General features: G+C 40.9%; 1 protein-coding gene across 1 annotated transcript; it reads right to left on the bottom strand.

Moving 5' to 3' along the window:
* Positions 1 to 66,423: 66,423 nt before the first annotated feature.
* On the bottom strand, positions 66,424 to 275,233 carry LOC112261014 (CUB and sushi domain-containing protein 1-like). The gene is given in 65 exon segments (XM_042328356.1): positions 66,424 to 69,191; positions 70,765 to 70,900; positions 71,051 to 71,138; positions 72,720 to 72,832; positions 72,948 to 73,109; positions 73,459 to 73,521; positions 73,878 to 74,057; positions 74,838 to 74,949; positions 75,113 to 75,186; positions 75,349 to 75,522; positions 82,978 to 83,151; positions 84,005 to 84,184; positions 86,121 to 86,297; positions 102,165 to 102,347; positions 102,689 to 102,862; positions 103,382 to 103,570; positions 112,416 to 112,589; positions 120,086 to 120,259; positions 120,855 to 121,028; positions 123,001 to 123,195; positions 124,389 to 124,574; positions 125,474 to 125,662; positions 127,439 to 127,585; positions 127,739 to 127,927; positions 128,763 to 128,876; positions 130,026 to 130,106; positions 130,425 to 130,570; positions 131,063 to 131,240; positions 137,899 to 138,087; positions 139,468 to 139,677; positions 140,884 to 141,000; positions 141,120 to 141,189; positions 141,410 to 141,528; positions 152,612 to 152,716; positions 162,409 to 162,513; positions 162,942 to 163,079; positions 167,810 to 168,013; positions 170,076 to 170,171; positions 178,892 to 179,005; positions 180,460 to 180,576; positions 193,061 to 193,253; positions 194,794 to 195,001; positions 195,816 to 195,954; positions 196,793 to 196,984; positions 197,395 to 197,597; positions 198,547 to 198,673; positions 199,514 to 199,705; positions 205,485 to 205,641; positions 213,959 to 214,128; positions 215,145 to 215,333; positions 226,235 to 226,450; positions 226,678 to 226,794; positions 229,668 to 229,856; positions 231,255 to 231,442; positions 231,616 to 231,754; positions 235,269 to 235,463; positions 237,655 to 237,981; positions 238,606 to 238,788; positions 247,761 to 247,873; positions 248,181 to 248,284; positions 257,718 to 257,835; positions 260,567 to 260,695; positions 261,102 to 261,183; positions 273,980 to 274,057; positions 275,071 to 275,233. Coding segments are annotated over 65 exon segments (9,981 nt in total). The 3' UTR covers positions 66,424 to 69,031.
* Positions 275,234 to 288,358: the final 13,125 nt, after the last annotated feature.

Raw genomic sequence — 288,358 nt, 5'->3', positions numbered from 1 at the left:
GTCGATGAACAGCATTCTCACATAGGTATTCCTCTTGTCCAGATGGGTTAGGGCAGTGTGCAGTGTGGTTGAGATTGCATCGTCTGTGGACCTATTTGGGCGGTAAGCAAATTGGAGTGGGTCTAGGGTGTCAGGTAGGGTGGAGGTGGTATGTACCATCACTCATTCATATATCTTTATGTACATATTCTTTATCCCCTTACACTGTGTATAAGACAGTGTTTTTTTTTGTTTGGAATTGTTAGTTAGATTACTTGTTGGATTATTACTGCATTGTCGGAACTAGAAGCACAAGCATTTCGCTACACTCGCATTAACATCTGCTAACCATGTGTATGTGACAAATAAAATTTGATTTGATTGATTTGATTTATTTGGTAGCATTGCCTTTAAATTGTTTAACATAGGTGAAACATTTCAGGTAGCCTTCCACAAGCTTCCCACAATAAGTGCATTTTAGCCCATTCCTCCTGACAGAGCTGGTGTAACTGAGTCAGGTTTGTAGGCCTCCTTGCAAGCACACACTTTTTAAGTTCTGGCCACAAATTTTCTACAGGATTGAGGTCAGGGTTTGTGATGGCCACTCCAATACCTTGACTTTGTTGTCCTTATTAAGCCATTTTGCCACACCTTTGGAAGAATGCTTGGGGTCATTGTCCATTTTGAAGACCCATTTGCCAACAGGCTGATGTCTTGAGATGTTACTTCAATGTATCCACATAATTTTCCTACCTCAATATGCCATCGATTTTGTGAAGTGCACCAGTCCCTCCTGCAGCAAAGCACCCCCACAACATGATGCTGCCACCCCCGTGCTTCACGGTTGGGATGGTGTTCTTCGGCCTGCAAGCCTCCTCCTTTTTCCTCCAAACATAACGATGGTCATTATGGCCAAACAGTTCTATTTTTGTTGCATCAGACCAGAGGACATTTCTCCAAAAAGTACAACCTTTGTCCCCATGTGCAGTTGCAAACCTTAGTCTGGCTTTTTTATGGCGGTTTTGGAGAAGTCCTGCTGAGCGGCCTTTCAGGTTATGTCGGTATAGGACTCATTTTACTGTGGATATAGATACCTTTGTACCTGTTTCCTCCAGCATCTTCACAAGGTCCTTTGCTCTTGTTCTGGGATGCATTTGCACTTTTCGCCCCAAAGTACACTCATCTCTAGGAGATAGAACACGTCTCCTTCCTGAGCGGGTATGACGGCTGAGTGGTCCCATGGTGTCTATACTTGCATACTATTGTTTGTACAGGTGCATGTGGTACCTTCAGGCATTTGGAAACTGCTCCCAAGGATGAACCAGACTTGTGGATGTCTACAGTTTTTTTTACTGTGGTCTTTGTTGTTTTATTTTGATTTTCCCATGATGTCAAGCAAGAGGCACTGAATTTGAAGGTAGGCCTTGAAATACATCCACAGGGACACCTACAATTTACTCAAATGATGTCAATTAGCCTATCAGAAGTTTTAAAGCCATGACATAATTTTCTTGAATATTCCAAGCTGTTTAAAGGCACAGTCAACTTAGTGTTTGTAAGATTCTGACCCACTGGAATTGTGATATAGTAAATTATAAGTGAAATAATCTGTCTCTAAACAATTGTTGGAAAAATTACTTGTGTCGTGCACAAAGTAGATGTCCTAACCGACTTGCCAAAACTATAGGTTGTTAACAAGACGTATGTGGAGTGGTTGAAAAACAAGTTTGTTAACTTCCGACTTCAACTGTATATATTATTTTTGTAATATTATTTTAATATTTAAAAAAAAATCCTTCCACTTTGACATTAGAGCATTTTGTGTCGATTGTTAACGAAAAAAATACAATAAAAAAAATTTAACGCCACAAAATGTGGAAAACGTGAAGGGGCGTCGATACTTTCTGATTGCACTGTGTACCATATTTCTAAGATACTATTGGGAGGCAGTGAGAGCTGTGATAACACGACAACTTCAACGATTTTGCACCCAAGACAGTGATTCCTATTTCCTTAACTTCATAATGGTCGATGGCCAGATCCTGTGTTGCAAAAACATTACAGCAACGGCACAGGGATGGACGAGAGCATAATATTACATGACGTACTAAATTTTGTGAAGAGTGTATGGATATGCTCTAATTGAGGGTTACCATGGGGAAATGGAGCTGAGAGTGTCAGGGATATGGAGTTATTAATATCTGCCATCAGTCATCATTCCCACAAGTCATCAATCTCAGTTAGCAATGCTTGCCACAAGCACACATGCAATTATGCATATTGTAGAGAAAATGAGACAGAGAAAATATTAATGTTGAGTTAGGGCTAGATTCAACCGTAGCCTGCAATATCTGCTCTATAGCTTGATTAAAATTTAAACGCAATATTCCCGCGTTTGTGGAGACTGTGGTAAACGCTGCATATGTCAGATCAATCGGGAATCAATTTTCAACTATGCAATAGCACAGATCTTCCACTTTATGGATTGAATCTGGTTCACGAAAAAAATGGTTCACGAGAGAGATACAGAGACACACAGAGAGAGAGGAAGTAGGTAGAATAGCAAAGAAATAGAGGCTGCAGCAACGCCATGGCACAATATAAAATATGCACAAGCAAGATCTTATGAAAGATGAGGAGAAACAATGTTAGAAGCCAAAGTAGATGCTGACTGCAATTTAAATAACTTGTCAGTGGATCTGTAGCATTGCATTCTCAAAAGATTGACACCTCTTAATTACAAATGAAGGGCTTTTCAGTCTAACATGATACATCCCTTCAATGTACTTATTTCAATTCCAGGGTTATGATTTTCCGCTTTCCTTTAGCAGATGAAGATTTATCACTGGTGTCAAGCACGTTCAGATATCCCAATCAAAGTGGATTGGTATGCCTTTGGGAGTCATTGCATCCTTTAATATGCTGTATCCTTCACTTAGCAAGCCTGTAAAGAATCCTTGTTGGATGAGGCTTCCAAGGAGCTGTGATCACAGTTGTGTCACTGGTTCCTTCCAAGTACACAGTGATGTCACTAGTTCCTTCCAAGGTGCACAGGGCAAAGAGATGCCTAGGCAGGACACTAGATATTCCAGCAGTGGTTCCCAAACTTTTTATAGTCCTGTACCCCTTCAAACATTCAACTTCCAGCTGTGTACCCCATCTAGCACCAGGGTCAGCACACTCTCAAATGTTGTTTTTTACCATCATTGTAAGCCTGCCACACACACACACACTATACAATACATTTAATAAACATAAGAATGAGTGTAACTTTGTGTCACAACCCAGCTCGTGGGAAGTGACAAAGAGCTCTTATAGGACCAGGACACAAATAATAATGTAATAATAATTACCGTACCCCGTACCCTTCCCCTGGAGGTACCACAGTTTGGGAATACCTGTTCTAGTGCATGTAGTATAAGTGGAGGAGGAGAGAGAGTGTGACACACAGCGTTTGATTTGATTTCAGCTGCCGGTGATGGGCAGGAGGTATGTTTTTAAATTAATTTGATTAGAAGATGTAACCTATTGATTCCTTCTTGATGAATAAATACATTGATTTTAGGAAGTTGGAAATTCCCAGAAATTCGGCACTGTAAAACAGTTAGATCTATGCATGCAAAGATTGACAGACATTTAGATTTAGATTAGGGGTGGCCGGTAGCCTAGTGGGAGAGTTGGGCTATTAACTGAAAGGACGCTGGTCGGAATCCCCAAGCCAACTTGGTGAAAAATCTGTTGATGTGCCCTTGAACAAGGCACTTAACCTTAGTTGCTTTGGATAAGAACGTCTGTTAAATGGAATAATTATTTTATAATGACAATAAATATATCAGTGTGGAAGTTGTACTAAAGGCATAAAGTGTAAAATGATTAAAAATTAAAATTATAATTATACAGGTAAAGAGGTATGCTTAGATAACATATGCAGATAAATAGACATATTTTAGACAAAAAAATTAAACTCAAACAAAAACAGTCCCCCTCCGGACCACCCTCCACCATCACATACTTCGTGCCCCCTCTTAAATAATGGGTGCATGACGCCACTGTGTGAGCACACCAATGCAAAACACACCTCCTGCCCATCTCTGTGCTCCACATGAAACTGTCCCTCCTCTGCTCACCTCTGTTAAAGAGACCCATGAGAAACCATCCTACCTTAAAGTGTGCAAGCCGGCTCCAATCAGTGTCACACGCAAGCCCTGACAGCCACATGTGGACCAATATTAAAGCTTGGCAAACGCATGTCAGTGTTGAATCTGACAATCATATCGGATGATGGGCTAAAATGGGCGGAGGGGAGAGGTATGGATGCTATTGAAGTATGGGGCTATAAAGGGGCGCCTAAATAATGTCTGTGTTGGCGGAACCAGATGCTAATGCATCATTGACAAAGGAAGGCTGTGTGGCTGTAGCCATCTGTGACGAAAGCAAATGTACGTAATCGTCATCTCACTAAAGAAAAGCATGTGTTTAAAGCAGGAGGAAATCTGTGATGCAGGCATGTAAAATGTGTATCGAGTGGCAGGTGGCCTAATGGTTAGAGACGTGAGCCAGGACCGGAGGGTTGCCAGTTTGAATCCAGGGTCTGAAAGGAAAAATCTGACAGGAAGTTAGCTGGCAACTGTAGGATTGCTGGAGTGAAATCCTAGATGCCCAATGTGGCAGCCCCCTGCACCTCTCCAAAACGTGTATGTATGTTTTGGAGAGGTTAAAAGTTAAAAGAAAAGAAGTCAAATTTCAGTTGTACCTTGAGTGCAATAAACCACTAAAGCAATCTTAATATCATAACAATTCTGTAATTATCTCCTCTCTTTTTGTACAAACACAATAGATTAAGAGGCAAATTGAGAGGCTGTGTTACTTATGGAACAGGAAGATTCCTCATTAACATACGATATGTTCTGTGATTCATCCGATAGCATGGAGGAGTTTACCACAACAGTCATGGGCTTCATCAATAAGTGCATAGACAATATTGTACCAACAGTGACTTTGAGAACTTATCCAAACCAAAAACCCTGAATTACAGGAAATATCGGCTCTGGGCTAAAGGCTAGAGCTACCGCTTACAAGGAATGGGACACGGACACATACAAGAAAACACGCTACAACCTCTAAAGAGACATTAAACATGCAAAGGGACAATATAGGATCAAGGTGGAATCCTATTACTCCAGCTCCAATGCTCATCCTATGTAGCAGGGCTTGCAGACGATAACAGATTACAAAGGGAAACCCCTCAGCGGTGGGTACTCAGTCCCCTCCTGTACTCCTTGTTACCCCCGTGGCCACACACACACACACAACTCCAATACCATTATCAAGTTTGCTGACAACACGGCGGTGGTAGGCCTGCTCACCAACAGTGATGAGTCAGCCTACAGGGAGGAGGACAGAGACATAGCAGTGTGGTGCCAGGACAACAACCTCCCCCTCAACTTCAGAAAGACCAAGGAGCTGATCGTGGGCTATAGGAAAAAGTGATGAGAGCACGCCCAGATCCACATCGACAGGGTTGTTGTGGAGCGGGTCGAGAGATTCAAATTCCTTGGCGTCCACATCACTAAGGACATACCATGGTCCACGCACACCTGCAGAGTTGTGAAAATGGCACAGCAGTTGTGAAGATGGCACTTCCCCCTCGGGAGGTTGAAAAGATTTGGCATGGGCCCTCAGATCCCCAAAAAGTTCTACAGCTGCACCTTTGAGAGCATCTTGACTGGCTGCATCACCACTTGGTATGGCAAATGCCCCACCCTTGATCACAAAGTGCTACAGGGGGAGGTGCAGGCCCATTACGCCATTGGGGCTGAGTTCCCTGCTGTCCAGGACCTCTATATTAGGAGGTATAAGAAGAAAGGCCCAAACAATTGCCAAAGACTCCAGCTACACAAGCCATAGACTGCCGGATGGTAGTAGAGTGAACAAACGGTACCAGAGCATCTGCTCAAATGGTCCCGGAGCGTCGGCTCTATCTTGCACTGACCGTACACACACTCACTAGACTATATACTGTATACACACCAAATACACACTCCCACACAATACCCAGACATATTCACATACACAACATAAGCACACATACACTTAACACACTCACGAATACAGACACAACAAACACAAATATATACACATTAGACTGACACACACACACACACACTTTTACACTCAACATTTGCTGCTGCTACTCTGTTCTTTGTTTTACTTGTATATTATTATCTATCCTGATGCCTAGTCACTTTACCCTGCCTTCAAGTACACATCGACCTCAAATACCTCGTACCTCTGCACATTGATCTTGTACTGGTACTCACTGTACATAACTCAATTCTTGAGGATTTTATTTTATTCCTATTGTGTTACTATTTCTTATTATTTTTAAACTCTGCATCATAGGGAAGGGCTCGTAAGCAAGCATTTCACGGTAAAGCCTACACCACTTGTGTTTGCTGCATGTGACAAATACAAACATTTTCAGTTTGTGAAATTCATCAGTCAATTATCCATACTATTGAGTGTACACATCTGACAAAATTCTCTAGTCAGATATGCCATCATTAAATTACAATTTACAGTATATTATTTTTCTCTTTTGTTTTTGCCCTTTTCTTCAGTCTGGGAGACCCATGTGAAATGAATTAATTTCATTTGAATGCTGTAATAGTAGATGTGTGTTGTTGCACATACAGTATCTCTATTCAGTCAAAGTAATTAATGAACACAATAAAAGGAATCAGTCTTGAAGCAGATGTTATTGGCTCACTCTCATTTCCATCCTGTATGACCTTGAGGCAAATATGTCCACTCTATTTCAGTGCATGAAATCATTGATTCCCTGATTCTCTCATTTAATAACTGGAAAAGTGCTATTTTTTAATTTTTAAATTATTTTACCTTTATTTAACTAGGCAAGTCAGTTAAGAACAAATTCTTATTTTCAATGACGGCCTAGGAACAGTGGGTTAACTGCCTGTTCAGGGGCAGAACGACAGATTTGTCCCTTGTACCAGTCCAACGCTCTAACCACTAGGCTACCCTGCCGCCCCAATATTTGAGAAACTCCACCAACTGGGATGATGTGAAAAAGACCCACTCAATTGCTTCAAGCTTGATTAATCGTAATATACAAGTCATGCTTTATCCCAATGGCCTGTTACATATGTTTGGTTATTTTATCAAATGTATTGATGACCTTACCTTTCAATAAGCTGATCTGATACTTTCACATTCGGTATTCTGAGTACTCTTGTCTTTGAGACTTTTAAACTCACATCTACTGTCAAGATCAGTTTGCATTCAACTCTTTCAAAAGGCTTCTATGACCAGAGAGAACCATGTCAGAGCACTTTAGCTTAGGCAGCAAGTAAACCTTCATTCAGAGTTAGTCATTAAACATATCTCATGATGTAGTTTAAAAGCATTACAGATTCAGAATCTCATGGTTTGTGATTGGTTTGTTCATTTCCTACAAGCTCTCTATAAAATCAAATTCTGGATAAAACATTAAAAAATAATAACAATAGGAATGGTTGTTACATTGTGGGATGGGGCCCGTTACACATGCTTGTATTGGTCAATACAATATCTAAATACATTTATATGTTTTGTACACTGAGTGTACAAAACATTAAGAACAGCTGACATTTCCATGACATAGACTGACCAGATGAATCCAATTGAAAGCTATGATCCCTTATTGATGTCACTTGATAAAATCCACTTCAATCAGTGTAGATAAAGGGGAGGAGACAGGTTAAAGAAGGATTTTTAAGCCTTGAGACAATTGAGACATAGATTGTCTCATTCAGAGGGTGACTGTGCAAGTCAAAAGATTTAAGTGCCTTTGAACAGGGTATGGTAGGTGCCAGGCACAAGAACTACAATGCTGCTGGGTTTTTGACGCTTAACTGTTTCTCATGTGATTCAAGAATGGTCCACCACCCAACGGACATCCAGCCAACTTGACAAAACTGTGGGAAGCATTGGAGTCAACATGGGCCAGCATCCCTGTGGAACGCTTTCGACACCTTGTAGAGTCAGTCCATGCCTCGTCGAATTGAGGCTGTTCTGAGGGTGACAATAAGGGATTCAACTCAATATTAGTAATATGTTCTTAATGTTTTGTACTCTCAGTGTATACCACTGTGACGTGTATACTACTGATACAGTCTCACATTTTGTATTTCTTCGTCCATGTTATCCAGTATCACAGTAACAAAGCTAAATGGAAATGAATGCACACAGCGCTTGCCGTATAATTTCCAGGTTTTACATTAGATTAAGCTATTGAGTACAGTTAAGGCTGATTAAAGTCATGTCTCTGTCCCACCTTGTCTCACCTTGGCTCTGTGCTGGAAATTAGGCCATATCCCTGGGTGCCTGTTGGAGTGCCAACAAGGATGACTCACATCACACTGTCTTCCTGAAGTGTTTATGCATTTTACTGACGCTACAGCGCCGGTGCCAAACTCCACAATCTCCATGGAGTAACAGTAATGTTCAGCCACAGGACAATGATGTGATGAGACAGCAGAAAACATGGTGTGTGAGTGGTACATGGCTAGGGGGTAGCAAAGTGTTTCAAACGGTAACTGACCAAATTATAGTGAGGACCACAGCAAACAAACAAATAGAAAAGTAAACAAACAAAGTACACACTGTGCCTTGCTACAAGAGACCACTTAACAAACCAGGAGCAAACCTTCTGCTGAAATGGTACCCAGTTATGCAACTGGAAGTTTGCATAATGAACAGTTTAAATGTTAATATCATTAACTCCTTAGATTACAGATTTTTTGCCTTCAATAAATATATATATATTTTTACAGTGGGAGTACACTGCATGACTTTGACACCACATGCTCTGCAACACTGTTAGGGAACTTGGCTGCCTACTCAACCACCCCAGTTTGTACTGCACTGTTCCAGGAAGATGAGCACAGCCTGACATGGGGCATTTCATCTGATTTCCACTGCCCCTGTGTTATGACTTTCCTTGTTGTCAGATATAATGAGGACACATAACAGAGAACTCACCTCATGCCTTGTTTTTCCCTGGTAAGCATTCTGTGCCTGCTGCCAGTCTGTTTCTCCCTGGACAGCAGTCAGTGGCAGCATATCTAAGCGCTGAAGCTCACATTGACTATTTTGCCGATAGTAGCAACAGTTAGACGCTTTGGGCCAGAATCTCCTGTTGTGTTTACAGGCTTTCCTAGAGCCCTGTGAAAATAAGCCAGTCTGGGTGCAATGGGTACAGCTTGCCCAGGATAGCCTGGCTTTATAGTGCTCACACAGCAGACCTGTGACGCAACAATTGCCAACTACCAATTTACTCATCTGCAAGGGCATCACCTAATGACCCATAAACACCATGCTGAACCCCCAGCCAGTGGAGCGGTAGTTTAGCCACAGCCATTATCCCATGCATAGTGTCAGTTGCATTTCAAAGTGCCTTCCTCTCCTTTATCTGCACGCATCTGAAAACACATAGTGGTGAAAGTATTGTGGTAGAGGCCTTTCAGGAGTTTTTGCTAACATTTACCCAGTTCTGTCAGGTCAGTCCAAATGAAAGAAAATATATTAATATAACAGGCTTTTAAAATTCAAATGTGTGCACAATTTCCACTTAAAATATAAAAAGGGACGCAAAATGCACTCATTTCATGGAACAACCCTTTTACTACATAGCATGCCAATTGCTGAACGGCTATGCTTTTTTGTGTCATATTTTGACGTTATCATCATTAATGCTCACCTCTTCAATATAATTTGTTCTTACTGCAGCAAACCAGTGGACAATATAGACTTATGCCAAACTGCAGGCTCTAATCTTATTCAACAAAATAGTTTTTCTTCACAGGAATACAGTACATTGTGAATATGTAAGCCTTCACTGCTTAATTATGTTATGGGAGTAAAGTGACTTGGAGAGCAGGGATTTGTGAATTTAGTGAAGATAAGACTCAGCGATCCCACCACTGTGACATGCCTGTGGCCGTGAAGACCCTACAATGCCAGGTGAAAGATGTTCAGATGCTACCATAAACTGGACAATGTTTAAATCCAATCCCAGTGACGTTGTCACTAAAGTAATTTGGGATGTCTGTTAGAGAAATACAGGTTATTGCCAAAATAAAGGAAACACTTCAGTAAATGAGGGATAGAAGTGATTCCTTTGTAAATTTACCAATCAAGTCAAATCTAATTTTGTCACATGCTTCTTAAACAACAGGTGTAATCTAACAGTGAAATGCTTAAAATATAAATATATACACAGTACCAGTCATAAGTCTGGACACACCTAGTCATTCAAAGGTTTTTCTTTATTTTTTACAATTTCCTACATTGTAGAATAATAGTGAAGACATCAATACTATGAAATAACACATACGGAATCATATAGTAACCAAAAAAAGTGTTCAACAAATGAAAATATATTTTAGATTTAAGATTCTTCAAAGTAGCCACACTGTTGACATTGAAACACCAGTCGGCGACTTTGGGATGTTGGCCTTCTAGGCAGAGTTCCTGGCTTTTTTTAATGGCTTTTTCTTCGCACCTCTGCCTAGACCCTCTAATGTACTTGTCCTCTTAATCAGTTGTGCACTGGGGCCTCCCACTCCTCTTTCTATTCTGGTTAGAGCCCGTTTTCGCTGTTCTGTGAAGGGAGTAGTACACAGCGTCATACGACATCTTCAGTTGTTTGGCAATTTCTCGTATGGAATAGCCTTCATTTCTCAGAACAAGAATAGACTGACGAGTTTCAGAATACATTTCTTTGTTTCTGGCCATTTTGAGCCTGTAATCGAACCCACAAATGCTGACGCTCCAGATACTCAACTAGTCTAAAGAAGGCCAGTTTTATTGCTTCTTTAAATCAGGACAACAGGTTTCAGCTGTGCTAACATAATTGCAAAAGGGTTTTCTAATGATCATTTAGCCTTTTAAAATGATAAACTTGGATTAGCTAACTCAACGTGCCATTGGAACACAGGAGTGATGGCTGTTGATAATGCCTCTGTACACCTATGTAGATATTCTATTAAAAATCAACCATTTCCAGCTACAAGTCATTTACAACATTATTAACAATGCTACACTGTATTTCTGATCCATTTGATGTTATTTTAATGGACCAAAAAAAAAGTGCTTTTCTTTCAAAAACAAGTACATTTCTAAGTGACCCCAAACTTATGAATTGTAGTGTACTTCTCCCTCATAATTCTTTGCCTCGTTTGTTGTATTCTGACCGCCCCCCAGTCCTCATTACTAGAGCCAACCCAACACAACAAAGGGAGAGAAACTGAGATATAATCATTCATCAGTTTCAGATAGAGGGAGAGAGGATCGAACGATACTGTATGCTTTCTCCCTGGGTATGTAGCTAGCTAGCTAGCTAACATTGGTCAGAAAGTTGAAGTCAGAGCAGAGAGATTGGCAGGCAAAGGTGAGAACAGAGAGGAACCGATTTGAGCATCTTGTTTACTGGCTAGAATTCTACACTCAGAATGCCAGGTAAATCGGCAACATATGGGTGAAATAATTGGGAAAGAGAAGGGGGTATAATGGTGGATTAAGAGCATCCCAGGAGATGACAGAAAAGTTTAATGTAGGTATTACAAATCAGAAATGCGAGACTACCACAACAATTATTATTATTATTTCTCATGCTCAAACTGAGTAACACGAGAAATGCTGGTCTGTTTTCTATTGCAAAAATATTGTTTGACATTACATTTGATTTATTTTACATTTATTTAAAGATCCCAAACAGTGAGAATCATTCAATTGGATGATATTAGGAGGGTGACCCAAGTATGAATGACTGTCAATGGTATATTGATCAAGTTTGATCGGAAAGAACTGGTCACCTCCCCTTGGTCAAAAACTTGGATTCAGGATACAGGCATTAACAAGGATTTACTTCCGGCTTTATGCAACGTCACATAAAACCAAAAATGTTATGCACCAATGGTAGCATCTTATATTTGGCTTTGTTTACAAACCGCAAGCTATTAGTATCATGCTCAAGCAGAACATATGTGTAACGAACGTCGTTGGTGGAATTAGACCAAGATGCAGTGTGGGGTAGGTTAATCATATTCTTTAATGATAACGAGAAAGAGAGAACCAACTAACCGTACAACCTTGTAGTGCTCAACAGCAACAACACAAGGACAAGATCACACAACATAGGTGGGAAAAAAGGCTACCTAAGTATGATTCCCAATCAGAGACAACGATAGACAGCTGCCTCTGATTGGGTACCACACTCGGCCAAACAAAGAAATACAACACATAGAATGCCCACCCAAATCACACCCTGACCAAACCAAATAGAGACATTAAAAGGCTCTAAGGTCAGGGCGTGACAATATGACCAATATGACAATATGACCAAAGATACGGGTAACCTTTCATCAGTGGTGTGACTGTTAAAACCTGTTGCGACTCTAGATGCAGTATTTTCATTTTTGGAAAAAAAACGTTCCCGTTTTAAACGGGATATTTTGTTAGGACAAGATGCTAGAATATGCATATAATTGACAGCTTTGGATAGAAAACACTCTAACGTTTCCAAAACTGTAAAGATATTCGCTGTGAGTATAACAAAACTGATGTTGCAGGCGAAAGCCTGAGAAAAATCCAATCCGGAAGTGCCCCAGGTTTTGAAAGTGCTGCGTTCCAATGAGTCCCTATTGAGCTGTGAATGTGCCATCAACGAGCTTACGCTTTCTACGTATTTCCCAAGGTGTCTACAGCATGGTGACGTAGTTTTACGCATTTATGTTGAAGAATAGCCGTAGGCGGCCACATTGCGTAAGTGGTCACATGGTGGCTCCGAGAGAGATTCTCGCGTAAAATACAGAGGTAGCCATTACTCCAATCGGTCCTACTGAAAAACGAATTGTCCCGACGGATATATTATCGAATAGATATTAGAAAAACACCTCGAGGATTGATTATAAACAACGTTTGCCATGTTTCTGTCGATATTATGGAGCTAATTTGGAATATTTTTTGCCGTTTTCGTGACTGCAATTTCCTGGCGATTTCTCAGCCAAACGTGAAGAACAAACGGAGCTATTTCGCCTACAAAAATAATATTTTGGGAAGAAATTAACTTTGGCTATCTACCTGGGAGTCTCGTGAGTGAAAACATCTGAAGTTCAAAGGTAAACGATTTAATTTGATTGCTCTTCTGATTTGTGACAAGGTTGCCTGCTGCTAGCAAGGCACAATGCTATAATAGGCTATCGATAAACTTACACAAATGCTTGTCTAGCTTTGGCTGTAAAGCATATTTTGAAAATCTGAGATGACAGGGTGATTAACAAAAGGCTAAGCTGTGTCTGAATATATTTCATTTGTGATTTTCATGAATAGGAATATTTTCTAGGGATATTTATGTCCGTTGCGTTATACTAATTAGTGTCAGGCGATGATTACGCTCCCGGATGGGGAGTCACAAGAAGTTTTAACTAGAAAGCTACTTGTGAATGAATGACAGTTTTAACCTTACACTATTTTCAGAAGAACGAAGACAGCTGACAGCAGTGATGCTTTTCATTTCGGGTGGACAGGCTGTATGGCTAAATTACGATCATGTCATGCGTGTCCAATGCACATTTCGAGTGAAGTTGCTTTATCAACTTGGGAGAACATTCGATGGGTCTTGCCAGTAAGCTAATCCTGAAGACGGATGCTGTACAATCGACAGTGGATCTTGCAAGAGCTGGCCAAAACGTAAGTATCACAGTTGATTGAGTCTGACACTGTAACCAACATTTTGGAGGGATCGGGGGGCTAACGTTTGATAATGCAACTGTGGCTGCTATAACTTTTATGAAGAGTATATTTTCTGTAACACACCCGATAGTGACTATATGGTTTTAGGTCTTCCATCCCTAAGCTCTCTACATTGAGTCTTAGAAATTCCAGCACACAGCTGACATGAAGGATTGTCCACATAAGGATTTGCTGGGTGTATAGTATTTGTAATTTACCTCTACAAATCATATTTTGCCATTCCATTGTGTGGATTTTTGTCTTACAGTTGATGTGGCTTGTGTCATTGGAACTAATAATGATGATTAGGGGCGTGGGTATTATTATTTAACTTCTCTTTCCACTATCATCAAGCTGTAATGATAGACATGTTAGAAAATCCAACATCTAATCTGTCTGCACAGCTTCCGAGGCAACCACCGCAGCAGGAATGCTGTGATACAAAATCAGCTTTCCCATGGCAAAGAACAGGGGATATGCTGTGTAGACTGAAGACAGACCCATCATACTGAAGGTCATAGTTATTCATTTCAAATCTTCATCAATTGAGCAATTCAGGCACACAACATTTCTAAATACAAACATTGAAAAGTTTCACAAAAAGGTACACAACCATATATTGCACTTTTAAAATGAAGTAGTTCAAAAACACCAGAAAGGACATAGTAGAATAAGTAGATCACTACCTCAACGAATTGATAGAATCATAACTCAGAAGAACAAAAAAAAGACAATTAAATTCACTACCCATTTAACAAACATTTCCCTTCTCAAAAACATTACAGGCTATATAACGTAGACAGGTTCCTGGATCTCCTCCTCAATGAGGTTACCCTTGATCCAGCGCCGTATGTGGGGAAGAGGTATGAGCTGTCTATCCCAGGAGTCTTGTCTGCCCACTGTGAGAGGCCTGACAAGGAAGAGGCCATAGCTGGATTTGTCCCCTGCTAATATTTTTCGAGTGACTGAAGCCAAGTGGGTGACTGAAGTGGGGTACATGGGTCCCCCTCCTGTCCCGCTCCCCTCCCTATCAATCTCTGTAGTTGGTCGCATTTCCTAAAGCGTAAGTAATTCACTTTTACATAATTCACTTTTACATTTTGTTACTTTGTATAGTTTTTTTCAAGCAGTTGGACGAGACATGAGTGTTACAAATTGTACGAATCAATGGGGTCCTGCACACTGTAGAGCGACCGGGTGGCTATATTAGGCTTATGGCTCTAATATTTTTATTAATGTCAAATCATTTCTCACCATTATTTTTCTCCTTTATTTCTCATGAATGTTCATGTTGATGTTAAGCGTGTGTAGCGGAAGCGAAGTCAGGTGCAGGAGAGCAGAGTGTAGAAAACAGGCACACTTTAATTCCGTTCCAAATTGACAGCACAATAAAAACATACAAGTGCTAAAACCACGGAAATAACAAAAGTAATGCGCCTGACAAACCACATAACAATAAACAATTACACACAAAGACATGATGGGAAACAGAGGGATAAATACATGTAGATAATTAGGGAATGAAAACCAGGAGTGTATGGGACAAGACAAATGGACATACAAAAAAATGGAGCGGCGACGCCAAACGAGCAAGGAGAGGAGCCGACTTCGGCGGAAGTCGTGACTGTACCCCCCCTTGACGCGCGGTTCCAGCGCGTGCCAACATCAGCCTCGGGGATGACCCGGAGGCTGAGGTGCAGGGCGATCCGGCCGACGACGGTGAAACTCCCGCAGCAGTTCAGGATTCAAAACTCCCTCGGCCGGTCCTGGCAATAGGACTGCATTAGAGTCCTCCACGAAGAGGTCCTTCAGGTGTTGCTTTTGCCTGCGATCCAGCTTTTCTGCCATAGGGTAGCAGGGCTTTAGGTCAACAACAGTCCTGACATCTTCCCCAGTGTCCTCCAAACAGACCAAGTAGTTCACTGGTCCCAACTGCTGCTCTACACGGTATGGACCTTTCCATCTCAAAGCTAGCTCGGCAGTGAACTTCTTAGACGCCTTTGACAGATGATGTGACCGTACCCATACATGAGACTGGGGTGGAAAACACACGTCTCGTCTATGTTTGTCATAGTTTCTCAGCTGTCGTTGTTTGACTTTGGTTTTGCTGGCCTCCACTCTGGCTAGCAAGGTGTGGTGGTGTTGTATGGCATCAAATGCTGGGCAGTCAGGTGAAACATTCGAACTTTGCAAGACTCTGTCCATCGGACCTTTTAGTGGTCTTCCCAGGTGGAGTTCGGCGGGAGTGACCCCAGAAGTCTCCTGCACGGCAGAGTTCAGTGCAAAGCGAAATTCCGGAAGATGCTGATCCCACCTTGTGTGCTGATCCCCCACGAATGAAGCAATCATCCCCTTCAGGGTTAGGTTTACCCTCTCGGTCTGGTTGGTCTGAGGATGGTAGGCTGTGGTCAGCTTGGCAATTACACCTCAGTAGGTACAAAGCTCTTTGTAGATTCCTGATATGAACTGCAGACCTCTGTCAGAGAGGATGCGGTCTGAAATCCCGAATCTGGTAAAGACCTCCCTTCGCAGAATTAGAGCAATGGCTGATGCAGTGGCTTTGCGGAGGGGAAACAACTCCACCCAGTGTGTGTAGTAGTCCACTACCACCAATGAAAATTCATTCCAGGTCCCCTGGCTGGGAGGAAAATTCCCAACATTTCATTTGGATGGTTCACCACGGTCTGCCGCATTTTCCCGGCAGGTCTGCCAATGTCTGGTTTGTATTTCTGGCAGACTTCACACTGCTGTACAAACTTCCGGTTATCAACCCACATGCATGGCCAGTAAACCACCTCTTGTAGTCTACGATAAGTATTAAAAACTCCAAGATGGACACTCATGGGATTAGCATGATAAACTTGGATTATCTGGTCACTCAATCTAGAGGGAATGAAGACGCAATAATGGGTGCTGTGTATCCTATCTCCTCTAGGAGTTTTTCGATACACTTTTTCCTGAATTATGCTATACTTATCATTGAAGCGACTCTTGGAGTCTTCTTCAGACAGACTCTTGTGAATCGCCATGATAGCAGCATCCTTCTGCTGTGCTCTCCATACACATCATCCAGAGGAAAGGAATCATCCAGACATTTAGCGGTAGTATAAGTACTGCACAAGGGAGGACAAACATTGGCAGTCTCTGTAATCCGAGAAAGGACATCTGGTACAACGTTCGTTTTCCTTTGCGATACTCAATGATGAAGTCAAACTTCTGCAGTCTGATAGACCAGCAAATAATACAGCTGTTGGTCTTGCCTGATGCCAGAGCCCACTGCAGAGCAGCGTGGTCTGTGACAACGGTGAAGATCTTCGCCTCCAAGTAGGAGCTCCATTTCTCCAAAGCCCAGACCACAGCGAGGCACTCCCTTTCAGTCATTGAATAATACCTTTCGGCTGAATTAAGGGTGCGACTTGCATAAGTAAGAACTTCTTCTGTTCCAAGTCCTGTTTGTTGACCCAAGACTGCTCCAAGTCCTGTTTAACTTGCATCCGTGTACACAATGAAATGAGCATTCAGGTTAGGATGTCCAAGCACTAGAGGAGTAATAAGACCGTTTTTGAGTGCTTCAAATGCACTTTGGCATGCAGGGGTCCATTTCACACCTTTCTTCTTAAGGTGGTTGAGGGGTTCGGCGACCTTTGAGAAGTCAGGTACAAACCTGTGGTACCATCCAGCCATACCCAGAAACCGCTGAACAGCCTTGAGGGATGTGGGAATTGGGAATTCCTGCACGGCTGGAACCACATGACCAAGGAACTTGAGTTCTGGCAGACAGAAACAACACTTCTTCAAGTTCAATGTCAAACCTGCAGCCTTTAGTCTGTCAGACGGACTGTATGTCTTGCAGATGATCCGCGACAGAGGAGGAATAGATTATGATGTCATCCAGATACACAAGACAATTTCTACCCCTCAGATCTCCCAGGACAGTCTCCATCAACCTTTGGAAGGTTGCTGGAGCATTCTTCAAACCAAAAGGCCTGACTTTGAAGGAGTACAAACCAGCATGGGTAACAAAGGCAGTCTTGTCCTGACTAGTGGGATCCATTAACACCTGCCAATAGCCACTGTTCAGATCCAGATTACTAAAGATGGATGCTCCTGCCAGAGATTCCAGTATGTCATTTATGTTTGGTAGAGGGTAAGCATCGCTTTCTGTTATGGCATTCGGCTTCCTGTAGTCGACACAGAATCGATATCCACCATCTTTCTTAGGAATCAGGACAACCGGAGAAGCCCATCCGGATAAAGAAGGTTTCACAATTCCATTCTCCAACATGCCTTTGAGCTGTTCATTGAGAATTGCCAGTTTGGCGGCGGACAGCCTGTAGGGACGTTGCTTAATGGGGACCTCATGCCGGGTATAGATTTTGTGTTTGAAGATGGTTGTACGGCCGAGTGTAAGAGTACAGACCTCACTGTTCATGTCCAACATCTGGGAGAGCTGCCACCTTTCATCATCCGACAGACATGCCTGTTCCACCGCTTGTTTGATGTAGAAATCAGCATCAGGGTGATAGTAGGGTTCTCGGACTTCACTGGTGGAACACGTTTTTGTCTTTGTCTCTTTATATTTTCTCTGTCTTTGACTTGACCTTGTCCGGACTCTGCATAATGTAGCAGGCTCCAGCCTGAAATCAGTGCATTACCAGGTTGAAATGGATGAGGCTGGGAATAGTCAGAGTGCAGCCGATAGGAGGGTTCGGACATAGAGATGGTCAGTCCACCTAAGAACAGGAAATCTAGGCCAAGGACTACAGCAAATGCAAGGCTTGAATCGGCAAGAATAGCCACAGGAAGGTTAATAGTCTCACCATGCAGTTTTATTATTATACCAATCCAGCCCAAGGGGGTGGTAGGTTTTCCATTGGCCAAGTACAATGGTCCAATGGTTGTGCTGTCTAAAGGCTTCGTGGTGGGCATTAAAGCTGATCCAATTGTATGCAAGCCACCATGCCTGTCTAGACTTTCAGTCTTCTGTCCTTTTTGACCTTTTCCTGAATCCTGACGCTGGACATAGAGCGGGTAAGAATCTGGAGGATGTTGGAATTTACACCTCAAAACACATAACTGGACTTTTGTCCTGGATCTTGGGTACAAATATCTGAGACGGTTTAGCCCCAGGAGAGTTATGGGTATACTGGGATGAGGGAACAGGGTTTTTGGTTTGGAGGTGGTGCTTCCAGTCCTTCTCAAACTTAGTCCCAAGACGCACCAGATCATCCACGTTCTGCACACGTTCTCAAAGTTGACTTGCAAGGTGGGGAACTGTGTTCTGAAAAAGGAGTTTGACCATCTCATGCTCAGTAATGTCAGCCTTCCATCGCCTACATAGAACTCGATAGGAGAAGTCAAAGTCCCGTATTGGCTCTGCTTCACCCTGGACTCTGTTACGAACATGTTCCGCCAGTTCATCCCCATAGTCCTCTGAGAGGAAGGCTAAGAGGAATATTTTTTGAAACTTCTCCCAGGTTGACACGTGTTCACGGGTTATCTCCCACCAGTCTCGTGCTGTACCATAGAGAACACTGCGGAGGGTGGCAAGAACCTCCAAGTCAGTAAGGGGCCGGATAGAAAGAAAATCATTACACTTAGATAAGAAAAACAGTGGATCAACATCATCTTCTGGGCTGCCAAAAGTGGTGAAAAGTAGTTTGATAGGGAGGTAGCGCTCTAGAGGAGACCTGACAGTGGCAGCGGGAGTTCTGTTGTTTAACAGTATCTTCAGAGGGGCTTTTGTAGTGCTACCTGTTCCTATTCCCTTACTGGCCAAGCCAGTGGCAGTGGTAAAATCTGAGGGAGGTGCAGAAGATTTGTCCAGAAGGGAAAGCACTGCATTACCTCCTGGTGCAGCTCTTCCATTTGAAGGTCTGTGGCCTTCTGTGCTTTTCCCATCTCATTAATGGTGTCCTTTTGAGTCTGTTCAATCAACAATTGTAGTTCTTCATGTCCTCCATAACTTCCTTCAGATAAGAACACTCTCTTCACAACAGAGGCTGACTCCTCTGCTCTCTGTTTTTGTTCCTCCCCAAGAAAGATTATGACTTGATGATGGTTAGTTTCCATTTGTGTTTTGAACCGGTGCTGTTTTCCTTGAATATCCTGCTTCAGAGAATCTTGTAAATATTTCTGTCTCTGAACAATTTGTTGTTGGTTTTCCTCCATTTGACAGGGAAGGTAATCCAACCTCCGCTGCACATCTGTCTGATGAGCCTCCACACATTCACTGAGTTTGCGAATGGCATTCTCCTGCATTGTCAAACTATAATTGGTGTGTGTCCATTGATGTTCCATTTGTCCAGTGATCACAGAGACACCTATCCCAGTCTCTCTGGACAGGGTAACAGGAAGGGTTTGAGAGGAGGGTAATGGTGGAGATGTTATAGGTGAGCCGGAAGCCTGGGGATTAGGGTCAGTGCTATCCAACTCCATCGAGTCCTTCCACAATGAAAGAATCCCGAACATGATTACCATCAGGTGTGTCCACATTGACACAGTATGGGGTTCCAACAAAAGACACGATTCCACCTTGTGTGGATGGTGTCATGGGTGTTTCTCTTCAAGTCCCTATTCGGGCGCCAATTCTGTAGCGGTATTTATTTGAGAGGGGTAAAGAAAGATTTTGTTGGGGCGCCAGGCAGGTATCAACCATGCTGAAAGGAAAAGAATATAATAGAGAGAGTACCACTACCAGACCCACACACCTCAGCAGAAGAGACTGCCTAGAGTGTAGCCTGTTTTCCAGATCGCCAGTGTGGAGAAAAGAGAATACACACCCTATAAAACCCACATCACAGCACAGGGGTAACCCCACCAAGAATATCTCAAACAATAATAATAATAATAATAATAATAATAAATGGCAGAGCAATTGAACAGCAACTTCATACAAGAAAGAACCCAGTCATCAACAGAGGATTTGCAATAATATGTATTATCTTCCAGTAGAGGAGTGCAGAGGGAATGAATGTGGGGGGTGTTCATGTGGGGGGTGTTCCTGACATGATGACTCCTTGCTGTCCCCAGTCCACCTGGCCATGCTGCTGCTCCAGTTTCAACTGTTCTGCCTTATTATTATTCGACCATGCTGGTCATTTATGAACATTTGAACATCTTGGCCATGTTCTGTTATAATCTCCACCCGGCACAGCCAGAAGAGGACTGGCCACCCCACATAGCCTGGTTCCTCTCTAGGTTTCTTCCTAGGTTTTGGCCTTTCTAGGGAGTTTTTCCTAGCCACCGTGCTTCTACACCTGCATTGCTTGCTGTTTGGGGTTTTAGGCTGGGTTTCTGTACAGCACTTTGAGATATCAGCTGATTTACGAAGGGCTATATAAATAAATTTGATTTGATTTGATTTGATTCATAGACACAAAGGCCTTAAAAATTTCCACAATCTTCTCAGCCACATGTCATTAGTACACTCCACCTCAATACAGTTCAAATAACAATACATAACTTACAAGCAACCTCACTTTTAACTAAAATGTCCACCCAAATACTTCTGGCAGGGCAATAATAGTCCAGAACTTCAATGGGAAGTGCATTTGAAAAATAGAAAGTTGCAGGGTAAAGCACTAGAACAATAGCGGGGAAGAGAAAGAGAGAAAGAGAATGAGAGATCTTAGCTGTGGTCTTCAGGCGTGCCGGGGTACTGTCTGACTGTTCGATGGTTTGTTGGCTTGTATGTCAAAGCTTCGCAACAATGTTGCTACTAATCCATGCGATCCATAACCAGCGCGGTCCCAAACGATAACAACCACGACCTAGAACTGTCACACCGATGATTGAGTTAAATACTTTATAAACTACACATGCTGAAAATAAACCAAACTTCGGCAGCATAGCACACACAATCAGACTGTCGCGCCAACCAAGAGCTCCTCCCCAAAGAGCTGAAAAAGCTGTCTTTATTTCCTCCTTCCTTAAAGTGGCAGCGCACGGTGAAGGCTCCGTGCAGGATTTCGCCACAACGTTACCATATGATTGTAGCGGGTTTACTAACACGTTAGTTTTATTTGCTACGTTGACTATTGACGTTGACTTACGTTACTTTAGCTAATATGATGACAACGATGTAGGCTGTGTATAGAGGTTATGATATGGTTTGGAAAAGTTTTTTCACCTGGTCACATATGTGTGTTGGGCATTGAATTCCACAAGCAAAGGGAAAATATGAGTTATAGAGCGCATAGATGCAAGAAGGAACAATTTGGCTGCTATGAAAGTGAACTGTGTTTGTGTGATCAGGGGTGTATTCATTCTGCCAATTCTGTTGAAAGACGTTTCTTGAACGGAAGCAAACGGAACAAAATGGGGATAAACATACCTGAATTTGTCCAATCGAAACTCTCTATTGTAGCTGTTGGACTAATGATTACACCCTAGATCAGCTAGACGCAGGCAAGAGTGTGCAAGGCAGCATTGAATGTCACTGTCCATGTGTCTGTCACCTCAAACTGTGTGCACCTACATTGTAAACTTTCATTCATAGGCTAGGTTGAAGCAACATCATGATGGGTATAGGGAAAATTTGATTATCATGTAGTAGCATAAACCTATCGCTGTTTCATTAAACTGGGTGATTGGAATATGAATGACAGTCATCCAATATGCTGTAATAGAAATAAAATTAAATAAATCTGCCTCCATCTTAAACTGCACTGACCACCACTGATGTGGACACCCCTTCAAATTAGTGGATTCGGCTATTATAGCCACACCCGTTGCTGACAGGTGTATAAAATCGAGCACACAGCCAGGCAATCTTCATAGACAAACTTTGGCAGAAGAATGGCCTTACTGAAGAGCTCACTGACTTTCAACAGGGCACCATCATAGGATACCACAGGTCCAGTTTCTGCCCTGCTATAACTGCCCGTCAAATGCAAGTGCTGTTATTGTGAAGTGGAAACGTCTAGGAGCAACAATGGCTCAGCCGCGAAGTGGTAGGCCACACAAGCTCAAAGTACGGGTCCGCTGAGTGCTGAACTTGTCAGCACTATGCATTTGGACAGGGAGCGTTCTTCTGGCATCCGCCAAACCCAGATTTGTCTCTCGGACTGCCAGATGGTGAAGCGTGATTCATCACTCAAGAAAATAATCTTTCCTCGGTTGCAACACTCATTATTGAGTTCCAAACGGCCTCTGGAAGCAACGTCAGCACAATATCTGTTCATCAGGAGCTTCATGAAATAGGTTACCTTGGTCGAGCAGCCACACACAAGCCTAAGACCACCATGTGCAACGCCAAGCTTCTGCTGGAGTGGTGTCAAGCTCACTGCAATTGGACTCTGGAGCAGTGGAAATGCATTCCTTGTAGTGATGAATCACGCTTCACCATCATGGCAGTGCGACAGACAAATCTGGGTTTGGAGGAGAACACTCCCTGTCTCAATGCATAGTGCCAACTGTAAAGTTTGGTGGAGTAGGAATATTGGTCGGAGGCTGTTTTTCATGGTTCAGGCTAGGCCCCCTTTTTAACCTTTATTTAACTAGCAAGTCAGTTAAGAACAAATTCTTATTTTCAATGATGGCCTAGGAACAGTGGATTAACTGCCTTGTTCAGGGGCAGAACAACATATTTCTTTACCTTGTCAGCTCAGGGATTCAATCTTGCAACCTTTCAGTTACTAGTCCATAGCTCTAACCACTAGACTACCTGCCACAACCTTAGTCCCAGTGAAGGGAAATCTTAATACTACAGCATACAATGCCATTCTAGATGATTCTGTGCTTACAACTTTGTGACAACTGTTTGGGGAAGACCCTTTCCTGTTTCAGCATAACAATACCCCTGTGCACAAAGCGAGGTCCATACAGAAATGGTTTGTCGAGATTGGTGTGTAATAACTTGACTGGCCTGCACAGAGCCCTGACCTCTACCCCACCTTTGGGAGGAATTGGAATGCCGACTGTGGAATGCCGACTGTGAGCCAGGCCTAATCGCCCAACATCAGTGCCCAACCTCACCAATGCTCTTGTGGCTGAATGGAAGCAAGTCCCTGCAGCCATGTTCCAATATCCCGTGGAAATTCTTCCCAGAAGAGTGGAATCTGTTATAGGAGCAAAGGGGGACTAACTCCATATTATTGGAATGAGATGTTTGATGAGCAGGTGTCCACATACTTTGTCAGGTACTGTATTTAGTACACTACATGACCTAAAGTTTATTATTCATAAATACTTTCCTAAATAATATACAAGATCAGAGTATTTTTGTATCTATTAATCGGTCCTGAAAAGGAGATGAATACTGTATGTATGTATTTTCTTGAATTGATTCCTAATATTCTGAACTGTTCTCTCTTGTTGTTCCAGAGGGACAAACACGGAATGTAATGTAACTCTCTTCCACAGATTGACAGAGGACCATACAGCCTACAGATTGGACCTGACAAGTGACATGGAGCACAATTTATGAAAACCATTCACTGATCCAGAGTGCAATCCTGGTAAAGTGCATGTAGTTTGCCATTTTTCCCCTCAACAAACCTAAATAAATCTTACAAGTCTCCTGCTAGCAAACAAGAGATGGCATAGTAATAAATATGGAATCTAAGGTGCAACAAGAAATTTCAACCAGCCACCTTGTAGAGAATTCATTGATGCTTTGAGTTTTATCATCATTCGCTGGAAAACTCTGATCAATCAAGTATGAATGTCATAATGACTTGTATCCACCAGTTTCAGGATTTCATTGAACAATAAGACATGGGAGCCAAGTTTAATGATGGAGTTCTTCTTTCAACTCCTGACTCACTTTTGTGGCAAGTATTGTCAAACACACACTGTACAATACAATGCTGAACCACAATGGTAAGAACCCCAAGCACACTTTTTCATCTATCCTTGCATTCTTTTTCTAAACTATTACCTCTTAGACACGTTGGAATGTTTCAACCATGATTAGCAGAATTTGTCTGTTATTTTCTTATATATTGTTCTGTCGGATATTGAAAATGTGTTGCTAACATGTCACATTTTGAGATACACTTCCACAAATATCTTTCACACTATGAAGACTACAAGCTACTCTTATATCAGATTATTTTAATAAGATCCTACAGCCTTTCAGTGCAGTGGTAATTTAATTTAAAATGTGTTTGTGCACACACAGTGCACACATGCGTCCATGTACTGTAACTTCCTGGCAGCATCACGTGTAACCTACAGGTAACTGCCAAAATAAAGTAAACACCAAGATAAAGTGTCTTAATAGGGCATTGGGCCACCACGGGGCTCCAGAACAGCTTCAATGTGTCTTTCTTCCCTTACGGAAAAACCACATGAATTTCAAGTGTTCACGTGATTTATGTGAAGCAACTCAGCTTGGAACCGGTTATGTTGTATCCGTTGTCATATTGGAAATAAACCTCTTCCTGATGTTAATGCTTTATACTGTCGAGTTTCTCTTTACAATAACTAAAAATAACCCGCTTCCTTTAACCGGGGATGCAACGGTGAGAGTCTCGGACGCTAAAGACATAAGTTGGCAGATCGGCTTTACCGATTTGCGACATTTGTAATCCATCTCTGCTGCGGAGAGCGCCCTACACAATGAATATAGGCTATAAGATAGGGTAATTCACCTGTTACAAACAACATATGTGAATGCAACCTAATACAACTTGTTTTCTTTCCACAGTGTGGTGCATTTCAAATGCTTGCTTGATGCATGATTATCAAATCCTTTGGTTCTATCAATAGCATTCTTCCAGTTAGAATACCCGCACTGGATGAAGGCCTTGTCTGCATTAGCATTGGACCCAACACAGAATTTTCGACATGGGAACCAAAATGCCGCATTTGCGGTAACTGAGAATTCCAGCCATTCTCTTCCTATAAACATTTTTGTACAGAACCTGCAGCTAGGGTAGGATTCTAGGCTAACCTGGTCTGTGGCTCCTCTGTTCCAAGATCGTGAGGAACAGTCGGTGGTGGAGGGGGCTGTGGAGCCATTATCCTGGCGGCACTTGTAGAAGGGAGGGTGGGCTCTTCAGCCAGATCTAGCTGGAGCAGCATCATCACTGCTGGATTTGGCGGCGGCCTCAGTGGGTTGATTTCTGATCCCCATCGTGGCAGTGACAGATTAGCTAGTTAGAGTTAAATAGGCTAATAACACAAACGCCTTTTACAATTAGCAGAGAAGCTAATTACACTATGTGGTGGTGGGGCATGAGCAGAGTTGAGTGAAGCAGTTTCAACTGTAAACTTGACTCCATCCTTATAAATCAAAACCAAATATTACAGGCAGAGGCATATCTCGGTATTCACATAGCCTTCCACAGATGAACAGTGTTTTTTCCTGCTTTTTATGGAAACCCAATGGAGTCATACCCAACCGTACAATGGCTTTCCATAGCCCCCCTACACACAAACACACACTCCGTGGTGCGCTCTGTCTGTGGTGCTGATATGGTGCTCAAACGGTGCAGTGGAGACACAGATTTCACGCCAACCTGTCACTCAATCATTCAAACTTTTTTGCTATTTTTAAATCGGGACATTAAACGAAAACTGAGGTGGCACAAGTTTCAGCTGAGGGTCTAAGCCCCCTTTTATCCCTTCATTGATCCGTGTCTGCTTCCACTGCTGATGCAGCCCCAAAAAACAGATAACTCTACCTTAAACAGACAGATTTTGATGAAAAAAAATATTATGCTAATACAATTTCCGTGGGGGCATAGACATCGACCCTAACACCATACCCAAACCGGCCGTGCACGTGAGCCATCATGCGCAAATTGATTTTGTCCCCCCACACCAAACACGATCACGACACCCAAGTTGAAATATCAAAACAAACTGAAACAATTATATTAATTTGGGGACAGGTCGAAAAGCATTAAACATTTATGGCAATTTAGCTAGCTAGCTTGCACTTGCTAGCTAATTTGTCTTATTTAGCTAGCTTGCTGTTGCTAGATAATTTGTCCTGGGATATAAACGCTGAGTTGTTATTTTACCTGAAATGCACAAGGTCCTCTACTCCGACAATTAATCCACACATAAAACAGTCAACCGAATCGTTTCTAGTCATCTCTCCTCCTTCCAGGCTTTTTCTTCTTTGGACTTTATATGGCGATTGGCATCTATCTTTCATAGTTACCACGACGACCAACCAAACTCAGTTCATCTTTCAATCACCCACATGAGTATAACCAATGAGGAGATGGCACATGGGTATCTGCTTCTATAAACCAATGGAGAGGCATCTCCATCTTGCACAGTGTTCAGCGTTGTGTTGGTCAATTTCTTCAACAAATGATCATGTCTATATAATTATCAAACATACATTAGTAATGGAAAGGCAACACAGACTCTTTAAGTATAAAAATGATCCTTTAGTAATACAATTGTAGGCAAAGGTTGGTACAGAGTACAGTATATGATAGCTCTCCCCAGGTTCTGCAAGGGATATAAGACATCTGCAACTTATATAGCTCAAAAGTATGTTTGACCAAAACATTTCATCACAGGCTCATAACAAGGTGACATTTCACAACAGGCAAGTCTTTAAGCATCTTCTGACAGGTGTGAATTCCATCAGGCCTGCGGTGGCTTTGTATTCTCAGAAAACCAGTCGTCTTCTCAGAACCTCAGCCAGCCACCGTGGGACCCAGACACGAAGAGTGTGAACGTAAAGGCATCTAAAGGCATCTGCAAGGCACAACACTCAAAACAGGTTTTAACACACAAGTCTCATGAGGAGACTTCAGTTTGTTAATAACAAGTTATTAACTTTCCATTCCGGATGCATTATATTTTTGGCCACTGAGTGTGTTGATTTTATGGCACTATTCCAACTCCCATACATGAAAGTACACTTTCAGTCTGTAATTTACTGAAGCTAGCTAGCTACCTTATGGAGCAAGGAGCAAACGACCATCCTTGTAACTTAGATATAGAAATCTCAGTTATTTAACGTTAGTTATTACAGTACGATCTGGCATTTCTCCATCTGAAAATGACTAATTAATTACTAATTACTCTAAAAAATAATTGCAGTTGTGATGTATGTCAAAGTATACAGCTAGAACGTTAACTGGCTATCGCTGCCAGCTAGCTAGGTCAATTTAGCTAACCTCTAATGTTACATCCAGTTCACCTCCACAGCACCACTCATTAAAAATAACTTTGTAATCATCTCAAGTTGTTTGGCATGCGATCATATTAGCTACTTTGTAGTTAGCTTGGTCGTAGGCTGTAGCCAGGTTAGCTATAGTACAGTAGCTACACCTTTACTGAATGACAACAATGTAGCTAGCTAGCCTGATCACTGTTCTGTCTAGCTAGTTAAGGTGTGCTTGGAAATTGATAAATTAATATATGTAGAGATCCCACATTCATGCAGCTGTGGGTTTTTTTTGCTAGCTGCCTGCTTTAAAAAGAGGGAAAATAGCCTACTCAGTCTTTTATATCTATATACAATTTACTGTAGCTGCCCTCTTGGGAAGTTCTCCCTTGAAAAAGTGATATTGACTTTAATCAGAAAACAAGGTAAAATAAACAGATAGTACCAGTACCAGCAATTCTCAATCAGATTCATTTACAGATGTTGCTTCGATTAAGAATGATTTCCATATCTGTTATTGTCCATGGTGTTTTTAAACACATCAAACCAAAAGTCAGCTCAAATGACAGACAAGACAGGAACATGGAGCTCTGATACGTGATGAACAAACCGTGGATACGCCACCACGCTAAGTGTCCTGCGCAGAGCAAGGGACAACTGGTAAAACCAGCCTTCACCGAGCTAGACTGCCGAAGGGAACTCAAACAAAGCTCACAATAGCACTATTTCAAGTGTGTGAGTGAGTTTCCAAATTCAGATCAGTATGTAAAAATGGCACCTCACTTCTTGCTCTTAGGAAAGTATTCCAGTATTTCATTTTTTAATTTATTATTTCTTACGATGTTAGGCCAGATTTTTTTGTGTGTTATTACATACAGCAGGGAAAAACTATTGAGTATCAGAGCAACGGTAACTCAACAGCACTACCAGCATCACGACCAGGAATACGACTTTCCCGAAGCAGATCCTTTGTTCGTACCCCCCAGGGCAATTTAACTGACTCCAGAAGCCAACGCAAAACAACGCCGGCGAAGGAGAGGTACTTGGAGTGGTCTTCTAGTCCTATTTAGGAGGCGCACACACCACCCACCACCTCTGAGTATATTACTTGCTAATGTTCAGTCTTTGAATAATAAAGTTGATGAGGTCAGGGCACGTGTCTCTTTCCAGAGAGACATCAGAGATTGTAACTGTTACAAACTACTTCACAACAAAAACGGAGAAAAAAAACTAACTCAAGACATTAAAGAGGCTCTCTCTGAGCAACAAACTAACAGAACATAACAATCAGCTCTCTTAGCAACAACTAACATAGTACATACCAACTTTCTTTCTGAGAAACAACCAACATATGATATAACCCTCAGGTCTATCTCTTACATAGGAACACTGGCTTATATAGCTGGAGAAGGAGTCTAATGGGATACAGCTGTATCCTGATGAGTGGGCGGGGACAGCTCTTCAATCATCAATGGGTCCGACCAATCAGCTGCTTGGGAGAATTCAGGAAGCCATCCTGAAACACACACATACAAAACCACAACACAGAAACTGGGGAACGTAACAGTAACATACTCTGCTTTACGGAAACATGGCTCTATCAGCATATACTGTCCAAATCTATCCAGCCAGCTGGATTCTCAGTTCATTGCACAGACAGGAATAAATATATCTTCGGAAGAAGAAGGGCGGGGGTGTATGTTTCATGATTAAAGACTCATGGTGTAATTGTGATAACATACAGGAACTCAAGTCCTTTTGTTCACCCAATCTAGAATATCTCACAATCAAAATCCGACCGTATTATTTCCCAAGAGAATTCTCATCAGTTATAGCCACAGCTGTGTATATCCCCCCTCAAGCTGAAACCACGGCAGCCCTCAAAGAACTCCACTGGACTTTATGCAAACTGGAAAACACATATCCTGAGGCTGCATTTATTGTAGCTGGAGATTTTAACAAAGCAAATTTGACAAAAAGGAGTTCTATCAACATATCGCCTGTAGTACTCGAGCTGCCAAAACACTCTACCACTGTTACTCTAAATTCCGGGATGCCTATAAGGCCCTCCCCCTGCCGTCCTTTCGGCAAATCTGACCATCACTCCATTTTTTCTCCTCCCTTCCTATAGGCAGAAACTCAAACAGGAAGTACCTGTGGGACTATTGACCAATTGGAATCCACGCTTCAAGATTGTTTTGATCACACAGACTGGAATATTTTACAGGAAGCTTCCGAGAATACAATTGGCAAATACACTGATTCGGTGACTGAGTTTATCAGGAAGTGTATAGGAGATGTTGTACCCACTGTCACTATTAAAACTACCCTAACCAGAACCCATGGATAGATGGCAGAATTCGCACAAAACTGAAAGTGCGAACCACCGCATTTAACAATGGCAAGCCGACTGGGAATATGGCAGAATGCAAAAAGTGTAGTTATTCCGTCCGCAAGGCAATCAAACAGGCTAAACGTCAGTATAGACACAAAGTGGAGTCGCAATTGAACGGCTCAGACATGAGACGTATGTGGCAGGGTATACAAACAATCACAGACTACAAAAGGAAAAACGGCCACATCGCGGACACCCACGTCTTGCTTCCGGACAAGCTAAACACCTTCTCTGCCCACTTTGAGGATAACACAGTGTCACTGATGCGGCCTGCTACCAAGGACTGTGGGCTGTTCTTCTGCATGGCCAATGTGAGTAGGACATTTAAGCGTGTTAACCCTCGCAAGGCGGCCCAGACGGCATCCCTAGCCACGTCCTCAGAGCATGCGCAGACCAGCTGGCTGGTGTGTTTACAGACATATTCAATCTCTCCCTATCCCAGTCTGCTATCCCCACATGCTTCAAGATGGCCACCATTGTTCCTGTACCCAAGAAAGCAAAGGTAACTGAATTAAATTACTATCGCCACGTAGCACTCGCTTCTGTCATCATGAAGTACTTTGAGACTATTCAAGGATCATATCAACTCTACCTTACCTGTCACCCTAGATCCACTTCAATTTGCTAACCATCCCAATAGATCCACAGACTATGTAATGGCCATCCCACTACACACTGCCCTATCCCACCTAGACAAGAGCAATACATATGTAAGAATGCTGTTCATTAACTATAGCTCAGCATTCAACACCATAGTACCCTCCAAGCTCATCTTTGGGCTTCCGAGTGGGGCAGCGGTCTAAAGCATTGCATCTCAGTGCTAGAGGCGTAAAATACAGACACCCTGGTTTGAATCCAGGCGGTACCACAACAGGCCGTGATTTGGAGTCCCATAGGGTGGTGCACAATTGGCCCAGCGTAGTCCGGGTTTGGCTGGTGTAGGCCATCATTGTAAGTAAGAATTTTTCTTAACTGACTTGCCTAGTTAAATAATCAGCTGTAGTGATCACAATATAGTAGCCATATCTAGGAAAACCAAAGGCTGGGTCTAATATAGTGAATAAGAGGTCATATTCTAAGTTTTGTAGTGAATCCTATGTTGTTGGTGTAAAGAATATTTGTTGGTCCATGGTGTGTAATGAGGAGCAACCAGACACTGCACTTGACACATTTATGAAATTGCTTATCCCAATTACTTCTAAACATGCACCCATTAAGAAAATGAATGTAGAAACGGTTAAATCCCCATGGATCAATAAGGATTTTTTAACATTTTATGGTTGAGAGGAATGAGGCAAAAGGACTGGCAAATAGAGGTGAAAAATATATTGTTGTCTATTAACAATGACAAGCCACCGGGATCTGACAACTTGGATGGAAAATTACTGAGGATAATAACAGACGATATTGCCACTCCATATTGCCACTCCTATTTGCTCATGCTAAAGGTACTGCATAGGTGTAGACATACATTGTTAGCAAGAGATAGCACTTGTATAGTCTAAGAAAGTAGCAGAAACATGCAGAAAGTAGTTTTGAATGCATTTTGGGAACATAGTGATATATTCTTATATACTGTACAATGAGGAATTCAACTACAAGATACTAGTTTTCTCCAATTTTTTTAACCATTACCCCCACCCACAAGGTGTATAAACAACAACAATAAATAAGAATAAGATAATAGATACAAAACAAAAACGTGGAGAACATAAATCAATCAACCCTAATTAGCACATGGAGGACAGTATGCAAGTGTATTTCTCACATGTCCATCACATACTATTTGTTTTACAGTCCTTCTGTGGGGGGCAGAATTGCCATCTCCTCTTCTTGCCTGCCCAGCTGCAGCCACAGGTGGATCAGGACAAGGTTCAGCCCCCTGAACAGCTTTCACATGTGCTGCAGAGGCTACTGCGCGAGGGAGGCACTCCCTTCTTTGATTGTGTGGGGTTACAAGTGCCTTTCCCAGCTGCTCCATGTACACCCTCCTCTTGTTCGGCTTATCAGGCATCCAGGTAGGGTTGATCTTGTTCCATATCACAAAGGCATTATATGAGGACACATCAATGATGTTATGGAAGATGACCAGGGGCCCGCAGGCAGTCATTCTCCTGCAGCTGTAAGTTCCAATCATCTTGTCCAGGTTGTCCATGCCTCCTTTGTTGTGGTTGTAGTCCAGGATGAAGGCTGGCTTCCTGTCCTCACGATCACTGATCTCAGCCATTTTGTGCAGTGTGCTCGGGAGGACCACATTCTTGATCATCTTTGGGAGGTAAGAAACTAGAGAAGGCCTCTCTCCCCCTTGACGTGAGGAGTGCAGGGGAGAGCTCAGGCTTGTTCTTTCTAATTGTGCCAACCATGGTGATCTTCCTCTTCAGGAGCTGCTGGCTGAGTTCATAAGAGGTGAAGAAATTGTCACACGTGACATTGTGCCCCCTCAGTCCATCTGTTACATCAAGCTCAACCCACATCCCCTGGTTCTTCTCCAGGCCTCTACTGGTTGGCGTCCCTGTGTAGACTTGCATCTTCCAAGAGTAGCTGGATTGTGCGTCACAGGCCACCCATATCTTGATGCCATACTTTGCTGGCTTGCTGGGCATATACTGCCGGAAAGGACTCTTTTGACAAAAGAGATTACTATCAGTAATTAGTATCAGTGTCACAGAAAACAATCACATAAATCAATGACATTACAGCAATACATAATAAAATTAACAATGAAAATCACTTATATTACAGATATGAAAATAAAAATGCAACTCTGAATGGAACCAAATCAAATCAAATTGAATCAAATTTATTTATATAGCCCTTCGTACATCAGCTGATATCTCAAAGTGCTGTACAGAAACCCAGCCTAAAACCCCAAACAGCGAGCAATGCAGGTGTAGAAGCACGGTGGCTAGGAAAAACTCCCTAGAAAGGCCAAAACCTAGGAAGAAACCTAGAGAGGAACCAGGCTATGTGGGGTGGCCAGTCCTCTTCTGGCTGTGCCGGGTGGAGATTATAACAGAACATGGCCAAGATGTTCAAATGTTCATAAATGATCAGCATGTTCGAATAATAAGAAGGCAGAACAGTTGAAACTGGAGCAGCAGCACGGCCAGGTGGACTGGGGACAGCAAGGAGTCATCATGTCAGGTAATCCTGGGGCATGGTCCTAGGGCTCAGGTCCTCCGAGAGAGAGAAGGAGAGAATTAGAGAACGCACACTTAGATTCACACAGGACAGTTGCTCATCCACTGTTTCTTCAGTCCCAGGGTTGTTGAGTTATGGCAGATGCTCCACCCACTTCTCCCAGACCTCTCTTATGGCCGCCAGTTTGTCTCTCACACGTCTTGCAGGTCTTGACTCACGGTTATAAAATCGTAGCATTCTTGAAAAAGTGTGAAAGACTTTCAGTGGCATCGTGCATGGAAAATCGCCCTTCCACTCTCTGCATCCCAGAGACTACATGTAGCCTCGCCTAGGGACCTATACACACCTGCTAAGATTAGCAGCCCTATGTAGGCACGCAGACCAATCTAATCCATCCTTTTCCATATTTACGGAAACCCTCCAAATTTATCATCTCCAGGATGATTTTTTCGATGGATGGTGTGATGAACATGTAGAATGTTGAGACGATGCATGTCTTGTGGGCCCTGGGGTCATCCTTATGACATTTTGTGTTGCCATACCGCCCTGTTTGTCATATGGTGAGAAGGACCATGTTATTTTGCTGTTCTTTGACAAAAATGTCTCTCTTTCAGCTTGGGGGATTTCTTCTTCATCTGAAGATGATGTACCGTGCTCTGGGTTGTATTCTTCCCCATCTTCTTCTTAAGATACCTCCTCCTCTTCTAAATCATTGTTCTCTTGTTCCTCCTGGACATCTGAAAAAGTCAGATCAACAACCTGTTGGCCACTGAAAAGTGCACTCATGGCTTCAGAAAAGAGAGAACTGGGGGGACTGTCATCTTCAGCACCTTTATAGCCTCTGACTGCATTCCCCATTAGTAAACAATGCTTTCAAGAAATGTTTATTTTGTCTGAAATTTTGTTTATTTTGTCTGAAATTGTTTTATTTTGTCTGTAAAGTTGAGTCATGTGTGGGGTCATGGAGGGGACATGCTGCACATGAACAAGAAAGTTTTACTTTTGTCTGAGTTCAATGAGTAGCACACATAATCTCAATTTCTTATTGTGTGTGTGTGTGTGTCTGTGGATTTTGTGGTGTGTAAATTATTTTATAACTGCCGGGTCAAAAATGACCCTAAGACAATCTTTGTACCCTGGTAGTGTACAGCTTTCATGGAAATATGCGAAATAGGTGATGTTTCACTTTTTCTAATGTTGGGGTCACTCTAGGAAAAGTCATCAAATTTCATGTTGAAAAAATATAATTTAGGGGGTTTTCACCGCTATTAAACATAGTGGCGGGTCATTTTTGACCCTTAAGAAAACAAAAGGGTTAAGCCTACTAGAAAGTGTTTGCGCTCAGGCCTGAAGGGAAGCAAAAGTCATTCTGCTACCTCAGCATATTAAAGTCCCCTTTAATAGCTCAGATAGCCAACCAATCAGATTGTAACCAACCCTTAGTAAACTTTTGAAAAAAATGGTGTTTGAAGAGATACAATGCTATTTTACAGTAAACAAATTGACAACAGACTTTCAGCACGCTTACAGGGAAGGACATTCAACAAGCACAGCACTTACACAAACGACTGATGATTGGCTGAGAGAAATTGATGATAAAAAAGATTGTGGGGGCTCTTTTGTGTGGCTTTTGACATTATCGATCATAGTCTGCTACTGGAAAAACGTATGTGATATGGCTTTACATTCCCTGCTATATTGTGGATAAAGAGTTACACGTCTAACAGAACAGAGGGTGTTATTTAATGGAAGCCTCTAACTTAATCCAGGTAGAATCAGGAATTCCCCAGGGCAGCTGTCTACGCCCCTTTAAAAAAAATCTTTACTAACGACACTGACTTTGTGTAATAAATAATGCAGAAATTGAGCAATTTGTGGTGACTGTCATGGTCAAAACATATTGATAGAACATTAGCTAAGATGGCGATTCCAAGAACACAGAATGAGATGTTACTATCCTTTGTGCAAGCACTTCCAAGAGTTAATGAACAGTGAGCCTGGTGAAATTTGGGGAGCGCATCGTCAGTAGTGTACCTTTGGTTCCTAGGGTGTTTTGGCCTTTCACACTATACACCCTCCCCAAAGGCGGCCAGCGACAGGGTGATCAATCCTACGCTTGCGTCCCATTCCCAATTAGTCATAGGAGTTGCCTTGTTGATGATAGCCAACATCCCATGGGACTATGCATGGCAGGGGCATCCTCCTCCCTGAGTCAAGCATTGTTGACCGCATACCTCCTGGCCCTCTCACTTCGGGGCCCAGCTGGGGTCTTTCCTCTTCATCCAGAGCCACTGACTGCTGCCTTCTGCCGCCTCCGATACAGCTTTGATTGCCGAACGCTGGCTCTGGCCCTTAATTCCAAGGTCTCTAAGCAGTCTGGTTGTAGATGTTGCCACAAAACCTCTGCAGCCCACCTCCACTGGTCGGACTTCTGTGTTCCAGCCATGATGCCGTGCTTCGGCAGCTAGATCGGCATAGCGCAGATGCTTTCGCTCATAAGCCTCATCTACTGAGTCCTCCCAGGGTACTGTGAGCTCAATGATGATATGGCTTTAGAAGTATGTCCATAATAGAGTGCTGCTCTGCCTTATTAACAGCACTATCAACAAGGCAGGTCTTACAGGCCCTAATTTTGTCTCACCTTGACTACTGTTCAGTTGTGCGGTCAGGTGCCACAAAGAGGGACTTAGGAAAATTGCAATTGCCTCAAAACAGGGCAGCACGGCTGGCCCTTAAATGTATACAGAGAGCTAAAGTTAATAATATGCATGTCAAACTCTACTGGCTCAAAGTGGAGAGATTGACTTCATCACTACATTGACATGTTGAATGCCCCAATTCTGTCTTTTTGAACTACTGGCACACAGCACACAGCACACCATGCATACCCCACAATACATGCCATTTAAGGTCTCTCCACAGTCCCCAAGTCCAGGACAGACTATGTGAGGTTCACAGTATTACATAGAGCCATAACTATATGGAACTCTATTCCACATCAGGTGACTCATGCAAGCAGTAAAATTAGATTGGAAAAAACAGATGAAAATACACCTTATGGATCAGCAGGAACACAAACAGCAGCTAATGGGGATCCATAATAAATACAAATACGAAAGCTGACACTATTGCTGTGGGTGCCAAAAACACAATGCATGAACCTTACTCTGACGGTAAATATCTCAGTCAAATAGAGTTTAATTCATAAATGTGGCTACTTAATTTACTGTGTTGATATCTTTCTGCATACTTACAGTGTATTTGGAAAGTATTCAGACTTCACTTTCTCCACATTTTGTTACGATTCAGCCTTATTCATCAATCTACACACAATACTCCATAATGATGAAGTAAAAACAGTTTTTTAAAATTTTAATTTTAATTTTAAATAAAGCAATACCTTGAGCCTTGTCAGAGCAAAAGAATAGAAGAAGAAGAATAGGAGAAACTCACCAAATACAGGTGTGCTAAGCTTGTAATGTCATACCCAAGAAGACTCAAGGCTGTAATCACTGCCAAAGGTACTATAACAAAGTACTGAGTGATATTTGAATTTCATGAAACCTGTTTTTGCTTTGTCATTATGGGGTATTGTGTGTAGATTGATGATGGGAAAAAAACAATTTAATCAATTTTATAATAAGGATGTAACGTAACAAAATGTGGAAGGGGGCTGAATACTTTCCAAATGCACTGTATTTATTGTTAATATTCCATTACCCTAGGTCCTCCATTCCCGCACGTGAAGCCCCCTGACCTTAGAAAAGCATTACTTTGCATTGAGTTAAATTAAAATCACTCAAGTTCGTATTTAGATTTAGAGTGACTGAGCATAAACAGGCCTATTCTTCACTCAGGTGGAACATTGCATATGCAATGCACTTGTCAACAACAGTTTGCCAATTTATGCATATCACAGTGGTTGATAGGTGTGTACACACACACAGAGACATTTGATTTAGGTTAGTGTATAGTCAAGGCTTTGTCATTAAAATAATTTTGTGCCTCTCTTTCAGATTTGCCAATAACACCTCTGCCAGCCACACCACCACTGCCGATGACAGCTTCTCCCCATGCTGCCTACATTGGAGTTTGCGTCTTCGTCTTGGACCATGGCCTATGGACAGAGCCCATGAGACCTGCCATTGATGGGCTACTGACAAAGCACTAAGGGGAGGAAGAGATCCTGAAGTGGGTGGATCTGCTCTGCGCTTAACAGCCCAAGGAAGCTCCTAGAGACAACGAGCTGTGGCTGCATCTTGGTGACTGGTCAGTGTCCCAGTCACGTCTGCTGCCACCTGCTCCAGTAAACCAACCAGTGTTGAGACCTCCCCAGGATGCGCCTCTGACCAAGGCTGGATGTTAAAAGAGATCTTGGAGAAGAAGCAGCAAAATAAAAAGAAGGACCTGTCTAGCGTGTGGCCAGCCAGTTCCGTTACCTCGATGATGGCTGCTCCATTCATTTATTTTATCAGACCGGAGAGGTGAGTTACTTCTACTGTTTTAAAAAAGTCTTCCAGACTTGTACACCAGAAGGTTACCATTTTAGGATTTTGCTGCCACTGCCTTCTTTCAACGGGAGCTGGAGGCCTTAAAGTAGAGGGGGGCAGTGAGGAAGGAGCGAACTGAGGAAAGAGAAAATCCTCAGAGCAGCATTCCTTCAGCCGTCTGTGCAGGTTCTGCCACCAGATGCTGAAACAAGGCCCCAACAGCCCTCACACACATACCGGCTTTCCTGGAGTGATAGGAAAATATCTACTGCCTATCCAAAGGATTTTGGAGGGAACTCCAACAGTCTGCCTCTTATGAGACTGAAAAGCAGAGATGGATTATGGAGAAGGGGAAGTGACTCTGTATTCACACAAGCAACCACACAACCAGGTACTGTCCAAAACATTAAGAACACCTTTCTAATATTAAGTATATTATTGTTAATTTTTATTTTGTGTAAATGTTGCACAAAGACCAATGTTTTATTTTAATCGCTGGGAATAAACCAATTGCTATAGTTAATGTGTAAATATGTTTGTTGTACAAAGGATATCATACACTATCATAAATATGCCTTTGATTTCATTAATGTAAACCTCAGAGTGAAGCAATCTTCTCTGAGGTTTTTTAATGTCTTTATCAATAATATTGGCCTATATGCATTACGATTGTGCTCTAACACTATCAGAAATGCGCCTTTAATTTGAGTAAAGTGAACCTAAATTATTTGAGAGATAAACATATGAATGCTTTCACTGATTGTACATAAAGGAATATAGGTCCTACAAGATGGAGTGCTTTGTTATCCAACTGTCCAAATATTATGTCATCCTGTGAAACCTATCCATTGCTGCTCGCAGCTATATTTAACTTTGGGATCCAATTTTATAATCCAAACACTGTTTATACGATCTTTCTTTTTATGGAACCTTGTGTTCAAATATTGCTGCCTCAACCACATAATCATTGCCATTAAATCTTAAAGAGCTTTCACAATGAACTGAACATCTTCATTTTGATCTAAACTACAAAGTCTTTATCATTAAATTAAATATTGTGGCAGCATTGCTGGCAATTCAGTTCTAAGTTTTACAACACACAAGTTGAGTTCTAAAGATATTGAAGGACACATGAAAGTGCTGCAGACGTGTTGTGGATGAGGGAAACATCTAAAAGGTTGGTGCTGCACAGATGGACTGAACATGAGTCACTCTCGCTGACTGAAGCAATGATTTGGTGCCCCATTAAATGTTAACTGTGAAAATTAGTCTTCAAATGCTGCTATTACTATTTTTGGAGCTGTGGTTGCTTAGAGCCATCCAATGCTTGAGGTCTCTATTATTTCATAGCCAGCAATGTTCTTGAGAAGATGCTTGAGTTCTGAATTTCACTTTTCCCCTTCATTCTAAGAGTGAGAGAGACTTAGTGACATTTCACTGCTGCTCTATTTCACTATATATGTCCATTCATATGTCAATAACGTATCATATGTGTCATAAAACGATTGCATTTCTTCACTTCACGCAAATATGAGCGTTTCTGCATATCACCGGTAGAAACGGGCCAGCTACATTTCCTGTTATAAGCTAACAACAATATCCAGAATTCATAGTGATTTCAGGACATAGTACCGCCCCGTGGAGATCTAACCAATTGATGTGAGAAATATCCAAATGTCTGTGTTTATAGCTGGCACTTTCAGACAGAGTATTTTGAAATGGAACTGAAGTCTCATCACATGGCGTTGCCATGTTGTCGAACTTTAAAAAGTGATGCTATTCCATTGATTTTTCCCTTCACTTCAAAGAGGAAGACCTCCGATCAGCCAACATCAACTCAGCAGAAAGGAAGGCTAAGCTGAAGTATCGTAGCTAACGTTACCTAGCTAACTAGCTAGTGAACTACATTTGTTTATCTAAACCAAAATCTAGTAAACTAGCTTTCAATATACGCTGGCTGTATATTCCAAAGCATATCAATGTAATTAGCCAGGTGCTATCTGGCAATGTGATTTGTAACTTTGCAAGCTAACGTTAGCCTCATTAGGTTACGGTAGCTAGCTAGCTAACTAACTACCAGAGAGGCTAACGTAGCAAAGGTTATGTGTTCTATTTAGAGTCTGATCCTATCAACAACTGCAGAGGCATCAACATCAAGCTCAGCACCAGGAACTAGTGTATGTCACCTTCTAAAATCTTACTTAAATCTACTAAATCTTTCTGTGACTCCATGATGAGCAAATACATATACTGGAGCTAGGCATAAACATGATCTGTGTCTTGTCATAGTTGGTGTGTTTAAAAATAGGCTACAACTTCTACTGTAGTTTTCTCTGTATTATGGAGTCTTAGTTGATTGTTCATGCAAGGCTTGAAGTCTACATTGGAGAAAGGAGGTAAGGAGGGGATGGTGTGGGTGACTGACTGATTTATGTTGGGGGTGGGTAATGTGTGTGTGAAGGTTAGTTTGCGTAATCTATTGACATGAAGGGGTGGGTTGATATAGGACCTTGTTTCAGTGCATATTGATGGGGACAAAGTAGTAAAATGTTTGCTAATCACAGACTACTGTTGCTGATGACAATGACCTTGACACCAGCTTTAGTGGTACAGAGCCCGTAGACCCACTGGATGAAAGCTTTCAGCCTGGAATAAACTCAAGCTCAACATCATCTAACTTTGAAACAAGCCTGGACAACCAAAGGTATTTATGAAAGCACAATACCCAATTGAGAAAACAAAATCACCAATATACTAAACTGTCTACAAGACAAGTGCTCCTCAAACTTTAGATAGTATACTCTTCAAGCCTATTCACTCTATTGTTGGCCGTGCTTGTCTACTCAACAGCACAACTGTACATGCTCATACACAACAATACATGACTTGACTGTCTACAAGTCAAGCCCACCTCAAACTTTCACATATTTGCTAACAGCCCATCTCAATGCCCAATTACTGACTGAGTGTAACAAAACACATACCAGTCTACTGTACTCTTTTCTGTTTACAGATTACCTTCTCTAGGGTAGGGGGCAGCATTTGGAATTTTGGATGAAAAGCATGCCCAAATTAAACTGCCTTCTACTCAGGCCCAGAAGATAGGATATGCATATAAATGGTAGATTTGGATAGAAAACACTCTAAAGTTTCCAAAACTGTTAAAATAGTGTCTGCGAGGATACCAAGATTTGGCAGGCGAAAACCTGGGAAAACCCATTCAGGAAGTAGGATTTTTTGTTGTTGTAGTTTTCTATTCAATGCTATTACATTATCCATTGACTTAGGACTCAAATTGCAGTTCCTATGCCTTCCACTAGATGTCAACAGTCTTTAGAAATTGTTTCAGGCTTGTATTCTGAAAAATGAGGGAGTAGGAGCAGTCTGAATGAGTGGACCCTGCCGTGTCACAGAGCTTTTTCATGCGCGCGACCGAGAGAGTGCCTTTCTTGTTTACCTTTTATAGTGACGACGTTATTGTCCAGTTGAAATATTATCGATTATTTAGGCTAAAAACAACCTGAGGATTGATTATGAACATCGTTTGAAATGTTTCTACGAACTTTACGGATACTGTTTGGATTTTTTGTCAGCCTGTTGTGACTGAGTTTGAGCCTGTGGATTACTGAAGAAAACGCGCGAACAAAACAGAGGTTTTTGGATATAAAGAGACTTTATCGAACAAAAGGAACATTTATTGAATAAATCAATGTCTTCTGAGTGCAACCATATGAAGATCATCAAAGGTAAGTGATTTATTTTATCACTATTTCTGACTTGTGTAACTCTTCTACTTGGCTGGTTACTGTTTGTAATGATTTGTCTGCTGGGCTATGTTCTCAAATATTCGTAATGTAATTTTTCGCCCTAAAGCATTTTTGAAATCTGACACCGTGGTTGGATTCACAAGAAGTTAGTCTTTAAACCTATGTAAAATAGTTGTATCTTTTCTGAATCATTATAATGAGTATTTCTGTATTTGAATTTGGCCCTCTGCAATCTCACTGGATGTTGGCCAGGTGGGACGCTTGCGTCCCACATACCCTAGAGAGGTTAACATGGTTTATTGTATGCTTTCGCATCCTCATGATCAGTCTTCATGTCTTTACAGGAGACTTGCAGTACATACACATATTTTGCAAGAGGTCAACGCAGTGGGTGGTGAATAACATTGCCACAGTGCCAAAGCCTACTAAACCAGCTGTCATTACCCAACAGAAGAAAATGTTCACCAACTGAAGAATGTTCTGGAACCTGCCCTGAACATTCAACCAACACAACATCCAGATTCAGTTAGACTGCTGTTGTAGTATAATATAAAAGGCCTAGTATGCTCACAACTGCAATGTGGTATAGATATTGCTAGCTATTGTACACATGTATATAATGGTGCTTTATATAATATGTTTTACATATACTTGACAAGTGCCGAAATTATCCCAGCTGCATCAGAAACCAATAAAGTGTTGACTTCAACTTCTGGATCGATTCATTGTGATATTCATGAAATGTATTTGGATTCAAACTTTAAATTGTTGGCAAGTAAGAGTAAGCATATTTCAATAAAACAGTAGAATAGGTTGTCAATATGCAGTGGGGCAAAAAAGTATTTAGTCAGCCACTAATTGTGCAAGTTCTCCCACTTAAAAAGATGAGAGGCCTGTAATTTTCATCATAGGTACACTTCAACTATGACAGACAAAAATGTTTTTTTTCCAGAAAATCACATTGTAGGATTTTTTATGAATTTATTTGCAAATTATGGTGGAAAATAAGTATTTGGTCAATAACAACAGTTTATCTCAATACTTTGTTATATACCCTTTGTTGGCAATGACAGAGATCAAACATTTTCTGTAAGTCTTCACAAGGCTTTCACACACTGTTGCTGGTATTTTTGGCCCATTCCTCCATGCAGATCTCCTCTAGAGCAGTGATGTTTTGGGGCTGTTGCTGGGCAACACGGACTTTCAACTCCCTCCAAAGATTTTCTATGGGGTTGAGATCTGTAGACTGGCTAGGCCACTCCAGGACCTTGAAATTCTTCTTACGAAGCCACTCCTTCGTTGCCCAGGCAGTGTGTTTGGGATCATTGTCATGCTGAAAGACCCAGACACGTTTTATCTTCAATGCCCTTGCTGATGGAAGGAGGTTTTCACTCAAAATCTCACGATACCTGGCCCCATTCATTCTTTCCTTTACACGGATCAGTCATCCTGGTCCCTTTGCAGAAAAACAGCCCCAAAGCATGATGTTACCACCCCCATGCTTCACAGTAGGTATGGTGTTCTTTGGATGCAACTCAGCATTCTTTGTCCTCCAAACACGACGAGTTGAGTTTTTACCAAAAAGTTATATTTTGGTTTCATCTGACCATATGACATTCTCCTAATCTTCTTCTGGATCAACCAAATGCTCTCTAGCAAACTTCAGATGAGCCTGGACATGTACTGGCTTAAGCAGGGGGACACGTCTGGCACTGCAGGATTTGAGTCCCTGGCGCCGTAGTGTGTTACTGATGGTAGGCTTTGTTACTTTGGTCCCAGCTCTCTGCAGGTCATTCACTAGGTCCCCCCGTGTGGTTCTGGGATTTTTTCTCATCGTTCTTGTGATCATTTTGACCCCACGGGGTGAGATCTTGCGTGGAGCCCCAGATCGAGGGAGATTATCAGTGGTCTTGTATGTCTTCCATTTCCTAATAATTGCTCCCACAGTTGATTTCTTCAAACCAAGCTGCTTACCTATTGCAGATTCAGTCTTCCCAGCCTGGTGCAGGTCTACAATTTTGTTTCTGGTGTACTTTGATCTTGGCCATAGTGGAGTTTGGAGTGTGACTGTTTGAGGTTGTGGACAGGTGTCTTTTATACTGATAACAAGTTCAAACAGGTGCCATTAATACAGACAATGAGTGGAGGACAGAGGAGCCTCTTAAAGAAGAAGTTACAGGTCTGTGAGAGCCAGAAATCGTGCTTGTTTGTAGGTGACCAAATACTTATTTTCCACCATAATTTGCAAATAAATTCATTAAAAATCCTACAATGTGATTTTCTGGATTTTTTTTCTCATTTTGTCTGTCAAAGTTGAAGTGTACCTATGATGAAAATTACAGGCCTCTCTCATCTTTTTAAGTGGGAGAACTTGCACAATTGGTGGCTGACTAAATACTTTTTTGCCCCACTGTAGCAAATACAGTGCTTTCAGAAAGTATTCACACCTGTTGACTTTTTCCACATTTTTTTGTGTTACAACCTGAATTTAAAATGGATTAATTTTTTTGAGATTTATTTGTCAATGGCCTACACACAATACCCCATAATGTCAACGTGGAATTCTGTTTTTTTTTATATTTACACATTAATTCCAAATAAGTTTAAACGTTTTAAGTCAATAAGTATTCAACCCCTTTGTTATGGAAAGCCTAAATAAGTGGAAGAGTAAAAATGTGCTTATAAGGTCACACTGTGTGCAATAATAGTGAATTTCAAGCACAGATTCAACAACAAAGACCAGTGAGGTTTTCCAATGCCTCGCAAGGAATTCAAAAATTTTAACAATAAGCTGATATTGAATATCCCTTTGAGCATGGTGATGTTATTAACCATACTGAGTTGCCGGAGAGGAAGAAAAACACTCAAGGATTTCACCATGAGGCCAATGGTGACTTTAAAACAGTTACAGAGTTTAATGGCTGTGATAGGAGAAAACTGAGGATGGATCAACAACATTGTAGTTACTCCACAACACTAACCTAATATTTTACAAACGTTAGAATTGTTCTTATACTTTGACATTTGAGTATTTTGTGTAGATTATTGACAAAAAATGGCAATTAAATCTATTTTAATCCCACTTAGTAACAAGACAAAATATGGAAAAAGTCAAGGGGTGTGCAAACTTTCTGAAGGCACCCTAAGTAGATATGCCTTGTATTCAAGACATTTGCTCTGGAGACCAAGGTGAGTTTACACAGCAGTCTGCAGGAACAGTTATGGCAATGTATTGCATATATATATATACAGTAAAATTAAAATATATATATATATTATTTATTTAATTAGGCAAGTCAGTTAAAGAACAAATTATTTTTTCAATGACGGCCTAGGAACAGTGGGTTCACTGCCTTGTTCAGGGGCAGAACGACAGATATTTACCTTGTCAGCTCGGGGATTCGATTTTGCAACCTTTTGGTTACTAGTCCAACTCTCCAACCACGAGGCTACTTTCCGCCCCAATTACTAACGCTTATAATAAATATTACAGTTCTACAAGGGAATTCTTGCATATGGTGTGTTTGGGTGGTGCAGTGAGGTGTTCAGAGCCACTTTGATACAAAGAGAATTGGGTAACGCTTCCTTTTTAAGGGGTCCTTTTTACAGTGTAATTACACATGTAATTACATTGTAACAAGTATTTTAGTTAACTGTAACAACTCATAGTTAGTGTTATAATGACATGTAGCTAGTAGTAATTGTGGTCTGTAATTACAGAAGTGTAACAACGAATGCTTGTTACCATACTTGTTACAAATGGGCAGGTGGGCAGACATTATTGTGTATTATCCTCAATGATTTTACTCATGTGCGTGTATATGGCTTTTTCATGTTTTATTTGTGCTTGTTTTTTTTAAATGGTTGAATTAATAAACTAAACTAAAACTAAAGATACAGCAACAACCATAACGAAGTCAGGTTAGGGACATATTTATTACATGATAACATTGCCAAATTCTTCCTTTACATTAGTGCGAAAACATTTCGATAGTTTTCTTATTAAACATGGTTATCTGAGGTAACAACATATATTCACACATCTACTATGGCACAAATCTCTCTGCAAATTGCCATAAAAGCATCAACTAAAAGAGAAAAACAAATCACGTGGTGCAGAAGTTATTTTAAGAATCTGAGATAGCATTCCACAAAACTAATAAAACATTGGGGTAAACACACACTCTAAGATCAATGTCTATTTGCTGATACAAAACAGCATATTTCAGAAAAAAATGTAGGTGGATGATGGCCATGCTTAGGGTAACAAACTATAAAGGAAAAGAAATGGCTTCAGCTGGCAGATTTGTAGTTATTTAATACAATTTATATTTTAGGAAAGGGGCATTTTGTCCAGCTACCGGAGTAAAATGGGGTAAGTTCTCCCTCCCTCCAGAGGAAACTTACCCCATGTAACGCTCCGGGTGTCGTGGGTGTGAAGTCAGACGCAGGAAACAGAGAGTGCGATGCTGTGCTCTTTAATGCACCAAAACGCAACACAGTGTGCTCACAACCAAAAATACACGACCAGGAACAAACACCAAACAGAAGGTCACAATAATTAATCCCGCACAAAGAACCAGGCGGGCCGGCTGACTAATAAAGCCTCCCTAAATATACCCAACACAAAACAGGTGTACTCAATAAACACATAAGGAGGGGGAGGAAAAAATCAGTGGCAGCTAGTAGGCCGGCGACGACGACCGCCGAGCGCCACCCGAACGTGAAGGGGAGCCACCTTCGGTCGGAGTCGTGACACCCCAACAGAATTATGCCATATGGTTTCACAGGAGTGTCCCTATTTTTACCTCCCTGCACATAAATTCTCTTTTGTATTTTACCTTTTCCTTACACTCCACTATGTACAGTTAAACTAAACAGAAGGCATTATTTTACATCCCAGGAGGGTCAGAAGAAAGTATGAGGTGAAATAAATGCATGTAAATAAAACATTTGATTATATCTACCGCCTTCCTTTATTGAATGTGCTTTGGATTCACATAGGATGGACACTTCACACATGTAGTGGGTATACTTTCCAAGCTACAGTATTTCCTTTATAACATTTTTAATGACATCACAAAACAACAAACGTAATGACGTTAGTGTTCTTTAGATCACCTCTGACCATTCCCCACATTCGACATTCAAAATATTGTTCCAGTATTCGCTTTTGAATGTGCTAGAGTTTCGGCGGCAAAAAGGTCTGTTGAGACAGAGCACATTCCTTGGGTGAATTTGGAGAGGGAGACCTGAATCTTCTCTGTTTGATTTACCACAGAGCGTGAGTTGTTAACCCCCACCAGTTCCCTCCCACCCCCACCTGTGGGTGAAAGAGGGTCTGGTTGAAGTCATTCATTGCAAACCTGATCTGACTTATTTGGATCCTCACAGGACAGTCATGACAATTTCCTGGTTGTTAAAATTCTAATAGTTCACCTACTTTCAGTTTATGTGACAAAACAAGCAATGTGTAGTGAATCATTGTACCATCTAAACCACTGTGAAATATATTTTCAATAGATGGGTTAGCTGACGAGAATTATGCACACGCTTCAATGGGGCTGTGATTCTGGATGTCCAGATAGCTACCAACAATGACAAGAAACTGCCATGTGGGGAATCGTAAGTGTCTTGTTTCAGCTAGTTCATCTTGTTATTGATACCATGTCTTGTTTTGAGGAGTTGACTGATTTCATATTAATGCTAATATGGCAAAACATTTGCTAGGTTGCTAACCAACAACTGTGACAATATATTTGAGAGACAACAAGTGCTCATTTATTTCTGTTTTCAATTAACACTGGAGACAAAATATAGTTTACATGTTGTCAACTATCTAAGCCAACCCTGTCTGTTTTGCCCCATAGTTGTGCACGCTGTAACGGTTTTGACTTGAGGTTGCTGTTTGTTAGCTTGTGCCTACCAGAGAAAATATAGATTTCTCCTTTTTGTTTGTGAGGGAATGAGTCCAGTCCGTCAAGTCTACACCAATACGAAGGACTCATGTAAAAGTCAGTATGGAAATACACTTTTCATAAACCCTTTAAAATATTGGAAATAACTTCAAAACAACTTATTTTGTGTTGGTTTTATTGACACAATAATCACACAATCAATTTAAGTCACGAATAATAACAACCTTGGTTCAATGGTAAATGACCCGTACCTCGGGCATAAAAAGAGTCAAGCCCAGTAAATACGTGACCTGAGTCATGCAATCGTCCGACCATAAAGTCGTGCGTAAGTGGTGCGTCAGATTGCAATTAACTCCTGTTCCACACACAATAAAGATGATCAGAAATCTCAGTCGTCTTCAACTACAAATTAACAAATAAACCAACACAGTATAAATCACACCAAAGCAAATGAAATTGCATATGAAAAAAGTTGTAATCAGTCAGACAATCCAATCTGCCAGGGGTGAAAAGCCACGGAGAACAGCAAAGACTAACGTAGATCAGTAGTCTAACAATCAGAGGCACAGTGAGGGATTTTGGGCCCCATGAAAAGATATCACATTGGGCCCCACTACCACAGGCCACACCAACCCTGCACAATTGCTGTAACCAGACACCTCCAGAACCCGATCGACCCATTCAAAGCTTTAAATAACTCTACCTTTGCAGACTTGCAACTCTCTTTAGTCCAAAATTTACTGTACGATATTTACTGATAGTGAGCTGTGAAAATAAAACACTGTGCAGACATGCATGCAACATGCAACTGATACCCTCTATAAGAAATGTGCTAAAGGCCATCTTTTACAGTCTAAATGTAATTATAATGGTACATTTCTTGAATGGAAAATTACCTTAACATTAATGAATAACTTAAAATTAATATAACTTAAATATACATTAACCTCTTCAATTACAATAAATTAACATTATTATCTATAGAATATAACAAAATAATAAAACCAGAAGCAGATTTTTGAACTAAGTTTACATACCAACTAGAAAATAAGCAGCTGTAAAAGTGGAAATGGAAAACAAAATGGAAATGAAAAGCCCTGATGGTGGCCCTAGAGGAAAGGTCAAGTGTTCACCAAATCAATAGGTTTCTTCCACTTGGGGTCTTGATTGTGCACAACAAATTTTATGGCAATCCAGCCATTACTTTGAGATATATCTTGTTCTCAGTCTGTTCTCAGTCTTGTTCTCGGCCTGTGGGCATCATGTGTGTAGTGATCCAATATCCATAGACATGCCATTTAACAGTTATCACTGGCCCTTGCACAGCCTTATTCACCAAGAGCCCAGCGCCGAGCCTTCTTGTTAGCAAAGTCACTGATCAAGTCTTTGAAGTCCAGCTTCCTAGCTAATTGACTTTCAATGGACAGCATGGCAAGACTGCAAAGCCTGTCCTGGAACATAGTGGACCTCAAATCGTTTTTTAAAATCAGATTTAGCTTACTGAAAGCTCTCTCACCACCAGCAACAGTCACAGGCAGTGTGCAAAATATACGTAAAGCAATGTACACTTCTCCAAAAATTCTTTGCATCTGCATCTTACAAATTGCATTCAGGTGACCAAGAGGGGACAAGTTACGGGAGAAAGTGGTAGCATATACAGTGTTCAGGTGTCTTACGTAATTTTGAAACTCACGTGTAAGATCTCTGGTTGGCACACAGAAGGGACTTTATCCTCACTAATCTGCCCAGCTTTCAGAACAGCAGAACATTATTCTACAGTTTTTGCAGTGGTGTGGAACCCAGTGTCCAAGTCACTTATGATGTTGTCCATAGCAGTAAAAAACACTCTGTTCTGAAACATCGTTGTTGCACTGTCCTGAGCTGTCTCCTCTTGAGAGGTCTCATCATGGAATGTCTTCATTTTCCTCGTGGCAGCTGTGTTCCTTGCTAAATTGAGATGCAACATCCATTTGCGTAGCAATCAGTGTTGCCTCAGACAGGAGAGACTCCCGTCCATCTCTAAGAGCCTGCATCTCTTCCTTTAAGGCTCTGATATTGGTTGCCTCTGAGTCAAGTGAGATTTTTCCCGACTGGAGAATCACATTCCTGATCTCAATGCATTGCAAACATTGTGCCAATTATGCCAACTGACATGTCATTCAACACAATACTGTTCACCTCCTTCTTCAGTTGGGAGTAGGGCTGGTTCAGGGGTATGGGGATGGAGAGACAGGGCTGCTGAGCCTGAAGCTGCATCTGTTGGGCCTGGCACCAGGCAGGGGCAGGGAAAACTAATTTAGTATGAATAGCTTGCTAAAAGTTTGCCTGCATTTATTAAATGTCGACTAAAAGAGGAGCGAAATGTACACTCAGAATGTTCTGTGAAGATATCAAGTAACGAGTGTTAGGAGAGCAAAAGTTGCCTATTTCACTATGGACTAAGCTAACAGGTTAATTTCCACCACTCAAGGACTACACCCACCTTCCTTTGTGAAAAATTGGGTGACCTACTGTCGCCCTTTCTTTTCTCTCTCCTGTCTTTCTTTTCTTTTGTTTCGTTTTTGGAAGCCAGATTATTCATTAGGAAGCTCCGACATGATGCTCCGACACTCCTCACTCGCAATTCACTGCTAGGGGGTTGGGCAATACAGAAGCTCTCTGGATGTTTACTTTTTGCCCCCAACAGGAAAAGAAAAAGAACCGTTAGATTTATTAGTACATTGTAAATAAATTATTATATTAATAATGATAGGTTAATTAATGAAAAAAATCATATTAATATGTTAATATTGATTTTTTTTTACCTAATGTTCTAATAATTTCTTAGGGCCCCTTAGAGTCACAGGCCCTTAGAATCGTCCTAACTCCCCCCCATATGGCGCCCCTGCCAACAATATACATAAGTAGATCCAATACTGGTTGATCCTGCGACACGGCTACAGTACACACTTTTAGATACATCAAAACAAACTGGGTATCAACAAGCTTCCAAGCTGAGGGTTGAACACTTCCTCTCTCGCAACACTGTCACAACCCACTTTTGCGCAGCTGATGCTGGCTATTTAATAGGGAATTAAAGGGGAAACGCCCCATCGGCAGAAAGACACTGAGACCATTCAGACAAATTCAATGCTGTCACAACGCGCCGGTATTGTTGCGAAACAACCAACCCGCCTATAACAGAAAATATTGTATTTTCAGCTGTTTGAAGCTGGTGTACAAAAAAGCTAAAGTAAAAGAGGCAAAAACATAATTTAAGAACGGGAAGTATAGAACTAGTGCAAATAGAACAGATCTACAGCTTCTTTGACTTGCATTCAATGAGAATGACAGATCTATAATCAAATCGTATTGGTCACATACACATATTTAGCAGATGTTATGCTTGTGTTTCTAGCACCAACAGTACAGTAATATCTGACAATTCACAACAATACACACAATACACACACACCTAAAAGTAAAATATTGGAATTAAGGAATATATAAGTATTAGGATGAGCAATGTCAGAGTAGCAAAGACTAAAATACAGAGGAACAGAATACATACACTACCATTCAAAAGTTTGGGGTCACTAAGAAATGCCCTTGTTTTTGAAAGAAAAGCTCATTTTTGTCCATTTTAAAATAACATCAAATTGATCAGAAATACAGTGTAGATATTGTTAATGTTGTAAATTACTATTGTAGCTGGAAACGTCTGATTTCTTTAAGGAATATCTGCATAGGCGTAGAGAGACCATTATCAGCAACCATCACTCCTGTGTTCCAATGGCACAATGTGTTAGCTAATCCAAGTTTATAATTTTAAAAGGCTATCATTAGAAAACCCTTTTGCAATTATGTTAGCACAGCTGAAAACTGTTGTCCTGATTGAATAAGCAAAAAAACTGTCCTTCCTTAGACTAGTTGAGTATCTGGAGCATCAGCATTTGTGTTCGATTACAGGCTCAAAATGTCCAGAAACAAATAAATGTCTTCTGAAACTCGTCAGTATATTCTTGTTCTTAGAAATGAAGGCTATTCCATGCGAGAAATTGCCAAGAAACTGAAAATCTTGTGCAACGCTGTATACTACTCCCTTCACAGAACAGTGCAAACTGGCTCTATCCAGAATAGAAAGAGGAGTGAGAGGCCCCGGTGCACATCTGAGCAAGAGGACAAGTACATTAGAGTGTCTAGTTTGAGAAACAGACACCTCACAAGTCCTCAACTGGCAGCTTCATTAAATTGTACCCGCAAAACACCAGTCTCAACGTCAACATTGAAGAGGCGACTCCGGGTTGCTGGCCTTCTAGGCAGTGTTCCTCTGTCCAGTGTCTGTGTTCTTTTGCCCATGTTAATCTTTTCTTTTTATTGGCCTGTCTGACATATGGCTTTTTCTTTGCGACTCTGCCTAGAAGGCCAGCATCCCGGAGTCGCCTCTTCACTGTTGACTGTAACGGCTTTCTTCCTGGGAAAGAGAGGACCAAAGTGCAGCGTGCTGTGTGTTCATCTTCTTTAATAATAAATCCCAACTGAACGCTTCAAATTACAAAACAACAAATGTGAAAACCGAAAACAGTCCTATCTGGTGCATAGACACAAAGACAGGAAACAATCACCCACAAACCCCAACACAAAACAAGCTACCTAAACATGGTTCCCAATCAGAGACAATGACTAACACCTGCCTCTGATTGAGAACCATATCAGGCCAAACACAGAAACAGACAAACTAGACACACAACATAGAATGCCCACCCAGCTCACGTCCTGACCAACACTAAAACAAGGAAAAAACACAAGAACTATGGTCAGAACGTGACAGTACCCCCAACCCCCCCCCAAGGTGCGGACTCCGACCGCACAACCTAAACCTATAGGGGAGGGTCTGGGTGGGCATCTGTCCGGGGTGGCGGCTCTGGCGCTGGACGTGGACCCCACTCCATCATTGTCTTAGTCCACCTCCTTAGCGTCCTCTGAGTGGCAACCCTCGCCGCCGACCTTGGCCTAGGAACCCTAACAAAGGGCCCCACTGGACTGAGGGGCAGCTCCAGACTAAGGGGCAGCTCCAGACTAAGGGGCAGCTCGGGACTGAGGGGCAGCTCGGGACTGAGGTATCTTGGGCCTGAGGGGTAGCTCGGGACTGAGGGGTAGCTCAGGACTGAGGGGTAGCTCAGGCCTGAGGGGTAGCTCAGGACTGAGAGGTAGCTCAGGCTGGTTGACGGCTCTGGCAGCTTCTGGCTGAATGGCGGCTCTGGCAGATCCTGGCTGACTGGCGGCTCTGGCAGATCCTGGCTGACTGGTGGCTCTGGCAGATCCTGGCTGACTGGTGGCTCTGGCGGCTCCAAGCTGACTGGCGGCTCTGGCGGCTCCATGCTGACTGGCGGCTCTGGCGGCTCCATGCTGACTGGCGGCTCTGGCGGCTCCATGCTGACTGGCGGCTCTGGCGGCTCCATGCTGACTGGCGGCTCTGGCGGCTCCATGCTGACCGGCGGCTCTGGTGGTTCCATGCTGACTGGCGGCTCTGGCGGCTCCATGCTGACTGGAGGCTCTGGCGGCTCCATGCTGACTGGCGGCTCTGGCGACTCCATGTTGACTGGCGGCTCTGGCGACTCATGACAGACGGGAGACTCTAGCAGCTCTGGACAGACGGGAGACTCTAGCAGCTCTGGAGAGACGGGAGACTCTAGCAGCTCTGGACAGACGGGAGTCAATAGCAGCTCTGGACAGATGGGAGACTCTAGCAGCTCTGGACAGACGGGAGAATCTGACAGCGCTGGAGAGACGGGAGACTCTAGCGGCCCTGGACAGACGGACAGCTCAGGCGGCGCTGGACAGACGGCCAGCTCAGGCGGCACTGGGCAGACGGCCAGCTCAGGCGGCGCAGGCGGCGCTGGACAGACGGCCAGCTCAGGCGGCGCTGGGCAGATGGTCAGCTCAGGCGGCGCTGGGCAGACGGCCAGCTCAGGTGGCGCTGGACAGACTGGAGACTCCTGCTGCGCTGGAGTGGAGGAAGGCTCTGGCAGTGCTGGACAGAGGAGCTCTGGCACCTCTGGACTGAGGGTCGGAAACTCTGGCAGCGCCGGACAGGCGGGAGACTCCGGCTGCGCTGGAGAGGAGGAAGGCTCTGGCAGCGCTGGACAGAGAAGCTCTGGTGCCTCTGGACTGAGGGGCTCTGGCGCCTCTGGACTGAGGGGCGGAAAAATCTGGTAGCGCCGGACAGGCGGGAGCACCTGTATTGATGGGACGGAGCGACAGCCTGGTGCGGGGTGCCGGCACTGGTGGTACCGGGCTGGGGACACGCACCTCAGGGTGAGTGCAAGGAACAGGGCACACCGGGTTGTGAAGGTGTACTGGAGACCTGGTGTGTATATCCAGCATCAAATCCTCCGGAACTCCAACACAAGTTTCAGGCTGAGTACGAGGAACTGACACAGGTGGCATCGGACAGCTAACATGCTCCTCGGGGCGAATGCCGTGCATACTATGCCAAACCAACAGCTCTCTCTCTACTCTGTCCAATACCTCCTCAACATTCCCAGACGCAAACCTCAACTTCGCCGACTGCTCTGATTCCATCCATGGCTCCTTACGGTAAACAGGGGGAGTTGGCTCAGGTCTGACTCCTGACTATGCCACACTCTACCTGTGCCCCCCCCAATACATTTTTGGGGCTGTCCATCGGGCTTCCTACCGCACCGCCGTGCTCATTTCGCCAACCTCATTCTCCTGTAACCTTCCTCGCACTGCTCCATCGAATCCCAGGCGGGCTCCGGCACTCTCCCTGGGTCGACCGCCCACCTGTCTATCTCTTCCCAAGTTGTATAGTCCAGATTTTGCTCCCATGTCCCGAAATCCTGACATCGCTGCCTCTCCTGCTCCTCGTAATGCCGCCTCTCTGCTTTCGCTGCCTCCAGCTCTGCTTTGGGGCGGCGATATTCCCCTGGCTCTGCCCAGGGTCCTTTTCCATCCAACTCGTCCTGAGTCTTGTGATGCTGGCTGCTTCTCCTGCTGCTGCTTTTGCTGCTGCTTTTGTTTACCACGCCTCTTGGTCCTTGGTCCTTGGTTGGTGGGTGATTCTGTAACGGCTTTCTTCCTAGGAAAGAGAGGACCAAAGCGCAGCGTGGTGAGTGTTCATCTTCTTTAATAATAATGGTGTTTATTATGGTGTTTTGCAGGTACTATTTGATGAAGCTGCAGTTGAGTACTTGTGAGGTGTTTGCACAACGCATAGGGTGTTTGTGTTTTACCCCAACGACCAGGGTTCCTGTTCCTGTCACACCGTTCACTACAGTATTGTAACTCTGCACTATTACATACTGATAGATAAGTGCTATTTGCGTAGGAAAATATAACGTTATGCATTTGCTCCATTGATTATACTTTTGTTGCTGACCCGGTTAATGAGGGCCTGCAGAATGTAATGTATGTGACATTATACTACTGTAATTACTTCATATAGGATGTGTAACCATCCCTGGAAAACAAAATGCTCAATACGGAAAGGATCAATGTTAAGTCAGTTCGCATAATGGACTAAATGAACGCATGGGATTCATCTTCCGGTAAGTCAGACCATTTTAGATAATGACAACCCACTAAATTCATGTACATTGCACACCCTGACCCTATTTAATATATTGATAATTGTGCAATTACTATAGCTACCCACTGTTCATCATTCAGTGTGCAAAATAGAGGGACTATGCACCCGATTGCCAGTCACTCATTCGGGATACTCTATAATGCAAAGTGCCAATATTTACGCCTCCATACCTCCACTGTCCTCTTTTATGCTTACTCAGTAGGCCTGTTGAGTGATGCACACTTTTTTTTAACCTGACCAATTAACAATGGGGAAGTCTCTAAGCACGTTGTAGATGCATGAGCACGAACTGTATTACATGAGAGGGGTATTCTGCAATTTTGTGTGCCATCATTAGCATGTTAGTGTTGCAGCTGTGCTGGGACTATAATTGTTTTGTTAGGCATGTCAATGATCTTTGAGACATTTTAAAACTAAGGCATAGGGCCTTCACTAAGCTACAGTATATGAAGTCATCTCAAGCAGTAAACCTGAATGCATGCATATTTCTGTCTATAGTTCTACAGAAACATTCCTATTGGTTTACATCTCATTACCAGCTTCTCCCAAGGCCTATGACTCATATTGACATGAAGCAGGATGGATTGGCTGGTAGTTCACAAATCAAGAAGTTCAGAAAGGTAAGAAATAAATTAACCTAGATTCAGATCACTATTTAAAGCTTATGACCCGAATCGACAACAACCATTAGTCTGTTATGGCCGGGCATCATTCCAAATATTAGCAAAAACACCGGTCTCCGGTTCAAAGAAGTGTAATTATGCGTACACGCATTTTGCCGTATCTCCATGACCTTGCACTAAATGATTGATCCCTCCGTTGTCAAAACGCAAGTCTGTATATGTAATCAGTAAGAACAAACAATCAGTTAACCCTTGTGCACATTCAACTAACACAAGATCACCACTTAGTTAGTCTGGCTGATACCAAACTCAAAGTCCTCCTTACTTCAGCGTCTGGAGAGACTGTTTGATGTTGTCAGAGCGATGCGGCGATAATGAAGAGAGTTGTGCTTTTATTGCTTTTTCTCCTTTGTGTCTTTCTCAATCAAACACCCACATGTACAGCCAAACACAGTCCCGAGCGCTGCCCCCTTCCATTACAACTGTTGGATTTGCACCAACATAGACTCCTGTCCAGACCAGTGGGTCATGGCTCTCCCTCACTGTATACCACATAGGTTGTGTCATCAGGGCTACACACCTGTATACATATTATGATAGGCTGCTGAGGGGAGGACGGCTCACAATAATGTCTGGAATGCAGTCAATGGAATGGTATCAACCACATGGAAACCACATCTTTGATGTGTTTGATACCATTCCATTGACTTCATTCCAGCCATTATTATGAGCTGTCTCCCCCTCAGCAGCCTCCGCTGGATGATAGTGTTTGTGTGTGCTCACATAAACAATGACATACACGTATAACTCAAACGTTCATGTGTGTTAAAGGTGTGTATGTGTACAAAGGCTTTGAGAAGATTGAAGAGATGGAATGCTTTCAAATTTGGTGGACGTCACAGAAATCGATTAAATTCGATTGATTTCTGCGACATCTGTGGTTATCGTTGAGTCCAAATTCAGCCATAAAATAAATATACTTTATTCAACAGGTTGATGTTGATATTGCAGTCTTCTTGATGTGTTAATCTTTCTTTTCCATGTAAATACATTTGTTTTTTAAAACAATGGAGTAGATACAAGAATATACACTAATACAGTACTGTATATGTGGTTTACCAAACTGTTAAGTGCTTGAACACCTCACAGATCTGTCTGCTTTGTATTGCGTTTTGTGTCATGTCTTTTATTCCATTTTTATTTCACAGTACAACTGGGTCTTTGGGATGTTGGAGGTCAACAGAGGTAATAGATGACCCGATCTGAAAATGGTACCTTCAAGCTCACGCGGAGTACTGATCCCGAGCATTAGAAAACATCAAAAGAGGATCAACCATCTACAGTGACTCGTAGAGAGCATATGTGCAGGCGCTGAATCCACTAGGTTATCAAAATCACACTGTGAACCACAGGCAGAACTTTGTTGATCCACATTCTAGCAGCCACACACAGCACATTGAACGCTCTTTGCAGATGATCAGGTCTGGAGACTAAAAGGGAATCAATCAGAGAAAATGTTGAAGAACCATTAGAAATTTATTGAATGGATTTACTGGTTGGGCAAAAAACACAGGGGAGGCATCTTCGGGCGACGACTGATCAACAACATAAAGAGGAGATATAAAGTGTGACTGAATTTTTTGGGGGGAGAAAAGCACATATTGGGCCCATCATCTAATACTGTTGGAGGTGTGGAGATGTAGATCTGGAGATAATTTCACCTTTGTTCTGTTATTGATCTGTCTTTGGATTTTGTGATCACAGTATTTTCATTTCAAGAAAATAAAAAATAAAAATTACAACAAAAAATGAAATATTGTTAACTTCAACAAATTACAACATTAAGAAAGAGAAACTTCTGGACTATTGCAAGATATGGTTTGGGTCCCTCAGCCCGAAGCTATTAAATTAAAACAAAAGAAGAAGGCAAGGGTGTTACGGTTTTCTTCTGGTGAAGGAGAGGAGGACCAAAATTCAGCGTGGTTATCTTTATACATCTTTAATGAAAGATTACAAATTAACAATATACAAAAACAAGAAACGTGAAAAACCGAAACAGCCCTATCTGGTGCAACAAACACAGAGACAGGAACAATCACCCACTAAATACCCAAAGAATATGGCTGCCTAAATATGGTTCCCAATCTGAGACAACGATAAACACCTGCCTCTGATTGAGAACCACTCAAGGCAACCATAGACTTTCCTAGACTACTTAACTAAACACAATCCCATAAACTACAAAACCCCTAGACAAAACAAACCACATAAATCACCCATGTCACACCCTGGCCTAACCAAAATAATAAAGAGAACACAGAATACTAAGACCAGGGCGTGACAAAGGGGAAAGCTTTGGTCTATAACTCCAAAGCTTTGGTAGATTAACCATGTTCTGTTAATTAGGCTACCATGGTGTTTTGAAATTTTCCAGTTTTAATGTTTTTTGCATCTCCTACATCATGCAGCCTAAAATATTGAAAAATCCTCTGAAAAATCGGTTTTAATTCTTAAAGAAGAACGTCTGCACCATGTGATGTGTTGTTCTTTTTCAGTTTATACTTTTATGTCAGTTTGCTGTGAGACTTGTGCTTTAGTAATTATTTTAAAATGTTTTTTTCCCAAAAATGTAAATTGTGAAATGATACCTTGGATAACAATGTTTAAGTAAACTATTCAAACGTTTTTACATTGCAAATGTCCCCTCAGGAAGACTATGGCAATGTTATCATGTAATAAAGCTGTTCCTAAGAGATTATCTTCCTCTTCCTGCCTTTTTTATGGTTGTTGCTATATCTGTCTTTTACAATAGCGTACAGAAATTAAGTGAAACTTCCAGAAGCTTTAAAATGAGGGCCAGAATGTCAGGATGGGTAATGTACAGTATAAATACACACTAATTACAAATAAGTACTCCACAAGATATCCCTATTCTTAACTATCTAAATCTTGTGTAACACCTAGTAATTACATTGTCCTTATGCAGACATTACATGTACTCTGTGTTGTACAAATTTGTTTAGTCTCCCACTTACATAGTGCTTCTAGAAGCTTTAATTCTGAGTTCCAGGTTGTCTAGATGGGTAATGTACTGTATAAGTACACATTAATTACAGATAACTACCCCTCATGAGACACTTCATTTTAACAAGCTAAATCCTGTGTAACAGCTAGTGATTACATTGTACTGAGGCAAACATTACATGTACTATGCTTTGAAATAATGTAAGTAATTAGAGCCTATTGAGTATAGGTTATAATCTCTAAGACACCCATAACATCCATTTGGGTCTTGGTGAGGGAGGTGACCAAGAACCCGCATTGGTCACACTGACAGAGCTCCGGAGCTCCATCTGCGAAGATGGGAAACCTTCCAGAAGGACAACCATCTCTGCAGCACCCCACCAATCAGGCATTTATGGTAGAATGGCCAGACAGAAGCCACTCCTCAGTAAAAGCCACATGACAGCCTGCTTGGAGTTTGCCAAAAGGCACCTAAAGGACTCTCAGACCATGACAAACAAGATTCTCTGGTCTGATGAAACCAAGATTGGCCTGAATGCCAAGCGTTTCGTCTGCATAATGTCAAGCGTCATGCTGTGGGGATTTTTTTCAGCAGCAGGGACTGGGAGACTAGTCAGGATTGAGGGAACATGAACAGAGCAAAGTACAGAGAGATCCTTGATGAAAGCCTCCTCCTGAGCACTCAGTACCTCAGACTGAGGTGAAGGTTCACCTTCCAACAGTACAATGACCCTAAGCACACCGCCAAGACAATGCAGGAGTGGCTTCGGGACAAGTCTCTGAATGCCCTTGAGTGGCCCAGCCAGAGCCCAGACTTGAACAGGATTGAACATCTCCGGAGAGACCTAAAACTAGCTGTGCAGTGACATTCTCCATCCAACCTGACAAAGCTTGAGTTGATCTGCAGAGAAGAATGGAAGAAACTCCCCAAATACAGGTGTACCAAGCTTGTAGTGTCATACCCAAGAATACTTGAGTCTGTAATCGTTGCCAAAGGTGCTTCAACAAAGTACTGAGCAAAGGGTCTGAATATTTATGTAAATATAGATATTTCAGTTGTTTAAAAAAACATTTGCAAAAAAATAAATAATGTGTGTAGATTGATGAGGAAAAAAACAATTTAACCCATTTTAGAATAAGGCTGTAACGTAAGGAAATGTGGAAAAGTCAAGGCGTTGGAATACTTTCCCCGAATGCACTGTACATACCGTGATTACTACCAGTTGCATGTTGTTATTACACTGTAACTAGGAGAGGTTACAGTTAACTATAATACTTGTTAGTGTAATTAGATGTGTAATTACACTGTAATAAGGACCCTTTAAAATGAAGTGTTACAGGACATTTTTGTAATGGGTCCTTTCACATCTCCTCTCGAGTCATTAACTTCGTTGCATCCAAGCGGTATTGTCTGTGAGAGAACAACAAAAACGCTATTAGACATTAATGGGCAATCGTTGTGTATTGTCTGTATTCCTACTACACCAGCATGGTGTAGAATTTGAGGCATCTCACAGACACATGTTAGCTAGCTACCTACAACACACAAGTGTAGTTACTCCAATACCAATATGAGGCATAAACCCAAAGTCATTCCTTTACTCTCCGCCATCATCATCAAAACATTTATCCAGTTTTGCTCCTAATGAGAGGCACTAAGTCTAGCTAGGCTAGTTAGCTAACTATAGTAGCTATAATGCTAGACTACAGTTCATTTTAGGTATAGCAAACAAATCAAACCAAATCAAATCAAAGTTTATTTGTCACGTGCGCCGAATACAACAGGTGTAGACCTTACAGTGAAATGCTTAATTACAGGCTCTAACCAATAGTGTGAAAAGAAGGTATGTGTGTGTGTGTGCATGCCTATGTGTAGGTACAGTGCCTTGTGAAAGTATTCGGCCCCCTTGAACTTTGCGACCTTTTGCCACATTTCAGGCTTCAAACATAAAGATATAAAACTGTATTTTTTGTGAAGAATCAACAACAAGTGGGACACAATCATGAAGTGGAACGACATTTATTGGATATTTCAAACTTTTTTAACAAATCAAAAACTGAAAAATTGGGCGTGCAAAATTATTCCGCCCCCATAAGTTAATACTTTGTAGCGCCACCTTTTGCTGCGATTACAGCTGTAAGTCGCTTGGGGTATGTCTCTATCAGTTTTGCACATCGAGAGACTGAAATTTTTTCCCATTCCTCCTTGCAAAACAGCTCGAGCTCAGTGAGGTTGGATGGAGAGCATTTGTGAACAGCAGTTTTCAGTTCTTTCCACAGATTCTCGATTGGATTCAGGTCTGGACTTTGACTTGGCCATTCTAACACCTGGATATGTTTATTTTTGAACCATTCCATTGTAGATTTTGCTTTATGTTTTGGATCATTGTCTTGTTGGAAGACAAATCTCCGTCCCAGTCTCAGGTCTTTTGCAGACTCCATCAGGTTTTCTTCCAGAATGGTCCTGTATTTGGCTCCATCCATCTTCCCATCAATTTTAACCATCTTCCCTGTCCCTGCTGAAGAAAAGCAGGCCCAAACCATGATGCTGCCACCACCATGTTTGACAGTGGGGATGGTGTGTTCAGGGTGATGGGCTGTGTTGTTTTTACGCCAAACATAAGGTTTTGCATTGTTGCCAAAAAGTTCAATTTTGGTTTCATCTGACCAGAGCACCTTCTTCCACATGTTTGGTGTGTCTCCCAGGTGGCTTGTGGCAAACTTTAAACGACACTTTTTATGGATATCTTTAAGAAATGGCTTTCTTCTTGCCACTCTTCCATAAAGGCCAGATTTGTGCAATATACGACTGATTGTTGTCCTATGGACAGAGTCTCCCACCTCAGCTGTAGATTTCTGCAGTTCATCCAGAGTGATCATGGGCCTCTTGGCTGCATCTCTGATCAGTCTTCTCCTTGTATGAGCTGAAAGTTTAGAGGGACGGCCAGGTCTTGGTAGATTTGCAGTGGTCTGATACTCCTTCCATTTCAATATTATCGCTTGCACAGTGCTCCTTGGGATGTTTAAAGCTTGGGAAATCTTTTTGTATCCAAATCCGGCTTTAAACTTCTTCATAACAGTATCTCGGACCTGCCTGGTGTGTTCCTTGTTCTTCATGATGCTCTCTGCGCTTTTAACGGACCTCTGAGACTATCACAGTGCAGGTGCATTTATACGGAGACTTGATTACACACAGGTGGATTGTATTTATCATCATTAGTCATTTAGGTCAACATTGGATCATATAGAGATCCTCACTGAACTTCTGGAGAGAGTTTGCTGCACTGAAAGTAAAGGGGCTGAATAATTTTGTACGCCCAATTTTTCAGTTTTTGATTTGTTAAAAAAGTTTGAAATATCCAATAAATGTCGTTCCACTTCATGATTGTGTCCCACTTGTTGTTGATTCTTCACAAAAAATACAGTTTTATATCTTTATGTTTGAAGCCTGAAATGTGGCAAAAGGTCGCAAAGTTCAAGGGGGCCGAATACTTTCGCAAGGCACTGTAAGTAAAGAAAAAAAACAACAGTAAAAAGACATTTGAAAATAACAGTAGCAAGGCTATATAATGGATCTGTTAGCTAACTAGCTAAACTGGGCTAGCTTGGCTTGTACTGTTTTTAGCAAGCCCCTTTATGGGTGAATAGATCACCAAATTGTAATGTACTGAAAATACTGCCTTGTGTAAAAAAGTGAGGTTATATTGCTAGCTAGCTACCGACAGCAAAACAACTTACTTGTTTGTCATTTGCCTTCCTTTGACCTGGTCCAGCTGGTCTAGGCTGCCGCCGCTGCTTGCTGGTTTCACAATTATTTTTATTGCTGTCTCAAATCCTCTCCAGTGCATTCCGACTCAAATAAACATAGCTGTATGGTCCTATGTAAATGAACATCCCCAAAATTAGTCTTCCAGCTCTTCTTGGAAAGCGGAATCATCAGAAGCAGCCATTGTAGTGAATTATTTAGCAATCTTGGATATACAGTGCACAGTAACATAGCTCCTGTGAACCTGTAAAGCAGTGCCGTCCCCATTTTGAAAAGCCTGTCTTTGAGGGTGGGAACAGGGAAGTAGGGCTCCCATTATGCTGTAGTCTTTACAAAGCCAGGGAAAATGAGTCAACCTAGATATCCTGCAATATCATGGCAGATAGGAACATCGTTGAGCCAAGTCCAATGGCTCTATTGAACAATGACAACCATATCTACTCACTACTAGTGTAATCGTGCAATCGGCGAAACAAAAAAGGCCACAATAATTGCTACTAATCGTGATTTCATTCATTTTTAGATCAGACAGCAGGCTCAATCAACCAATGACGTAATTGGTTGAACTCTCCCGGAGCCAAACATTAAAAAAATACAACTATAGTGCATAGTTAGGTTTGAAACACCCTATCATCAATCATAATTATGAAGGGAGACTGGAAAAACACCCCAAATAGTGTATAGTAGGAATGTTGTAAAGTATTTTGAAAGGACCCGCACCTCAGAATATGTTATAGATTACTACTTATTGTCTTATTATATCTGCAGACTGTAGTGGCAAAACTGCTCATCAACTTTGATCCTGCCCAGCAATACTATCTTAACATTTGCATATGTGCTGGTCTTTCCGCTGCCTTGGTGCCAGATGTAAGCCATAGTGTGCATTTGTGCTAAGCACAAAATGTTTTAATCAAGCCTGATTAATGGTGTAAACATGTTGGAATCAACTCACAGGGCACATTCTGTTTGCACATAATTGTATTTGAATGAGTGTTTAGTCTAATGGGTAATTCCACAAAATGTGTGCCTTTTGCATACCTTTGATATTTTAAGCAGAAATTGTGCACAAATATAGCATTTTAAAAGCTTGTTATATTAAATAAAGTGCCCTTTAATACAGACCACATGGGAATAAAGATTTGCTAAAGTGCCAAAATTCAACATGTTGACATGTCCCTCCCACTTAACCCCAACATTTATCAAAGTTTTCACAATCATTGTAAAGCCCTATTTTTTTTTTGCTTAGTATTAGATTAGTATTTATTACATGTGATTAGTGATTCATTTTAAACTCGTTTCAATATGGTGAAACTTATCACGCCTACTCCTGGGCTCGACATCGCCGGTCTTAACCAGAGGTCCTGGCTACCCACATTACGCACACCTGGCAACCATCATTGTGTAAAACTGCTGCCCATCGTTACGCACAGCTAGACTTCATCATCACCCTGATTACTCCCCCCTTATTTAGCCCTCAGTAGCCTCAGTCTTCAGGCAGTATTAGTTTTGTTTACGTTCAGTACGCTAGTCCTGTCACGCCCTGGCCATAGAGAGGCTTTTATTCTCAATTTTGGTTAGGCCAGGGTGTGACTAGGGCGGGCATTCTAGTTTCTTTATTTCTATGTTTTCTGTTTCTATGTTTTGGCCGGGTATGGTTCTCAATCAGGGACAGCTGTCTATCATTGTCTCTGATTGGGAATCATGCTTAGGCAGCCTGTTTTTCCACCTGTTGTGGGTAGTTATCTTTGTTAGTGGCACTATAGCCCTAGTAAGCTTCACGGTCGTTTCTTGTTTTGTTGGCGACATTTACATAAATAAAGGAAAATGTACTCTCACAACGCTGCACCTTGGTCCGGTCATTTCCATGACGACGTCCGTGACAAGTCCTGTTTGGATTATCTTCAAGTTTCTTATTATTAAACTCACCTACTGTACCTGCTTCCTGACTCCCTGTGTAAACGTTACAAAACTATTCCTTTTCAAGTACTTATTACTTTCTAACAGTCAAATAATATTGTAAAAGCAGTTTAACTGGTTCTACTCTTTTTGGTCATTTTCTGGTGTTTTGTGTTGGAAAGCTGAGTGGGTCGATAATACCATGCCAACCCTGTTACCCATTGATAGACAGGCTAGAAATTATTTTTAAACTATTTTTGTAAAATTGCATTCAATTGCCCCTCCCTGTTGCACACAACAAGCTTCCATTCTCTGTCACAAGGGGATTTATGGATGATTTCAGATGAAGTCGTCAACCATGTTTCTCATGGTCAACCCTGTTCCTTTATTTGGCACTTAATAGGTGTCTTAATATAGTACATTTTTATTTAACTCTTGATGGGAAAACACGTTTTTTAATAAGTTGAAAATGTGTTCTTTATGACAGAACACACAGAGAACAAATGTGTTGCTCGCCTCCTACACTCAGAACACTAAGAGCTAATATGAGTGATGTCTCAGTTTCTGCTTAAATCTATTATATATTGAGTGTACAAAATATTAAGGACACTCTTTCAATGACAGGCTGACCAGCTGAAATCTGTGATCCCTTATTGATGTCACTTCTTAAATACACTTAAATTAGTGTAGATGATGGGGAGGAGAGAGGTTAAAGAAGGATTTTTAATTCTTGAGACAATTAAGACATTGATTGTGTATGTGTGCCATTCAGAGGTTAAATGGGCAAGACAAAAGATGTGTGCCTTTTAACGGGGTATAGTAGTAGGTGCCAGGCGCAACGGTTTGAGTATGTCAAGAACTGCAACGGTGCTGGGTTTTTCACGCTCAAGAGTTACCTGTGTGTACCAAGAATGGTCCACTACCCAAAGGACCTCCAGCCAACTTGACACAACTGTGGGAAGCATTGGAGTCAACATGGGCCAGCATCTCTGTGGAATGCTTTCGACACCTTGTAGAGTTCACGCCCCGACAAATTGAGGCTGTTCTGAGGGCAAAGGGGAGGAATGATTTGTTTATAAAATAAGTTCATGCTATACTAGATCAGTCATGTCACTCTACAGTACTACTAACAGGACAGGCAATATACAGTAAAACCTACCGGGTTTCCGTTTCAATGCCATTGTAGCATTTCAGTTTCAGATTACCTTTATTATTTGGTGTGTTGTTTCATTATCTTTTTGTAGTTTAATAAAGGGATGGTTAGTTGATACACAAGAGGCCCTACTGATTCATTTGTTTGGACTACAGCATGCCAGCATACAGTAGTGGATGACAATGTATTGGTTTAGCACTGCTTTACTATTTATTTACTTAGCTAATGCAAAGTCTAAGTCAAGTGTTTGCTTCCGGTCCTCCTGTGTTGAGGGTGAGTAGGCCTCCGCTGAGTTTTTTGATTGGACAGACTGGTGTGCTCCACAGGCACATAGGCAGCTTGCATGCCCCATTAGTGGAGGTTGGCGAGGCATGGGCTGTGGCAAGTCTTGAACATATTTAATAAGTGATTAAGGCCACCTTAGGGAAACAAAATACAAAATTGATATAGCAATGTATATACTGTATCTATTATATCTAAATCTTATTATCATCAGGATTGTAAATCTATTGTCATAGAGTTAGAGTAAGGCAGGGATTCAATCCGATCCCGCTTTGTCGACAAATGCCCCATTTAATGTTAATTTGCCGATTGAGCCGACATATGCAGTATTGACTGCGAATGCAGTCACTGCCAACGCTTAGGTACATTGCTGACAAAGTGCGATGGGATTGAGTCCAGGCCTAAGTACACAAATTCTGATTTTGTTTCCTTGTTGTTTACATATCACTGTAGTCTTTTTAAAATATGTAATGACACAAAACAAAAATAAAAAAGTTCTATACAGATGAGACCATAGATAATTATATCAAAAATGTTTAATCTGAAATCATGTCTTCAAAATATGTCATATAACTTGTGTCATAGAACAATCTGTAATACAATTTTTTTCTAAGGTTTGTTTTTTCTTGTATAAACAAATATATACGAGCAATGTTTTCATTTAAAATCTTGTATATATCGACATTTGCAAGAAAAGTTTCAACCATAGATAATATACATTTTATATTCATACTCAGACGATAAATTTACATTTTGTATAGTAAAAACATTTATTTTAACAAGTTTTGTACCTACATTAATCAAAAAAGCACAGCATATTTAATAATTTTACAAATTCCTCATAAAAAATATATTTCTGTACAAAAACATTTTCTTTTGCACCTACTTAAAGTCAGCAGCACATGATAACATGATGTTGTAAAATGGAATTACATTTAATTAAATGCAGTTGTACAGCTCTTTTCTTGGGAATATATTTTACAGATGATGAAAGAAAAACATTATTGCAGCAAGCCAAAAGGAAGGCAAGATGTGGATTAAAAGCAGTGGGTCTTACATCACAAAATGATGACAAAGAATGAGGGATGATTTGATTCATTTTTGTCTTAACCCTATTGATTGAAAACACTGCTGTACAGTATGTAGGTGTGCAATGAACAACAGGCATAATTTGAAATGTAAAATGCTAAATAGTTCACTTTGTAGAAAAATGAAGGAAATGCAAATTCTTCTTATTTTACGAACACACATTCAATTGATCACACTCTGGGAATCCTGCAATGCTTCAATGGCCACAAATACAACAGACATTAACTGGAATCTGATAGCTCACAAGATTATATTACACATTTTGTCATTGATCTTAAAGCAAGTGCATATGATAACAGATTTTGAAAGGTAGTTCATCTACTGTTAATTTTTAACATTATTTGTGAAAACATGCATAACCAAAATTATTAGGAAAAAAAAATAAGCTAATCTATGACTTTGGAATCACAGTGTACTGTATGCATTCAAGTAGCCCTACACTCTCAAGCATTAGTGTTGTAACAGGTCATCTGTGACAGCTTTGTCATGCTTTTGAATTTAATAAGGCAGTGTTTCTTGGAGTGTAAATATGAAGTCAGTGTTCATGTCATCATCACTGACTCAATACCCTTAAGGATAGGACGGACATACCATAAAGGGGGAAAAATAGATTATTAAGACAAGCTTCTAAACAACCAGCTCAGGCCTCTGCTAAAGAAGGATTGCCATCCAACTTCATTCCCCATCTGGCCTTAAGTGACATGTGTGTCAGAATAAAACATGGTGTAATCTTATGGCACATATAAATTAAAATACACTTCTGCATTAAAACTGTGATTTAAAGCAAGTGCAGCATTTATGAAAAATAAACATTTCATTAGTTCCAGTATTGTAGAGTAGAAAAATGGTGTCCTTCTGCGCAACGAGGTATATTTGAAATGTAAGCAAATTTGCAGCAAAATCACAAGATAGGACTGCAAACTGTTTTGTAGGGTTACAAATGTTAAATGCTTGTGGTAATGTGAAATAAACTACAATATGAACAGCAAACTGATGATTGACAATATAAACAAACTATCGTGCATGATACATACTGCAATTATCTGATGCAATTTACAGTATACTACAATATTGGGCATTGTTGTTTTTCAAAGCAGATGAGCCAGATCGGTTTGCTCTGCAGTAATATTGATCTGTGAATACAATGACAAATGACTCACAATAGCTGCACATTTGCATGTACTCCAGTTGCTCCTTAATTGAGTTTTGTGGAATGATGCTTGATAAGCTGCATGGTATTTGCGACTCCAGAGTTAAAATTATATGTAAAAAAGTAAGCAGAGTGTTCCATAAATGTATTTGCAAAACCAATATGGAAAATAAAATAAGCCTCTCTGTTTATAAACAGTAGCATGGCAGCATGACAACTTGCTCCCTGTGGATATGGAAATATACTGTATGTTTATCTACAAATGGTCAAAAACCCTGTATGTAATTTTTTCAGTTGGTTTGAAAATTCCTCTTTTGACTCATTTCATACCCATTCATAACACACTAGTGCAAAATTTGTGCGATAAAGTTTTTCAACACAACAGCTGAGAGAGTTCCTCTAACTACCCAGAGATTAGATAGCCAAGATCTCATGCGAGACAGTTGTAGTTGTAGCATATTTTCCCTTTATTGGAGAAGTCTGGCAAGGAATGAGCAGCAACACGTTCAAAGTTGCTCCCTCCTTTGTTGTTCATCTTCACTGAAGAAAACACTTTTTATCAACCATTATGTTGCTTTTCAAGACACTTCCGTGTTTCCCAAAGGAGGGCCTTTGGGGAAAAAAATACAGATTTTTCTTTAAAAAGAGAGGAGAATGAATACTTTCATCCTGCAAAGAGCAATGAAAGGCAGAACTCCTTGATCCAAGAGAGTATCTTCTGTCCTGGCCATGTACATAGTCCTTGCTCCACAGAACACCAATAGTTGTTGTTTTAGTCCATATAAAACTGTCCTTGATTTAAAACTTGTCTTTTATCATCATAACGTGATGAGTCAAAGGAATATTTGCATCTCGCTATAAAAACCAGTCCAATGCTGGCGATACAAGGGCTATACTACTGTGCAGACTGTGTTCAGAGTTGTATCAAACCTCACAGCTTTCGCCTCCGTGGGTTTCATGTTTGTGTCATACAAAGGGTTTTCAAATGACGCTTGTCCATTTGTGTTTTCATGGCCTGTGTAGCCATTATATTGTACTTTTGGTCTTGTTCTGAAAGGTGAACAATTAAAAGTGTTAATACATTTACAAAATTTGAATAAATCTACTAGCTATGATTGTTGTTCACTTTTCAGAAAAATATGACTTTGCATCAAGAAGGGATGTTAATGTACAGCAAAAAGTACAAAGACGAAGCAAAAACTCTTTCCCACTTGAAGAAATTGTAAATTATTGTAACTGCATATTTAAATATAACGAATAAGAATAAATGAGACCCGTAGCTAATGAAATGATGTTTCAGCCCTCCTTTGATCTAGAATACACATTTACCCTAGGAGACTATATAACGTCTTATTATTTGAAATATGATACTGAGGAGTCCTACTCAAAGCCTACTGACCTGGTTTTAAGCTTCAATATAAAATCAATGTGAAGACCTTGATTCCACCCGGGAGTTACTTTGTAAGCCTTTACTTAATATTCCCTCCATTACCTTACAAATCTCACTAAGTAAAAGTAAGACAAATGCAGGTTTAGAGACTTGCCTGGAGGGCTTAGTGTCTTCTACATTAACTTTGTTTGGATATAAAAAGTCCTAAAGCTAATCCCCCATAAAGGCATTGTTAAAGCAGGATCTATCTTCATACAGTATGTGGAGAATACCTCTGCACATTAAAAAACACATTTCCAAAGCTTTCCAAAGTCTCTGTGGGAGTTTGAATGAGGTAGAGAGGGTGGTAATGTAGCCTAGTGGCTAAACATGTACAGTATGGTATGCAAAATTCAGTAAAGAAAGAAGAAAATATTATAACTATCAAAACAGACTAATCCTATATTATGTTATTATGACATTGTCAAAAGACAGTATTCTAAATTTGACACGTATGTGAATATGAAGGTACTTAGTAAGCATGATTCTGTATTCATTATACATTAAAACACAATACTTCAAAACTCCCCTCCGGTAATTTTGTCAGTCAAAAAACATGGATTCTCATGAAATCTTTTGGGCAAATGTCTACAAAAAACAAATAGAACAACATTCAGCTGGTTTAAATATGCTGACAGAGAGATGACAATATGAGATCAAAGAAGACAACATATTCATTTAAGCCCAGCAAGTTCATGTTTTTCCCTGAAATTATCATTTTTTCTCCACAAATGAATAAAGTAAAAGACAGTAATGACGATGTGGAAGTAGGAATTGTTGTTTATAGTGATTTAGTTTCTTATGTCTTACCTGCCGCCAGCCCTGATTACATCTTTGGGTCTCTCATTGTCATCAGTGTCTTGTGAAAGCACCCTGCCAATTTTTTATGTTCTTTTAGTATTGGGTAATTTCCATTTTATATTGTCACATTTTCTTTCTTTTGCTTGTTCAGTTAGCTTTGGAAAACTCCACTGCTCTTTCTTGTAATCATTTTGTCACACACTCATCTAACATTTGGATTTGTTATGTAACGATTTATCAACTGAAACTTTTAGGGATCACTCATCATTGGTGATTTGCACAGGAGTTTCCCATAACTTATAAGAAAGAAACAACAATGTTGAACATCCAAGCATATATGGACAAACATCACCAATGCAGGTTACCAGATTTCCAACAACCAGCACTCCTTACCTGTGTTTGTAGAGGTAAAATGCAAACCCTGAAAGAATAAGGGCAAAGAATGGCACTAGTATGGCAACTGCTACTGAACTGCTATTCGTGCCATAGTATGGAGGATTTGATGGGTCCAGGTCTGTGGTAAAGAGACCTAATAAAGAAACATAACAGTACAATCATTCTTGTCAAGGTTTCGGGAGTAACTTATGTAAAAGGAATCATGTATCAGCAGTGAAATGTAACCGTGCATGTAGTTTTTTGTTGTTGTTGTTGTATTACTGAGACTACACAATGACTGTACCTCCTCTTGTTAGCACAAATATTCCAAAGTCCTTGCTGTGAATATGACCCTGGTAAACAAAGGTTTTCTCGTCAGACTCTGCAGTCACCTAAACCAACAAAAGAGAGAGGGGATTTAATTTTTTTACTGATTACATCAGGGAAGAGTTGAAATGCAGAACCATTACACAATGAGAACTATTACCCATTTACCTCACATAATCCTTTGGTTTCTCATACAGCTTATCATTCTCACTCGCCTTGAAGTTACTTACTTCTATAGTGTTCACTTAAGTGATGCCCGAGAAGCCGGTGTTTGGAGGATATATTGGAACTTGCCAATATATCCTTATATACAACGGTTTACCTACATATTCAAATAATGATTGAGATATTTCATTAAAAAAAATATTTTGATGAATGTATTCATACTATTTCATCCTTTCACAAGATATAGTCCCGACACAAATCTAGGGTTGCTACCCAAGCCGGCTTGTCGTTCGTTCTATCGGTTCGGTTGCTGGAGACGTCACCCGGTTGTTCAGACTTTTTGTTCTGTTTCCATATATGGAGGCAGCAGGGTAGCCTAGTGGTTAGAGCGGTGGACTAGTAACCGGAAGGTTGCAAGTTCAAATACCCGAGCTGACAAGGTACAAATCTGTCGTTCTGTCCCTGAACAGGCGGTTAACCCACTGTTCCTAGGCCATCATTGAAAATAAGAATTTGTTCTTAACTGACTTGCCTAGTTAAATGAAGGTAAAGTAATCTATGGACACAACCCAGTTGTTCATTCTAAATGTTCCATTGCCATCCAGGCTAGCAACATTCTTATCTCTTGCTTGCTAGCTAGCTAACTACGGCTAACATACAGTCACGTCAAGAAGTGCAGTAAGAATAACAACAAAGTATTATTTGGATACCTCCATAACAATGACCTAATGAGGCGGGATTTCGTCTGGCATAGAAAAATGTGTTCACTCGCCTGGACACTGTTTTTCAGAGGAGCTAGCCAACAACACAGGGAACACAATGACTTCAAACTGAAGCTGGAAAGACTGCAAACTAGCTGCACATTGTTTAGTTTGACATTCCTTTGTATATATCCATAAAAATTATGCCAGCTGATTCATGATTTCAACTGGCTGAGAAACGCTTCCTGCCTGTCTGTCTCGTCCCGACTCCCAACACGTTCATTACTGTGGGACAGCTGGAGATCGTTTGGAGTAAAAAGTATATCCTTTTCTTCAGGAATGTAGTGAAGTAAAAGAAGAACATTGTCAAAAATATAAATAGTAAAGTACAATACCCCAAAAAATGACTTAAGTAGTACTTTCAAGTATTTTTACATCTCTGCCTGTTGTATAAATGAAGATACAGTATATTTTTTAACTTTCAAAAGAGGGCTACACTAAAGTAATACGGTATCTTAAAACTGACACATTTTTATTTTTATAAGTATGCTAGTATTAGGTATGCTAGTCAAAACCCTATGCCAGAGCTGCATATTGATGAAGGACATGGTCTGCAGACATTAGCATCTCATGAGCTAGGTGTACAGCATATTAGTAGAAAACAGAGGAAGGAGAAAACATGCTTAAAGTAAGGGAGCCAAAATATTTTTGTTTTGAGTCCATAATAAGGCCCTAATGTAATTGGAAATAATGATAATTTAATTAAAATAAAAGACTCACGTAGCCATCCATTGCCCAGTTGTCATTCTTGAATTTACTGAAATGATGCTCTGTTGGACCACGTATCTGGTAAACCTTCAGTAGCAAATGATTCTCCTCCTTTTTGTATGTTCCTGAAAACAATGGAAGTTGGGTTATCGGTTGGTGTTTACTGTTGTAATGTTGACTTCAACTGTAATATTTGCCAAATCAAATAATGTCAGCGTTAACATGTGTGTTGTGCTTTACCAGAGAGTTTAAGCTGCACTCTGCTCTGATCCAAAAGTGTGACATTGACTCTACTGGTTGTTGCATTGAATCCATTTACAGTAATAGTGGCACCTTCTCTTGCCCCAAGGTACTCATAGAACCCGGTCCAGCCAAAGTTTAAAGAAAACACATTTACAGGAACTGAAGGAAAGAAAGACTTGTGTTATACTGTATGCCTAGAAAAATATAAGGTACAATAATTAAACCAGATTATTTGAGCTTTTGCGTCATCCATCGGCCGTCTGTACATAAAATCCGTCATTAAGAGTAATCTCAAGATGTGCAGTATCCATATTAAAGGAAAAATCCATAAAAACCTATATTTGTATTTTTTTCATTAGTCCACTGTTGATACAGTCCCAAAATGTTTTGCATGTCAGCAGTCAAGTTTTCAAGATATTGGACTTTCAAGAAGCAAGGTGTCACTTGCCACATCATCATGACGACGCAAAATACCAAAAGAGAAGATGACTCAGAGAAAATAACATACCACCAATCTTGTTTTTCTGAACATCCGACTCCACTCCTTTTTTACCATTTATTTTTGGGCCAACTGAAAGACGGAATAAATAATTGATTCAATTAAATTTATGGATGTGACCTACTCACTGTCAGTTGCTGCTTGTAGCCTAATAGTCACAACGTTGTTTTGGCCACATTTTACCAAAGTGATTCAGATGTGATGATAGCAGAAATGTTGTATACTCAATTATCTAGGTATTCTCAGCCAGCACAGAGAACAAAGCAAATGAACTACTTTATTGAATACCAATGTTTAGGGGGAAATATGATTGATAAATACAAGATGCAGGTGAACTGATAATGTAAATATATGGCCCACAGTAAAATGTATCCTCACCGGAAATAGTGACATTTTAATAATAGGCATATTCCAGTGCCAAACTATACCTTTGCAGACAGGTGGCTTTCCGGACCACTTTCCATCAGGTTTACATGTCCTGTGCTCTGATCCCCCATCCAGGAAGAATCCATCTTGACATGTATAGATCAAAGTATAGCCCAGAGTTGGTAGATCAATAGCCCTCACGTCAATGTTAGACAGTGTCTCGGGCTGTCTGCAGGCATGGGCTACAAAAAAATTAAGAAAGGAAGGTAATTCACAATAAATTCCCTTGACCCGGTCAGATAACAGCAGCCCCACACCCACACCAGTACTATGGAGTTATGTAGAGATCAAGCAATCCTATCAGGAGTGAAATTATTAAACAGTCCTGAGTGTTGCTATCTATTTGTAACATAATATATGAGCTCAGTCTTCACACCTTCCTGTCATCAACTTAAGCCTCCCTACTCCCAAGCCTCTGACAGTGAAGCCACTTTATGTGGAGGAGACGCCTGAAGGATTTTGTGGGGTATGTTGTCAAAATCGCACACTGATTTACCACTCACATACGAACATCTTAAACTTGGCCAACTTTATCTATTTTTTGCTGAGGGCAGCAATCCCTACTTTACTTCCGTCCATGAATCACACAGCCATTTCTCAAATGTCCATTCCCTTTTGAACATCACCCTCAATGGCTTTTCCGTTTTGATCTGTCTTTTAATCCATATATACAGCTCAAGACCTATAATACTGGGCAGAGTTATTAAGAAGAGGGATAGAGGACATGACACTGACATGGGGAGAGTAGTGATATAGAATGCAATAAATCAAAGGGTTACATTTGCTAAACCAATACTTACTCCTTTTGGCTGTCATACCCCCCTATATACCACCTGTATCTCTCCCTCTAGTCATTAACAAGTCAATGCTAAGAAAAATGATACCTGCCGGATTAATAAATGACTTCTTCAGTTTTCTTGACAATGTCTTGGGACAAAAACAAATCTTTCAAAAAGTCTTACCGATACATTCTGGTTGCACACCACTCCACGTCAAATTTTCCAGACAGGTTCTTGTCGTAGATCCCAGTATGTGGTAGTTTTTACGACATTTGAAGGAGATTTTGCTTCCAACCTAAAATAGAAGACAATTTACTATAAATGGTCAACAACCTGGGAATTACTTCGACTGACCAGAATACTATTTTGGATTGTTTTAGCTAATTATCTGAGCACAAATGTCAATACAAAGATGTTGTTTCCTCATAATTTCACATCGCTTAAAGTAAGGACCTTACCTCAAATCCTTGGTACGTGACTGGTATCCCGTAAGATGGAGTTCCAGGGTCTCTGCATGTGTTATATGCAGGATCTGAAGACAAATGGAATGTTTAGCTCACTGCCTACCAACATCATCATCACTGAAGAAGAGAAGGAAACACTCAACAACACAACATGATATGGTACAACACACCACAATTAAGGCAGCATATGTGTATTATTATTATTATTATGGTATGAATGGGCGACCCACCTATACATGAGGGCTGTATTCCACTCCAGCTGCCATCAACCTGACACAGTCTCCTGGGGGACCCGACCAAGATGTTGGGGTCCCTGCAGAAGAAGGTCACCTCTGACCTGTAGGTGAACTGCTTCCCCTCAGCATAACCCTCTGCTGGGGTGCCAGGGTCTCCACACAGCACAGCTAGGCATAACAAATCACAGAGACCATAAATCAAATCACACAATTCACATCACACACATCATCCGGGTTACGTGGGTTTCGGATTTCACGATTCACCATTTTTTAATAGGCACGAGGATCACAATGTTTCAAAACTGACCAGCTAATCTGGAGGCGAAAGAGGGGCAAGCGAGGTGCTAGCTAGTGAAGTAGAACACTTGAAAAAGAAAAGTAGAGCCACACACTTTAGGAGCACAGATGCAATAATTTAATAACCTAATAATCAACGTTTCGACAGACAAGCTGTCTTCATCAGGGTATAAATGACAACTGACTAGCTAGTCATTTATAACCATGGCTCTTGGAATCACAACATTATGAGGTGAAAAAAGATAATCTTGTTGTGAGAGCTTGTTCTTTACAGGGTTATGTGAGACAGAGAGCCTATGTAATATAGGTCAGTGGTTCCCATTACACACACACACACACACACACACACACACACACACACACACACACACACACACACACACACACAGTATATATACACATATACATATTTATTTTGGAGTCCGGCTTAATCTTGAAAGTTGAAATAGTAGAATGCACAAAGTGCAATTTCGAAACTAGGTTGTACATCATCAATTTTCCTCTTCTCAAGTCAGTCACTGCATACCTTAAAGAACTACAGCGCCTTCGGAAAGTATTCAGACCGATTGACTTACGTTAGTGTCTTATTCTAAAATATACATATATTTTTAAACACAATACCCCATAATGAAAAAGCGAAAAAAGTTGTTTTTTTTGCTAATTTATAAAAAATAAAAAAACAGAAATACTTTGTTTACACCACATGCTTAAAGAGGGCCACCATTGTTCCTGTTCCCAAGAAAGCTAAGGTAACTAAGCTAAACGACTATCGCCCCCATAGCACTCACTTCCATCATCATGAAGTGCTTTGAGAGACTAGTCAAGGATCATATCACCTCCATCCTACCTGACACCCTAGACCCACTCCAATTCGCTTAGCGCCCCAATAGGTCCACAGATGACACAATCGCAATCACTCTGCACACTGCTCTAACCCCTCTGGACAAGAGGAATACCTATGTAAGAATTCTGTCGACTATCGACTACAGCTCAGCATTTAACACCATAGTAACCTCCAAACTCGCCATGAAGCTCGAGATCCTGGATCTCGCCCCCACCTTGTGCAACTGGGTCCTGGACATTCTGATGGGACGCCCCCAGATGGTGAGGGTAGGAAACAACATCTCCACCCCGCTGATCCTCAACACTGGGGCCCCACAAGGGTGCGTTCTCAGCCCTCTCCTGTACTCCCTGTTCACCCATGACTGCGTGGCCATGCACGCCTCCAACTCAATCATCAAGTTTGCAGATGACACTACAGTGGTAGGCTTGATGAGGAGGAGGTGAGGGCCCTCGGAGTGTGGTGTCAGGAAAATAACCTCACGCTCAACCTCAACAAAACAAAGGAGATGATCGTGGACTTCAGGAAACAGCAGAGGGAGCACCCCACTATCCAGATCGACAGGACAGTAGTGGAGAAGGTGGAAAGTTTCTATCTCAAGGCCATCAGACTGTTAAACAGCCATCACTAACGTTGAGTGGCTGCTGCCAACATACTGACTCAAATCTCTAGCCACCTCAATAATAAACAATTGGATGTAATAAATGTTTCACTAGTCACTTTAAACAATGCCACTTTATATAATGTTTACATACCCTACATTTACTCATCTCATATGTATATACTGTACTCTATACTAGAGGTCGAACGATTAATCGGAATGGCCGATTAATTAGGGCCGATTTCAAGTTTTCATAACAATCGGAAATCGGTATTTTTGGACGAGGATTTTGCCAATATTTTTTTTTTACACCTTTATTTAACTAGGCAAGTCAGTTAAGAACACATTCTTATTTTCAATGACGGCCTAGGAACGGTGGGTTAACTGCCTTGTTCAGGGGCAGAACAGCAGATTTTTTCCATGTCAGCTCTGGGATTCTATCTTGCAACCTTATGGTTAACTAGTCCAACGCTCTAAACACCTGCCTCTCATTGCACTCCACGAGGAGCCTGCCTGTTACGCGAATGCAGTAGAAGCCAAGGTAAGTTGCTAGCTAGCATTAAAAAACAATCAATCATAATCACTAGTTAACTACACATGGTTGATGATATTACTAGTTTATCTAGCAAGTCCTGCGTTGCATATAATTGATGCAACGCTGGGGGATGATTTAACAAAAGCGCATTTGCGAAAAAAGCACAATCGTTCCTCGACTGTACCTAACCATAAACACCAAATCCTTTCTTAAAATCAATACACATAAGTGCAGTGGGGCAAAAAAGTATTTAGTCAGCCACCAATTGTGCAAGTTCTCCCACTTAAAAAGATGAGAGAGGCCTGTAATTTTCATCATAGGTACACTTCAACTTTGACAGACAAAATGAGAAAAAAAATCCAGAAAATCACATTGTAGGATTTTTAATGAATTTATTTGCAAATTATGGTGGAAAATAAGCATTTGGTCACCTACAAACAAGCAAGATTTCTGGCTCTCACAGACCTGTAACTTCTTCTTTAAGAGGCTCCTCTGTCTTCCACTCGTTACCTGTATTAATGGCACCTGTTTGAACTTGTTATCAGTATAAAAGACACCTGTCCACAACCTCAAACAGTCACACTCCAAACTCCACTATGGCCAAGACCAAAGAGCTGTCAAAGGACACCAGAAACAAAATTGTAGACCTGCACCAGGCTGGGAAGACTGAATCTGCAATAGGTAAGCAGCTTGGTTTGAAGAAATCAACTGTGGGAGCAATTATTAGGAAATGGAAGACATACAAGACCACTGATAATCTCCCTCGATCTGGGGCTCCACGCAAGATCTCACCCCGTGGGGTCAAAATGATTACAACGGTGAGCAAAAATCCCAGAACCACACGGGGGGACCTAGTGAATGACCTGCAGAGAGCTGGGACCAAAGTAACAAAGCCTACCATCAGTAACACACTATGCCGCCAGGGACTCAAATCCTGCAGTGCCAGACGTGTCCCTCTGCTTAAGCCAGTACATGTCCAGGCCCGTCTGAAGTTTGCTAGAGAGCATTTGGATGATCCAGAAGAAGATTGGGAGAATGTCATATGGTCAGATGAAACCAAAATATAACTTTTTGGTAAAAACTCAACTTGTCGTGTTTGGAGGACAAAGAATGCTGAGTTGCATCCAAAGAACACCATACCTACTGTGAAGCATGGGGGTGGAAACATCATGCTTTGGGGCTGTTTTTCTGCAAAGGGACCAAGACGACTGATCCGTGTAAAGGAAAGAATGAGTGGGGCCATGTATCGTGAGATTTTGAGTGAAAACCTCCTTCCATCAGCAAGGGCATTGAAGATGAAACGTGGCTGGGTCTTTCAGCATGACAATGATCAAAAACACACCGCCCGGGCAACAAAGAAGTGGCTTCGTAAGAAGCAATTCAAGGTCCTGGAGTGGCCTAGCCAGTCTCCAGATCTCAACCCCATAGAAAATCTTTGGAGAGAGTTGAAAGTCCGTGTTGCCCAGCAACAGCCCCAAAACATCACTGCTCTAGAGGAGATTTGCATAGAGGAATGGGCTAAAATACCAGCAACAGTGTGTGAAAACCTTGTGAAGACTTACAGAAAATGTTTGACCTCTGTCATTGCCAACAAAGGGTATATAACAAAGTATTGAGATAAACTTTTGTTATTGACAAATACTTATTTTCCACCATAATTTGCAAATAAATTCATTAAAAATCCTTCAATGTGATTTTCTGGATTTGTTTTTCTCATTTTGTCTGTCATAGTTGAAGTGTACCTATGATGAAAATTACAGACCTCTCTCATCTTTTTAAGTGGGAGAACTTGCACAATTAGTGGCTGACTAAATACTTTTTTGCCCTACCGTATAAAGTTTTATAGCTAAAAGAAATCCAGGTTAGCAGGCAATATTAATCAGGTGAAATTGTGTCACTTCTCTTGCGTTCATTGCACACAGAGTCAGGGTATATGCAACAGTTTGGGCAGCCTGGCCTCATTGCAAACTAATTTGCCAGAATTTTACGTAATTATGACATAACATTGAAGGATGTACAATGTAACAAGAATATTTAGACTTATGCCACCCGTTAGATAAAATACCGAACGGTTCCGTATTTAACTGAAATAATAAACGTTTTGTTTTCGAAATGATAGTTTCTGGATTCGACAATATTAATGACCAAAGGCTCATACTTCTGTGTGTTATTAGGTTATAATTAAGTATTATTTGATATTTGATAGAGCAGTCTGACTGAGCGATGGTAGGCAGCAGCAGGCTCGTAAGCATTCATTCAAATAGCACTTTTGTGCGTTTTGCCAGCAGCTCTTCGCAAGCACAGCGCAATTTATGACTTCAAGCCTATCAGCCTAAATGGCTGGTGTAACCGATGTGAAATGGCTAGCTAGTTAGTGGGGTGCGCGCTAATAGCGTTTCAAACGTCACTCGCTCTGAGACTTGGAGTAGTTATTCCCCTTGCTCTGCAAGGGCCGCAGCTTTTGTGGAGCGATGGGTAACGCTGCTTCGAGTGTGGCTGTTGTCGATCTGTTCCTGGTTCGAGCCCAGATAGGGGCGAGGAGAGGGACGGAAGCTATACTGTTACACGGGCAATACTAAAGTGCCTATAAAAACATCCAATAGTCAAAGGTATATGAAATACAAATCGTATAGAGAGAAATAGTCCTATAAATACTATATTAACTACAACCTAAAACCTCTTACCTTGAAATATTGAAGTCTCATGTTAAAAGGAACCACCAACTTTCATATGTTCTCATGTTCTGAGCAAGGAACTCAAACGTTAGCTTTTTTACATGGCACATATTGCACTTTAACTTCTCCAACACTTTGTTTTTGCATTATTTAAACAAAATTGAACATGTTTCATAATTTATTTGAGGCTAAATTGATATTTATTGATGTATTATATTAAGTTAAAATAAGTGTTCATTCAGTGTTGTTGTAATGGTCATTATTACAAATACATTTTTAGAAATCGGCCGATTAATGGTATCAGCTTTTTTTGGGGTCCTACAATGATCGGTATCGGTATCGGCGCTGAAAAAAATCATAAACGGTCGACCTCTACTCTATACCATCTACTGCATCTTGCCTATGCCATTCGGCCATTGCTCATCCATATATTTATATGTACATATTCTTTTTCATTCCTTTTTTGTTGTGAAATTGTTAGATTACTTGTTAGATATTACTGCATGGTCGGAAATAGAAGCACAAGCATTTCGCAACACTCGCATTAACATCTGCTAACAATGAGTATGTGACCAACAAAATATGATTTTATTTTATTTTAAGTATTCAGACCCTTTGCTATGAGACTCAAAATTGAGCTCAGGTGCATCCTGTTTCCATTGATCATCCTTGAGGTGTTTCCACAACTTGATTGGAGTTCACATGTGTACATTTAAATTGATTGGACATGATTTGGAAAGGCGCACACCTGTCTATATAAGTCCCACACTCTGACAGACCTCTGGAGTTCCTCTGCGGAGATGGGAGAACCTTCCAGAAGGACAACCATCTCTGCAGCACTCCACCAATCAGGCATTTATAGTAGAGTGGCCAGATGGAAGCCACTCCTCAGTAAAAGGCACATGACAGCCCACTTGGAGTTTGCCAAAAGGCATTAAAAGACTCTCAGACCATGAGAAAGAAGATTCTCTAGTCTGATGAAACCAAGATTGAACTCTTTGGCCTTAATGCCAATCGTCATGTCTGGAGGACATGGTAGCATCATGCTGTGGGGATGTTTTTCAGCGGCAGGGACTGGAAGACTAGAAAACCTGCTCCAGAGCACTCAGGACCTCAGACTGGGGTGAAGGTTCACCTTCCAACAGAACAACGACCCTAAGCACACAGCCAAGACAACACAGGAGTGGCTTCGGGACAAGTCTCTGAGTGTACTTTAGTGGCCCAGTCAGAGCCTGGACTTGAACCCGGTCGAACATCTTTGGAACGACATGAAAATAGCTGTGCAGGAACGTCACTATTAAACCTGACAGAGCTTGAGAGGATCTGCAGAGAAGAATGGGGAAAAACTCCCCAAATACATGTGTACCAAGCTTGTTGTGTCACACCCAAGAAGACTCGAGGCTGTAATCTCTTCCAAAGGTGCTTCAACAAAGTACTGAGTAAAGGGTCTGAATAATTATGTAGATGTCATATCAGTTTTTTATTTTTAATACATTTGCATAAAAATGTCTAAAAACCTGTTTTTGCTTTGTCATTATGGGGTATTGTGTGTAGATTGATGGGGGAAAAAATGATTTCATCAATTTTAGAATAAAGCTGTAACCTAACAAAACGTGGAAAAAGTCAAGGGGTTTGAATACTTTCCAAAGGCACTGTATTTATAACTTATCAGAAATGTCCAGATCAACTAGCCCATGTCAGTTAAGATTTTCTTAGCCCGTAGTTTTTGTTGTAATGTTTGAGTCACTCAAATATCACATGAATAGACATTAGGCATAGAAAAATGTATAGAAGTGCAAGGAAATTAGCTTTAAAACGATAAAATGTTATCTGCACCCCATGACAAAATGTGTAGAATTACAGGAAATAAGTTTAAACCTGCAAAATGTTGTCTCCGCCAACAAGAGGGGTGGGATGTTTGACAATGCTGGAAGGGGGCTTTGAGTGAAAAAGTTTGGGAACCCCTGATTTAATGTAGGTGAGTGTAAAAAGTGTGTGAACTAGTCCTGCTCTTTATAATGGATAATACAATGGTTTCAAGTTGCTTTTTCATAATAGGTCCTTCATGTTTGCGAAATGCCTCACTTAAATGTTCCACAAAGAGTTTAGCGGCAGAAGTCACTCAGACCTGTTTCAGACCCACAGCATGAGGAGTTTATTTTACAGAGTGGGTTCTCCTGCAGACTTTAGATGAAAACTCACTCTGTGCATGGAATTTCTGAACATTCTGGCTCTACTTCTGACACTGTGTCAGGAGCTTATGATCAAGGGCCTGCAGGCTTCAGCAGCAGACTCCATCCATGCACCTTGTAATGCTCATGTTATGGGCAGACCTAGCTGCGGATACTTGAGGTATCAATTTATAAAATGTTTGCGTCTGTCACAACAGTTTCACAATCTGTCAAATCTGACATAACACAGAGGGTTTAGTCTGGTCATGCACCCTCCAGCAGCACAACTTTAACAGGGCTATAGGAAGGATAAGTAGGCCAGGTACTGCACATTTCATTTGAAAGGCACTGCTTTCATTAGTTTGATGTATCTACTATAGAATTACATTTATTACAAAAACCAGCAATAGGCAAATAGCTAAGCTTTGAGCACACTGCCATTGCACTAAAGATTAGATCAAGTGCTCAGGTTCAGTCTTAAAATAACTTGAATTTCAACTTACGAAGACAATGAGGGATCTCCCCTCTCCATGTGCCGTTCCCCTCACATGAGACGATTCCAGGGCTGGATAGCTGGTACCCCTCGAAGCAGCTATAGGTGACACTGGAGCCCCACTGCAAGTCTGATCCCTCAACCTTCCCATTGCGAATAGCCGGAGGATGGCCACACATGATCACTGATGTGGGGGCAAAACAATATCAATATTTTGAGTAAGTAAGTACTGTATGTTAACTCAAAACGCCTCAATTTTCTAAACATATCTATTGATGTACGAGAAGGGAATGGAGGATTTACAATGGTTCATATCCTATTTGATTATCATATCTGTTCTCCAACAGGGAGAAAGTGTTTTCACTTGCCTATTAATGGCAAGTAATGTAATTCATTGGGAAGTAGCCGTCCCTTTAATCACAATACATATCCGTTATGGGAAGTGTATCTGTTTTTGATTATATGCAGGGTATTGCATGAACTGTAATATCTTAACACTCCCGCTGAGACAATAAAATATTACAATTCTAAAACAGGAACTTCTGGCATATTAAACAGTATTCACCCACAGGATTGCAATTGCTGTGCTAAAGTACTACTCTGGGGAATAATATGTGAAGTGCACACATTCATTCTCTGCCTGTCAATCTGCTCAGGAGGAGACTTCCCTGCTCTATGCTTGCCTGCATTGCACCACTAACTGGATACATTGTTTTCTCCACACGTTTGATGTCTGACATCTGATAGCACAGAGCTTACACATTTCATGGATAACATCCCTTCAGTCTGTGCAAGTCAATAATTTTGCTTGCTGTGCCAAAAAGGTAGAGAAACTACTCCAAACAGGATCAAAAAACTTTTGAAATCTTTTGATCTCTGAGTGCTTGAAATTCTGGGATGTTGTTGTGATATCTGTACTATATTTCTCTGGTTGCGCCTTCTCATCTCAGCCCTAAGTAAAGAAATTAAAGTTGAAATGTTTGTTTCTTTGTAAGCAAACGACAAGTATTATTGAGTCATAACCAAAGTTGTATTACCTTTACAGTTAGACTTGGTTTGGTTCCAAGACCCATCCTTGGTGCAGAGGAGCACAGACGTACCGACAGTGTCCATGACGTGGCCTGGGTTACAGTGATACTGAACAGTCTTGTTGAAGGTGAACTCATTCCCTATGTAAATCCCATTGGCAACAGGTCCTGGATCTCCACAGCTGATCACTGTTGAATTGGTCAAATAGTCATAGACAGTACTGTCCAAGCATAATCAAAAGCATAGCGTGGCATGTAGGATTAGGTGAATTGTGGCCACATCTCATTGTCTAGATTGAATGAACACAAGATGTGTGTTAGACGAGTCCACTGTAGTGCTCCTATAGTACAGTCAGTGGCGACGCGTCATTCTGGGCAGGTGAGGCAGAGCCGGAGCGTACGGGTTAGTAATATTGGCTCAGTGTTCTGTCACTAATTGAGACACTACGTTACAGCAAAATATACAGGTAGAGCTCAAAAACTCAAGTGCCCATCCAAGAAGGCTCGAGGTCACTGGCCAAAGATAAAATGGACATCAAATCACGTTATACCTACCGTAGCTTCGATTGGACGGATCATGTCAATCATTTCATAATTTTAGCTCGCAAGCTAGACCAGCAATGAGTGCTAAGGCGCCACTGCAGCCCCGGGTTCGATCCCAGGCTGTGTCACAGCCGGCTGTGCCCGGGAGGCCCATGAGGCAGCGCACAATTGGCTCAGTGTCATCCGGGTTAGGGGAGGTTTTGGCCGGCCAGGATGTCCTTGTCTCATCCTGCTCTAGCAAGCTGACTTGAGTCGTCAGGTCGACAGTGTTTCCTCTGACACATTGGTGCAGCTGGCTTCTGGGTTAAGTGAGCAGTGTGTCAAGAAGCAGTGCGGCTTGGCTCTCGACCTTCGCTGAGTCCGTAGGAGAGTTGCAGCGATGAGACAAGATCATAACTACCAATTGGATATCACAAAAAAGAGGGTAACGCCATGGCCCAGAATAGTTTGAATACTTTGGCCATGCTGTCAATCCAGCATTTCTGACACGTTCAAAACAATTAAAAACTTGGAACTGGAAAATCTCAGGCTTCAGTGAGTTAAAGACAACTGGGAACTCGGAAAAAACTATGTCAGAATGGGAAAATATGGAAAAAAATGTTGAACGGTCATCCAACTCAGAATTCAGGGTTGTGATTTCGGCCCACAAGAAAGACCTCTGTGCCAACTTCCACAACAAGGTGAGTCCAAAAATATATATTGTATGCTGCTGCATAAATTATGTAATATGCCAGGGAGATATGTATAGTGTAGCAAAGAAAGTAATTTTAAGTGAATGTTGTATAGTAAACTGTTAGTAGCACATGTGCCTCACGCTAATAATTTGGTTCCTTTCCTCCCTCATAACTTAGCCTACTGTTCTGACATGATGGTGCACATGTAGCCTATAGCCTGTTTTAGAGAAATGCAATAATTTAATATTGTAAGAGCTTTCATTGTCTGCTTTTATGCCATATTTATATAGCCTAATTTCTGACTTGTTGTACAGGGAGAATACTGTAAGAATGGCCAAAGTTCTGAATTCTGTCGCTGTACATTTCAAAAGTGCTGAACACATAGTTATATTGACTACGGCCGTCCTAGCTTGCTCAATAATGTCTTAATTGAAATTACGGATTGCCTCTTATCCGCTTGTTGTTCCCTTATGCCATAGTTTGTACATCTCAATTGTCAGTAGAAACCACATATGTTTAAGCAAGTCACCCATATCAGCTATATATTTTTTTAAAGGGTAGTAAACGAGGCAGAGTGACCCATATCACGAAAAATAGGGTAACGCCATGGGCCAGTCACCCATATCAGCTATATTTTTTTTAAATGGTAGTAAATGAGGCAGAATGTATTGTTTCGCTGCCAGACAAGGCTCTGCTGATTGCCAGGTGTAGCAGTGGTAAGGTGTTGGGACTGCTGTTTGGACTCTGCTGTCCTAACAGTTTGTGGGCACCGTTTATCACCGTTATAGTGCATTGAATGTATTGTTTAGTGTTGTGATGTGTAGGCTTTGCTGGCCTTCATAAAACAATATATTTTTTTGTTTGCCCCACCAAGATTTACATGCTAAAATCGCCACTGAGCACCATACCTGTGCAGTCTGGGGCCGAGCCGGTCCAGGTGCCATTGGTGGTGCAGTGGCGAGTGGTGAGGCCGGAAGTCTTATATCCTTCCCAACAAGCATATGCCACGGAGCTTGAAAACAGTATTCCATCACTGAAGACAATCTTCCCGTAGGCAGGCGTACCTGGATTCCCACAGGAAACCGCTGAAAAAACATCAATAGATTTAAAAAAATTTCAAAAAGGAAAATACTTTAAGATAAATTTAAGGTAAATAAACCCTACATTGATTGTTATCATTAACACTTTAGAACCCATAGCGGCCGTTGACTGCCTTTCTTTAAATTACTATAGCGGTCACAAACTGCCTTGTTTTTCTAACAATAATATCAGTGTCAATATCGCAAGATTAACTTGCAAACAACCTGTTGTCATATTCATGTGGCTGTTGTCATCAACCAGAAACCAGAAACAGTGTATGCTGTCAATTGACACTTGGGGTGTTGCTATCGTCCACCAAGTGCAAACAGCCAGTATCTATACAGTACGTGTGAAATGCTTGATAATGTATGTGATGTAAACAGATGTCACGCCCTGACCTTAGAGAGACGTTTTATTTCCCTATTTGGTTAGGTCAGGGGGTGATGTGGGGTGGGCATTCTATGTTTTCTGTTTTGGCTGGGTATGGTTCTCAATCAGGGACAGCTGTCTATCGTTGTCTCTGATTGGTAATCATACTTAGGCTTTGTTAGTGGCCTGTGTAGCCCTAGTAAGCTTCACGTTCGTTTGTTGTTTCTTGTTTTTGTTGGCGACATTCATAATTAAAAGAAATGTACGCTCACCACGCTGCACCTTGGTCCGGTCATTTCCCTGACGACGTTTGTGACAACAGAGAGATCTACTTTCTTGGGGACCTGAATATTGACTGGTTTTCATCAAGCTGTTCGCTCAAGAGGAAGCTTCTTACTGTAACCAGTGCCTGTAATCTGGTTCAGGTTATTAATCAACCTACCAGGGTGTTTACAAACACTACAGGAACAAGACCATCCAGAGGTATCGATCACATTTTTACTAATACTGTAAAACTTAGTTCTAAAGCTGTATCCGTACCCACTGGATGCAGTGATGACAATATGGTGGCTATATCAAGGAAAGCCAAAGTTCCTACAGCTGGGCCTAAAATTGTGTAAAAGAGATACAAAATATTTAGTTGTGACTCTTATGTGGATGATGTTAAAACTATTTGTAGGTCTGATGTGATTAATGAGGAGCATCCAGACGCTGCACTTGATGAGTTTATGAAATTGCTTCTTCCAATTATTGATAAACATGCACCTGTTAAGAAACTGACTGTTAGAACTCTTACGGCTCCATGGATTGATGAGAAATTGAAAAACTGTATGGTTGAAAGAGATGGGGCAAATGGAATGGCTAATAAATCTGGCTGCACATCTGACTGGCTGACTTATGTGACTAAACTCAACAAAAAGAAGAAAATATAATATGAAGCCAAGATCAATGATATGAAGAATGATGGATAAAAACTTTGGAGTACTTTAAATGAAATTATGGGCAGAAAGACAAATTCAACTCAACCTTTCATCAAATCAGATGGCTTATTCATCACAAAACCATTTGATGTTGCCAATTATTTTAATGATTAATTAATTGGCAAAGTGGGAATACTTAGGCAGGAAATGTCAACAACAAACAGTGAGTCATCGTATTCATGCATAAAAAAAGAATGAAAGAAAAGCATTTTGTAAAGTTAGTGTGGGAGAGGTGGAAAAATTATTGTTATTGATCAATAATGACAAACCTCCTGGCATTGACAATTTAGATGGAAAGCTACTGAGGATGGTAGCTGACTCTATAGCCACTCCTATCTGTCATATATTTAATCTGAGCCTAGAGGAAAGTCTTTGTCCTTAGGCCTGGAGGGAAGCCAAAGTAATTCCACTACCCAAGAGTGATAAAGCGGACTTTACTGGTTTTAACAGTAGACCTATAAGCTTATTGCCAGCTCTTAGCAAACTATTGGAAAAAATTGTGTTTGACCAAATACAATGCTATTTCTCTGTAAACAAATTAACAAAAGACTTTCAGCATGCTTATAGAGAAGGGCACTCAACATGTACTGCACTGACACAAATGACTGATGATTGGTTGAAAGAAATTGAAGATTGTGGGAGCTGTACTGATTTCAGTGCAGCCTTTGATATTATTTACCATAACCTTTTGTTGAAAAAACATATGTGTTATGGCTTTTCAACCTCGCCATATTGTGGATTCAGCACTATCTATCTAATATAACTCAAAGTGTTCTCTTTAATGGAAGCTTCTCTAATGTCAAACATGCAAAGTGTGGTGTACTGCAGGGCAACTCTCTAGGCCCTCTTCTCTTTTCAATATTTTTAAACAAGGCATGCGTGTCCATGTATGCTGATGATTCAACCATATATGCATCAGCAACCACAGCTAATAAAGCCACTGAAACCCTAACAAAGAGTTTTAGTCTGTTTTGGAATGGGTGGCCAGTAATAAACTGGTCCTGAATATCTCTAAAACTAAGAGCATTGTATTTGGTACAAATCATTCCCTAAATTCTAGAATTAATCTATATTTGGTAATCTGGTCATGAATGGTGTGGCTGTTGAACAAGTTGAGGAGACTAAATTACTTGGCATTACCTTAGATTGTAAACTGTCATGGTCAAAACATATAGATTCAGTGGTTGTAAAGATGGGGAGAGCTCTGTCCGTAATAAAGATAGCTTTTTTGACACCAAACTCCAAAAAGTAAGTTCTGCAGGCTCTAGTTTTGTCTAATCTTGATTATTGTCCAATCGTGTGGTCCAGTGCTGCAAGGAAAGACCTAGTTAAGCTGCAGCTGGCCCAGAAAAGAGCGGCACGTCTTGCTCTTCATTGTAATACAGTGTAAGTACTATGCATGCCAGTCTCTGTTGGCTAAGAGTAGAGGAGAGACTGACTGCATTGCTTCTTCTTTTTATAAGAAACATTTATGTGCTGAAAATCCCAAATTGTTTGCATAGTCATCTTACACACAGCTCTGACACACACACGTAGCCCACCAGACATGCCACCAGGGGTCTTTTCACAGTCCCCAAATCCAGAACAAATTCAAGAAAGCACACAGTATTATATAGAGCCATTATTGCATGGAACTCCATTCAATCTCATATTGCTAAAAAATAAACAGCAAAGCTGGTTTCAAAAAACAGATAAAGCAACACCTCACGGCACAACGCCTCTCCCGTATTTGACCTAGATAGTTTGAGTCTATGCATTGATATGTAGGCTACGAGTGCCTTTTTTGTTTTTATGTTGTTCTGTTCTTGGGCGGTTCTTGTCTATTAATGTTCTCTACTATGTCATGTTTCATGTTTTGTGTGGACCCCAGGAAGAGTAGCTGCTGCTTTTGCAACAGCTAATGGGGATCCTGATAAAATACCAAATACCAAAAAGCTTGCACTGCAGTGCATAAAATGTGATGAGTAGTTGACTCAGTGAGAAAAAGGCAATAGCTGAACAGTTTTGAACAAATAAATGTATTCCTAAATTAAGGAGAAGCAAAAGAGAGAGACTGGGAGAGCTAGCTACAGTACCCCATAATGACAAAGCAAAAACCGTTTTTTACACATTTTTTAAAATGTATTAAAAAAACAACTTAAATATCACATTTACGTAAGTATTCAGATCCTTTACTCAGTACTTTGTTGAAGCACCTTTGGCATCGATTACAGCCTCAAGTGTTCGGGTACAGTTCAATTCAAAGAATTCAATCCTTTTTGTTTCAATATGAACCCTTTTCTTTTACAGGTTAATTTGGGTACAGGTGTGCCATTCTTCTCTGCAGATCTTCTCAAGCTGTACGATCGGGTTCAAGTCAAGGCTCTGGCTGGGCCACTCAAGGACATTCAGAGACTTGTCCCGAAGCCACTCCTGCATTGTCTGGGCTGTGTGCTTAGGGTCGTTGTCCTGTTTGAAGCTGAACCTTCGGCACAGTCTGAGGTCCTGTGCGCTCTGGAGCAGGTTTTCATCAAGGATCTCTCTGTACTTTGCTCCATTCATCTTTCCTTTGATCCTGACTAGTCTTCCAGTCCCTGCTGCTGAAAAACATCCCCACAGCATAATGCTGCCACCACCATGTTTCACCGTAGGGATGGTGCCAGATTTCTTCCAGACGTGACGCTTGGCATTCAGGACAAAGAGTTCAATCTTGATGTCATCAGACCACAAAATGTTGTTTCTCATGGTCTGAGAGTCCTTTAGGAGCTGTTTGGCAAACTCCAAGCAAGCTGTCATGTACCCTTTACTGAGGAGTGGATTTTGTCTGGCCACTCTACCATAAAGGCTTGATTGGTGGAGTGCTGCAGATGGTTTTCCTTCTGGAAGGTTCTACCATCTCCACAGAGGAACCCTGATCAAGGCCCTTCTCCCCCAATTGCTCAGTTTGGCCGGGCGCCAGCTCTAGAATGAGTCTTGGTGGTTCCAAACTTCTTCCATTTAAGAATGATGGAGGCCCCTCTGTTCTTGGGGACCTTCAATGCTGCAGGCATTTTTTTTCTTCTTCCCCAGATCTGTGCCCCGACACAATACTGTCTCGGAGCTCTACGGACAAGTCCTTCAACCTCATGGCTTGGTTTTTGCTCTAACATAACTGTCAACTGTGGGACCTTATATAGACAGGTTTGTGCCTTTCAAAATCATGTCCAATCGGTTGAATTTACCACAGGTGATCAATGGAAACAGGATGCACCTGAGCTCAATTTCGAGTCTCACAGCAAAGGGTCTGAATACTTATATACATAAGGTATTTCTGTTTGTTTTTTAATCTAAAAACCTGTTTTCGCTTTGTCATTATGAGGTATTGTGTGTACATTGATTAGAGAAAATGTTATTTAATCCATTTTAGAATAAGGCTGTAGCTTAACAATATGGAAAAAGTCAAGGGGTCTGAATACTTTCCAAATGCACTGTATATTTCTTTGTATATTTTTTCACTTTCACTTACTTAGCTAGTGTCAAATGCAGTTATGTGATGTGTATGGTTGAGAAAAGGAAATAGAGAGGAAGGAAAAGAGAGACAGTGTGAGAGGGAGAGAGATTATGATCTTGACCACAATTGTATCCTATTTGTTGCTTGTCTGGTCTCCCTCTGTTACTCTATTTCTCTAGCTCAATGAAAGCGAGGGAAGTGATGTGGAGAGTCAGGGCTAAGCAGCAAAAGGCAGGGAGGAAGAGGAGTTAGAGATGATTGGAGGAATAGAGTTGTGGAGGGTGAAGTGGAGCGAGGGGAGATTGGAGGGAGAGAGGAAGAGGAGAGTGAAGAGGTGGGAGAGGAGAGTGGAGGAAGAGGAACATAGATTTTATTTTATTTTATTTGGATCTCTTTTAGTCCCCATTTGGACTAATCTTCCAAGAGTCCTTAAATATTAAAATACAATTTCTAATACAAACACACTTTCACATACAACACACTATTACAAACAAACAGTGGGGCAAAAAAGTATTTAGTCAGCCACCAATTGTGCAAGTTCTCCCACTTAAAAAAAATGAGAGAGGCCTGTAATTTTCATCATAGGTACACTTCAACTATGACAGACAAAATGAGAAGAAAAAAATCCAGAAAATCACATTGTAGGATTTTTAATAAATTTATTTGCAAATTATGGTGGAAAATAAGTATTTGGTCACCTACAAACAAGCAAAATGTATGGCTCTCACAGACCTGTAACTTCTTCTTTAAGAGGCTCCTCTGTCCTCCACTCGTTATCTGTATTAACTTCTTCGATATAGGGGGCGCTCTTTTAATTTTTGGATGAAAAACGTTCCGTTTTAAACAAGATATTTTGTCACGAAAAGATGCTAGACTATGCATATAATTGACAGCTTTGGAAAGAAAACACTCTGACGTTTCCAAAACTGCAAAGATATTGTCTGTGAGTGCCACAGAACTGATGTTACAGAAAAAACCCAGATAAAAATACAATCAGGAAGTGCCGCATTTTTTAAAACCGCCTCATGGCAATGACTCCTTATATGGCTGTGGAGGAGCTAGGAGTCAGCTTACCTTTTCCACGTTCTCCCCAAGGTGTCTGCAGCATTGTGACATATTTGTAGGCATATCATTGGAAGATTGACCATAAGAGACTACATTTACCAGGTGGTCACTTGGTGACCTCCGTCGCAATTATTGCGTAAACTCCAGCTGCAGTATTTTTCCGTTTGCCTCTGATGACAAACCGACTGCCAGGAATGATTTTTCATCGAATTGAATTGTGAAAAACACCTTGAGGATTGATTCTAAACAACGTTTGCCATGTTTCTGTCGATATTATGGAGCTAATTTGGAAAAAAGTTCGGCGTTGTAAGTGACTGCATTTTCGTTTTTTTTTCTTAGCCAAACGTGATGAACAAAACGGAGCTATTTCTCTTACACAAATAATCTTTTTGGAAAAAAAGAACAGTTGCTATCTAACTGAGAGTCTCGTCATTGAAAACATCCGAAGTTCTTCAAAGGTAAATTATTTTATTTGAATGCTTTTCTTGTTTTTGTGAAAATGTTGCCTGCTGAATGCTTAGGCTTAATGCTATGCTAGGGTATCAATATTTTTACACAAATGCTTGTATAGCTTTGGTTAAAGCATATTTTGAAAATCTGAGATGACAGTGTTGTTAACAAAAGGCTAAGCTTGTGTTTCAATATATTTATTTCATTTCATTTGCGATTTTCATGAATTGGAAACGTTGCGTTATGGTAATGAGCTTGAGGCTATGATTACGCTCCCGGATACGGGATTGCTCGACGCTAGAGGTTAATGGCACCTGTTTGAACTTGTTATCATTATAAAAGACACCTGTCCACAACCTCAAACAGTCACACTCCAAACTCCACTATGGCCAAGACCAAAGAGCTGTCAAAGGACACCAGAAACAACATTGTAGACCTGCACCAGGCTGGGAAGACTGAATCTGCAATAGGTAAGCAGCTTGGTTTGAAGAAATCAACTGTGGGAGCAATTATTAGGAAATGGAAGACATACAAGACCACTGATAATCTCCCTCGATCTGGGGCTCCACGCAAGATCTCACCACGTGGGGTCAAAATGATCACAAGAACGGTGAGCAAAAATCCCAGAACCACACGGGGGGACCTAGTGAATGACCTGCAGAGAGCTGGGACCAAAGTAACAAAGCCTACCATCAGTAACACACTACGCCGCCAGGGACTCAAATCCTGCAGTGCCAGACATGTACTGGCTTAAGCCAGGGGACATGTCCAGGCCCGTCTGAAGTTAGCTAGAGAGCATTTGGATGATCCAGAAGAAGATTGGGAGAATGTCATATGGTCAGATGAAACCAAAATATAACTTTTTGGTAAAAACTCAACTCGTCATGTTTGGATGACAAAGAATGCTTAGTTGCATCCAAAGAACACAATACCTACTGTGAATCATGGGGGTGGAAACATCATGCTTTGGGGCTGTTTTTCTGCAAAGGGACCAGGACGACTGATCTGTGTAAAGGAAAGAATGAATGGGGCCATGTATCGTGAGATTTTGAGTGAAAACCTCCTTCCATCAGCAAGGACATTGAAGATGAAACGTGGCTGGGTCTTTCAGCATGACAATGATCCCAAACACACCGCCCGGGCAACGAAGGAGTGTCTTCGTAAGAAGAATTTCAAGGTCCTGGAGTGGCCTAGCCAGTCTCCAGATCTCAACCCCATAGAAAATCTTTGGAGGGAATTGAAAGTCTGTGTTGCCCAGCAACAGCCCCAAAACATCACTGCTCTAGAGGAGATCTGCATGGAGGAATGGGCCAAAATACCAGCAACAGTGTGTGAAAACCTTGTGAAGACTTACAGAAAACATTCGACCTCTGTCATTGCCAACAAAGGGTATATAACAAAGTATTGAGATAAACTTTTGTTATTGACCAAATACTTTCTTTCCACCATAATTTGCAAATAAATTCATAAAAAATCCTACAATGTGATTTTCTGGATTCTTTTTCTCATTTTGTCTGTCATAGTTGAAGTGTAACTATGATGAAAATTACAGGCCTCTCTCATCTTTTTAAGTTGGAGAACTTGCACAATTGGTTGCTGACTAAATACTTTTTTGCCCCACTGTATATAATATACTAGCATAATGACCCAATAAATAGTCAATCTAAAAAATATTGATTCTTCATCCTCTATAGTCCTACAACATTTCTATATACTATATTTTAATTGTTTTAAAATAATGTTTACATTTATATATCGAAAGGTTTATCAGGATCCCCATTAGTTTGCTCAGTTAATTTATTCAATTTCTGTATTGCTCTAAATCGAAATGTTCTTTGGCCTATTTCTCCTTTCTGTCTGGATAACGCGTAGATGGTGGACAATCTATTCCTAGTATTTACGGAACATCTATCTCTTACCAACTGAATACAGTTTTGAATAGAACTTGGCCGTTTTAAATGATGTATATTACAAAATAAGCATGTTTTTTTTTCAATTACCTTGTCGATTGATGACCAACCGAGAACACTACGCATGACTGCAACAGAAGAACCATATCTCCACCTTAAAACAATCCTTGCTGCTTTATTCTGTGCATTCTGCAGCCTCCTAACTTCACTTGATGATGCATTTCCCCAGACCACCGAACAGTAGTTCACCTGACTCTCAATTAATGCTTGTGTTATTTGCTGAATAATTTTTCCTGGTAAATATTTAGCTATCCTTCTGATTATGCATGCTGTTTTAATATTTTTTTTTTAACATAGATTAGTTATTTGAGACGACCATGATAAGCAGTTGTCTAGCTGCACTCCGAATAGTTTGGTTTCTGCCACTTCTTCAATTTGTACTCCTCCCATACTTAATTGTATCCCATGCTGTTTTGGGCTTTTCTCAGTTGAACAGACCAATATAACTTTGGTTTTCTTGGTGTTTAAAACAAGTTGGTTTAGGCAAACCCACTTCCTGATATTCTCCAAATCTCCTTGTAAAGCCTGCTGTACCTGTTGAACCGATTGTCTTGCTGCATAAATTGTAGTATCATCTGCAAATATAGTAGATTGAGTTTCAACCAATGCATAGGGAAGGTCGTTGGTATATATTAAATAAAGAAGTGACCCAAGGCAGCTGCCCTGCGGTATTCCACAGTTTAACACATTAGGGGAAGAAAATGAACCATTGATATAGGTGGACTGTTTCCTGTCAGTTAGATATTTAATTTAATGTTTATTTCACTAGGCAGGTCAGTTAAGAACAAATTCTTATTTTCAATGACAGCCTAGGAACAGTGGGTTAACTGCCTGTTCAGGGGCAGAACAACAGATTTGTACCTTGTCAGCTCGGGGATTTGAACCTGAAACCTTTCGGTTACTAGTCCAAAGCTCTAACCACTAGGCTACCCTGCCGCCCCACAGATATGACTGTACCCAATTCAAAGCTACCTCCTTAAAACCATAATGCATTCATTTTGTCAAAATTATTTCATGATCCACTAAATCAAATGCTGCACTGAAATCTAAAAATAGTACACCTACAAATTTGCCATTATCCATAGCATTGAGCCACTGGTCAGTCATGTCAACCAATGCAGTGGTAGTGGAATGTTTTTTGCGATAAGCATGCTGATTGGCTGTAATCAGATCATTCTTTTCCATGTACTCCCACATTTGTCTACTCACAATACCCTCCAATATCTTACTGAGTGTAGGGAGTAGACTAATTGGTCGACTATTGGCAGGAGTAATGGGTTCTTTGCTGTCTTTCGGAATATGACACAGTTTCGCATGCTTCCATACATTTGCAAACATCCCCTTTTCCAGAGACCAATTAAATATGTATCTCAGTGGAACTGCAATCTGGGGAGCAGCACAGCGAAGCAAAGAATTGTCTATAAGACCCTAACCTGTAGATTTACCATCAGGTAATGACTTCAATAGGTTTAACACCTCCACTGACACCGTTTGTAGACTAAACGAGCAGATCTTATTGCTCATAATATGAAAATCAATCCATTGGACCATAGCTTGAGGGAGAGGAGGAGGAAGAGGGAGGGAAGGAGGGAGAGGGAGAAGCAGGGAGAGGAGGAGGAAGAGGTAGGGGAAGAGGGAGAGCACACATGAGAGGGGTGCCAACGTTTCCATTGTCTGCCCTAGATCCCACCATTCACCCTTGTCGCAGGGGTTTTGGAGTTGTATTTCAAATGTGGTAGGAACTTATATCTGTGCCAGAGATTTTAATGGATTACACCAATGAAATGGGCAGGGTTGACCACCTTGACCAACTATGGAACTATTACAATTTTGTTTGTGTTTTGGGGGATGCTCAGCATTGTCATCATAAATGCGTACATTGTGTCGGGGACGCTGCAAAGGTCGCTCAGAAACTGCAGGCACTGGTTCCTGAAGGCATTCAAAATGCAGCTTGTGCATTCACATTGTGATATGGCTACAATGACAGGAAGAGGGAAGCCAAGAATGTGGTATTAGGGCGTGTGGACTCACAATTTGAAAGCAGTTGAAGTTTGAAGGGCACAAGAGAGGTTGTGTGGTGCGCATCCGGGGTGGACGCAGGCCAAAGAGTGGAAGATGTGTAGAAACCTTCTTTGGGTGCGCTACTTGTTCTGTGCCACATTCCAGGATGGGGCCGTGCTTCCATAAGTTCCATGACATTTGCAGGCTAAATGCAAACACTAAAGTGACCATGTGAAATATGAATTTGACCTACAAATCTTTTAGGGAAATTGTGTACTTTTTAAAATTGTCTCTGAACAGTTGTTGTGTTTTATATCATCTCTCTTTCTCTGTCTCTATCTAATATTTGTTGCATTCACTGAATTGTCAAAGTAGGCTACTAGTTCTACATTTTGTGTCAGGCGAGGAGGTACTAAATCTTATTGAGAGAGGTTATCTACATTTTGAAATGGTCTCTGAAAAGTTGTTGGAATTTTTACATTGTTACAGAAGTAAGAATAGTTTAAAATCAAATGTGTGGGTTTTGAAATACTTTCTGAACATTGTCCTCTGGTCACATTTTGGATAAATGTGTACATTTGTTATATGTATATATATTTTTTAAGTATAGTATATTATACTTGGTACATTTAGAGCGAGTAATTTAGATAAAATTTACTACAATTTAAATACACTGTTTTTTTGGTGTGTTGAGTGTTAATAATTTTTTGATAGTCAGTGTCTTTACACAATGGAAGACAAAATTAATGTTATTCCCATTGACATATTTTGTATTTTACCCCGTTTTTTCCCACTAATTTTTGATTTTATCTCAATGCTGCAACTCCCCATGTGTTCTCCGAAACATTAACCCGCACCAATGTGTCAGAGGAAACACCATTCAACCTGTGACCGGGGTGAGCTGGCAGGGACCCGGCCTGCAGGCGCACAGCCCGCCACAAAGAGTCGCTAGAGTGCGATGAGCCAAGTGAAGCCCCACCGGCCAAACCCTCCTCTAACCCGGACAACGCAGGGCCCATTGTGCTCTGTCCTATGGGACTCGCGGCCCCCGAATGCAATGCAGTGCCTTAGACCGCTGCGCCACTCGTGAGGCCTATGTGGTGTCATATTATAGAAGAGGTTGTGCTCTATAAAACTAAGTTAACTTGTAATTGTAATTTTTGTTTTTGGGCTATATCTTTGTTTTTGAGCTATGTCTGTTTGTTTGAAATGTTTGAGAAAATGTGCTTTATCTTTAAACTTCTCAGTAATCTACAGCAGCATTCTAGAATTATATTGGGGTCTAATTGATTAAAGTCACTTGCAACCATGAAAGTCATACTCTCTTGACTATGGTTGTGGATAAAAGGAAATACATCTACTCCCATAATAAGTCCAATCGTTCTTCAGTACAATATATTTTACAGGTGCTGACCAACCCATCAACTTAATTGTAATCTAACAGAAACAAGACATTAAAATCAAATACTTATTGATTTGATCCAATTAGTTAAAGCTTTTTAATGAAATGTATCAGCCTTTGTCAATGACCTGGAGTGGCATTTTAGAAGGCTAGAAATTAAATGGGATCCTCACTCTCAAAGGTTGCATTTACCCAGGCAGCCCAATTCTGATATTTCTTTCCACTAATTGGTCTTTTGACCAATCACATCAGATCTTTTCACATCAAATCTTTTTAAAAGCTGATCTAATTGGTCAAAAGATCAATTACTGAAAAGAGAATCAGAATTGGGCTGCCTGTGTACACAGTGATAGATATCGTCTTTAAAAACCAATTACGTTAATTGGGAACAACAAGTCCATCCCATAAATAATGAGGCATTGGGGACATATGACAACAAATGACCACACGACTCACAAGAATAGAGCTTTCACTCACACAGCCTGCTTAAATACTCTCAATACCGCACAAGCAGTTTCATCCTTGTTTACAGAAGGGGAGAACCAGCGGCATGTGAATCTTCAGAGGGCATTAATCAAAGAGGGATCAGTCAAAGCGTAACATACGTTGTGAGGAAATATGCTCTCCACTTTCCCCCATGTGTACATTTGCCATTCACTTTTACAAGTGCTGATCTCAAAATGCAATGAATGCTTTTGATTACAGCGGGAATATCTGGGGCTTATGCTACAGTGCAAGCTTTGAGTACGTATGACTCAATTAGGGTTGATTGAGCGTATACTCATTAGCTCAAGTCATAGAAAAGCCAATAGCTGAGCATTTAAGAGCAGTGAACTCTGCTAATTATTCATGTTGATAAGAATGTTTAGCATTATCTCTGTGTAGGCATAATATCACTTCAAGGCTGCAACAGGATACTCAGTGGGTTAAAGGAAGCAAATACCCATGTACAGCTTCCCATAATAATGTAACCACTTTATATAGAGAATAAGGGGACCAATAAAGAGTTAATGAAGTCCCTCAGGGAGACTGTTGTGGCCATATGTATTTCCCAACCGTTAGGGAATAGGTTAGGTAGTTTAAATAGCACACTACAGCTCACTACCCCTTCCACACGTCATTCATCCAGGGGGCAGCAGCAACCTTGTCCAGGTGCTGAGCCTTGTTGATAAGCACATCAGGTGCTGCCAATTATGTGGTCGTCAAAGTAATTATTTCCCAAGTGACAGCAGTGTTGTGGTCCCCCTGTGCATGAGAATTTGCATTTAGTACCTGGGCACAGCATTATTGTATCACAGAAATAGAGTGCCACCATCCACTTTGCATCACCCAAGCAGTGATCCGTCTCAACTCCCTTATAGCAACCGTTAAACCATCGTCAATTATGAATGACCTCTAAATAATGCAGCGTTATTGATCTCCTGTAAGCAATCTGCGGGCTTATCTCGCTTTGTACTTTGTACTGTTGCCGTGAAGACTGAATAACTATGATTAATAATACATTTATAAATATAGAAATGCACAAAAACTGACCTAATGATGAAAATAAAAACGATGAATGACGGAATGAAGGACGGAAGGAGACGGAGTAATCCACCAGGGCATTCTTTGAAATATATAGTGTTCTCTGACAGATGTATCAGAGAGGAATTCCTTCAGCTTGGATGAAAGGTAAATACCCCTTGAAGGTTGTGCCATGCCGATTTCAGATAGTAGACAATCCATTAACTTCTTGGATATAGGGGGCGCTCTTTTAATTTATGGATAAAAACGTTCCCGTTTTAAACAAGATATTTTGTCACGAAAAGATGCTCGACTATGCATATAATTGACAGCTTTGGAAAGAAAACACTCTGACGTTTCCAAAACTGCAAAGATATTGTCTGTGAGTGCCACAGAACTAATGCTACAGGCGAAACCAAGATGAAATTTCATACAGGAAGTGCCCCAGATTTTGAATGCGCTGTGTTCCAATGTCTCCTTATATGGCTGTGTATGGGTCACGAATGAGCTTAGACTTTCTGTCGTTTCCCCAAGGTGTCGACAGCATTGTGACGTATTTGTAGGCAAATCATTGGAAGATTGACCTTAAGAGACTAAATCTACCAGGTGGCCGCTTGGTGTCCTCCGTTGCAATTATTGCGTAATCTCCAGCTGCGTGTATTTTTCGTTTGCTTCGAGGAGAAACATAGCTGCCACGAATGATTTATCATCGAATAGATATGTGAAAAACACCTTGAGGATTGATTCTAAACAACGTTTGCCATGTTTCTGTCGATATTATGGAGTTCATTTGGTAAAAAGTTCGGCGTTGTAGAGACTGCATTTTCGGATTTTTTTCTTAGCCAAACGTGATGAACAAAACGGAGCGATTTCTCCTACACAAATAATCTTTTTGGAAAAAATGAACATTTGCTATCTAACAGAGTCTCCTCATTGAAAACATCCGAAGTTCTTCAAAGGTAAATGATTTTATTTGAATGCTTTTCTTGTTTTTGTGAAAATGTTGCCTGCTGAATGCTAGGCTTAATGCTATGCTAGCTATCAATACTCTTACACAAATGCTTGTGTAGCTATGGTTGAAAAGCATATTTTGAAAATCTGAGATGACAGTGTTGTTAACAAAAGGCTAAGCTTGTGAGTGAATATATTTCTTTCATTTCATTTGCGATTTTCATGAATAGTTAACGTTGCGTTATGGTAATGAGCTTGAGGCTATAATTACGCTCCCGGATATGGGATTGCTCGACGCTAGAGGTTAAACCACTCAGGCTTACATGGGCAAAACAAATATCTGTATTACATTAATTATGTTTAGGGTTAGGGGCTAAATGGCACTGGTAATAATGTATCTTTATCTAAGCGATACATTAACTACTAGGTAATGCAAAAGAATAAATGCTAACTTCAACCAACACTTAGCATAGGGGATCCGATCCCATCTAACAGACAACACTGATGATAACTGGGTTAAAATAAGAAACAGACAACAGAGCAACTAAGAAGAATTCATAACAACCTCAACACCAAAACATACATAGGAATTAGAAACAACAACCTGAAAACAAGGAACCCATAATTACCCACAATCTTAAGGCACGCTACGATATGCGTTATGTTGAGCATACATAATAATGACGGTCATAATTCATTCGATTTTTACTAATTCTTTGTATTTGATTCTTGGATTACAGAGATATAAAGCTCAATCAATGTTGTTGGCCGATGAGACATAGTTTAAGACGTTCTTCATTTAAGATTTTTTTTAGAAATATAGATCAATTCTATTTAAATTCCAGTAAATTCAGGGAGTACATTGAAATTCCAATTCCAATTATCTTCAAAACGTTTCAATGAGGAACATTTGGAATTTGAATTTAGTTTACTTTATGAATTGACCCCAACCCTGATCAGCTTAGATATTCAGTACACCCACATTTGCATACCTTTGTACATAATGTGTGTAGGTATTTTATACTTCATATGAATGTGCCAATAAGCATCCCTCCTGGCTTCACTCAAGGTTCCCTCTTCATTTTTCAACCAAAGAATTAAACAGTGTCAGAAATAACCCTGGGTTCTCCTCTTTTGAATTCCTCCCAAAATGGCTGAGCATTAAGGTAATTGCAGACTATAATAGGTGGAGCAATCCTTTCTGAAAATGTGCATTAAAGCAATGAATTATCGTACACTACATTACCGGTGGCGGGTTGTCTGTGTAGGACTCCTAACCCATGCTTACATCAATGAGTCCTAAATTCAGACAAGTGAGTATGAAAATGTTGCATTTATAGCAACCAGTAAATCTGTCAAATAGCCAGTTTAACTGTTATTATAATATATCATACTTGAGTAGTTGTACTGTTTATCATAATTATGAAAAAATCCCTGCATTGCACAAACATGCAATGTTCTCATCATTGATTTTCCAATTAAATAGCAATACATTGGGAAAACATTATTTGTCCAATGCCATACAATCTAAAATATTTCCTTTTTGCAATAGAACTGATCATTAAAACAGTCCGACAAGGTGAACCATGACACTGCCTTATCAGCCCTCAATGATGCCCAGATTATGCTCATTCCCAGTCAAGGGAGTCATTGTCACAATGGATAACGTATCTACAGGTATAGTAGTTGATTATATATGGCAGGGGACTCACCTTCACAGACTGGCTGGGTGCCACTCCAGGAGCCATTGTGGAGGCAGGTCCTCTCAGGTGAGCCACTCAGGGAAAAACCGGCATCACAGGTGAATCGCAGCAGGCTCTTCAGCTGGAACTTCTCCCCTAGCCTGGAGCCGTGAGGTGGGATTCCAGGGTCACCGCACTCCCCGGAACTACCACCTCGTGAGGGAGAGAGAAAATATCCAACACTCAAACAGCCATCCCTCACCACAGCAGTCCCATAGGCAGCTCATATCAGTCACTCTAGCCTGTTTTCTGAGATGGAAATAGGCTTTTCCCCCTCCCCTTTAACTAACATGAAAGGCTACCAAGGCTCTACCCAGAGTGCTTGCATCTTACATCTCTAGCTACCACACATGAAAAACCCACAGAAATCCATAGCTTTTCACGCTCGGTTTGACATCCCTGAAACCTGTTGAGCTGTGGTATTTCTGTGCACCCTTAGAGCCTTCAGGTCGCCCCTGGCTGGCAGAGTGGTAGGCCCCTGCTGATGGAAATACCTGAGCAGTAGGGTGGTGACCCACTCCAGCGTCCGTCCTCCTGACAGTAGCGCGTGGCGTTCCCAATCAGCACTCGGCCCTGGCTGCAGGTATAATGGAGCACGCCACCGTTGGTGAACTTCCTGCCTGACATGACAGCTTGGGGTGGTGTGCCAGGATCACCACAGGAAATAGCTTCAGGCGAAATGGAGAGAAAAAGTTCAGAGAGGACAGTTGATACTGAGTTGATCATGGATATACGCCATTGTTCTTGTGCCTTCAGTGTTAGCTACTACCACAATTACATTTTAGTTGTTTACCTACTACTACTCCCACTACTACTCATACTACTCCCGCTCCTGCTGCTACTACTACTCCCACTCCTGCTCCTGCTACTACTACTACTACTACTACTACTCCCACTACTACTTCTACTACCACTTCTCCTACAACCCACCTTTTATCACAAACATTAACACTACATATGACATTGTCAGCAAAGACAACGTTTCTATATTATTTATTTTCAAACACTACCAATATAAATTCTTCACAAATCCCTTGCACCATCCCCATATTCTCCCCACTATAAGAATGGTACATTTCACACTTTCTATCATTCTCCAACAGTGACTAACCACACGAAGTGGGACCCAGATTCCACTTCTGCCACTTCTTGTACCCTGATCAAGACAATCCTAGCATATTACTCACAAAGGCACTTAGGAAGTGATCTGTCCCAGAGGCCGTTTGACTGACAGGTGAGAAGTGATGAGCCGAGCAGATAGAAGGCCCTCTTGCAGTGATACATCACACTGGTTCTATAGTTGAAGCTCTCGGGGAAACGCTGCTGCGGGTGACGAATGGCATTCTCCACAAAGCCTGGATCGGAGCAGTTTACCACTGCAAGATAAAATCAACCGAATGCTTAACGCCTGACAGTGAAACCAAGAGTGAGAAGAGAAGGGAAATCAATGAGAAAGCTTGAATAGCAGGGTTATTGTTCAAGTTCTGAGTCATTTCAATCAACCCATTCATGCTTTTTAATATATACTTCAACAGTGTGTAAGCTTCTCTCATGTTTCTACAGTTAATAGCATTTGACATAAAGTTGATCTAATAACTATGTAACAATGTCATTCATGTGGGTTGATATGCAGTTTCAGTTTAGTTCAGATTCCCTTGTCACAAAATGTAAAACCAGCAGGACAGGAAGCCCCAGTAACAATAAGTTGCACCTCTTGCCTCAGAGTTGGCTGAACATTGTTTTCAGCTATTGCCCTTCAACAACAAAAAATGCATTAAGTTAAAGTAATGTCCAAGGAAAACAAAACAGATTGCTTTCCCTCAGTGACAGCTGCCAATGCCCTGGCAGTCAATTAAGCCCTGGGGAAAAGAGGGATGAAAAAAATATAAAACAATTGATAATTAGCACCTGCTGTTAGCAGGTGTCAAAAACTCTTATTCCTAAAACACTGGAGAAGGCACTGGAGAAGGCACCGGAGAAGGCTGACGTGTTCCTATACAATTGTGTTTTTTTTTGTTTCTTTACGTTGTTTGTAACTTACATTTTAAATGATTTTGTACATAATATTGCTACTACCGTCACTTATGACCAAAAATAACTTCTGGACATCGGAACTGCGATAACTTACCACGAACTGTCAGAATCCTTGTTTTCCTTTAACTTCTTTGGGATAGGGGGCAGCATTTTCCCTTTTGGATGAAAAGCGTGCCCAGAGTAAACTGCCTCCTACTCAGTCCCAAATGCTAATATATGCACATTATTATTAGTATTGGATATAAAACACTCTGAAGTTTCTAAAACTGTTTGAATGATGTCTGTGAGTATAACAGAACTCATATGGCAGGCAAAAACCTGAGAAAGAATCAAAACAGGAAGTGGGAAATCTGAGGTTTGTAGTTTTTGAACTCAGCCCCTATCGAATACACAGTGGGATATGGGTCATTTTGCACTTCCTAATGCTTCCTCTAGATGTCAACCGTCTTTAGAACGTTGTTTCAGGCTTCTACTGTGAAGGGGGGCAGAATGAGAGGGGAATGAGTCAGAGGTCTGGCAGCAGCCTCGATCTCAGTCACGCGCATTCACGAGAGGTAGCTCTCGTTCCATTGCTTTTCTACAGACAATGGAATTTTTTAAACATTTATGATAAAACATCCTAAAGATTGATTCTATACTTAGTTTGACAAGTTTCTACGACCTGTAATATAACGTTTTGAACTTTTCGGACTTGGCCGGACCTGAACACTGGTTTGGATTTGTTTACCAAACGCCCTAACAAAAGAAGCTATTTGAACATAAATGATTAACTTTATCGAACAAATCAAATATTTATTGTGGAACTGGGATTCCTGGGAGTGCATTCTGATGAAGATCATCAAAGGTAAGTGAATATTTATAATGCTATTTCTGACTAATGTAGACTGCGCAACATGGCGGATATTTATTTTGGCTGGTTTGGGCTCTGAGCTCCGTACAAAGATTATTGCATGGTATGCTTTAGTTTTTTTTTTTTATCTGACACAGCGGTCGCATTAAGGAGAAGTGTATCTAAAGTTCCATGCATAACACTTGAATTTTCATCAACATTTATAATGAGTATTTCTGTGAATTGTGGCTCTCTGCAAAATCACCCCATGTTTTGGAACTTCTGAACATAACACGCCAATGTAAAATTAGATTTTGGATATAAATATGCACTTTATCGAACAAAACATACATGTATTGTGTAACATAAAGTCCTATGAGTGTCATCTGATGAAGATCAAAGGTTGGTGATTAATTTTATCTCTATTTGTGCTTTTTGTGACTCCTCTCTTTGGCTGGAAAAATGGCTGGGTTTTTCTGTGACTTGGTGGTGACCTAACATAATCGTTTGTGGAGCTTTCGCTGTAAAGCATTTTTGAAACAGACACAGTGGCTGGATTAACGAGAATTGTATCTTTAAAATGGTGCCTAATACTTGTATGTTTGAGAAATTTGATTTATGAGATTTCTGTTGATTTGTATTTGGCGCCCTGCAATTTCATTGGCTGGGGTTCCACCAGTCCTAGACAGGTTAACGAGTCCGATCAGCCCGACCTGAATGACATATTGCTTTCCCGGGAACAGGCACAGATCCCCGTCATTTGCGCGAAGAGAAGGCGGAGAAAAAGGGGCCAGAGGGCAGGCTGCCTTCTGAGAATTCGTAGGTGATCGAATAAACCCCCACTGCCTTCCATTCTGCTAGCGAACGTGCTATCTTTGGAAAATATAATCAAAGATTAAACTACCGACGGGACATTCAAAACTGTAATGTCTTATGATTCACGGAGTCGTGGCTGAACAACGACACGCTGTATAACCAGCCAGCACTGATGCTGGCACTAAGACTGCAATCAATGAGCTGTATTCCGCCATTAGCAAACAGGAACATGCTCACCCAGAGGCGGCGCTCCTAGTGGCTGGAGACGTTAATGCAGGGAAACTTAAATAGGTCTTACCAAATTTCTATCAGCATGTTAAATGTGCAACCAGAGGGAAAATAACTCTGACCACCTTTACTCCACACACAGAGACGCATACAAAGCTCTCCCTCACCCTCCATTTGACAGATCTGACCATAATTCTATCCTCCTGATTCTTGATTACAAGCAAAAAATTAAAGCAGGAAGCACCAGTGACTAGATTAATAAAAAATTGGTCAGATGAAGCAGATGCTAAGCTACAGGACTGTTTTGCTAGCACAGACTGGAATATGTTCCAGGATTTTTCCTATGGAATTGAGGAGTACACCATATCAGTCATTGGCTTCATCAATAAGTGCATCGATGACGTCGTCCCCACAGAAAACGTACGTACATACACCAACCAGAATCCATGGATTACAGGTAACATCCACACTGAGCTAAAGGCTAGAGCTGCCGCTTTCATGGAGCACAACTCTAACCCAGAAACTTATTAGAAATCCCGCTATGGCCTCTGATGAACCATCAAACAGGCAAAGCGTCAATACAGGACCAAGATCGAATCGTACTACACCGGCTCTGACACTTGTCTGCTGTGGCAGGGCCTGCAAACCATTACAGAGTACAAAGGTGAAGCACAGCCGAAAGCTGCCTAGTGACACGAGCCTACCAGATGAGTTAAAACCTGTTAAGCTTCCCCCCTACTTTTTCTGAAATTCTGTTAAAAATCGCGCAACATTTCAGCGCCCTGCTACTCATTCCAGGAATATAGTATATGCATATGATTAGTATGTGTGGATAGAAAACACTCAGACGTTTCCAAAACTGTTTAAATCACGGCTGTGACTATAACAGAACGTCTGTTTCATCGAAAAGCGCAGGAAAATCTGATCACTGGAGATGGAAAAAAATATCCATGCGCCACTCCCATGAATTGTTAAAGGTGAACCGTAATATATGAGGCCAAGCTTGCAGTACCTACAGCTACCACAGGATCTATAGAGTCTCCTCATTTGAATCTGAATTGATTCTTGGTAGATCCGCCCAAAGGGAACCGATTCTCTCCGACCACCGACCCGAGGCATTGTCTCTGTGTTTTTCCGGACATTTTTCCACACGGCAGGCTATCGAATTTACATCGCCTCCTGATGATTTTTATAGCTTATTAACGTGTAGTTATACCTAAAGTTGCATTAGAAAGGTATTTCGAGGTGTTTTGTGAAAGTTTATCGTCGAATTTTTAACTTTTAAAAAATGACGTTACGTTATGAAACTTTTTTCCGTTTTCCACACAGTCTTCATAGATCGATATCTAGGCTATATATGGACCGATTTAATCCAAAAAAAGACCCAGTATTGATTATGGGACATCAAGGTGTGCAAAGAAAGAAGATGGTCAAAGGTAATTAATGTTTTATATTTTATTGTGCGGTTTGTGTAGCGCCGACTATGCTAATTCTTTTGTTTACATCCCCTACGGGTCTTTTGGGGTGTTGCATGCTATCAGATAATAGCTTCTCATGCTTTCGCCGAAAAGCATTTTAAAAATCTGACACGGTGGCTAGATTCACAATGACTGTAGCTTTATTTTAATACCAAACATGTGTATTTTAATGAACGTTTGCGTTTTAACTAATACTATTAGCATGTAGCGTCGCGCATGTGCATTTCTAGAGCTCTAGGTGGGACGTCTGCGTCTCAAGTAAGCTCAAGAGGTTAAACAACTTCGATGCTCGCTTAGAGGCAAATAACACTGAAACATGCATGAGAGCACCAGCTGTTCCGGAAGACTGTGTGATCACGCTCTCTGAGGCCGATGTGAGTAAGACCTTTAATCAGGTCAACATTCACAAGGCCGCAGGGCCAGACAGATGGCCAGGACGTATACTCAGTGCATGCACTGACCAACTGGCAAGTGTCTTCACTGACATTTTAAAAATCTCCCTGTCCGAGTCTGTAATACCAACATGTTTTAAGCAGACTACCATAGTCCCTGTGCCCAAAAACACTAAGATAACCAGCCAAAATGACTACCAACCCGTAGCACTCACGTCTGTAGCTGTGAAGTGCTTTGAAAGGCTGGTCATGGCTCACATCAACACCATTATCCCAGAAACCCTAGACCCACACCAATTTACAAAGAGCCCTAACAGATCCACAGATGATGCAATCTCTATTGCACTCCACACTGCCCTTTCCCACCTGGACAAAAGGAACACCTATGTGACAAAGCTATTCATTGACTACAGCTCAGCGTTCAACACCATAGTGCCCTCAAAACTCATCAATAAGCTAAGGACCCTGGAACTAAACACCTCCCTCTGCACCTGGAACCTGGACTTCCTGATGGGCCGCCCCATGTGGTAAAGGTAGGTAACAACACATCCGCCACGCTGATCTTCAACACAGGGGCCCCTCAGGGGTGCGTGCTAAGTCCCATCCTGTACTCCCTGTTCACTCATGACTGCACAGCCAGGCACGACTCCAACACCATCATTAGGTTTGCCAATGACACAACAGTGGTAGGCCTGATACCGATAATGACGAGACAGCCTATAGGGAGGAGGTCAGAGACCTGGCCATGTGGTGCCAGGACAACAACCTCTCCCTCATCGTTATCAAGACAAAGGAGATGATTGTGGACTACAGGAACAAGAGGACCGAGCAAACCCCCATTCTTATCGACGGGATTGTAGTGGAGCAGGTTGAGAGCTTCAAGTTCCTTGGTGTCCACATCAACAACAAACTAACATGGTCCAAGCAAGACCATGAAAAGATTTGGCATGGGTCCTCAGATCCTCAAAAGGTTCTACAGCTGCACCATCGGGAGCATGGTTGTATCACTGCCTGGTATGAAAACAGTGACCGCAAGGCACTACAGAGGGTAGTGCGTACGGCCCAGTACATCACTGGGGCAAAGCTTCCTGCCATTCAGGACCTCTATACCAGGTGGTGTCAGAGGAAGACCCTAAAAAATTGTCAAAGACTCCAGCCACCCTAGTCATAAAATGTTCTCTCTGCTACCGAATGGCATGTGGTACCTGAGCACCAAATCTAGGTCCAAGAGGCTTCTAAACAGCTTCTACCACCAAGGCATAAGACTCCTGAAAATCTAATCAAATGGCTACCCAGACTATTTGCATTGCCCCCCTTTTACACCGCTGCTACACTCTGTTGTTATCTATGCATAGTCACTTTAATAACTCTACCTACATGTACAGTGTGGCAAAAAAGTATTTAGTCAGCCACCAACTGTGCAAGTTCTCCCACTTAAAAAGATGAGAGAGGCCTGTAATTTTCATCATAGGTACACTTCAACTATGACAGACAAAATGAGAAAAAAAAATCCAGAAAATCACATTGTAGGATTTTTAATGAATTTATTTGCAAATTAGGGTGTAAAATAAGTATTTGGTCACCTACAAACAAGCAAGATTTCTGGCTCTCACAGACCTGTAACTTCTTCTTTAAGAGGCTCCTCTGTCCTCCACTCGTTACCTGTATTAACGGCACCTGTTTGAACGTGTTATCAGTATAAAAGACACCTGTCCACAACCTCAAACAGTCACACTCCAAACTCCACTATGGGCAAGACCAAAGAGCTGTCAAAGGACACCAATAACAAAATTGTAGACCTGCACCAGGCTGGGAAGACTGAATCTGCAATAGGTAAGCAGCTTGGTTTGAAGAAATCAACTGTGGGAGCAATTATTAGGAAATGGAAGACATACAAGACCACTGACAATCTCCCTCGATCTGGGGCTCCACGCAAGATCTCACCACGTGGGGTCAAAATGATCACAAGAACGGTGAGCAAAAATCCCAGAACCACATGGGGGGACCTAGTGAATGACCTGCAGAGAGCTGGGACCAAAGTAACAAAGCCTACCATCAGTAACACACTACGCCGCCAGGGACTCAAATACTGCAGTGCCAGACGTGTCCCCCTGCTTAAGCCAGTACATGTCCAGGCCCATCTGAAGTTTGCTAGAGAGCATTTGGATGATCCAGAAGAAGATTGGGAGAATGTCATATGGTCAGATGAAACCAAAATATAACTTTTTGGTAAAAACTCAACTCGTCGTGTTTGGAGGACAAAGAATGCTGAGTTGCATCCAAAGAACACCATACCTACTGTGAAGCATGAGGGTGGAAACATCATGCTTTGGGGCTGTTTTTCTGCAAAGGGACCAGGGCGACTGATCCGTGTAAAGGAAAGAATGAATGGGGCCATGTATCGTGAGATTTTGAGTGAAAACCTCCTTCCATCAGCAAGGGCATTGAAGATGAAACGTGTCTGGGTCTTTCAGCATGACAATGATCCCAAACACCCGGCCCGGGCAACAAAGGAGTGGCTTCGTAAGAAGCATTTCAAGGTCCAGGTGGCCTAGCCAGTCTCCAGATCTCAACCCCATAGAAAATCTTTGGAGGGAGTTGAAAGTCCGTGTTGCCCAGCCCCAAAACATCACTGCTCTAGAGGAGATCTGCATGGAGGAATGGGCCAAAATACCAGCAAAAGTGTGTGAAAACCTAGTGAAGACTTACAGAAAACGTTTGACCTCTGTCATTGCCAACAAAGGGTATATAACAAAGTATTGAGATAAACTTTTGTTATTGACCAAATACTTATTTTCCACCATAATTTGCAAATAAATTAATTAAAAATCCTACAATGTGATTTTCTGGATTTTTTTAAAGTGGGAGAACTTGCACAATTGGTGGCTGACTAAATACTTTTTTGCCCCACTGTACATATTACCTCAATTACCTCGACTAACCGATACCCTCGCACATTGACTCTGTACCAGTACCCCCCTGTATATAGTCTCGCTATTGTTATTTTACTGCTGCTCTTTAATTACTTGTTCCATTTATTTCTTTAACTGCATTGTTGGTTAGGGGCTCGTAAGTAAGCATTTCACTGTAAGGTCTACTTACACCTGTTGTATTCGGCGCATTTGACTAATAAAATTACATTTATTGGCGTGTTCCTTGCCTATAATAGAAACCCTTATTGGGGTAACCCTCTTGAGGTGATTGTTGGAAGGCTATCCTACAGGAACCCTGGGTGAAAGTGTGGAAGTGCAGATTGGTTTACAAAATAAAATAGAACCATGTCAGTAGCAGGGAGCACACTGACATACTGTAAGAATACTCAACGAATTGAGTGAGGAAGTGACTGACCATTGTTGTGGCAGGTGTATGAGGATATTTTCTTTACAAATGCAACTTTTTCCCCCCTAGTTGTACCTGACTTTCAGCATGCAGAACTCTTCTTTCCATACGTGATTATTGACTTAAGCATTTGGTCTTTAGAGAACGTTTAATCTAATAGTGATATATATCATCTGAAAGTGAAAATTCATCCAGGTGATTTTGACATAAATTGGGCAAATTCTGTCACACTACCACTGCTCTTGTTTTATTCTTCATTGATTCAAAGAGGGGATAGTAACCAAAATCCATATCATTATATCAATCATTATATCATATCATATCAATCATTATTTGACCTTTAAATTGGAAAATAGTTAAAACCAGGTCAAAGTCACAGCACAAGATGTCCTGGATAACTGTTATTGTCAATTTTACCATTCCTTAAGCACATAACCAGATTAATTACTGATCTGCAAAGATTGGCCTACATGCAACTACTTTGTGTCAGAAAATATGCTGTAATGTAATATGGTTTGTTCCTTTACATTAGAATTTGAAATCACCTCACTGGTACAGGAAATCACCTAAAACACAGTGGGTAAGATCAATGCACACACATTGACATGCACATATTAGTAATACAAAATAAAGAATGCACTTTACCCACAAATTAAATTGATATAGTCGGTAGTACTTTCAAGCATTGCGGCAGCATCATGTCATGGGTATGCATGTCACCGGCAGGTACTGTGGAGTTTGTCAGGATCAAAATCAATATGAAAGGAGCAAAGCCCAGGTAAAAAAGTTAGAGGAAAACCCGCTTCAGTCTTCTGAAAGCCTAACCCTGGGATAGAATGTTATTTTTCAGCGGGACAATAAAAGCAAAAGTTATGTCATAGACACCAGAATGGCTTTTCAAGAGGTGTTTAGTGTTAGTGAGTGATCAAGTCTCAGTCCTAACTTAAATTTGCTTGAAAATCAGAGACAAGGTTTCAATATTGCTGTTCATCAATGATTCCCAACCAGATTTACTAAGCTTGAGCAATTTTTACAAAAACAATGGATTTACTGTATGTTGCCCTAACAGGTGATTCATTTGGATGTATTTGTTACTGTGTCTTACCTCTACAGACTGGAAGAGGGTTGCTCCACTGTCCATTCATCCTGCACTGGGCTCTTGATGCACCATGCAACAGATATCCTTTGCTGCAGGTGAAGTTTACCACATCGTTCAGGTTGAACTCGCTGCCGTTAGTTCGACCATTTGTTGGGTTTCCAGGGTGACCGCACGTAATGGCTATGAAAACATTTGAGGTAGCCAAGGGTACAGATATTTAGGTAATAAGTAAGTAATGGGTCGAAGCATCGAATCTGCTTTAGTTTTTGAGGTGATCAATCTCTGGTGAGGGAGGAGCTGTTTTTTACATACTGTGTTTATTTCTTTCTTCTGAACATTTCCATTTGTTATGGCAAATGGTTTTAAAAATACTTACTTTTATGTTCGCTAGCTGGACAGGCAAACACTGCCAAGTACTTTATAGTAAACCAATCAATACTCGTGTACTATCCAGGTACCATCTCTGTTGATCACGTCTGCCAATCATGTTTTCTGTACTTAAGGATAAGCTGTGAACATGAAAGAATCATCTGTAGTTGTAAATACATTCTCAAACATGTAACTGATGAGTTGTGAACATGGAAAAAATGTGCATGTTAATTTTGCACGCTCAGACTTTTGGCACTGCTTTAGCGCCCTACCATGTGCAAACAGCGATTTGCAAGCATGGAGAGAGAGCAGGAGTTCTTGGTGGTGGGACCTGTTTCTTCTAATAGACCAGTATACTCTACACTGGTTCGTTGGTGACAGCTCACATGGGCCGTGTTGTCTGTCAATCACGACGTGCTTAATTTTGCATACTCAATCGTTGTTAGTAGTAAAATAATCGATTGTCAGGAAATAGGCATCATCAACTTTCAGAAGGTAAGTAGGAAAGTTAGCCTTATCATTTAAACCACCTATATACTGTATATTCACATTCACACTCCAACTGGCCTATGGCTGGGAAACTTCAGGAACTCCGATTTCAAGAGAGAATACTGTTATGTAGACGAACAAGACTAGCTAGATTCTTTATAAACTGCTTGGGTGTACTAGCTACATCCCTCCTCATATTCGTGAGCTAACAAAAATACTGTTTAACACAAGCAGGTATGGTGTCTCCCAGGTGAGTAAAAAAGAACACACAACAATAATAATACATAGAGAACATAACAAATACAACTGTTTAAAATGGACGCTTATGACAAGTTGGAAAACAACTCTTACATTTTGATGCCATTGACAGCATGTGATTATTAATTATTGTTATTTTTTAAAGGGTGGATCAGCTTTAATATTGCAGATAGATTGTGGCTTCCATCAATGTAATTGTCTGCATCATTTCCAATCCCCCATATATTCTTTTGTAAATATATAAAATATATACAGTTGAAGTCAGAAGTTTACATACACCTTAGATAAATACATTTAAACTCAGTTTTTCACAATTCCTGACATTTAATCCTAGTAAACATTCCCTGTCTTAGGTCAGTAAGGATCACCACTTTATTTTAAGAATGCGAAATGTCAGAATAATAGTAGAGAGAATTATTGATTTCAGCTATTATTACTTTCATCAAATTCCCAGTGGGTCAGAAGTTTACATACACTCAATTAGTATTTGGTAAATTTCTTAACTTGGGTCAAATGTTTCGCATAGCCTTCCACAAGCATCCCAGAACAAGTTGGGTGAATTTTGGCCCATTGATCCTAACAGAGCTGGTGTAACTGAGTCAGGTGTGTAGGCCTCCTTGCTTGCACACTCTTTTTCAGTTTCGCCCACACATTTTCTACAGGATTGAGGTCAGGGCTTTGTGATGGCCACTCCAATTGACTTTGTTGTCCTTAAGCCATTTTGCCACAACTTTGGAAGTATACTTATGGTCATTGTCCATTTAGAAGACGCATTTGCGACCAAGCTTAAACTTCCTGACTGATGTCTTGAGATGTTCCTTCAATATATTCATCTAATTTTCCTCCCTCATGATGCCATGCATTTTGTGAAGTGCCCCAGTCCCTCCTGCAGCAAAGCGCCCCCACAACATGATGCTGCCACCCCCATTCTTCATGGTTGGGATGGTGTTCTTCGGCTTGCAAGCCTCCCCCTTTTTCCTCCAAACATAACCATGGTCATTATGGCCAAACAGTTCTATTTTTGTTTCATCAGACCAGAGGACATTTCTCCAAAAAGTACGATCTTTGTCCGCATGTGCAGTTGCAAACCGTAGTGTGGCTTTTTATGGCAGTTTTGGAGCACTTGTTGTACTGTGGATATAGATACTTTTGTGCCTGTTTCCTCCAGCATCTTCATAAGGTCCTTTGCTGTTGTTCTGGGATCTATTTGCACTTTTCGTACCAAAGTACGTTCCTCTCTAGGGGACAGAACGGGTCTCCTTCCTGAGCGGTATGACGGCTGCGTGGTCCCATGGTGTTTATACTTGCATACTATTGTTTGTACAGATGAACGTGGTACCTTCAGGCATTTGGAAATTGCTCCCAAGGATGAACCTGACTTGTGGAAGTCTACAATTGTTTTTCTGAGGTCTTGGCTGATATCTTCTGATTTTCCCATGATGTCAATCAAAGAGGCAGTGAGTTTGAAGGTAGGCCTTGAAATACATCCACAGGTACAACTCCAATTGACTCAAGTTATGTCAATTAGCCTATCAGAAGTTTCTAGTCATGACATAATTTTCCAAGCTGTTTAAAGGCACATTCAACTTAGTGTATGTAAACTTCTGACCCACTGGAATTGTAATACAGTGAATTATACGTGAAATAATCTTTCTGGAAAAATGACTTGTGGCATGCACAAAGTAGATGTCCTAACCGACTTGCCAAAACTATAGTTGTTAACAAGCAATTTGTGGAGCGGTTGAAAAACAAGTTTTAATGACTCCAACTTAAGTGTATGTAAACTTCTGTCTTCAACTGTATACAGTAACAATCAAAAGTTTGGAAGCACCTACTCATTCCAGGGTTTTTCTTTATTTTTACATTGTAGAATAATAGTGAAGAGATCAAAACTATGAAATAACACATATGGAATATATTTCAGATTCTTCAAAGTAGCCCTTTGCCTAAATGACAGCTTTGCACACTCTTGGCATTCTCTCATCCAGCCCCATGATGTAGTCACCTGGAATATATTTAAATTAACAGGTGTGCCTTGTTAAAAGTTAATTTGTGGAATTCCTTTCCTTCTTAATGCATTTGAGCCAATCAGTTGTGTTGTGACAAGGTAGAGGTGGTAAAATACCAAGTCCATATTATGGCAAGAACAGCTCAAATAAGCAAAGAGAAACGACAGTCAATCATTACTTTAAAGACATAAAGGTCAGACAATACGAAACATTTGAAGAACTTTGAAAGTTTCTTCAAATGCAGTCGCAAAAACCATCAAGCGCTATGATGAAACTGGCTCGCATGAGGATCGCCACAGGAAAGGAAGACCCAGAGTTACTTCTGCTGCAGAGGATAAGTTTATTAGAGTTACCAGCCTCAGAAATAGCAGCCCAAATAAATGCTTCAAAGAGTTCAAGTAACAGACATATCTCAGCCTCAACTATTCAGAGGAGACTGTGTGAATCAGGCCATCATAGTCGAATTCCTGCAAAGAAACCACTACTAAAGGACACCAAGAATAAGAGACATGCTTGGGACAAGAAACCCGAGCAATGGACATTAGACTGGTGGAAATCTGTCCTTTGATCTGATGAGTCAAAATTTGAGATTTTTGGTTCCAACCGCCGTGTCTTTGTAAGACACAGAGTAGGTGAACAGATGATCTCCGCATGTGTGGTTCCCACTGTGAAGCATTGAGGATGAGTTGTGATGGTGTGGGGGTGCTTTGCTGGTGACACTGACAGTGATTTATTTAGAATTCAAGGCACTCTTAACCAGCATTTCTTTTACCACAGCATTCTGCAGCGATACGCCATCCGATCTGGTTTGCACTTAGTGGGACTATCATTTGTTTTTCAACAGGACAATGACACAAAACACACCTACAGGCTGCGCAAGGGCTATTTGACAAAGAAGGAGAGTGATGGAGCGCTGCATCAGATGACCTGGTCTCCACAATTACCTGACCTCAACCCAATTGAGATGGTTTGGGATGGGTTGGACCGCAGAGTGAAGGAAAAGCAGCCAACAAGTGCTCAGCATATGTGGGGGGAAATGCATTTCAGGTGAAGCTGGATGAGAGAATGCAAAGAGTGTTATAACCTGTCTTCTAGGCAAAGGGTGGCTGTTTTGTACAATTTGTAGAACACTTTTTTGGTTACTACATGATTCCATAGATGTTATTTCATAGTTTTGATGTCTTCATTATTATTCTACAATTGTCACGGCTTTCTTCCTGGGAAGGAGAGGCGGACCAAAACGCAGCGTGGTTATAGTTCATGGTTCTTTAATCAGAAAACTCAAACATGAACAAACTACAAAACAATAAACGTGAAAACCGTAAAAGTCCTAACTGGTGCATAAAACACAAAGACAGGAAACAACCACCCACAAAATACACAAAGAATATGGCTGCCTAAATATGGCTCCCAATCAGAGACAACGATAAATACCTGCCTCTGATTGAGAACCAATCCAGGCAACCATAGACTTACCTAGAAACCTAAAAGAACACAACCCCATAAATCTACAAAAAACCCTAGACAAGACAAAACACATAAATCACCCATGTCACACCCTGGCCTAACCAAAATAATAAAGAAAACAAAGATAACTAAGGCCAGGGCGTGACAACAATGTAGAATAAAATAAAGAAAAACCCTGGAATGAGTAGGTGTGTCCAAACTTTTGAATGGTACTGTATATATACACTGCCATTCAAAGGTTTTGGGTCACTAAGAAATGTCCTTGTTTTTAAAAAAAGCACACTTTTTATCCATTAAAATAACATCAAATGGATCACACTCCTGTGTTTCAATCGCACATTGTTAGCTAATCCAAGTGTATCATTTTAAAAGGCTAATTGATCATCAGAAAACCCTTTTGCAATTATGTTAGCACAGCTGAAAACTATTGTTCTGATTAAAGAACGCTGTGTACTACTACCTTCACAGAACAGCGCAAAACCGGCTCTATCCAGAACAGAAAGAGGAATGAGAGGCCGCTGTGCACAACTGAGCAAGAGGACAAGTACATTAGTGTCTAATTTGAGAAACAGACACCTCACAAGTCCTCAACTGGCAGCTTAATTTAATAGTAACCGCAAAACACCAGTCTCAACGTCAACAGTGGAGAGCCGAATTCGGGATGCTGGCCTTCCAGGCAGAGTTCCTCTGTCCAGTGTCTGTGTTCTTTTGCCCATCTTAATCTTTTCTTTAGATTGGCGTGTCTGAGATGTTTTTTTTCCCAACTCTGCCTAGAAGACAAGCATCCCGGAGAGTCACCTCTACACTGTTGACATTGGGACTGGTGTTTTGCGGGTACTGTTTGAGGAGTTTCTATTTTCAGGTCTCTTCAGAGATGTTCGATCGAGTTCAAGTTCGGGCTCTGGCTGGGCCACTCAAGGACATTCAGAGACTTGTCCCAAAGCCACAGCATGATGCTTCCACCACCATGCTTCACCGTAGGGATGGTGCCAGGATTCCTCCAGACGTGACGCTTGGCACGCCAAATAGTTCAGGCCAAAGAGTTTAATCTTGGTTTCATCAGACGATATAATCTTGTTTCTCATGGTCAGAGTCCTTTAAGTGTCTTTTGGCAAACTTCAAGTGGGCTGTCAGGTGCCTTTTACTGTGAGTGGCTCCCATCTTGCCACTACCATAAAGCGAGGATTGGTGGAGTTCTGCAAAGATGGTTGTCCTTCTGGAAGGTTCTCCCATCTCCACAGAGGAACTCTGGAGCTTTGTCAGACTGACCATCAGGTTGTTGGTCACCTCCCTGACCAAGGATCACCCCCATTTCTCAGTTTAGCTGGGCGGCCAGCTCTAGGAATTGTCTTGATGGTTAAAAAACATCTTCCATTTAAGAATGTTGGAGACCACTGTATTCTTGGGGACCTCCAATGCTGCAGAAATGTCTTGGTACTCTTCCCCAGATCTGTGCCTCGACACAATCATGTCTCGTAGCTCTACGGACAATTGCTCTGACATGCACTGTCAACTGTGGGACCTTATATTATATTTTGGTACCCTGTCACGGAGCTCTACGGACAATTCTTTTGCCCACATGGCTTGGTTTTTGCTCTGACATGCACTGTCAACTGTGGGACCCTAGTATATAGACAGATGTGTGCCTTTCCAAATCATGTCCAATCAATTGAATTTTCCACAGGTGGACTCCAATCAAGTTGTAGAAACATCTCAAGGATGATCAATGGAAACAGGATGCACCTGAGCTCAATTTCGAGTCTCATAGCAAAGGATCTAAATATTTATGTAAATGTATTTTATTTATTGAAAATAATGTATTTGCAAAATTGTCTAAACCTGTTTTTGCTTTGTCATTATGGGGTATTGTATGTAGATTGATGAGGAAAAAATTGTATTTAATCAATTTTAGAATGAGGCTGTAATGTTACAAAATGTGGAAGTCAAGGCGTCTAAAAACTTTCAGAATGCGCTGTATATATAAATTCCAGTCTTACTTTATCAAAAGCTATAAGGGCACAAGGCGAGCCCCAAATGCAGACACAGGAGGCAGATGGTTGAGCTCCGATATTTATTACACCAAAAGGGGTAGGCAAAAGGAAGGTCGGGGACAGGCGAGAGTTCATAAACCAGGTAAAAGTCCAAACAGTACCAGGGCATAGGCAGGCTCGAGGTCAGGACAGGCAGGGGTTCAGTGAACAGGTCCTAGTCCAAACAGTACAAGGGGATAGGCAAGCTCGAGGTCAGAACAGGTAGAGTGGTCAAGCAGGCGGATTCGGCATCAGGACAGGCAAGGGTCAAAATCAGGAGGGCTAGGAAAAAACAGAGACTGGGAAAATAGGAGCTAGGAGAAACGCTGGTTGACTTGGCAAAACAAGACAAACTGGCACAGAGAGACAGGAAACACAGGGATAAATACACTGGGTACTAATGGGGAAAACAGGAGACACCTGGAGGTGGGTACAAACAATCACCAAGACAGGTGAAACAGATCAGGGTGTGACAAAAGCCGTTTCAAATCTATGAATACCAGGTCTGGCGTGTGATTAACAAAGTTACTTCTTCAAACGATCAAGACAATTTGTATGGCATGCTGCATCCCTCTGGGCACAGACTGGTTGAATCAACATTGTTTCCACGTCATTTCAATGAAATTACATTGAACCAACATGGAATACTGAAAACATTGAAAACATATTTATCTTATTTCATCACACATGTGAGGCTGCGTTTACATCTTATATAGAAACAGACTATTGGCTGCCTTCATCACGTGGAGAATATACAGGAGTTCTGATTGGTCCCAAGTTCAGCAGTTTGGCAAATTTGCCTGAGAAGACAGTGTTGAAGTATACTTTTTATGAGAAAGTGTGAAAGAACTGAAGGTGACAACAAATGTTACAGTCATCATAAGAATGTTTTACTGTCATATAGAAAAATCAGCTCCTCCCTTGACAAGGATCAATCAGCTTCATGTTTTTAAGCTTCAGCCCACCACCTGAAGGTGGAGAATTCCTGTACATCTCTGATTGTTAAGGGAGAATCGATAGGAACAATTAAAAAAACTAAAGTTATTGCACTTACGAACACAAACAGGAGCTTGTCCAGACCATCTGTGGTCCTGTTGACAGATCCGAACCGATGTTCCAATAAGGCGAAAGCCCAGGTTGCACTGATAGACAACAGTGTCACGATAACTGGAGCCATCTCCACTGATATGACCATTGATGATTGGATCAGGGGAGTCACAGTGGCCAGCTAGAAGGGAGAATAAACCAAATATTTGCATAATATTTTCAGTTAGATAAAACATAAAATAGTCCAATATTAGTATGGATTGGCATGAAAAAGTATATTTGTTACATAAACTTTCTTCTTATTCCCTAACACAAATCTTTTAAAATATTCTCATGACTGTAATAACCATTTGTCACTTTGACACATACAAAAATATATACTGTAACACATAGAAATGTATTTGATCCTTATCATGTCTTTTTTGGGGGAAATGCCTCAATAATTTAATCCAATCAATAATCTAATTGATAATAATGAGGGGTGGTATGTCTTCATTTTTAACTGACATTTAGGAGTTGACTGCTGGGGTCGGATTAAATCTCATGGATAGAATTATCAATATAAAATTTGGGATGCTGGTAATTTAAGAGAAATCATGACCTTCAAGAGTTTGAAACTGTAAACACAACTGTAACCTGAGAAATCTTAATGCGTTTCTGGCATAATGATGTGAAAACCAAAAACTTGGGGACTCGTCCAGGATGATACAATTTTGGGGCTCGTCCGGGATGAGAAAAGAAAGAACTTAAGCATTAGTAAACCATTTATACTATACCAAGACACTTTGTTTCCACTCCACTCCAGAGCCCGTTGGCCCCACATTCCCTCACGTGTGACCCAACCAGTGTGTAGCCCGTATTACACATGAAGATCGCTGTGGCGCCAAATGTAATCAGGGTTCCTATCTTGTTGCCATAGGGAGGAGAGGGGAGGTCCCCACACGAGATAACTGGAAGTGACACAGACAATCAGAGACTGGGTTATACTTGGTTGGACGCCACTGTGCCTGAGTGGAAACAAATTCCACAATGAGGAATGATTAGCGAATAATTTTGATCTAGTTACTAGATATCCTGGATGAAAGGTATGCCGAGTATTGTGTATTTGTTCTAGAACACTAAATGGGGAAGTGAAATGTGTCTTACAGCACTGATTGATTCAGCCCTAACAAATTACCTGTAAATATTACAATAATTTGAACATGCCACTACCTTATGTAAACACACATTGCTGGCCATTATGCCAACAGTCATTATACTGTATATTACCCCTCTTTCTGTTTTGTCATATTGTTCTAATGTATGCCACAGTGTGCTTGTTTGTTTGTCTACTAGATTCAAGTGGAATGACTAAAGAGGGTGAACTTTTGAGGAACTATGCAGAGCAGTGCCCTGCGGCTCACTGTGTGTATTCACCTTCTTTCAATTCAAATACAGTCTGGTTCACCACATGAATAAAAAGAGGCGCTAAACAGAGTATGTAAGTGCATTGGCTATACATACAAATGAGTACTCATCCAGCATATTGTCTTCCCTGTAAAAAAGGCACTCATGGAATGATCAGAAAATATTAGGGGCTCCTAGACGCACCCAATCAAAGCCAAGGCCAATATACCTTTGCATGTTGTGACGGCTCTGAATTTGTTTGAACTGTCTCAATGCTTCCCCTTTAATTCCCAATGAAATAGCCAGCATCAGCTGCGCAAAAGGGGGTTGTGATGGTGGTGCGAAGTTGTATTTAAAAGTGTGCTTTGTAGCCTTGTCTCAAGTTTAACCGGGATCGGACCCACTCATTGCTTCCTTTGGACTACACATCTCATTTGCTCTCCTTCTTCGTGGCCTTTCTCTGCTGGAGATCTGTTGGCTGATTGGATTGTCTAACTGGCCGATTGACTACAGCTATTAGGCATATGGTATTTCCTGTGTTTTAGTGTGCTGTATACTGTGATGATTTATGTGGTCAGTTGTAGTTGAAAACTACTAAGAATTTATACTCTTTATGGTTGTGTGGTAAAAGAGTTTGACATTTTGATTGTATGATTGAGACTGGGTTTACGCTACACTTTATGAATGGACAAATATTGCGTGAATAAGGTCGCTTGAGTTCACTGAACTCATTTACCGGGCTGGACTCTTTTAGGCCCTTTTAGGCCTGAGGAACGGGACTTTTCATGAGGAACCAGAGCTAGTTGTTTGTTATATTATTATGTGTGTGATCATTTATGTTGGTAATACAACCCACGCAAAATAATACAATTGTTTTGAAGTTATTTCCAATGTTTTAAGGGTTTATGAACAGTGTATGTCCATCCTGACTTTTTTTGTCCTTTGTATTGGTGTAGACTTGATGGACCAGACGGGACTCATTCAATATTTTCCATGGTAGGCACAACTTACCTGGCACCGCTGCAAACAATAACCTCAAGTCAAAACCGTTACAATGTTCACCATGGCATGTAAACATATTAAATATTAAGTCCCCGCTAATTAGAATATTTATATTCTCCCTCTGACCTCTAATTAGCCGGACCGTATTTCCCTGATTACATCATCGCCACTACAGTTTATTGTTTACGCAGCACATCAATGCAGAGGAAATAGGGAGGGATGTGATCAAAACAAATGATTGGACACTGCCTTGTGACTTCCCAGCTCCCACACCAGATCCTGGAGATTATGAATGCATCAGTCCGGAAATACATTGGGAGCCACAAAGAGGAAGGATTTCAGACGTGTTAACTGCCAGTGTGAACAACAGCTCTGGCCAGACAATGAAATTGCTCTCGGTAATTAGAACAAGGTACTATTAATACTCAAAATGTCAACTATTTTGTGCTCAATTCTTATGATAATTATTTCCTATTATTTTTCCATAACTCTAAGCAGTGCAGCCTGGTGGTAGATGTACAGTCTGTATCTTACTCTTGCAGGTAGACCTCTCCTGGATTCCAGCCCAGGTTCCATTAGCTAAGCACTTGATGGTCCTCCTGCCTCCCAGGTAGAAGCCAGGAGTGCAGCTTAGCATTATCTGAGATCCAAATTCATTCAGTGACCCCGAGATCAGCCGCCACACCATGTGTTCTGAGAGCATGCTCTCAATGTAAGGGCACTGGATCGCTGTGGGGGGAGAGAGAACATGCCAGATTTAATAGAACACACTCAAAAAGCCAGACATGACAGATAAACATTTCTCAATTTCCTTCCACATATTTGCCGATGTAATATTCTAAAAGCCTTATGTACATTATCAATTTCTGTCCAGTATCTATTGTTAAAACTGAGAACCGACGCATGTCTTGTATTCAAGATCCTTAATGGCCTGGCTCCCCCTCCACTCAATATTTTTGTTAAACAGAAAACCCAGACATATGGCAGCAGATCCACAAGGTCTGCCATGAGAGGTGACTGTATAGTTCCCCTAAGGAAAAGCACCTTTAGTAAATCTGCATTCTCTGTGAGAGCTTCCCATGTCTGGAATACACTGCCATCAGACACACATAACTGCACCACATATCACACTTTCACAAAATGCTTGAAGACATGGCTAAAGGTCAATCAGATTTGTGAACATGGTCCCTAGCTGTGTGTTGCCACTCTCCATGTTGTCTGTAGCTTGTGAGGTGTGGAAACACTTTGTTGCTTTTATGAATTTTGTCTTGCTGCTTTTTGTTCTATGTTGCTCTGTCTGTATGCTACGTCTTGCTTGTCCTATGTTGCTCTGTCTGTATGCTATGTCTTGCTTGTCCTATGTTGCTATGTCTTGCTTGTTCTATGTTGCTATTGTCTATATTGTAATTGTTTTTAATAACCTGCCCAGGGACTGCGGTTGAAAATTAGCCGGCTGGCTAAAACCGGCACTTTTACTGAAACGTTGATTAATGTGCACTGTCCCTGTAAAAATAAAAATAAAACTCAACTCAACTCAGAAATGCCAAAGCACTTTATGATATAAAACTATAAAATATAATGGGTATAAAATCATTTTTTATATATACTGTATTCACATATATCACATTCAATGAGGGATTAAAATGTAATTTATACAGTCATGTCCCAAAATGACTCCAACATGATTGCTTAGTGTGTTTCTGGTAATGCAGGCCTGAGGGGGCGGGTTGCATCCTACCATTTGTTTTTTGTGAGTGCCTAACTGCAAAAATCTAGTCATTATTGCTCTCATCTCAGCCGTTACCTGCTCCACATTACTCTCTAAGGAGGACATTAATGAGACCTGCATTGACTGCAGTGGCTCAATGAAGCAGGGGAATTTATCATACTGTTGGCATAGAAACAAAGGTTATTTTTCTCACGTAAACAAAGAGGTGGGTGTGCAGCGTTGCTCCATGTCCCATTCTCTAGACAGACGGTGCTTGTGGGGAGACTTGTCTCCATCCTGTACCCTTCATTGCACTGGTAATTCACTTTGCTTCCGACTGTGTACTGGAAACCATGGAATGAACCATTGGCAGGAGACTCAGGGATTCCACAAGATAAAGCTGCCGATGGAAAGACATTCAAATATTAAAATGATACTCATCAAACGATGACCTCAGCTGCATGGATTACTCTCAGCACTTACAGAAATTATGGCACAAAATTAGTAAACAGTGTGGCCTCTTCTAATAAAAGGGTATAACGTGAAGTCTTCTGACTATAGTGGCATTATATCTCAGAGGGGATAAAGAGTAAGTAAGCAAAGTGTGTATGATCCAACTATTAGGGTACTATGGAAACTAGATATTTCCCTTGAAGATTGTGGCATTCATTTGCTTAAACACACATTTACCATTCAAATACCATGTTCAGAATACTGTGCAAATGGAACAATCAATCTCATCTAATCAAATTATAATTTACAATCAGGTTTAGTGAGAAACAGAAACAGTTCTATTGTTTTGTACGCTACTTACACACCCGTAGTTTACCACAAATGAGGGGACACAGTACCTTTAAAGAGATAATTGCCTTGCATACTCGTAAACAGGCATGTACAGATACAACCCCCAGAAGTAATTAGCTCCAACTTATCCTCTATTCCTTTATGTAAATATACATCTCCTTTGCTTAAAGCAACAGGCTGTCACACTAATTAACATAATAGAAAAAGGGTCAGTTACATAACTGTCAATGATATACTTCTGAACAAAGTTTGTTAGAAGACTCATTATAATATATTTTCTAGCTACAGTATGATATTAGGAAATATTCATGAATTGTAGCTTGCTATGTTGAAGAGAAAGAGAAAAAGAAATGGAGAAAGACAATGAGTCACAACTCCTCCAGATTTGTGCAGACACAAACACATCTCCACATTCTGACACGGGGGAACTCCCAGACATAAGATTAAAGTGAATCCCCCTCAAGTCAGTAAATGTCATCCGCAGCTCTGCATTACCTTGACATAGTGGAGCTGGGGCATCCCAATGATACAGCCCATTCCGATGCAACCGGCAGGTGGAATTTCTTGGGCCCACTAGCCTGTAGCCAGCATAACAATAGTACTGCAGCTTGCTTCCTGGACGCTCTCTTGTTCGATTAAGCACCCCTCCATTTCCAGGTGGGTCATTAATGCTACAATAAGGAGCTACATTGAAAAGAAAGAGCATTTTAAGTGTTTCTATATCATGCCACCATCTAAATGATTAACGATATGCTCTACATGTACATTAGTACTTTATATTACATTACATTAGTATAACATGACATTACATAAGTATTCTCCAGAATTCTCAAAATCCCCTGCCCTAAATTAAAACTATTAATCGGGCTGAATGGTTGAGTCTAGGTTCTGGGTGATTAGACCACATGTTAAAACTCCAGGCAGCATATCATTTTAATTTACTTTGATGAATGCCCAATGGACTGTTAAAGACGAAGGGAAAAAAAATCCCCTGGCTGGGTAAAGACTTCTTTACTCCCAAAGCAGTTTTGTAAAGATCAAGCAGAGGTGTATTACCCTGTCTGTGTTCAACATCCCTGCATTATTTAAAAAGCCTTTTACACAGTCTGACAGCACTGTGGTAGCCATTCTGAAGCCTTCAGAAACCATCACTCCTTCTGACACGTCAGGCCTCAATGCAATGTGACCATTTTTTACCCCGAATCATGCCTTTTTTCTCCACTGCACAAGGGATGGCAAATTGAAAAAAATGGGAAACGTGGAAACAAACTGGAATAATAACCAGCACAGTGGCTGGAATGGCAAAAGGATCGACTAAAATGAATAGAGAGCAGAAAAGTGACAGAAAAGGCAGAAGGAGAGAAAAGAAATGGAAAGTAATCATGGCCACTGGGCTTTGTGAGCTATATATCATGTTTGGTCATTGGTGGAAATGTCTGTTTGAGTCACTGGACATGGCAGTTATTCAGCCAAATTCATTATGGGATCTTTGACCTCTATTATGGAGGACTTGCAAAAGGATCCCTGCAGGTATACATGTCTGGGCCCAGCCTAATGAGAGCTAACTTGGAAAAGTCTGACTTCCTCACACTCTTTGACCTAAATTGGATCCAAAGCAACTGCCTCAGAGGACAGAGGATGGTGTATAATCTTCTCTGACACCCATACAATAGCAAAAGGCTATGGTGCTTTTCCCCTATTTTGAATGTGCTGTTGTTCAAATGTTTCAGAATTCGTAAAATCAAATCAAATTGGATTTGTCACGTGTGCTGAATACAACAGGTGTAGACGTAACTGTGAAATGCTTGCTTACGAGCCCTTTCCAACGATGCAGAGTAAAACAATTATAATTAAAGATAACACAAAAGGAATAAAATGCACAAGAATGGAGCTATAAACAGAGAGTACCAGTACCAGATCAATGTGCAGAGGTATGAGGTATTTGAAGTAGATACTGTATGTACATGAAGGCAGGGTAAAGTGACTAGGCATCAGGATAGATAATAATAAGAGTAAAATAAAGAACTGAGTAGCAGCAGCAAATTATGAGTGTAAAAGTGTGTGTGTGTGTTTAAATGTGTTTGTGTTGTGTCGGTATGCGCATGTGTGTGTTTGTATTGTTGGTATATGTGTGTGTGTGTGTGTGTGTGTGTATGTGAATGTGTGTGGGTTTGTGTAGTGTCAGTGTAGTGTGTGTGTGTGTGTATATAGTCTCTATACAGTATATACTGTAGTATTGTGAGTGTGCATAGAGTCAATGCAAGATAGGGTCAGTGAAGATAGTCCAGGTAACCATTAATTAACTATTTAGCAGTCTTATGGCATGGGGGTAGAAGTTGTCTCGAAACATAACAGTCAATCCTTATAAGAATTGTGATGCAATGCTGTAGGCATCCCCAAAGCAATTGTGAAACATAAAGTCTTATCGCAAAAGGAAACATATGGTTATGCACTACAAACCTGTGTATCGGATTTTGAACCCTCTTTTGCTGGTTGCATGATCAGTGGACCATCTCAGGTAAAGGTGGTTGGTCTTGCTTGTAAAGTTTAACTGTGTGGAGTGATTTCCACTAAGGGCCACCAGCAAAGGGCTCTGACCAGATGGTCCTAACGGATAAAAATAAACACAAAAACATTACAGTGCTCGTCATGGAATATTTTTTTTTAAATCACGCATTGCTGACATTAGATAAATATTTGAAAACTGCACCAAAAAAAACAATGCGTGTGACTTAGTTGGCTGTTGGAAAAGGAAACTACCGTCAAAGATCTCGAGTTCGTCGAACTGCTTCTCACTCTGAAACATCTCCACGAAGATGGAAATAGTGTACGCAGGTTGAACTCTGATGACCCAGGAGCAGGTCTGAGAGTTGGGGTAGTTTTTAGGGAAACCTGGACTAAGGATAACCCCGGATGAGAAGGCGCGTTCTTCATTTGCAGGACACTGAGCTAAAAGCACAACAAACACAAGCAGACAAGAATTACTCATGAGAAAAAGGTAATTGTTGCTACAGTACACATCTTTATCACCTCAACTGTAGTTCTTGTGAACCTCTTCAGGTTGCAAATCCAAATGAGCTTAGGGTTAATGATCTATGACAAGAAATAATGTGAAGGCATTTAACATTTTCATATTCTACCCTGTGGGCAAATAATAATGAAAACAAACCAAATGGACCATAGCTGCTTAGCTCCATTATGGAATTACAAAATTCAAGGAAACTGCTGTGCTTCTCTATCTCCCCAAAAAAGGCTTGGTAGTGCTTTGTGCTGTGCTTTAATAGAGCCATAGTGCTGCCTCCCATCTGTGTCATCGCGTTGGCACTATAATTAGAAATTATATGTATGAATAAGCCATTAAATCTGTGACTCACTTCTGTTAGAGCTCTGATTTACAAAGAGACACAGAGGCTCTAGCAGCACTGCACTACCATGACAAAAAAGGGGTATTTGTTTTTTAACAGGGTGATACACACCTTGGAACAATGCCTACTAATACTGTAGTATAACGGAGTCATCACAAGGATGCAAGGGAACAAGGATCTTGGTAAGTAAGCATTTCACTGTAAGGTTATAATAATAAGCTGTAATAACTGTTGTATTCGGGGAAAATGTGCATAGATTTGCATAGAATGTCAAAGGGCAGCAAACTGCCATGTTTGTATAAGCAGATAACATAAATCATTTATTGGAACTATCTGAGCTGAAAGTTCACCTCCTGTTTCCTTTCCAAGAAAGAAATAATAATAATTATCCAAATATTCTGGTCAGAACATTCTCTTACCTTCACAAGTAGGCGGAGGACTCTCAAACTGGAGATGAGAGTTGAGCTTACAGGTAAGCTCACTGTTGCCGACCAGGGTAAATCCAGGGAAGCAGCGATACTTCACAATGTCTCCTGGACAAAATATATTATTTAATACTTATAGCAGATGTGACATTATCAACGTCTGATGGAAACCTACATTGGATATTAAAGGTACTGTCTCTAGAGACATAACAACAGTTATATTACATAACAGCCTGTGTAATAACCAGTGTAATAACCTACTGCAAAGCGAGGCCGATTTACAACTGGAGCAAATAAAGTCAGAGTCAAAACCAAGAAGGGGGGCGAGGGGTCCGAGACCAAGTCAAGACCATGGTTGTATTTGTAATAGGGTCAAATCGTCACCATATTAAGAGGTCAAAATGTCCAGTATTTCTGTGTTCAGAATTCAGAACAACATGGATTCTTTAGACATTCAGAATGGTGAGAAAAAGCATGCTGAGGTCAAATAAAGAGCCACTCATAAATTACCACTAACCCGAACAGGTCTATAATGGATAAAAAGCCATGTTACAATTTCCCCCGGTCCCCCCTTACTAATAATGAGCGTGCAACTTCCAAACAATGTCCCCCACTCTTCCCTACCAGCGAATCAAGGAAATTCTGATTTGCGCGACAAAGTTTGAGAATATTTTTCAACAAAAGTAAAGGACGGTAATGTTACGAGTAAAGTAGTCAGCCCAGGTTTCAAGAGGCAATAAGATAGGCATGTGTCATGAAGGAGTGTGGATATTTGGTCTGGCAAAGAGGTTTTATGGGCTGACTGAATGGGAGTTGATAATTCTGAATTTTTCACTCCGCTAGTCTTGGTTGGTCTCAGCAAGAAATGACAAGTCCTCATTGTCCGAGTCCAAGTAAAAATGTATCTGACACCGAGACAAGACCAAGACACTCAATATGTGTCTCGAGACTGGACTCGAGACCAAGACTGGTCTTGAATACTACAACACTGGTTATTACCCTAACATGGTTGTCCAAAAACTGCAGCATTGGTGACAATATGTATGTAACACATTTCAATTAAATTTCCCCTTCAACACTGAGCAAAAATGAGGATCACACACCACCATGGTACAGTAAACCCTCTTTGATTCAAAGTCACATAGGAACATGTTGAACTGAACAAGTAGTGGATCACTGCCTGATGTTCCACTGAAAATAATAAATGATGAATATGTGGATAACCCAGTGTTTATCATCTCCCTGGTTCACACTAACCTATTTCATAATCTTGATCTTCATATACTATTTCAGCTTCTTCCACTGTTGGGGGAGGTGGGCATTTCTTCAGACGATAGGCTGGAGGAGAGAAAGAAAGAATATGTATTTTGCCAAAAACTGTTTGCAAATTATGGCTACAACATAGAAAAATTATCCCTCAAATCACATTATTTCACACTATCATAATCAAATGTCACCCACAAGGGATAGGTTATACAACAAAATAAAGGGATATATAAATACACAAACTGCAACACTAAAATGTACTACACTTACCCAATCTCATATTAAAAACATGAGAATACTTTATTTCTGATATTTTTAAACAGGTATTCAGCAAGCCTTAACAGTATTGCATTTTATCTACAACATGTTTGATTTGGAAGAGAAACTAACCATGGAAATTGAGGACAAAGAATCCACTTGTGGAGAAGTCACTGTGAAACTTGATAAGGACCTGATTGAAAGAACTGTAGGCTGACTCTAGCGCTGTATTACCACTGAAAATCCCAAGTTGTGGGTAGCTCTGCTCAGGGCCATCCCTGGAAGAGACCAGAAGGCATTGAAAATGCATTACATTTATAATGCACATGTTAAAGAGTGCAATAATGTCCAGCATTTCAGTGTGTCTTGGTTGAATTGATTTGTTCTCAAATCTATAGCAATATTTGTGCTCACATTCAGATAAAAGCATTAAATTACAGACTGATGGCTTTAGTAGTAACTTATATAACTCACAGAGGTCTGTAGTGTGGCAAAAAGTGTGTATTTTCCCCATTGATATACAGTGTTTTAATCCACTCTCTGGTACTGCAGATTATTCTATTGTGACATTCAAGTGCATCTTCACTAGTAAAGGGAGGTAAGGCAACATGTACTGCACAGTAATATGATTATTTGTTTCCTGTCTTGCTGTATTCTTAGTATAACTCTGAGTCTTCCTATGCTGTGACGTAAATGTTAGTTCTTCACAGAAAATACATATCAACCAATGGATTAACCGACGGGTGTTGTGAAAACAATTAATCCCTTACCATACAGCAATGTAATCCGTGACAGGCTCTGTCTGAAGCAGGGTGAAGTTGATGTAAATGCCATGTCCATGTGGCACAATGATAAGCCAGGTGCAGTCCTGTGAGTTAGGGTACTCATTTGGGTATTCCGGCGAGAATATGGTGCCATTCTGAGCTGTCATGTTGTACCCACATGGAGCTGCATTAGAAGGGAAGAGGGAGCAGTATTATCACAGAGGGTATGTATAGCATGTAGTGGGAATAGATGTTAAGTGGATTGGTCTCGGTAGCTTTGCTTGGCTTTGTCTGCTAACAATTTAAGAGCATTACTTCACCAATTGAACCTTCATTTCAAATATTTGCTGGTAAATTCTGTATACTCTACTACTTGTAGATAAAATATGAGCAGCAAACATGAGTTTTGACTGTGTTGACAACAGAGTAAACCTCACACTTTATTGTACTATCATGCTGTCTCTTTCCCTGTTTTCTGGGATTAGTCAATTCTGCACATTGAGCTTTGAAACTAAAAGGGAAAAGTGGCAATGACTTTAGATACTTCAACAAGAACCGAATATACCAAATACACTGCAAAAACACACTATCATGATGCTGAAAGGTGTGGTTGAATGAGGGACCCCAAGCAGGATTATTCAAATTTTTTAAATATACATTAATCATATATTTTTTTTTGCATTTGAAGTACATTTAAAATAATCTAAATTGGAACCATTTTAAATACATTTATTGCTTTGTCAATTTTATTTGTATTTATTATTGTATTTATTATTTGTATTTTATATTAAACACACTTAAAATTATCTAAATTGGGACACATTTTCTTAGTATAGATAAAGAGCAAAAACAAATATACTTCAAATACACTTCAGGTAAATATTACGTATATTTCTCATAAATTAGAATTATACTAAAATGTTATTTGAAATACAATTCCTGTATTTTCTTTAAAAAAAGTATTTATATTGTATTTCAAGTATACTTTTACAAATACATCTTCTCAACCAATGTCAACATGCGATTTACAAAGCAGTTGTAGCTGAACCAACAATTTACTAACCACTTTTGTTAACTGTGCACCATGGCCATTTCACGCTTTAGTTATTCATATTACGGTAATAAGTTCACATTTCAATAAAATGAAAGGTGTTATTAAAAGTACACCATTATTCAGTTTGAAAATGGAAAACATTTGAATAAGTTAAATATGTTAAATATGAAGAACAATATCCTATTATAAATCAAAACTTCACATGCAGAAAAGGATGCTGGTAATATGCAAATGTTTGAGCTCATGCGTTTTTGAAAGTACACTTTAAGTATATTGTGTGGACATTTAAGACTCTTAAGTATTTTCTTGAGATATGAAAAAGTTTATTCTCAGGAAGCATGTTCCTCAGCTGTGCATGTTTTGTTATGTGGAATAAACTATCATTATCATTGTGAACTTTCTCTGCACTCTTCTGAACAGGAATTCAGAAAGTACTATACTTGAACTCATTATTGGCACTGAAACTACAGTGCCTTGCAAAAGTATTCATAACCCTTGGATATTTTTCACATTATATTGTTACAAAGTAAGATAAAAATGTAATTTTTTTGTCAACAATCTACACAAAATATTCTGTCAAAGTGGAAGATTTCAATGTAAAAAAAATGGAACGAAAGAAATTAAATAACTCAAATACAGTGGGGCAAAAAAGTATTTAGTCAGCCACGAATTGTGCAAGTTCTCCCACTTAAAAAGGTGAGAGGCCTGTAATTTTCATCATACAGTGCCTTGCGAAAGTATTCGGCCCCCTTGAACTTTGCGACCTTTTGCCATATTTCAGGCTTCAAACATAAAGGTATAAAACTGTATTTTTTTGTGAAGAATCAACAACAAGTGGGACACAATCATGAAGTGGAACGACATTTATTGGATATTTCTACCTTTTTTAACATATCAAAAACTGAAAAATTGGGCGTGCAAAATTATTCAGCCACCTTAAGTTAATACTTTGTAGCGCCACCTTTTGCTGCGATTACAGCTGTATGTCGCTTGGGGTATGTCTCTATCAGTTTTGCACATCGAGAGACTGAAATTTTTTCCCATTCCTCCTTGCAAAACAGCTCGAGCTCAGTGAGGTTGGATGGAGAGCATTTGTGAACAGCAGTTTTCAGTTCTTTCCACAGATTCTCGATTGGATTCAGGTCTGGACTTTGACTTGGCCATTCTAACACCTGGATATGTTTATTTCTGAACCATTCCATTGTAGATTTTGCTTTATGTTTTGGATCATTGTCTTGTTGGAAGACAAATCTCTGTCCCAGTCTCAGGTCTTTTGCAGACTCCATCAGGTTTTCTTCCAGAATGGTCCTGTATTTGGCTCCATCCATCTTCCCATCAATTTTAACCATCTTCCCTGTCCCTGCTGAAGAAAAGCAGGCCCAAACCATGATGCTGCCACCACCATGTTTGACAGTGGGGATGGTGTGTTCAGGGTGATGAGCTGTGTTGCTTTTACGCCAAACATAACGTTTTGCATTGTTGCCAAAAAGTTCAATTTTGGTTTCATCTGACCAGAGCACCTTCTTCCACATGTTTGGTGTGTCTCCCAGGTGGCTTGTGGCAAACTTTAAACGACACTTTTTATGGATATCTTTAAGAAATGGCTTTCTTCTTGCCACTCTTCCATAAAGGCCAGATTTGTGCAATATACGACTGATTGTTGTCCTATGGACAGAGTCTCCCACCTCAGCTGTAGATCTCTGCAGTTCATCCAGAGTGATCATGGGCCTCCTGGCTGCATCTCTGATCAGTCTTCTCCTTGTATGAGCTGAAAGTTTAGAGGGACGGCCAGGTCTTGGTAGATTTGCAGTGGTCTGATACTCCTTCCATTTCAATATTATCGCTTGCACAGTGCTCCTTGGGATGTTTAAAGCTTGGGAAATCTTTTTGTATCCAAATCCGGCTTTAAACTTCTTCACAACAGTATCTCGGACCTGCCTGGTGTGTTCCTTGTTCTTCATGATGCTCTCTGCGCTTTTAACGGACTTCTGAGACTATCACAGTGCAGGTGCATTTATACAGAGACTTGATTACACACAGGTGGATTGTATTTATCATCATTAGTCATTTAGGTCAACATTGGATCATTCAGAGATCCTCACTGAACTTCTGGAGAGAGTTTGCTGCACTGAAAGTAAAGGGGCTGAATAATTTTGCACGCCCAATTTTTCAGTTTTTGATTTGTTAAAAAAGTTTGAGATATCCAATAAATGTCGTTCCACTTCATGATTGTGTCCCACTTGTTGTTGATTCTTCACAAAAAAATACAGTTTTATATCTTTATGTTTGAAGCCTGAAATGTGGCAAAAGGTCGCAAAGTTCAAGGGGGCCGAATACTTTCGCAAGGCACTGTAGGTACACTTCAACTATGACTATAAGTCTTCACAAGGTTTTCACACACTGTTGCTGGTATTTTGGCCTATTCCTCCATGCAGATGTCCTCTAGAGCAGTGATGTTTTGGGGCTGTTGCTGGGCAACACGGACTTTCAACTCCCTCCAAAGATTTTCTATGGGGTTGAGATCTGGAGACTGACTAGGCCACTCCAGGACCTTGAAATGCTTCTTACGAAGCCACTCCTTCGTTGGCCGGGCGGTGTGTTTGGGATCATTGTCATGCTGAAAGACCCAGCCACGTTTCATCTTCAATGCCCTTGCTGATGGAAGGAGGTTTTCACTCAAAATCTCACGATACATGGCCCCATTCATTCTTTCCTTTACACGGATCAGTCGTCCTGGTCCCTTTGCAGAAAAACAGCCCCAAAGCATGATATTTCCACCCCCATGCTTCACAGTAGGTATGGTTTTCTTTGGATGCAACTCAGCATTCTTTGTCCTCCAAACACGACGAGTTGAGTTTTTACCAAAAAGTTATATTTTGGTTTCATCTGACCATATGACATTCTCCCAATCCAGTTCTGGATCATCCAAATGCTCTCTAGCAAACTTCAGACGGGCCTGGACATGTACCGGCTTAAGCAGGGGGACACGTCTGGCACTGCAGGATTTGAGTCCCTGGCGGCGTAGTGTGTTACTGATGGTACGCTTTGTTACTTTGGTCCCAGCTCTCTGCAGGTCATTCACTAGGTCACCCCGTGTGGTTCTGGGATTTTTGCTCAGCGTTCTTGTGATCATTTTGACCCCACGTGGTGAGAGCTTGCGTGGAGCCCCAGATCGAGGGAGATTATCAGTTGTCTTGTATGTCTTCCATTTCCTAACAATTGCTCCCACAGTTGATTTCTTCAAACCAAGCTGCTTACCTATTGCAGATTCAGTCTTCCCAGCCTGGTGCAGGTCTACAATGTTGTTTCTGGTGTCCTTTGACATCTCTTTGGTCTTGGCCATAGTGGAGTTTGGAGTGTGACTGTTTGAGGTTGTGGACAGGTGTCTTTTATACTGATAACAAGTTCAAACAGGTGCCATTAATACAGGTAACGAGTGGAGGACAGAGGAACCTCTTAAAGAATAAGTTACAGGTCTGTGAGAGCCAGAAATCTTGCTTGTTTGTAGGTGACCAAATACTTATTTTCCACCATAATTTGCAAATAAATTCATTAAAAAGTCATTAGTCATTATTCGCTGCAGATCCTCTCAAGCTCTGTCAGGTGAAGGTGAACCTTTGCACCAGTCTGAGATCCTGAGCACTTTGAAGCAGGTTTTCATCAAGGATCTCTTTGTACGTTGCTCATCTTTCCCTCAACCCTGACTAGTCTCCCAGTCCCTTCCACTGAAAAACATCCCCACAGCTTGATGCTGCCACCACCATGCAGGTTTCCTCCAGACGTGACGCATGGCATTCAGGACAAAAAGTTCAATCATTGTTTCATCAGAACAGAGAATCTTGTTTCTCAAGGTCAGAGTCCTTTAAACTCCAAGTGGGCTGTCATGTGCCTTTTAATGAGGAGTGGCTTCGGTCTGGCCACTCTACCACAAAGGCCTGATTGGTTGAGTGCTGCAGAGTTGATTGTCCTTCTGGAAGTTTCTCCCATCTCCACAGAGGAACTCTGGAGCTCTGTCAGAGTGACCATCAGGTTCTTGGTCACTTCCCTGACCAAGGCCCTTCTCCCCAAATTGCTCAGTTTGGCCAGGCGGCCAGCTCTAGGAAGTGTCTTGGTGGTTCCAAACTTCTTCCATTTAAGAATGATGGAGGCCACTGTGTTCTTGGGGACCTTCAATGCAGCATTTTTTGTACCCTTCCCCAGATCTGTGCCATGACACAATCCTGTTTCGGGCTCTATGGACAATTCCTTCGACCTCATGGCTTGGGTTTTGCTCTGACATGCACTGTCAACTGTGGGACCTTATATATACAGGTATATTTAATCCATTTTAGAATAAGTATGTTTAAGAATATTTTATTTTGTATACTTGCATTATTTCACTCTGTCAATAAAGTCATTATTGTTTCACAACAATGTTGTTGATCCATCCTCAGTTCTCCCATGACAGCCATTGAACTCTGCAACTGTTTTACAATCACCAATGGCCTCATGGTAACGTCCCTGAGCAGTTTCATTCCTGTCCTGCAGCTCAGTTCAGAAGGACGACTGTTTGTTTGATGTGTCTGGGTGGTTTAATACATAATCAACTGCATAATTATTAACTTGACCATGCTTAAAGAGATATTCAATGTTTGATTGGATATTGTGAACGATCTACCAATCACTGCCCTTTTATGAGGCTTTCGAAAGGCTCCCTGATCTTTGTAGTGTAATCTGTGCCTGAAATGCAATACTTGACTGAGGGACCTTACAGATGTTGTATGAATGAGGGACAGAGGAAGGGTTAATCGTAACAAAAATGATTACAAACCCCTATTATTTCACACAGTCTATGTAACATATTCTGTCATTTGTTAAGCCAAATTTGACTCTTGAACTAATTTAGGCGTGCCTAAACAAAGCAGCTGAATACTTATGAAATTACTATATTTTAGTTATCCAATTTGACACTACAGAGTATTTTGAGTTCATTGTTGACAACAAATCACATCTAAATCCATTTTAATCCCACTTTTTAACACAATTTGAAGAAATACAAGGGGTATGAATACTTTTGCAAGGCCCTGTATACTTGATCACTGTACCTGTGTGTACCTGATCACTCAGGTAAAAAATAAATAATTAAAAACAACTCCAAGTGTATTTTGAATGAATATTCTAAACTACAATTAAAGCGTTTGAAGTTGAAGTACAGTTTTAATGAGTGTGTTTAAGTTTAATGATAGTGAACATATAGTATACTAAAAGACTGAAAAAACATTGAATATAAAGTACACTTAAGTCTGTTTAGAGTGTAATGATATTATATTTATCGTATACTTCAGATATAATATACATCTCATATTATAAGTATATTATTCAAATGTTTTTGTATATTTAAGTATACTTTAGTATACTTGTAATATATTAAAATATATTTTTAAATCATTTGGGACGACTGAGAAATCTTTGGAGGTATTGATTGATTAAGGCTTTTTTCAGCTCTCACTGCTCAAATCAGAAGCAATTTAGAAGACGTCCCAGTAGTGTGGGTCTTAACTGGAGCAGTTTTCAAAGGCAGTAATTAGAGTCAGTTTTGGAAAACAATTTTTTCGTGCAGATTTAAAACAACAGAACTTCACTTCCAGAGCATTACGAGAAATAGGTAATGGCTGGATAGAATTCTAGTGTAGGGCTAAAACACTTCCTAACAAATACATTCTAAAATAGTTTGATAAACTGTAAAGCAAAGAAGTCATTTATGCTTTTGGTGAAACATCTGAAATGTATCATATTGATTCATGCTCACCCTCACACCGGGGAAAGGGATGATTCCATTTTCTGTTGATTCCATGTTGGCATGTGAGCACAGGATGTCCAATCAGAACGTATCCAGGAAAGCATTCAAAAGTTATTGATTGGCCAGCATTGTAGTCATTATTAATAATATATCCATTAGGGAATTGAGTAGGGTCTTGGCAATTCTGCAATTCATATGCTGAGAGAGAGAGAGAGAGAGAGCATAATTATTATAACAGGAATATACATACTATCACCACAACAAGACAGTTTCAAACAAATTCTGTGCTCCACAGGTGACTCATCCCACTTAACCGTTTGAGACAGTACTGGAACACATGCCACCTGTCAGACACATTTCCACCAAATGCCACAGTGACATGTGAATTCCAAGCATATGCCATCAACAAAGAATGGCCATCAGGAAATCATCAAGCTTTTCTATTTCAACTTACAAATAAATTACCATTCAAAAGTTTGGGGTCACTTAGAAATGTCTAATTATCAACTTTTTTTTTGCTTTTCTTTCAAAAACAAGGACATTTCTAAGTGACCCCAAACTTTTGAACGGTAGTGTATATCAGCGTTACTCCAAAAGCTAATGAAGCTTGATAAAGCTGACAATTGACATATACAATTAACATTGCCTGACGACTCAAATTGAATTATTCCGCTGTTCTATGTTAGCTACAGGCTTCAGTCTGAGAGTGCCATCGTTGAAGTCGTTTGTGGTGACGCCAAAATGAGGGGTGTTATATAAATGTCATCAGTGATTGGATCATTTCTAAACCAATCAGAGTATAAATGCCAATGAATCATTTTCAAAACACTGCTTTACCCCGGTTTCTGGGATCAATCAGAACGGTTAGAATGTGTTTGCGTTCTAGAAATCTTCGGGGAGGTATTCAGATCCAGACTCATTGCGGAGACTAAACTGACATTTGGCCAGAGAAAGGAGTTTGGGTAGTCAGGCAACAATGAACTAGCCTGTAAGTAGCAATTGTCAAATGAGATGTAGTATTCTAGCCATATGGTTGTTTTTGTCTGCTAAGAGGAGAGGAGGGAAAGCCAGAATATGAACCTACTGGCCTAGAAGTGGGAGAAGAAGACATACAGGGTTATCTCTTGTAAGGTGGAAGCCATACACTCAACATCTAAATGCCACTCAACATTGATTCTGAATGCTTTATCCAGACGGGAGCAGCCACATAATGGAGTAACCTCTCAATGCTCCTAAGAGGGCAGATTCTCAGATAATTTAACTGACAGGCACTTAAGTCCTTGAATTTGACATTCCATCTATTTTGCATTTAACATTTAATCACTCTGAGTTGCTTCCTAAAAAGAGAGCTAGAGTATATCAACAGAAGATAGATAAAAACGGTGACAATAAGGATTTCACATCAGCCTTTTCCATAGATTGTTTTCCAGATGTGGCACAAAATCCCCCAAAACAACAACCAAGTACCAAAATTGTCAATTGAAACCAATAGAGACCAAGCTCGTTTAGAAGAAACGGAGCTAGACGGATAGGGAAAACACTGTTTCACATGGTTGATGAAAACAGAGTATACCTCACCTTGGTAGGCCAGTTTGAATCCCTGCCTGTTTTCGGAGTGGTCACTGTAGAAGTGGATCATGGTCTCATGTGTTGTACTCAGCAGGTTGGGTGGCAGCTGACTTCCGCTGAACTGTCCAATCAGAGAGCTGCTGTGCTGCGGCCCATTTCGCACCTCTAAAAAATCATGGTTGTCTTCAGAGGAGAAGTTGAAAAACTGAATATGAGCACCTGTAAAACACAGAAATATTATATGAGGTATACTGTATGAACAATGTTCATTTCATAATCAAAACAAGCATCAAAGTGTTAAATGGTTTAAGTCCCATTAACCTAAAGCGTTAACTGTTAACAGAAATTGTGGCACGTGTGCACGTGTTGTAATCATTTAATGCATTCAGCAGACATTAGCATGGCTCATTTGATGTGGTTTATTTTCACCTATTGTGCTAGCCTATTTTTGTCAAGCTACATATCGGCATGTTGAGAGAAACTATTCAACACATCATTTGTTATGATGGTACAAATGATTCCGCAATATGACATTAAGATCAGCTCGTGTTTTTCCAGGGGAGAAACAGAAGTGGGAAATTATTATAATAAATTTCAGTGTGTTTTTCTGGTAAGTTGTGTTCTGTTAGTTCAAGGCCTAATGCTGGAGGAAAGCATTTGCCACTTGGTGATGCTTAGGACAATCCATTGAAGGATAATCTTGTAGTTATGCATCCATATACCACTTTCTTACAATGCTTTATTCTACCCAGTCTGTCTGTCCTAAAAGCTCAAATCAGCGTCTGCAGAAGCATTTTTTGTGTCTTATAAAAAATATTGAGCCGTGTAAACAACACAAACGTATGCATTGTTGGTATACACACAGTACAAAATTATTGTTTTTATTCTCACTTGGAGTGGCTGCTTGATAAGGCAGAAAATTGCTTTTGTATATCTCGATGTGTTACAATATTTTTCTTAGGTTGGGTAAAGAACATTTTTGTGCTCAGAGCCTGAATAGCTGAATAGCTTTTTAAAATCACACACAATTACCTAACATCTGGAATGGTTACTTTGTTCTGGACTCATTTGAACTATGAAGAACCACCAATATGTGGTCTGCAAACAACAGCTCTCTTGTCGAGTTGCTGTGACTTTGTTTTGTTTTTACATCTGATTTTCGATAAATATAACATTTTAACGACCACTTTTATACAAGGTAATTTGATTAGTATACTTTACGGATTTTTTACTCACAGCAAAGGTTTAAAAAAATGTTGATAAATAAAGCAAGAGGATAACTAAGGGGGGACCCACTATCCATTTTCCTAAGGAATACCTTTTGTTAGTTCCAACAAATTGCAAAAAAAGAAAGCCATTATCGCTGACCTTGTTAACATTAGCCATGGCTCCTTATCATTATTGTTACCATAGCAGGTTCCTCACCATATCCAACTGGTAAAAGAATCCTCCATGTACAATCCAGGTTACCAGGGTAGTTGCCAGGGAATCCAGGACTTAAAATAACATTGGTCAAGTCATGTACTGTTCCACCACACTTTGCTGGAAAGGAAAAAGCACATAATGCGTGGTACACATTGTAAAATAGTGCAGACAATGAATAGCACTGAAACTGTCAAAAAGAGCCTTGAATGTGACTATTTCAAAGTAAAAGTTCTTACCAATGCAGAGTGGGGGAGGGTAGTTCCAGCGCCGCACGGTTCCTGGCATACATGATATATGGGAGTGGCCCTGGAAAAGAGTTTCCCAGCAGAAGTAAAGGCAGGGGGTTTCTCTCTAAGCACACTGAACTCAGAGACAAATCACTGTTTGCCTCTGTTACTGAGTTTACCATGCATACACGTGACTCAGCACACATCTCTGCATATTTACTTATTGAATAAAGCTTTGCATGTTGACATAGCAGTGGGAATACAGCAGACATGATTCTCTAAAAGACAAAAGCTCTCACCTGCAGCATGTATCCCGGTTCACAGCTGAATGACACTACTTCGTTGACCATGTACCTGTCCCCTGTTTTGATCCCGTTGGCAGGCACCATCGGCTCCGGACAGGTGGTGAGACCAACGGCTGGATGAAGCAGAGAGAGAGAACAGGTGTCATCATGTCTGGTTAGGTAGAATACTTAATGTTGCACATCACAAGAATGTTTGGTCTTTATTCCTCAGTTTGGTGATCATGTTTTGAGACTTATGTGTTTCAGAGTTGCACAGTAGTTATCAAATCTGGAGCAACAAGAGGCAAACACATTGGAGAACATTGCAAAGCCAATTGGATGTGATTATTGAATGCTGTGAACAGGCTCTAGTATAGCCTATAGCTAATTAAATAGAGAAAATGTAGATTGGTTTTGTCATGATGACGTAATGATTTTATTAAGTTTAAGTTTTGTATATTCAAATAATTTGTCATTTGGATCAAGGGCGAAACAGTACAGATGGGGGTCCTCCCACTGATTTTTTTGTTGTTGACATTTAAAACGCATTTCCTGTAATTCTACACAGTTTTACATTACTTATTGTGCCTCTGAGGGGTATTTTAAGGGGTATATGGAATGGTATTTTGAAAACACAGTATAAGTGGAAGGATAAGTGGAAGGCTGTCCAACAGATGTCTTTTGGGGAAAACGGCTAACTTCCTGCATTTTAACACATTTGGCCATGGGGCAGAGAGAAAAATGTGCTGTTTTATAGCTTGTCTCCTGCTATTCTTCACAATTTGCAATTAGGATGATAGAACATTTTGCAGATTTAAAGTTAATTTCCTGCTACTCTACACATTGTTCCATGAGGCTGAGAGAAAACCTTGTAGTTTTAAAGTAACTGTCCAGTGAAAATCTCACTTTTAAAAGTTTAAATTCTGCCAAGGCAGCAGCTACTCTTCCTGGGGGTCCAGCAAAATTAAGGCAGATATACAATTTTAAAAACATTACAATACATTCACAGGTTTCATACCAGTCTGTTGTTGGGGTAAGCCCACACCATTCCAACACAGAAAATGTGCTTTTTTAACATAGCTTTTCTTCCCAAAATGATTAATTATTTCACTCATATCGTAATTAATTATATGTCATATTTCATAGAAATCTGGAAACACTGGTTGACCTTTTGAATAAATAAAAAATTACGGCTTTAAACTGTATAACTGTTTAATGCACCATCATACCAAAATCATTTAATGCTTAAAAACAAAAATGGATGAATAAGATATTTGCCTACAGAAGTGACATTTCTTATTGATCCTTACAGAACCGTCCAAAAACAAATCCTGTGAAATGATGTCAACACATACTGGAGGAGTTACTAGCTAGCTACAAGTGGCTAGCTTAGCTAAAGAATTAGCTACAGTACGTTGGTCGGGGTGCGCATGAACCACCAAAGGCACACCCCATTTCTGTTTGAAAATTGAGAAAGAGGAAGAGTTCAAATCAAATCAATCTAATGTTATTTGTCACATGCATCGTAGACAACAATTGTAGACTACCAGTGCTTACTTATGGGTCTTTTTCCAACAATGCAGAGTTAAAGACACAGTGAATAACTAATAAAAAATAACGAGTAAAATAACTTGGCTATATATAGGGAGTACCAGTACAGAGTCGATGTGCAGGGGTACGAGGTCATTGAGGTAGCTATGTACTGTACATATAGGTAGGGGTAAAGTGACTTGCAGCAGCGTATACGGTGAGTGTGAAAGTAAGTGTGTATGTGCGTGTGTGTGTGTAACAAACTGTAAGTCACTCTGGATAAGAGCATCTGCTAAATGACTAAAATGTCAACGTAAATGTGTGAGACGTCAGTATGCATGTGTGTGCATGTTATGTGTGCATGGGTGTATGTAGTGTGTGTGTGTGTGTGTACTGGGGTCTTGGTGTAAGTGTGTGTGAGTGTGTGGGTAGAGTCCAGTGTGTGTGTGAATAGAGTCAGTGCAAAAGAGTTGCTGCAGGGTCAATGCAGGTAGTCTGGGTAGCCATTTGATTAGCTATTTATCAGTCTTGTTTAGAAGTCTTGTGGCTTGGGGGTAGAAGCTGTTGAGGGTCCTGTTGGTTCCAGACTTGGTGCATTGGTACCGCTTGCGGTAGCAAAGTGAACAGTCTGTGGCTTGGGTGGCTGGAGTCTTTTGCAATTTTTTGGGCCTTCCTCAGATACTGCCTAGTATAGAGGTACTAGATGGCAGGGAGCTTGGCCCCAGTGATGTACAGTACATGGATCGTTTATCGTGCCCAAAGTCGACCGCTAAAGCTAATTTCATGCAATTCTAATGACGTGGTCTTATGCTATCTGTGGGCCCCTGACCTCCAATAATATATTTTTGGATTTTAAAGAAATAATTGGGGGGACACAAATCGATCTGTTCTGAATATTGGGGGGAGACATGTCTGCCCATCCCCCATGGCAATTTCACCTATGATTTGGATGGATAAACCCACAGTCGTGGGAAGGTAATGCTGATAAATGACTACAGTTGGGGTACCCAGGTGCACAGGTTATTGACAAAATGATGAAGCTATAAGTGCCATTTCTGCTGTGTAACCTTTGTCTCTATGCTTTTGAATTTAGAATGCAAAAGCTGTATTGTTAAAAAAATCAGACAACAGCATAACCACTGATCTGCGTTATGCAAATACATTATGTAATTAAACATCTTTAAAGCATCTTTCAGTAGGTTAAAACTGTACACACTGCAGTATGAGGCGGTGAGAGAGCATGTTGCCATGACAACCACGTTAGTCAAGCCAATGAAAGGAGAACCTGTATAAATTCGCCTTGTTTGGATATACGACTCAGCAGATGGCACTGTGCCGTTGTGAGTGTGTGTAAAACTGCCTCATTGTTTCTCTCCCTATCAATAGCAAAGCACTTTCACATGCAATGCTTAGTCCTACAATACCAAACACGAAAAAAGGTAAACTGTTTCAAACAGGGAAGCCCAGATGGCTGTTGGGGGATGGGGTGAGACTATGGAGATTAAACATTAGCTTTGGTTCCTGGAGAATTCACAGCAGAATTCAGAGCAAGTTACTATCAATAGATTTTAAGGAGCGTGTGCTCATGTTCAGGAGGGGGTGAGTGGAGATTAATACAACTGTTGAAAAACCGTTTGAACCACAAAAGGAAAACTGGGTATTTCTTTAAATGCTAAGGCACTAGCTTATACCAAACTACTAGCACATCATTTATTTTTATCAATATCACTTGTTAATTCCAATTCCATCTAGCTGACACTCACATTACACATACCAACCATTTTAAATGTTTTTCTGCAGAATAAATCAATAAAATGCCACATGGCCATATTCTCTCAGATGATAAATGATAACCCTTGAGCATAAACAATCTGACATTTTCTCCACAAGCACAGAGGACTGATCCAGGCAGGAATTCAGCCTTCAAGATCTAGAAAGTCGAACATTTGATACACTTGTCTCGTCACCCGAGCTCTAACTAATTCACCATCTTAATAGGTAATCAAAACACGTGCCATGAATCTCCCAACTGCATAATAACTTTGGCACTTCGCAACTACTGCGCACAAGACAGATTTAGTCTCGGATCATTAAGATGCAGCCACAGTCATCCGATGCTAAACATTAAGAATGAACCTAAAGGTCAATGACAGCCATGTCCGTGCAAATATAACAAGCTGCTTTCATTCTGATTATATCTATTTTTACAGTGCAAGTAGCTCTGGAAATAAAAGCATTTGGACAGTGTATGTCCTTTACATACATTTCTTTCCTCTCTTCTGCAGAACATTGCAGAAATGGCATGGCTTTATAATGCATAACGCTTCCAGGAAGACATCCTGACAATTATGTGTAATATTCAAGAGAACTGGCAAATAGTATATATTAAATTGGCTTAAACCATCTTAATTTGGAACATCATGACATTCTCAGCAGGTCTTAGTTTTGTCCAAGTCTATTAGCAAGGTCGGGATAAGATTTTTTTGCCCAGCATTTGCACATGCCTCCTTGGTCTGAACCTGCCTGTTCTGTATTCTTTTATCTTTATTTGACCAGGTCATTTTCATTTATACATGTAACAGCGACCTGGAAAGGGAAGTGTTGCTATGGAGAGATGAAGGGTTAAACAAGTCAATTCAAAGATAGATAAATCGGTTGCTGTTGCCATGTTTGAAGGAGGTTCCAGGTTGGCAATTGAGCCAGGACTCAAAGGTTAATATGCCTAATCTAGCATGTAGGTTTGTGTTGTGGGGCGTGTACCCACTGGGCTCAGGTGTCAATTTAACGTGAAATGACATGGAAACACAGTTGATTCAACCAGAGTGTGCCCAGTGGGTAGTGACCAGAAGGAGTCATGACCTTCGTTAAATATCTCCTCTCTGTCTGTGTGTGTGTGTGTGTGTGTAAAACTTAATAAACAGAGTTTTAAAAAATAAAAAATAATTATTCTCCTCTCCATATACAGTGTGGTCCGAATTTATTGAACCCTTGATAAAGATGAGCAAATATGATTGTATAAAATAAATAAATAAAACACTGAGCTATGTTGTATGCTCAAAAACATAGTATAAATTAATATAATTCCCCTAATACAATTGTTCAGAGAATGTTACGGTTTTCTTCTGTCGAAAGAGAGTCGGACCAAAATGCAGCGTGGTAAGTTAGATACATGTTTAATAAACGAATAAACACGAAATACAAAACAACAAACGGAACGTGAAAACCTATACAGCCTATCTGGTGAAATACAAAACACTGAGACAGGAACAATCACCCACGAAACACTCAAAGAATATGGCTGCCTAAATATGGTTCCCAATCAGAGACAACGAGAATCACCTGCCTCTGATTGAGAACCGCCTCAGGCAACCATAGACTTTGCTAGAACACCCCACTAAGCCACAATCCCAAAACCTACGAAAAACCCCCATATATAAACACAACACAAAATAAACCCATGTCACACCCTGGCCTGACCAAATAAATAAGAAAACACAAAATACTAAGACCAGGGCGTGACAGAACCCCCCCCCAAGGTGCGGACTCCCGGCCGCACACTAAAACCCATAGGGGAGGGTCCGGGTGGGCGTCTGTCCACGGTGGCGGCTCCGGCTCGGGACGTGGACCCCACTCCAACCAAGTCTTAGTCCCCCTGTAACGCGTCCTTTGATTGGCGACCCTCGCCGCCGACCTTGGCCTAATAACCCTCACCAAGGACCCCACTGGACTGAGGGGCAGCTCGGGACTGAGGGGAAGCTCGGGACTGAGGGGAAGCTCGGGACTGAGGGGAAGCTCGGGACTGAGGGGAAGCTCGGGACTGAGGGGTAGCTCAGCACTGAGGGGAAGCTCAGCACTGAGAGGATGCCTAGTACCGAGAGGAAGCCCAGTATTGAGAGGAAACTCAGGCAGGTAGTCGGCTCTGGCAGATCCTGGCTAGCTGGTGGTTCTGGCAGATCCTGGCTGACTGGCGGATCCTGGCTAGCTGGTGGTTCTGGCAGATCCTGGCTGACGGGCGGATCTGGAAGATCATGGCTGACTGGCGGATCCTGGCTGACTGGCGGATCTGGAAGATCCTGGCTGACTGGTGGATCCTGGCTGACTGGCGGATCTGGAAGATCATGGCTGACTGGCGGATCCTGGCTGACTGGCGGATCCTGGCTGACTGGCGGATCTGGAAGATCCTGGCTGAATGGCGGATCTGGAAGATCCTGGCTGACTGGCGGATCCTGGCTGACTGGCAGATCTGGAAGATCCTGGCTGCAGACTGGCAGCTCTGGCTGCTCCCTGCAGACTGGCAGCTCTGGCTGCTCCATGCAGACCGGCAGCTCTGGCTGCTCCATGCAGACCGGCAGCTCTGGCCGCTCCATGCAGACTGGCAGCTCTGGCTGCTCCATGCAGACCGGCAGCTCTGGCTGCTCCATGCAGACTGGCAGCTCTGGCCGCTCCATGCAGACTGGCAGCTCTGGCTGCTCCATGCAGACTGGAAGCTCTGGCTGCTCCATGCAGACTGGTAGCTCTGGCTGCTCCATGCAGACTGGCAGCTCTGGCTGCTCCATGCAGACTGGAAGCTCTGGCTGCTCCATGCAGACTGGCAGCTCTGGCTTCTCCATGCAGATTAGCAGCTCTGGCTGCGTTGAACAGGCAGGAGATTCCGGCAGCGCTGGAGAGAAGGAAGGCTCTGGCAGCGCTAAACAGGCGGGAGACTCCGGCAGCGCTGGAGAGGAGGAAGGCTTTGATAGCGCTAGACAGGCGGGAGACTCCGACAGCGCTGGAGAGGAGGAAGGCTCTGGCAGCGCTAAACAGGCGGGAGACTCCGACAGCGCTGGAGAGGAGGAAGGCTCTGGTAGCGCTAAACAGGCGGGAGACTCCGACAGCGCTGGAGAGGAGAAAGGCTCTGACAGCGCTGAACAGGCGAGGCGCACTGAAGGCCTGGTGCGTGGTGCTGGCACTGGTGGTACTGGACCGAGGACACGCACAGGAAGCCTGGTGCGGGGAGCTGCCACCGGAGAACTGGTGTGTGAAGGTGGCACAGGATGGACCGGACCGTGAAGGTGTACTGGAGAGCCTGAGAGCAGGACTGGCACAGGACTTGCAAGGCTAGGTAGGTACACAGGAGGCCTAGTGCGTGAGGCTGGCACACTCTTCACCAGCCGACTAACACGCACCTCAGGACGAGTATGGAGCGCTGACCCAGGTGCCATCAAATCCCCGACACGCTCCGTCGGACGAATATCATACCTAAAGCACCAAACTAGCAACTCCCTCATAACTCTCTCCTCCACTTTCCCCATTAACTCCTTCACAGTCTCTGCTTCACTCACCTCCAACACCGGCTCTGGTTCTGGTCTCCTCCTTGGCTCCTCACAATAAACAGGGGAAATTGGCTCAGGTCTGAACCCTGACTCTGCCACACTCTCCCTGAGCCCCCCCCCCAATACATTTTTGGGGCTGACTCTCGGGCTTCCATCCGCGTCGCCGTGCTGCCTCTTCATACCAGCGCCTTTCCGCTTTCGCCGCCTCCAGTTCTTCTTTGGGACGGCGATATTCTCCAGGCTGTGTCCAGGGTCCTTTTCCGTCCAATATCTCCTCCCACGTCCAGAAGTCCTGTGATCGCTGCTCCTCACGATAAACAGGGGGAGTTGGCACAGGTTTGAACCCCCCCCCCCAAGACATTTTTGGGGCTGACTCTCGGGCTTCCTTCTGCGCCGCCGTGCTTGTCTCTTCGACTCCATTCTCCTATAGCCCTCTTCGCACTGCTCCAGCGAATCCCAGGCGGGCTCCGGCACTCTCTCTGGGTCGACCGCCTACCTGTCTATTTCCTCCCAAGTCGTATATTCCAACCCTGGTTGCTCCTGCTGCCGCTGCCTGTCACCACGCTGCTTGGTCCTGGTGTGGTGGGTGATTCTGTTACGGTTTTCTTCCGTCAAAAGAGAGTCGGACCAAAATGCAGCGTGGTAAGTTAGATACATGTTTAATAAACGAATAAACACAAAATACAAAACAACAAACAGAACGTGAAAACCTATACAGCCTATCTGGTGACATACAAAACACTGAGACAGGAACAATCACCCACGAAACACTCAAAGACTATGGCTGCCTAAATATGGTTCCCAATCAGAGACAACGAGAATCACCTGCCTCTGATTGAGAACCGCCTCAGGCAACCATAGACTTTGCTAGAACACCCCACTAAGCCACAATCCCAAAACCTACAAAAAAAAACATATATAAACAACACAAAATAAACCCATGTCACACCCTGACCTGACCAAATAAATAAGAAAACACAAAATACTAAGACCAGGGCGTGACAGAGAAAGAGATTTGGCTTAACAGTAATAATTTTTTTCTCAAAAAGCTACGAGTAAATATTATTGACACCCCTGTTTTCAATACCTTTCAATAACTCACCTTCAATAACTCACCTTATGAGGATAACAGATAAACATTTTATGAATTGGAGAACACATTGGAAGAGATCTTAGACCATTCCCGGTGGTGGAAATAGTACTCAGTTGTCATCTTTAAAAGTAAAGATATCTTAATAGAAAATTACTAAAAGTGAAAGTTACCCTGTAAAATACTACTTGCGTAAAAGTCTTAAAGTATCTGAATTTAAATGTATTTAAGTACAATGGTGGAAAAAGTACTAAATTGTCATACTTGAGTAAAAGTAAAGAGTAAATTATATATATATAATTATTATTTTTTAAGAAACCAGATGGCATGATTTTATTTTTACATTTTTATTAATGGACAGACCGGCACATTCCAACACTCAGACATAATTTACAAATGCAGTACTTTAAAGTATTTTTACTTAAGAGCTTTACACCACTGACAATTCCACCATACAGAATCCTTTCAGATCCTTGATATCCTTCATCTGCACTTATGGACTGCCCTCTTCAATTCAGGCGTTAACATTTGTTGGATGACATGAAAATATAGCTCTTTGGCCACGCACACCAATGGTGGGTTTGGCATCGAAATGAAAATGCATGAGCAGAAATGCATGAGCCCAATGCTAGTTGATATATAGGGGGGGTCTGAAATATAGGGGGGCAGGGCAATATGGCTGCTGGCCTCCGTATTAAGCTACAGCTCATTCAGCAGTGAGAGAAATAATCTCTCGGGTCAAGATAAGAGACTGAAAACCCTCTTTATGACAGACCAGAGCCTGGTTTCCCGATAGCGATGGAACTTAGGCTTACAAGTATTTTAACGATGCATCTTTCCTACAGGGAGCACTGGTCTCGGGTCAGCTTCTCCATTCAAATATTTGTAATTATTTCACAATACAGACGACGGATCAGCTCTTAGAGATATTACCACTTACGGCTTCAAATATTGAGGCGGCTTATCATAATGCTTACCCAATAAAAATGCACAAAATCACAGATTTCATTTCGCACATTATCCTTAAATATACTGAGACAAATTACAGACAGTAGCCTACAAGTAGCAAAATAGAACTCAAATGATTGAACATGAAATGTATTTCAACATGTAGTCATCTCAGTTTTCATTAGAAGCATATTTTTATACGTCGCTTTGTTTGTATCAATTGCAAAGACATTGGCCACTTTGTATTTGTAGTCGACTTTGTTCTGAAGTTATTGGCAGTCACAGAGTTGGATAAACCATGTTATTTTATGTTTAGTGGAGACCTTCAGTGTATAAAGTGTCGTGGGAGGACAAAAAAACCATCTAGCGATGCACTTCGCTGTTCTATGGGTGGTCTGAGGCAGGTCTTAGATTGCGAGCATTTTTCAAGCACAACGTTAATAAAAATGTTTTTGGTAAACAGTTCTGAGATTTAACGATCCTCCTACAAAGGTTCTGAAAATTAACTTTAAGATGTTTTTTGAGAAACCGAGAACAGGTTATTTAGTTGTAAAGCTCAAATACAAATTTGGTAGGTTTCCTGGTTAGATCTACTGTATATCACATCGCACACTGGCTGCAAATAGGGCCTATCCTTCTAAGTGGACTGAGAGAGAGTATACATCATGACATGCCACAGCAGCTAAAGGGCACTGTTTATTCTGTTGAGACAGAGCCAGGTGAGGAAAGTCGACACAGAGACAGAGGATCTCTGATGCTATCAGGGTCCACACAGCACAGATTGGGAGCCCATTTCAGAATAAAAATAATGAATTCACATCAGGCTCCAGGAGTCAGTGGTAAAAACCTGTCTCCAACCCATCTAAAAGGCAGCGGTAAAAACCTGTCTCCAACCCATCTAAAAGGCAGTGGTAAAAATCTGTCTCCAACCCATCTAAAAGGCAGTGGTAAAAATCTGTCTCCAACCCATCTAAAAGGCAGTGGTAAAAACCTGTCTCCAACCCATCTAAAAGGCAGTGGTAAAAATCTGTCTCCAACCCATCTAAAAGGCAGTGGTAAAAACCTGTCTCCAACCCATCTAAAAGGCAGTGGTAAAAATCTGTCTCCAACCCATCTAAAAGGCAGTGGTAAAAATCTGTCTCCAACCCATCTAAGAGGCAGCGGTACAAATCTGTCTCCAACCCATCTAAGAGGCAGCGGTACAAATCTGTCTCCAACCCATCTAAGAGGCAGCGGTACAAATCTGTCTCCAACCCATCTAAGAGGCAGCGGTACAAATCTGTCTCCAACCCATCTAAGAGGCAGCGGTACAAATCTGTCTCCAACCCATCTAAGAATACAAATCTGTCTCCAACCCATCTAAGAGGCAGCGGTACAAATCTGTCTCCAAACCATCTAAAAGGCAGTTGTAAAAATCGGTCTCCAACCCATCTAAAAGGCAGTGGTAAAAATCGGTCTCCAACCCATCTAAGAGGCAGAGGTAAAAATCGGTCTCCAACCCATCTAAGAGGCAGCGGTACAAATCTGGATCCAACCGATCTAAGAGGCAGCGGTACAAATCTGTCTCCAACTAATCTGAGGCAATGGTAAAAATCTGTCTCCAACTGATCTAAGAGGCAGGTAAAAGGTGGAGACATTAGATTTTAAATCATCCAGTAATCTTTGTATTTATTTTTGGGTTAACAACATTTCGGTTGTAATGCACTTGTCCTTATATTGTAAAAAGGTTGGCACTTAATCTAGCAACAAGGGTCTGTGTATGTGTAGATTATGTATTATTTGATCCTGTTAAAGTACATTGGTTTATACAGCACAGTAGAGATTCAAGAGGGGGCAATTATTTGGTCTACGGTCTTTTGTTGTTCGAGTGAAAGTAGTTGAGTGGGATGGCATCCAAAGGCAAGCTGACAACCTTCCAAAGCCTATAATTTTCCCTTAGACAGGTTACTGTATTCAAATCAGTCTTACTCAGTAGGCTACAGTAGTGAGTTAATAAACAGATGGACAGAATGCCTACTATGATGACAGCTTTGGTAACTTTTCTTAAGCTTTTACATATGTCTAAAATCCACAAACCTCACCCAGAGCTTCTTAATTCTGGACATACAAAAGTAAAATGCCCTGTTGAGAGTTTTTGATCATGATATTTTTAACTGCACTTGTAGGTGATACTACAAACCCACTACATGCACAGAGAGAGAGAGGGGGGATGGAGATAGATTGTTTAAGCTAAATGTAATTTGCAAAGGGGAAATATTGTGGATTCCTTTTTTTCCGTTACAGTGGCAGAGGGTATGGAGATAATTAACATTTCACAATGAGACACACTGTACTCACTTTTGTACTCAAGGTGGAATCCAGCGGCAACAACACTGATATCACTCTGGAAGTGAAGGTAGAGCTGGTTGGAGGTACTATTCAGCAAGGCTGGAGCAGTTGTACCTGAAATGCATCACAGAAGAAATCCACTTTCATCTCACTGTTGAAAGAAGTCCATTTGCACTACTGATTATATATGGATGTTCTCTTGAGGATTGGTATGTCAAATGACTACAGTTTATATTGATTGCCAAAACAGAATAAGGTGAACAGCTGTTTGCTATTCTATGGACATTTTCCCTCCTTTATAAAATACAATCATTTTTGGAAGACAACCAAAGGAAACAAACAGGAAAGGGAGGAAGAGGAATCCAAAATATGCCGATAAATTCTGACAGGCAGTGGCCATTGAAGTTTGTCGCTGATCTTCAGCAAGAACTGATCTCCCAGGGGAGAGCTCTCATCAAATCAAATCAAAGTTTATTTGTCACGTGCGCCGAATACAACAGTGTATATTACAGTGAAATGCTTACTTACAGGCTCTAACCAATAGTGCAAAAAAGGTATTAGGTGAACAATAGGTAGGTAATGAAATAAAAACAACAGTAAAAAGACAGGCTATATACAGTAGCGAGAATATAAAAGTAGCGAGGCTACATACAGACACCGGTTAGTCAGGCAAAGGCAAAGGCTTCCAAGGGGCAGTCAACCATCTGACACTGTCAGGGGCAAAGTACAATTTAAACACCCACAGCTGCTGAAAGACGATGCCCAGAGCTTACCCATGATGTTGCGCAACGATTTAAGTCAATAAGTCATTGTTTTAGTCAAAGTATGATACATTTGAACATGATGTTGAAAATTCATGGAAATCCGTGTCAATGCAATGTCTTTTCCTATGAGATGACATGCAAATACTTATCTGACTACGTTCCGTTTCAGGGCTGGGTTTTATTTGAAAGTTACCATCCACCAGCATGGCATTGTTAATTAATCAGAAACACCTGCAATGTTCTTCCTCTTCACGAGGCATGATTGAGCTGAGCCAAATAGCCTTTCAATGTCCACTTGGGCTCCTGAGCCATGAAGCATATAAAAATAGCACCTCCACTATTTTTTTTACATGAAAAGGATCAAAAAGTTAAAAGTTTCACTTAATTTTTGAGCTCGCTTGTATTACAAAATATAAACTGTATATACAGTGCCTTCAGAAAATATTCACACCCCTTGTTCATCGGGAGCTTCGTGAAATGGGTTTCCATGGCCGAGCAGCCACACACAAGCCTAAGATCATCATGCGCAATGCCAAGCGTTAGCTGGAGTGGTGTATTGCTCGCCGCCATTGGAGTGATAAATAACATGTCTCTATCACAAACCGTTCAATACTTAACCATATTACCGGAGCTTCATCGCATTCTTTCAAACTATTTCTAAGGTGGATTCGTGGCCACAATTTATGGAAGAAATTTGGAGATAACAATAGATGTCAAATATATTGGTTTCCCTATCCATCTGTTGCAAAGTTTCCCCAAAATGATTATGACAAATCCAGTTCCAGAACCAGCCTAGTTGGCGTTTTTTTAAATACGGTGTATAAAAATAAAAAACCTAGCAACAACAGATAACATTAGCTAGCTAGATAAGGTTAGCAAAATACAGGTTACATGTAACTGCCAAAATAAAGGAAACACTTCAGTAAATGAGGGATACAAAGTATGTTGAAAGAAGGTGCTTCCACACAAGTGTGGTTCCTGAGTTAATTTTGCCATTAACATCCCACCATGCCATGTATAATGGTCATGTATAAAATTGCCCATTATTTTGGCTACCATGGCTAGAAGAAGAGATCTCAGTGACTTTGAAAGAGGGGTCTCAAAGAAGCATAGGGGGTTTAAATTGTGTGTGTGTCTTAGTCACCAACACCAGATCTCAACCCAATTGAACACTTATGGGAGATTCTGGAGCAGCCTGTGACAGCATTTTCCACCACCACCAACAACATACCACAAGCATTTCGCTACACTCGCATTAACATCTGCTAACCATGTGATTTGATAACAAATGATGGAATTTCCCATGGAAAATGGTGTCGCATCCTTTCAATAGAGTTCCAAACACCTGTAGAATCTATGCCAATGTGCAGCTCATGGTGGTCCAACGCCCTATTATTACACTTTATGTTGGTGTTTCATTTATTTTGGCAGTTACAGTACCTATCGTTAGCTAGCTAGATAAGGTTAGCATTCTAGCTAGCTACACTGACAACTGTCAGTGCCCTAGTGTTGTTTCTCCACTTCACGTGGAAATTACCATGTTTACATCCCTAATTCGTGAATATGTATTAGGAGCAATACGTCATTCTTCGGAGGTAGAACCTATACAAGCATTTCCTCTCTAGGACAGGAATTATGTAGAAATAGGGGCGGCAACGTCCTCTCAAGGGTGCCTTTAAAAAAGTCTACAGAGCTCACAGGAGGGTATCAAGGTGGTAGATTAATTAATGAGTGGTATCCTTTGTTTTGGGATGATATCCTTTGGCTCAGGCTGCTAAAAATCAGAACATAGTGTTCACTATGTGTAAGCAAACATGCTGTTGAAAAAGAGTCTGTTGTTATATAACCTGAAACTGTGTCATTCATCACTTGTATCAAACTTTATAATAGCAATACATCTCTGGTGTCTTCGGCATCGGTCAGTTTAATTAAGAAATGTTGAAACTCCCCTGGGCAGTTTAAAGATACAGTAACAAATTCTGTTGATACACCAGTTCACTAGCAGGCTTATATATTATGTTCAAACCCCAGCTCACAAGTTCTTTGACATAGTTAAAGAAAACAATAATTGTTATGCTTTTCAACAATGTCAAACATATTACATGTTTATCCTCCAATCGAGCCATTTTCACAGATTTTAGAGCTATGCTATGAGATGGCAAAATACCCTTTACTCACTCATGACAAACTGTTGACTGACCAAATACTAACAACGTTTATATTCATTCACATTAATTAATCTGATAAAATGAATAAAGTTCTCCTGGAAAATACTAACTTGATAGATATTAACATATGGTCACCTGCAAATCATGTTAGTGAGCCACCCACTTTGCAATGAGCTTCTGTAATGTATTGGGATCCAGCATAGCATGACAGTAGAAGAACGGGAAGGTATAAGATAGTCCATTATGGTGATGATTGGGGTCTGTAAAATTCTTCTTTACGCTTGAATGACTTGACTAATAATTTTGGGATTAAGTTTGACAGCTCCGTAGAGCTCATCCACTGTCCAGCTATTCAGAGGTCCATCATTTATATTAGTGAGACAGGCATCTCCAGCATTTCTAGAGCTTGTCAGATAAGTCACATATGAGCTTAAAATGTATTTTGTGGGATTAAATCTGGCACATTTAGAACGTGCATGTGATTAGGGAGTCTAGAACCGTGCTATGATTTAAGATTTTCTTGATGTGAACTTTCAGCCAATGTAACGCTCGTCAGAAGAAGGTGCAGCGTGTTCATGATACTTTATTTAATCTGAACACTAAACAAAACAACAAAAGAACAACGAACGTCACATTCCGTAGGCTACGCAGAGCTAACAAAAAACAACATCCCACAACCTAAGGTGGCAAAACAGGCTGCCTAAGTATGATTCCCAATCAGAGACAACGATAGACAGCTGTCCCTGATTGAGAACCATACCCAGACAAAACATAGAAACCCAAAACATAGAAATAAAGGGGACCGTCGCTGGGGGCCCCGGACTGGGGACCGTCGCTGGGGGCTCCGGACTGGAGTCCGTCGCTGGGGGCTCCGGACTGGAGTCCGTCGCTGGGGGCTCCGGACTTGTGTCCGTCGCTGGGGGCTCCGGACTGGAGTCCGTCGCTTGGGGCTCCGGACTGGAGTCCGTCGCTTGGGGCTCCGGACTGGAGTTCGTCGCTGGAGGCTCCGGACTGGAGGCCGTCGCTGGAGGCTCCGGATTGGAGGCCGTCGCTGGAGGCTTCGTGCCATGGATCATCACTGGGCCATGGAGACGCACTGGAGGTCTGGAGAGCAGAGCTGGCCAAACCCGTCCTGGCTGGATGCTCACCCTAGCCTGGCAACTGCGGGCGTTGGCACAGGACGCACTGGGCTGTGAGAGTGCACCGGAGACACTGTGCGTAGAGCCGGCGCAGGATATACTGGGCCGAGGAGGCACACTGGAGGTCTGGAGCGTAGAGCTGGCACCACCCCTCCTGGCTGGATGCTCACCCTAGCCCGGCAACTGCGGGGTGCTGGCACAGGATGTACTGGGCTGTGGAGACGCACCGGAGACACAATGCGCAGAGCCGGCGCAGGATAACCTGAACCGAAAAGATGCACTGGAGGCTAGATGCGCTGAGCCGGCACCATCTGTCCTGGCTGGATGCCCACTCTAGCCCGGCCGGCGTGGGGAGCTGGAATATAGCGCACCGGGCTATGAGTGCGCACTGGAGACACACTGTGCAGAGCCGCATAACATGGGGCCTGCCTAGTCACTTTCTACTCATGGTAAGCACAGGTAGTTGGCTCAGGGCTATAACCTGACTCCGCCAATCTCCCCGTGTGCCCCCCCCAAAACAAATTTTGGGGGGGCTGCCTCTCGGGCTTCCGTGCTAGCCGTGTCCCCTCGTAACGCTGGGCCCCTTTTCTAGCCGCCTCTGCCTTCCTAGCTGCTTCCACCTGTTTCCATGAGGCGATCCCTTCCGGACAGCATCTCCTCCCACGTCCAGGATCCTTTGCCGTCCAGGATGTCCTCCCATGTCCAGTTCTCCTTACCACGCTGCTTGGTCCGTTTGTGGTGGGATGTTCTGTAACGCTCGTCGGAAGAAGTGGACCAAGGTGCAGCATGGTATGTGTTCATGGTAGTTTATTTAATCTGAACACCAAACAAAACAACAAAAGAACAACGAACGTCACGTTCCGTAGGCTACGCAGAGCTAACGAAAAACAACATCCCACAACCTAAGGTGGCAAAACAGGCTGCCTAAGTGTGATTCCTGAATCAAAGACAATGATAGACAGTGAGAACCATACCCGGACAAAACATAGAAACCCAAAACATAGAAATAAAGAATGCTCACCCAAATCACACCCTGACCAACCCAAATAGAGACATAAAAAGGCTCTCTAAGGTCAGGGCGTGACAGCCAAGAAGCAGGGAAAATTAATTTTTGTAATTATGGCTCATTTGGTTTAAATATTTACAAGGAAAACCAATCATGAAGTACAATTTTAAAAAACATCAACATTAACCACTGGGCATTCATCTCTAAACATGATGAAGCAAAACCATCAATAAATGACAAAGCCACAGAATGAGAAAGGTATCCAGACAAACTGTCACTATCTAGGGACGGCAACAGTAAATGAGCAACTTCGGAGTCCTATATTTCCATCAATCACAAATGAATCATGCTTCAAATGTAAGTATTTACCGCAAGTCATTAAAGCCACAATCTGTTATTCATGTTCCAGTCTAGGAATACCAAGCTATGCAACGACAGCAGCTAGAGTAATTGGACAGAGACTTTGTCAACAAATGTCATGTTTAAATCAAATCAAACTGTATTTGTCACGTGCAGGTCACGTGCAGGTCACAACAGGTGTATTAGAGCTTACTGTGAAATGCTTACTTACTTACAAGCCCTTAACCAACAATGCAGTTTAAAGAAAATGTTTACAAAAAATAAATAAAATAACGAGGCTATATACAGGGGGTACCGGTTAGTCGAGGTAATTGAGATGTGCATGCAGGTAGGGGTAAAGTCACTATTCATAGATAATAAGCAGCGTAGAAAAAGGAGGGGGTCAATGCAAATAGCTGCCATTGATTAACTGTTCAGAAGTCTCATGGCTTGGGGGTAGAAGCTGTTAGGAAGCCTTTTGGATCTAGACTTGTTGCTCCGGTACCGCTAGCCGTGCGGTAGCAGAGAGAACAGTCTATGACTACGGTGGCTGGAGTCTTTGACAATTTTTAGGGCCTTCCTATGACACCGCCTAGTATAGAGGTCCTGGATGGCAGGAAGCTTGGTCCCAGTGACTTACTGGGCCGTATGCACTACCCTCTGTAGCGCCTTGCAGTCGGAGGCAGAGCAGTTCCTATACTAAGGCGGTGATGCAACCAGTCAGGATGCTCTCGATGTTGCAGCTGTAGAACTTTTTGAAGATCTATTGACCCATGCCAAATCTTTTCAGTCTCCTGAGGGCGAATAGGTATTGTCGTGCCCTCTTCACTACTGTCTTGGTGTGTATGGACCATGATAGTTTGTTGGTGATGTGGACACCAAGGAACTTGAAGCTCTCAACCTGCTCCACTACAGCCCGTCGATGAGAATGGGGGAGTGCTCAGCCCTCCTTTTCCTGTAGTCCACGATCATCACATTTGTCTTGATCTTTACCTATCTTTACCTACCAATTTTTCAACAGCATATCCTCATCATTTGCACATTTTACAGACTGTTAATAGTCTGGGAGACAGAGAACACAAAGCATTTTGACAGTTTAATTAAGAGAATTATCCTAATGGATTTGTTACTAAAAGTAGAATGAAAAGCCTGATTATAATGGGTGAGGGTGTCAAGGATGTAAAGGCGGACCACACAACGATGGAGGAAACTGTGCATCTTAATGTGTCATCACACACAATACGGTCTTCACCCCTCCCCTCTCTCTTATCCCCTCCTAATGTCACTGATTGCTGATTTGGAGATATTTCACCAGTGTTAGAGATGACTCAGTGGCTGTGCCATCTGGACAACCAAGCTCAAAATGGAGCCAAATTAGCATGATATTTTCCTTCAGATTCTTATGCAACCGTCACCAGGTGCTCTCTGGCATCATTATTTATTAATTCGCAAGATGGGCCAGACAACCTTTTTTCGGTGGTGGAAAGTGAACCAATATATTCAGCATGAGATCTGGGCATAAACACTTTGCCTTAAAGCACACACAACTCCATCAAAGGAGGTTGGTGGCGCCTTAAATTGGGAGGACGGGCGCATGGTAATGGCTGGAGTGGAATAGGAAGAATGGTATCAAATACATCAAACACATCATTTCCATGTGTTTGCTGCCATTCCATTTGCTCTGTTCCAGCAACTGAAATCCATAGTTGCCTGACCTTTGGAAAGCCTGTTGTCATGACACTAGCAGAGTTCATTACAGGCTTGTAGAAGGCATTGTTTGAGACATGGCCACATATATCTCCATTGGGAGGTACAAAAAAGGTTAATCCCCCATTCCCCCTGCAGAAGGGGGAATGGGGGAATACTCTCCTGCTGGGGAGACCAGGCTAACAGATATGCACATTTTACATTTACATTTACAGTCAGCAGATGCTCTATCCAGAGCAACTTAAGCATTTTAAGATAGCTAGATGGGACAACCACATTTCCTCAGTTATAGTAATGAAGTAGCTATCAGCAAAGTCAGTGCTAGTGAGAGGGATCAAGTGCAAGTGGCATATATATACCAGTCAAAAATTTGGACACACCTACTCATTCAACAGCTTTGCACACTCTTGGCATTCTCTCAACCAGCTTCATGAGGTAGTCACCTGGAATGCATTTCAATTAACAGGTGTGCCTTGTTAAAAGTTCATTTGTGGAATTTCTTTCCTTAATGCGTTTGAGCCAATCAGTTGTGTTGTGATAAGGTAGGGGTGGTATACAGAAGATATCCCTATTTGGTAAAAGACCAAGTCCATATTATGGCAAGAACAGCTCAAATAAGCAAAGAGAAACGACAATCCATCATTACTTTAAGACATAAAGGTCAGTCAATACAGAAAATCTCAAGAAATGTTCAAGCTTCTTCAAGTGCAGTCGCAAAAACCATCAAGCGCTATGATGAAACTGGCTCTCATGAGGACCGCCACAGGAAAGGAAGAGCCAGAGTTACATCTGCTGCAGAAAATAAGTTCATTAGAGTTACCAGCCCCAGAAATTGCAGCCCAAATACATGCTTCACAGAGTTCAAGTAACAGACACATCTCAACATCAACTGTTCAGAGGAGACTTTGTGAATCAGGCCTTCATGGTCGATTTCCTGCAAAGAAACCACTACTAAAGGACACCAATAAAAATAAGTGACTTGCTTGGGCCAAGAAACACGAGCAATGAACATTAGACCGGTGGAAATGAGTCCAAATTAGATTTTTGGTTCCAACCACCATGTCTTTGTGAGACACAGAGTAGGTGAACGGATGATCTCCGCATGTGTGGTTCCCACACAGTTGGAACTGTGTTGTTATGGTGTGGGGGTGCTTTGCTGGTGACACTCTCAGTGATTTATTTAAAATTCAAGGCACACTTAACCAGCATGGCTACCTACAGCATTCTGCAGAGATACGCCATCCCATCTGGTTTGTGCTTAGGGGGACTATCATTTGTTTTTCAACAGGACAATGATCCAACAACCCTCCAGGTTGTGTAATTGCTATTTGACCAAGAAGGAGAGTGATGGAGTGTGGCATCAGATGACCTGGCCTCCACAATTACCCGACCTCAACTCAATTGAGATGGTTTGGGATGAGTTGGACTGCAGAGTGAAGGAAATGCAGCCAACAAGTGCTCAGCATACAGTATGTGGGGGAAAAAGCATTCCAGGTGAAGCTGGTTCAGAGAATGCCAAGAGTGTGCAAAGCTGTCATCAAGGCAAAGGGTGGCTACTTTGAGGAATCTCAAATATAAAATATATTTTGATTTCTTTAACACTTTCTTTGCTTACACATGATTCTACTTGTGTTATTTCATAGTTTTGATGTCTTCACTATAATTCTACAATGCAGAAAATAGTCAAATAAAGAAAAACCCTTGAATGAGTAGGTGTGTCCGAACTTTTGACTGGTACTGTATATATATTGTATTTTATTTTTTATTATTATTATTATTATTATTATATTTGTGTACTCATTCTCACATCCACAATCTACATCTAAGGGTATGTAGTTTTGACCCACAGGAGTACATCCTAAAAGGCCAAAGATAGGAAGGCTTGAGAACTTTAAACCTGCCATGGAAATCTCCCACAGTTTAACACGCACACTGTGCTAACTCCTATCAGTTCTCATTTAGCATGATCGGGTTAGGCTAAAGGAGGACAGACTTAAGTTAAGACACCCGCTGCCCACTGGTGCACCAGGCATGTGAGTTCAGGGTTGCCGAGTTCCCAACTGTCCCCAATGTAGATGTCAGTCATTAGCTTCTTCCCCAACTGGCCTAGCTTACTGACTCATTTAAAATGACGTACACACACTGAAAATCATGAACTAGTGGATCTAGTCAAGATTGATAAACACAAACATTTGCCAGACAGGGGAAGTGCCCTCTATTTTCTATTTTAATACGGCCCATATGTATCACTGATCATGCCTAATACAGCCATAGCATTCAAAATCTTCATTAGATAGCATACACAGCTGTTAAGTTGTGGGAATGCTGTTACTAGAATTAACAGGGAGGCAATGAAGGCCAAGATGACAGCCAACTGGATCTCAAAAGGTCTCTGGAGCTGATACTGTTAGTCATCCAACATGAAAATGGGGACATTGGTCTGCTGTGTAAAAGATGGCACAGAAAAGTATTGGAGCCAGATCAATGTTCAGTCCCCTGGAGGAACTACGGAAGATAAAAATGAGTGGGTTTCATTTTTCAAAATTAAAGGCCTGTAAGAATTCTGTAGAACACATGAAACCTAATTTGGAAGAAGAATTATATTGCACACAGATATGATCTCTCAGATTGAATGAAGGGGAAACTTGCGGTTCAATGCGTGATTAAGTGATCCAATTTCCACCTGAAAAGCTTCCAAGTTTAGGAGCTGTCATGTCCCGTCCATCATAGATTTCCAAGGAATCCCAATTGTGCTCGGTGGCAAAGCTCATCACCTGGATCTGCAAAATAAATTAAAATAAATAAGAGTGACAAATATGATGTACCTGCCTTCTCTCTGAAAGGACAAGCATTTGTAATGGTTAGTTGAGAGACTGGTGTTTATTATTGGGAGGAAGTTTTCTTTCCGGCTAAAGCATTATAAACATAAACCCAGGATTTATACTGTGCCTTTGTAAGAAATATTTCAGAAAAAAAGTTGTTCTCATTGTGGCACGATCAATAGCGATAAGAATGCAGCTGTCTTTGTGTATGCTTTTAAACTACTTCTGTTGGCAGCAGGTCAAATTTAAACCTACGTAGCCAGTCTAATTTTATTTTCTTCTCAGTAGGATGACTGGCGGTTAAAATGTGCTACAGCCTGTCACTCAAAATACATTTTCCCTATCTTCTCTCTGTCAGAGTAACTTATTGCTTTTGATGAGTTCAAACCTGACCCTTTTGTACTTGCCTGAATCCCAGCTCCTTCGGTGACAATGATTTTCCACACACAGTTCAAGCTGTTCCCATAGGGTTCTGGGAATCCCGGGGAGAGGATTGTGCCTCTTCTCTCTGTCAGATTACCGCTGCATGGAACTGGGGAGCGAAACAGAGGGGAAATTAAAATCACACTGAATGGGGCACATGCCAGGTTCCTGTACCCATGGTGAGACAAGACAACCAGGGTAAATTTGAATAATTTATATGCAGTACATTACTGTGACTAAAGAATCACCTCACTCACCAATATCTTAGTATGTTTATGATAACTTACCAATGTAAAAATAATTACATATCTATTACATATTCTGTATGTTCTTAAAGAGAAATTCCACCACATTTCAACCTCATATTCATTATTATTTCAAGCACCATACTGATGTCTACAACGGTGCATTCTAACGTTTTGTAGTAATTAATCATCTCAAGCACCATACTGGAGTCTACAGTCGTGGCCAAAAGTTTTGAGAATGACACAAATATACATTTTGACAAAGTCCGCTGCTTCAGTTTGTATGATGGCAATTTGCATATACTCCAGAATGTTATCAAGAGTGATCAGATGAATTGCAAAGTCCCTCTTTGTCATGCAAATGAACTGAATCCCCCAAAAACATTTCCACTGCATTTCAGCCCTGCCACAAAAGAACCAGCTGACATCATGTCAGTGATTCTCTCGTTAACACAGGTGTGAGTGTTGATGAGGACAAGGCTGGAGATCACTCTGTTATGCTGTTTGAGTTCAAATAACAGACTGGAAGCTTCAAAAGGAGGTTGGTGCTTGGAATCATTGTTCTTCCTCTGTCAACCATGGATACCTGCAAGGAAACATGTGCCGTCATCATTGCTTTGCACAAAAGGGGCTTCACAGGCAAGGATATTGCTGCCAGTAAGATTGCACCTAAATCAACAATTTATCGGATAATCAAGAACTTCAAGGAGAGCGGTTCAATTGTTGTCAAGAAGGCTTCAGGGAGTCCAAGGAAGTTCTGCAAGCGCCAGGACCGTCTCCTAAAGTTGATTCAGCTGCGGGATCGGGGCACCAACAGTACAGAGCTTGCTCAGGAATGGCAGCAGTCAGGTGTGAGTGCATCTGCACGCACAGTGAGGCAAAGACTTTTGGAGGATGGCCTGGTGTCAAGAAGGGCAGCAAAGAAGCCACTTCTCTCCAGGAAAAACATCAGGGACAGACTGATATTCTGCAAAAGGTACAGGGATTGGACTGCTGAGGACTGGGGTAAAGTCATTTTTTCTGATGAATCCCCATTACGATTGTTTGGGGCATCCGGAAAAAAGCCTGTCTGGAGAAGACAAGGAGAGCGCTAACATCAGTCCTGTGTCATGCCAACACAGTAAAGCATCCTGAGACCATTCATGTGTGGGGTTGCTTCTCAGCCAGGGGAGTGGGCTCACAATTTTGCCTAAGAACACAGCCATGAAAAAAGAATGGTACCAACTAGAGGTCGACCGATTAATCGGAATGGCCGATTAATTAGGGCCGATTTCAAGTTTTCATAACAATCGGAAATTGGTATTTTTGGGTGACGATTAGCCGATAAAAAAAAAATATATTTTATTTTTCATTTTTTATATACATTTATTTAACTAGGCAAGTCAGTTAAGAACACATTCTTATTTTCAATGACGGCCTAGGAACGGTGGGTTAACTGCCTTGTTCTGGGGCAAAACGACAGATTTTCCCCTTGTCAGCTCGGGGGATCCAATCTTGCAAACTTACAGTTAACTAGTCCAACGCAATAACGACCTGCCTCTCTCTCGTTGCACTCCACAAGGACACTTGTTATGTGAATGCAGTAAGCCAAGGTAAGTTGCTAGATAGCATTAAACTTATCTTAGAAAAAACAATCAATCATAATCACTAGTTAACTACACATGGTTGATGATATTACTTGATATTATCTAGCGTGTCCTGTGTTGCATATAATCTGACTGAGCATACAAGCATACAAGTATCTGACTGAGCGGTGGTAGGCAGAAGCAGGCCCGTAAACATTCATTCAAACAGCACTTTCGTGCATTTTGCCAGCAGCTCTTCGTTGTGTGTCAAGCATTGCACTGTTTATGACTTCAAGCCTATCAACTCCCGAGATGAGGCTGGTGTAACCGAAGTGAAATGGCTAGCTAGTTAGTGCGCGCTAAATAGAGGGACGGAAAATATACTGTTTCACTGACAATAAAGTGCCTAGAAAGAACATCCAATAGTCAAAGGTTAATGAAATACAAATGGTATAAAGGGAAATAGTCCTATAATTCCTATAACAACTACAACCTAAAACTTCTTACCTGGGAATATTGAAGACTCATGTTAAAAGGAACAACCAGCTTTCATATGTTCTCATGTTCTGAGCAAGGAACTGAAACGGTAGCTTTCTTACATAGCACATATTACACTTTTTCTTTCTTCTCCAACACTTTGTTTTTGCATTATTTAAACCAAATTGAACATGTTTCATTATTTACTTGAGGCTAAATTGATTTTATTGATGTATTATATTAAGTTAAAAGAAGTGTTCATTCAGAATTGTTGTAATTGTCATTACTACAAATAGAATAAAGAATCGGCCAATTAATCGCTATCTGATTTTTTTGGGCCTCCAATAATCGGTATCGGCGTTGAAAAATCATAATCGGTCAACCTCTAGTACCAACACATCCTCCGAGAGCAACTTCTCCCAACCATCCAGGAACAGTTTGGTGACAAACAATGCATTTTCCAGCATGATGGAGCACCTTGCCATAAAGCAAAAGTGATAACTAACCTCTCTAGGGTATGTGGGACGGTAGCGTCCCATCTGGCCAACATCCAGTGAGATTGCAGAGTGCCAAATTCAAATACAGAAATGCTCATTATAAAAATTCAGAAAACAAAACATATTTTACATAGGTTTAAAGACTAACTTCTTGTTAATCCAACCACAGTGTCAGATTTATAAAATGCTTTTCGGCGAAAGCATACCTAGCCCAGAACATAGCCCAGTTGACAAATTATTACAAACAGTAACTAGCCAAGCAGAAGCGTTACAAAACTCAGAAATAGAGATAAAATTAATCCCTTACCTTTGATGATCTTCATACGGTGGCACTCAGAAGACATTCATTTACTCAATAAATGTTCCTTTTGTTCTATAAAGTCTCTTTATATCCAAAAACCTCTGTTTTGTTCGCGCGTTTCCTTCAGTAATCCACAGGCTCAAACGTACTCAAAACAGGAAGACAAAAAAATCCTAATTTTATCCGTAAAGTTCATCGAAACATGTCAAACGATGTTTATATTCAATCCTCAGGTTGTTTTTAGCCTAAATGATCTATAATATTTCAACCGGACAATAACGTTGTCAATATAAAAGGTAAACAAGAAATGCACTCTCTCGGGATTGCGCATGAAAAAACTCTGACACGTCAGCGTACACTCATTCAGACTGGTCTTACTCCCTCATTTATAAGAATACAAACATGAAACCATTTCTATAGACTGTTGACATCTAGTGGAAGGCATAGGAACTGAAAATTGAGTCCTAATTCAATGGAGACTGTAATGGCATTGAATAGAAAACTACAACAAAAAAAACTTCCTGAATGGATTTTTCTCAGGGTTTGGCCTGCCAAATCAGTTCTGTTATTCTCAGACACCATTTTAACAGTTTTGGAAACTTTCGAGTGTTTTCTATCAAAATCTATCAGTATATGCATATCATATCTTCTGGGCCTGAGTAGCAGGCCGTTTAATTTGGGCATGCTTTTCATCCAAAATTCCGAATGCTGCCCCTTACCCTAGAGAGGCTAAGTGGCTCAGGGAACAAAACATCAATATTTTAGGTCCATGACCAGGAAACTCCCCCGACCTTAATCCCATTGAGAACTTGTGGTCAATCCTCAAGAGGCGGGTAGACAAACAAAATCCCACAAATTCTGACAAACTCCAAGCATTGATTATGCAAGAATGGGCTGCCATCAGTCAGGATGTGGCCCAGAAGTTAATTGACAGCATGCCAGGGCGGATTGCAGAGGTCTTGAAAAAGAAGGGTCAACACTGCAAATATTGACTCTTTGCATCAACTTCATGTAATTGTCAATAAAAGCCTTTGACACTTATGAAATGCTTGTAACTATACATCAGTATTCCATAGTAACATCTGACAAAAATATCTAAAGACACTGAAGCAGCAAACTTTGTGGAAATTAATATTTGTGTCATTCTCAAAACTTTTGGCAACGACTTTAAATATATGAAAATGACGCATTTATACTCATTGTAGAATAATAGTGAAGACATCAAAACTATAAAATAACACATATGGAATCATCACCACAACTGATTGGCTCAAACGCATTAAGAAGGAAAGAAATTCCACAAATGAACTTTTAACAAGGCACACCTGTTAATTGAAATGCATTCCAGGTGACAACCTCATGAAGCTGGTTGAGAGAATGCCAAGCGTGTGCAAAGCTGTCATCAAGGCAAAGGGTGGCTACTTTGAAGTATCTCAAATATAAAATATATTTTGATTTGTTTAACACTTTTTGGTTACTACATGATTCCATGTGTTATTTTGTAGTTGTGATGTCTTCACTATTATTCTACAATGTAGAAAATAGTCAAAATAAAGAACAACCCTTGAATGAATAGGTGTGTACAAACATTTGACTGGTACTGCATATTGAATATATAAATATATAAAGTTAAAGTCTATTTTAACCGCAGATCGTATAAACGTGGTGTTGGAGATAATTAATATGAGGTTGAAAAGTAGTGGAATTGTCCTTAAATTAATCTCCACAAATGTGACTGCTTTGAGGAGGCTTACCAGCACAAGAGGGCACAGTATCATTCCACTGGGCTAGCGCGTTGGGGACCGCATTGCATTTGATGGCTTTGGATCCCTGTAGCAAATACCCTGGGTTGCACTCAAAGCGAACAACGGAGCCTGCGGAGAACTCGGACCCAATCCGTCTGCCGTAGCGTGGCTCTGGGACAGAGCTGCACTGCGTGTTACTGGTGCGAGGAACAGCTACAAAGAAAAGAGTACCTAGTGTTTTTAACACCTAGATGTGTGTTAACACAGGGAAATTGCAGTACAATGTGATAGTGACATATGATTTGTCATTATGGACATATGAGACGTTTTAGAATGACCCAAATGTATCATCAGCCATATATATATTTTTTACCTTTATTTAACTAGGCAAGTTAGTCAAGAACAAATTCTTATTTTCAATGACAGCCTAGGAACAGTGGGTTAACTGCCTTGTTTAGGGGCAGAACAACATATTTTTACCTTGTCAGCTCAGGGATTTGATCTTGCAACCTTTCAGTTACTAGTCCAATGGTCTAACCACTAGGCTACCTGCCACCCCAAAATGTGGGGCTAATGCAATAATTAATAATGCATTACCATGTGTTATCACTGTTATTCAATCATGAACATTTAGAACACCAAGGCATGGAAGATGACAATGAAACCAGATGTACTGTATATCTGATATTCAAAACATGATTGGGTACAATCTGTACTACAGTACATAAAGAAGTACTGTATGTACAACTGCATCGCCTTGCCCCCTCTTATCTGACAGACATGCTCGTTCCATACAACCCAGTGAGGGCGCTCTGCTCCCAAGGAGCCGGTCTGCTTATTGTACCTAGATACAGAACCATCTAGGTTCTGCATCTAGGTTCAACCCCTCAGTTATGGAACAGCTTGCCCTGTCAGGTAAGAGGGGCAGTCACCATTGAGGGTTTTTAAAACACATTTAAAAAACAACCTTTTTAGCCTGGCCTTTAATCAATTATTATGTTAGACGTCCTCTGTGTTTAGTTTTATTTTATTAATAATTTTTACTTCCTCTTGTTTGCCTTTACTTTATTTTATGCAAAGTGTGTTGAGGTTTAAAATGCACTTGAAATAATTTTTGATTTTACCTATTAAAACAGTCTGCGTTCTCATAAACTGTTTTATAAAAAAAGAGTTAATGCATAGCATTTTTTTTTTAAACTTTAGGTTAAATTCAAGTCCCTGAACTGAATAATAGCTTGGTTTGCGCTGTGCCTGTGTTCATCTAGACCTGATTCAAATACTATTTCAGCTCTGTGGTATACCTTGGTGCCATATTTGAGGCCTTAAATGTTGGGCTGATATTGTGTCTAATATTTCTAGAACTGTACAGGAGCAGAGAATGCTCTGCAATCATCACTTGGATGCCTCCATGTACCAAACCAACTGTCCTAACTGTCAGGGAGTATTTTTCAAACACCCTTCAGCGCAGTACATCATCAAACAGTGAAGCAAGAAAACTGCAGACATAGTAAGCATGCTCTGACAAACACTGTACAGTATACGTGCTCAAATTCCTTCATGAAAGATTAAGATCTGAGATCACCCATTTTTATAAGCCAGCTAGAAGTTTGAAAAGTTCATGTAATTCACACTGCTTAGTTATTACAACTTTCACAGAGAGAAAATGCTTGATGCGTCCAAAGGGTGGGCTATTATCTGCATCTGGAGAGAATCTCTAATTGACACTGAAATAAAGTAGGAATGCATCATTGGAATTATTGAATCCAAAAAGATTGAGTAAAAAAAAAGTGAATTTGTACTCCATTCTAGAAACGTTTTATAAAACGTGGGTTTCTATTTTACATATTCATGTGTGACATTTTCTATTGATTATGCAAGAGAGGGAATCCTTGAATATTAAATGTGACACTTTCAACATACTTTCAACACTATCTGTACGGAGGTTGTGAGCCCTTCTACTCCTTGCCTACTACAGTAATGCAGATAGAAATCCCTTTTCCCATTACATTCCCTGCGCAGCTGTAATGATTAGAGGACTGGCCCCCCTAGGCTGCCATGGGGCAAGAGAGATAACGGCAAACCCCCTGAACAGCCTGACAACCATGAGAACAATAACACCAGAAGATAAGACCCTCTGGTGCCTGGGGTGGGAGGGCTTTAGGAGGCCTCCAGGACCCCCAGAAACACAACCACTGACACAGGAGTAAAAACAGGGAGGAATAGTCATGCATGTGACCAGAGTGTGTGTATGTATTACTACAGTACGTACACATACCTTGGTAAACAAAGTGGAAACCCCTGGCAGAAGGACCATTCTTCGCAGAGAATCGCACCATAATTTGGTTTGATGTGGCCAGGGGCAAGGTCTCTCCTACAAAATAAAGGATAAAAATATGAAAATATACAGGTTTTTTTTAAACAATATGTTCACTTACAGTGATAACCATCAGAAGCCAACATTGCTTCTTGTGTGCTATACGTAACAATACCTAGGCTGCATGATGAAAAGCTTCTTAAAAAAAATATACCAGCTCACATTCAAACGCTTGATGGGTAAATATCATGCTGTTAGTAGTTTAACTTTGAAGTATTATGTATGCAGTAGAGAACTATTTTAATAATAAGGGGGTGAACAAATTCTTATCAATAATGAGAACGTTGGACAAGGAAACAACTTTTTATACATAATAGTAGGCCTGAGTCTTGAAATTTTTCATCAGCCATGATGAATGAGCTGGATGAAGAAAACATGGTAGAGAGTGTTTTCTTAATGGCTTGAACTTATTTGAAAGCCATGACATTTGAAAGCCTATAATAAGGTGGAGTAGCTTATTGTGGATGTGGCTAATGTAGGTGGCTAATCAGGCTCCATTTAGGTGAAAACACCCAAAGCATTATGAACCTGTATGATGTAATGTATCATCATAATTCAAATGTCACCATGAATAGACAGGGAAAACACAAGTTATTTGTTGACAGAAACCCAGAGAAGATTAGTGTGCACGTCTTGGACATGTCAGAGGTAATTCATGTGTTATCTAATTTAGTAATAACCTTTTAATTTACATTTTCTATAGGACTCCACCAGGGTTGGGGCGTAACCGATTACAACAAACTGTAACTGTAGTCCGTTACATTACCAGCAAATATATTGTCCGATTTCAGATACTTTTGAAAAACTAGATGATTTTTTTGAGGATTACTTTTTCAGAAATTCAGAAAGGAGGTTTGTGAGAATTTTTGTTGTTGTTGATATACTTCTCTGTTTTCTCAATGACATTCAAATCAGCATTGAACAAAGGCACACATTTAAGTTTGTTCCACCCGAGCGAGTCTGACCAGAACTCAGAGACCACATGACACACCAAATGGGTTTAGGAATAGGCTTTTGTAGGCTACAGTCCAAGCTATGTCTTCCAATGGTACGACTGCTGTCGGCATCCAAAGATTATCCAACCTGAAAAAAAAGTTTGGAGGAAAGGATGACAGAAGTGGTGTAGTCTAGGCGATAAGGATATCACTTATCATTGCTATCTACATAGCACATTGATGTGAATCACACTGCTGCTCTCATTTAGCTATTTGCGCCTTACGGATTGTCGATGTTGTGGATAGCTGTTCACAAATCTAAATGTGCATTTGAACCCAATAATGGTTGAATTCAATAAGTATGGCTGCTGTCCCCGTACAGGGACCAACATCTTGGGAAATTTCAGAGTGACAACTAAAAATACAATTTCGTAACATTAAACATTCGTGAAAATGCAATTGTCTTACACCCTTCAAAAGATTAGAATCTTGGTAATCAAACTACGTTTTCCAATTTAAAATAGCTATTACAGAGAACAAATCCCATGCTTTTGTTTGAGAAGAGCAATCAAGAACAGAAACATTTTCCGCCATGACAGTTTTTACACATTTACATCTGAAGGTAAAATTATGACTTACATTCTGATATCTTGCTCTTATTTCTCTTCCTGAGTATCCCATTGATCAAATGAAGTGCCGTTTTCTTTGATAAAATCAATTTTTATAGCCTAAATCTAAACATTTTGTAAACTACTTGTGCAGTGAATTCCATCTCTATCAATTTTTTACGGAGCATTCGGCGTGATTCGCCCCTGTAAACAATCGTTTATTTCGTCATGGTGGGTTTCAGTGCATTCCTCTGGATGTTTGCAACACAGTCAAACACGTTGGTTTTTTTTGCGGGAGAATTGACCGAAGTGAGCTGATTTGAAGACAACGATAAATGACTACCTGACGCACCAATAATTTTAGCGAAGCTTCATTGATTGACTATATTTCTGCCCAATGACCACTGATCTTCTTGAAATCTAGCTGGGTAGATAGCCAATGAGCTGAGGTAAACGCCAGTATGTAATGGTTTGGGGTTGGACCACAATTCCTTGGTTGTAATCGCACGCGCAGGGAACTCCATTTTCGCCTTGACGATCAGAGGGGTTGCTGTAAGGCTTTTTACACGCAGCTGTATTTCGGAAAGTTGTAGTTTCAACGATTTCATTGAAGATATCCTGGCGAATACTTCATGTAAAGCGAAGTCAAACTCTAAAGTAAAAGTGAGACAGATTTTTTGTTTGAGGAATCTTGGAGTGTTATGATTCAAACGAACTGAGGAGCTGTTTCTGCAAGGACAGCACGTACTTCTGGACGGGTAAGTGCTAATGCTGTTTTATGAAATATAAAAATTATATATATTATATATTTTTAAAAAAACTTTTTTTTTTTTGCAATGAAATGTGTAGTTTGTTTTTTGTGTGTGTGTGTGTTGGTTTGTTTGGGTGTGTGTGTGTGTGTGTGTGTGTGTATATATATATATATATATATATATATATATATATATACACAACAATGGCCAGAGTTGAATGGAACACCTTAGTGACTGTTCCTCGGCTCTATACAATCAATACATATCTGTTTATTTTATGTGATGATAAAAGGCTCATACAATACAAATATTTTTTTAATGTTTTCTTTCACAGTGATAGCGACTCCGACTGGGAGGCCCCAGTGCCAAGCTGCCCGCTCTACCTGTGCCCCCAGTGGTGTTCATATGCCACAGTTCATTACTGCAGGCATGACTGTGCCTCAGAGCCAAAAGGGCACAGCATGGAGGCGTCGTTGTGTTCTGTGTCGCATGAAATGCACCACTTGTTCAGTTTGCCTCTGCTTTACATCAGAAAGAGACTGCTATGGGACATGGCACAGGCAGCAAAATATTATGACGAGGACTTCCAAGGGGTGTGTACAGTTTTTTTTTTTATATTAATTTTCTAATATTTAAAAAAAAATGTCTTTGTGTGTGTGTGTGTTAGTATTGCTTTTTGATATGTTGTATATAGTTATTTGCACTGCTGTATATAGTTATAGGTCATTTCACCAATTCGGCCACTTGGGTACATTTGGGCAACTTGTGTGGGACACCTGGGTGACTTCATGCTAAATGTCATGTAGCTCACCCATTCCTGAAGTTATCAGTCTCAAACTTTGCACACCTACAGTTGCCCTTTTGTGTTATCCATCAAAATTATCTCCAGCATCCTATCTGACTGTGTGGCTATTCTAGTACATGTGAAAGATGATACTACAACAATAAAAAACAGAAAACGTATGCTCTTTCTTTCTCTTTTCTTCCACCAGATCTACTGTGTTATATTCTCCTACATTCAATTAACATTTCCACAAACTTCAGAATGTTTCCATTCAAATGATACCAATAATATGCATATCCTTGCCTCTGGGGCTGAGCTACAGGCAGTCAATCATTGTTTTTTAAATCAGCTGACAGCCAGTGAAAAATGCGCTCTTACAACAGCTGCACAGTGCAGATCCCAGCCTATGGAATAAAAGTGGGGCTTTTATTGCTCAATGGAATTCATGCTGATACATTTTTTTTAATCCATAGGCTTCAAGGACACGTTCAAACTTCTACACTTTTGATAGACTTAAAGAGGCAACCTGTAGTTGCGACATACATTTTTGGACATATAAATTATATATACACTACCGTTCAAAAGTTTGGGGTCACTTAGAAATGTCCTTGTTTTTAAAAGAAAAGCACATTTTTTTGTCCATTTAAAATTACATCAAATTGATCAGAAATACTGTGTAGACATTGTTAACGTTGTAAATTACTAATGTGGCTGGATTTTTTTATGGAATATCTACATAGGCGTACAGAGGCTAACCAGAATAGAAAGAGGAGTGGGAGGCCCTGGTGCCCAAATGAGCAAGAGGCCAAGTACATTAGAGTGTCTAGTTTGCGAAACAGACGCCTCACAAGTCCTTAACCCCAAAACAAATAAACAAACAAATAAATAGTACCCGCAAAACACCAGTCTCAACGTCAACAGTGAAGAGGCGACTCCGGGATGCTGGCGTTCTAGGCAGAGTTGCAAAGAAAAAGCCATATCTCAGACTGGCCAATAAAAATAAAATAATAATATGGGCAAAAGAACACAAGACACTGGACAGAGGAAGATTGGAAAAAAAGTGTTATGGATAGACAAATCTAAGTTTGAGATGTTCGAGTCACAAAGAAGAACATTTGTGAGACGCATAATGAATAAAAAGATGCTGGAGGAGTGCTTGACACCATCTGTCAAGCATGGTGGGGGTACTTTGGTGGTGGTAAAGTGGGAGATTTGTACAGGGTAAAAGGGTTCTTGAAAAAGGAAAGCTATCACTCCATTTTGCAACGCCATGCCATACCCTGTGGACGGCGCTTAATTGGAGACAATTTCCTCCAACAACAGGACAATGACCCAAAGAACTATGACCCAAACTATGCAAGAACTATTTAGGGAAGAAGCAGTCAGCTGGTCTTCTGTCTATAATGGAGTGGCCAGCACAGTCATAGGATTTCAACCCTAATGAGCTGTTGTGGAAGCAGCAAGTGTCACGTTCTTCATAACGAGGAGACCTAGGTGCAGCGTGATAAGAATACATTCTTCTTTAATGAAAGAGAAACACTGAACAAATTATACAAAACGAACGTGACGCTATAAGACACGAGTGCTGACAGGCAACTACACAGATAATAACCGAAGCGATGGGTTAGAAGAAGCCTACATAACCAACCCATAAAGTAAAATGTAACATCCATAAATGGCCAGCTATGTAAACTTTTTAACATTGATTTATCCTGCAATAGATGTGGTTCAATTGGTAACATACATTGTTGTCTTCTTCTAAGGCCTCTTAAGGGGAAAGTAATATAAAAGTAACTGAATGTAATTAGATTACGTTACTGAGTTTGGTTAATCCAAAAGTTACTTTAAAAGTTACTTTACTGATTACAATTTTGGACAGTTAACACTTAGATTACACTTAGAAAGTAACATACCTATCCCTGTACACTACATACTGCATTACTGAATGCTGAAATCTAATGTTTTCAAAGACAAAGTAAAATCAAAGCATCTCCCTTGGGAATATATGGTTGCACAGTAGAATAAAACAAATCTGAACCATAAAAGGTGCCATAGAAACAGTTTATATTAATTTGCCTCCATCAATCCTCAAAATAATGTAATGTTGAGGGTGATTTCTGTTCAGAAATGTAACTACCTTCCCCAGTGACAGCGATAAATCAGACGGGGACAGCAATTATCAAATGTTAGCTTGAAATAATAAAAATACAGAGAGAATTTTCTATAAGGCCTATGACCGTTGAGCTTGGTGGAACAGACCTATCATTAAAAAAAATACTTGTTTATTTGTGACTGGCTCTATCTTCAGTGAATAATCCTTTCTTAAGTAAGTAGATACAGTACACAATGGCTGACATTTTGATAACACATTCTTATTACGTCAAATCCTATCAAGTCAAACACGCTTCCAGCTTGCATTTCAAAACAGATTTGGATTGCAACAGTGCTTTCGGAAAGTATTCAGACTAGAGGTCGACCGACTAATCAGGGCCAATTTCAAGTTTTCATAACAATCGGTAATCTGCATTTTTGGACGCCAATTACATTGCACTCCATGAGGAAACTGCGTGTAGGCTGACTACCTGATGCACGAGTGCAGCAAGGAACCAAGGTAAGTTGCTAGCTAGCATCAAACTTATCATATAAAAAAACAATCAATCTTAACATGATCACTAGTTAACTACACATTGTTGATTATTTTACTAGTTTATCTAGCATGTCCTGCGTTGCATATAATCAATGCGGTGCCTGTTAATTTATCATCGAATCACAGCCTACTTCGCCAAACGGGTGATGATTTAACAAGAGCATTCGCAAAAAAAGTACTGTCGCTGCATTAATGTGTACCTAACCATAAACATCAATGCCTTTCTTAAAATCAATACACAAGTATATATTTTTTAAACTGCATATTTAGTTAATATTGCCTGCTAACTTTAATTTATTTTAAATAGGGAAATTGTCACTTCTCTTGCGTTCTGTGCAAGCAGAGTCAGGGTATATGCAGCAGTTTGGGCCGCCTGGCTCATTCCGAACTGTGTGAAGACCATTTCTTCCTAACAAAGACCATAATTAAGTATGACTTTTATGACTTCAAGTCTATCAACTCCAGAGATTAGGCTGGCAGTACTATAGTGCCTATAAGAACATCCAATAGTCAAAGGTATAGAAATGAAAGAGAGAAGGTATAGAAATGGTATAGAGAGAAATAGTCCTATAATTCCTATAAAAACTACAACCTAAAACTTCTTAACTGGGAATATTAAAGACTCATGTTAAAAGGAACCACCAGCTTTCAAATGTTCTCATGTTCTGAGCAAGGAACTTAAACGTTAGCTTTCTTACATGGCACATATTGCACTTTTACTTTCTTCTCCAACACTTTTTGCATTATTTAAACCAAATTGAACATGTTTCATTATTTATTTGAGACTAAATTGATTTTATTTATGTATTATATTACGTTAAAATAAAAGTGTTCATTCAGTATTGTTGTGATTGTCATTATTACAAATATATATCTAAAACATATATTTTTTTTAAATTAATCGATATCAATTAATCGATATCGGCATTTTTTGGTGCTCCAATAATTGGTATCAATATTGGCGTTGAAAAAGCATAATCGATCGACCTATAATTCAGACCCTTTGACTTTTTCCACATTTTGTTAGGTTACAGCCTTATTCTAAAATTGATTAAATACATTTTCTTCTCATCAATCTACACTCAATAACCCATAATGACAAAGCAAAAACAGTTTTTTTTTTACACATTTCTACTAATTTATTTAACAAATTAAACTGAAAATACACATTTACATAAGTACTGAGACCCTTTACTTAGAACTTTGTTGAAACACCTTTTGCAGTGATTATAGCCTCGAGTCTTCTTGGGAATGACTCTACAAGCTTGGCACACCTGTATTTGGGGAGTTTCTACCATCCTTCTCTGCAGATCCTCTCATCCTCTGTCAGGTTGGATGGGGAGCGTTGCTGCACAGCTATTTTCAGGTCTCTCCAGAGAGGTTGGATCAGGTTCAAATCCGGGCTCTGGCTGGGCCACTCAAGGACATTCAGAAACTTGTCCCAAAGACACTCCTGTGACGTCTTGGCTGTGTGCTTAGGGTCGTTGTCCTGTTGGAAGGTGAGTTCAATATTGGTTTCATCAGACAAGAGAATCTTGTTTCTCATGGTCTGAGTGTCTTTTGGCAAACTCCAAGCGGGCTGCCATGTGCCCTTTACTGAGGAGTGGTGTTACGGTTTTCTTCCTGGGAAGGAGAGGAGGACCAAAATGCAGCGTGGTTATGGTTGAACATCTTTAATAAAGATGATAACGTGAACAATATACATATACAAAATAAGAAAACGTGGAAAAACCGAAACAGTCCTAACTGGTGCAAAACACAGAGACAGGAAACAATCACCCATGAAATACCCAAAGAATATGGCTGCCTAAATATGGTTCCCAATCAGAGACAACGATAAACACCTGCCTCTGATTGAGAACCACTCTAGGCAACCATAGACTTACCGAGAATACTATACTGAACACAACCCCATCAATCTACAAAACCCCTAGACAAGACAAACACATAATCACCCATGTCACACCCTGGCATAAAAAAATTAAAGAAAACACAGAATACTAAGGCCAGGGCGTGACAAGTGGCTTCCGTCTGGTCACTCAACCATAAAGGCCTGATTGTTGGAGTGCTGCAGCGATGGTTGTCCTTCTGGAAGGTTCGCCCATCTTCACAAAGGAACTCCAGGTTCTTGGTCAGGGAGGTGACCAAGGTCCTTCTTCCCTGATTGCTCAGTTTGGCCGGGCGGCCAGCTCTAGAAAAAGTTTTGGTGGTTCCAAACTTCTTTCATTTAAGAATGATGGAGGCCACTGTGTTCTTGGGGACCTTCAATGCTGCAGGAATGTGTTGGTACTCTTCCCCAGATCTGTGCCTGGACACAATCCTGTCTCGGTGCTCAACAGACAATTCCTTCAACCTCATGGCTTGGTTTTTGCTCTGATATGCACTGTCAACTGTGGGACCTTAAATAGACAGGTGTGAGGTGTCCAATCAAGTATGATCAATGGAAACAGGATGCACCTGAGCTCAATTTCGAGATTCAAAGCAAAGGGTCTGAACACTTATGTAAACAAGGTATTTCGTTTTTTTTATTTGTATACATTTGCTAATATCTCTTAAAACCTGGTTTCACTTTGTCATTATGTCATCCATATTTTAATAAGGCTGTAATGTAACAAAATGTGGAAAAAGTCAAGGGGTCTGAATACTTACATACAGAGCTTTTGAGATAAATGTGGCCATTGTATAAGGACTGACACCGTGTCTTGGGATACTCATTGAAGCAACGCTTATTTCCCAAATGGCTGCCCTTCCTGTTCTTGCATGGATAGAATGTTGCAATACTAATTACTGAAACTAAACATTTTTGAATGAGACAGTAACAAGTGCCAACAGCAGTTACTAATACAGTTATCATGCTGAGGCCTTTTGTCCTTGCAACACCTCTTGTGTTCCCCAACTGACTGCAAACAAAATCCACGTGTGAGTGTTTTCCATTAGTTTTGTTCATTTCAAGACTATAATCAATGAAAGGAATGGAAAGCTATTACTTACCTGAGTGAAACCCAGCGAGGGAGCTAAGAAGCCTGGCATTCTGATTGGCCCCATCAAATAGTTCCACTGAGTCATTCATTGCTGTCTGAAAGTAGGCAAACTGCCCAAATACCACTGAGGAGGCAAAATGGGAACATCATACAGGTTATCTCAGTACATGTAAAATGTGGCTACAAAACAATCATATCCCCAAACGGTAAATTTAGTGCTTAAAATGGCAAATTGGGATTTGGTGTCTTGTCAACAATGACACAAAGCTAGCGTGCTAACCACTTGTCTACCAAAACCATTGTTGTTATACTGTAGGCTGGGGCTGACTCAGGTCTCAGGGTGGGTGATGTCACCACACAATGGGCTAGCCAACACTGTTTAACTAGCGATTTCACATCTGCTACACCAGATCATGCATGATAAACACTGAGGCATTGACAAATATCTTATGCAATGAGAGATGTTTGGGATGTCATAACTGCTGCATATCACTCACAATTAAGATAGCATGACTTGTGTGAAGACAAACAAGAACCAGCGCCATCTCTAGCATAGCTTGTCCATGATTCAGCAATTCATGACTGCTCTATGCTTTCCATAAGCCTGAATATGAGGAGATTTCAGGGATGTCAATTTAAAATAGTCTAGAGAATTGTATTGGATTCACTGTTTGTCCACCATGCCTCCTAAAGGTCTGAACCAATAATTTGATATCAGACCATTTCTTACATGTATGTGTTACATTGATTTGTCTTGCCATCCAGGTTTGCAATTTGTCATTTTGCACATACTGTACGTATATATTCAAATTTCTGTAACTACTACGTGCCCATCTCATTGATATACTTATTAGAGGTACTTATTAGAGGTACACCATTTTAGTTTTTTTTAAATAGGTCACTCTAATTATATCTACAGGCACCGCACACCATGTGCGTAATGGTCATTAAGGCGGGTATTCAAACAGTTTCCAACGTAATCTTTTTTACTGTTGCATAGGTTTTTAACTTGGATCGATTTTGTATGCATAGAATATTTTCTGAACATATGTACCTTTTAATTATGAATTAATATGCGCAAAAGTTAATTGAATTGTTTCCACACCCACCATGTGTCATGGGTGTGATGGTCATGTGAGGTGAAATGTGTACGTTATATTTTGGGATGTGAGCACTCAGTCAGTTCACCTGACAATAATTTGTTTTGGATCTAAATTACGTCAATAAAGCAGTGAATTGGGAGCAAAAACAGTGTGCAGGCCTTCCTGTTCTAAGATTAAGGGGAGACCACTGGATTTTAGCTAATGTTAGCTTTGCTAGCTATTTCTGACAACTTTTCTAGCTAACGACAACATTTTCATCGGTCTAATGTAAATGTGATGACATGATGATGATGGCTAAGCTGTTTCCTACTAAATATTTGCATACTTTAGCAATGTCATCATATTTCCAGGACACCAGTGTAATTTCAAGTGACGGAGGAGCAACCCACAAATATGCAGATAGAGGTGTAAAACTAGTCAAGCGTAGCATAAGTTTAAGTGTTGTATTAATAATGATACTTTTGATTAACCTCACCAAATTCTCCAGAGACAGTGATATAGTAGGAGCAGCTTTGCCCAGCGGTGTAGTTGTGGGGGAAGTTAGGAGATAGTACCACGCCTTCAGATCCATTATAATGGCCACCACAAGGAGCTGAAAGACAACAAAACAACTTCAGTGTACTCAATTTCCAGAGACAATAATCCTGAAAGGACAAGCACCATGGATTAGCATGGGATAAAAGTCAGTGCACTAGCTGCGAGCTGTTGTGTTGGAACAAGGATGTTCTAGGATAGATCTAAACTCACTGTACAGAATATCAACAGTTTCAGACCAACATTAAGCCTATCAGTCCCGAGCCCCGAGCAAAAATCAGCTTTTTATTTATCTGACATTCATATATCTGTATGTCCAGCCCTTATATTTACAATAAAGTGTTTTACCAATTTATTTTCAGGACAATCAGGCCACAAGTAAAACACAAAACAATTTTAAATAAAGAGTTGTATTCATGAGTTTTATTATGTTTTATTTATTCAATGTCAATAAAAAAAGGTCAGCCAAAGCAAAAACCTGATACAAATGAATTTATATGAATGCTGCAATTACAGAAATGTTTTTTCTCAGTGGAAAATGAATAGCCAACTAGCCACTGGCAACTGTGTGGAGTTTGTAGTCTGTGACAGCAACTATGTGAGTTTATTACAGTATTATAGACACTATGTCCTTGGATTTCCTATGACCTTCTATGTAGAAGAACCCCTTACCTTCTAACGACTCTTGTGTAGCTTGTGAGCATCATAGAGCATGTGAATGTTTGTGAGAATCTCAGCTTTTCATAGATAGCTTTTAATAGTTTGTAGCTCAAACTGTTCAGACTCTACAGACGTTTTTGTAAAAAGACCCAGCCCGGGCCCCTTTGGGAACCGCCCTTGTCTCACAAACACCGCTCTAGCTCAGCCCCCGTTAATCACACAGACAACTGATGCAGAAGAAATAGACATATCCAACAGTACAACCCAGAAGTCTGTAGCTCAAACACACAATGTTTAAAATAGGTATGAAGTCCAAATTGACTGGCATGTTAAAGTTGCCCTTAAGCATGTGTAAATTCTCAATATGGCCTGTAATGGGTCCAGAGATTAAATATACTGATGTCAATGGCTCCATGGAAACACACGTGCCTTCACTTTAAAGGGGAATTTCACCCAGGCTGTCATGGCATATAGTCTTTACGATATTAACAACATTACGTTTTTTATCATAAACATCACAATTATCCAAACCACAAGCTGACTAGCAAATTTAAATTTCACTGGTAGAATCGTGAAGTTTCGAATCCCTGTGTATTCATCTGCTCATAGTGAACCACTAAGTGTGGCATTCATAGCGAATGCTGATACCTCCCGCTAGGTAGAGGAGGCTAATGGCATTGTTACTTCAAACGACCAACACACAGTAATCTCAGAAATTCTCTAGGCAAGATTTTTGTGAAAATGTTGTTTTTCACTAAGTTTTTCTATCATGCCCATGTGGTGTTCTGTGCATGGCTGTGCTAATTAGCATCACTAAATTGGCAGCTTCTTCAAGGTGAAGAGGGCACAGTATTAGAATAGCTAGCCATTCTAATAGAGATCAATACAATTAGTGGGGTGGTTAAATTGTGTATTGTTGTGTATTTTGTTGTAGGTGGTACAGAATTAGATTCTACCAACATGTGCAACTTGTGCTCTGCACAAGGTAAAGGTAAGTTAGCCAAAATATTTACAAGCTGATGGCTAAGATACACTATGCATGATATAAACATGAATTGGGTAGTGTTTGTATGGTTTGTGTTTGTGTTATGGGGTTACAGGTGGTTAAAGGTACCCTGAGGACCACGGAGTAGCTTCCAGACCATGTAATCAATTTAGTCTATACCTCTTCTCCTTTTAACCTGAGTTGTACAAAAAGAAGGTATCTGGAGCCATTCCACAGTGCCCTGCTGAAAAATACCCCAAAGCGGGGGCATTTTGGGCACACAAGCATGAGTGAGCGGACACACCTTACGGTTATGGTGCACAACAAGATTGTGGGACAGAAACCAGCAAGAGATACTGAAAGGTATAAAGTCAAGACTACAACAGTAATGACACAACCATCTCATTCATCTCTGCAGATTCTCTAACCACAATACAATGACATGTCTACCCCTGCAAAGGGCTACTATTGGCAAGAATGATCTGTCAAAGTCAATGGGCTGGGGGAGGTTTACAGGCAGTACTTTGAGATGAGGAAGGGGGGTTTTGGTTGTGCAGGTTTGTGCTTAGACAGTAAATGTATTGTTGTGTATGTGAGCGATTGACGTGCCATTTCTCTTCAATCTCCCATACACAACTATTAATATGTGTAAGAACTGCCTTCCTAAGACTATTTACACCTTCTTCTTTAGCCCCCCCCAGCCCATTCCTTATTTTGACTGATCTTTCCTCTCAAAAGCAGCTCCCAATGTCCCCTCATTGTCCCTAAACAATACGCTAGCTGGTCTCATTCAGTTGATACCTTTACCAATAGGTGTGTTGCCCTAGGTCCCTTCCACAAAAAGTGCAAAATGCTAAGACCACATCCATGTCTACACCACTTTCAGCAGAGATGTATCCATAAGCACAAAGAGCCTCAGCTTCCCCAGCCCACCGTTGCCAGTGTACAGAAGCCAGATAAAGGACTATGGCTGCAGTTACACAGGCAGCGCAATTCTGATATTTTTTCATAAATTGGTCTTTTGACCAATCAGATCAGTTCTGACACAGATCTGATGTGATTAAGACCAATTATTTGGGCTGCCTGTGTAAATGCAACTAGTGTGGTTAAGCATAAGACCATGTAGAAAAGCGGTCTCCAACCGTGTTCCTGGAGAGCTACCCTCCTGTAGGTTTTCGATTGTAACTAACCTGGTTCAGCTTATCAACCAGCTAATTATTAGAATCAGGTGTGCTAGATAGATTAGGATTGGATTGAAAACCTACAGGATGGTAGCTCTCCAGGAACAGGGTTGGAGAGCCCTGATGTAGAACCACCATAAAATAAATATGGATATTTTCTATCAATCTTTGAAATGTGTCTGCCTTTATGGATTCACATAAGATATTTATATAAACTGTACAGGGGCCAAGGCTCTGTAGCATAAAACAGATGCTAGACATTAAGATATCCAACATTTTTTGTTTATTTGTCCAAATCTAAAATACAGGAGAGTGTCCACTATTTAATGCTACCTCAAGAGAACTGGGTATTCAAAAACAATGTTATATGGTAAAAGTAACATACAAAAAACACAAGTATGAACAGTGTAGTACAGTTCAGTGTGTCTGAGTGTGTCAGGTGTAGACACACAAGTGCAGAGAACTGTAGCTACAGATTGTTACATCAGATAACGTGATTCACCCAAAGACATCTCGTCTCTTTGACATCATGTCCTATTTCAGGTCTTCTCTCATTGATCGAGACAGGTGGGTGTCTACCCCAAAGTCCTGCATGTCATGATGACAGAGACCTGTCTCGATCAATGTGCGAGAAGACTTGAAATAGACACGATGGCGGTGCACATATTGTTGTATTACTTATTTAATAACAGAGCATTTTTTAAATTTAAACTGACCCCTTCAACCGGACACAAACATTTTATGAGACACCTGTTTCCCCAAATCAAAAACGAAGATGGCATTGCTACTGTAGGTTGGTCAAAACATCTCTGTGCAACACCAAACAGTACCTATCCTGTAACTCCCAGTAATGGATACCAAACATCTTTGGTTAAATCACATGATATTGTTTAACAATCTGTAGCTAAGATAACTGGTGATCAGCAAATGATGGGAGAGGTGGTCTTGATGAAATTGCCATTCCAAAGAAACATACAGTATGTTCAGAGAATACTTGTAAAGCTGTGGGAGGAGTGTTGTCATGATCAAACTGCCATTCAGCTCCTCATGAGTCATCTACTTGAAATCCAGCATAATGTCTAATCCCGAGAGAGAAAGTTCATGGGATACAGTTCTGCTATAATGACACATGCAGGCAAAAGAATGTTGCTTCTGTATCTAGAAACCACTCCAGGAAGAAGCCCAGGCACTACACAGTATTGTCTTTAGACAAAAAACTAAATGATACTCTATTGTACAGTTTGAACAACAGTTGAACCATACCAGCATAACATCGACATTAGGGTAAACTAGTTGAACATGTATACATGTGCACAGGCACAGAGATTACATTTACAACCATATCTAGCCTAATAGAATGAAATCTGGCATATCCCTCCCTCAATCTTTGCAGTGGCCAGACAGTACTAATTAGCCTAGGTAAGCAGGCAGACAGTATCTACCTACACCCATGTCTATCAGGCATGCTTAGGCAAATATTATTATAGCAAAACCAGCTTCAGTTTTAGAGATTTACAACATAAATTGTTGTATTGTTGTTTTTCCTCACTGTTTGCTAGTAAACTTAGCAAATGGCTTGCTGGATATGCAATACATGTTATTTAAATCTGTTTAGAATCCTATCTTGTGTCATGCCTATAATTTTGTGAGATTGATCTGCATCCAAGGTCATAATCATAACCAATGTCAACCCTCGTCAATTATGTTACATAGCTAGCTAGAAAAATTATTTACAGGTGCTGATGTTACACATGTTTGCTAACAAGTTGCAAATGTGTGCAGTGGCGCATAACAAGTTAGCAGACACCAGACTGACTAGCTAGCCAACTCCAGTTATGTGCTAATGGTTACTGGTAAGCCTAGCTCATTGTAACGTTGTAGCTTGATGTGTAGCTAGCCATATCTACGACTAAAAAGAGAAGAGGTTTAACAATCGAGATACTAAAGATCTCTGATTGTAAAACCTCTTCTAATTTAAGTCATAGATATGGCTACTGGTAGTTGTTTAGCTAGCTAGCTACCTAGCTAGCTACATACAGTAGCTGGCTAAGTTAGCACACATACAAATTAATTGATTCCCCCCCACTGTAACACAGTAGTATGTTAGCCAGCAATACACAATACGGGGTTCAGTAAGATAAACTAAATTTAGCTAGCTAGCTAGGTGGCTTGCAGGAAAGATCATTTATTTAGCTAGGGACCGTATTTGTCATCTGTCCTCTTGGTGCTGGCATTGGCTGTAGCTGAGCTTCTAATGTTAGCTAAATCAAACTCTCTTTGTTTAGAATCCTCTTCGCTATATTGAAATATGTATGGTTGAATGTCACCATGTAGCTAATAAATGCGCCATCATCAAATTCGTGTTGATGAGAGGAATCACTTGAAGCAATTGCGTCTGGTCAGTTCTTTGAGTTTTGCCCAAAGGATTGTTGTTAGTGTCACCCTTCTTTAAAAAAAAAAGCCAGCTTGGGGAAGAGATGGGCGCCAGAGCACAACGTACCTCCTAACACAACTTGTAGTCTTTCAGAGACTACAACTTGAAAAACTGCGTCTGCTTGTATATTTAGCAATGAATCCGCCGATAGGAACATCACTGAAAGACGTCCAATGGCTCTATCGAACAAGGACAGCCATATCTACACCCCAAAACATGTATAGTGAGATCAGTATAACATAGAGCCTTTGCAAAACGCAACAAAGTAGGATTACATGTATTTTTAGATCTTGCCCCCCCATCAATACTGCCATCTAGGGTTATCTATCATTCAGCATGCAAAGCCCTGACCTGTCTTCCTCCTCGGCAATTATGTGTAAAACACATCTCACTGTCCTAGAAATGCCTCAGACAAGATAAAAACAAGCCCAGATTCCCCCAGGGTGAAATTCCCCTTTAAGGACATAGCATGAGCATGAAGGGTAAAATAAAATAATTGAGGGTATCCAACTTTAAAATGTAAGGTCAAGGAAAACAGAACACATCCGAGGAAATCTGTCAATGTCAATATTCTATTATCTTACTGTACATGGGCCCCTGGACTAGTAGTGTACTGCTCTCCAAACTACTTTTTAAAAACTCTGAATAAATACTGACCCAAGGAGAGAAAATGACTGAATGCACAACATTAGAGAGCAGCGAGCGCTCACCCTCTTGTTCTCCCTGACCCTAAATCCCTAGTTAACCCTTCTTCTCATTTCCTTTCATAGTATTATTACTCCCTCCCTTCAGAAAATGTCAATCCCAATCGCTTGAATCCCTCATGTGATCTTTCTGCACCTACCTTGTTTCTTTCATCCCCTTGGTATTTGCTACAATGATTGTGGATTTAGATTCTTGCCACATCTCCAGCACACTAAGCCTCCCAGCGCTCATCCCCCCAGGTCTGCTCCTTCATCTGCCCACAATACCTTGTGGAGCTCATAAACCCGGTGTCAGGATGCAGCCGCGGCTCATGGTCCTCTGCATATCAAACACCTTCCCCATACCTTTGATCACATCACCCTCATCTCATACTTTCTATGGCAAGACTGAGTTGGTACTGTAAGAAAAAACTCTTGGTTGCGGGGTCTACCCTGCCTGAAACTAGACATTTCACACACATGGAACGAGAGAATTAGGTAACAGTCAGTCATTTGTAGATCATTTTTCCACTGTAGTAACAGTCAGTCATTTGTAGATCATTTTTCCACTGTGAGCAGTCAGTGTCATGTCAGGCCAAAGTGTCCTTTCTCTTCTAGGTATCAAATGCTCACTCACTAAGGGTTTTGATCGAAAACACAAACCTTACCAATGACTCCAAATCCTTGGTCCCTCTATATTTATCAAAAGGAAAATTGGATTTCATTATTTAATCTGTCAAGACGGGAAATGTAACAATCTTCATTATAGATTTACAAACCAGGGCCATAACATAACCCACAAAAAATATGAACATCTCAAAGATCAGGGGACTGGGGGGGTCAATCTACTCAGCAGACATCCAACTGTGGGATGCCACTGTGATACTGAATATTACAATTTAATATGAAATATGCTGTTGATATTACTGGTTACTTGAGCATCAGTCAGGCAGTACGAATTATGATGATAGTAGTTATAAATTTGTACTAGCATGACTAGTAAGAGTTTCTTTCAGACAATGACATAATGAGAAGGTTCCAGAAACCATGGCCTGTTTATTAAATATTATCCAAAGTGAACAGAAGTATGGACAGAAATAAGAGAATAAAGACAAAATAATACACTATACAATATGCTCAACCAACACCAGATAATATGCCAGAGAGAGAAGGACCATGCCTAAATCCAAACAAGGTCTAGTTCCTCTAGTGCAGGTATTCCCCCAGGGGTTCGTGCAATCAAACTGTGATTCAAATTTAAAAGATAAAAACATTCTTCACATTTTCAAACAGTACATTTATATTTTCCAATGGGGCTATACATTTGGGTGAGTTTTTTTCTTTCCTGAGTAGCCTCGTTTCACTGCCAAAAATAAAATGAAACCATCTAGTGTTCAGCGAAATAACACAATGTCAATATTTACGTTACTCTTTGGTGGGAAACCTTCACTCTTGCGCAGACATTTAGAAACTAAACATGACAATTTGAAAAATAAGCCATGGGAGTTTTTTGAGCGAGAACTAAGATGGCTTTTGAGTAGTAAGACATGTACAAAAGCAACAGATACCATTAATAAGAAGGGGATAGAAGCATCTTATATGGTGAGCTACTGAGTGGCTAGGACAGCCAAGCCCCATACTATTGTGGAGAACTTAATTATTCCTGCTGCCGCGGATATGGCTGGGACAATGCTTGGGGGAATGGCCCAAGAAAACTATATAGACAAAGCCTTAATCAAACAACACTGTTTCACGACGCATCAGTGACATGGCAGGATAATTTTTTTACAAATGATATGCGTTACTGCTGGATGTGGCGGGCCTAGCACAGCTCCTGGTATATGTTCATTAGGTTTATGGGAGGTCAATTAAGGAAGACATCCTCTTCTGCAAACCACTGGAAACCAGGACAACATGCGAGGATATTTTTAAAGTACTAGATAGCTTTGTGACATCAAATGGACTCATCAAGATGTGTTGGTATCTGGACTGATGGCGCAAAAGCCATAACAGGGAGACACAGTGGTGTGGTAATGTGCGTGAAAGCAGTTTCTACCGACGTCACTTGGGTACACTGCAGCATCCACAGAGAAGCTCTTGCTGCCAAAGGAATGCCTGACAGCTTGAAAGACATTTTGGACACTACAGTGAAAATGGTTAACTTTGTTAAAGCAAGGCCCCTGAACTCTCATGTATTTTCTGCATTATGCAATGATTTGGGCAGTGACCATGTAACGCTTTTACAACATACAGAAGTGCGTTGGCTATCAAGGGGCAAAGTATTGACACGATTTGTTTGAATTGAGAGACGAGCTTAAAGTTTTATTTACTGACCATCATTTTCACTTGTCTGACCGCTTGCATTGATGATGAGTTTCTCACACGACTGGCCTGAATGATCTGAATCTAGGATTATAGGGACTCTCCGCAACTATATAAAATGTGCGGGACAAAATTGAGGCTATGATTAAGAAGTTGGATCTCTTTTCTGTCTGCATTAACAAGGACAACACACAAGTCTTTCCATCATTGTATGATTTTTTGTGTGCAAATGAACTCAAGCTTAGGGACAATGTCAAATGTGATATAGCAAAGCACCTGAGTGAGCTGGGTGCGCAATTACACAGGTACTTTCCCGAAACGGACGACACAAACAACTGAATTCCTTATCCCTTTCATGCCCTGCCTCCAGTCCACTTACTGATATCTGAACAAGAGAGCCTCATCGAAATTGCAACAAGAGGTTCTGTGAAAATTTAATTTAATCAGAAGCCACTGGCAGATTTCGGGATAGGGCTGCGCTCAGAGTTTCTTTCCTTGGCAAATCGCGCTGTTAAGACACTGATGCCCTTTGTAAGCATGCACCTATATGAGAGTGGATTCTTGGCCTTCACTAGCATGAGGCCCTCACTAGCACTAAATACAGACACAGACTGTGTGTGGGAAATGATTTAAGACTGAGACTCTCTCCAATACAACCCAACATTGCAGATTTATGTGCATCCTTTCAAGCACATTAACCTGTGGTGAGTTATTCACAATTTTCGATGGACAAATAAGGTTTTATATGTAAGATGCTAAATAAAGAGCAAAATTATTGATTATTATTATGTTATTATTTGTGCCATGGTCCTATAAGAGCTCTTTGTCACTTCCCACGAGCCGGGTTGTGACAAAAACTCACACTCATTCTTGTTTAATAAATCTATCGTATAGTGTGTGTGTGGCAGGCTTACAATGATAGCAAAAAACAACATTTGAGAGTGCACTGACCCTGGTGCTAGAGGGGGTACGCAGCTGGAGGTTGAATGTTTGAAGCTGTACAGGACTATAAAAAGTTTGGGAACCACTGCTCTCGTGTATGCAGTTATTTTGCTTCCTGCCTCCGAGGGGCGCTATACTACTGTGCTTTAACCACATTACACACCCCTTCTATTTACAGTCATGGAGGATTCCTCATTCAAGAGCACTGAGAAAGTCTTTTAGTTACTATGGAAACAAATAGAAGACCTGCTTGGATGAGAAACTGAGAGAGAGGAGGGAAAATTCTTTATTATTTAAAGGGATCTCACCCCTTTTCTAATTAGTTTTGTCTAAAGGCCCCAAAAAGTGCCTCAGAGTACATCAGTATTCTAAAAAGCAGCCGAAAATCACAGCCCAGTGAAACATTTCAAATGGCAACAACTTGGTCTTCAGCTTGTTGAGAGCTAAACTAAAGGGGCAGATATACTGCAAGTTTTTCATGGGTGAACAGTTTGCGCCTGCTGTTTTCCGAGGAGATTAAAACATAAAAGGCTGAACATGAAGTAGCTAAATAAAGTTGCAAATAAGGGTTGTTGGTGTGGTTTGGGTTTTGTTTTTACATTACTATTCCTTTTTGAACAGTTGTAAACTTAGCACTTGTGTAAACATTCAGTAAAGCTGGCCCTAGATACCCACCATCACCCTGAAGCAACAACAATGACAGATACGTTGCAAGTGTTTGCTTTTCTTCCATACTGAATGCTCAAAATGTACCACTTAAACACCTACGGCTGCTAAAAGTGGGGATTAATTGGGTACGGGACGGTTTTCACGGACAAATATTCCCACCCCCTTCCCCCACAGTCCTTATTGAATACATAACGATTCCTTTCATTAGCCGGGTGATACTGGGGACATTAGTAATCATTTCTCTCAACTGGCAGCAGAATGTCAGGAGTACAGAGTTTAACATTCACAGTGAGTACTCCCTGTCTCACTTTGCCTGATCTGCATATAACCCACGTGGTGTTTCACTGTCACTCAAGGGGCCTTGGCTTGCAGGCACAGCCACAGCCTTTAGAAATGGCTCTTTCTTTTGCTAATTTATGAACACAACCAGCAAATAACTTTGTTTACCTTTTTATCATCTAGCAAAATAAACTCAATTCAACCACAGATGAGGTGGTTAAATGCCTTTACTTAAGCGGTCATTATGTGTTTGCTTGGAAATATGCTTATGTTTAAGCATGTTAAAATAGGCTAGCCTACTGATGTACGTTTCCCAGACATCAAACTATTAGCTAGCAGATTACAATGTCCTTTCACAAAATGTTGTTTCATCTAGCCGAAATCCATGACCTTGAACGAATGACTCAAATTACTTTAAATAAATAATTTTCCTTCTTTTCATGGATTTAAAACGTCTTCATAACATTGCTTTAGTGTAGCGTATACACACCACAATCCTCTTCGAAGGTGACATAACTAAAAAAAATCAGGATTAGAAATACACATAACTGACAGACCATATAAGCAAATGGCCCATGAAACAGCAACATTTGCTTCACATCCCTTTGGTTTTCAGAGTGATTTCCAATTGTGCCTGCTGTGTGCTTTTCATCAAAAAACACAGTAAAGTGGTATTCATATCACCGATCAAATTTTGCCTGCACATTCTGTTGGCTATTGGATGTAGGCTATATACAACTGTTGAAAAGGCCAGAACAAGCCATTTAGTTCATTACCTACGCTCTCTTTCAAGCTCAGGGAATCGATCAACAGAGGCCATTGTGCCATTGTTGAGAGGCCTTGTGAATCACTAACAACATCATGTCTCACCCTTACAATCCCCACACTTTTCCTTTATGGAGTTCAGGGATTAAACAGCATGTGCTCAGACATCCATAAATCAATGTTATGGTACCACATTGTCACCGTTTAACATACTTGATAATGACAAATTAGATTTCAATAAGCTTTTAGCAGGAAGACACTTTCCCATTTCCACGTATGAAAGGTTCGATGAGACAAAATCCAGGACTAGACAAGTCAGGTTCAAGTCAGGTTGAAAGTCAGGTTCAATTTAATGATATAATGGATAAGCAGATAGTGGTCCTGAGGTGCTTAGCTGTACCACAAGGTCAACCAAACTGTGCCGTTATGCCCATGACCAAGCCTAAACTGTAATTACACAATGTAATTTAATAATTCCATTAAGAATGAAATATTGAATGTTTAAGCCACATCCATAATGCAAAATGTTCTTCAAGGGAATACAGCTCATGGTATGAATGCTCTAGCTCGTCACCAAAATTAATATAAATAAATAAAGGAAAGAATAAAAATGGAAAAGGTAACAGGCCAAATGTACCATCAGTGTAAGCAAATAAATGATCTGGGAGTGAAGAATTGAGAGCTCTCTCTCTCAAAGGGCAAGGCATTTTGGCAATCAAAAAGGGTCAACTAATCAACACATGCTGTTTAAAAGCTAAAATCCCCTTAGACTGACTTACAAACAGGGGTCAGGAGTGTTAGCAATGTAAAACCATTATAGATCCATGGCTTCATTTTTAGTACCTCTGCTGGTTTGTTCTCCAGTCTCCTGTTGTTGTTGTAAAAAAATATACCCTTTGAAACGAACTTGTTCTTTCAGTGTTCAACCCAGTATGGTCAAGGGACTATGTGCTGTTTGCTTTGCTTCAGCTGTGTCTTGGTACACAAAACACCCTCTATTGTTTATGTGAACTCCAGAGTAACTTCTTAATTACATTTCATCAGATTTACAAAAGCCCTAAATCTCTCAAAAGAAGGATCTCAGGTGGATTTTCTCTCATGCGTGTCTCCCATATCCAAGTCATGTCTCAAGTGGCCATACTGCTATAAGGTAGAGGCTCGGTGTGTGAAGTGGCAGGGTGGAGACAGAGACGATGAGTGGCAGCAACTACAAGGCCACCTGTCTGGGTTTTTGTGTCTCCTCAGAGACGCAGGGACATAAAGGCGAGAGAGAGAGAAGGGGATGAAAAAGAGAGGGAGTGTGAGAGAGGACATGTGAGTGGCAGTTGTCACCTCCCAAGCTCTCAAGACTGTCAATAAATGACAGAAAGTTCAGCCTTGGTCTTTGAAAAACCTATACTCCCCTCTTGTGCAAAGAAAAAAAGGGGTCCTCAAAACCATTTGGTAAAGCCAGTGAAAATTGGCTTGATATTAGCCTTGATTGATAGTGGTGATGATGGTACCAAGACCAACCAATTAGACTTGAAGTGAGAACAACAACAACAAAAGGTACTCTCTCTTTGATAAGCTGTTGCAAATCAGTTTATAGGACTGTAGGCAAACCAAAACCGAAAATATCGTACCTTTACACGTTGGTAGGGCCTTGTTCCATATAGGTTTTCCATCCAAACCGATAACACATGTGATTGTGGCTTGTCCAACTGCAGTATATCCAGAGTTACATTGATAGGTCACTGTGGAGCCCAGTTTGTAGTCCATCCCCACACGACTGCCGTTCATGATATTTCCAGGGTCAAAACATGCCTCCCTGGGTTTCTCTGTGGAATAGAAAACATATACAAGCTCAAGATAAAGTACTGTGCAGGACAACAGGTCTTGAGCAGAGAGAATTGATTTCAATACAACACCAAGGAGGAAAATGTAAAACCATTTTTATTTTGCTAAAGCTTTGTAATTTATCCATAAATGCAAAAGAAACTCAGCAGTTGAAAAGCCCAGATATCATGAACAGGTAGGGTATGCATCCTGAGATATTTGATGCATTCAAACACGGAACATTCCAGGGATTCCCAGAAGCTGCTACTGATGTTTTGATCCCCTAGTTTATCGCCTAGACTTCTGCTGTGGCTCTGCGGTGAACCTTAATGTAGGAGGTAGAACACATGGAGTTTGAGTGTAAAAAAGAGCAGGTACAGTAGAGTTGCTCCAAGGCATCCTCAATGGAAAAGACCAGCGCAGAGGGAAATGCAAGGTAAGCATGTGGGTCTGTAGAGGCAGCCAACCAGTGTCCATCTGGCAAAAGACACTCAAAGAAGGACAGTTGGAAAATGCTCTGGAGGTGGTGCTTGTATACACTGCCAAACAAGATGACAGCTAACAGCCCACTTCTTTCTGCTGCCCTGTGCTTTGGGGAGCGGTGAAAGTAGGAGGCCTGTGGTGGGAGATTCTATCACTGAAATTGCTACAGTACATCACAATTTCAACCGCATTTCAATACCCAGAGACAGGAAATGCTTCTCAACATATAAGGCCAAAGTCTACATGCTAATGCCAATAACCTAAAGGTACATTTTGAAATGGATTTATGAATACATTAGAAATACAGTAGTAGAAAACAAGAAAAATCTGAAGTATATTACAGTAATGAGTATGAAAACAGGAAAACAGAAAAAGCAATGCCATTTTTTTCTTTAATCAACATTTAAATTACCTTAGTAACGGTGCATGGATGGGGGGGGGTGGACTACGATATTGGAGATTGATTTAGAGAAAAAATTGTGATTTTAGACTTGGGAGATGACAAATCTCATCCAGGTCCCATAAAAGGTCATTAGCTGCTCTAATATTGACAAAAGCAGAGCTAAATACAGGGCCGTCTGTACAAAATCAAACAACCAATTATGCTATTGACTGGTATTAATAAATCTTCCAAGAAGAAAGGAGAGGTCAAAAAAGAAAAATACTATACACATCTGTGTTCATGGGTTTTGTGAACTTTATGGTTAACGGGCTTAATAAATAAAACCACTTATCCAGTCGATCATCAATGCATTCAATCAAAAGGCATTTAATACAAAGACGTAGGTTGGAAAACCTACTGTTTTTCAGATGCTGAATAGCTCTCTATAAACAACAGGCAAAAGGGCCAGCTTATAAGGACAGGTAGCTGACAGGAATAAACACATGCAATAAGGCTTTATCAATAAATAGTCTACAAAATATATTACCCTGTGGCTAGAAATCTTTCATCCTAACAACCTATATCTATTGAAAACATTTCTATAGAGACATCAACTTTACAATATGGCCAGAGCTATACACTTTCAAAGGAACCTAGGATCACCTCCTACGAGACTAACATGATGCATCACTTGCCTTTGAATTCAATGGCAAAACCAGACATCCCGAGGGAGGCGTCACTTCTGAAGGCGAGGAAGAGGCTGTTCCCACTGCTCTCAATGCGCTCCGGGGCCTGGTTTCCCTGCAGGCTGCTGATCAGTGGACCATTGGAGTTCTCACCCTCATAGATGTGCAGGAAGTCATAGCTGGGCTCCATGTTGAAACTGCGAGGATACAAAAGAGAACCTAGGCCATAAAAGACTGATGCCTGATTCCCACAATAGGGTCAATCAGAACCATAATGTGCTGGCTCGTATATTTCCTTTTCACATATTTCCTTTCACTTTGTCTTTTCCAGCAACTATGACAAGGCCAGCCCGGCTCAGCCTGGCTTGACCCTGAATCAGGTATGTGGGGGCCGTCTGTACTGTCTATAACTTTTATTAGAAAGATCAGATCAGTTTGTTTTGATTTTTCAATATCAATGTAATTCCTGTGGGTCAACGTAATTCCTGTGGGTACATACACAGCTAGCAAGTATTCTACATTCATCACACTGTAGGCCTATAACTCTGGGGCGGCAGGTAGCCTAGTGGTTAGAATATTGGACTTGTAACCGAAAGGTTGCAAGATCGGATCCCCAAGCAAACAAGGTAAACATCTGTCGTTCTGCCCCTGTACAAGGCAGTTAACCCACTGTTCCTAGGCCATCATTGAAAATAAGAATTTGTTCTTAACTGACTTGCCTAGTTAAATAAAGGTAAAAAAAAGCTAAAATTATACATTTTATAAAAGCTATTCCATTTATAGGTATCATCTAGGGATATTGGATAATACAGTACAACACATCGATTTGGATAATATTTGAACAAAGGCAAACTATTTCACCTCAAACACAGAATTGTTTGATAGTGTTTGATGTTTGTTTACGGTAATTGCCAAACTGACAAAGACAGAGTGGATGCGCTCTTTCCATCTGTTCTTTGACTTTGGTCCTTATTACCGTGGGTGGATCACAGCGTAGCATGAGTGACATACCTTCTGAAAATTAGGGCTATAACAAAGTCAGGGTTGACTTTAATTCTCCAGTCACATTCTTTTCCTGGTGGGTAGGGCTGTGGATAGTTGGGTGATAGAATTACCCCAGCAGGGCCTGTCACGTTGCCGCCACAGGTAGCTATCACAACAAGGAGAGTGAGGGCAACACATGTTTTAATACGACATGTCTCCAACACATTAAATGTTTACGGTGATTGAAGTGACAAAACAGGCCCCCATAGACATTCAGTGACAAACAGTAGTGATGGAATTCCTTCCTGCAACTGTCATTCAGAAGGGTTACTAGCATCTTTGCTTTTTCTTTTTAGCATTGTTCTATTGTCAATTTAAGTGTGTGTGCTAAGCAAAATCCTGTCAATCATGTGCTTGTTTGGGAGGGTCTGTGAGAGCAATATTTTTATAACCTTAGTAATCTTCCACCATTACTAATGATTCGGCCTATAAATGGCCTTCCATCAAACAATTATCAGTGTTGTAGTAAACATGTCAAATGACTAGAAGTGACAAAGTGTACTGTCTGACAAAGGATTTGTTGACAATGGCAGAAAATGCCAATTACATTTCAGTTACTGATGAATCATTCTTCGCACAGGGATTCACACTCTGAGGCATGGTTTACATTCTTAAGGTTTCATTCATTCTTATAATAAACATGCCACTCATTCAACATAAAGTAATTCAACTGATGCAAATGAGTGGTTGGGTGCCCAACACCAACAGTAAGTAGTTCATAAAACACTGCTTACATGTATTTTCAGATACCACAAATCCTTCAATGGAAACAAGACAGTGGAACGCTATAGGCCTAATATACAGATTCCAAATCACTTTTTTTGCAGCAGAATAATCCTAAAGGGAACATCTACCTATTGTACAAACCCTTTGATGACATTCAGGTATAGCCATGAAAAGAAATGTATTATTTCTCCATTACTGTGGAGGTCAAAGCAACATACCTATACAGGTCGGAGGGTCTGGCTGCCAATAGAACCTGTTATTGAGCTGTACACAGGTGATCTTGTCTAGGCCCTGGACCTGGTAACCTGGGTCACACTGGAAGGTGATAGTGTCCCCAGGCTCCCGACTATCCCCGTAACGTGTCCCATTTTGGGGCGTTCCGGGGTCATTACAGGTCGTCGCAGTAGTAGCTGAAATCACACAAATGAATCCCTTAGAAACATATTGACAGGACTGTTTTAAATCATACAACTCTCTTTTTTTTCAGCCCAAGGCTGATAAAGATATAAGCATAATTTCATGTGTTGAAATCACTGGACTGGCAGCAAACTGATTTGTGGAGACTAATTGTCTTTTAAATCATATTTCCAGAAAGTATTTGCCATTTATATACAAATGTAATGCTCAATTTAATTGACATATATTTGTATGAAATACTTATTTGTCAAAAGGATTTGTCATAACAGTGTTTTATACATGGCCCAGATTAGGATAAAGAGAGGGGAATATCAAGAAACATACTGTAACCTTTGTCTGAAAAGCTACTGAACAGAATGTCATGTCCGAATTCCTCTGGTCCATTGTGACAGGTACTACTTACTTGAGAACTGAATGGAGAAGCCTGACTTGCTGATGAAGTAATCACTGTCAAGCTGGAGCGTTAGGATGTTGAAGGTGCTGTGGGTGTCTTCAGGTAGAGCTGACCCACTCCATTCCTTCAGGAGGAAACCCCCCTCTGTTGGACCGTCCCACACCTTCAGGATGTCATGAGCCACTTCCGTGTCAAACACTATGAAGTGGAGGCTAAATAGAGAAAGGGAGGGGGATATTGATTACACACTATGCACCTCCTTAAGAATTAGAACCTTTTATACTGAAGTCTGGTTTTACCATTGGTTTACATCTGTGACAAACACCTATACACTCAACAATACTCCATAAATCAACTGACCAAGGGTTGCTACTGACTTGTAATAAGAAAATATCATTGGAATTCTATAGAACCACTTCTCAAGTCATGTCTCAGACCAATGAAACATCTATATTAGATCATTCTTGCTCACCAAACCATTTAAGGTATGTTTCAGTTATGATCAGCAATAATTAGGAAGAGGATGAGTTCCTTCCATTTTTACATTTTATTCAGTTAGCAGGCGCTCCTATCCAGAGTGACTTTAATTAGTGCATTCATAAAGGTGAGACAACAACATATCACTATCATAGTAATTACATTTCCCCTTAACAAAGTAGTTAATAGCAAAGTCGGTGATAGTAGGAAAAGACAAGTGTCATGAGATTTATTTAAGATACTCTTTAAAGAGGTCGGGTTTGAGAAGATTTCCTTAATAAAGTCTAATAGCCAGTGATGTCAAATGTATCTCTCCTCCTCCTTCATCTGTAAATTGCTTGAACTGAATTGGCATATCTGATTTCTGTGGCATTTCAAGCGTGCATAATTGGTTTATCTTTGGGGGTTATTGTTTTGTTTTTAAGAAGCCAGTAATGGACTTGAAGGAATAGATGCTAATGGTAGGAAGGCTAGCAGTGGGGTGAAATGCAATCAGCAATGGCACATTTAATCACAGCTTATTTTCCAAAAGTGCAGCAGAACAATTGCTCCGCTATACTAGACACGCCTCGCTATAAACTCGCTGATTTCATTTCAAATTTAAATGGAGTCAAGAAAAATTGGGCTATTGTGTATCTAATTGCCTATTCCAAGGGGGTGTGTCCCTATTGTGAGATACTGTACCTGATGGTTTTGCCTGTGTCCGCTTCGATAGACCAGGTACAGTGGAGGTTATTGTCATAGGGCGCAGGGTAACCCGGGGATAGTATCCGTCCAGATATTGCACCTGCGATGTGGCCTCCACATTCAGCTAGATAAGGAAACCAAAATGTCTCATATCATCAAAAATAGAAATCGGATTAAATAAGCCTTCTCTCTGGCATCAACCAGCTGAATTTATAAACATTACATAATACATCACATCATTACATGCACTTGAAAGAATCAAATATGTTCTCAAGCGTCTCAAAATACATGTGTATTATTTTAGTGACTGCTGACGACACTGGAAAAGAGGAGAGGATATCCCTATTATGTCACATCGTTCAAAGGAAATAAAAAATACAATGGCAGCCTAAGGCAATGTCATCTATTTTCCATGCTACTTTTCGGCTGTATGGAAATTTGTCTGAACCGAGCCAGGCTAATTAAGGAATGAGGCTGAAGAATGACACTGTAATGTATCAGTTCTCTCCAGTACAGAAAGCTCAGACTGTCCACATGTTTTGTATAGCTTTAGGGGCTATAATATAGCCAGCATTAGGGGATAAATGTTCATAGCTGTTAACTAGCATAACTATTTCAGTATACTATAAATGACAGCATGTTAGCCCGGGGTTTGACTCAGAGTTAGCCTGAGAGAGCGTAACTGGCAAAGCTGGTCATATAATGGAATCAGTACGATGTTAATAACAGTGGGAAAGAATGCAGACAACACAACGAATTCCATGTTGACTGGTAAAACGGTATAATATTTTCAAACGCATCAGATGAAAATGAATCCTTTGGTATGGGTATCTTGAACTTGACCATTACCATGGTAATTAAAATGTAAACAAAATGTTACTTAGGAATGGTAAGTGTTTCACCATAATAAGGAAATGTATCCTTGATGATGAGATTTGTCTCTTTTCAGCTGTGACTCACTCACCTAGACAGGAAGGTAAAGGTTTGTCCCAAACCCTACGGTCTCCACTTAGGCATGTCAGAGTGCTGCTTCCATGGAGAGTATATCCAGGGTTACAACTGTACAATACAAATGTGTTTGCAAAATGGCCATCATCTTGAATCTTGTATCCGTAATTCGGAGTTCCTGGTTCTTCACACTTGACAAGGTCAAAACCTACAAAGACAGATTTGAGACTGTTACCCATTCAAACATAACAATCATTAATTTATTTTCATTAATGACAAAGGTTTAACAATAAAAAAGACATCTGTCTGGTGAAATAAAGCAAGCTGCTTCAAGCGTTCTAGTTTGACTTTATATTAGTGATGCTTTTCATACATCAGCCTTGAGCATGCAATATTGTAGTTCAAGGTTAGTGTAGAATGAATGGAAGCAGATATATCTGTCTCAACGCACAACTGCAACGCTCACTGGCATTATAGATTTTTTTGTTTACCATCTTAAACTACTCTCTCATGAGAAATTCACGATATTGTACTTACTTACAAAATATATACATTCTTGAAACAAGATACATTTGTGCCTTTACCTGTAGAGGTTGTCCATCAGACCACTTTCAACTAATGTGAAAGATAATACTGTTCATATAGGGCAAGTAAACAAGGACTAAACATACAATACGAGGCCTTTTTGTTATTGGTGTACAGTGGTTCCTCCTTTAAAAGTTGCGTCATACTGCAGCCCACCTATTGGCATTAGTAGAGAATTTAAAACCTTTTTTTGTAATAACGTAGTACATTGATTTAAAAAATTGGCTTAATTAATTAGATTAATATTATGGTGTTTCAATTCCAAGAAAAACAAAAATCAAAACCCTCAGGGTTTCCGTTAGGATGTAATGGAAAATATTGCGCTGTACAATGTGACGGTTGGGAGTAGGCTACAGCATAAGAGGATTGGAGGAATTTAAATGAATATCTAAAGGAAATAACATTTCCACACCCTAATTGTAGTGTAACCAATACTCATTTTGCCTTTGGTAGGCCTACAGTATATATTTTTAAAAAACATGGCGTGACTCTCCGCCAATAATTACATATAGAGGATTGGAAGATTCTAAATTAATGTCTAAGGGGCACTTTCCATTAGGATCTGTGAGAATATCTGATAATATCTAAGGGTTTTTAATATCATTCTAAATGAATTAATAATAATAACAATAATAATAATCGCTTTATTTAAAAAGTAACAATATTTTGGAGATTTCGTTTTCATTTAACATAGAGTGAGCGAGAAAAAGGCCATTCTTGAACATGGGTTGAGACATTCTCACTAATTTGTAAATAAAACCAGTTTGTTATTTAGAATGATTTATTTCTGAAGAAACCTAACTTGATTATTTAGCAGACATCACTTGCTGATATTCTGGCAACACATATATCATAAGAATATGATGGAATTGTCACGTCCTGACCTTAGTTACTTTTTAATGTCTCTATTTTAGTTTGGTCAGGGCGTGAGTTGGGGTGGGCATTCTATGTTTGTTCTGTGTGTTATAGTTCTATGTGTTTGGCCTGGTATGGTTCCCAATAAGAGGCAGCTGTCAATCGTTGTCTCTGATTGAGAACCATACTTAGGTAGCCTGTTCCCACCTCATGTTTGTGGGTAGTTGTTTTCTGTGTCTGTGTTTTCACCATACAGAACTGTTTCGATTTTCATTTCTTTCCTTCACTTTGTTATTTTGTATTTTTCTTGTTCTGATATAATAAATTATCATGGACACTTACAACGCTGCATTGTGGTCCGATCCTTCCTATTCCTCATCTGAGGAGGACAACGATCGTTACAGGAATATAATTGAACATTTTAATTTCTCCTGCTTGTCTCAGAGCAGCGCGAAACAGAGCTGAAATAGACATCCACAGCGGGAAGGCTATATATAACGATATTTTGGAGATAATTATTTTTAAAAAAATTAAATGAGCGATTGTAATCTGAATAAAGGCCAAAATAATATTTATAATGGCTAAAATATAGCCCTGCTAATAGCCATAATGGTGCTGTACAACGTGACCGTGTGTTAGAAAGAGTATTTTCCAGTGAGCAACAATTTGATTGCATTCATGAGACAACTTTGTTCCAATATTTCTGTAATTCAGTGTTATTTATTCCCATAGTAATTCATTAATGATCCATAACTAGATCAACATCGGCATTTTGAAAGAGTATATTTATCATTATTTTATTAACGAAAGCATAAAATGCTGATGAAGAAATACAGTACTGTACTGTATATGCTTTTACATTTGGATAACAAAGCATTTAAATCATTTTGAAGATATAAGCCACCTGGATTTGTTTATTAGGCTATTGTGCAGTCTGACAAGTAAACATAGCCTACAGTACATACTGTAGTAAACATGGGAATGTGTCAAATTCCTCACATAAGGGAGAGCAGGCCATGTCCAGACTTTCTCGTTGACCTCAAGTGCCTTCAATAATGGCTGCACTAGAGAATGTGGCCACGCGGGTGGCCGGCGTTCAATTCCCTGATGGGGAGGAAGGAGTAGGCTGTCCTTGTAAATAAGAATTTGTTCTTAACTGATTCCATATGTGCTATTTCATAGTTGTGATGTCTTCACTATTATTCTACAATGTAGAAAATAGTAAAAAAATAAAGACAAATCCTGGAATGAGTAGGTGTGTCTAAACTTTTGACTGGTACTTGGTTAATTACTTAGATTAATATTATGGTGTTTCTATTCCATGTAAAAAACGAAAAACCCTCCGGGCTTCCATTAGGATGGAATGGAATATATGGCGCTGTACAACGTGACGGTCAGCAGTACAGTTCTGGGCTATTTCGCTAAAGAATCCCCAAGTCATGCGGGCAGGGCACGCGGGAGCCCGGGGATCAATTCTCCAATGGGGAGGAAGGTGTAGGCTGTCCTTGTAAATAAGAATGTGTTCTTAACTGACTATTCTCTAACCAATGCCCAAATTGAGATTAAGTGAAAATAAAAATCTCATAAATTTATCAAGACCAGTCCCCATGCTTGTCTCAGAGCAGTGCAAAATGGTGCTAAAATAGTTGTAGGCTTTAGCTTTAAATCCTATTGCTTCTAACTTCAATATGCTCCTTAAATAAATAAGACCTACACCACATTTAACAGCATATTACTCAACACTAGTGAGACTCATGCCGCCTACGGTAGGCCTACAGTATATCGAAAAACATGACGTGATTACATATAGAGGATTGGAAGATTCTAAATTGAAACCGAAAGCCGCCTTTTTTTTACCTTTATTTAACAAGGCAAGTCAGTTAAGAACAAATTCTTATTTTCAATGACGGACTAGGAACAGTGGGTTACCTGCCTGTTCAGGGGCAGAACAACAGATTTGTACCTTGTCAGCTCGGGGGTTTGAACTTGCAACCTTATGGTTACTGCTCTAACCACTAAAGCCGCCTCATGGGTCTACCGGTGGAGGTCGGCACGGGTATCGAACCTGCATCCGTTTGCACTGCGGGAGCCCCCATCCACAAATGATCAAAATACAGAGAGGTGTTGGTAAAGGTATATTATCCTGCTAATAGCCCATAATGCTATATGACTGTGTCATCAACTTGATCATATATAACAATATTTTGGAAGTTATTTCGTTTTCAAAAAATTAAAGAGAGCGATTGTAATCTCAATAAAGGACAAAATAATATTTGTAAAGGTCAAATATTTATTTCTGTTTTTTGACGGAGAGAAACCCTGGGCCAATTGTGCGCCGCCCATAAAGGCAAAAATATAGCCCTGCTAATAGCCATAATGTCACTGTACAACATGGCCGTGTGTTTGAAAGAATATTTTCCAGTAAGCAACAATTTGTTTACCTTCATTAGACAACTTTGTTCCAATATTTCTCCGCAAATAATTACATTTAGAGGATTGGAGGACATTTCTGTAATTCAGTGATATTTATTCACATAGCAATTCTATATGGATTCATAACTAAATAAACATCAGCATTTTTAAAGAATATTTTTATTATTATTTTATTAACGAAAGCATAAAGATGTTGATGAATAAATACTGTACTGCTGTTTTGAGTTAGAAATGTAACACTTCAGAGTGTTTAAGCATCGCATACATTGCAGGGAAGTAGCAGGGCTATAAAGAGTCTATTGTCCTGCTAATCGGGCTACAAGTATTTCAAAATGCCATCAGCTGTCAATCACTACTGTAAATAAAAATCTTGTTTACATTCTTTATTGTAACCACAATGTCACAAATCATTTAAATCTACCTTTCCAACTACTTTCAGAGTTTGGGATTAATTTGATTCATACTATGGTGTTTCTATTTCAAGGAAAATTAAAAACCCTCTGGGTTTCCGTTAGGATGGAAGGGAAATATGGAGCTGTACAACAGGACGGCCGGGAGTACAGTACTGGGATATTTAGCTAAAGAATCCAGTCCAGCGGGAGACCGGGGTTCAATTCCCCGACAGGGAGGAAGGAGTAGGCTATCCCTGTAAATAAGAATTTGTTCTTCTGACTTGCCTAGTTAAATAAAGGTTACACTAAGAGCATAACATTTCTACACCCTAATTTTCTAATTCTATTCTAACCAATACCCAAACGGAGATTCAGTGAAAATAAAATCTCATAGATTTATCAAGACCAGTCCCCATGCTTGTCTCAGAGCAGCGTGATACAGTGCTAAAATAGATGTAGGCTTTTGCTTCTAACTTCAATATGCTCTTTAAATAAATAAGACCTACAACACTTTTAACAGCACATTATAGAGGATTGGAGGATATTTCTGTAATTCAGTTATATCTATTTGTATATATTATTTTATTAATGAAAGCATGAAGATGCCATTATTAGTTACATTGTTTTAGTTTGAACGTGCAAACTGGCACTAAGAACAGAGGGAACATTTCCCTAGTCAGCGCAATGCCCAGCGCAATGCCCCTTAAATATTTTGGCGATGATTTTGTTTTCAAATAACGTAAAATGAGCGAGAAAAAGGCTTTTCTTGAACATTATTAATAATTTGTAAATAAAGCCAGTTTGTTATTTAGAATGATTTATTTAAGTTTTTAGAGGGAGAAAAACCAAACACCTACAGTCATCTCATGGGTCAAGGCCAGCACGGGCAATTGAACATCTGTAGTAACACAACTTGCACTGCTATGCAGTGTCTTAGACAGTGTCTTAGACACATTGCGCCACTGAGACACTGTACAAAGTGACCGGTCGGGAGTGGCCTACAGTTTTACAGTAAGAGCAAAATAATCATAACAAAGTAAAATAATAAAAACCTTTGTGTAAAAACAGGCTATGTTTACTTGTCAGACTGCACAGTAGCCTAATAAACAAATCCAGGTGGCTTATATCTTCAAAATGCTTTAAATGCTTTGTTATCCAAATGTAAAAGCATATACTGTAGAGTACTGTATTTCTTCATCAGCATTTTTATGCTTTCGTTAATAAAATAATGATAAAAACACTCTTTCAAAATGCCGATGTTGATCTAGTTATGGATCCATAATGAATTACTATGGGAATAAATAACACTGAATTACAGAAATATTGGAACAAAGTTGTCTAATGAATACAATCAAATTGTTGCTCACTGGAACTTTAGTAAGTAATACTGAAGTCGCGCCCACTTTTCAGTTTCTCTTTAGGTTTATGTCGCCCACTCATTGTCAGTTAGAGACACAGTTGGACCCAAAAGCTTAATCAGTGCTCTAACTCCCCCTTGAGCTGGTCTGAAGCAATGAGGTAGTGACGCAGAGTACCGTACTAAACCACAAATTACCTTTAAGGTAAGCTCGCAACTTTTAAAGGAGGAACTACTGTAAGCTTATAATTGGAAATTGGGTTAGTCTTGAGGGGGGCTGTTTCTCAGTAAAGCCTATTTGGACACGAATCAGGGAATATCTATAGAGGCTGTCTCACATTTGTTCTAGGACATAGTCTACCTACTGCTGTACGTCAGTCTGAACCCCTTATTGGTTTCAGTGCCGTTGCTGTTGAACTCAATCCAGAGGTGATTTGAGGTACTGTTGATGACGGCATTGTACATGTCTGTTTTGGAGAAATTGCCAAGAAGACGATATGAAGTATCCTTTCCGTCATACACCTGTTGATGAAATAACAACACTATAAGGCACAGGTTTCTCAAAATACTATTAATATTCAAGGGAATATAATAATAATAACAATATAAATAATAACGATAACGATTTACTTTAACTATATATACATAACGCATTGATTACACACCTCCGTAAACATTTATTGAATGTGTTACAACAGGTCCTAATCTTATTATTAAAGGTTCATTTATTGAAAAATATTTATTGTATATCCATAGCGCATTCATGTCATGCTATGCAAGAGCTCATATGTAGGTATCTTAATAGATAAATCATTGCAATTAGAGCTTAGTATCATTATTATGGCTGTTTCTCAAAAGCATGCTTCTGCCAAACCACATTTAGAAAATAATGCTGATATAAATACAGTAGGGCAAAAAAGTATTTAGTCAGCCACCAATTGTGCAAGTTCTCCCACTTAAAAAAATGAGAGAGGCCTGTAATTTTCATCATAGGTACACTTCAACTATGACAGACAAAATGAGAAAAAAAATCCAGAAAATCACATTGTAGGATTTTTAATGAATTTATTTGCAAATTATGGTGGAAAATAAGTATTTGGTCAATAACAAAAGTTTATCTCAATACTTTGTTATATACCCTTTGTTGGCAATGACAGAGGTCAATCGTTTTCTGTAAGTCTTCATAAGGTTTTCACACACTGTTGCTGGTATTTTGGCCCATTCCTCCATGCAGATCTCCTCTAGAGCAGTGATGTTTTGGGGCTGTTGCTGGGCAACATGGACATTCAACTCCCTCCAAAGATTTTCTATGGGGTTAAGATCTGGAGACTGGCTAGGCCACTCCGGGACCTTGAAATGCTTCTTACGAAGCCACTCCTTCATTGCCCAGGCGGTGTGTTTGGGATCATTGTCATGCTGAAAGACCCAGCCACGTTTCATCTTCAATGCCCTTGCTGATGGAAGAAGGTTTTCACTCAAAATCTCACGATACATGGCCCCATTCATTCTTTCCTTTACACGGATCAGTCGTCCTGGTCCCTTTGCAGAAAAACAGCCCCAAAGCATGATGTTTCCACCCCCATGCTTCACAGTAGGTATGGTGTTCTTTGGATGCAACTCAGCATTCTTTGTCCTCCAAACACAACGAGTTGAGTTTTTACCAAAAAGTTATATTTTGGTTTCATCTGACCATATGACATTCTCCCAATCTTCTTCTGGATCATCCAAATGCTCTCTAGCAAACTTCAGATGAGCCTGGACATGTACTGGCTTAAGCAGGGGGACACGTCTGGCACTGCAGGATTTGAGTCCCTGGCGGCGTAGTGTGTTACTGATGGTAGGCTTTGTTACTTTGGTCCCAGTTCTCTGCAGATCATTCACTAGGTCCCCCCATGTGGTTCTGGGATTTTTGCTCAACGTTCTTGTGATCATTTTGACCCCACGGGGTGAGATCTTGCGTGGAGCCCCAGATCGAGGGAGATTATCAGTGGTCTTGTATGTCTTCCATTTCCTAATAATTGCTCCCACAGTTGATTTCTTCAAACCAAGCTGCTTACCTATTGCAGATTCAGTCTTCCCAGCCTGGTGCAGGTCTACAATTTTGTTTCTGGTGTCCTTTGACAGCTCTTTGGTCTTGGCCATAGTGGAGTTTGGAGTGTGACTGTTTGAGGTTGTGGACAGTTGTCTTTTATTCTGATAACAAGTTCAAACAGGTGGCATTAATACAGGTAACGAGTGGAGGACAGAGGAGCCTCTTAAAGAAGAAGTTACAGGTCTGTGAGAGCCAGAAATCTTGCTTGTTTGTAGGTGACCAAATACTTATTTTCCACCATAATTTGCAAATAAATTCATTAAAAATCCTACAATGTGATTTTCTGGATTTTTTCCCTCATTTTGTCTGTCATAGTTGAAGTGTACCTATGATGTAAATTACAGGCCTCTCTCATCTTTTTAAGTGGGAGAACTTGTACAATTGGTGGCTGACTAAATACTTTTTGCCCCACTGTATATATATATTTACGGTATATATATATATATATAGCCTGTACTAGCCCCATTTCCCCCACCAGCCGGGGGAGGCCCGTGACTTATCTTCTTCTTCTTCTTCTTCTTCTTCTCACTGAGGTCAATAGTGTATGGGGTCCCCACAGGGTTGACTCCTCAGGTTAACTTGTATGGCTCAAATTGTGTAGTTGAGGGTCATAACTCTTTCGTAACTCATTAACTGCCCTCCTCCACATCACAATTAAGTTGGTCACACTGGTCTATAACTCACACATGAAGGGTCTATTAATGAATTCAATGCAGTCAAAGTAAAGTCAAATCTATTTTCCCATACATAAAGCAGTTATAGCTAAGATAATTTAATTTGAATCTTTGTTAAATCTACTCAAGAAAATTCTAACTGAAAAATGCCAACAGCATGATTCGTCGGCGATGTCCTCAGCAATTGTTTTCTGTCCTACGTCTGGAAAATGTAAATAAAATGTTAATATTTCCTTTAACATTTGCGTTGTGTCCGTATTCTTTTTGATAAATGAGACATTTGTATAAATGCTTTATAAATGCTTTATGAATGGGAAAACAGAAATGACAGTATGTTGACTGCATAGACTTCATACATAGATCTTTTATTATGGCGTTATAGATAAGATGACCAACTGCTAAGTTAATTACCATGAAGTGCTTAGCTATAAATGCTTTATGAATGGGAAAATAGATTTGACTTTACTTTGACTGCATATAATTCATACATATAACCTTCATGTGTGCGTTATAGCCCAGTATGACCATCTTAGGCCTAACTGTGTTGTGGAAGAGGGCAGTTAATTAATTATGAAAGCGTTATGATATAACCTCAACTACATGATTTGATATGTAAGATTTACCCAGAGGATTCAACCCTGTGGAGATCTTCAAGCACCATTGACCTCAGAGAGAAGAAGAAGAACATAACTCACAGGCCTACACTGGCTGGTGGGGGAAATGGGGCAAGTAGAGGCTATATATCAGCATATCTTTCTAAACGTCGTTTGGCCTTTTAGCATATTCCCTACCACTGTTATGAAAGAAGCACACTTTTGTGAACAGCCATAATTATGACACTACTCTGCCATTGTAATGATACATCTATTAAGATACCTAAATATGAGATCTAAATCTTGCAGAATGTAAAGTACATGGATGTACTTTAGATATGTCATGGATATATCTCATTAACCTTTAATAATGCAGGTGGGACCTGTTATAACAAGTTCATGAAATGCTAATAGATGTGTAATAAATGCACTATGGCTGTGTAGTCAAAGTAAATCGTTACCATAATAACATACAGTACCAGTCAAAGGTTCGGACACACATACTCATTCAAGGGTTTATCTTTATATTTACTATTTACCACATTGTAGAATAATAGTGAAGACATCAAACTATGAAATAACACATATGGAATCATTTATTAACCAAAAAAGTGTTAAACAAACAAAAATATATTTATTATTTGAGATTCTTCAAAGTAGCCACCCTTTTTCTTGATGACAGCTTTGCTTAGTCTTGGCATTCTCTCAACCAGCTTCATGCGATAGTCACCTGGAATGTATTTCAATTAACAGGTGTGCCTTGTTAAATGTTAATTTGTGGAATTTCTTTCCCTGTTAATGCGTTTGAGCCAATTAGTTGTGTTGTGACAAGGTAGGGGTGGTATACAAAAGATAGCCCTATTTGGTAAAAGACCAAGTCCATATTATGGCAAGAACAGGTCAAATCAGCAAAGATAAATTACAGTCCATCATTACTTTAAGAAATGAAGGTCAGTCAGTACGGAAACTTTCAAGAACTTGAAAATGTCTTCAAGTGCAGTTACAAAAACCATCAAACACTAGGCTCTCATGAGGACCGCCACAAGAAAGCAAGACCCAGAGTTCTCTCTGCTGCAGAGGACAAGTTCATTAGAGTTACCAGCCTCAGATTGCAGCCCAAATAAATGTTTCACAGAGTTCACGTAACAGACACATCTCAACATCAACTGTTCAGAGGAGACTGCGTGAATCAGGCCTTCATGGTCGAATTGCTGCCAAGACACCAAACACTAAAGGACACCAATAAGAAGAAGAGACTTGCTTGAGACAAGAAAATCGAGCAATGGACATTAGACTGGTGGAAATATGTCCTTTGGTCTGATGAGTCTAGAGTAGGTGAACGGATGGTCTCCGCATGTGTGGTTCCCACCGTGAAGCATGGAGGAAGAGGTGTGATGTTGTGGGGGTGCTTTGATGGTGACACTGTCTGTGATTTATGTAGAATTCAAGGCACACTTAACCAGCATGGCTACCACAGCATTCTGCAGTGATACGCCATCCCATCTGGTTTGCGTTTAGTGGGACTATCATTTGTTTTTCAACAGGACAATGACACAAAACACACCTACAGGCTGTATAAGGGCTATTTGACCAAGAAGGAGAGTGAGTTGGACCGCAGAGTGAAGGAAAAGCAGCCAAGTGCTCAGCATATGTGAGAACTCCTTCAAGACTGTTGGAAAAGCATTCCTCATGAAGGTGGTTGAGAGAATGCCAAGAGTGTGCAAAGCTGTCATCAAGGTAAAGTGTGCCTACTTTGAAGAATCTAAAATATATTTGGATTTGTTTAACACTTTTTTGGTTACTACATGATACCATGTGTGTTATTTCATAGTTTTATGTCTTCACTTCTATTCTACAATGTAGAAAATAGTAAAAGTAAATAAAAACTCTGACTGGTAAAGTTAATATTTATCAGACACTTTAATCAAATGCCACTGACAGTCATTCATATTTAAATGTTTTACATATGGGTGGTCCTGGGAATTGAACCCACAATCAAAGCATCGCAAGATCCATAATCTACCAACTGGGGTACAGAGTAACGCGCTATTTAATATCATACAGTACACAGAGTGCGAATTACACCATGTGATTCAGGGGGGTCTCAATTTTCTTTTAAAAGTAAATGATTTACCTTTTAATCTGGCATGAACACAACCAGTCATGATATTTTCATCTGATTTTCAAACAAATCACTTAAGAAATTAGGCTACCTGTGCATGTTCACCCACTCAATCATTCCAAACTGCATGTATTGTATACTCATGCAATTTGATGAATGGAAATAGACATTTGTTACAAAACACCAAACAGTGTGCCTATTGACATTCAGTGATTGCCATTGCTTAGGCTTACATTCATTGATGTGTCTTGCTGCCAAATTGTAGCCTAAAAAGTTGGGACACCTGAAATGGATCTGAAACTGTCCCCTGGAAAAATGGGACGGTCAACCTAACATACAAGTTCAATTTACTAGACAAGGCTACAATGTTTATTACCATGAACGTCAAATAGGCCTACCAGTAGCCAGTGATGTAATGGTAAAAATAAGGTAAGTAAATTCTGAAATCCTGTCTCTTTCTAAAAAAAAAAGTAACACTCCCTATACTTTCAATGCATTTTTCTGAAAATCTGAGTAAATGGTGTTAACCCTCCACTAGGCCTACACCACTGTCGGTTGCCTACCCTCTCTTAGCTGAGACAATTTAACACACATGAATACACCCAGAAGAGGTAGCCTACATTCAATATAATACATGAGTATAATACAAACATGTTTTGATACTGTAAATCGCTAAATGTATTTTCTTACATTAATGGCATTAATTACAGTGTTATTTGTCATTATTAAGCATTTAACAAATGAATTAGAAAATGTAACTTAAACCTTGTATGAATCATGGATCTTGGAGAATGCCCTGTAACTATGCCTACATAACATTTCGCCATGAAATGTTTCGCCATGAAAACAGCTCCCATGGGCACACAAATCCCAAACAATGTAGGCCTACGCCATTGCAAAATTGAATGCTTCTAACCGAACGTTAACGACAGTAGACTTATAAGTCACATTATAGGCCTACTGTCATTATCGTATAGCCAGCCTGCTTGTTGGATGGATTGGATGCGCATTGGTGTCTAGCTTTAGGCTAGTTGTCTAGTGATATTGTCGACCATCATCAGCTGATCCAGGGAAGAAAATAAATATTGATAGAAAATGACAAAGCTAATTAAATGCTCCATTACTTCTAGCCACGGAGAACACCAGTACCTGTGCGCATCTGAAAAACAAAGCGCTCTAAACAGCTGACTGACAAAAGCAAACAATGACAAATCAACTGATAAATCTAATACATTGGAATAAAGGCTATTTTTTATCAAGGACGCATGGCAAACAAATGGCGAAAATGAGGAAGTACAAAGGAAAATCTACGTGTAAAGGAGCTCCGCTGAGGCTGAAATTCAACACTACTAAATGGACAGCACCACCACATAGAAATACATGGTTTAAACCATGACAAAGAGGTGGGGGTGTTTGTTTAATTTAGAAGCTTTTATCTTCATATTTACCACTGTAAAACATATTTAAGACTACATTTTAATTAAAGAAATAGGAGAATGGTTCAATTAGCATTATTTAGAGACCCCTCCCAAACTTTTTGTTGCATTTAGGGCAGCAAATGTCTCATTCAGGGGAGCTAAGCCCACCTGGCTCCCCTGTAATTCACACCTTGACTGTACAGTATGCAGGCTCTTGCAGTAGAATTACATTATTCGTAGAGTGGCAGTGCGAGTACTTTGAGTGAGCAGTTAGCATTCAATCAATCAAGAAAACAATAAAGATACATATTCTACATACATACTATGAACGCATACGCAAAGGAAAAATATTTAAAGTGTGGGCCTTCCAAAGGATAGTGATCAAGACAAAGGGAAAATCATGTTCATGCGGGGAAACCAGAAGGGTGCCATTTTCAAATAACATACTGTATATATTGAGACTACACAGAAAAGTGTGCTGTTTAATAAAAAAAATAGCAGAGGTCATCATAAATCAATGTCAGTTTTCCAATTTTCTAACGCAGTTAACATTGTTTCAACCCTGAGCAGAGTAGTAGGCTGGGTTACATAATTCAAGACCAAAATGAGGAGAAAATATCTTTCCTGTGATTGACTAAGCATTTCCAATGCAGAAGAAAGTTTCAAGACCAATCAATTTACAACATAAAAGACAATTCATTTGGAAGAACAAAATGTAAGAACTAAAACATTAGATGAATGCAACATTATTGGGAATCCTTCCTTCAGTCTCGGCAAAATCATTATAATACAAGAAAACCAATGGCAAACAATGCAGGAGGTGGGAGAATCCTTGAACCCTTTTTCTCCCCAATTTCATGGTATCCAATTGGTAGATACAGTCTTGTCTCATCACTGCAACTCCCGTACGGAGTTGGGAGAGGCAAAGGTCGAGAGCCGTGCATCCACCGTAACACAACCCAAACAAGCCACATTGCTTCTGGACACAATGCCCACTTATCCTGGAAGCCACACCAATATGTCAAAGGAAACACCGTACACCTGGTGACTGTGTCAGCGTGCACTGCGCCCAGCCTGCCACGGGAGTTGCTAGTGCGTGATGGGACAAGGATATCCATGCCGGCCAAACCCTCCCCTAACCCGGATGACGCTGGGCTAATTGTGCACTGCCCCATTGGTCTCCCAGTCGCAGCCAGCTGCGACAGAGCCTGGACTTGAACCCAGACTCTCTAGTGGCACAGCTAGCACTGCAATGCCATTGTGCCACTCGGGAGGCCCATAATCTTTACTTTTTACAGCAATAAGCTGTGCCACTTCTGTACATTAGATAGCACTATAATGGGAAATAGTCGATATAAGATATCCAATAAAACTTTAAATGTATTCTTTCAACCAAGAACTTTGCCATTAGGATAAACAATCCTTCCTGAATCCCCTTCCACTTCCTCAATTATTGGCTATTAGATGCACAGAATGTAGGATGAAAGATTAACAAAAACATTTCATTGTACAAGCCATATGCACAGGCATTTCAGATTTCTCATATGATGTTACACTCAAAGAGAACACTTATCCTCTCTTGTTTTCAATAACATATCTGTATAATTAGTGGTCTTCAGGGATTGTTAAAAACGTATTTCCCTCATGGTGCTCTCTATGCCTCAAGCTCTGGTACCATGTAATTTTAATGAAGGCATTAATAGTTCATGATCTTACTGAGTCACTAGCTCTGGTCTCCTACAAGTCACTTTCGGTCATATTCCAACTGCATTCAAAGAGATGATGGTGCAGTGAAAAAGTCCCACATTGAGCCCCTTATTAACCATTTACACACCTTGCAGTAAGAGGATTATGCGTGGGGCAGTATTTATGTGTAACATCAACCGAGTAAATATCCAGTGTAGTGTATGAGTGATGTGCAGTGTGTGTGTGAGACTCACCTTCAGGTAATCCCCCTCATGGAGCTGGAAGTGAGTGGCTGTGACACGGATGCCCTTCCCTGTCTCCGTCTCAATGCGGTAAATGCACTCATGGTTATTGTCATAATTGGATGGGTAATTGGGTGATAGCAGAACCCCCTCACTCCCAACGGTAGTGGCTCCACATTCAGCTAGGCAGAGACAGAGCGAGAAAGAGCAGGAAAGAGAGAGACAGAGCAGGAGAGAGAGAATGAGCCAAAGAGAGACAGAGGAATGGAGATAATTTGATATTAAGACATTTCATGGCAATCTGGGTTTGAAGCAAGAAGAATATCTTGATTAACTTTAGAGAACTGTCAAATCTCCCTACACACTAGAAGCTGCTCATTCCACAGAACGAGAGAGAGAGAGAGAGAGAGCGAGAAGACCTATGAGAAAATATACAGTATATCTGGCGGTCATGAAACTGAAGAGGGGCATTAAAGGAGCAGTTTAACCCAGAGTGAAGAGTTCACCACAAATATTCAGCAGGTTGAACCCAGAATACTTCAGCAGCTGCTGCTCTGTTACCCACTGATGGGCCAATCAGGTGTTGCCCCTGTTGGAATATTACCCATTGGCATATTGATGAATCGCCACAACAGAAACTTGAGAGGAATATGAATTAATGAACGGCTCTCTGCATTAAGTGTGTGTTGGTCACAAAGGCTCAGGGCTGTGCTGGAATTGGATGTCCTTGTAGTTAATATTCTGATGTTGTTCCTCGGGTATAGAAGCAGATGTTGCCTGTAGAACTTGAGCTGTGTGAGCTTGACCCCGAGTTAAGTTATCGTGGGGTGATTGCCTAATTTTCTCTACTGAACTTTATGGGAAAGCACAAGGTTTTGTAGGGGATGACAAAAGACAGCCAGATCATCTGTTAGCACAATAAATATATGTGTTTAACTGTGTCCAAACTCTGCCCTGGTTTCATGCTCTGCCCATAAAATAGTACATAATTGATAATAGGAACGAGTTATATTCTTGAGATTTTTTCTGCAATTGAGGTAAATCAATCAATCCATTAGAAACTAGCTCATTCACTTGCATTACACTGTATGTTCAGTATAGCTCATTCTCCTGTCATGGGTAAAGTACAGTACAAGTTTTTTCAAAGTACAAGTATTCCCAGTTTGTCCAAACAAAATGAAAGCATGTGTCCACCTACCCACACACCTTGGCAGGGCTCCACTCCAGACCCTCCGGCCTCCCCCCAGGCAGGTGATCTTGTGGTCCCCCTCCAATCGATAACCCGGGAAGCAGGAAAAAATGAGTGAGTCCCCCACGCCAAACTGGAAACCAACTCGCCGGCTGTAGGCTGGCACTCCTGGATCTTCACAAGGCTCTAGGCTGTACTCTGTGGTATACACCAACATGTTTATTAACCCTCAAAATACCAACACACAGTATTTTACATACGTGGACATTTTGGCCCCAGAAACTATTGGAAAAAGCAACAATCATCGCAAAATATCAACTTAATTCTTATTAAAATATCTTTAGACATGTAAATAATGTTATCTGAAATATACATTTACCATAACAGACTGATGTTTTAGCAAAATTACAGTTATTTTGCATATCCTATAAAACTAAAATACTATAGGTTTAGTACAATCCACTAAAATGCAGATTTGCCATCATTTGATTGTAGAATCATTTCATTTTTAAAATGTAGAATTAAATTTGCAGTCATCTAAAATGTAATCTTCATAATCCCCAAAAGTAATTATTTACTTCATCATGAGAAGACCATAAGCAATAACTAATAATGTTGCATACTCTAAGGTTAAAATCTCACCTTTTTGGTAAAAATAGTTATAAATTGCTGAGGTGTAGTCACATTTAAAGACACAAGCTCACATAGTACAAATATGAAAATATGAAATATTCTATATGATGTATTTGGTATTCAACAAAACTGTATGAATAAGGCTTGAAATTACATAAAAATTAAAATGACTAAATATAGTACAATAACATAAAAAATATTTAACCTTCCTTATAACTGTAAAGTATATATTTGTATGTTTAGTGTTAGAGAAAATGTGCATAATTTCTAAAGTTCTCTCTTGATCAAAACCGTTGTGAACATCACACAGAGCTCTAGCTTGGCTTCCTGAACTCATCAGGAACTCGCCTTTCATCTCATATTAATCTTGCCCATCTATGACTAACATAAATAGTTACTTGTTTAAAATCTATTCATGGATATAAATCAGTATCTGAATGTGCTATAGTGATGAAACCACTCTCAACTGCTGTGCTACGATGTAAGGATGTACAGTACGTAGCCTCGTTATTGTTATGTACATTTCTTGTGTTACTTTTTGATTGATTTGATTATTTAACTTTAGTTTATTTAGTAAATATTTTATTAACTCTATTTCTTGTAAGTAAGCATTTCACGGTAAGGTACACCTGCTGTATTGTGACAAATGTGACAAATACATTTTGATTTGATTGAAGGAATGTGCTTTGTCAATGGCTGTGAAGTAGGGAGAGAGCCAGGAGTTGATGGACAGCCTGAAGAGCGAATAAAATGGTAGAAGGGAAATCCCAGCTTCAATTGGTTTCAGATTTCACATTCGGTTGGAACTGGTACCAGAACCATGCAGGCAGTGGTGTAGTGGAGGCTGTACGCAGGTATACCCACTTATTTTAAATTATTTCTTCACATTTTAGGCGCAGCAATATACACACACGGCAGTAGGCCTACGCGTGAATGTTCAAAAATGCAATTTGTGGAAACACACCATTCTAAAATGTGCACAGCACATGCAAGCAGTTTCATGGACATAGATGGAAATATCCCTTTGAAATAGGAGGGATATAAAGATGCAACAACTATCATGGGTTGTTTATATGATTAGGATAATACCATTAGCTGCTATACAATCACATACAGTTGAAAGAAAGCCAATAGAACAGGAGATGCCTTTATATTGCCTTTATAAAAAATAATTGCCTCCACGTTTCTATGGTGGGTTTTTGACTATAGGCTACTTTGAAGCAAGGTAAAAGAGACATGCCTCATAATATGAAGTAAAACTTCCAGGTTTCAAACAATTAAGGAACAGGAAAAATATAGCGATGCTAATGATAGGCACATCCGGTGTAAAGGTTTTCCTCCTCCTTCTCTAGAGGAGGTGTAGCAAGGATCGGACCAAGATGCGACGTGGTAAGTGTCCATGGTTGTTTATTTAAAAACATAAACTGAACACTCAATGAATACAAAAACAATAAACGTGAACAAAACCGAAACAGTACCGTGTGGCGAACAAACACAGACACGGAAACAATCACCCACAAAACAACAGTGAAACCCAGGCTACCTAAGTATGATTCTCAATCAGAGACAACTAACGACACCTGCCTCTGACTGAGAACCATACTAGGCCGAACACAGAAAATCAACCTAGAAACACAAACATAGAATGCCCACCCAACTCACGTCCTGATCAACTAAAACAAACAAATAACACAAGAACTAGGGTCAGAACGTGACAACCGTTCACTGGCAGATGGAAAGGCTTTCCCAAAAACCCTCTCTATTAATAATGTTAACTAGCTACAAAGTACACAGTAAGCATTAAACAATTGATATTTATAAAAGTATCGCGTGGTAGTGCATGTTTGAAGTCACTAACTTCATACTCCATTGGAAAACTGGATTACGTTGTGCAATGTGACGGAGGTCACAGAGAATTACGTTTTTATAAAATACGACAGATTGCTGCACAAAAAGAAAAGTCCCTTCAAATCAAACTTTATTTGCCACATGCGCCGAATACAACAAGTGTAGACGTTACTGTGAAATGCTTACTTACAAGCCCTTAACCAAGTGTCCAGTTCAAGAAGAAGAAAATATTTTCCAAGAAGGCTAAAATAAAAAGTAACACAAAAAGAATAACAAAAACAAGGCTATATACAGGGGGCACCGGTACCGAGTCAGTGTGCAGGGGTAAAGTCTAATTGAGGCAATCTGTACATGTAGGTGGGGGCGAAGTGACTATGCATAGGTAACAAACAAACAGTGAGTAGCAGCAGGGGGGGGAATTGTGAATTTATGAATTGTTCAGCAGTCTAATGACTTGGTGGTAGAAGCTGTTGAGGAGCCTTTTGGCCTAGACTTGGCGCTCCGGTACCGCTTGCCGTGTGGTAGCAGAGAACAGTCTATAACTTGGGTGACTGGAGTCTCTGACAATTGTCTGGGCTTTCTGACACTGCCTAGTATATAGGTCCTGGATGTGCTATAGTGAAGAATATAGGTCCGGGATGGCAGGAAGCTTGGCCCCATTGATGTACTGGGCTGTTCGGACTACCCTCTGCAGTGCATTACGGTCAGATGCCGAGCGATTGCCATACCAGGCGGTGATGCAACTGGTCAGGATGCTCTCGATGGTGCAGCTGTAGGACCTTTTGGGGATCTGGGGACCCAAGCCAAATCTTTTCAGTTTCCTGAGGGGGAAAAGGTTTTGTCGTGCCTTCTTCACGACTGTCTTGGTATGTTTGGACAATGATAGTTTGTTCGGGATGTGGACACCAAGGAACTTGAAACTCTCGACCCGCTCCACTACAGCCCCGTCCATGTTAACGGGGGCCTGTTCGGCCAGCCTTTTCCTGTAGTTCATGATCAGCTCCTTTGTCTTGCTCACATTGAGGGAGAGGTTGTTGTCCTGGAACCACACTGCCAGTTCTCTGACCTCCTCCCTATATGCCGTCTCATCGTTGTCGGTGATCAGGCCTATCACTGTTGTGTCATCAGCAAACTTAATGATCGTGTTGGAGTTGTGTTTGGCCACGCAGTCGTGGGTGAACAGGGAATACAGGATGGAACTAAGCACACAACCTGAGGGGCCCCAGTGTTAAGGATCAGCGTGGCAGACATGTTATTGCATACTCTTACCACCTGGGGGCGACCCATCAGGAAGTCCAGGATCCAGTTACAGAGGGAGATGTTTAGTCCAGAGTCCTGAGCTTAGTGATGAGCTTTGTAGCCACTGTGGTGTTGAACGCTGAGCTGTAGTCAATGAATAGCATTCTCACATAGGTGTTCCTTTTGTCCAGGTGTAAAAGGGCAGTGTGAAGTGCGATTGAGATTGCGTCATCTGTGGATCTGTTGGGGCGGTACGCGAATTGGAGTGGGTCTAAGGTGTCCGGGATGATGCTGTTGGTGTGAGCCATGACCACCCTTTCAAAGCACTTCATGGCTACTGATGTGAGTGCCACGGGGAGGTAATCATTTAGGCAGGTTACCGTCGCTTCCTTGGGCACAGGGACTATAGTGGTCTGCTTGAAACATGTAGGTATTACAGACTCGGTCAGGGAGAGGTTGAAAATGTCAGTAAAGACACTTGACAGTTGGTCCTCGCATGCTTTGAGTACACGTCCTGGTAATCTGTCTGGACCAGCGGCTTTGTGAATATCGACCTGTTTGAAGGTTTTGTTTACATCGGCTATCGAGAGTGTTATCACACAGTCATCCAGAACAGCTGGTGCTCTCGTGCATGCTTCGGTGTTGCTTGCCTCGAAGCGAGCATAAAAGGCATTTAGCTCGTCTGGTAGACTTGCGTTACTGGGCACCTCACATCTAGGTTTCCCTTTGTAGTCCGGAATAGTTTTCAAACCCTGCCACATCCGACGAGTGTCAGAGCATGTATTTACACTTTTCTTGTTTGATGGTTCGTGTGAGGGCATAGAGGGATTTCTTATAAGCGTCCAGGTTAGTCTCTCGCTCCTTGAAAGCGGCAGCTTTAGCCTTTAGCTCGATGCGGATGTTGCCTGTAATCCATGGCTTCTGGTTGGGACATGTATGAACAGTCACTGTGGGGACAACGTCATCGATGCACTTGATGAAGCCAATGAATGAGGTGATGTATTCCTCAATGCCATTGGATGAATCCCGAAATATATTCCAGTCTCTGTAGCATCCGCATCATCTGACCACTTCCATATTGAGCGAGTCACTGGTACTTCCTGCTTTAGTTTTTGCTTGTAAGCAGGAATCTGGAAGATAGAATTATGGTCAGATTTTGTCACGCCCTGACCTGTCCTTGTGATTGTCTCCACCCACTCAAGGTGTCACTGATTTTTTCTCTGTGCCAGTTCGTCTTGTATGTTTTTTCAAGTCAACCAGCATTTTTCCCGTTCTCCTGCTTTTTGCTATTCTCCTTTTTCTAGTCGTCCTGGTTTTGACCCTTGCCTGTTTCTGGACTCTGTACCCGTGTCACGATAATTTTCCATTTCAATAACGATAATTAAACAATCATTCAATCTTTGTCCAATTTCCCGAGGTTTGTAAGACCCTAGGTTTAATAATAATTAAACAAATACTCAGCGTAATGCAAAGGCTTGTATAGTTTATTCATGAGAGCTCTAAAGACAAAAATGAAGTCTTTTTACAATATACACACACATTCCTATCTTTAGGTCACTCCCTTCTCAAATGACAAGTACTTTTCCACTAACCACATTGTAGACAAAGAACCATCAATCTTGTCTCATTCTTCAAGGCTTTCACTTCCCCTCCCCCGTTGGGGCCCTCTTGGTTTGAAAACCTCTGATGGTTTTCTATTATCTGTTTTACAACTTCACTCTGCTTACATCCCTACTAAAGACTATAATTCTAACATAGCTACACACTTCTTCATATTATCTTCTTATGAGTCTCAAACATTGCACACCATTATACAATATCAGTGTGGAACACTTTAGCCATTATCTCAAACCATACAAATTAATCTAATAACCCGCCTGCCTGAATTGACCACGAACCTGTCTGCCACTCTGTACCTCCTGGACTCTGATCTGGTTTTGACCTTTTAGCCTGTCCACAACCATTCTCTTGCATACTCCTTTTGGATTAATAAACATTGTAAGACTCCAACCATCCTCCTGTGTCTGCATCTGGGTCTCACCTTGTGTCATGATAGTACGAACTGGCCATGACAGACCCAGCAGACTTGGACCAGCTCTGCCAAGCTGTCTCCCTACAGGAAGCCACCATTAGGAGACATGAGGAGTTGTTACAGGCCCTTTTTGGAAGGGCTCAGTTCCTTGACGGAACGCCACGACCATGGGTTAAAGGCTATTATGAAGCAAATCAGGGAGTTAGCTCAGAGGCTGCCTGCCACCCAGTAATTTTTTCCCTCTCTGTGGTGAGTTTGTATAGCCTATTCCGGCTCCCCAAGAACCCCGCTTACCACCTCCGGAGTGATATTCAGGGAATCCTGGTGCCTGCCGGGGTTTTCTTTCTCAGTGCCCGCTTATTTTTGAGCCATCTTCGTTAACTTCGACCGATCGAAGATAGCATATATCATTACGCTTATGTCGGGAAGGACGCTCTCCTTGGCTACGGCAGTTTGGGAGCAATGATCTGGAGGTCATCTGGAGGAATTTATGGCAACAGTGAGAAAGGTATTTGAGTCTCCGGTATCTAGGAGAAAGGTGGCCAGTGAACTGCTTGACTTATGCCAGAACTCCCGTAGTGTGGCAGACTATTAATAAACATTGTAAGACTCCAACCATCCTCCTGTGTCTGCATCTGGGTCTCACCTTGTGTCATGATAGTACGAACTGGCCATGACAGACCCAGCAGACTTGGACCAGCTGGAGGCAGCTTTTCCCGAGAGGATTCGAAGCCATCCGAGCCCTCTCATGAATCTACGATGGGTGAGTTGGATACTCCTGAGCCTATGCAGTTGGGAGGAGCTAGGTTATCAGTTGGGGAATGCTTACGGAGCATGAACAGTAACTATTGTCTGTACTGTGGAGGGGCAGGACATTTAATAGCTACCTGCCCTATTAGGAAACCCTTGTCTCTAATGGGTACCAGCACTATGGTGAGTCAGACTGGGAGTTCCCTAATTCCCATCACCCGCACACCCTTTTTTGTGCTTGTGCTGTGGGTAGACCAATCTAAGTTTCTCAGAGTGCTCATTGACTCTGGGGCTGATGAACGTTTTATAGATGCCACTATTGCTTCAGAACTTGGTATTCCCACTCAGCCTCTCTCTGTTCCCATGGATGCTATGGCACTGGACGGCCGCTCTATAGGGGATGTCACTCATAGTACTGTGCCCGTTCAATTACGGGTTTCTGGTAACCACAGTGAGACTATACAGTTCCTCCTCATTGCATCTCCCCATGTTCCTGTCATTTTGGGATGTTCCTGGCTACAAAAGCACAATCAGGTGATTGACTGGACCACAAGCTCCATCCTGGGTTGGAGCCCATTTTGCCATTTCCACTGCCTTCAAGCAGCACAGCCTTCCCCAAGTCGCCTTCCTCAGGATGTTAGCAAGACTGTGGATGTCTCAGCTATTCCCACTGAATACCATGATCTCCTGGAAGTGTTCAGTAAGGCACGTGCTACTTCCTTTCCCCCGCACCATCCTTATGACTGTGCCATTGATCTTCTCCCAGGCACTACACCACCTCTGGGTCAGTTGTATTCTCTGTCCGGCCAGAGACCAAATCTATTGAGGAGTACATAGAGGAGTCTCTGGCCACTGGGGCCATTTGTCCGTCTGCATCTCCTGCCGGCGCAGGGTTTTTCTTTGTGAAAAAGAAGGACAAGACCCTGTGTCCGTGCATTGACTACCGGTGACTTAACGGTAAAAAATTGTTATCCCCTACCTCTCCTCTCCTCGGCGTTTGAACCTCTCCAGAGAGTTCCATGTTTTCCAAGTTGGACCTTCGGAATGCCTACCACATGGTTTGGATACGTGAGGGGGATGAGTGGAAGACAGCCTTCAACACCGCCAGTGGACATAATGAGTACCAGGTCATGCCATCTGGACTCACCAACGCCCCCGCTGTTTTCCAGGCTTTGGTCAACGATGTGCTCCGGGACATGCTAAACCGGTTTGTGTTCGTTTACGCTGACGACACCCTGTTTCTTTCCTGATCTGCCCAAGAACATGTACTTCATGTCAGACAGGTTCTTCAGCTCCTCCTTGAGAAAAAAATGTTTGTGAAAGCTGAGAAGTGTGAGTTCCACCACTCTACTATCACCTTTCTGGGATATGTATTGTGATATTCAGATAAATCCTGAAAAGGTGAAAGCAGTGGTGGATTGGCCTCAACCAACGTCCAGGGTGCAGCTGCAACGGTTTCTTGGTTTTGCTAACTTCTACTGCCGTTTCATCCGGTATTACACCACCCTGGCGGCCCCCCTCTCGGCACTCACCTCTCCCAAGGTACCATTCAAATGGTCTCCAGCTGTCGACAAAGCCTTTGTGGACCTGAAGAATCGGGTCACAACAGCTCCCATCCATCCAGACCCCTCACGTCAATTTGTGGTGGAAGTTGATGCTTCGGATGTTGGAGTGGGGGCCATCCTGTCCCAGTGATCAGCCCAGGACCAGAAGCTTCATCCCTGTGCCTTCCTGTCCCATCGTCTCAATCCTGCAGGGAGGAATTACGATGTAGGCAATCGAGAACTCCTGGCGGTTAAGATGGCGTTGGAAGAGTGGAGGCACTGGCCGGAAGGAGCAGAACAGCCATTCTTGATCTGGAACGGACATAAAAACTTGGAATATCTCCGTACAGCCAAGCGCCTCAACTCCATGCAGGCCCGATGGGCCCCTATTTACCAGATTCAACTTCACCATTTCTTACCAACTAGGGTCAAAAATTATGAAGCCTGACGCTCTCTCACGCCTATACAGTTCCTCTATTACAGCCTCGACCTCCGAAATCATTCTCCCTACCTCATGCCTTAATGCCACAGTAGATTGGGGTCCCAACCGGGACCTGAAAGGGGTCAAGCTAACCGGCTGTTTGTCACTAGCCCGGTCCGGTCCCGGGTCCTGGAATGGGCTCATTCCACCAGGCTGACCTGTGATCTAGGGTCCCGTCGTACACTAACATTCCTCTAATAACGTTTCTGGTGGCCCACAATGGTTCCTGACGTCTCTGCCTTCGTCGCCGCATGCACAGTGTGTTCTCAGAACAAGACTCCACGGCAAGCTCCTTCTGGTCTCCTTCAGCCACTACCGGTCCTTCATCATCCTTCCTCGTCTCATATATCTCTGGACTTTATCACTGGGCTCCCTCCATCTGATGGCAGGCAACGTTGTCATTCTGACGGTAGTTTATCGGTTCTCCAAGGCCGCCCATTTCATCTCTCTCCCCAAATGACCTTCTGCCAAGGAGACAGCCCAGCTTATGGTGCAGCATGTCTTCCGGATCCATGGACTCCCGGTAGACACGGTCTCCGATCGGGGTCCTCAGTTCACGTCTCAGTTCTGGAAGGCATTCTGCACCCTTATTGGGTCGTTGGCCAGCCTGTCATTTGGATTCCATCCCAAAAACCAATGGTCAGTTGGAACGAGCCAACCGAGATCTGAAAACCACCTTGAGATGCCTCGTCTCAAACAACCCCACTACCTGGAGCTGTCAACTGGTCTGAGTGGAGTATGCCCGTAACACCCCTCCCTGTTCTGCCATGGGACTCTCCCCTTTCGAGTGCTCCATGGGGTATCAGCCTCAACTCTTCCCGGAACACGTGCAGGAGGTCAGCGTGCCCTCGGCCCAAATGTTTTTCTGCCTCTGCCAACTCCAGGTATCGTCGAAAAGCGGACCATTGGCGGACTCCAGCTCCCCGCTACCGCATTGGGAAGAGGGTATGGCTTTCCACTCGGGACCTGCCCCTGCGGGTAGAGTCCCGCAAACTGTCTCCCCAGTTCATTGGTCCTTTTCCCATCTCCAGAGTCCTGAGTGCCACTGCTGTCCGTCTTGTGTTACCCCGTACCCACCCTACTTTCCATGTGTCCAGAATTAAGCCCGTGTGTCACTGTCCTTTGTCTTCTGTTTCCAGATCCATCCCACCCCCCCGGTAATCGATGGCCAGCCAGCGTATATGGTGAGACTCCCCCAGAAGGTTCGACCATGGGGTAGGGGTTTCCAGTACCTGGTTGACTGGGAGGGTTATGACCCGGAATAGAGGTGCTGGGTTCCTGCTAAAGACATCTTGGACCTGGCCCTCATCGCCGATTTCCACCGCCGACAACCCGGTCAGCCAGGTATGCACCCAGGTAGGACACCAGGTGGCGTCCTAATGTCATGCCCTGATCTGTTTCACCTGTCCTTGTGATTGTCTCCACCCCCTCCAGGTGTCACTGATTTTGCCCAGTATATTTATCTCTGTGTTTCCTGTCTCTCTGTGCCAGTTCGTCTTGTATGCTTTTCCAAGTCAACCAGCGTATTTCCCGTTCTCCTGCTTTTTGCTATTCTCCTTTTTCTAGTCCTCCTGGTTTTGACCCTTGCCTGTTTCTGGACTCTGTACCCGCCTGCCTGACCATTCTGCCTGCCTTGACCACGAGCCTGTCTGCCACTCTGTACCTCCTGGACTCTGATCTGGTTTTGACCTTTTGCCTGTTCACGACCATTCTCTTGCCTACTCCTTTTGGATTAATAAACATTGTAAGACTTCAACCATCTGCCTTCTATGTATGCATCTGGGTCTCGCCTTGTGTCATGATAGATTTGCCAGATGGAGGGCTGGGGAGAGATTTGTACGCATCTCTGTGTGTGGAGTAAAGGTGGTCTTGGATTTGGCAAAGTGGGTGGGGTTAAATCCTGCCTGTTTGGCCCTGTCTGGGGGTATCATCGGATGGGGACACAGTGTCTCCTGACCCCTCCTGTCTCAGCCTCTAGTATTTATGCTGCAGTAGTTTATGTGTCAGGGGGCTAGGGTCCACACCACAGCGGAGGAGTCTAATGGGAGGAATATGTAACCTGAAAACTAGCTGTTATTGGCAGAGGTTTGGAAATATTTGGGTTATTGGTCTATTCACCAGGCAAGCCAAAACTTCACCCATGCAAAACCTGCGCATTAGAATGTCCTGTATAAATTGCATTTTCAACCAGCAACTGTCAGAAATAACAGTGATCATATTTTTTTCCATACTTTTGCAGTGTTAGTTTCATCAGCTGTTGTACACATATGAAACATAGGTAAAACAGAATTTTGATTGACTGGGCCTTTAATTATTTTGGTCATGTTTAAAATGTGTACATTTTTGTAGATACAACTCTGGATACAGTCTTCTCCATCACCTGTACTATAAATAAATACCGCATTTAACTGTTACTGCTCCACACTGGGTCCTCTATCCTAACACAATGCCATTTGCAATTGCATTTATAATCAAAAACAATGTTCTAATCACTGCAGTCACATCAGATATTTGAATCCACATGAAACGGACTCTTAAAATTATACATTATACACAATGCATGACAACCCACCTGAAAAGGACATGTTGAAACCTTCATAGGACATGGAGAAATCTGAGACGAAGCGGAGCTGTGCGCTAAAGTTTCCAAACAGGCCGGCCTTGATGGAGGGGGGCAGGACGGAACCAGTGAGCCTGGCCACGGGTTCCGTGAAGCTGCCGTCCTCTGTGATGAGGAGGTAATCATGGGAGTCCTCCAGGTGGAACGTGTGGAACAGCAGCTGCACTCCTGGAGAGATTCAGATAAGATTAGTCCTCCCTAAGTCACACATCAAAATCTCTGTCTCTACGTCACACCAGCCCTAAGGGAGGGCTGGGGCTTAATGTTGATGAGAATATAGAGATACATCATTCAAATGGGGTGATGTAGGCTTAGTCACAGCCGCTTTTACTTACTTAATGCTGCAACAAATTATTGGTTGGTTCTTACTGTAGAGAGCTATTCATGAGTCTTACCTTTGCCATGAGACACCTCTATCGTCCATGTGCAGTTCAAAGAGTTTGGGTAGAAATCAGGAAATCCAGGGGAGAGAATGGTTCCTTTTTTACCAAAGATATAACCACCACACAACGCTAAGGGAAACAAAATGAAACACATTGTAAATGAGTGTATGAGGCATTGTTTTTTAGACTCCAATACATTGAGAACTGAACATTATCAATGATTAATTAATGCCATTTCTTGCATAACAATCAGGGGTTTTAGAAAAATAAATTATAACAGCATTTAAATAAATAAAGATGCAAACGATTATGAGCTCGTATCATTACATTTTTGATTAGTATGCCAATAGCGCAGAAAATTGCTCAAAGAAATTGCTAAATTAAAAACAGAGTCCAGGTGGGTTTGAAACAAGAATTTAGGTCAGAGCCTGCAAACAATATCCCTGGGTGTAAGATAATCTCTTTTGCACTTTGTAAATGTTCTAAGCAAACTTTTAGTCACTCCTCCATGTTATTTGTAGAGACAAACCTAATGCCAGTGTGAAACACAGACGTAGACACATGTTTCTAGATTAAAAGCCTCAGAGTTTACCCAACTAAAGCTGAGTAAGATGAAGACATGGGATACTGTACGCTGATAGTGAGTCTGTCTGGGAAGATCAAAAGCTAACTTAATAACCGAGGCAGAATTCTGACAGGATAGACTCTGTCAGTGGAGAAAGTCAGGCAGTCGTCCAAACAACAACTTATCACTGACTTAATTACGAGATAAATAAAAAAGGAAGAACAAGTTAAAGGAATATGCTAATCTTTGGTTCCTATGTAAATTTTACACTAATTGTACTTACCATGTTTTTGAAGCATGGAATCTATAACATGAATGTATATGTGAATAGACAAACAGAGGTCCAGAACCTCTAGCCTATGAGGATGAAGTCACTCAGTGTTTATAATTGGTGTGAGGATCTGTTAAATGGTTTGAAAATAGCTGAAAAAGGAAGCCGGCGTTCCCAAGATAGCACAGGTTCCCATGAACAAATGTATGGAGTTGGCACTTGCAATTATACCCGATTCCGTAGGCTATAGAGATGCTAGTGATTAAATGGGGTTCATGTCGCGCGTGTTATCATACACGCCCAAGGCTACCACTGAAAGTTAATCAGCGAGGATAGTTCTTTTGAGTGTGAGACAAATAAAAATATCATAATTGCATGGTATCCCAGCATGCGTCTACACATTTACTGAGGTCTGAGTCATCCCGTTTGAAAGAAGAGGGGGAGATATTTTTGTTGTGAAAAACAAGGTGTACCTTCCCCCAAAGTGAGGAATCCTTGGAAATCATTACAAATTACTTCTGGTATAGATATCACAAAGCGGGCCACAAAGGCAGCACTGTATGTTTATGATAAGACATGGATAAGACAAATTGTGGGTGTAAACAATCCATATCTTCAGTATCGTCTTTGCCACAATGAAATGGATCCTAAAGATGGCCCCGCTCTTAAGAGCTTAAGTCCTGCTTGCACCATAAACACAGCAGTGGGCGAGAGGAGACAGGTGCTTAGGATGCAGGACTAGTGGAACATTTCCACAGGATGTGAAGAGTGCCTTTTCATTTTTTATTTTCACCTTTATTTAACCAGGTAGGCTAGTTGAGAACAAGTTCTCATTTGCAACTGCAACCTGGCCAAGATAAAGCATAGCAATTTGACACATACAACAACACAGAGTTACACATGGAATAAACAAAACATAGTCAACAATACAGCAGAACAAAAGAAAAAAAAAGTCTGTACAGTGAGTGCAAATGAGGTAAGATAAGGGAGTTAAGGCAATAAATAGGCCATGGTGGCGAAGTAATTACAATATAGCAATTTAAACACTGGAATGTTAGCTGTGCAGAAGATGAATGTGCAAGTAGAGATACTGGGGTGCAAAGGAGCAAGATAAATAAATAAATACTGTATGGGGATGAGGTAGGTAGATAGATGGGTGTTTACAGATGGGCTATGTACAGGTGCAGTGATCTGTGAGCTGCTCTGACAGCGGGTGCTTAAAGCTAGTGAGAGAGATATGAGTCTCCAGCTTCAGAGATTTTTGCAGTTCGTTCCACTCATTTCTGCTGCACTTCTAAGAATGAGGGTTCTAAAAATTATACTACAAGAAAAACACAATGATGGATGATCAATGTTATGCTTTGTGATTGTTCATTATTTTTCACCATTTCCAAAAAGTATTGTGCCATAATACTCCTTCTAATATAAAACATTCTATCTCTTCCTGAAATGAATGGGTGATAAATCCAATTTAAAAACCAGATAGCAGCTTTGTCTAGAACAGGACCTGTCTATTGCATATGCCTACAGCCTTGTGAAATGATAGAGTAAGTAAGAGGGACAAATAGGCAGATACAACGGAAGAAAACATTTCATATATCTGAATGGGATGTGGAAATGCCACCACTGTCGATCATGAAGGTCAAGTTCAGAAGAGAACACATTCTGTATCAGACTTGGCTAGAATGAAAATACAACTGATAAGCTAGTTGTCTGGAGGATGATATTGGGCGTACGGTCAAACGCTTGACTTACTGGAAAAATATGCTGTACAGGTTTATTTTCATCCCGAGTAGCGAGAAACAAATGAGATAAACAGTTGGAATAATGTCTTTCTGCAGAACCTCCACCCTGTCTACTGCCTCTCTGACTCTCTGTTGTCTGACACCCAAAGTTATCTTAGTGTGTATATTCCAGTCACCTCTCCTCTCATCAAGAATTAATGAACTCAGCCCCCGAGGGGAGTCAAGAGGCTTACCCTTTCCCCCAGATAAGAGAGAGATTCGCTAGCAGGGAGTTGTGTCTCCCACATCTCTCTCTGTGAATGTGATGGGGAGTGTGAGGAGAAGTGGTGATAGCTGGGTGCATGTACTGTAAGTGTACCTGACACGAACAGGAAAAAGGAGAGGAAGGAAGGGTTGGACAAGGCTAGATGGGGTACACTACCATCACAGCTGGGCAGTGCGTGATTCCACTGATGGTTCCTCTCACACACGATGGGTTCCTCATCGCTCAGCGTGTAGCCTTGATCACAGCTGAATGTCACCCTGGAGCCAATGGCGAAATTGTTCCCATGCCGCTTTCCATTGACCGGGATCCCAGGATCTAAGCAGGAATCTGTTTCCATCATAACACCTTTAGGGATAGAAATAACTATTTCATTCCAATTTCAGGCCCTAAACTTAATAGAGAATGGTGTCATATTCGCTCTTTACTATATAAATCATGAGAGGGAGCCACAAGGAGTTCTCTCTCCTTTTCCCTCTCTTTTCATTTCATCCCTTGATGGAGGGTTGTCCTCATAGAAAATATTGTAATAATAATCAAATGTGTATTTTATTAATGAGGTTTTCCAAATAGCATACATGAAGTGTTTATAAAGCACAATAGATGTCATTAACAATTTTCAGCCATCTGTCTGGATTTGGTAGTCATGTCTCATCCCTGCTTACTTAAAATGACAGCCAGTATTGTGCTACAGTAATTGTGGTTAGGTTAATATGGGGAACATTTATGACATACATTTTTTGTGAGTATATAGTATAGAAGCTTGAATAAATTCAGAAAGTATTCAAACCCCTTGACTTTTTGAACATTTTTTTACATTACAGCCTTATTCTAAATTGGATTTAATAAAAACAATGTCCTAATCAATCTACACACAATACCCCATAATGACAAAGCGAAAACAGGTTTTTCGATATTTTCTCCCATTCTTTTCTGCAAATCCTCTCAAGCTCCCCTTCCAACCTGACAGAGCTTGAGAGGATCTGCAGAAATGAATGTGAGAAACTGCCCAAATACAGGTGTGCAAAGCTTGCAGCGTCATACCCAAGAATGTACATTTATTATTTCAGATGTACATTGTTTATTTGCAAAGAAATCTAAAAACCTGTTTTTGCTTTGTCATTTTGACAGATTGTGTGTAGATTGATGAGGGGGGAAAACAGTTTAATCCATTTTAGAATAAGGTTGTAATGTAACAAAATGTGGAAAGAGTCAAGGGGTCTGAATACTTTGAGTGCACTGTATCATAGTATTTGGAGGAAGAATTTGACTAGCTATTTTACAACACTATTGAATTGTTGATAGATTACTAAATCATCTTATTGCAGATGACAGCCTAGTGCTATCATTGGTGATGTAATAACGTTATATCTCATGAGCTAAATCTCATGAGGTTGGCCTTCGTAATAACCAATTATTTGGCATTTAAATCACAGTCCTGTTCAGGCAACAACAATAGTGATGACAAGCTATCAAATATAAGTGTAAATCTAATTTCACAGCTCCTACACCACTTCAGTAATATTGAAATGGTGTAAAAGCTGTGAAATTAGATTTACACTTCTTGTGATCACAACACCCACCACACGAGCTGAGTCAATATTGACATCAGCAGCACACACATGAAAGCGATATTGCACCACCAGTTGTAGCCATTAAACATTTTGTGGATTGCAAACACAACGTCCCCGGCTTTTCAAAGGTAGCCCTGTGGACACATTTCAAATTGAAAACCGTAGAACTCACTGTCGTAGCGGATCTGGAAGCCCACGCTGGAGCGACTGTTGTCCGTGGTGAATAGCAGGTACATGTAATTACTGGTGCTAATGAGAAAATGGGGCGCCTGAGTGCCATGATACTCTCCGATTAAAGGAGAGGAGTTGGAGGGGCCATCCCGAATCTCCAGTGTGTCATAATTAACCTCGGTCTGGAATCTACATGAAAACAGACAAAAAAGGAGGGGAAATGGAAGTAAATTAGAAGCTACTATTCCATCCAGGCAATTTTATGTAAGAAAATCATGGCAGATTATCTCAAACTGAATTATTGTGTGAAATTGAAATAGCTGCATCAAGGACAAGATCAATTCTAAACAAAGTAGGAAAACCTGTCAAAGGATATCTTGATGGCGTGATCTTTGCTGGCTTCAATAACCCATTCACAGTTCAAAGAATCTTTGTAGTATCCCGGCCAGCCAGGGGATAGCAGTACTCCGGTTGGAGCTGTTAAATGTCCCCCACAAGGTGCTAGAGGGGAAAGTATAATCTTAGTGGCAAGATTCTGACATAGAGAGCTTTCAAGTCTATATGCAACAGTATCCAAAATGTAACAGTATACAGTCATGGTCAAAAGTTTTGAGAATGACAAATATTAATTTCCACAAAGTTTGCTGCTTCAGTGTCTTTAGATATTTTTGTCAGATGTTACTATGGAATACTGAAGGATAATTACAAGCATTTCATAAGTGTCAAAGGCTTTTATTGACAATTACATGAAGTTGATTCAAAGAGTCAATATTTGCAGTGTTGACCCTTCTTTTTCAAGACCTCTGCAATCCGCCCTGGTATGCTGTCAATTAACTTCTGGGCCACATCCTGACTGATGGCAGCCCATTATTGCATAATCAAAGTTTGTCAGAATTTGTGGGTTTTTGTTTGTCCACCCGCCTCTTGAGGATTGACCACAAGTTCTCAATGGGATTAAGGTCTTGGGAGTTTCCTGGCCATGGACCTAAAATATCGATGTTTTGTTCTCCGAGCCACTTAGTTATCACTTTTGCTTTATGGCAAGGTGCTCCATCATGCTGGAAAAGGCATTGTTCATTACCAAACTGTTCCTGGATGGTTGAGAGAAGTTCCTCTCGGAGGATGTGTGGTACCATTCTTTATTCATGGCTGTTGGTGGCTGCATGGTGGTGTTCTTAGGCAAAATGGTGAGTGAGCCCACTCCCTTGGCTGAGAAGCAACCCCACACATGAATGGTCTCAGGATGCTTTACTGTTGACATGACACAGGACTGATGGTAGCGCTCACCTTGTCTTCTCCGAACAAGCTTTTTTCCGGATGCCCCAAACAATCGTAATGGGGATTCATCAGAGAAAATGACTTTACCCCAGTCCTCAGCAGTCCGATCCCTGTACCTTTAGCAGAATATCAGTCTGTCCCTGATGGTTTTCCTGAAGAGAAGTGGCCTCTTTGCTGCCCTTCTTGACACCAGGCCATCCTCCAAAAGTCTTCGCCTCACTGTGCATGCAGATGCACTCACACCTGCCTGCTACCATTCCTGAGTAAGCTCTGTACTGGTGTTGCACCGATCCCGCAGCTGAATCAACATTAGGAGACGGTCCTGGCACTTGCTGGAGTTTCTTGGGCGCCCTGAAGCCTTCTTCACAACAATTGAACCTCTCTCCTTGATGTTCTTGATGATCCGATAAATAGTTGATTTAGGTGCAATCTTACTGGCAGCAATATCCTTGCCTGTGAAGCCCTTTTTGTGCAAACAATGATGACGGCACATGTTTCCTTGAAGGTAACCATGGTTGACAGAGGAAGAACAATGATTCCAAGCACCACCCTCCTTTTGAAGCTTCCAGTCTGTTTTTCGAACTCAATCAGCATAACAGAGTGATCTCCAGCCATGTCCTCGTCAACACCTGAGGTAACACCTGAGTTAACAAGAGAATCCCTGCCATGATGTCAGCTGGTCCTTTTGTGGCAGGGCTGAAATGCAGTGGAAATGTTTTTGGGGGATTCAGTTCATTTTCATGGCAAAGAGGGACTTTGCAATTATTTGCAATTCATCTGATCACTCTTCAAAACATTCTGGAGTATATGCAAATTGCCATCATACAAACTGAGGCAGCAGACTTGTATATGTATGTATATTTGTGTCATTCTCGAAACTTTTGGCCATGACTGTAGACTCCAGTATGGTGCTTGAGATTATTAATTACTGGGTATACTTTACTACTTGTAGAATTGTAGCATACTTTTAGTGGCTCTATAATTTTTCACCAAATGACAACAATGATATGCCCAGTGCCCACCCACTCCAACCCAAGAGAATCAGGATGACATTGGCAGATTTCACTGGATACAGTGCCTTGCGAAAGTATTCGGCCCCCTTGAACTTTGCGACCTTTTGCCACATTTCAGGCTTCAAACATAAAGATATAAAACTGTATTTTTTTGTGAAGAATCAACAACAAGTGGGACACAATCACGAAGTGGAACGACATTTATTGGATATTTCAAACTTTTTTAACAAATCAAAAACTGAAAAATTGGGCGTGCAAAATTATTCAGCCCCTTTACTTTCAGTGCAGCAAACTCTCTCCAGAAGTTCAGTGAGGATCTCTGAATGATCCAATGTTGTCCTAAATGACTAATGATGATAAATACAGTCCACCTGTGTGTAATCAAGTCTCCGTATAAATGCACCTGCACTGTGATAGTCTCAGAGGTCCGTTAAAAGCGCAGAGAGCATCATGAAGAACAAGGAACACACCAGGCAGGTCCGAGATACTGTTGTGAAGAAGTTTAAAGCCGGATTTGGATACAAAAAGATTTCCCAAGCTTTAAACATCCCAAGGAGCACTGTGCAAGCGATAATATTGAAATGGGAGGAGTATCAGACCACTGCAAATCTACCAAGACCTGGCCGTCCCTCTAAACTTTCAGCTCATACAAGGAGAAGACTGATCAGAGATGCAGCCAAGAGGCCCATGATCACTCTGGATGAACTGCAGAGATCTACAGCTGAGGTGGGAGACTCTGTCCATAGGACAACAATCAGTCGTATATTGCACAAATCTGGCCTTTATGGAAGAGTGACAAGAAGAAAGCCATTTCTTAAAGATATCCATAAAAAGTGTCGTTTAAAGTTTGCCACAAGCCACCTGGGAGACACACCAAACATGTGGAAGAAGGTGCTCTGGTCAGATGAAACCAAAATTGAACTTTTTGGCAACAATGCAAAATGTTATGTTTGGTGTAAAAGCAACACAGCTCATCACCCTGAACACACCATCCCCACTGTCAAACATGGTGGTGGCAGCATCATGGTTTGGGCCTGCTTTTCTTCATCAGGGACAGGGAAGATGGTTAAAATTGATGGGAAGATGGATGGAGCCAAATACAGGACCATTCTGGAAGAAAACCTGATGGAGTCTGCAAAAGACCTGAGACTGGGACGGATATTTGTCTTCCAACAAGACAATGATCCAAAACATAAAGCAAAATCTACAATGGAATGGTTCAAAAATAAACATATCCAGGTGTTAGAATGGCCAAGTCAAAGTCCAGACCTGAATCCAATCGAGAATCTGTGGAAAGAACTGATAACTGCTGTTCACAAATGCTCTCCATCCAACCTCACTGAGCTCGAGCTGTTTTGTAAGGAGGAATGGGAAAAAATTTCAGTCTCTCGATGTGCAAAACTGATAGAGACATACCCCAAGCGACTTACAGCTGTAATCGCAGCAAAAGGTGGCGCTACAAAGTATTAACTTAAGGGGGATGAATAATTTTGCACGCCCAATTTTTCAGTTTTTGATTTGTTAAAAAAGTTTGAAATATCCAATAAATGTCGTTCCACTTCATGATTGTGTCCCACTTGTTGTTGATTCTTCACAAAAAAATACAGTTTTATATCTTTATGTTTGAAGCCTGAAATGTGGCAAAAGGTCGCAAAGTTCAAGGGGGCCGAATACTTTCGCAAGGCACTGTACTTATAGGATTATCGTGCAACATTACACAGTACCTTCACACCGAGGAACTGCTGCATTCCACACTACATTTCCATCCTGAATGATGCAGGTTATGGACTCAGACCCATGGGTTTTGATGAAGCCTTCATCACATGTGAAGAGCACGGAGCTCCCCAACAAGAAGTGCTCCCCATTCCGCTGGCCATTGACAGGGATGCCGGGGTCGTGGCATTCATTCTGACCAAACGCTAGAGAGGAAAATAAAACTGGTTTCAGTGTTTTTCAGTGATTTCAGTGTTTTCTGTACTATTGTTTTTTAATCAATAAGAAGATATCAAACTGGATTCGGTGCCACATTTAACTTGTGTGTCTTATCCCAGAGAACACGATGAGAACCTTGTTAATTATTTAGTAATTGAGAATAGATGCTAATCAGGCAACAACATGAACACAGCACAGTGGCAAAGACTGATGCCATGAAGGCAACACGTCCATTTCCCTGTCTCATTGTCAATACACGCCTGCTCTCTGATAGTCACTTCCCATGCCAGATTGGAAGACATGTCCCTCTCCTCCTAACACGGTAACACCAGTTCTGTAGAGCTATTGAGTTACCACACCACAGGCCATTCCCATCACATGGCTGACACCTCTCGCCAAAAGAAACTCCCTGTCTTAGTCACTCTTCAATCGTGACAGGAGATTCCAGGGGGTGGAGGCAGAGGTGTCATGCCCACGGGAGGCACAGGGGCATGTGCCCCATCAGATTGTTTGTAAATTATGCTAGTTTTTGTTGGTAATACTACTAGCCTAAAGTTGTCTTTAGCTAGCCCAGATAGGTTCCCAATCTCCCAATGTCATAACTAGCTACCAAGAAGCCATTTCAGGCTATCAATTAGTTACAGTAGCTAGCTTGTCTAACTATCTTAGCTGGCTTGCCTGCTGGCAAGGTTGGTAGACTTTAAATGAGAAAGCAATAACTTAACGTACTGAATAAGACTCACATTCTTTTCTATATTTTACCCAGATTTTAGCAGAGATGCAGAGAAGCATATTTAGTTTCTTTTAAAAAAGAACCACCAGTCAGCAGGATACAGACAGCTCAAGAGGTATTCTTAAATTTGCAGAATTTTTTAAATTATTATTATAATTTTTTTTTTACATATAATTAAGCATAATGATTCTGGCTCTAGATTGTAGGAAAATGCTGTTTCAGGTGTTTGAAAATGAATAGCCCCCCTCCGGACCACCCCCCAGTCATCCTCACATACTTTGTGACCCCTCAGATTTTTGGGGTGCATGATGCCCCTGGATGCAGATGCATAAGCGAGATAAGAACGGTAACAACATCCTCCTCCATTCCATTAATAACCTTTCCAACCACTGCAGACTGCCTCTGTTACTCTCCCACCAAATAAATCCAGGAGCTGCGGAGGAGAGACATGTCTCTGCATAGTCTCCCCGGCCGAGAGTTCAAGAAGAGAATGTGTCCTAGAGATAGCAAACAGGAACTGAGGACAGCAATACTCAGACCTATTTTCAGCTCAGTGTGGCACAAGCATAATTCCATTAACACTGGGTACAGCTGGATCAGTTCAATATTTTTCTGCTACAGAGTGTGTCTATTTCGAGGCAGAGGACATGAACACACCTCGACCATTGCTGTTTCCTGTTTCATGATAATGTCTCTAAATTATCAGCAAAAAAAGGGAAAATAGATCATGCTTACCTTCAAGGTTCGGAATTGCCTTGCAGTATTATTGTTTTTCTTATCTCGTGTTTACAGATACAAAATGTTGGAGGCCAACTGGTACACACATTTGCATTAAAATATGCATTAAATGTTAGGATTGTAAATTATTTAAATTACAAACATTCCCAAGGCCCCTTTAAACGGTGTAGTATTGAGAGAAAAGGGGAAATTTGCCATAATGTCATCTGTGTGAAATAATTTCATTGAATTCATGGGTAAGTAAGTAGGAAAGAGGATGCATTACTTCTTGACTAATATCTTGACCAGTTAATCACATATAATATAATTAATAATAATTCAAATGGGATGTGGCTGGTTTTAATTACAGGGAAAAGATAGATTAGTCTACACAGGGAAATGTATAGTATGGCCATACAAATTCTTAAATAGAACCCACCCACTTCCAGCTAATGAGTCTCCATTCTCAGACAGGGATCCTTTAATTGAAGACAGAATTTACATTTTTTATTTGCTTTGTAAATAATTCTGATTTGTAACTTCCCTTGTAAGAGTATACCTGACTTAGCATTTGATTGAACACATATGAATAGATACTATAGAGACCCCTTGACTTAGTATTTGTGCTACATGCAGTTCTGAATTGCATAACAGAAGACATTGTGAAGGCCATGGGTCATCAAAATATAGCTAAAACGCAAATATCGTTAGAAGGGAGGGCCATTTACTTGTATAAGTGATGTTAAATCCTTTCCCAGTGTTGGAGTGGTCAGTCTGGAACTCCAGGCGCATGATGTGTCCATTGCTGGCTATCTGAGAGGGTACGTCCTTCCCGGAGAATGTGCCAAACGTGGTGGGCTCCGACATCCCATCGTCTTTCACAATTAGGTAGTCAAACTGGGGCTCTACCTCAAAGTCGCTGAAAATTAGATGAATCCTGCTCCCTGGCTCTGCGATAATGAGCCATACACAGTTCATGTTGTTCCCATACTCCTCAGGGTAGTTGGGGGAGAGGATTATTCCTGATGGGGTGGTGAAATTGAAGAAGCAGGAAACTGCAAAAATAGATAGGGGCACACACACAGATCTGCCATCATGCATTGATGCAGCACACAGTGAGATAAATTAGCTCTTTTATAAGACATCATTGAAGACATTTTGTTTGAAATGGGTGGGATACATGCTTTCCTTTGAATTCTTCATTCTATTCACTGCACCAGGTGGAATAATATAACCCAGTGTCATGACAGTAGAGAGGCTATCAACCAAGAGCTGCCTGCCCTTGGCTGTATAGCTGCTTAACCCTGGTGTCAGCCTTCGTGCCAGAGGGAGGGTGAACGGAAAATATTGAAATCTACTAACTAATAATACAGGCTTACCTGCAACAGCAGCTCTTACTTTAAACAAAAAATAACTCTTAAGACCTCTGTTTAGAAACGGTAAATAGTAAGCTCCGTTAGCAATGTCTAAATGAAAGGAGTAATGATCTATGATAGGTATAGCAACAGAATGGACAGCAGGGAGTGTTGACCAAGCAATGATGACAGCTTTACATGTGTCAGAGTGTATAGTCATACCACATTCCTTTGGACTGTTGGGAGTATGTAGGTGTATCAGATGGATCAATCTAAATGAGAGTGTTGTTAATTAAAGTCATACATTTTGAAATGGCATCTTACACACGCAGCTGGGTTTGTTTCCAGACCACTGGTTGTTTTGCTGGCAAGATATTGTTCTCTCGCCGACCAACTCAAAGGCCGCCTGACACTCGAACGTTAGCATGTCGCCATGTAAAAACCTCTCCCCTGATCTTCTGCCGTAGGCCGGGATGCCAGGATCCCCACACCCTCCTTTGTCGATTTCTGTAAAAATATGCAAGCGTTACCATGTTCAAGTTCATTCAATGGTTTCAATTCCTAAGGACATCTGGTTAGTTGCTCTCCGGGTTGAATGTCCTAAAACTGATATCCACTGAGCAATCTTCATATCCTGAAAACATAACATGACAGCTTTCCTCTAACACAACATTCCTTATGCAAGTATAATCATTTTAGAACCATCAATATAATCCAATAGAGAACAAGACAGCGAGAGCAATATACTGGCATGCCAACTGTTGTCTATTTCCTCTACAAGTTCAGGTGGAGGCAGCATTTTCTAGCAGGAGTAAAATGACAGTGACAAATGAATGACGTTCTGGAAGAGTTCATTTTTTGTGTTAACAACCAGCATGTCAGCTCAGTAGCTATCGCTCCACTGGCCCAGCTGAGCAATAATCTACAGGGGATGAGTTTAATTCCAGCAGCACATTCAACAACCTTTGTGAGATGTTAAGTGCCGGTTAAATACCTTTGGAGCTGCCAAGAGCAATTAGTTGAGGGATCTATGCGTAGGCTCCACATTCAGGTTAAGGGCATATCAGCCCGATTGCAACCGTGATTGAGATGTAAACTGTCTTACTAAGGATTTACCATGCTCTTAAACACGAATATGTAAAAATGCCTCAAGTGGCTGTCCATCGCTGAATTTATTGTCCAATAACCTAAATTATGATGAGCTGGGAGTCAAATCAGCTGTCTAGGACATGTCTACCATTTACATGCATATTGTGGGTGAAAGTACAAGCATTGAAGAAATGGTAAGCATGAGATAACATCAAAATATGTGCCATTGAGGTACACAGTGGTCTGTTTCAGAGTTAATGCAAATATTTCAAAGATGTCATAAACAACTCAAAGCATCATATCAATGTCCACAAATAACAGAGAAATGTTTGTAATTTATCTTTATGCTCTCTCTGTTTCACTGTTTTCTGGGATATATACGGCATGATAAAAATAAATATATATATATATATATATATATATACAAAAGAGACTGCAGTTCCACCGAATAAACTCAGTGAATGAAGCTCATTGTTTCCATTTTCGATAGCAACGGGTTTACTTGGCTCTGTTCTCGCATTGTAATGTATCTGGAAATGCATGACAACAAAACCACAATTTTGCTCCCTCTTATACAGCCGCTTTGTGAGACATCCCTCAAAATATATTTTCTCACAATGAGCCTTTACCCTGTTGTTTGACAGAAAATCTGAATCATGTCACAGAATAAATAAGAAATATGCACATAGAATGTGCTACAGGAAGGAATTAAAGAAAGAAATCAAGTACAAGTTACGGGTAAACTACAGTATTTTACTAGGAGCCTCTGCCAAAAAATGCTTACCTACTTGCAAAGTGAGTTTGATGGTATTACGCAATTATTTGAATATTTAATCCTTAACGTTCATCATTATATGTGGCAATGTAGTGATTTGTAGGTATCTATAGACAGTCTTTAGAAAATATATTTTTTATTAGTATATCTTATAGACAGTCTTTATACCATGATTCTCTCCCTCTGACTGATACATGTTGCTTGATAATTTACACAAGCAATTACTTATGGGTTCTGAATGTTTCAAATAGCTCAAATGTAGGTATCACTTGGTGTTGCCAGCATTTCTCACACAGATGTAATTATATGATGCATACTACAGGTGAACAAGGCTGACTGAATACTGCCCCAGATTATATATACAGTAGACATGGACACCTACTGTACGGGCCCCCTAAGAATACGTCCCGCCACTTATATTCAGTGGTTTTGCTGTCAAACATGGTACCTGGCAGTAGGCACTAGTGTGACATTGAGTGGTCTCATTGTGCAGGGTTATGCATTTTGTTGAGCTGTCAATTGTGCAAACTGTCAGTGGGGCCATATAAAGTAAGGGTTGAGACTTGTGTTTGAAGGGGTAATTGTACAGTCGTGGTCAAAAGTTTTGAGAATGACACAAATATTAATTTCCACAAAGTTTGCTGCTTCAGTGTCTTTAGATATTGTTGTCAGATGTTACTATAGAATACTGAATTATAATTACAAGCATTTCATAAGTGTCAAAGGCTTTTATTGACAAATACATGTAGTTGATGCAAAGAGTCAATATTTGCAGTGTTGCCTCCCGGGTGGCGCAAATCAAATCAAATCAAATTTTATTTGTCACATACACATGGTTAGCAGATGTTAATGCGAGTGTAGCGAAATGCTTGTGCTTCTAGTTCCGACAATGCAGTAATAACGAGCAAGTAATCTAACTAACAATTCAAAAAAAAAAAAACTACTGTCATACACAGTGTAAGGGGATAAAGAATATGTACATAAGGATATATGAATGAGTGATGGTACAGAGCAGCATAGGCAAGATACAGTAGATGATATCGAGTACAGTATATACATATGAGATAAGTATGTATACCAAGTGGCATAGTTAAAGTGGCTAGTGATACATGTATTACATAAGGATGCAGTCGATGATATAGAGTACAGTATCAACGTATGCATATTAGATGAACAATGTAGGGTAAGTAACATTATATAAGGTAGCATTGTTTAAAGTGGCTAGTGATATATTTACATCATTTCCCATCAATTCCCATGATTAAAGTGGCTGGAGTAGAGTCAGTGTCATTGACAGTGTGTTGGCAGTAGCCCCTAAATGTTAGTGGTGGCTGTTTAACAGTCTGATGGCCTTGAGATAGAAGCTGTTTTTCAGTCTCTCGGTCCCAGCTTTGATTCACCTGTACTGACCTCGCCTTCTGGATGGCAGCGGGGTGAACAGGCAGTGGCTCGGGTGGTTGATGTCCTTGATGATCTTTATGGACTTCCTGTAGCATCGGGTGGTGTAGGTGTCCTGGAGGGCAGGTAGTTTGCCCCCGGTGATGCGTTGTGCAGACCTCACTACCCTCTGGAGAGCCTTACGGTTGAGGGCGGTGCAGTTGCCATACCAGGCGGTGATACAGCCCGCCAGGATGCTCTCGATTGTGCATCTGTAGAAGTTTGTGAGTGCTTTTGGTGACAAGCCGAATTTCTTCAGCCTCCTGAGGTTGAAGAGGCGCTGCTGCGCCTTCCTCACGATGCTGTCTGTGTGAGTGGACCAATTCAGTTTGTCTGTGATGTGTATGCCGAGGAACTTAAAACTTGCTACCCTCTCCACTACTGTTCCATCGATGTGGATGGGGGTGTTCCCTCTGCTGTTTCCTGAAGTCCACAATCATCTCCTTAGTTTTGTTGACGTTGAGTGTGAGGTTATTTTCCTGACACCACACTCCGAGGGCCCTCACCTCCTCCCTGTAGGCCGTCTCGTCGTTGTTGGTAATCAAGCCTACCACTGTTGTGTCGTCCGCAAACTTGATGATTGAGTTGGAGGCGTGCATGGCCACGCAGTCGTGGGTGAACAGGGAGTACAGGAGAGGGCTCAGAACGCACCCTTGTGGGGCCCCAGTGTTGAGGATAAGCGGGGAGGAGATGTTGTTGCCTACCCTCACCACCTGGGGGCGGCCCGTCAGGAAGTCCAGTACCCAGTTGCACAGGGCGGGGTCGAGACCCAGGGTCTCGAGCTTGATGACGAGCTTGGAGGGTACTATGGTGTTGAATGCCGAGCTGTAGTCGATGAACAGCATTCTCACATAGGTATTCCTCTTGTCCAGATGGGTTAGGGCAGTGTGCAGTGTGGTTGAGATTGCATCGTCTGTGGACCTATTTGGGCGGTAAGCAAATTGGAGTGGGTCAAGGGTGTCAGGTAGGGTGGAGGTGATATGGTCCTTGACTAGTCTCTCAAAGCACTTCATGATGACGGATGTGAGTGCTACGGGGCGGTAGTCGTTTAGCTCAGTTACCTTAGCTTTCTTGGGAACAGGAACAATGGTGGCCCTCTTGAAGCATGTGGGAACAGCAGACTGGTATAGGGATTGATTGAATATGTCCGTAAACACACCGGCCAGCTGGTCTGCGCATGCTCTGAGGGCGCGGCTGGGGATGCCGTCTGGGCCTGCAGCCTTGCGAGGGTTAACACGTTTAAATGTCTTACTCACTTCGGCTGCAGTGAAGGAGAGACCGCATGTTTCCGTTGCAGGCAGTGTCAGTGGCACTGTATTGTCCTCAAAGCGGGCAAAAAAGTTATTTAGTCTGCCTGGGAGCAAGACATCCTGGTCCGTGACTGGGCTGGGTTTCTTCCTGTAGTCCGTGATTGACTGTAGACCCTGCCACATACCTCTTGTGTCTGAGCCGTTGAATTGAGATTCTACTTTGTCTCTGTACTGGCGCTTAGCTTGTTTGATAGCCTTGCGCAGGGAATAGCTGCACTGTTTGTGTTCAGTCATGTTACCAGACACCTTGCCCTGATTAAAAGCAGTGGTTCGTGCCTTCAGTTTCACACGAATGCTGCCATCAATCCACGGTTTCTGGTTAGGGAATGTTTTAATCGTTGCTATGGGAACGACATCTTCAACGCACGTTCTAATGAACTCGCACACCGTATCAGCGTATTCGTCAATGTTGTTGTCTGACGCAATACGAAACATCTCCCAGTCCACGTGATGGAAGCAGTCTTGGAGTGTGGAGTCAGCTTGGTCGGACCAGCGTTGGACAGACCTCAGCGTGGGAGCTTCTTGTTTTAGTTTCTGTCTGTAGGCGTAGTGCAGTGGCGCAGTGGTTAAGGGTGCTGTACTGCAGCGCCAGCTGTGCCATCAGAGTCCCTGGGTTTGCGCCCAGGATCTGTTGTAACCGTCCGTGACCGGGAGGTCCGTGGGGCGACGCACAATTGGCCTAGTGTCGTCCAGGTTAGGGAGGGCTTGGTCGGTAGGGATGTACTTGTCTCATCGCGCACCAGCGACTCCTGTGGCGGGCCGGGCGCAGTGCGCGCTAACCAAGGTTGCCAGGTGCACGGGGTACCCTCCGACACATTGGTGCGGCTGGCTTCCGGGTTGGATGCGCGCTGTGTTAAGAAGCAGTGCGGCTTGGTTGGGTTGTGTATCGGAGGACGCATGACGTTCAACCTTCCTCTCTCCCGAGCCCGTACGGGAGTTGTAGCGATGAGACAAGATAGTAGCTACTACAACAATTGGATACCACGAAATTGGGGAGAAAAAGGGGTAAAATTCAAAAAATATATATATACAGTGCCTTGCGAAAGTATTCGGCCCCCTTGAACTTTGCGACCTTTTGCCACATTTCAGGCTTCAAACATAAAGATATAAAACTGTATTTTTTTGTGAAGAATCAACAACAAGTGGGACACAATCATGAAGTGGAACGACATTTATTGGATATTTCAAACTTTTTTAACAAATCAAAAACTGAAAAATTGGGCGTGCAAAATTATTCAGCCCCCTTAAGTTAATACTTTGTAGCGCCACCTTTTGCTGCGATTACAGCTGTAAGTCGCTTGGGGTATGTCTCTATCAGTTTTGCACAGCGAGAGACTGACATTTTTTCCCCATTCCTCCTTGCAAAACAGCTCGAGCTCAGTGAGGTTGGATGGAGAGCATTTGTGAACAGCAGTTTTCAGTTCTTTCCACAGATTCTCGATTGGATTCAGGTCTGGACTTTGACTTGGCCATTCTAACACCTGGATATGTTTATTTTTGAACCATTCCATTGTAGATTTTGCTTTACGTTTTGGATCATTGTCTTGTTGGAAGACAAATCTCCTTCCCAGTCTCAGGTCTTTTGCAGACTCCATCAGGTTTTCTTCCAGAATGGTCCTGTATTTGGCTCCATCCATCTTCCCATCAATTTTAACCATCGTCCCTGTCCCTGCTGAAGAAAAGAAGGCCCAAACCATGATGCTGCCACCACCATGTTTGACAGTGGGGATGGTGTGTTCAGGGTGATGAGCTGTGTTGCTTTTACGCCAAACATAACGTTTTGCATTGTTGCCAAAAAGTTCAATTTTGGTTTCATCTGACCAGAGCACCTTCTTCCATGTTTGGTATGTCTCCCAGGTGGCTTGTGGCAAACTTTAAACAACACTTTTTATGGATATCTTTAAGAAATGGCTTCCTTCTTGCCACTCTTCCATAAAGGCCAGATTTGTGCAATATACGACTGATTGTTGTCCTATGGACAGAGTCTCCCACCTCAGCTGTAGATCTCTGCAGTTCATCCAGAGTGATCATGGGCCTCTTGGCTGCATCTCTGATCAGTCTTCTCCTTGTATGAGCTGAAAGTTTAGAGGGACGGCCAGGTCTTGGTAGATTTGCAGTGGTCTGATACTCCTTCCATTTCAATATTATCGCTTGCACAGTGCTCCTTGGGATGTTTAAAGCTTGGGAAATCTTTTTGTATCCAAATCCGGCTTTAAACTTCTTCACAACAGTATCTCGGACCTGCCTGGTGTGTTCCTTGTTCTTCATGATGCTCTCTGCGCTTTTAACGGACCTCTGAGACTATCACAGTGCAGGTGCATTTATACGGAGACTTGATTACACACAGGTGGATTGTATTTATCATCATTAGTCATTTAGGTCAACATTGGATCATTCAGAGATCCTCACTGAACTTCTGGAGAGAGTTTGCTGCACTGAAAGTAAAGGGGCTGAATAATTTTGCACGCCCAATTTTTCAGTTTTTGATTTGTTAAAAAAGTTTGAAATATCCAATAAATGTCGTTCCACTTCATGATTGTGTCCCACTTGTTTTTGATTCTTCACAAAAAAATACAGTTTTATATCTTTATGTTTGAAGCCTGAAATGTGGCAAAAGGTCGCAAAGTTCAAGGGGGCCGAATACTTTCGCAAGGCACTGTATATATATATATATATATATATATATATATATTTGCAGTGTTGACCCTTCTTTTCAAGACCTCTGCAATCTGCCCTGGCATGCTGTCAATTAACTTCTGGGCCACATCTTGACTGATGGCAGTCCATTCTTGCATAATCAATGCTTGGAGTTTGTCAGAATTTGTGGGGTTTTGTTTGTTTACCCGCCTCTTGAGGATTGACCACAAGTTCTCAATGGGATTAATGTCTGGGGATTTTCCTGCCATGGACCCTAAATATCGATGTTTTGTTCCCCGAGCCATTTAGTTATCACTTTTGCCTTATGGCAAGGTGCTCCATCATGCTGGAAAAGGCATTGTTCATCACCAAACTGTTCCTGGATGGTTGGGAGAAGTTGCTCTCGGAGGATGTGTTGGTACCATTCTTTATTCATGGCTGTGTTCTTAGGCAAAATTGTGAGTGAGCCCACTCCCTTGGCTGAGAAGCAACCCCACACATGAATGGTCTCAGGATGCTTTACTGTTGGCATGACACAGGACTGATGGTAGTGCTCACCTTGTCTTCTCCGGACAAGCTTTTTTCCGGATGCCCCAAACAATCGTAATGGGGATTCATCAGAGAAAATGACTTTACCCCTGTCCTCAGCAGTCCAATCCCTGTACCTTTAGCAGAATATCAGTATGTCCCTGATGTTTTTCTTGGAGAGAAGTGGCTTCTTTGCTGCCCTTCTTGACACCAGGCCATCCTCCAAAAGTCTTTGCCTCACTGTGCGTGCAGACGCACTCACACCTGCCTGCTCTGTACTGGTGGTGCCCCGATCCCGCAGCTGAATCAACTTTAGGGGACGGTCTTGGCGCTTGCTGGAGTTTCTTGGGCGCCCTGAAGCCTTCTTCACAACAATTGAACCACTCTCCTTGAAGTTCTTGATGATCTTATAAATGGTTGATTTAGGTGCAATCTTACTGGCAGCAATATCCTTGCCTGTGAAGCCCTTTTTGTGCAAAGCAATGATGACGGCACATGTTTCCTTGCAGGTATCCATGGTTGACAGAGGAAGAACAATGATTCCAAGCACCACCCTCCTTTTGAAGCTTCCATTCTGTTATTTGAACTCAATCAGCATAACAGAGTGATCTCCAGCCTTGTCCTCGTCAACACTCACACCTGTATTAACGAGAGAATCCCTGACATGATGTCAGCTGCTCCTTTTGTGGCAGGGCTGAAATTCAGTGGAAATGTTTTGAGGGGATTCTGTTAATTTGCATGGCAAAGAGGGACTTTGCAATTATTTGCAATTCATCTGATCATTCTTCATAACATTCTGGAGTATATGCAAATTGCCATCATACAAACTGAGGTAGCAGACTTTGTAAAAATGTATATTTGTGTCATTCTCAAAACATTTTGGCCATGTCATAAATGTCTAAATGGAAAGTTGATGGTGGTGACAACAGACTTTCTGTACAATGTTTCCACACAAAATATTTTATTGAATAGGGGCCTAAGTTAACTGTACTTCCAACTAGCAGTTGAGTTGATTGGAAAACATCTTCCAAAGCAAACCGTGTCCCCACAGTATGTATCAGCAACGCAAATCTCTTCTGCTCTCACAGCATGACACTACTTTAATGTGGGTTTGACTTTGCCAGAGTGGCACACTGTGCCCAGTCAACACATGACTTATTAGTGCAAGTTCATTGCTATTCATCAGTTGGAAGGAATTAGACCGACCATCTGATACTGGAAATGAATTACCGTTTATGCTGGTGGAAGCAAATTCTGCACATTAGTGTTTATTGAAACAGATGCTTATATATTTTCATAGAACTTTGCTTTGATGTTATTTGGTAGCCTATCCAAAACCAGCCAGTGCAATTCATTTGGATAACTCTAACATATCAGTGTCTGTGTCTAGCACATATGCTGAGCCATTTGCTTTAATCTTTCACTGAATCTATAGAATTGATGACTTGGCTAGGCATACAGTGAACATTCTACAGGGTGTAAATAAATGCACATATAGTTGCCTAGTCAAAAGGACATGCTGGGCAGACCAACACATATCTTACATATCAAATTTTATGTATGCGGAAAAGTGGCACCAACTATGAAACTCAAATAAGCATGACCTCAACATGAAATGGGAAATGTACAGGGTTTAAATCCAGACAAAATAATTTTTTGGGGCAGACCATTGTATATGTTCTCAAAGAGAATGGGAAGCATACCTTCATATAGGGCCTTAAACCCTTGGGACCCGATGGTGTCATCAGACTGGAGATGGAGCCACATCTGGTTGCTCATACTGACTATCAGGTCAGGAACACTGGACCCTGTCAGCCTGAAACACATCACATGGAACTCAATGGTTCATTGTCTCTTACTCACATCAGAAGCGCAATTTATTGTTTTTATGCTCCAAAAGCTTTGACCAGTATTTTCAAGTAAGGGGTAAATGTGTATTAATTATATGACAATTATGTTCAATGTATTATCTGAATAAATGAACAATGTATTGTCCTATTTCATCTGTGTAGACTAGAGCATGCAGTAGTAGTTCTGTGCAACTTTAAAAATCCTACAGAGAATGCTGGAGGGATAGTCCGAGATAGTAAATGATAAATTCAGAGCATCTGCAGAGTACTCACACATAGAGCACTCTCCTGGCATCGCCAATTTTCCCTCCGTCCCCCACTGTTAGCGTGTCATATCCTCTCTCAAGATCAAACTCCTCAAAGGCAAGCTTAATAACCTGCTCAAAAAAGGATAAATGTTCCATTGGTTCAAGGACAGCCACTATAGCCTGGCCGTAAACAATTTTGCAATTGTACTATTTAAACAATGCTTCGTTTGCTTTGTTTCCTATAAATTGTATAAATTAAAAGCCTTGGGTCGGGATTCAATCATAACAAATTGCCTTTCAAATCATGCCAAAAGTAAACAATCCATATCTGTGTCAACAGTGGTTAGGATTTAAACAAATATTTAAAATACGTGTGGTTTTGCATCAAAAGTGTAATGCGCTATGTTTGAATTATAACCATAAATCCCATACACTAATAATGAGTCTTTTAGCATGTAATGTATAAAAACATCATGGTACTCTATGGTATTCACCATGGCAAAACATAGCTTAGTCATATTAGAGCTGCAAAAGACAGCAACATTTCAGCTGCTGAAGCTCTATCATTTCAAACACGTCTTTTGGGGAGTGCTGTGATGACTGATTATCATTGCATAGTATGTGTAAAAAGCAATTCTGCCACTGCTACCACGGAAGCTGAAATAATGAAACCATGAAATACACTTGCAAATTATTTTGGGGTGGCAATGAAATGATGAAATGCAAAAGAGCAGTTCAAGTATTTGCAATGCCTGGGCACAAACAAAGCCTTGAGAAAAAAAGATGCCTCCACATTTGATGCCTGTACAGGATGAAAGGCAATTAAAAGAAAATTGGATTTCAGCGGAGATTGCTTGAAGGGAAGAAATAAAGCTTAATTAGGACAAACCCATTATCAACATCCTAAAATTCTCTCATTTGGGCCATTAAATAACCATTATTCCCATCCATATTTTTTAATTCTGAAACTTGAAGCACAAATATATTACCTGTGTAGGTTGGGCAATCCTCACTGAAATGTGTATTAGCAAGCCAAAGGGCCCAAAGTGAATGATCAATGTGAGAGCCTAAACCCTTGAGTACAAGTTCACTGATAGCCAGTTTACTATTCAGGAGCCTCTGATAACTCACCATTCCATGTACAGTGCCTTCAGAAAGTAGTCACACCCCTTGACTTATTCCTCATTTTGTTGTGTTACAGCCTGAATTCCCATCTCCACACATTACCCCATAATGACAATGTATTTCAAGAAATGTTTGCAAATGTATTTTTAAAACGTTTTACCGAAATATCTAATTTACATTCACACACCTGAGTAATACTTTGTAGAATCACATTTAGCGCCAATTACAGCTGTGTGTCATTTTGGGTATCTAAGAGCTTTGCTCACCTGGATTGTACAATATGCCCATTATTCTTTAAAATATTCTTCAAGCTCTGTCAAGTTGATTGTTGATCATTGCTAGACAGCCATTTTCAAGTCTTGCCATAGATTTTCAAGCCGGTTTAAGTCAAAACTGTAACTAGGCCACTCAGGAACATTCAATGTCATCTTGGTAACCAACTCCAGTGTAGATTTGGTCTTGTGATTTAGGTTAAATCTCCTGCTGAAAGGTGAATTCTTCTCCCAGTGTCTGTTGGAAAGCAGACTGAACTAGATTTCTCTCTAGGATTTTGCCTGTGCTTATAGCTGTACCCCCCCTAAAATCTCCTTAGACCTTGCCAATGACAAGCATACCCATAATATGATGCAGCCACCACCATGCTTGAAAATATGAAGAATGGTACTCAGTGATGTGTTGTGTTGGTTTTGCCCAAAACTTGTATTCAGGACACATGTTGCAGTATTACTTAATTGCCTTGTCGCAAACAGGATGCAAATATATTTTTTATTCTGTACATGCTTCCTTCTTTTCACTATGTCATTTAGCTTAGTATTGTGGAGTAACTACAATGTTGTTAATCCATCCTCAGTTTTCTCCTATCACAATCATTAAACTCTGTAACTCATTTAAAATCACCATGGTGAAATCCCTTCCTCTCAGGCAACTGAGTTAGGAAGGACGCCTGTATCTTTTAGTGACTGGGCGTATTGATAAACCTAACACAGCCTAATTTATAACGTCACCACGCTCAAAGGAATATTCAGCCTCTGCCTTTTTTTTTTTACACAATTACCAATCACTTCCCTTCTTTGTGAGGCATTGAAAAATCTCCCTGGTCTTTGTGGTTGACGCTGTGCTTGAAATTCACTACTCAATTGAGGAAACTTACAGATAATTGTATGTGTGGGGTACAGAGATGGGGTAGTCATTCAAAAATCATGTTAACCATTATTATTGAACACAGAATAAGTCCATGCAATTTATTATGTGATTTGTGAAGCACGTTTTTACTCCTTAACTTGTTTAGGCTTGCCATAACAAATGGGTTAAATACTTATTGACTGAAGACATTACAGCTTTTAATTTTTTATTAATTAAAAACAAAATCTGCAAAAAAAAATCACTTGGACATTATGGGGTGTAGATCAGTGACACAATCTCTGGCTGTAACACAACAAAATGTGGAAAAAGTAAAGTGGTATGAATACATTGCAGAGATTAATGATAACAGTAGCTCGGGGCAAGATCTAACACACACATTTTCCCTCAATGACCAACGGCTACTAAACCAAGAATAATATACAGTTTAATGGAACTTAACACTAATATATGTAGATTTGATGAATGTGTGTTTAATTAGACTGCTGCACCATCTGTTTGTATATCAATCGTCATGCATTGCACTTTAAAGCGCACAAAAACAATACATTGTCTAAGGATCATTGTGGCTTTGTGGCAATCCATTATCCATTAAATGTCAATCTTCTTGACATAACACCATTGACAACTCCAATACAGCATAAGCCACCTGAGAGAAATCGCACTGCAAAAAACAATGTGTGCTAAGATCGAATTCCGACCTATGCTTTAATAATAATAAAAAGTAGACACTGTCCAAATACATGTAGCAATGTGATGAAGTCATGATAACTGGAACAAGCCAAAATACAAGCCGAGAGATGGACAGGGTTAAGAATAAATTAGCAATTACACAATGACCTGCCATTTACAATTACAATAGAATATGGAGAGCCTTTCATTTCTCAGTGTCACCACAATATCCATGTCCATGATAACTCCCTAAAGCTGTGCTCTAACCGTATATACAGTATATATTGAATCAGGTGACACCTGTACTGTTGGGACATTTTACTAGCCTTCTCTTATGTCTCTGGGATAATATACCGTCAATAGAGGTAAACATATGTTGTTGGTTTTTACGCAACTGTGAGCACCTCTGAAGTTTTTGGACAAGCAATCTGTGTGGAATGTCAAACTTTGTTTCATAGTAAGCAGTTTAAGGCAATCTTAAATGAGAAGTCTACATTGCGACCCTCTCAAATTACCCTGTCAAAAACCAATAGGGTTTTTACAGAAGACTAAGCAATGGAGAAAACAGAACTCATAGTCTATATCAACACAATTGCATGCTGACAGCACATCTTCGTGATTGTTCCTTTAAGTGGTCTGTAGATAATATTTTAGGGCACTATTGATTCCTTTGTTTTATTCAGAACCGAAAGGCATGACAACTGGTTCAATGGTTCTGTTTTGTATTCAATTGTTGATAAGACTTCTAAAATGCTTAAAACCTCCCTGTGACTTTGCAGAGATTGTTGATGTTTTGTAACTCATCCCAAATAATCAATGTCTGGTTTGAACACCTGTCCCTATACATTTAGCCCATTTTGTGTCCCAACAACATTGTTTTGTCAAAAACATCACACTATTTGTTTATAAATACTGTCAACCAGTTATATACACAAACACTAACACATCAGGGGTAAATACATTAATGTGTCAATGACTATTAATTACTGAATGGATTATACTCCTTGGGGTAACCTAGTCTGATGTATGATGGTATGCCAGGTGACTCTCGGTTTAGAGCATAACATTGAAGTCCAATTGTGAGTTAAAACATTCAAATGATTGTATGCACAAAATTAATAAAAATTAATCAAAACTTGCTCCAGACATGAACATAGTTGTTTGAGGTACAGTTTACAAAATTGAATATTCCCTACAAACAACAGTGTTATCTTGAAAGAGGGTCAACTGGCGGGCATTTTCAGAACCTGGACAGTTCATTGAACTGTGGACATCTAGACTTATCATATACATACACTTGTGTAATCAGTGTAACACATGATGGTTGGCTTATGATCACAAATCAACTAGGGATCTGATGAGGCAGCACTACTTGTAACACTGAATGTCAGAAAATATTTGTTAGAGAACAGATCGGAAGAAAGAAACATTTTATGAGGTTGTTCATACTCTGACCTGCTCATACATTGAAAGTAATCCTTCTTCCAATTAGATGGAGAACATAATTCCTAAGCCCAAAACATGACTATCATATCTTCCCAAACTAGCAAAAAAAGCCACAGAATGGATGTTCATTTGAGCTGAATGTGTCCATGTGTTCTGAAAAAAACTCACTGGTTTGTTTTCAAAACCCAAGTTTTCCACCAAGATAAATGCTCATGTTTGAATACAGTGCCTTGCGAAAGTATTCGGCCCCCTTGAACTTTGCGACCTTTTGCCACATTTCAGGCTTCAAACATAAAGATATAAAACTGTATTTTTTTGTGAAGAATCAACAACAAGTGGGACACAATCATGAAGTGGAACGACATTTATTGGATATTTCAAACTTTTTTAACAAATCAAAAACTGAAAAATTGGGCGTGCAAAATTATTCAGCCCCCTTAAGTTAATACTTTTGTAGCACCACCTTTTGCTGCGATTACAGCTGTAAGTCGCTTGGGGTATGTCTCTATCAGTTTTGCACATCGAGAGACTGACATTTTTCCCATTCCTCCTTGCAAAACAGCTCGAGCTCAGTGAGGTTGGATGGAGAGCATTTGTGAACAGCAGTTTTCAGTTCTTTCCACAGATTCTCGATTGGATTCAGGTCTGGACTTTGACTTGGCCATTCTAACACCTGGATATGTTTATTTTTGAACCATTCCATTGTAGATTTTGCTTTATGTTTTGGATCATTGTCTTGTTGGAAGACAAATCTCCTTCCCAGTCTCAGGTCTTTTGCAGACTCCATCAGGTTTTCTTCCAGAATGGTCCTGTATTTGGCTCCATCCATCTTCCCATCAATTTTAACCATCTTCCCTGTCCCTGCTGAAGAAAAGCAGGCCCAAACCATGATGCTGCCACCACCATGTTTGACAGTGGGGATGGTGTGTTCAGGGTGATGAGCTGTGTTGCTTTTACGCCACACATAACGTTTTGCATTGTTGCCAAAAAGTTCAATTTTGGTTTCATCTGACCAGAGCACCTTCTTCCACATGTTTGGTGTGTCTCCCAGGTGGCTTGTGGCAAACTTTAAACAACACTTTTTATGGATATCTTTAAGAAATGGCTTTCTTCTTGCCACTCTTCCATAAAGGCCAGATTTGTGCAATATACGACTGATTGTTGTCCTATGGACAGAGTCTCCCACCTCAGCTGTAGATCTCTGCAGTTCATCCAGAGTGATCATGGGCCTCTTGGCTGCATCTCTGATCAGTCTTTTCCTTGTATTAGCTGAAAGTTTAGAGGGACGGCCAGGTCTTGGTAGGTTTGCAGTGGTCTGATACTCCTTCCATTTCAATATTATCACTTGCACAGTGCTCCTTGGGATGTTTAAAGCTTGGGAAATCTTTTTGTATCCAAATCCGGCTTTAAACTTCTTCACAACAGTATCTCGGACCTGCCTGGTGTGTTCCTTGTTCTTCATGATGCTCTCTGCGCTTTTAACGGGTATGGCATTGTTGCCGACTATATAGCATTGAAGGCAAAGGAAGCCAGCGACTATCTGGCCTCCCTTGACAAAAAAAGTATAAAAAATGTGCCAATCAGAGTTGAGCTAAACTAAGCAAGCTCAACTGTGAATGGTCCTGGCACACCAAAAAAAAGTGTCAAGGGAAGCCAGCTTGGATTTGGTGTCACTCCTATCAAATCCCACTGAGAGCATACGTCATTGTCAGAAAAACTTGAATTGTTGCATCTATTTGTGTTGTTGTCCTCCGGTGGCTAGCTAGCCAGCTAACTAAAATTGGCACTTTCCTAAATTAGCCATGGATGGGGATAGGGATTTGGACTTGTGGTTTTACTTAAATCTCCATACTGGCCAATGTTTAACAGCAATTCTGATCCAGCCATTAATTCATACATTGTTGTGCCCCTGGCCATAGGATGGAAGTTGAGTATGTAGCTAGATGTAGAAGACTCATGTTAACTAGGTAATGTTGCCCATGAATGGAAGTTAGGCTAGAGAACAAGCATTTTAGCCAGGTAGCCTAGAACAACGAAAAATAAAAGCATGTACTGTATGACAAAGTGATAGACTGCTTCGTCAACATGAAAGAGAGGAGGATGGAATAGGTTAGGCAGCTCCTGTTTCTTTGGGACTTGCGGTAACTCTCTGTGGTTCTAAATCAAAAGTTGTTTAGTGGTCCGAAAATGTCGGAAACATTAACTTGCTTGACCATGCTGTACATGCAATATACTTTGTGGACTTCACTGGACAGAGGTGGCTATCCGGTTTTGTGATAAAGCAAAGGTGTTGATGAATTCATTCTGCCACTGTGTCTCCTTATTGTCTCGGCCTTTAGGCCCATATATCATGTTCGCAAGGAATATGAATTAACAGGTTATAGAGCAAACAACGCAATTATCACAACACATACAGATGAAGTCGGAAGTATACATACACCTTAGCCAAATACATTTAAACTCAGTTTTTCACAATTCCTGACATTTAATCCTAGTAAAAATGTCCTGTCTTAGGTCAGTTAGGATCACCACTTCATTTTAAGAATGTGAAATGTCAGAATAATAGTAGAGAGAATAATTTATTTCAACTTTTATTTCTTTTATCACATTCCCAGTGGGAAGTTCGCATACACTCAATTAGTATTTGGTAGCATTGCCTTATATGGTTTGTTTATTCCATGTGTAACTCTGTGTTGTTGTTTGTGTCGAATTGCAATGCTTTATCTTGGCCAGGTCGCAGTTGCAAATGAGAACTTGTTCTCAACTAGCATAGCTGGTTGCGAAATAAAAATTGTTTTAAAAAATGTGTTTAACTTGGGTCAAACGTTTCAGGTAGCCTTCCATAAGCTTCCCAAAATTAGTTGGGTGAATTTTGGCCCATTCCTCCTGACAGAGCTGGTGTAACTGAATCAAGTTTGTAGGCCTCCTTGCTAGCACACACTTTTTCAGTTCTGCCCACAAATTTTCCTGAGGATTGAGGTCAAGGCTTTGTGATGGCCACTCCAATGCCTTGACTTTGTTGTCCTTAAACCATTTTGCCACAACTTTGGGAGTATGCTTGGGGTCATTGTCCATTTGGAAGACCCATTTGCAACCAAGCTTCAACTTCCTGACTGATGTCTTGAGATGTTGCTTTAATATATCCACATAATTTTCCTGCCTCATGATGCCATCTATTTTGTGAAGTGCATGCCTCCTGCAGCAAAGCACCCCCACAACATGATTCTGCCACCCCTGTGCTTCACGGTTGGGATGGTGTTCTTCGGCTTGCAAGCTTCCCCCTTTTCCCTCCAAATATAACGATGGTCATTATGGCCAAACAGTTCTATTTTTGTTTCATCAGACCAGAGGACATTTCTCCAAAAAGTACGATCTTTGTCCCCTTGTGCAGTTGCAAACGGTAGTCTGGCTTTTTTTATGGCGGTTTTGGAGCAGTGGCTTCTTCCTTGCTGAGCAGGCCTTTCAGGTTATGTTGATATAGGACTCGTTTTACTGTGGATATAGATAATTTTGTACCGGTTTCCTCCAGCATCTTCACAGGGTCCTTTGCTGTTGTTCTGGGATTGATTTGCACTTTCGCACCAAAGTACGTTCAACTCTAGGAGACAGAAGGCGTCTCCTTCCTGAGTGGTATGACGGCTGCGTGGTCCCATGGTGTTTATACTTGCGCACTGTTGTTTGTACAGATGAACGTGGTACCTTCAGGCATTTGAAAATTGCTCCCAAGGATGAACCAGACTTGTGGAGGTCTACAATTTTCTTTCTGGGGTCTTGGCTGATTTATTTTGATTTTCCCATGATGTCCAGCAAAGAGGCACTGAGTTTGAAGATAGGCCTTGAAATACATCCACAGGTACACCTTCAATTGAATCAAATGATGTCAATTAGCCTATCAGAAGCTTCTAAAGCCATGACATCATTTTCTGGAATTTTCCAAGCTGTTTAAAGGCACAGTCAGCTTGTGTATGTAAACGTATGACCCATTGGACTTGTGATACAGTGAATTATAAGTGACATAATATGTCTGTAGAATTACATGTGTCATGCACAAAGTAGATGCCCTAACCAACTTGCCAAAAATATAGTTTGTTAACAAGAGTGGTTGAAAAACAAGTTTTAATGACTCCAACGTAAGTGTATGTAAACTTCTTACTTCAACTGTAGGTTGTGATATGGCTTTTTGGGAGGCCAAGTGACGCCAAGTGACTAATTATTTATTTCCAATCACTTTGAAGAGTTCCATTTCCTTTAAGGCACTCTTTCTTGAAGTATCCATAATTTACAGCAGGAAATATGAATTACTGTTTGCTTTATCTTTAGTGCTCTGACCCCTATGTTGCACGAGGGATATACACGACAAGTAGAAACCATTAATTTGCACAGTTTCAAGTGGGCCCTCTTTATAAAATTAGATTTTTTTTCTGCTAATATGCCTCATATTTGTTATGATCATTTCGTGAATTTAATGCCATTTGTACGCTAATGCACACAATGGCATTGCATTAACACGGAAACATAATCATGATTATGTGATTGGATCTCCCCCACCACGTAATAGATATTTATCCATTGCATCAGCATGATTCCAATACTGCTCTTGAAACTTTTCTGACATTGAGGTGACTGAATTAAAATAAATAATTTTCACACAGAAATCATCTCCATTCTTGCCGTTAACTTGTGGAGTTTATTATTCAAAGAAAATGAAATAAACATGGAGTATGCCAAGTATAAACAAATTGTTTAATCGCTGAAAGAAAACAATGCATGATAATGAAATGTTTCCTTAACAATGCCAATGAAGCCATCCAATGAAGTCATGGGTTGTTTGGCATCATGCAGGGTAAATAAATATACCACACATTTGTTATAATTTAAAGTTGTATTCCTCACATACTATTTTGCAATACAGAACATTTTGTCTTTCGTAAGATCTGTCCTATTGGGTCACTGTCACAATAAAATATATTTCCCTTCATTTAGAGTCAAAACATCTCTCAGACTGCATCCAAAATAATGTGATAATGCCTTGATACTCAACTTACAAAATACTACAAAAAATGAATTAAATTATTGAAGTTGAACCAATCACCTTGCAGAGGGATTCATTAGCAAGTACATGAATGCTGATAACTCACCGTGTTAAAGTGAAAGAAAGAAGAAAATACATCTGACTCACCTTCCCATTGTCCACTGCTGTTATGACCCAGACACAGTGGGCATTATTTTCATACTGAACAGGGTAATTAGGGGACGTGATGAAGCCCTTTGGTCCTCTTAAATTAGAGCCACACGTTCTCGCTGTTGAAATCAAATCAAATACATCCATCAGAAATGAAACATTGGAAACAACAATGCAATGATACAACAGGTGATATACATCCCACAATCACACTGAGAAAGATGAGCTATTTGGTAAAGCGATAACCTCAACCAACTCCAGAAATAGACTTGACACTGTTGTACATTTTCTGTAAAACAGTTAGTCGTGGAATGCATTCAAGGTTGGAAGATGGACACTTTCTCTGCAAAAATGAGATTCCATGTGTTGCGTCATTGGAAATGTGTCTGGAATCTTAAGGTTGGATTCCAGCCTTCTGAGAATCCAACCTTAAGTGGTATCCTTCTACAGTGGTATCCTTCATTGAAAGGCTGGAAGCCAATATGCTTGTTTACAAAACAGTGCCTTTTAATAGCACCTAATTACGCAAACTTTATCCGCTCCACAACAACTGAGGATTGGTGAGTGAAATCATCAAGAGGTGAAGCTGAAAATTATTAATTATGAAATCTCTGATGACTAGGCTGTGCGCCTGTTAATTATCAAAGTGTCAGAGGGTTCTATAGTCGATAGAAAAAAATGGCAAAACGAGCACATTCTTCATTTACAGGTCGGAACAACAGTCTATAATTAACTAAATAATCACCTGGGATCATGCCCATCCGGCAGAGAAAAGAGCAGCAGTGTATCTCTGAGCTGGAGGCTTTGTAACTTCACATTTAATGGCTTCTACCTGTTACTTAGCTCCGCATGGAGGGGATGGTAGTGGATAGAGGTTTGGGGGTGAGGGGGTAGTAGAGTGTTATTCTTAAAGGGATTCATGGGTGATGCTGTGACAAAAAAGTGTCTGGATCAATCAGTACTTCCCAGGAATGGTACTAAGAAATTGTCAAACATGGTTACTCTTACTTCTGGATGGTTGACATACTGCCTAATTTCATTTTGATTTATGTTATCTGGAGGCCTGTGTCCTCTATGGCTTTGAAAGTTAGAAATCTTGCTTGTTTGTAGGTGACCAAATACTTTTCCACCATCATTTGCAAATAAATTCATTAAAAATCCTACAATGTGGTTTTCTGGATTTTTTTCCTCATTTTGTCTGTCATAGTTGAAGTGTACCTATGATGAAAATTACAGGCCTCTCTCATCTTTTTATGTGGGAGAACTTGCACAATTGGTGGCTGACTAAATACTTTTTTGCCCCACTGTACATCTTGATTTGATACATCTCCTTCAAATGTTGTTATTTGGTTGCATTGACAACCAAAAACAATCCAATATCCAGTTTGTCTACGAATTAATAATTCATATGTTGGATTCGCCACTCCATCTCAACCAAAAATCTAAATTAAAGAATAGGACTTAATTGAATCTATTCAAAATGTAAATGCCCTTTAAAAAACGTTTGATTTGATTTAGTCCTATACTTTAACTTAGATTTTAATATTAATGATTAACTTGAAGATTACATTTGAAAATCAATTAAAGCTTGAAACCCTAGGCCTATTTATATTGCCTATTTTTAGTTTAGTTTAACCCTGAATTGAAACAACAGTTGTTGATGACTTTGCAAATGCTATATAGGCCTAAATAGTATCATTGATGATATATGAGGACATAAGTATGATTGCATTTAATTTGCTCCGTTAAACCTACTCTTTGGAATGACTTCGATAGCAACAGTGAAAATATTTAGTTATTAAGAGAGCTCTCAATAATCATTCTCATGATAGCATATTGGTAGAAGTCAGTGACAAATATCAAAGCTAAGCAAGGCTGGATTTGGCTAAAACCCTAGATGAGAGATCAAATTAATAATTGTAGATAAATCAACGATCCAGTAGGAGATGCTGCACAGTCTATAGTTGAAGATCAAATGTTGTTTCAAAGGTTCAAATTCAAATAAAAACATTATATGTGGAAAACTTGTTACAATGATGACAATCTTCTGGTTGAAGTTTCACCCTCAAAACAACAGTTTACGTTGATTACTTTTTCAAATCCAATATATTTTCCACGTTTACAGTTTGGTAGCACTTAACCCAGTCTATTGTATATGGACTGCTATAAATTTATTTTACTTTGAAAAAAAATAATGCTTCCCCAAATCTAAATGGATAGGGATTACAGAATATTTTTCTAAATATATATATATATATATATATATATTTTTTTTTTTTAAACTTGAATTTAGTCAGGGGAAACCCATTGAGAGCAGGATCACATTTTCAAAGGTGATAAATAGTGTATATAGCAACAACAACAAAAAACTTGTAAAAATAAACCTTTTCTGTTTTTGTACACAACATGTGCTAACAAAAGCCTACCATGCAGTCACAATAATTTTGGGAGCTCATGTGATATTCATCCCAGCTATTAACACTTCAAAGGAAGACAGCTTGCAGTTACTGCCTCTCACAGATGGCTAACAACTGCAAGTCTCAATAAAGAAAGAGAGAAGACGTCTCAATGCTTTTAAATCAAGGGGATTGAATCTTGAATAGCCTTTGTAAATTCCAGGTAAAGCCATGGAAATATGAAGAATAGAGAACATTCAAGTCTTTGACCTGGGAGGTAGTAGGTAGCAGTTACATCCTCAACATATAAGAATCTCTGTACTGTAGTCCCTCACCATTGAACACCCTACCCACCATTGGTGCGTGTCCCTCATCTCCCTTAATAACAAGATGGGAAAATGTACCAACAGAAAGTGTTGGGATGGGAAAATGATCTGCATGCATTCACACTTACTGCGGCAGATAGGTCTGTGGTCACTCCACGCGGCCAGTGTCTCTGTCACTCTCTGGCAAGTGATGCTCTTTGATCCCTGAAGCACATAGCTGTCGTCGCAGGAAAACTGGATGCTGGCTCCGACCCTATGGGAGTTGGAGAGACAAATGACCGTAAGTGATTGACCGGTCGTACAGAGCTCACCATCGACCCCTGGCCCCTCTATGCCTGTGACAGACTTCCTTCCTCTAAATATCACTGTTTTTCTCTGTGTACAAGTTCCCTACCATTCTCAAGTTGCTTTGTTTTTAATGGTTATAAGTAAGTCTGCCTCCTTAACAAACAAGTAATGGTCCTTGTTGAATTAAGGTATCTTCTTTAAGAGGGTCGTATCACCTATTGAGGGTGTGCAATTGCAGTCACTAATGGTGATGGTATAGCAGTGGGGGTTTAAAAATGCAACGCAGCAGGGCTCGCACTGATTAAAGCGGTTCCACACAGTTCCCATTACACTGACGCCAAACCTGATAAGAGTGAAGAAAAGGCACCCACTGAAAGTCAAAGCCCATCCTCTTCCCATTCTCTGGAATACCAGGATCTGGACAAACGTCTGCTGCCATGCCCCCTTGGCTCACTACAGAAAGAGGATAAAAGGTGGAATACAGAGTGGTGAGGGAAAAGAGGTACAACACCTATTGAAATACTAGTGACAGATAATAAAATAATTCCATAAAAGTGGTGCACAACAAGTGTACTGTATATACCGGGCAGGTATGGAAAAAATACATATAGGTATATATATATAATTATCAAAGTAATGTGATAAACTTCACTGTACAATATTCATGACTAATTCATTCATTGACACCACAAACTATACACACTGATGGTTAGAAAAACAAGTCGAGTTTGCTACAGAGGCTGGGATACTTTTAACAAAGGCCCATATCGATACTCCATAAGAAGTGCTGACAAGAATCTGAAAGGTATTACACTAGAAGCACAGGGCCAGGAGCAAGAGACAGCGTTGACAAACAGCACCCTCACAATTATAGTATTAGAGCAATAAATCTCATTTCATGTTCTAACAAGATCACGCGCCATTAGTCTCAATTAAGGAAAAATATTCCCCTATCGCTGCCATTAATTCAGATGCCATGAAATAATACAAAGATGAGTCCACTCACAGTTACTGCAAACTTAGATCATTAGTAGTAAAACTGTCAATTAAAACCTTTGGCGTCAATTTGGCCTAAAAATTGCTTTCGGAATGGAAAATGCATGACCACAACACAGACTGAGACAAATCATTACACATAATAATCTAACACGACACAACTGGATAATATCCCAATACACTTTTATATCTATTCTAATATAATACACATTACTTCATGTTAGCGTATGTAAGCAAAATGTAAGTGAAAAGTTTAAGGTAAGAAATTTGTCATACAATTTACAGAATAATGGAACAATATATTTTTATATTACATCGAACTGGTTTATAAGCTTTGCTTCAAGTGAAATATTTGAACAGGTGACTCAACAGCTATAGAAATACAACAGCCTGTACAATGTTTCATCATAACATTTGTATGGGTTGCATTCAGATATGAAATATGTATTTGTGACGTGGTGAGGTTGGACCCAGGTGCAGAGAAGAGACCAGACGAGGAATCAGTGGTAAGGATAAACATAAATACTTTACTGAGAAACAGTAGCCGCAGGATCGCAGTACACTAGAAAAACAACCAACACTGTGTTTGAATACTCATACTAACCGCACTTACTGTACTATTTGTGATGTGAATTGAGTAGAGTATAGCATGCTTATTGGTCATAGTATGGATATCGTTAGTATGCCAAATGTTCCCGGATGTTAATGAACTTGAAATTGATGTTATTTCCATACTTTAGGGCCCATAAAGCAATTGTTCAGGAAATGGAAAATATGAAGCCAAAGTACAACGAGAGCAGATACAAATTCATTGCTTTGAATAATTATTGCAAATGTTAAAAAATGTTGATCAATGTAATAGAGTAATGACTTTTCAAATAAGTTACCTTACCCGTTATGTTGGCTGACAATTTGTTAGCTACGCTGTCCTTACGAACCACTTAGCATATCATCACAGCAATATGTACCGGTATGTTAGCTCGCTACCTAACGTTAGTTGGCTACCAGTATATTAACTATAAGCTATCTAACTACCTAACGTTTATTCGCTTTATTATTCCCGTCATTCCTGGCTTAGCTAAATGGTATCGTCGGTGTGCGTTCTCAATGGACATTCGGGTGCTTTGTAAATTCGTTCTGGCTATCTACTCCGATTTCAGAGCACTCTCATTTGAGTGTACCAGGGCGCAGAATAATGAATTTACGAGCGCTCAACACCCGTTGAATGTGGCCGGTGTCAGTAAACGTTGGCAAAAAAAGTTTAATTAAAATTGTAGCCAGCAGCACAGTCACCAACGTTCTGGATAACATGAAAACTGCCTAACCAGCTCTGCAAGGGCGAGTAAAATGATCAGTGGTCTCATTTGCGTCTGGAAGTAGCTAGCAAGCTAACCAACGTTAGCTTGAGTGCTTGACTGCCGTTGTAAGGCCAGAACGCTCAAATCAACCCTACTCTTTGGCCCGAGCGTCCAGTGTGCGCTCCGAGAGCTAAACGCTCTGAATTTACAAACGGACAATCTGATATCGCTCTGAATTTACACACCCGAAGTCGTAAAATGTCTAACAAGTAATTTGTTATGCTAACTAGCTAGCAAGAGGTTGCATAGCAACAGCATCAATTTCTGGTAGACAGGCGAAGAGCTATTACGCTCAACTGAAAGCATACTGTTCATTTATAGTACACTAAAATGAACTAATAGTATATACTCATTAAGTATGTAGTATACAGTATGTTTGTATGGGTATTCGACCACAGCTTAAGTCTCAAAAACTCACTCAGGAACCGACCTCACACGGTAAACAACTCAAGCTTCTGCAAAGGACCACAGAAAACACACGTGTTTTAACACGGACACAATCATGAATTAATAAGACACACCTGAGTCCAATAAATGTCTCTAGGGCGGTCTTTGCCGCCCTCTGGTGCCAGGAGGAACCATGACCGTATTTCCAACTTGTGATGACAGGAGCTTTAATGATTTACCGCTCATGGTAATTAGTGTTGCAAAGGGAGGGTATATTACTGGAAACTTTCAAAGTTCCCCAGTAAACTTCCAGAATTTTTATAACTTTCAAGGAATATATGGAATTTTATCAGCTAACATCTAGTGGCCGTTTTGGGTACTTCAAATCATCACAGGTGTCTGTAATTATCTCTGGCCCTCTGTGTGGCCTTATCACATGTAAAATATACACTCACCCAGACAGTTTATTAGGTATACCACACTGTTCATGAAAATGGATCAATCCTACATACAGTGAGTAATGTGGCCATGGCTCGCTATATAAAGCAGGCAGACCGGCATCGAGGCATTCAGTTACTGTTCGATTGAATGTTAGAATGGGCATAACGAGTGGGCTAAGTGACTTTGAGCTTGGTATGATCTTGGGTACCAGGGACGTCGGATCCAGTACCCCCGAAATGTCCTCCCTCCTGGGCTTTTCACGCACGACAATGGCTAAGGTTTCCCGAGAATGGTGCAATAAACAAAAAACATCAAGTCAGTGGCAGTCCTTTAGGCAAAAACAGCTTATTGATGAGAGAGGTCGAAATGTGTGTGCAACATGTGCGTCGATTCTTGTCATGGATAGGCTATTGCACCGGGTTCCCTTCCTTTGAGCTAAAAGTAAGAATTGAGGAGTGGAAAAACCTTGCCTGGTCCGATGAATTGTCATGCTGATGGCAGAGTCATGATTTGGCGTAAGCAGTATGAATCCATGGACCCACCCTGCCTGGTGTCAACAGTACAGGCTGGTGGCGGTGGTGTACCGCTGCATGATGCCATTGCGGCATAATGGAATATCATCCCTGTGGAACGTTTCTGACTTGTAGGATCCATGCCCTGAAGAATTCAGGCTGTTCTGGAGGAAAAGGGGCGTCCGATCCAGTACTAGATGGGTGTACTTAATAAACGGTGTGGTGAGTGTGTAAAATAATTTTAAAAAATATTATTTGAAAATAAAAATAGTATGATAAACCTGTAAAACGTTATCCTAAATATAAACCATATATTTAGTGAATAAGTGTTTAATATGAGGGTTTCTGCATGAAATATCCATAATATTTTTGCACACATTTGTATTTATTTTACTATGTAAATATGTCTTTGTTGTAAATGTTTTATTGCCAAACTGGTGGCAGTTGTGAAAAAACAAAACATTGGGAAGTGTTGCAGAGTTAATTGGAAATAATGCAATTATTTTCACTAATTAGGCTATTTTCTCTTGAACCATATCGTCTATCCACTAGAAACCCATGGACAGTATGGACACAGATATAAAAAATGAATGCTATATATGAATATATGAAATACAAGTTATTTAAGTATAAATTACCAAAGGAATCACAGATTGCCATAGACTACATGTTAATTACCAAAAAAATTCAGTAACTTTGGTAAATTACCGGTAGCTTTGCAACCCAAGTGGTAAACATGAAAAATCATGGGATGGCTCCGCTCCATAGCACATCCAAGTCTACCATTCCTGTGCCAATGTGTGTTGGTGTTCTCACCTTAATTTCTGCATCATTCTGTCACATAATATCAGATGGTTTACTGCCCCCAAATCACATTAAATCAGGTTACACACAATTTTATCTCACTCTGTTGAAAAAAAACTGGTGCAAAAAGCTGGTCCCGCCCATTCCCTTTGATGTACTGCATAGTAATCCCAGACTACAGCATCCTTTCATAACCACTTCCATGAGTGAACGCTCAATATACAGTATGGTATTGGTTTAAGTTACAATTATTTTCTATGAAAGATCAACATGCGAAATGGCATATTGGAGGTTACGTTCAGAGCATTTGAGAACATATTAACCTTGTCCCATGAAATCCAATGTAATAATTTATCATGCTAATATGTTCATTTCAAGCCAAGGTCAGAGAATGTGTTCATGGAATGTGCAGCATGGACAGCCAGTGCTACCCCTTCTGATAAACTGTCATGTCTTTCTGTTTGATGCTGACTTCAAATGTCATCTCTGTTTATTGCTGATATCAGTTTGTAAAGTTACACCCTGCGATCAAAGCTTATGTCCAGCTTACAGATGTGAATTTTGCACTAACATATCTGTTTCCTGTTCTGCACAATGATCATCCTACTCCAGGACTATGGAGGTTACTAACTGTGTTAGGACTATGGTTTGAAAATTAAAAGGATCATGACTTCAATTTCATACTAATTTAACAAAGATATTTTGGTTTGTCAGCTGTTTTTTTGTAGGGAATTTTTAGCAGGGATAACTACAACTGAAAGTTTCTGTTCCCTCTCATAGCCTCCCCATTTCAACTTCTCTAGACTACTATTATAATGAATGATGAGCTCACATAGCTCACTTACTTGCTGCGAAAGGTAAACTTTCCACTCCATCTTTAATGACTACTATCATTAAAGATCCACGGATGACTTCGTTAAGACACATATTTGAGTACTGTTAACGATAACAAACTGAACTTTGCTCCAAACATAGATACCAATTTGTAAAATAATTTAGTTTGAGAACATTTTATTATTTCATTGTAAATATAACTACAGTGACTCTATTTTATAGATTTTTTCAAATCTCTTGTAACCTTTTGCATGGCTGCCTAGTTTGGGAATTTGAAATGAAAATAAATATTTGGAACAGAATGAATAGATTGTGATGGTATTCAGTAAGGTCATCAGAATACTGTACAACAGATGTCTCTCAGAAATATTTACCAAGCAAGTTCTAGGTAAAGCCAAGAGAACTTTAGATAGTGACCAGTGCAGCTTGAATATAGAATTATAATTTCTTCCTTCGTGCTGTAGTTTTATACTACCTAAGGTTAAGTGCAATAGAACAAATAACTCTTTCATCCCACATGCAATCAATCTGCTGAATTTGTGCAGGTGGAGGTGGTTCTACTGACCAGTATGTGCAAACCAAACCAAAGAAAGGGTAATGAATTCCCACACTCTATTGTATTCTCACAGTTTATTCGACATTTGATGGTAAACACAGGCTCCACACTGTGTAGATAGGTGGAATTTTCATCCAGTGAAAAATGTGAAGAAACCACCTTGGTGATGGATGTCAGTCATCTTTCCAGCCATCAACAAAATTGACCAAAAAAATTGTCAATTTCACTGCAGATAAGAATAATTGAAATGTAGCTGCAGTAATTAGACGTCTTGGAAGATATTACGAGTAGGCTGTCTATGCATCCGGGGTTTGGCCAGAACCCATAATTTGACACCTCTTCTCCTTAAATGAGCACCATGGGATCTTTAATGACCAGAGTGAGTCAGGACCTGAGTTTAATCCCTCATCTAAAAGAGTCTGGTGATGGTGATAATATGCATAACCCTGTGTATGAATGACCAAATACATTTTGCTTTGCAGAATTTAGAACGCTTTAAAGGCAGTTAAGAGTTACACACTTTGCTAATAATTGTCTGTGCTTGTTGATACTATTCAAGTATATAAAGATTACTTTTTTCATGCACTGCATTATGTTGCACTGTTGACAAGGTTGCCTTACACCAGCGTCACAAAATGGTGTTTTCATAATTGCTATTTGTTTATCCATCCAGGACCTAATATCACCATATACCTGAGATTCAAATTCCAGATTGTGCATGGTGCCTCACTTTTGCAAAATCAGCCATTTAGTAACACTAATTGCAATAGAACATGCTTTGTGAAGCATAGCATGGCGCACATTACTAATACAATTTAATGTGGTGTTCACCAGGGGATTGTTTTTCCCCATACTATTATAGATAGCATCAAGGGCATCTTTTGGAAAACACATTATGGAAATTGGGCAAACATTAACGCCAAGCAAACACTGCTTGTTGGATAAGGGTTTGTATGTGTGTGGATATGTGTGAAAATGAAAATCTTAATTAATTACGCACATAATTATGTGTGATACTCATAGTGGTAATGTCCAACTGATAATCAAACATTTTACCACATTTGGATAAATAAATATGAAAAACAAATACTATGACCTCAATTATATGGAGACATTTCTTCCCTGGATACTCAGAACAGTGTTACTAGCAAGGTCTGAAATACATTTTGGTCCAACACCCAGTGTGAATGAAAAAAAATCACTGGCTTTCTTGTAACAGCGTTTCAATCCAAGGTGGTCATTCATCAGGTCAAAGAGATTGCATGTGCATGTACTGTACATATCCATAAACACATCAGAAACTACCTGATCACCATGCATATGTGACAATAGTGCTAGTACGAACTTGGACCCAGGCGCAGAGAAACACAGCAGGCAGAGATAAGGGTAAATCCAGAATATTTACCTAAGGACTTCATAGCAAAACAACAAAGCAAGGGCACACTAGAAAACTGAACAAAACCTGAGCAACTGGCCTAGTCCACAGAGGAACCTAAATAGTCATCAAGTAGGTGATCCCAATAAGCCCAATCAGGGTCACCTGGATACTAAAGGAAATCCAAGGGTGCTCTCCAGTGGCAACCACAGGTAGTACACTCCAGGAAGAAACCCTTATCTTAACTTGGGCTGCGATGACGGTTGGCCTGTCGTTGAACCCGAGCTGAGGACCCCAGGAGCGCTGACCGAGGCCTCTTCCAGGTCCAGCAACAACGAGAGATAAGGCGTTGAGCGGAAGGAACCTTCACTTCAATCTCCTGATCTGGAAACAGGAGAGGCTGGTAACCGTACAACACCTGGAACACTGGAGAGTGTGGTGTGCATACTCCACCCAGGTTAAGGAAAGCAGTCCACAATAACCAGGATGACCGTGTCACTGTGAGGATGGAAGGCCAGTGATGAAATCCATAGAGAGATGGGACCAGGGTCGAGAAGGTGTTGGCAGTGGATAAAGAAGCCCCAGAGGCTGCTGACGAGGAGTCTTGTTCCGGGCGCATGTCGGACAGGCAGCCACAAAGGTCCGAGTGTCTGCCTACCAAAACTTCCTCCTCAAAAACTTGAGTGTTTTCTGCCCTCCCGGATGAGAGGTGAGATACGATGAGTGAGCCCACTGAAGTACCTTGGACAGTGCCCAAAGAGGAACAAAAAGTATTTTAGGTGGACAGCCGTCTGGAACTGCCTCCCTACCTTGCGCTTCCCTCACTACAGTCTCTATACCCCAGGACACCGGCGTGTGGATGAACGACCTGGGGATGATGGATTCAAGCGGCCGATCCTCACTGGAGCTGGGGAACTGGTGAGAAAGGGCATCCGGCTTGACGTTCTTAGACCCCGGACAGTAAGATAACGTGAATCTGAACTGAGTGAAGAAGAAAGCCCAACAAGCCTGTCGGAGTTGAGGCGTTTAGCCTCCTGGAGGTAGGCCAGGTTCTTGTGGTCAGTCCAAACCGTGAAGGGATATTCCGAGCCCTCCAACCAGTGCTGCCACTCCTCCAAAGCCAGTTTGAGCGCAAGAAGCTCCCGATTGCCGAAATCATAGTTCCTCTCCGCTGGAGTGAGATGCCTGGAGAGGAAGACACAGGGATGGAGCTTTTGTTATTTCACAGAGCGTTGCGACAGAACTGCCACCATGCCAACGTCAGAGGCATCCACCTCTACCACGAGGGGAGAGAAGGGTCCACATGAATGAGAATGGGTGCAGAAGAAAACCGATGTTTCAGGTCCTGGAATGCCTTCTCAGCATACATGCCCAGCCTAGCCCTTGATGAGCGTTGTCAATGGCACCACCACAGCACTGAAGTTTCTCACAAATCTCTGATAGAAATTAACAAAACCCCAAAAACGCTGAACTTGCTTGACCGTGCTGGGTCGCGGCCAATTGACCACCGCTCCTACCTTTTGGGAGTCCATCAGTACACAGGCCTGAGACACGATGTACCCCAGGAAGGAGATCTGAGGAACGTGAAACTCACACTATTCGGCCTTCACAAACAAGTGATGAGCGAGGAGTCTTTGAAAGACCTGGCGGACATGTTGGACATGTTCAACCATGAAGATGAGGATGTCATCCAGGTGCACACACACAAACTGGTGAAGGAAGATGAGCAGCACATCGTTGATCAGGACCTGAAAATGGCATGACCCGATACTCATAATATCCATAAGGAGTGTTGAACGCTGTCTTCCACTCATCTCCCTGTCTGTTGCGCACCAGATTTTACGCGTTCCGTAAATCCAATTTAGAGAACGGTTAACGGTTAATTTAGAGAACGGGTAACGGTTCTTGATGGTAATGTTATTTAAACCCTGGTAATCGGATAGGGGCCTAATCCCCCATCCTTCTTCCCAACAAATGCAGGTGAAGTGGACAGCTGAATAAAATCAGCCGCCAGCACCTCCTCAATATAACTGTTCATGGCTGCAGTCTGTGGACCTGAGAGAGAATACAGCCCTCCTCTCAGAGGAGTGGTGCCATAAAGGAGGTTTGTGGCACAATCGTAGGGCCTGTGAGGAAGTAGTTTGAAGACCTGATCCAAATCCCAGTAATCCCGAGGTACGTGGGAAAGATCAGGCTTGTCATTCCCAGCCAGAGGAACAGAAGGATCGGAAGTCTCCAGATGAGCAGGGACGGAAAAGTGTGTAGAGAGTTGCTGGCAGGTGAACTGGCATGAAGGATTCCAGCCCAGAACTCTTTCCGAAGGCAAGTCAATTTGAGGATTATGTGTGGAAATCCACGGATGTCTAAGAACCAGGGGAAGCTCAGGAGAGTCCACCAGATGTAACTGGATAAGCTCCAGATGGTCATCCAGATAGGCATGGTGAGATGCTTCACCTTCCCAGACCCTAGGAGTTGACCATCCAGTGCTGTGACCGACAACGGAGTGTCCAGCTTAGTGAGTGGCATTGTCTGTTGGAAAGATAATGTGCTATCCAGGAAAAGGCCAGTAGCCCCAGAGTCTATGAAAGTTGATATGTCCAACTGTCCCTTGTCCCACCGCAGGTTGGCTGAAAGCAAGGTGCGTACCGTATCGGCCGCAGGAGACTGTATCTGACTCTCCAGAGCAGAAAGTCTGGTTCCTCCCAATTGCATCGGCTCCTCTGAAGGATATGAAGGAGAACCATAGTCGATTTGAGAACCCTGACGGGGTGCAGGACAAGCAGGCCCATCATACAGCAGTGGAACAAATGAAGAGTCGACTCCCTCAGCAGGGCCCGAAACACTGGAACCAACTCGGGACCCTTCCGTCCTCTCATGACGACGTTCCTATAGCCGGTTGTCAATCCAGATGGCCAGAATGATAAGCTACCCAAGAGTGTAAGAGTTGTCCCGGGAAGCCAGTACATCCTTGAGAACCTCACTGAGTCCGTTCAGAAAGACTGAGTGAAGTGCCTCTATATTCCAACAGCTCTCAGGGGCGAGCGTCCGAAAGTCAATGGTGTAATCAGCTACGCTCTGGCTGCCCTGCCGAAGCGCAATGAGTCTTTGAGCAGCATTTCTGCCACTGATGGGGTGATCATTTCCATCCTCATTTCCTGGGTGAAGCTTTGCCAATTGAAACAAATGTCTGATTGCTGCTCCTAGATGGCAGTAGCCCAGGCCAGAGCCCGTCCTGAGAGCAAGGAGATGACATATGCCACTCTGGAACGCTTGGTGGGAAACGTTGATGCCTGCAGTTCAAAGACCAGTGAACATTGGAGCAGGAACCCACGACACCTCTCAGGATGCCCTTCATAGCGCTCTGGTGCTGGGAGATGAGGCTCCCAAGGGGAGGGAGATGTGGAGCTGGTAGGAAGTGGAGGGTTAGAAACTGCCACAGGTGCAGCAGCAGCAGTTGCTCCCGTCTGTCCCGTCTGCAGAGTGAACACAAGAGTTCCTAAATCCTCTGAAATAGTCTTCAGCCGCGCCTCATTGCGACCAATCACTGTTCCATGGTGAGTGAGACCCGAACGTAAGTGGTGGAGCTCGGAGTGTCCCTCAGACGACACAGAAATCTCTGCTGGGTCCATTTTGAAGCTCAGGTCTACAGTGACAATAGTGCAAGTACGAACTTGGACACAGGTGCAGAGAAACACAGCAGGCAGAGGTAAGGGTAAATCCAGAATATTTACTTGAAAAAGGTCTTCATAACAAAGCAAGGGCACACAAGAACACAAAACATGAGACCTGAGCAACTGGCCCAGTCCACAGAGGAAGCTAAATAGTCATCCAGCAGGTGATCCCAATAAGCCCAATCAGGGTCACCTGGATACTAGAGGAAACTCAAGAGTGCCCTCGAGTGACAACCACAGGTAGTACACTCCGGTAAGAAACCCTGACCTGTGACAGCATACATCAGACTGGGTGGATTTAGTACATCATTTAGTATATCTGGGGCGGCAGGTAGCCTAGTGGTTAGAGCGTTGGACTAGTAACTTAAAGGTTGCAAGATTGAATCCCCGAGCGAACAAGGTAAAAATCTGTCGATCTGCCGCTGAAGAAGGCACTTAACCCACAGTTCCTAGGCCGTCATTGAAAATAAGAATGTGTTCTTTAACTGACCTGCCTAGACAAATAAAATATGAAAAAAATCTGTTAGGGGCATATTGATATTTCCACGTATAGTATACCCCCTAGGTAATGAATAGCAATCATGCAATATGATTCGATATTAACATTGATCATTGACAATGAGAAACTATTCACACCCCTTGACTTTTTCCACATTTTGTTCTGTTACAGCCTACACACAACACCCCATAATGTCAAAGTGGAATTATATTTTTAGACATGTTTACAAATTAATAAAAAATGAAAAGCTGTAATGTCTTAATTCAATAAGTATTCAACCCTTTTGTTATGTTAAAATGAGTTGCATGTTCACAATCTGTGTGCAATAATGGTGTTTAGTATTAATGACTACCCAATCCCTGTAGCCCACACATAGAATTATCTGTAAGGTTCCAAAGTCAAGCAGTCAATTTCAAGCATGGATTCAAATAATAAAGACCAGGGAGGTTTTCCTATGGTTGGCAAAGAAGAGCATGTTTTGGTAGATAAGGAAAAAGAAAGCAGACATTGAATATCCCTTTGAGCATGGTGCAGTTATTGATTTTACACTTTGGATGGTTTCAATACACTCAGTCACTACAAAGATATAGGTGCCCTTCCTAAATCAGTTGCCGGAGAGGAAGGAAACCACTCAGGGATTTCGCCGTGAGGCCAACAGTGATTTTAAAGCAGTTACAGAGTTTAATGGCTGTGATAGGAGAAAACTAAGGATGGATCAACAACATTGTTCTGAATACAAAGCCTTCTGTTTAGGGCAAATACAACACAACACATCACTGAGTACCACTCTTCATATTTTCCAGAATGGTGGTGTTATGAGTTGCATCATGTTATGGGTATGCTTGTCATCGGCAAGGACTTGAGAGTTTTATAGGATAAAAAGAGCTAAGTACAGGCAAAATCCTAAAGGAAAAACTAGTTAAGTCTGCTTTCCAACAGACACTGGGAGACAAATTCACCTTTCAGCAGGATAATAACCTAAAACACAAGGACAAATATACACAGGAGTTGCTTACCAAGACATCATTGGATGTTCCTGATTGGCCTAGTTACAGATTTGACTTAATTTGGCTTGAAAATCTATGGCAAGACATGAAAATGCCTGTCTAACAATGATCAACAACCAACTTGACAGAGCTTGATGAATTTTAAAGAATAATGGGCAAATATTTTACAATCCAGGAGTGCAAATCATTTAGGGACTTACCCAGAAAGACTCACAGCTGTAATCACTGCCAAAGGTGATTCTAGCATGTATTGACTCAGGGGGTTGAATACTAATCTAATCAAGACATATTAGTGTTCTATTTTCCATTAATTAATTAATAATAATATTAAAAAAGTGTTTTTCTTCTGCTTTGATATTACAGAGTAATTTCATTCATTTTAATCCCACTTGGTAATACAACAAAATGTGGGAAAAGTCAAGGGGTGTGAATAATTTCTGAAGGCACTGTAACTGTCAAGTAATGGACACATACAGATGGCATGATTTTTTAAACAAAGAGGGCTTATCCAAACCCTCCAGTCCAGTAGACTCTAGTCCCAGAGATGCCAATGTAGGTGGAGGTTAGTAGGATGAAAGATCAATCAACTTGACTTAACTTTGTAAGAAAGACTCATTTGTTTGACTCTGGTACAACTACCAAATCCTAAAAACTTATCGTAATTTAAAAAGCTTATCGTAAGTGTAGATTTCTTCACTGTTTTGGACTGCCTGGGGAAAGACAACCCCTTTTAAGATATGCTTGATTTTATGATGATTACAATTCTGATGTCTGTAAAACTGCACCTCAGCTTATAAGAAAGTACTTACAAACAGCATTTTTGTGGTTTGTGTCTTTGCTTGGAAGCAGTTTCACCCCTCTGGACTTCAGCTCAATGGCCTTTTTTACTGTTGGGGAGAGAAAGTCGTGCACATCATAATCCATTATGTAATTAGCAAAACACCCTAAGAGCTCAGGCTGAAAGAAAATCTGTGTCACAACATGCAAACAATTCTGTGAGATTATTTTGCTATAGAAGGACCCCCCCCCCCCACGCCCACCTCCAAATATACTTTGAAGCTGGCGTTTACTGGAGGAATTCACAAGCAGAGATGTCAAGCTGTCCTCCAGGTGATTGCAGAGGACCAGCATGGTGCCAATGTGCCCAGGCCACCGCACAATTATTGGGGCTGTATTATTTAGTCTTTATAGATCATCCAAGTCAGAGGAGTCCTTTGTTGTGCAGGGCAAGGGAGGGCCAGCTTGTGAACAGTGGTGGCTACACTTTCACCTAACACCACTGGGCTCAGTTCCCAGCAGGCAGTGCAGTGAATGCGTAGCCTGCGTTAGTGTCAACAGAAGCCAATTTGGATTTGGATATGACTCGGAATCTAATCTGGTAATTATGTCATGCAGGGAAGCCAATTAAACCCTGAGAAATCTGAAATAGGTTCAGTGTGAGTATTCTTTTCTCCATATGACTTCATCCCCTCGCCAGGTATTAAGGGGAAGTATAGTAATTTTACCGGACAATATAACACAAATGCTAAATAATAGGGGACAAAAATTCATGTGGGAGGGAAAAAAGTTGCCAACTATTTTTAATGAGAATGGGCTTCGTATCCAAACTCTTTTAGGCAGAAGTACCTGGGGCTACACTTAGTGACTAAGCCTGGAAGGCCTCAAGTCATGTTGCACTTCGTCAAACTCCATTTAACAGGCAGAAACCAGAGAAATAACTATGCATACACCTGCAAACCGTATGTGGGCAGAATCCAGGTCAGGCCAAGATGTCATGTTTAGCAGAGCTCTGGCAGAGCGTGAAAAGTGACGCGATGTGAAGGAACTCACTGCCAATTGCACTGACGACTGCCTGCAATTGGAAGGGTTCTATCCCAACCCTCTGACACTGACCCCTTACCTTGGTACTGGGCACTAAATCCTTTCCGCCGATGGTTGCTGTCTGATGTGAAATGCAGCCGTAGCCAGTTCTTGCTGCTGATGACAGGGGAAGGTGTATTCATACCGGTCAGCCTGGAAGAAAATATGATTCTCAATTCAGCAGAGTGACCCAAAACTTCCATCAAAAGGACACTCAAAGTAAAACACATGGGGTGCTTTTAGTAACAATAGAACATCTACACTGCATGACTACTGGAATGATTACACAATGGGTTAATTGGAAGGAATGCTAAGAGTACATACCAAATCAACATTTTAATATAAGGACATTTGTGTGAAAAATCACACCCATGGTTTACTCTCAAGTCTAGCCTGATTGTTTCTAGCCCAAAGAGTTATACAATGCCTACTCAATTTGACAGCTGTGTGTTATATATTTTGCAGGGTTAACTTTGCTGCTCTACCCCATTAACCTCACAGATGCCTTGAGTAAGCACACATTTTGATATGGCTGTATTGCTCTATTCCACTTTTTTTAAATTACTTTTCCTGTTGAAAAACAATATCCCATGTATAAATACACTAATTTACACACACTTAAGGGTAAAAAATATGTTAAAGAGCAAGTGCAAACTTTCAAGGATTCTGATGGTGCCCTCTGATGTCATCAGCCTCCCCCTTGCTTGAGGAACAATACAGGAGCAATAGAGAACAAAATAGAAAAAGGTCAACTGAAAAATTGTTACCTGAACCCAAATGAATGAAACCCTTATCAACAACCTTAGACATTTCAATACGGCGTACCAACAAATATATACAGTTATCTTTCAAATCAATCTTTACCCACATCATAGGAAACTTAAAGATGAACTGCTATCTGTATTTCACTATCATAGCACAGTCTTTATGGGAAGCAAGTTTGGTGATGGAGTGAGTCGCTGCAGGTGAAGCAATTTAGGTAAAGTACCTCAGACCATGGACACATCATGATTGTTCCATCAACACCTCAGCCATTTTAGTTACACAAGCCCAGTTCAATCTGTTTATTTCAATAGCCTCAGAGCAACTGAACCCAATACTCGTTGATCAGCCAACTCTTAAATCTTCACAAACAGTACTAAAAACTCAGTGGTTAATTCAATCTGCTTTAAAAGTACAGCAACACATTTCCTTTTTCCTTATACCTGGGATTGCGAATACTTTTTTGCCTTCTTTCTGCTCATACTGCCTCATAACCTAGCTTTCACACTCCAATGATCAACACTGTTAAAAAGAAATTGAGAAGGCCCAACACCACTCAGCATTAATTGCTATTCGTTCACTGTCCTGTACCAATTCCGGCTAGACCTTCAATCCAATCCATTGTAATGAGGTGAGATCTATCTATGCTACAATCATAAAATTGTTCCTGTATCTTCTTGTAAGTAAATCCTTATTGTAAGTAAATGTATTGTTCTTTATCGGGAGGTTTAATTTTTTAAATTTAGTAGTGGTATTTATGTGTTCATGATGTTTGGAAAACCAATGTGATAAAAGGTGCAAAACTTCAAAGAAAAGGAAGGCTTTTATTTTATGCAGAATCTATTATATAATTAATTCAGCTTTGGCAACAGAATGTCAGAGGTCACGAGGACAGGCATATCTGTACTTTGATGAGTTCTACTAGTATGTGAAGAGAATGGAGAGTCTTCCACACATGACATACACATTGTCATATGACAAAATCTCCTAGGATTAACTCTAATAACCTTTGGACCACAATTCAAGGCACAATACCTTCTCAACCATTGGACACTACCTCCTGCTTATAGTGTTGCCACAATGGTTGTGCAAACACTGTTGTCCATTTAAAAAATATATATATTTCACCTTTATTTAACCAGGTAGGCTAGTTGAGAACAAGTTCTCATTTACAACTGCGACCTGGCCAAGATAAAGCATAGCAGTGTGAACAGACAATAACACAGAGTTACCCATGGAGTAAACAATAAACAAGTCAATAACACAGTAGAAAAAAGAAAAAAAAGAGTCTATATACATTGTGTGCAAAAGCCATGAGGAGGTAGGCGAATAATTACAATTTAGCAGATTAACACGAGTGATAAATGATCAGATGGTCATGTGCAGGTAGAGATACTGGTCTGCAAAAGAGCAGAAAAGTAAATAAATAAAAACAGTATGGGGATGAGGTAGGTAAATTGGGTGGGCTATTTACCAATGGACTATGTACAGCTGCAGCGATCAGTTAGCTGCTCAGATAGCAGATGTTTAAAGTTGGTGAGGGAGATAAAAGTCTCCAACTTCAGCGATTTTTGCAATTCGTTCCAGTCACAGGCAGCAGAGAACTGGAAGGAAAGGCAGCCAAATGAGGTGTTGGCTTTAGGGATGATCAGTGAGATATACCTGCTGGAGCGCGTGCTACGGGTGGGTGTTGCCATCGTGACCAGTGAACTGAGATAAGGCAGAGATTTACCTAGCATGGACTTGTAGATGACCTGGAGCCAGTGGGTCTGGCGACGAATATGTAGCGAGGATAGTCAGTTTTACTAGGGTAAATTTGGTGGCGTGAGTGAAGGAGGCTTTGTTGCGGAATAGAAAGCCGACTCTAGATTTTATTTTAGATTGGAGATGTTAGATATGAGTCTGGAAAGAGAGTTTACAGTCTAGCCAGACACCTAGGTACTTATAGATGTCCACATATTCTAGGTCGGAACCATCCAGGGTGGTGATGCTAGTCGGGCGTGAGGGTGCAGGCAGCGAACGGTTGAAAAGCATGCATTTGGTTTTACTAGCGTTTAAGAGCAGTTGGAGGCCACGGAAGGAGTGTTGTATGGCATTGAAGCTCGTTTGGAGGTTAGATAGCACAGTGTCCAAGGATGGGCCAGAAGTATACAGAATGGTGTTGTCTGCGTAGAGGTGGATCAGGGAATCGACCGCAGCAAGAGCAACATCATTGATATATACAGAGAAAAGAGTCGGCCCGAGAATTGAACCCTGTGGCACCCCCATAGAAACTGCCAGAGGACGGGACAGCATGTCCTCCGATTTGACACACTGAACTCTGTCTGCAAAGTAGTTGGTGAACCAGGCAAGGCAGTCATTAGAAAAACCGAGGCTACTGAGTCTGCCGATAAGAATATGGTGATTGACAGAGTCGAAAACCTTGGCCAGGTCGATGAAGACGGCTGCACAGTACTGTCTTTTATCGATGGCGGTTATGATATCATTTAGTACCTTGAGCATGGCTGAGGTGCACCCGTGACCGGCTCGGAAACCAGATTGCACAGCGGAGAAGGTACAGTGGGTTTCGAGATGGTCAGTGATCTGTTTGTTGACTTGGCTTTCGAAGACGTTAGATAGGCAGGGCAGGATGGATATAGGTCTGTAACAGTTTGGGTCCAGGGTGTCTCCCCCTTTGAAGAGGGGGATGACTGCGGCAGCTTTCCAATCCTTGGGCATCTCAGACGATATGAAAGAGAGGTTGAACAGGCTGGTAAAAGGGGTTGCGACAATGGCGGCGGACAGTTTCAGAAATAGAGGGTCCAGATTGTCAAGTCCAGCTGATTTGTACGGGTCCAGGTTTTGCAACATCTGCTATCTGGATTTGGGTGAAGGAGAAGCTGGGGAGGCTTGGGCGAGCAGCTGCGGGGGGGGGCTGTTGGCCGAGGTTGGAGTAGCCAGGAGGAAGGCATGCCAGCTGTTGAGAAATGCTTGTTGAAGTTTTCGATTATCATGCATTTATCGGTGGTGACCGTGTTACCTAGCCTCAGTGCAGTGGGCAGCTGGGAGGAGGTGCTCTTGTTCTCCATGGACTTTACAGTTTCCCAGAACCTTTTGGAGTTTGAGCTACAGGATGCAAATTTCTGCTTGAAAAAGCTGGCCTTTGCTTTCCTGACTGAATGCATGTATTGGTTCCTGACTTCCCTGAACAGTTGCATATCGCGGGGACTATTCGATGCTATTGCAGTCCGCCACAGGATGTTTTTGTGCTGGTCGAGGGCAGTCAGGTCTGGAGTGAACCAAGGGCTATATCTGTTCTTAGTTCTGCATTTTTTTGAACGGGGCATGCTTATCTAAAATGGTGAGGAAGTTACTTTTGAAGAATGACCAGGCATCCTCAACTGACGGGATGAGGTCAATATCCTTCCAGGAAACCTGGGCCAGGTCGATTAGAAAGGCCTGCTCGCAGAAGTGTTTTAGGGAGCATTTGACAGTGATGAGGGGTGGTCGTTTGACTGCGGACCCGTAGCGGATACAGGCAATGAGGCAGTGATCGCTGAGATCATGGTTGAAGACAGCGGAGGTGTATTTGGAGGGCCAGTTGGTCAGGATAACGTCTATGAGGGTGCCCCTGTTTTCAGATTTAGGGTTGTACCTGGTGGGTTCCTTGATGATTTGTGTGAGATTGAGGGCATCTAGCTTAGATTGTAGGACTGCCGGGGTGTTAAGCATATCCCAGTTTAGGTCACCTAACAGAACAAACTCTGAAGCTAGATGGGGGGTAATCAATTCACAAATGGTGTCCAGAGCACAGCTGGGAGCTGAGGGGGGTCGGTAGCAGGCGGCAACAGTGAGAGACTTATTTCTGGAGAGATTCATTTTTAAAATTAGAAGTTCGAACTGTTTGGGTATGGACCTGGAAAGTATGACATTACTTTACAGGCTATCTCTGCAGTAGACTGCAACTCCTCCCCCTTTGGCAGTTCTTTCTTGATGGAAAATGTTATAGTTGGGTATGGAAAACTCTGAATTTTTGGTGGCCTTCCTAAGCCAGGATTCAAACACGACAAGGACATCAGGGTTGGCAGAGTGTGCTAAACTAGTGAGTAAAACAAACTTAGGGAGGAGGCTTCTGATGTTGACATGCATGAAACCAAGGCTTTTTCGATCACAGAAGTCAACAAATGAGGGTGCCTGGGGACATGCAGGGCCTGTGTTTACCTCCACATCACCCACATCATCCATGCATATTAGATGCAAATATCTGTTGTCACACATGAGATGTGTCAAATGCATTCAACATCCATTATTCTGCCTGAGAGTTTATGGGGCCTCTGTCATGTTCAAAGAACACGATTGGCATTTGACAGGTACAAAATAGAGTCTTACATAGATAATTGGATAATTGTGCTTCTGTTAAATATGGTCATTGTAATTTCTGTCAAACATTTTATGTTTCTGATGATTATATCCTAATCTGAATTGAAAGTGTTAAAAGGTGTCATGTGACTTAATAGTTGGCGGCACGTAGCCTTGCGGTTAAGAGCGTTGGGCCAACAATCAAAATGTTGCTTGTTTGAATTCCTGAGCCGACTAGCAAGGCACTTAACCCTAATTGCTCCTGTAAGTCGCTCTGCTAAATGACTAAAATGTTAAATTTGACGCCATGGTAGTAGATTTCTGCATCTCCTCCATATCTGTTGCCAAGTGAATAGTGATGCTTCAGGTACATTAATTATACTAATATTATGTGCAGTGCATTTTAAGCAAGCTTTCAAAACTTCCGAAAATGTCCTTTGAAAGTGAACATTAACATTGATTTTAATAACTCAAGTTGAAAAAATCCCTTGGTTTAATTTGTATCACAACTGTTACACCTCAGCGTCAGCGTAAATTAAATAACTAATCTTGACACTGGCTGGAAAGTTCAATTATGAAATTAACATATTTATTATTAACCCTGACATGACAGCTTGTCAGGCACCTGTCTGCCAAGATCATGTGGTGGAAAATGCTGAGGAAAGCCTTTTAGGGAACTTCCTAAGAGGAGGATATGTAAACAGGAATTTGATCAACTGTCAGTTGTCAATCTTGTTCAACATTCATTCATGTCTGTCTGTATATCAATTACCACCTCTTGTGTCAACAACGTACCAGTGACGAAGATCTAATATTCTATAATCTTATCAATTTGTCTGAGGTTATTTAATTTAGACAGAAGCAGTCCCTGTCAACTCCAGGTGTTATATCAATATACAGTTGAAGTCGGAAGTTTACATACACTTAGGTTGGAGTCATTAAAACTAGTTTTTCAACCACTCCACAAATTTCTTGTGAACAAACTATAGTTTTAGCAAGTTGTTTAGGACATCTACTTTGTGCAACAACTGTTTACAGACAGATTATTTCACTTATAATTTACCGTATCACAATTCCAGTGGTCAGCAGTTTACATACACTAAGTTGACTGTGCCTTTAAACAGCTTGTAAAATTCCAGAAAATGATGTCAAGGCTTTAGAAGCTCCTGATAGGCTAACTGACATCATTTGACTCAATTGGAGGTGTAACTGTGGATGTATTTCAAGGCCTACCTTCAAACTCAGTGCCTCTTTGCTGATTTTGACATCAAAATCAATAGAAATCAGCCAAGGCTGAAATTCACCCAACTTATTGTGGGAAGCTTGTGGAAGGCTAGCTGAAATGTTTGACCCAAGTTAAACAATTTAAAAGGCAATGCTACCAAATACTAATTGAGTGTATGTAAACTTCTGAACCACTGGGAATGTGATGAAAGAAATAAAATCTGAAATATATCATTCTCTCTACTATTATTCTGACATTTCACATTCTTACTGTATGTATCTCATTTGACAAATGGAGTGCCTTTTGGGTAGTGTACTTTTGTCAGAAATAACTATTTATTTCTTCTTATTTTAACATTCTATCATAAAGAGCACGTTTTCAACTTCATAACAAACATGTTTTCCCATCTCAAAAAGTTAAATTAAGAAAAATTACTAGAATTTAGTCCTAGAAGTGGGACGAAAATGGATTTTCTGAGAAAACACATTTATTTGAACAAAAACACACTGCTATTGAAATGTTTTACATGGTTTAGACTAGTTAGAGCATTTGATGCAACTGTTAAGTTTAGCCTTTTATCAAAACGTACACAATGTCTGACAGACATAAAAGGCAATCTATTGATGGAACGACCCATGTGTCTAATTAGCTACATGTATTTGCTTTATGACTCCCAAGTATTTTTACTGAATAGTATCATTTTTGTTCAACAAACCACTAGACTTATTTCACAATGTCTCATGGGCAAGGACCGCGTAGAACTTCTGAAGTTGAAGTATGAATTCCAAACATCTCTGGACACATGTCTAGGAGGTGGAAGAGTTCCGGATGTTAAGGTCACGTGTGTGGTATTCTTACCATATCATAAATGGTATGTCTATAAAACTGCCTCCAATCATCAGAGTGCACAACAATGTCAGTAGCAGAGCAATGTTATAAGACACTAACTGACTTTGAAAGGCTGTGTGAAAGTCACTCAAACGATTGATGCTCCCTTGCCCCTTTCAGACTTTAATAGACAGAAGAATGAGGGTAGTAATTATTGTTACCTAGTGACTGCCTCGTTTTTCAACTCCTGTAACTTATCATTGATTAATGCTAGCGAAGTGTACTTCTGTAATTGACATTGAGAGCAGCTCCTGAAAATATTAATTTGACCTATTTTGAGTTCAGTGAAGTACTTTTCATTGACTTTAACTTATGAGACTTTTACATGCTAATTGAAGACATAACATCACCCAGCAATGACTATTGTTAATAAAAATAAAATAAATCAGATTGTAGAATTCCCTATTGCAATTAGCATCTATGTGTGCTATCCACAGCTAAAGAAGATATTGCCACCTACTTTTAAACTCTATTTCCAAAAAGCTGAGTAGACTTAAAGTATGAAAAACTGTCAAGCTTTGCTTTGATGTTGATGTCATTCCTCTATCCATGCTCCGGGTGTGGATTTCTGCTATCAAATATTAGGTGGTGCAAACGCAGATCTTGTGAGTCATTGGTTTGAGTTGTTTCTTAAATGACGGATGCATAGCATCAACCTGAAAAAGAGAACATCTTTGGCAGTGTGCACATTGACATATGGGTTATTCCTCACAATACTAGAACAGAACAAGACCATGATTTTGGCGATTTTCACTAAATGTAATCCATAGAAGGGTCCTTTGGAGGGAGGATTGTTGATATATACTGAACAAAAATATAAACACGCAATATATAGTTTATATAAGGAAATCAGTCAATTTAAATAAATAAATTAGGCCCTAATCTATGGATTTCACATGACTGGGCAGGGGCACAGCCATGGGAGGGCCTGGGAGGGCCACCCACTTGGGAGCCAGGCTCACCAAGTAGTTTCGTGAGAAATCACCCATTTATCATGGGATGCTGCAGTAATGCAATGTTATTCATAAAACTAATATGATATTGATATCATATTGAAAAAAATGCAACTGACATCGATATAGATGTTCCATATCGGTGCCGATCCCTAGTGAAAAGGACGTCCTAAAATGGACACCACATTGTTGAAAAATTTAACTCCCTAACAGGGTTGGGGAGTAATGGATTACATGTTACCAGCAAAAACATGATTACTTTGAGGATTACTTTTACATTTCGAAAGGAGGTTTTTGAGAAAAATAATCTGAAACTTCTCTATTCTCTTCATGACATTCAAATTAGCATTGAAAAAAGGTGCAAGTTTAATTAAGTTTGTTCCACCTGAGTGAGTCTGACCAGAAGTCAGAGACCACTATGATGACACACCAAATGGGTTGGATGGATCGCGGGAAAAGAGCGGGAATAGGCTTTTGTTGGCTACAGTCCAAGCTATGTCTTCCAATGGAACGACTGCTGTCGGCATCCAAAGACGATCCAACTGGAATAAATGCTTGGCGGTAAGGATGACAGCAGTGGTGCAGTCTACAGGCCATACGGAAATCACTTATTACTGTTATCTACAAAGCGCATTGATGTGAATCACACTGATGCTCTCACATTTAGCTATTTGCGCCTTACGGATTGTGGTTGTTGTGGATGGCTGTTCAAAAATCTACATCTGCAAGGTAGCCTAGTGGTTAGACTGTTGGACTAGTAACGGAAAGGTTGCAAGTTCAAATCCCTGAGCTGACAAGGTACAAATCTGTCGTTCTGCCCCTGAACAGGCAGTTAACCCACTGTTCCTAGGCCGTTATTGAAAATAAGAATTTGTTCTTGCCTAGTAAAATAAAGGTAAAAAAATTGAACCCAATAATGGTTGAATTCAAGAAGTTTAAGCTTCCAATCAATCATTGCTTTTGAAACCAGTGGACAGCCAGTGAAAAATGCACTCGCGGATCCCAGCCATTGTCACGATCGTTACAATGAGTGGACCAAGATGCAGCGTGGTATGGTTCCATCCTCTTTATTTTGAAGTGAATCTCAAAGAAAACCATAAATGCAAACCGAAAGGAGCCGCTGCTATAGTGCTCACAGGCAACTATACATGGTCAAGCTCCCACAAAGCACAATGGGAAAATGGCTGCCTAAATATTATCCTCAATCAGAGACAACGATAAACAGCTGATTTTGATTAGGAACCATACCAGGCCAACATAGATATATATATATTCACCTAGATAACCCACCCTTAGTCACACCCCGACCTAACCAACATAGAGAATAAAAAGCTCTCTATGGTCAGGGCGTGACACCTATAGAATAAAAGTGGGGCTTTAATTGCTCAATATAATTCATGCTGATAGTTGTTTTTAATCCATAAGCCTAATGGACACATGGTCAAACTCGCACACTTCAACTCGCACACTTAAATTGGCAATCTGTAGTTTCTACATCCATTTGTGGACTTATAAATTAAATATCTCCATTGATTCTTGAAGAATATAACTTAGAAATGTCTCATGAGCTTAGTTCAACTGTCACACTCCATGAGAACCCAAAATATAAGCTTGTTTTTCTCCAATGTTTGTAAACATTGTAAATATAAACAAAAACTATATAGCCTCATAACATGGTTAAAACTATAATGTTGATATCATTGATGGTCTGTCCTTGCATCCATAGCTCGGTCTATTAATCTGAGAGTGGTTACATTTCTCCAGGCCCATCCCTCAGAGGTGGGGTGACATTTTGTTATTTTTCATCTGTGGATTTGCACTTTAAATGGATTCAAATTATCAAGATATAAAAGTGTCGCCAACAAAAAGTTCAACAACAGGCCTATAGAAAATGCAGCATATGGCATTCATTTTTCACATGTAAATAGCACTTTCAGTAGTGCTCAAATGAGCGCAGCATATCTTTTTCAACTCGAATCAATGAGCCCAATCAGTCCTCCATGACAACAAAATCATAAACAACAGAATAGGGCTGGCTAATAAGTCATTCGTTTTGGGGTTATGCTCAGGTAAAACAATTTGACTAATCTCTAAATCCTAGTCTTGAAGATCAAGGGGTATAACATTTACTGGAATGACTGGAATTCTGATAGACTGGTTTTTAATGTAAAGATACAATTTAATCGTATTATTATATGTAGTAGAAAGCGATGGGTTAGAAGAAGCCTACATAACCAACACATAAAGTAACATTTAACATCCATATATGGCCAGCTATGTAAACTTTAACATTGATGTATCCTGCAATAGATGGGGTTCAATTGGTAAAATGTTTGTCTTCTTCTAATGCCTCTTAATGGGAAAGTAATCTAAATGTAACTGAATGTAATCAGATTACATTACTGAGTTTGTGTAATCCAAAAATTGCATGACTGATTACAATTTTGGACAGATTACATTACAGATTGCAACTAACAGATTACATTTAGAAAGTAACCTACCCAACCCTGCTCCCTAACAAAAATGGAAGCCTCTTGAACAGTCTTCACAGGCAGTCTCCACAGTCTTCACATGCTGTGTATGTGTTTAAATACAGATATGTCATCCCATTCTGCTCAGAACACACACTATAGCTCTCTCCATTTAAGTGGCATTCCACTGACAACACGTCGTAAATATTATTTTGTCAAGGAATTGTCAAATGGACCGGTCCTCAAAGTGTCAGGTTTCAAGTCTTGAAATGTCTCATGTCATACCTTAGCTGTTGACAGGACAAAATTAAGCAGTGTTTTGAGGTCCTGTAAAACTTTGACTCGTCTTTATATTCTCTCAGTTGAAAATATAGGTATATTATTGACATACAGGGATCAAACGTATAACACAATAGTACTTTAACTTATAGCTTTCATATATGAGTGAATCACCATCATGTCCCTCAATGGCTTTTCGAGCAATTAGCAGATAATTGATGCCATGACAGTTGCTACCATTAGAATACAAGAGGTGCTATAATTATATTGCGGTTGTTAATTACTTACCATATTGATGGTGCCTCAGTCCCACTTATCTCCAGAAAGTCGTATTTGTCTTCCAGCTGGAAATCACTAAAGACCAGGGCGATGGTATCACCTGGTTCAGCCAGAATACTCCATGTGCAGTCTGCATTATTCTCATACTCTGAAGGGAAATGTGAACTTGATATCGTCCCTGTTGTTCCCCTCAATGTCCCACCGCAAGCTCCTTCGGCTAAAGGAAGAAAATAAGTAAGACAAAATTGCATTACTGACTGGGTCACAACTTGCTCTTAGAAAATAAATCCATCTCGACTGAGTCCTGACTCTTTCAATTGTTACAGCTCCTACTGAGTGGATGAATATTCACTTGTGGGAGATAAAGGTTTGACAGCTAAGATTGGCATCGCTCCTGAGACAAGATTGGCAAATGTGTAAAATAAATGTTGTTTGTCGTTGCAGGTTGCAAGTTTAACAACAAAAACAGTGACAATTGGAAGCTATGGCCTTGTGACCTTTCAAAGACCTCTAAAACCTACAATTTGATACTTCAGGTTCCAGGATCTAGGACAATCCAGGATCACTACATCTTAATGATACACTAGGTCAACACAAATAAATGACGACCCAGGATCAATACTGCTTAATAGTGATCCAGTAAGAACACAGATAAATGATGATCCAGGATCAACACAACTAAATGACGATCCAGGATCAACATTGCTAAATGATTATCCAGGCACAACACAACTAAATAACGATCCAGGATCAACACAGCTAAATGATGATCCAGGATCAACACAGCTAAATGATGATCCAGGATCAACACAACTAAATGACGATCCAGGATCAACACAGCTAAATGATGATCCAGGATCAACACAACTAAATGACGATCCAGGATCAACACCGCTAAATGATGATGCAGGATCAACACAACTAAATGACGATCCAGGATCAACACAGCTAAATGATGATCCAGGATCAAATCAAACTTTATTTGTCACATGCGCCGAGTACAACATGTGTAGACCTTACCGTGAAATGCTTACTTACAAGCCCTTAATTAACCAACAATCCAGTTCAAGAAAGACTTAAGAAAATATTTACCAAATAAACTAAAGTAAAAAATTATTAAAAGTAACACAATAAAATAACAATAAAGAAGCTATATACAAGGGGTACCGGTATCGAGTCAATGTGCAGGGGTACAGGTTAAACGAGGTAATTTGTACATGTAGGTATGGATGAAGTGACTATGCATAGATAATAAACAGTGAGTAGCAGCAGTGTAAAAACAAGTGGGGGGGGTCAATATAAATAATCTGGTGACCATTTGATTAATTGTTCAGCAGTCTTATGGCTTGGGTGTAGAAGCTGTTAAGGAGCCTTTTGGTCCTAGACTTGATGCTCCGGTACCGCTTACAGTGCGGTAGCAGAGAAAACAGTCTATAACTTGGATGACTGGAGTCTTTGACCATTTTTGGGGATTTCCTCTGTCACCTTCTAGTATATAGGTCCTGGATGGCAGGAAGCTTGGCCAAAGTGATGTACTGGGCCGTACGCACTACCCTCTGTAGTGCCTTACGGTCAGATGCCGAGCAGTTACCATACCAGGCGGTGATGCAACCGGTCAGGATGCTATTCGATGGTGCAGCTGTAGAACCCTGGGACTAATATGTAAATATTGATATTCTTGGCCCCCAGTACAAACTTAAAATGTAGTGTCTTACCTCGACAAAATGGTGCTGGAAAGTCCCATGATGCTCCAGTACCTGGACTCACAATACAAGTGAGTACAGCATGTCCCTCCAGTATATATCCCATGAGACAACTGTAACGGATCTTGTCTCCCATGTTGTACCTTGTTCCATGAATGACTCCTTTTGGTATCAACCCTGGATTTCCACATGTGTGACTTGGTAGCACTGAAAAACAAACCGTATAGATTAATAAACTCAATTCATTTCCATGGCAGGCCCAAGTGCTATTCTATTGTCATGAGTCTAGCACCAAGATCATTTCAGGTCCTCATCACCCACAGGGCCCCTCTGTTCTCAGTCAGAACAGAGGAGTCACATCCATCTTCACGAAGAAAATGTGTACACAACTCCTTTGTCATCAGGTTGAAATAAACATATTTTATTCAGC

Source organism: Oncorhynchus tshawytscha, linkage group LG01, assembly GCF_018296145.1.
Source record: "Oncorhynchus tshawytscha isolate Ot180627B linkage group LG01, Otsh_v2.0, whole genome shotgun sequence".
Lineage (NCBI taxonomy): Eukaryota > Metazoa > Chordata > Actinopteri > Salmoniformes > Salmonidae > Oncorhynchus > Oncorhynchus tshawytscha.
This window is presented reverse-complemented; position numbering and strand designations above follow the sequence as displayed.